The sequence below is a fragment of the Sciurus carolinensis genome, chromosome 18 (assembly GCF_902686445.1).
Source record: "Sciurus carolinensis chromosome 18, mSciCar1.2, whole genome shotgun sequence".
Lineage (NCBI taxonomy): Eukaryota > Metazoa > Chordata > Mammalia > Rodentia > Sciuridae > Sciurus > Sciurus carolinensis.
The window spans coordinates 9,660,919-9,904,711 of NC_062230.1; the positions used below are offsets into that span (position 1 = coordinate 9,660,919).

Here is a 243,793-nt window from a genome sequence, read left to right on the forward strand (position 1 = left end):
AAGTCTATGGGGTCAGCCAACATGGATTGGAGTTTACTGAAACTTCCAACACTGTGAGCCAAAACAAACCTTTTCTCTTTATAAGTCGATTATCTCAGGTCTTTGTTACAGTAACAGGAGCTGACTAACATACTAATGTTCTTTCTTGAGTGTAAATAACTGTGTTAAATTGTGGGCATGAGTCTAAAAAGGAAAATTCACAGCCAGCAGCAATATCATATAGAGTTTAAGAATTCAGACTTCCTATTAAACAAACCTGTGTTCAAATTCTGACTGCATCGATCCTAGCCTTAAACATGGGTACGGTTACCTAACCAACTGGGATTTAATTTCCTCTTCTGCAAGATGGAGCAAATACTATCTTCTCATTGGGTTGTTGTGAGGATAAGATTAAATGTTATCTGTTTAAGTGGGGGCATGGTTTCTGGTATTATTATCATTATTATTATTAATTATTGTTGGTGGCAATAAAAATGAAGAGGTTCAATAAAGTGATATAAGTAGTAAATCTGGTGGCTTATAAATGTCAAAGACTTGGACATTTTCAGAGTTCAATTTTCCCTTTATTATACCAAATACTCTGGTAAAAATAAATAATAAAACCCTCTTTCTTATTTTCCTTTATCCACACTGAGGCAGATTTTTTTATTCTACTCATGTTCTTTTGGGAAAAAGCCTAATAGCTTACATCTCTATCCATAACTATTTCTGAAATGCAGCTTCAAGGTTTGAAAGCCTTCTCTTATCTGTTTCTCATTGTTAACATCATACTTATGGTATCTGGAGAAGATTTGAGTTTACAGTTCATAGGTATAATCTGTCTGTACCAGACATATATATTAAGAGAGGACAGAGAGAGAAAATGAGTTTAGAAGAGGATTCTGTACATTAATAGCAATTCATGCCTTTGGACTTTGTCCTTGACTACATCACAATACTGAAAATGTCTCCAGTAAAATATCTGGTGAGCGTTGTGGAGGCAATTCAGGTAGCTATGTCTGTTGTCAAGAGGTAGCTATCTCCATCCGTTTTGTATTGCTGTAACAAAATACTTGAGGCTGGGTCATTTATAAAGAAAAGAGGCTCATTTGGCTCACAGTTCTGGAGATCCAAGAGCATGACTCTGGCATCTGCTTAGCTTCTGGTGCAGGCCTCATGGCAGATGGCCTCACATGGTGGAAGCACATACCAGGGCGGTGAGCAGGTGCAGGGCAAAGAGCAAAACACCAGGGGTGACTCTACTCCAGGCCCTTGAGACCCCAAGAGACCCAAGCCAGTCTCAAGAGCCTGACTCGATCTCTAGAGAAGGGCGTAATCCATCCACAAGGGTGGAGCCTCAGGGACCTAATTGTCTCTCAACACCATTACATGGGGGATCAAATTTGAATGTTAGTTTTGGTGGGAAGAGACTCTATCCAAACCATATCAGTAGGGGAAACACCCCAAATAAGAGTGAGCTCCTTGAAGCCTGTGGGTTTCTATCAGCTTGGCACCTTGTACTCCCCATAAAAAGATAAGGACTCTACTTCTGTCAGACTAGAGGTGCATCCTGAGATGGTTGTGTCAGGGCAGAGCTGTGGTCCTCAGATGTTTGGGGTCAGTCGGGCCATAGAGGCTGCAAACAGAGACAGACAAAAGTGGTAAGGTCCCTGCTCTTTTAATAGATTTCCGCGCCGTTCCGCCTCAGAGCGGGCAGAGATGCTGCCTCTTGGCTTCTGTGCATGGGCTTGTGATTTAAGTCTAGTATCTGTGCCAGCCTTTCATTTCCCTCTCAGAAAACAACCCCCAGGCATCACTCCCAGTATCAAATGAGCGTTGTTAAAGGACAAAGGCACACAGCATACGCCGCTAAAAGGCACACTCACGCCCCTATGCCCAGCGAATACAGCATCTCCATAGCTGCTCTGTCATCCGATGCTCAGGACAACCCTGGGTGCAAGAGGCCCGCTTTCTTTCTTAGAGATGAAGCCAAAAGGGTAGAACAGCTGGTCAAGGTCGCATCATCAGTATGCTTTGGAGCCAGCATTTGAAGTCACATTTCTTGATTAGAAATGACATGACTCTTCCAAGATGCCATGTTGTATCTTCTAAAACAGCCATGATAATAGCAGATATTTATTAAGCACTTAACTCTCTGCTAGGTGTGGTTGCTGGATCCTTCCACCTATTCAATTTTACAGAGAAAGAAACAGGCGCAGACGAATACAATGCTTTACTCCTCAAAACAGACGACCTGAGGAAGAGCGGTCATGCTACATCCCAAAGGGGTCTGGTGTCCTCCAAGACCCCACCGAGTTTCTCTCTCTTCTTACTAAAGTCCAAGGTGTTCCGCCAAATCATTTACTTCCTTTTGGCACCTGAAGGACCTTTTCCGCAAACACCAGTTAGATGGCCACTCTGGATGCCACCCAGGCTGCGTGGGGCTCTTACAGGGGCAGCAGGAGTCGGCATTCCCCTCCACTGAGTGACCCCCACTCTGTTGGGGAGGTGACGTCACCGTCCACACCTTCTCAACACATCTGTGCCTTCTCATAGGTGGAGGCTGCGTATCTGCTTCCTGCTGCGTGAAGGTTTCCTTCTGTCTGTACCCTGGGCATCAGGGCTACCACAGTCCCAGTGTTTGCTTGAGTCTCTGCTAATGTCCCGAATCAACGTGCAGCCTTCTACCCTGTGTCCTTTGTCCCAGTACTTTCAAAGTGGGGGTCCTAACTTGTTCACTCTCTCTGCAGAAATCACAACTCCCTGTTTCCATTTTTTTTTTTTTTTAAGATTCCCTCTGAATCCATGGCCTCTCCCTGTCCCCTGAATTCCAGCATTCAGAACCACATCAAGCACTTCTAGAAAGGTGAGTGTTGGATCCCATTTGACTGGGTAAGTTCACCTTCCTCATGGGCTTGATAGATAGATTTCACCATTTTTCATCCTCAGTGAGAATCTCCACCAAGAACTGGCAATTCCAGTCTCTCTCCAAGCCTGTTTGGGCAATGTGTAATTACCTTTAGCGATTTATATTTATCTTTATGTTCTTCCCCCGCTGCTAAATGCTACACTGCCTCCTGTATTCACTTGTTCATTTAGGAGACTAGTAGCTGGGCACCATGCTGGGAGTTAGAGATGACAATGAGTAAGACAGTCACTGGTCATTGTCCTCCCAGGACTTAAAGTTAGTTGGGGAGACTGAGTCACAAACCATTAAAGTTCAGGATGAACAGTCTGCTTGTCTAAGAGATGCAGGGAGAATAAGAAGCACACACCCCTGGCCCCAGGGGGTCAGGGAAGACCTTGTCGGAGGAAGTCAGAAATTGAGAGTAGGGGAAGAGGAAGAGCTGGTGGGTCAGAGGTGCTTCGGGGAGTGGCTATGGGGAAGGAAGAGATGAGGGTAGAAAGAGCATTTCACTCACAGACACACCAGCCCAGTAGTCATGAATGTTCTGCTTTTTGAAGCAAAACCTTCAAGAGAAGTATCAAAAAAAGAGGCTGCAAAGATCAGCTGAGGTCCAATCAGGCAGAGCCTCCGGAGCAGTGCGAAGCACCTGGACTTGATTCCGAGCTCTCTGCAAAGCTCTGAGTTTCGGCCGGGAGGGTGGTCATGTGATCAGATTTGCATTTTGGAAAGGTCAGTGGCTGCCTGTGTGGAGGGCCCGAGACGGAGGTAAGGAGAGACTGTGCTGCTCTGTTTGGCTCGGGGAGGTGGCTGCCCTCTGTTCCTCTCATCCAAAGTCACTCTGCCTCCACAGGACAGCGCCTCTGATGACGGGTCCTCGGGGCAGGATCCAGACCCAGGCCCTACGGTTCCCGGGCAGGACAACTCAGGGCTCAACCAGCTGGAGACCCTGCGGAGTCTGCTGAGGCTCTGGCTGTGACAGCCTTACAGTGTGACTCCGTCCTTCACCCCTCCTCTGGTGGGGGACCCTGGGGCTCCCCAGTAAACTTCTTGCACTCAACTCTCAGACTCAGAGACTATTTCTGGAAATATGGACCTACGACAGGATCAGGAGTGGTCCAGAGGAGCAGACTCAAAAATGGGATTTGGGCACCAGAGGAGGCTGTTTCCGTGGCAGGTGGGTCTTTAGTACCACCTGGCATGGGGTGCAACCTGCACAGGTTGCTTCTGTCCCCAGATAAGGACAAGGAGTGCCCTGGTAAGAAGAGGCTCTCCGGCTTTCTTTTCCAATCAGAAAAACCCATAGAAGTTTTACTTTTTCTAATGTGACACATAATTGTATGTATTTATAGGGTATAATACAGTAATTTAGATACATATAAACAGTGTGTGATGATCAAATCAGGGTAATTAGCATTTCTTTGTACTGGGAATCCTCAAACTCCTCTCTTTGAGGAGTTTATTTTATTTTATCTTTTATTTTTTATTTTTATCTTTTATTTTAGTTTTATCTTTTATTTTGAGATATATAATAAATGGCTTTAAATTATAGTTGCACTACTAGAATTTATTCCTCTGGTGCAACTGTACCGTGGTATCCATTATCTAGCCTCTCTATATTTTTTTCTAGCGACCTCTCTCTAGTCTCTCTGGTACTTGAGAGGTTAAAGGCCCAAAGCAATATTATAATGAAGTGAATGATCCCAATGAAATTGGATGCTTTTTAATGAGCAGGCCATTGATGCCTTGGGGGAAGACCATTAAAGTCCACCTGTGAAACTCTAGAGCCTCCTTGTTAGAGCTTGGATCTGGAATGACCCCAAAGGCTCATGTGCAGAAGGCTGGTTCCCCAGTGGTGGCGCTATTGGGAGGTGGTGGAAACTTCTGGAGGTGGGGGCCTAGTCAGAGGTCGTAAGTCCCTGAGGGCGTGTCCTTGAAGGGTGTATTTTGTTCCTGGCTCCGCCCTCTCTGCCCCCCCCCCCCCCCCCCCCCCCCCCCCCCCGCCCCATGCTTTTTGGCCGCCTTGAGCTGAGCAGCTTTCTTTGCCATGCCCTTCCACCATGACATCCTGCCTCACCACAGGCCCAGAAACAAGAGAGCCAAGTGACCTTGGACCAAAACCTCTGACACTGTGGGCCAAAACGAATCTTTCCTCCTTTAAGTCGTTTATCTCAGGTACTTCGTTACAGTCAGGGCAGCTGACAAACTTACACTCCTCCACAGGAAACGGAGACCCTTATCTCCTGCAGCAGAAGACAGGACAAGTCAGGCCCAGGCCTTCATTTGAGAGTGACCCCAGTCCTCCCAAGTGGATTGCATGCTCAGCCCAGGCCAGTCTGCTGTGTTGAGCAGGAAGGGGCGGGATGCTGAAGATGGATTGAGGTGGGGTTGCCTGGGTGGATGCCCTTAGAACCTTGAAGGCCCAGTCCCCTCCCTCCGGCCTCCAGCCCTGCTGCAGGGGCCCACCTCCCCTGCTGTTTGAAGATCACGCAGAAGGATCAGCTTCTCAAGGTGGTGTGGGCTTCTGTCAGGACTTGCCTCCACCTCCCCACCCCCCACCAGCCTAGGGTCAAGGATCAAGTCCTAACACCCACCTCTGGGGACAGCACACCTGCTAAGGAAGACAAGTGGCTGCAGCCAGAAGAAGATGTGTATTTGTGTTAGTTCTATCTGGAATGTTCCCTGAAGACTCGTGTGTTGAAGGCTTGGTCCCCAATTTGGCACTATTGAGAAAAGGTGGCAACATTAGGAGCAGGGCTGGTTGGAGAAAGGAGGTGACAGGGTGGGGGGGATGTCTTGAAGGGCATATCTTGTCCTCAGCCCTTTCTTCCCCTGTCTCTCTGCTTCCCAGCCACCACCCCGAGGTAAACAGTTTGGCACCAACATCTCTTCGTGCCATGATGTCCTGCCTCGCCACAAGTGATGGGCCAAGCAACTACGGACTAAAACTTACAGAGCCAAAATAAACCTTTCCTTCTGTACGCTGATCTCAGGTATTTGGTCAGAGTGACGGAAAGTTAACTAACACAATGGGGCTGCACCCCGGGGGTGCTGGACCAAGGGTAGGGGCAGAGGACTGAGTTTGCTGATTCGGAAACTCTATCGTGTGTGTGTGTGTGTGTGTGTGTGTGTGTGTGTGTGTGTGTGTACTGCCTTGGACACTGTGGCAAAGACCCCTGGAGGAGGTGGGATCATGGGACGAGGATGGAGCTTGGAAGCTTGGAGCCAGCAGGGACCCGCAGGAAGTGAATCACAGATGTCAGAGCCACCATGGCAGACGTGGGAGAATCCAAGGCTCAACAGTGGGCATTCCCCAACAAACTTCCTGCACGCAGAAACCCAACTGCAGATAGCAAGGTTTAAGTACATAAGAAGCTGTATGCATTTTAATAGCATAAAATTAATTTGCTCCTCTTCTTATTTTTTTGGATAATTTTTAATTTACAAGAAACTATCCATCTTAGTTCACTTGAGGAAAAATACCCCCATCCATTCTTTTTTTTTTTCTGACTCACAACAATTTTGAATGTGAAGTATTTCTGAAGGGAAGTTTTCTTTCCTAAGAGGTTTTAGTAAGCAGATTGTTCAATTTTTTTCTTTTTCAGAGAGAGCTCTCTGCCATATCTTTCTTGAGAATAAATTTGCTTTAATTCTTACCATCCTGGCTGGTGAAAAGATTTACCTTGGATAGCATTACTGCTTGGTTTTCATGATTCAGTTTTTCTGGCTGGGCCTTGTGATTTCTTTCCTTGCAATTTTCCTTGGTATGCTGCGTGAATCACATGTGAAGCTCTTTTTTAAAAAAAATATTTCCTATTAGTTAGGCTTCTGAGTAATGTTTTTATTATTGCCAGTGACGTTTTAGACCATGTCAAATAATAATGCCAACATGACATGCTGATAATCCTTCACAGAGTTTGGTGGACGTCAGGCAACATTCCAAGGTGATCCAGATTATTACATCCTCACTACAGTCTCATCTATAGATTTCCCATCCTACAGGTGAAGAAGCTGAAAGATCAAGAAAATGTCTTGGGCATAAGGTAGATATTGTGGTTTAGGTATAAAGTATCCCCCCAAAAGCTCATATATGAGACAATGCAAGAATTTTTCGGAGGTGAAATGATTAGATGATGAGACTATAACCTAATCAGTCTATTAATCCACAAATATGGATTGACTGGGCAGTAACTGTAGGTAGGTAGGGTATAGCTGGAAGAAGTGGGTCACTGGAGGCATAACTTTGGGTTTTATATTTTGTCCCTGGTGAGCATAACTCACTCTGCTTCCTGATTGCCATGTCCTGAGCTGCTTTCCCCCACCAGGTCCTTCCGCCATGATGTTCTGTCTCATCTTTGGCCCAGAACTATCAAGTCAGCCCCTCAAGAACTGAACCTCTGAGACCGTGAGCCAAAATAAACTTTTCCTCCTCTAGGCTATTTGTCTGGGGTCTTTTGGTTACAGCAACGCAAAGCTGACTAAAACAGAAGACAAACTGGGGAACTTCATTTCCAGAGCCACAGAAACCCTTCACCCTGTACTTGGGACCTTCCCACGGTGGGCAGCTTAACCTTTCCCAAGGCAGCTCCAGTCAGAGGGCCTTGGTACCAGCAGGTCTGAAGGTTTGGGACTTACAAGTCTCACAATTTCATTTCCTGCCTCCAACAAATAACAAAATGGGCTTTGTGGAGTCACTGGTTATGCAAGGAAATTTAGGTAACCTGAATCTAGTCCTGCCCTAGAAACCAGTCAGTTTTCATTCTGGGACTCGGGATCCTCATCTGTAAAATGAGGGTACAGACCAGATCAGGAATGGTGTGTTGGTGATGTGAGTCAGCTAATGCCCACAGATGTGGTTTGTTTTTAGGCAAATGTGTATTGGGGGTCAAGGGTGTTTTAAATTTGAATTCCTTTCAGAGAGCCAGATTTTGACTCTTTAGGGTTTTTTTTTTTTTTTCTTGTACTGGGGATTGAATTCTGGGACATTTGGCCACTGAACCTCATCCTCACCCTATTTTGTATTTTATTTAGAGACAGGGTCTCACTAAGTTGCTTAGCGTATCACTTTTGCTGAGGCTGCCTTTGAACTTGAGACCCTCCTGCCTCAACCTCCGGAGCCACTGGGATTACAGGCGTGTGCCACTGCGCCCGCCCCAGACTTTGACTCTTTAACAAGTCTTAAATGAGTCCAACTCACACACTGATAGCCTCCTGTAGCCCCTGTGGGCATCTGAGGTTGCAAATCTGGGGTTAATTTATCTCTGAGTGCAACACCACTTGTGTTTATTTCCCCCTGGAATCCCTGCACCAAGGGGATGCAGGATCTAGGAAGGCGGGAACAGGAGTGATTCTGGTGACCTTGCATGTCCTGGATGAGTAGCCACTTGGCTGCCCTTGCCCTGAACTGTCCACTCCACGGTGCAAAGGCAGACTTCCCTTCCTATTGTCTCTTTGCACTGACTTGTCCCATGCCCGGCTCTGTGACAGACATAATCAGGACTGGTATTATCTCTCAAGCAAAATGACATTTCAAAACACCCAGGCATCAGGTGGACTGAGATAATGTCAGGGAAGCTCAATAGGGTTCCTCTCAGGCCTTAATGAGAAATACAAAGGAACAAATAAGAGAGACTTTCTATAGAGTCTTTGGTAAGTGCAGGAAGGGAGCGGGAAGAGAAGAAACCCATCAGTACTAAGGGTCTTTTTGAAAGGAGCTAGTGTTATCTGTCTGCTGTGGGTTGAGAGGACTCCTTTCTTGGTGCATTCCTTCATGTGAGCTTAGGAAAACATCCCAGCCAAGACAGAATTAGATCTGCAAACCACGGTGCACATGTGTACCCCTGGTAGAGGAGCCCCTGAACGAACTTCGTTCCTTTTGTTTTGGCTCTCAGCTAGAACACCCTGTCTAAATTAATGTTTTTAACAGCATTACTTAAGCCCTACCATCATCTTACAAAGATCTTCTTAAGGTTGGAACATTTTAATTGTTCATTTCCACAGAACTTCTCTGGCACGCAGTAGGATTAAAACTGTGTATGGGAAAGCAGAGTCCTTCAAGACACAATGCACGCGCTGATGTCTTTAAAAAGTTATTACATATTTTTACATTATTGTGACATAAAGTACTTAAGAAACCAAGGCTCCTTGATAAGCTGCTTTATTCTTTTTTTATAAACCGTGTAGCAGTGAGCTTTATGCCTTGTACATACATAGAAGGCACTCAGTGAATGTAAGCTAAATTGGGTTTAGAATCCTACTCTAATAGCTGCATGCCAATTCAAGCTTTGCAGGGTAGGCTTAACTTGCTTAATTTATCCCAAATAGCTGGAAAAAAATATGAAATATGCTGTCATTAACATAAGTCATCATGAAATAGACCTAGGCTGACCATTTTTCTTACTTAGTGCAACTTGTGTGTGGTTTACAGTCAAACTGGCAGAATTCTGGGAGAGATTTTTAAAATAGCCTTCTCCTTAATTATCAAATAACATTAGCCTGATCCTTCACATCCCCGGCCATCTCAGACAGAGCTCAAAATAAGTTTGTGAAGAGTGCAAGGCAAAAGAAAAAAAAAAAAAAAAAAAAGGAAGGAAGAAAAGAAACTCACTGTGTAGCCAACAGCGTAAAGAGGAAATCCATTCCCACTTGTCTGCGTTTGATTGAACCTGCGTGAACTGCCAATGCCACACACCCTGGAGGAGCCAGATTAAAGACCTGCAGGAGACGTTTTATAGATCTTCTTAGACAGGTGCTTTTCACACCTCTGCAGTTTATCTAAGGCTCACTTCACAGAGACTTGAAGGAAGCTCTGCCCTTCCGAAGGTACAGGAAGTGAAATAAACCCAGAGTTGAAAAATGAGATGCTCAGGTTCCGACTCAGGATTGTGCAAATCACAGACAGAAGGGAGACGGCAAGTCTCTGCTTATTAAAATCCTGTACGTCAGTGTTTACCACGCTCGGTGGAAATCATCTTCCTTAACTCACTCATTCACTGGTTTGCTTATTGACTTGGGCCAGTTTGGACGGGGTGTCTCACACTATGTAGGAGAAATCTCTGGCAGGACTGTTTAAATGACTCCCGACCCTTGAAGCTCATGAGCAAGTGTGAACAGAGAGCTTGCTCTGCGGGTTCATCTTATTGATCTTGTGTATTTGGAAGTACAAGGATCCTTAACCCAATGCGCCCTGTTGTCCGACAGACTTCAGAGGAGTGTGAGTCTATAAACCAATAGGTAGAAATCTCACTTGGACCAAAAACGACTGTGATTACAATTCTATTTTTTAAATCCTAAAATTAGCAGGAAACTGCAGGGAACTGGATTGTACTCCACCCTCATAATCATATACTGAAGCCCTAACCACCTATGCGTCTGTATTTGGAGGCTGGGTGGTTGGGGAGGTGATTGATGTTAAATGAGGTCACAGAGGTGGGGTCCTTAATTCAACAGGACTGTGTCTTTTTAAAAAAGAGGACGAGACATCAGAACTCTCCCTCTGTCTCCCTGGAGAAGAGGCCATGTGAGGACATAGCAAGAGGATGGCCATCTGCAAGCCAGGAATGGAGCCCGCACCAAGCACCAACCTACCAGCCTCTTGAACTTGGACTTCCAGCCTCCACACCTGTGAGAAACGAATGTCTGTGGCTTAAGCCCTTCCTTCTATGGTATGTTCGTTGCTTCCTTATCCGCAGTTTCATGTTCTGCAGTTTCAGTTACCTGGTCCAAAAATTTAAATGGAAGATTCCAGAAATAAACAACTCACAAGTTTTAAATTGCACACTGTTCTCAGTGGTCTGATGAAATCTCTCACCATCCTCTTCCATCTTCCCTGGGACCTGCATCCTCCCTCGTCCTGCACATCCATGCTGCACTGGGTATGGAGAGACATCTCGGTTATCAGATTAACTGTAAGCAATGTCTGTTTATATAGAGTTCAGTGCTATCTATGGATTTGGGCATCCCCTGGGCATCTGGAAACCTTGTCCCCCATGAATAAGGGGGAACTGCCGTATTTTGTTGTGGTAGCTTGAGCTAAAAGTCCCTGTCTTGACAGGATCATGGCACTTGCCACAATGCCAGGCACAGAGTGGACAGCAGACATTTGCCCGTGAGTGGTGACATCGAGGACTTCTGCTCTATGAGGTCAAGCTGGGGACTGGGAAACAGGACCCGTTACGGAGTGATTCGACTTTCGGCCTCCTCTTTCCTCTCCGAAAATGCAGTTGTTCCTATAATTTAGACCCTTTCTCCTATATGAGAAAACTCTGTAAAAGTGGACAAATGGCCCTGAAATAGCTTAGACTTGAAAAAAAAAAAGTGAAAACACTCCATCTTTTCCTTCAAATTCTCTTCCCGGCCCTTTGCAGCAGGTAGGGCAGAGTAACCCGTCAAAATCACCCGCATTTCTTCACCTGCTGTGTCGTGTCACTGTCTCTTCAATGGAGAAGACGCCTGGTCAGTCCTTTGGTGCTCCAGGAGATAAAAGAAACGACCTCTCTGGGCATCAGTTTTGCACTGAGCCAAACTGTAAGGAACAACTCCCTGGTTTTCTGGGTATCTCTGTCCTCCTCCCAAAGGTGCCTGTGGCACCCAATTATGTGGATGCTCCTGGGCAACCCGCTCTGATAGGATAATTCTCTGCAAGGTCACAGAAATTAAGACCTAGTGACTCACGCTGGCCATGCTATGAGTTGGATCTGGCCAAATTTATGAACAGAGGGTAAATTTTCCTGATTAAGATTCATGTCTGGGCAACTTCTAGCAGATCAGTGATGGTGCCTGAGCCAGGATGAGGTCCAAATGGCCTGACCTTCTATAGTAGGGCCAAGTCACAGGTTAGCAGGCCAAAAAACAAAGCTAGCATGCTTTCCCACCCAATTGTGTTATGTGTATAAAAAGAGATGTACTAAAATGTTCAGTCTATTAGCTGATAGTAAGTAATATGGCTAATCTTAGCATAATTTATCTTTGGAAGGATGATGTGTAATTCAGAATCTAAATTAGGACAATATGAATACCTTATTCAGTAGTTACTGAACTGTTTACTATCTCCACTATCTGGTTTTATCACAAATTCAAGAAGAATAGAACAACCCAGCTCAACCAGTTGGAAGACTGTAGGAGGAATCCTGGAATTTTCCACACTTCCATAGGTTTCAGAATCCCTGAAGCCATCTTTTACTACAAACAGAGCTGCCTTACACCACTCTGACTCTCACTCAATATTCCTTGTTAGTGCCAGCAGGCACCATTTCCTATACCCCAGCCAACTGGCCTCTATTTTTTCATTAAAAAAGCTCACAGCATACTTTTAAGTCTTTTTAAAAGAGCTAAAACATTATATTTTTAAAAATATATTTAACAGACTCCAGTTAAAGATGTTAAAGACAATTTTTACTCTAACCCTGCTGATTAAGATCCACCAAAACAAGAGGGAAGAAGAGAAGGAGGAGGAGAAAAAGGAGGAGAAAGAGGAGGAGGAGAAGGAGGAGGAGGGAGGAGAAGGATGAGAGGAGGAGGAGGAGAAAGAGAAGGAAGAGGAGGAGACAGAGGAGCAGAAGGAAGAGGAGACGGAGGAGGAGGAGGAGAAGGAGGAGGAATGAGAGGGAATAATCTTCAGTGAGACAAGAAAACAATGTACAAATGATGGACATCAACTACAACATTACCTAATACTGCATCGTGAGACTCAGATGCTGGATCTGCTTGATTAATCAGCAGGTTTCCTTCAGGATACAGGTCACACCACTGGTCAGTGATTTGGACAAAGATAAAATTAGATCCAGCACACTATGCCTCATACATAACAGAAACAAATTCCAACCATCTAAATGGAGAAACTAAAACCGTACAAGCACTAAAGTCAAACACGCATGGAATCCTCTTAACCTTGGTGTAGGGAAAGGCTTTTAACTGTGACTCAAAACCCAGATGCAACAAAAGAAAGACATTATTTATTAAACTACTTGGAGGGGAAAAAAAAAACTTCTTCAAAGTGAAAAGACAACCAACAAACTTGGAAAATCATTTTCAACACATATCAAAAATAGTGCATGGATAGACTTAACATATAAATAACTTTAAAATCGAGGGGGAAAGAATTTAAAAGACACGAAAGAAAAACGGGCAAAAGATCTGAACAGACGATTTATGGGAAAAATGGTCCTTTGATGTATAAAAGTATGTTCAACCTCACTCATGAAAAGATAAATGGAAATTAAAACCATCTTGAGATGCCGTTCTCATCTATCAGAAGATCCCTGTGTTGTGGAGACAACAGGAAGTAGCACTCTTACTGATTATTGATGACCGTGCATGTACTACAGTCCTTATGGAGGGAATTTGTCTAGCCCTCAAAACTACATACTTCTACCTTTTGACCCATCAGTCCTGCTTCTGAGATTTTTTTCCCTAAAGATACACCTAACCATAGAACATTTTAGAAACATCCTAAATGTACAAATACACCAGAGTGATGGAGTAAAACTCTAAGACATCTCCCCAAGGGAGTACTCAGCAGAGTACAAAAATGAAGGTCTCGACGAATTGATTGGGACTGATTTCTGGAACACAGTAAGAGAAAAAAGTAAAGTGCAAAAGAACACGGATGGTTTGCTGCCTTTTGGGTAAAGGGTAGATTACAAAATATAGGTCCATTCGCTCACTTGACCAAAGAGAAATATTGCAAAGATAAATGAGATTAGCCACCTACAGGGTATGATTGGGAATGGGGCGAAAAGGGAGGCAGGAATAAGAGAGGAAATGAAACTTCCTTGAATTTTTAAAAATTCGTCAATTCTTTTTTTTTTTTTTTTTTTTTTTTTTTGTGCAGGCCTGAATTTGGAACTATGTTAATATTTCACACAGAGAGAATAAGGGAGGAAAGGAAGTTAGGAAGGAAAGAAGGAAGGAGGGAGGGAAATAGGAAAGAAGTTAATAAGTATGGAGGAAGGAGAACTAAAACTGAATGCAAATAAAATGTAACCAAATCACAATTCAAAGGAATAACATAATCATGATGAAATGGGGGGAAAGAACAAATCTAATTAACTTTTGAAAACAGTACTTGGACTATATACCCTCAGGCTAAAACCACAAAGAAGTCTAAATAAATATTGAATTCTAATTAGGAGGCCTCTTTTTTTCTCAGAGACATGAATGAGCTAGCAGTTCTGAAACTTACTTTCTGCTCAGCCTAGAACAGAGCAAATAAAGTATTTACTGTGGATAATGAGAGTCAAGTTTCTTACTACTGGAGAAGGAGTTATAAATATGGATAAGGGTCAGGGTAGAATGGACCCTGTGGTATCGGGTTAAAATTGGAGGTGTCAGTATGAACGCATGGGTTTTAGTATAACTAGATATCAAAATGGTTATTGATTGCAAGGATGCACAGATGTGTTTGCGCGTGTGTATGTAGGTGTGTATGAGCGAGCGTAAGCGTATCTACTGCATTTCCCAGTTCTATGCGCTGAGGGACTGCTGACACCCCACTTGCAATAAACACACCTGGTGCCCAGAACTTTGTTTCTAAATACTATTCTCCACTGAAGGAACCAGGGCTCTTTGAAGAAACGGCTGAGTCCAGATTGAGACAAGGAAAATACAAGATTAGTCTGGACCATCTTGTACCAAAGAGTAAAGTAAAACAACAGTAAAGAAATGTTTGAAGAATCCTGAGCACGTGTCAAAAAGATATAGTAGCTGAGTTCAAGGTGTCCCCACTGGCAAAATGAGGGACAATTTATGCACAAAGTAATATGGTAAAAGGATTCTAGCCCATTGAATTGACCTCTACGTTGACATAATTAAGTAAGTAAATGCGAGAAAGGAAAGTTCTCCCTCTTCTTATATTGATTTCTTAATGTTTATATGTTTCTTTTTAAGCAACTTTATTGAGATATAATTCACATAACCCATAACTCACCCATTTAAAGTACACAATTCAATAGTTTTGGTCTATTTACAGACTTGTGAATCCCTCACATCTAATTTTAGAATATTTTTGTATCACTCCTATACCATTAGCAATCCTTCTCCAATTCCCTCCAGTAGTAATCAATCACTATTCTTTCTCCTTCCGTAGATTCATCTACTCCAGACATATGTCAATGGATTCATACAATATGGGATCATTTGGCATTGGTGTCTCTGATTTAGTGTTCTCAAAGTTCATCCATGTTATCCCATGTTTCAGTACTACATTTCTTTTTATCATCAAAACATATTCTAGTGTGTGGATTTACCACACTTTTCATGTATCCATTTCCCAGTTGTTAAACATAAGGATTGTTTCCACTAGTAGCTATTATGGACAATGCTGCTATAAACATACATGTATACATTTTTTATATGGATATGTGTTTTAATTTATTTGGGTGGATTTCTGTAGGAGTGGATTTTCTGGGTCATATGACAACTCTATATTTAACCTTTTGAGGAATGACCAAACTGTTTCCCATAGCGGCTTCACCAGTTGTACATTTTGCATTTTATATTCCTATCAGCAATACAGGACGGGAATGTAAAATACAAAACATTTCTCCTCATCTTGTTATTGTCATCTTATGAGGTGTGAAATGGCATTTCATTGTGATTTTGATTGTGATCACTAATGACTAACAAAGTTGAGCATCTTTTCATGAGCTCGTTGGTCATTTGGGTGTCGTCTTTGCAGGAAGTCTACCAATATCTTTTCCCCTTTTTTTTTTTACTATTGAGTTATAAGTGTTCTTTGTGTATGCTAGATACAAGTTCCTTATCAGATATATGATTGGCAAATAATTTATTCTATTCTGCAGGTTATCTTCTTCCCCCTCTTGATGGCATAATTCAAAGCACAAGAGATTTAATATTGATGAAGTTCAGGTATGTATAATTTCTTGTCACATGTGCTTTTGGTGTTATATCTAAGAAACCATTGTGTGACCCAAGGTTATAAAGATTGACTTCTAAGTTTCCTTTTAATGTCTTTATAGTTTTAGCTTATATTGCATTAACTCATACAGTTTCAGCTTTAATCCATTTGATTGCTTTGCATCTGAAATGTCAGGGATCCAGTTTCATTCTTCTGCATGTGAATATCCAGTTGTTCCAGCACCATTTGTTGAAAAGATTATCCTTTCCTACATTGAATTATCTTCATAACTTCATCCAACATTGTGTCCATAAATTTTAAAATTTAATTCTAGACTCTTTATTCTGTCTGTTCTTATGCTAATATCCTACTATCCTGATAAATGTGGCTTTGAAGTAAGTTTTAAATCAGAGTATGTGAGTAATCTAACTTTGCTCTTTTTTTCATGATTTTTAAAAATTTTTTCTGGGTCTCTTGCATTACCCTATCAATTCTAGAATCATCTTGTTAATTTCTGAAAATATTCAGCGGGGAATCAGATAGCAATTGTACTGAAACCATAGATCAATTTAAAGAGTCTTGGCATCTTAACAATATTAAGACTTCCCAGGCATGTGAACATCTTTTCATTTATTTAGATTTTTCTTTAATTTCATAAAGTTCTTTCTTACTGAAGAAATTCAACCAGTAGTTGTGAAGAAATGATAACAAAAGATCGCCATTTGGCAGCTGTCCCTGGAATGATTGATTTGAGTAAGAACCGTTGATGGATGCTAAACCCAGTGGGTACAATTTTGCATAATAGGATATTTCACCTAATCTCAAAGTAGTTCCTTAAAAATTGCGTACCAATTACAAAGGGTGAGATAATGCTTTTATAGTGCAGAAACATCGTAGACAACATTCTAAACTTGGTCATTCAATCCTCACACCAAAATCCTATAATAGAAAATTATGGTTAACCCCATTTTCCTGATGAGATTATTTTATAGAAATAAAATAACTTGTACAAGATTACCCAACCTGGGAAATGTGGTTTTTCTGACTACAAAGCCTGTGTTCTTGAACACTGTTAGACTGAACATTTTATTCCTAACAAGTCTATTAAGTCAATAATTTATTTAAGGGGAGAAATGTCACTATTGCTCTGAGTAGTAGTCTCTCTTGTGTCAATAGAAATCACATATAATGGCTCTTCATGCAGATGTCCTCCTTGGAGCCTTTGCCAAGAAAGAACATCTCCCTTGAGAAATTTGTCTGCATTGTTTTATTAAACAAAGAGAATTAGACAACCCATGGTCCCTTTTTTTTTTTTTCTTCTCTTTTCTTTTTTTCTTTTCTTCCAGGGAACTCAAGCTAAAATAAATGCACAAAAGGAGGAATTCATTGGGGTGCCTGGCAAAGTCCACTTCTGTTGTGGGGAGCCGTATTGTTTTTATTAGTTGTTCTGTTTTTATTGTGTCTAATTTTGTAAGCAACCTCAATGGGTCCTTGGAAGTCAGAACAAATATACTAAACATCACTGAACAGAACATCACTGCTTTCAATGGGTGAATCATATGGTCTGGAGATCTTAATGAAGCTCTTTCTGAGCAAAGCAAATGAGTCCATGAAGTTTAAAGCAACAGAGGAAGGGAAGTGAGTGGGTTGTGGAGCTGTTGGAGAAGTTCTGCACGGTTGGAGCAGGCGGTAGCCCCTGAAAAATCAGGGCAGGTTGAGTGATTAGAGGTGACAGGCAGGTTGTTGCAAGCAGCGGGGTCTGTCACTGACTAGGTATGAAGACTGAGCATTGGGCACCATGGCCCTAGAGCCAAAGTTGTCTGGTCTATGGGCTCAGGTCAGGGAGCCTTGGAAAAAAGACTGGAGTACTTCACACATCGGGCAGAGAGAAAGGAACTGATCCTCCCAACCAAGGGTCACAAACTGTTAACAGTCAGGTACCTCCTGCCCAGAGGTTTGTTTCCTTGGGTTCACATAGTGAAATTTTTAAGTTGGATCCCATTAGACACTGGGAAACTCACACCAAAGTTCATTTTTAACAGTTCATTGGGGGAAAACGACTGGAAAACCTGTCCTCCTGGACCACCTTCTCACTTGACCAGGGCCACCTGGAGTTGAGAAGCAGTTGCTGCTCATGGCGGCCAAGTGCACAGAAGCCCTTGACTCAATCTCTGCTCATCTCACATCCACCTGTTTGCCTAGCGCTGCTTCCTGCCTGGTCCCTGCAGGCTGCAAGTTTGCGACTGCAGTTGAGGGAGGGGAGAGCTGTTGACAGTTTGTGAGGCATGGAGGGACACACGGGTGCATTGTGTCCTGATGCTGACACTTCGGGGGAATTTGAAGGAGAGAGACGGAATCGGAAGCAGGGAGACAAGTAGGAGTCCAGACTGGGGCAGTAAGAATGAGGGTGAAGAGAAAAGTATTTTGGGGAACGAATAGGCAGGATTCCAGAAGTGACGGAAAGCAGGAGATGGAAATTTCCCCACGCGGGAAGCAATCTCGGAGCTGCTGGGGAGAAGACATTTTTGGTTCATTTGCTGGACACTTGGGGGAGGAGGCACCATATGCCAGCCTCCTTCCATTGTGCAAAGATAGGTACTGGCCCACCACCTCCTTTCTCATCCCTCAGACCCATCAGGGGACCAGGCTCCTGCTGCCCCTCACCTCCAGTGAGCTCCACCTGGGTGGCTGTGGTCCCTCAGCCCCAGGGTCCTTCTGCCTTTGTCCCAGTGAACTGCTATGTCCACTAACTGCTACTTGATTCAAGCCTTTCTGCTTCTTGTGCTATAGAAAGTGCTGGTCATCTTGGTCCAGGAGTGCCGTATCCTGGGTCTACTAAAGAAGGGGGCCCTTGGCAGATCCTGCTTCTGCATGTCTGAAAAATCACCTTATCTGATTCTGCAGTACTTTCTCCTCTATTTCCCTTGTTTATTCCTTTTTCAAACTAGACAGGGCAGAGTTCTGTTTCAGTATGGGATATAGAAAGCCAGAAGGAAGTTGCTCCTACCCTAACAATAAAATCATAACTTTTCTTGATCCCACCAAAGAGCCAAAGGTGCGGGCAGACTCAGAGGAGAGGAGAGACAGTCACTCTAGGGGAGGTTTACTGACACCCTTGTCCAGATTGGAACAAAGGCTGTAAACTGCTGGTGAAGGACAGACAACTCAATTACCCCCACGACACAGACAAAAACTTATTACAGGTGGGAGAAGAGTAATAGACTATAAATTTGCCCCAAAGGGAGGATCATAAAATAATCCTGAGCCCAGAATCTTATCATAATCCCATTAGAGGTCACCTGCTGGTTAAAGAATAGGAAAGTGCCTTCTTCACCATACCCACCAAAGATATAAGGCAGAGTTTGGCGACCACAGGATGGAGGGCAGGTTCACTGGGAAAATCTCACTGCCAAGACCCAGGGACACAAGACCTGCAAAAGATTGGACTAGCAAAACAGAGAACTTCTTTGTCCACCACCGTCTTAGTCTGTTTTTCATTGCTATAACAAAATACCCAATTCTGGTAATATATAAAGAAAAGAGGTTTATTTTGCTCACAGTTTTGGAAGGTCAAAAGTACGTTGCCAATATCTGCTTGGCTCTGGTGAGGCCTCTCTTGGCTACACCACATCAAGGTGGGAGCACATGTGAAGGGAGAGATCACACAGCAAAACAGGAAGCCAGGGAACAAGGAGAAACCAGTCTTGCTCTTTTACAACAGTCCCTCTTGCAGGAACAAACTGGGGTCCTGCAGGTACTGTTAATTCCTACAGAGTTCATACCCTCAAGGATCTAATGAACTCCCTCTGCACTCTGCCTCTTAAAGGTTCTACCACCTCTTAAAATCACCACACTGGAGACCAAGATTCCAACACTTGAACCCTTGGGAGATACGTTGAAACCGTATACAAATCATAATAATCGCTACCAGGCTCACAAGTACCAAGCAAGAGCCATAGTGGCCTACTGCAGCAATAGGGGCACAAACCTAGTCTCTAGCACCCAGGCCGCCCTAAGCACAAGATACCTCTAGGGAAAAAAAAATAGAAGCTGGTAGCAAATGGATGGTAAATATAAAAGTAAGGAGACCCAAACCCAGTTTCGTTTCTGAGTAGATTGACTTGAACCCCACACCAGCAGCTCAGCAAAGAAAAGGCTTATCATTTGAAGGCATAAACATTTATTTCAGTCTTTACTGCTCTCTATAATGTCTGACATGCAACAAAAAATTATAAAATGTGCCCCAAAAGCAAGTAAAAACACTCCACCATCAAGAGATACATCAATCAAAAGAACTAGACTCAGAAATGACTCAGATGTTAGTACTATGAAACAGAGATTTCAAAATAACTGTGGTTCATATGTTAAAGGCCCTGGCAGAAAGGAACAGATGAGAAACTTTAGCAGAGAGGTGAAACTCGAAGAAAGAATCAACTGTAGATGTTAGAAAAAAAAATTTTTTTTAAATCATAATAACAGAGATGAAGGATGCCTTCAAAGGAATTATCAGAAGACTGGACACTGCTGAGAAAAGAACTAGTGAACTTTAAGAGAGGCCTATGGAAATTATCCAAAGGCAATCCAAAGAGGAAAGAGTCTAAAAAAAAAATTAGAATAGAGCTTCCAATAGCTGTGGAGCAATAGCCGGTGGTCTAACGTATGTGTAACTGGAACCTCAGAAGGCAAAAGAAGAAATGATGAGACAGAATACATGGTTGCAGGGATAACGAGCACCAATTTTCCAAAAATAAAACATTAAGTTGCAGATACGAATTCAGAATTCGGAGCACCACACTAGAATAGATAGCCCTCCGTCAACATAATAAAAAATGGAAAACTCAGACACGTCCTATTCAAACTGCTAAAGACCAGCTATAACCAGACACCCCAGAGCCAGCAAACACTGCACGCAGAGTCAGGAACCTAAGGACGACCTCCTCAGAAAACAGGCAAGCCACAAGACCAGGAAGTGACCTCTTTTTTTTTTTTTTTTTTAATATTTTTAGTTGTAAGTGGATACCATACCTTTATTTTATTTGTTTATTTATTTATTTATTTATTTATTTATTTTTATGGTGCTGAGGATCGAACCCAGTGCCTCACACATGCTAGGCAAGTGCTCTGCCACTGAGCTACAGCCCCAGCCCAGGAAGTGACCTCTTCAAAGTATTGAAAGAAAAAAACTTGTCACGCCCAGAATTCTCTCTCACAAAAATAACCATGAAATAAAGACCTTTGTAGACAAACAAAAGCAGAGAGAATTCACTATCTGCAGAAGTGTAATACTAAAGGACATCTTTCAGTTAGGAGAACATGATACCCAACAGAAATTTGGATCTACACAAAGAAATTAAAATCTCCAAAAAGTAGTTTAAGAAGGTACCTATGTTTTAAATGTTTTTTTTTTTCTGAACTTTGAATTGGTCTAAGAGATCAGTGATTATACACAGCAAAAATAGTTGTAATAGGTTGTGAGTAAGTCTTGTATGCAGGAGACAGAAAGAACTCTAAAACATTCAAGAAGACAACATAATATATTTTAAGTGGGTGAAAGATGTAAACATATATGTTCAAGCTTTACAGCATAAAAGATTTGGAAATATACACATGGCAAGTAAATACATTAAAAAATTCTCAGCGTCATTAGTCATTGGGGAAATGCAACCAGGTACCATTACCTATCCAATGGAGTGGCTTAAAACAAACAGAAGAGAGATAATAGCAGTTACCTGTAAAGCTGGAAACAACCAACCCTCTCTAGCAGGTTTGGTGGAACTACACAAGACACCACCACTTTGGGGAACAGTTTGACAATTTATTATAAAGTTAAACATACACATTCCATCTGATCAGCAAATCCCACTCCTAAATACTTACCTGAGAGAAATGAAAGCTTACGTTTTCACAAAACTTGAATATGAATATTCATGGCTGCTTTCTTCATGATTGACAACAAATATATGAAACCATACAAAAGTCCCTTTGCTGGGGGAAGGATAAACCAACCGTGGTACATAAATACCATGGCACACCGCTCAGCAATAAAAAGGAATGACCGATGAAGGTACACGAGAAGAGTGAAATCCGAAATGCATTATTAATTGAAGGAAGCCAGACTCAGAAGGTATGGACTGGATGATTTCATTTATGTGATATTCCGGGAAGGGCAAAACTATCAGAACAGAAAACAGGTCAGGAATGCCAGAGGCAGCCCATGAGTGACTATTTGGGTCACATGAGGGAAGGGGTGGGGTGACGATGTGGTTATACAACTTTGGGCTTTGGTTAAAACTCAGAGGGTCGTATGCTGCGAGTACAGCTTTGACTCCATGTAAATCGGACCTCAATTGGGAAACCTTCTTGGGTTTCACAGGGTTGAGAAACCGCCACGCTGGGCGTGCAGGCACCACGTCCTCCTGCACAGACTCTGCGGCTCTCTGCACAGGAAGGAGTTGAAAGCAGAACAGTTTGGCCAGGGTGCAGGAGCACCAGCCACCAATACTACCAGATAAAAATGCTCTGTGGGAAAACTGACTTAGGTTTGGGGACCACCATCTCATCCCTAAACAAGTGGGGGTGATGAGTTCTCTGCAGATTATCAATCACGCAAAAATTTGTAAAAAGCCGATCCAACCAAACCACCCACCCAGGGTCCCCAGTGGGAGGCCTGGCTGGCACAGTCTGGAACTTACCCTGGATGGACTTGGGTGATGCTGGGAATGGCAGTAAATGTTCCTTCCTGCTGCCCTTGTCAGGCAGAGAGTGACCTGTTGACAAAAGGATCCAAGTCACATGGTTTAGTAGAAACTAGCTTCTCCTTAGCCACAGATGAGGACAGGCAAAGAGGCTTCCTCACCCACCTCCTGGTCTGCCCCACAAAGGAGCCTGGCTCTGAGGAGCCCCAGACTCTTCCCCGCTGCTGATGCAGGTCTGCCCAGCAGGTCAGAATCGCCTCACGGTGGTTCCAGTCCAGGGCGCAGGCCCGAGTCTGTCCTGTTCACTGCTTCCCCGGGGTCAGCCCAGCCACAGGTCATGATCGGCAAATGCCCGTTGGCATGAATGGATTTGTTTCTCAAGAGGGAAACAGATCACCTCTAGATACAGCTTGGACATCCAGAGGCCAGTGGAACCAGGCGGGGTCCCTGGCCTTGGACTCCTCTTTGCAGACCATCCCGGGGCCATCATGGCTCAGGTATGGAAAGATGCATGTGTAAAGCCCCTGCTCAGGTCACATCCGTGAACATTCCACTGGCTACAGCAAGCCAAGGAAGGAAGAATTGTGTACTAATAATATAACTGGCCCTCCGCGGTCAGCCTGGGGTGTGCCTCCGTGTCACACGGATGTCCCTGACATCGGGAAAGAACCGGGGTTCTGAATATCCCAGGCCAGGCCAGAGCAGGTGGGGGAGGGGGTCCCAGCCATGACTTGCTTCCACTCGACACAATCTTTCTTTATATAAGGTACACATTAAATTCCAATTACAGTCCTGCTAACCAGAGGTCTCTCTCTGTAAGGTGGCTGTTTATTCTGTGTCGAGGCAGGAGGTCTGGAGTCTATCACTCAACTCTCCCAGGTGAGTCTCCTCCCTTACTTCCCTCTTCTTTCCTGGATGCCTCCCGATGGTGGTAGCTCCTACTCAAGGTCACCCCTTGAGAGTTGGGACATCTGTTATTCATCTTGGAATTGTTCCAACCGTCTCAACACATCTGTGCAGCTTCACGTATTGGTTTCCAGATGTGTTAAGGAAGCCAACATGACAGCGCAGATTTTCACTGTGTGAGGCTCCAGGCAGCGTGAGTTCCCCGAGAAGGATGGTGTCTTGCTCCTACAGTGTCTAACATGGTGCTTGTCACAGAGAGATGCTCCATAAATAATTGACGGGCAGACGGACAGAGGGACGGATGGATGGATGGATGGATGGATGAATTCTTGTTCCATCTGCAACTGTTAGCTGCCAGTAATTCTTCTTTGCCACTCAGCGAGACAGCCTGAGGGTTTTCAAGGACATTCCCTATACATTGTCCCCACCACGACTCTGCCAAACAGGCACTTCTCATCTGAGGACAGAACAGAACGTTCTGTCAACACACCTTTTTGCCATTGGCTTTCCTGTTCGCCTCCCACAGCCCCCAACAATAGCTAATTCAAGGCCGTGAGTCACGCTGGCTCTGGGGGTGAATTAATGGGGGCCATGTGGCAGATGACACAAAAATCACATCCACTGACAAGGTGCTGCTCACTTAGGGGCCAGAGTCTGGGCCCTGCCCTTACCTGGCCAGGTAATTGCTCAGGGGAGCCTGTCCTGCTTCCCCAGGGACTCGGGACTTGTGCTCACAGCTTGGTGTGTGGCTCGGCTCAGGCACGCCACTCAAGGAGGCCATGTGTCCCTGTCATCTTGCAGAGAGCTGCGCTCCAAGCAGGCCCCATGCCTGTGGCCCCTTCAGGAGCGAGCCCTGGAATCTCCACCAGCTTCCATTCAGCCATTACTCATTTTTGTGACACAGTCAACAAGCATAAAACAGGCCCCCTCCCCATCCCCAAAACACCAGTGACAAGGGAAAAGCTTTTTCTTTTCCTTGTTCCTGAGGTTCACCGTGCCCACCAGGGTCTGCTGGTGCGTGTTCTGAGCATTGTACCAGCCGTGAGTTTTTACCTGATTAGAAATCAGGTAGAAATGAAAAAAATCTTTATCTTCTTTGGGTCATTGGTGGCTCAGCCACTTCCCCAGCAAGATGGCCCAGGCCACCACATTGTAACCACTCATCAGCTGAGTGGTTGACATCAGTGGGTCCTGGTTCCTGCCACCAAAGTGCTCTTGGTCCTTGGTTGTGAGCAGAGCCACAGTGGCACTCTAGTGATTGGGACAGAAGAGAATATGTTGTTGAGTGTATTAGAAGAAAATTATGTTCCCTTCGGACTCTCCTTGAGCTAGTTTTTTTTTTTTTTCTGTGACCAAATACCCGACCAGAACAACTTAGAGGACAAAAAGTTTATTTTGACTCGTGGTTTCAGAGGTCCAGTCCCTGGTCAGCTGACTCCATTACTCTGGGCCCAAAGTGAGGCAGAGGGTGTCAGAAAAAGCTACTCAGCTCGTGGCATTTGGAAAGCAGAGAAAGAGAGAAAGTAGGGAGAGCTAGGGACAAATGTATAATCCCCAAGGCACCCCCTGGGGCCCCCTTCCCCTAGTCACACCCCAACTACCTACAGTTATCACCCCGTAATCCAAATGACTAACCCATCAAATGGATTAATTCGCCGATGAGGTTATAGCTCCCCTAATCTAGTAACAATTAGATTCACCTCCTACGTTAACACAGGAGCTTTTGGGGGACATCTCATCCCCAAACCACAACACTGCCATTCCTTTCCCTTTGACATGGCACAAGCCAGAAACAAGCTTGCAAGAATGAAGAGCCCAGCCCAGCTACCTGCTTCATTTCCATTATCTTATTGAACACCCGCTGACTCTACCTCAGTGATGTCACACTGCCCATGTTATGGATGACAGAAACGAGCTTCCCTGAGGTTCAAGGATCTGCTGAAAGCTGGCCAGCCAATGGACGGAGAAGCCGAGAGCCAGTTTTGCCCTGAGTCCACCCATCCAATAGGGATCATTTCTACCCTGAGACTGTGCCCCACACATAGTCGCAGGCACGTTCAACACCAATGCTGCCACCAACTGGAAGGAACAAGCCATGCATGACAGAGAGGGGACCCAGGAAGCAGCTTCTCAGGAAAGGGAGGGATTCCAGGGCCTTCCATGGAACTGCGTTCTGCCTCCTGCCAAGGACACAGGCTGATAACTCCACCCTGGCAGCTAATTAAGCCCCATTAACTTTGCTACCTAGTCGCTGTGCCCCTGACCCCCTGCCAGGGATAGTCCCTCCACCTCGCTTGAAGTCTTTCCTTATTTCCAAATTAATCCACATCTTGCCCACCGCCACACTAATTGGGGGCAAACACCTCAACACCTTTCCCTGCATGAAGATGGAACGTCTTAAAAATTATTTCTCCCATCAACGTGTAATCAGAAAAATGAGCTGCTCTTACTACTCCTTCCAGACTCTCGGCTTCCTTTGTCAAGGGAGCGGATTGTCTCCATTGAGATCTTTGTCTCTAACACCTAGTGGGTGTTTGAGGGTGGGGGAAGAAGTTGGAAAGAAATAAAGACTTCTAGGCCCCTTTTGTTCTGCACAGACAGGCGCCTGAGAATGTACCAGTACGGATGAAAGGAGAGTCTGTCTGGTCACAAGATTCGTCCACTCATTTAGTGAAGCCTGCAAAGCAAGTTCCTTATGCAATTGTTTGTTATGATAATTGCTGCAGCGTCTGGCCTGGACAGAAAAGGACTACCGCTCAGCATCCAATGTCCTAGTGACACCAGGGTGGCAACCCTTATGCAGCAGAAGACAAATGTCAATTAGCACAGAATTTTGAAGATGAGCCAGAATGTCTCAAAGTGAAGGCCAGTTGCTATGGATGGAAGGTTTCCCATAAAGCACATGATATTTTTCTTTGGTTTTGCCATCTCTCAAATTAACTAACCTAAAATATATATAAAAATTTATGTAAAGATTGAGACACCTCCTCCCCCATCAATCACTGGTTCCTTATGGGACACAGGACCGAAGAACCATGACATTTTTGAAGCCAGCGAGCGTGACCTCCAAATTTCACAAAGTTAGTGCATGTACCTGGATGGGATTGGACATAGCCCTAGTTTCTGGTCCTGGACCGAGAACTTCCATCTCTCTGCCCTGAACTTCCAGAGTGTGTAAGGATTGTATGTGAGCAGTCATGCCCTAGTGGGTTCCTCTGCAAAATTCCTGAGCTTAGTTTCCATTCATCATGATGGACGGAATGGAGTTGGGAACCCACCCTCTTAAAGTACCTCTGTAATCTGGCCAGGACACAGAAGTACCTGCTCTCAGACTTTCCTCCCTGAAACCCTGACTCTCCTCTCTCCCCTAGGCCACATGTAGGGCTGCTTCTTTGCTTGGGGCTGATGGGGCTCGCCTTGCTGGTTGTCATGGGAACAAAGGTTAATTACCCTACCTGGATTTCAACTCTGATGCCGGTGGCATATCTCAGCAGGTACCCTTGGAAATAGCTGTCCCAGGATGCATGATTTCTACAAATTAAAAAGGTCTAGTCTGCTTCATGCTGTCTGGAACTTCCTTCCCCATGCATCATCTTGGGGCTTTTTCTCCTGTGGTACAAATCCTCCACCGAAGGCTCAAACTAATACGCCCAGTGAAGTGGAAGCTTCTGCTGTTATCTGAGGCAGAAAATCTATTTGGGGCAAAATCTGCCCCCCGCCCCGAGACACTCTGCTATTTTTTTCTCCCAAGGGAACTGGACTGAAATACAGAAAAAAAGCTGTTCAGGCCTCATCCTGCTCTCGGTGGAAAGACAGATGCTCACAATCTGTAATTGATTCCACCAAAGGACTTATGATGAGGACCAGATGAGCAACTAAGTAACTATTCTCTCTCCATTAAACACACCAAGGAGGCATGAGGACTCACTGTGATGACTTGAGGACACAACACAGTCCTGCTCTTCATTCATCCACCCACCTATCAATGTATCCGCTCCCCATCCATCCATCCAACCATCCACCCATCCACCCACCCATCCATCTACCCATCCATCCACCCATCCACCCAACCATCTTTCCACCCCACCCATCCACCCACCCATCCATCTATTCATCCATCTACCCATCCATCCATCCACCCATCCATCCACCCAACCATCTTTCCACCCCACCCAGCCACCCACCCATCCACCCACCCATCCATCTATTCATCCATCTACCCATCCATCCATCCACCCATCCACCCACTCAACCATCTTTCCACCATCCATTCATCCAAGGAGCATTTACTGGGCACCTGATATGTTTAGACCCTTTCTTAATCTGTACCCACTATCACAGAATACCTGAAACTGGATTATTTATAATGAATAGAACTTTATTGGCTCAAGATTCTGGAGGCTGAGAACACAAGATGAAGGTGCTAGCTCCTGGCAATGGCCTTCTTGCTGAGTCATTTCATGGCAGAAGGGGAAGGGGAGGGAGAGGAAGAGAACAAAAGATAGAACTTACAGCCTCAAGCCCATGGATAATCAGCATTAATCCATTCATGAGTGTGGAATTCTCATGACATGAACACCTCCCTTTAGGCCCCACCTCCCTACGCTGTTGCAGTAGGCATTAAGTTGCCAACATAGTTTTTCGGGGGACACATTCAAACCATAACAGCACCCATAGCAATTAACACAAGGTCAAGTATATAGCAGGAGGTTAATTGTGCTGCTAAATGAAGAAATTGCCAAATATTTTGTGGACTTCATGCTTGCCAATCTCATAGATCTGCAAACACATTTCCCTTCTTTGGCTGGCATTATTAAAGTCATACAACCAAGTCCCCTATTTAGTATTCTTCTGATGAGACATCAGAGAAACTATACGGAATAGAACTGATAGGAACAAACCAGATGTAACTGAATCTTTCATTGGAATAATTCCTCTTGCTCAACCCACCTAATACCCAAATCATTCCTTGAATTTTGGATTACCTTCTGGGAGCCTCTGAGGTCTGACTGAGGCTGAAGCTAGATAGCTCCTGATTCTTTGGACCCAGGTCTGGGAACCCCAGGACCTGAGGATCCTCAGCCTGAGTTCCACCAGCCTTCGGGGTCTTTATTATTCATCTCTGCTCATTATTTCCACTGAAATCACAAGTCTTCAGAGTAGATTTGGATCAGCTGTTCTCCTGGGCCCCACATAGGCATCTCATTGTTTAAAGCCAGAACCCGGCACAGGAAAAATAGGAACTGTCTGAATGTCTGAGTAGGGCTTGTCATTCGCGAGAATCAGGTAGCTGCTCCCTGCATTCAAAGCACCAAGGCGCTCAGGGTGTTGGTGCCCTGGGTACTGCATCTACCATGCTATTGACGCCTCCAAATTCTTTCAGAAACAGTCCTTGCAAACCAGTGCTACTGTGTGAGTTAATTATATTATGTAAAACCACCTGACCCTGTATCCAGTGGTCCTGACCCAGAGCCAAAAAAAAAGAAGAAGAAGAAAGGAAGGAGATGGTCACATGAACCTGCACTGTGTCTCTATGTGCTTTGTGGTGAAGCGGCCTGGCTGTATCTATCCTAGAAATGATGGCACAAAAAAATGAATTCCCTCTTTCATGCTCAGAGGACAGCAGAAGCATTGCCTCCCTTGGTTTCCATGGAGGCAACATTCCAGAACCATTCCTAACCCAGGGCTTCAGGAACCCAGTGGTGTGCATGACACCATGGCCGTCCTAAGCCTGTGCACATTGCAACAATGGCGACTACCATGCCCAGCTTGGGTATCATGCTCAGTGAGGTTGAGCTCACCTCTCAGTTATATTTGAGACAACTTTGTGGGGGAAGTGCTAATAACCACTGTTCACCAACCAGGAAGCGGAGGCTCAGTTGGGTGACCTGGCCTCTCCTGGAAACAAAGACTGGAAGAGAATGTCAAATAAAAATGGTAATGGTACCAACTTCTGCATCTGTGTCCTGCATCTGCACTCCAGCCTGTGGTCCTGCAGCCCCATGGACACTCTTTGGATGTCCCATGGGTGCACCAATACGGAACTTTCACCCCACCCACCCAAACCCATCCCCTGTACCTGTGTCCTCTGTCTGAATTTTCTAACTCAGGTGCAAATACCTTGAAGAACATCTTTACCCTTGCCACCACCACATCCAATGGGAAGTTACACCTCTGCTGGACCCTCTCCTGGGCTCCAACCTTGACCCATTGCCTACCATTCCTCACCTGTCACCTCTGTCACCTGTAGCCTACTAGATGCATGTGGTCTCAGAAATCCATCTGCCCATTAGTTTGACGTGACTCGTCATTTCCTATGCTGTTAAGCAGTCTCTTCTGTTCAGTTTCGGTCTACCCCTGTGACCTCACTTTCTACCATCCCTATTCCCCAAATCACTTGTCCCTCTACCCTCTACCCCCACCACTGGACCCCTATTTTCAAAGCATGCCGAGTCCTTCACAGCCAGCACCCACCTGCCTGATCGGTGCTTCTAAAGTTGGAGCGTCTCCTCCTAGCAGGTAGCCAGAGACTCACCCTCCTTTCCCTGATCGATCCTCTGCTTTCCCGCACCCTGCACAGACCTGGAACCCAGGCCCAGCTCAGAGAATGACTTCTCGAGAAATAAATGAACCCGCAATCAAAAGGAGCCTGTGGGTGCTGCTGGAGCCAGGACCTGGGTGAACTTGAACCAGTTCCAGGTAGTAACCAAGAAAATGCAGAGAACAGCCTGGGGCTCAGAATTAACTAACAGGCTTCTCTTTGTCTGCAGCTGATGGAAGTGGAATTGATGTGCCCTCTGGGCTGAAGGAGGCCAAGGGCCAAGTCCAGCACCTTGTTAAATGTCTGTCTGAATTCGCAGCCCGTGGATGCCGACCTGGGTGGGTTGTCCCACAGCCAGGGCTGCCAGGCGGGGTGCAGTGGGCAGAGTGGCCTTCCTGTCCTCCCACCTGCCAGAGGTCCCTGTGCCTGAATTCATTAGGCAGTTACAGACCCTGATGCGGGCTCCATTACCTGGCTGTGCACAAGTCCTCCAGGGTGGCAGAAAACGTCCTCCAAGAACTAGTGGGGACACATAGTCCCTTGAGAGCCTCTTCATCTGGTTCTTTCTCTTCCTGAGGAACTCATGCAGGCATCCAATCAGAGCCTCTGCTGCTTCAGTGAATACACAGAACTGTTTGTTCAGTCCTGTGAACATGGAGAATGAGCCACCAGCCTCCCTGGGGGAGCCCTGTCGGCTGCCTGACAGAGCCCTGCACCCAAGCGTACCGCACACCCCGATGCCCACGAAGCACCTGGTTTCAGAAAGCTGCCTGCCTGCCCACTCAGTGAGCATCGGCCACCTGTGTTCTCATCCTCCAGTCCATAGTGACTTCCACGTCACCCACAACTCAGCCCCTTAGCCCAGAGTATTCTTAATGTGGCCTCAGGAGCAGACATATGTTCAATGACACATAAGGAAAAATGGCTGGGAGTTTCCTGAGGGAAAAAAGTTTCCTCATGTGTCTGAAAAGACTCTCAAGAGGAAATATGGTGGCAGTTGTGAGGGGCGGCACTCTGGAGGCCTCTTTGCCACCAGAAGGGAAGCTGTTTAAGGACAGAGCTACCATCCTGGAAAGCAGAGACTGAAGGAAAACTGGGTATTTGATAACTTTGTTGGGCTGCAAACCAACCTTGTTGAATCAAACCAACCCTGAAATCCACCTTATCTTTGAACTTTCCTGGTACATGAGCCAGTCAGCCTCCTTTGGTGGTAGAGTCAGTGTGAGACAGATTTTCTTTTTCTGACAAAACTGATTCAGTCCACCTTGGAAAACGGCTTCCTGCAGAAAAGAGAGCTCTATGCCGGAAGCAAAAATCTGTGTCCCCCTTGAACTTCAGTCTCCCTGTCAATAAAAGGGGTAATTCATGGACCTTGCAGCCAACTGAGAGGGTGGTGGTTATAAAATGTCTGATTAGACACTATGAGGACATGGACTCCATCTGTCCCTTTCTCTCTGTATCTAGTACTGTGCGCAGAGGCTGGCCCTTAGAAAACAGTTCTGAGAGAACCCCAAGATCACTGCCAACCCCTATGGCACCTTGGAGCACATAGCAGTCCACCGGCATGCCTGGCCAGCGGAGAGTCTTGGCTGCCCTGTTGAGGTCACTGTGTGGTTCTAGTTGCCAAATCCTGTGTGTGGTTTTCCGTTGTTCACCACTATCAAACACCATTCCTTTTTAATATCTCCCTGCCACCTCTTAGCTCCTGCCCAACTTCCCTCCTGGTTCTCCCTGTCTCTGCGCATCCCCACAACATCCCATCCATCCGAGCTGCAGGGATGGGGAACTGACCCAGGAGCTTGAGCTCTGCTGGGCTCCCCGTCCCTGCTCTCTTTCCTACTTACTCTGAACAGCAGCCTCTTCATGTCCCACCACTGGTGTAGTTTTCCTTTGAGAAAGAAAGGCATTCAGCCCTCAACTCACAGTCTTGAAGTTTAGCAGCCCAAGAGGAGAGGATACTGTTTCCTCTGGCTCCAGGTTTTAGAATCTCAGGGAAGCCCTCTGATTGGCCTGGCTTGAGTTATGTGCCCACCTCTTGGGCCAATCCCTGAGCTAAGTTGCTATGATTGGCAGCTCGTACTAGATTGGCCTCATGGAAGTGAGTTAGTTACCCCAGGAAGGGGGAGAAAGCTCTGGACAGATAAAGAGAATCCACTGTATACTGGAAACGGACCAGCTCAGAACTCACCACAGTGACTCCTCTCACATATCAGGATGCTGACCCTGTCTTTCTCTGGGTGTGTCCCCACCCTGTCCCTCACCCTATGCATGGCACACAGCAGCCCTCCATGGACAAGGTGGGTCAATGAGTGACATCTTCTCTTCCAGGCACCTCTTCTCACAGGACCCATGTCCCAGCCCAGGGCTTGCCTCTGGCCTGTGGCCTGCACTCTGCCCAGCTCCTCTGAATTCTTTCAGCCCAGCTTCTGGGGTTTAGAAAGGTCCTCCAGACTTTCCCTGCCTACAAGGAACTGATCTCTTACCTCCCAAGACAGGAGCTGCACACAGAGAGAAGAGAATAGCACATTGAAGGGAGAAATGGTAAATCAAGACACAGAAAAGTCTGATGGCCCAGGAGGACCTCAGTAAATGACATTTTCTTCCTCTTTCTATGGTCAGGCCCGTGATAACCAGGCCACTGGGAACTGTTTTGAAGTTTCTATCCAGAACATCTCCTCCAATATCTACCCTGGTACCCCAGTTACTACTCTTTATTGGTAGTAAAATCTCTGTACAAACCTATGCAGATCATCCCAACTTATGACGATCCAATTGATAATTTTTAGATCTCATAATGGTGTGAAAGCGAATGTTTGAATCTCGGTCTTTCCCAGGCTACCACATGCCACGGGATGTTCTGTTGTAATTCTGGGCAGCAGCATCTTACCCCAGCTCCAGGTCAACCTGTGATCAGGAGGGAAACGGCCGACTCTGTAGCTGCTGCATTGCTAAGCCAGGGTGTCTGGTGGGTTAAGCACATTTAATGCATCTTCAATTTAGGATCTCTTTCTTTAGTTTGCAATGGGCTTATCGAGACACAATCCTATCATAAACTGAGGAGCATCTGTATTTTTTTTAGGGCACTACACCAATTGTCAGTCTTTAACAACTTAATGTGAAGTAATTCCCAGATTAGCTGGTGGGGAAGCACAGCCACCAAGACGCACAAGTCAGGATGCAGCTGGGTGTACAGAAGCAGTCTCCTGGCAAAGGGATGCAGCTTGCAGTGGGCGTTCTGAGCAGCCTGGTAGCACCGTGAGGACCCCAGTGCCCTAGAGAAAGATGCTAGAGAGAAGCCGTGCACCTCTTCCCTCTGAATTATTCAGTGAGCATTAAAGGAAAGCTGGCCTTGTTTTTTCCAAAAAAAGTAGACAAAATGCCAGACATAGCCCCAGCTATTTGGGAGGCTGAGACAGGAGGATTGCAAGTTCAAAGTCAGCCTGGGCAACTTAGAGAGACCCTGTCTTGAGATAAAAAATAAATAAATAAAATATTAAAAACTCAGTGGTAGAGCATCCCTGTGTTCAATCTTCACTACTGCAAAAAATAAATATTTCTTTTAAGTGGAAAGTGACCAGTGTCTGTGAGTCTGGGTCAGAGACTTGCTTCGAACTTTTCTAGAACGTTTGCCCAATGAAGGAACTAAAGCAACCCCATGTCATCTCTGCTTAACCCCATGGGACACCTCTAGGCATCCAGTGATGGGGTGTGGGCAGCGTGAAGGGGACCCCTCTTGCTGGGAAGGGTTTGATGTGTCCCTACTGCTCTGAGACCCAAAGCAGCAGAGAGGCAAGACCCCCATGGGCTGCAGGCAGCAAGAGGACACTCGAAGTCACTTTCTGTTGAGATGTGGGTAAGCGGAAGCAAGTGAGACTGCACAGAGCTACACAGAGCTGCTGAAGGCAGGTTTGCTGGCTGGAGCCCCGGGTCATGCCTACATGGCTGCTCTTCTCCAAATCTTCCCGACCATGTTGTGGCTTTGGATGTGTTGTGCTAATATTAGCAACCATGATTATCATTATCATTCTTGTTACTGTAATGAAAAGCCATATTTTGTGCAAAATGGTTGCAGATGGCTGGAATCCAAGGTTAATCGATGCTTTCAGCCGGAAAGACCCAGGGGAACCGACCTGCATGTGCTCAGCCTACAAATGGCCAGGCGCCTGGACGCGCACACACCCAGGAAGACAGAGGCCATTGTTATTCCCCTAAATTTATAGATTTGGAGCAAACAAGCTCCAAAAGCTTGGACCTTCTCACCTGATTGCAAGCAGGAACGTGCCCCATCTTCCAGAGGCCAGGAATCACAGCGGGGCTTTTCCGTAGCATAAAGTGAACTTCCCCTCCTTGTCAGTCCTTCAACGCCAAGAAATGGAACATCCTCTCATTCATCACCCTTCCTGCCACCAGGTAGCCATTACCAGGTTCCTGGCCACTTACAGACCTGGCCTAATGGAAGTCTCATTGAAGGCCACACTTCCAGGAAGTCAGAGAGGACTCTGGCCCTCCCCCCGCCGGCCCCCCACAACACACCCTGCCTGAAATTTCATTTGGCTCCAGTGCCAAGTCCATCTAGCAGGGGAAGCTGGCGTGTCTGGGCACTTAAGCCATTTGTGGTAAGAGGATCCGGATGTGCAAATGGCTGAGTTCCCTGGTATCGGGTATTTCTGTTTTTTCACTCAATGAAAAACAGATTTTTTTTTTCCACTGGCTGTAGCTCCATTCAAGTAATAACAAAAAGAACTGATGGTGGCACATTATATACATGGGAAGTCTTTACCAGGGGACGGCTTGCCTGCTGCGTGTGAGGCCCAGGTGGCGGGTACGGGGAGGCAGGCATTTTCCCCGTGGGGGCTGAGCCTTTGTGTGTGTGGGTGGCATCCTGGAGGTCCAGCTGGGCAGGAAATACAGATTGCGGGCAAGGAAGAGGGCATGGGTATGCCAGGCGGAGAAGGTCTTGGAGATTCTTGCCCAGCGGGTATAGAAGGCCCGGCCAGCTAGGGAAGAGAGGATCATCCAATAGGACCAGGTAAGAGGCTCCTTTGGGGGAGGTTAAAAGTGGGAACTGGAGGTAGATGTCCTTGATCTCACTGGTGACCTGAATGATATGCGATTAAGTAAGCAGGAAAGTGCGAGGAAAGAGAGCAGAGGCAGGAAGCCAGTTGGAAGATCTTGTACATGAAGCAAACGTTTAATAGGCTCCTATGGTATATGGGTAACAAGCCAGGTCTGAGATAAGACGGAGCAGATCCTTACCTGCCCAGAGCTTCCATTCTTGGATGAGGCTCAAGTAAACAGCCATTGGGACACATCACAAAGAAAAGAGAGAGGAGGGGAGGCAGGAGCAGGGGAACAGGGCACAGGGCCAGTGGGCTCCATTCCAGCCAACCGCCAAATCGGAGCGTGATGAAGACATTCAAATGGGTTTAGATCAATGGCTTAACCCATGCAAAGCCCTGGAAGGACAGAACACTCCAGAAACACTCTTCGCCCCCGCCTCTCCCGCCATCCACTGCTCTGTATCATGCTGATAAAAGCAATGGAGAAATCCACTTTCTCTTCCAATGAACGTCCTCTGCCGCCAAAGCCAGGCTGAGCCTTTGTTGTTGCTCTTATTGTAGTTTTTGACTTTTTTTCTTTCTGGACAATCACACTCCTGCTAGGAAACCTGACACACGTGGACACCCACGTGGGCAGAGGTGTTTTCAATGCGGTGTAGACAGAGCACCACTGAGCTGTGTCTGGTTGCTGTATTTTTTTCCCCCTAGCCCCATAAAAAGAGCAGGTCTTTGTTGGTGCTGTGGGTGATTAAGTCTCAAATCTCAGTGAGAGCTGAGATCTCAGCAGCTGCCAAAGCCAATCATGCAGTTAAATATCAAGTCTACAAACGCCTCCTGCCAGGAACTCCACCCGTTGGCACCAGCGGCTGCGCTAGGACTTAGGTTACCAGGGCGGGGACTCCAGTTCCCTATAGCAGCCTGCGTGTGAAGGGTCCGTCACACAGTCACCCGGAGACCAGATGCAATGGAGAGCCCAGGAGGCCACATATCTGGAAGCACAAACTTTGTGTTCACTGACGCCTCTGGTTTCTGGTTGACTTGTGGCTTTGGAGTTCCCATCTGAGGACATAAGAAGAAAATAATTGGCCTTTTTGTGACTGTAAAAAAGGGTTTCCACTAAAGGCCACCTGTCGCCAACATGAGGGTAGATCATGCAAAGGAGATCACTTCAGAAACCAGCCATATTGGGGTGTCTCCAGCTCACCTACACATCTGGCGAACGGGTCCCCACAACCTCCTCAGGTTTGATAATTCACAAGAAAGACTCACAGAACTCAGGAAAATGCTATAGTGGCAACTGTAGTTTTATTACAAAGGACAAAGATCAGGTCAAATGTGAAGAAGAGATCCCCAGTGCAGGGTCTGGGAGGACCCCAAACACAGCTTCCATGCCCTGTCTCAACGAGCTCAGTAAGGGTCACATTCCTGGCACTTAAAAGTCTTCACCAACCAGGAAGCTCACCTGAGCCTTGGTGTCCAGGACTTTCGTTGGAGTTTCATTATAAAGGCATGACTGACTGGATCATTGGCCATACGATCGAATGCACTCTCCAGTCCCCTCGTCTTCCTGGAAGTCGAGCTGCTATCACATGGCTCAAAGCCCCAACCCTCTTCTCACTTGGTCTTTCTGGTGTAGTCAGACCCTCTCCTGAGCCATCTTTTGGACCCAGGAGGCTCATGAGCAACAGAGACACTACTAGTTCTTGGGAAATTCCAAGGGTTTTAGAAGCTCCTTACCAGGAACCAGGGACAGTCAGATAAAACAGAATCATGTAACAATGTCCACCGTGGCCCAGAGTCACAAGGCTCTCTGGTGTTTGGGCAGAAGAGTTCCTATTTTACAGCTCCTCATAGCAAGAGAGAAGAGCAGGATGGGCCAGTATTCCCAATTATTCATTCATTGGCCCAGTCACATAATTATTTCCGGAGTCCTACTTTGTAAAAAGATGCCATAGAGTTTGTGGCCATTACAGGTCAATACTTCCTGGGATCCATATCACAAGCCAGAGGTAGAATTCAGTCCAGACACTCCTGAGCCCTGGGCCACTCCCAAGGCCAGCTGGCTAATGCTTTGGGGAGCTGTGGTCTTCAGGGAGACTCTTCCCAGGAGGAGAACTTACCAGGATGAGGCCCTCCTAGGGAACATTGACAGAGTAACTCTGGGGCCATTTTCCTACTTGGGTCTGGCTTTGAGTTGGGAAACTGGCCCAAGAGGACAATTTAGAGGAAAACTTTGTGGAACCACCAAATAGCCCAGCATGTACAAAGACTCTTCCTGTGACCCTGCTAAGGGGTGAAAATCTATGGCATTCGTTCCTAAATGCATAGCACCGTTCTATGAAAATAACGATGACCAAGACCCAACCCCGGCCCAGCAGTCAGGTTCCTGAGACCACGCGCTGAGACGGAGGGTGAGGTGTCAGTCTTGCCCAGCTCCTGCATGGAAGCAGAAAAGACTCAGGCCGGAATAACACCACACTACATCATAACAACACCGTAGCATCAATGACAAATGGCAACAGGATCTCGTCTTACCCTGCTCCAGTACTGACAGGAGGCTTCCCCAGATCCCTCCCCCCAAGGAAAGCCTTCCTGCTCCTCCAGACTCCTGTGAGGTGCCCAGGCAGGTAATCCCCTTATGGTGCCTATGACCCCCATTTCCTTGCATCGAGGACCTCTGACTAATCACCTGTTGTTCTGTGGGTCTTATCCACCCAGCTTGTTGCCCAAGGTCATAAGCAGCTTCAGAGTATTATCGCATGATCCCTCCACCAAAACCACACAATAAAGAGGTACAGGGATTATTCTCATCTTAAAAGGAGAAATTATATAAACAAGATCACACATAGAAAGTATTCAGTACAAGATCTAGTACATTATATGCACTATCTGTATGTATTTTTAGGAAATCAAAACCCAGAAAGGCTAAAAAAAAAAAAATGTCCCCAAGTTTACAGAGCTAATAGGAGGCAGAACTGGGGTTTTAAGTATGCAGTATTCCAAAGTCTGTGCTCTTAATGAAGAGTAATCAGCACCTGCTAGGTATGAGGTCCATCGGTACTTGGCTTCAAGAATTTCAAACCTTGGTGGGGCAAGACAAGACACATCTGTAAACCCAGCTACTTGGGAGGCAGAGGAGGCCAACATAAGCACCTTAGTGAGAACCTGTCTCAAAATAAAATTAAAAGCATTGGGTATGTGACTCAGTGGCAGAGCATTTGCCTAGCATATGTGAGGCCATGGGTTCAATTACCAAAATTGCAGAAAGAAAGAGAGAGAGAGAAAAGAAGGAAGGAAGGAATTTAAACCTAGTACTAAGCACTAGGTGCTGGGCACACACACAGGTGTGATGTGAAGTGAACTGCATTAGGATGTGTACAGGTGTACAAAGACAGAAGGGACCAAATGGGGGACTGCGGGATGGCATGTGAGGTGGGCCTTGAAGAATCGGTAGTACTTTGACAGAAATGGAGGGAAAAGACATTGGAGCAACTGGGTAGCATATGCAAAGGCACTGGGGCAGGGTGCTGCACACTGAGCTCCAGGCTGGTGATGCATCCATTGTGATAGGTGTGAAGTCCAGGTAGGAGGAGCTGCAGGGACAAGGCCACAGGGCACATGCCTCTGGTTCATGGAGGATGCTGGCCTCCAGGTGATGGCACTTGCACTCTGTCTCAGGTGCTCCTGGGGAGCATCCCCTCCTCCCTAAACACAGTACATATTTGATCAGGATACCAATGAGCTCAGAACTTTTTCATAAAGACAATCCAGACCCAAAGCACAATTCCCAGCCCACACCCATGGTCCGAACAGGGAGGCATCTGGCCCTGCTGTGGGGAGCCAAGGCTAACCAGCTCTGAGGTTAACAGGGCAGACTTGAGGGGACAAGTCTGATTTGAGCAAGGAGATCGGTGCCTCACGCTGGAGGTCTAGAACCAACGTGAGGCACCTGGCCAAGCCACCCTGTCATTACGATATGGTGGCTTCCACTCGATGAGCGGGTACCCTCTCCCTTTTCCCCTCTCCCAGCCTTGCCTCAGTTCTTGAGCAAATCCACTGAATAAAACCACAAGCAGAGAAAGACTACAGCTGTTGAACAAATGGGTCCACATTCAACAGCATCGCTGGACTGCTCATCCAAAAGCAAGAGAAAACTGACCTCTCTTAACACTCGCAGAAGAGGCAGAGCCAGGGGCAACCTGTGCTTGTCCCTGGGAGGTGAAGCTTTCTACCCTGAGGTCGTCTGTCCCATTACCTAGGTCCTGCAGCTACAGAGTAAGCCTGTGCTTTGGCTTTCCAAAAAATGGCTCCGTCTCTCCTGATGAGACCGGGACTCACATGTGCCTTGAAATTCCAAAGCATCTGCAATCTGCCCAGAGACCCAAGGACTTGTCAGAGTTGATGCAGAGATTTCCCCACATTTTATACGATCAAGGAAAAAAGTGGGTCCCTGGGCTTGCATTTAATTCTGCCACCCTGGGTCTTGCGCTATTAAAACTTTATAGAATTCTTTCACAGCCTTCCCCTGGGACCTTCCTGTGCTGGCGGGCGCCACACTTTGGAATTTATGCTCTTTCCTTTTCCAAATTGAAGATTTCATGTCTTTCCTTGCTGCGTCTCACTTGGGCCAGAGCAGAACAAATTACCTTGGCAGAATAAGTTCTTACTGACTCGTAACACTGCAGGAAAGAAAGTAAATCCACGCTTGAAATAAATCCGAGCGGCATATTTTGAAGATCAGCCAGAAATAACGGGCCACTGGCTAAACCCACTGTGTAGATACAGCAGCATCTCAGGAGCACGCTGCCCTCCTTCAACCTCCAGGCGTCTGGGGGAAGGACCCACCTGCAGAGTCTCCCTGGAAACTGAAGCCTGGTGAGGGGATCGCCCAAGGCACCAGAGAACTAGAATTGGGAGAAGGGCCGATCTTCTGCAAGGGGGGTGGGTTTCCTCCATCCTACTATTGATTATTTAGCAAAATAAAGTTGAATCAATTCAAATCTCTGATTATTGACTCCAAACATTGCTTCCATGCCCCCGAAGAAGCCCAGAAAGAGCCATCTGACCCAAGTTAGCTGAGCTTTCTTGCAAAGTAGCCTTTGTCAATAAACCCAACCTCAGACTCCAAAATCAATCTCTCCTTTGGAAAGGCAAAAGAGAACACAGGACGAGGCACCAGGAAGACGCCTCAGGCAGGCAGGTGTCCCAGCTGCCCGTGACCTCACGACTGGCAGTGCCTCCAGTGACCTTTTTAAAAAAAAAAAATTTGGATGTTGATAGACCTTTATTTTATTCATTTATTTCTATGTGGTGCTGAGAATCAAACCCAGTACCTCACACATGCCAGGCAAGTGATCTACCATTGAGCCACAATCCCAGCCCCTCCAGTGACCTTAATGTCTCTATAATACCTTCATCTCGACAAACTCCTGAGATCCAGGTCAGAGAGGCAGCCAGCTCAGCACGGAGTACGTTGAGAAACCAGGGTAGGCAATGTAAGACTCTTCTTGAAGCTCTAGAGCCTCTCCTTGCCTTGGAGTCCCTGCTGTGGAGGGGGTGAGGTACCTGGCCCTACTTGGAGCCCCCAAGGTCCCTTGCCCAGGTTGGGCCTCTGACTGCATCCTCTGCCTGGTGCCCCTGGGGTTAAGAAGTTGGATAGGTGTGGCTTTAAAGTCCTCAGATATTTGACAAAGACCTCTCTCCAACACTTCCTGTAAGCCAGTTGGTTCTGGCTGGACTTTTCCCAATCCACTCCTGGAAATGAAATGGCAGAATAATGAAAGGAACTCATTGGAATTTGGGGGCTATGAGTCTAGTGCACAGGAGGGGCAGCATGGAAACCCAGGCTCTTCCAGAGTTCCTCCTTCCCTTGGGTCTGGTGAGGACAACTTCCCATGACTTAGCCCTTTAGCGTCGCAGAAAGAGACGTTTCAGACTCTCCCCGCAATTTGCAATCCTCTCCTTCCATAAGCACACCTTCGACTTTGTTGAAAAATCCTGAAATAAGAAGAGCTATAATCCTTGCTTAGAACTGGAGGAGGGGAAAAAAATTTTTTTTTTTAAGTGTAACAGCTCTATCACGAATCTTACTAATTCTGGTCTAAAATTACATTTGACCCCGCAAAGGAGCTGATCCAATCGAATGCCCCGGGAGCATGATTCAGCCCTTCTCAATGCTAAAAGTGTCATTTTTCTCGCCAACAGCCTAAAACAAACTGATGTATTTATATCCTTACCAATCTGTAAATTCTCAGGGTGTGAATGGGTTGTTTACTTCAAAGACCAGACCGAGAAAAAGAATCATAATGGTGATTGTTCTGCTCCAAGGATTGAAGGTAAGAGCGGACAGAGCCTTCTGTGTTCACGTTGGATAACCCACAGCAAGGGAGTCCTCCAAGGAAGCAGGCAGCCCCTTTGGGGGATTGACTCTGCACTGGTAATTTAAAAAATAATCCGCTTGTCCGTGTGCTCGTCCAGCAAGGGAGAATGATAGGGGCGACTTTCACTGCGCGCTCATGCTGTGGCGGAAGGTGTGCATGTGTTGGAGCCTCAGCTCCCAAGCCGGCAGTGTGGGGTGGTGGGGCCTGGGGTTTAGGGTTAAGGGCTCCCCCCTCATGAATGGAAGGCTGATGAGCTCTCCAGGAATGGAGCGCACTCTCCTGAGAATGGGCATTATAAAAGCCAATCCGGCCCCCTGGGCTCTCTCTTGCTTCCTCTCTTCACCACTCCTACCCTTCGGCCAGGTTTATGACATGGATACCCAGCAGATGCCAGCCAACTCCGGCCCTTAGACTTCCCAGCCTCCCGACGCCGTGAGCCACATCAGCTTCTGTTCTTCATGAATTACCTCCTCTCAAGGACAGCCACGCCCAGCTCTTTGATGGGGGCAATTTCTCAGAAATTCATAATTAGGCCATCTTGTCACTAGGTGAGTATCGCAGAGAGCTCTTGCACAAACCCAGATGGTGGAGGTCCGCCACTTCATGTGACCAAGAGAGGCAGCAAACCCGAGTCATAGGCTGCTGGTGGTGTAACACAGCATATGGGTTTTACAGGGAGCTTTGTAACTCAGCGCAAGGAGTGCGCTGTAAAATAATCATATTATAATAAAAGATTATAATATAGTAAATAATAATGCAAAACCCAGTACTTCAACCCGTGCCTAAGGCATTGAGCTACAGCGTCGCTAGGTGATGGGAGTTTTCAGCTCCAGGACACCCTTGTACCCGTGGTCCATCATTGACCTCCTTGGGTGGCACGTGACTATGTTGTTATAGCAACAGAAAATGGGCTCATAGGTGCTGGCACCATGTCAGAGCCTTCACGCTGAAGGAGGCACCCCGTCCTTGCTGCAGACTCTGAGGTGGGTGCCCCCCTCATTCCCAAGTGTAGCGGGAGATGCACGGTAACTGAGTTCAGAGGAAGAGATCTCCGGGCAGCAGGGCTGGGGCCCACCGGGTGCTGCAGGGCAAAGAGATGCCCACGGTGATGAGCGTACATTGGTCAGATTCACCCACCTTCCTCCCCGTCGGAGATCCTGCACTGAACTTGCTTCTCTGTGGACCGAGTCACAGCCAGAGGTTCGCCTTCACGTGCACGGTCTGAATGGCTGGTTTCCCTTCCACTCCTGCCTTTGGGGTTCTCACCGACGGGCTCAGTGATGCCTTTTCTCTTTCTCCAATGTTTGATGGTTTTCCTCCTTTAGTGAAAAATGGACTCATTACGCGGGAAGTTGTATTTTTTTTTTTTTTTAACGAAAACGGTTTTGTGTCAAGGGGCTGATTTGTGCTTGCAATTCATATTCACAATAGCGTAGTTTTTATGTAAAAATGAAGGGACCTGCCCGCAGAGGCCACGCGGCTGCCTGTCCATGCCACGTTTTACTTAGGAAAAGCCACACTGGGCCCCCTCAGCCCCATGGGCTTGCTCATGGGGACACAGAATAGCCCAAGGGTGACAGATGAAGGCGCATGCAGAGGAAGAATCCTGTCACTCTGTGAGGAGAAGCAGGTCTTGAACCATGGCAGTCTTGGCTAGACCACTGCGGGACCCAGGGCCTTGGGCACATCACATGACACTAAGTCCAGCTCCCCACAAGGCTGAGGGAAGGTGACTGGGGATTGGGTAAGCAGTTGCAATCGGAGGGTCCCATCCAGTCTGGTCCTCCGCACTCTTGGGATGGAGCTCTGGAAATGTGGGGGATGCCTGATTCCTGCCCAGAGAGGCCGCTTAGTGAGTAGAAGAGTATAGTGTCCCCCCAGAATTCATGTCCATCCCGATCCTCAGAACATGATCTTACTTGGAAATAGGGTCTTTGTAGATGTAATGGAGCTAAGATGAGTTAAGACTCAGTAATGTGTGATGTGTCCAAAGTCCTGGGTCCAGCGGTGGTCCAGCTGAGAGTCCCACTAGAGCCTGTGTCCCTTCTGTCTCCATCTGCCTTGTGCAGCTCTAACAGAATACCTGAGACTGGGTAGTGATAATAAACAAAAGGTTACTGGCTCACAGTTGTAGAGACTGGAAAGTCTAGAATCAAGGTGCTGCATCTAGCGAGGGTCTTCCTGCTGTGACATCACAGAGCCGGAGGCAAGAGGGCTGGAGAGCAAACGGGAGCTGAACTTGCCCATTTATCAAGACACCAATCCCAACTATGAGGGTGGAGCCCTCAAGGCCTGATCGTCTGTTAAAGTCCCCGTTCCCTTACACTGTTACAATGACAATTCAATTTCAACGTGAGTTTTGGAGGGGCGTTCATACCACAGCATCCGCCGGTTACTTGACTTCCAGACTTCTGGTCACCGGAACTGTGAGAACGTTTCTGCTGTCCTAAGGCCCCCTCTGGGTGGGAATTTGAAGACAGCTGTAAGACACTAAATGTGGCCTGGTTTCCTGTGAGCTCAGAACATCCTGAGCCCACCCTTCCTCTGGCCTGGGATAGGGAGAAGAGTGGAACAGGACGGCCCCCCTTGAAGGCAGAGTCGTGACCCCCGAATCGGGCCAGGGCTCCTCAGCACTGGCACCATCTCCTCTGGGACCTGGGGACAGCCATCCAGTCCTGCCCTCAGGTGCTGCCTATGAAACAGGATGTTAGCATGGGCTCATGGGCAGCGCCCACCGCCAAGTGGACCCTTGCTGAATGGTGCCCAGCAGGCAGGACACAGCAGCAGGTGCTTCTGGGGGCTTATCCGGAAGCCTTCCTGGGTCCACTCCAGGGGGGATGGGCTCAGGCTTGGCCACGGTCGCCCCCTGACATGGACACTCTCCTGCTGACCACAGCCCCCAGTCAGAGCTACACGCCTGCAGGGACAGAAAGACTCCCAGGATGGCAGAGGGCTTCTCTGGCCAGAGGAACCAGATCTGCCGTCCCACCCAGAGGGTGCTGGGGGCCTCAGGGACTCTCCAGAGGGAGCCCAAGCATGGCAGCTGGGGAGGGTGAGTGGATGGACTCTGGGAAAAGCGGCCAGCACCTGTCATATGAAGTCATCTCCAAAATGGGAGCGGGAAGGCGTGCCCAACCACATCCTGTGACATACCCGGCCATGGTCTGCTCGGGTCCGAGGACACCTATGTGGGCAGCCTCCTCTCCCTACCTCTAGTCCTTTCCTGAAGCTGGCCTTGCTTTGAGGCATCTAGGCCCTGGGACATGCAGCGTCACCCAAAGGGCAGACCCTGCTGACCTTCTGCCTGGTTTGGACATGGCTTCTTCTGCAGAGGCAGAAGATGGGAGCCCCAAACCAAGGCAGGGAGGGACAGTAGGGCAGGGTCTTCGCTCAGGGATCAGGATAGTAGCCACACCACTTAGACGGACTCCAGCAAACCCACTGCCCTCACCTGACAGCGCCTGAGAGATTCGAGGTTGCAGAGAAGGGGCAGCCAGGCTGAGAGGGCAGGGAGCGGGCTGGCCAAGAGAGAACTGTGGCCCAGGGGCTCCAGGCCAGAGCAGCCGGGGAGGTTCCAACAGCCTGGTAACAGCTCCTAAATGCCCCCCTGCCCCCAGCTGCTGCTATCTTGTCAAGGGAGGACAGATCTGCAGTGGGCCCAAGCATGTTAATTAAAATGTGATTTAGCAAAAAGCACAGATAAAATCTGCACAAACCGGATGTGCTTAAGTGCAAGAGCCAACCTGATGGGCTCACAGCATCTATTTATTTACCAAACACATGTTACCTGGCGGCAGGGGCTCTGCTCAGCACGGGGAGCATAAAGGAGCTTGGTGCAGGGCCTGCCTGGGGACACAGGCGTCCTGCAAGTGGTGACTTTCACACCTGCATGCCAGGTCTAGCGTGGGCTTGGAGCCAGTGGGTGCTCCACAGACCTTCAGTGGACGGATGGATGAATGAACAAATAAACAGCTCTATGCAGTCAGGCTGGGAAGGGGGTTGGAGCCACGGAGGGCAGAACAGCCAACTTAATCCTGGAGCAATTCAGTAAGGCTGTCAGGAGGAGGTGACGCAGTGGCCAAGCCTAAAAGATTGGCTAGAGCTCTCAGAGGCCACAAATCATATACACATACACACACATTTATGCAGAAGCAGGGGTTTCTGAGAAAAAAAACTTCACAAGGCCAAATATAATGAGATTCTAGAACACTGGAGCCTTTTTATAAGCAGCAGATGGGTCACAATAAGATCTCCCAAGGAAGACTGGGCATGGTGGTGCATGACTGTAATCCTTGGGGCTCAGGAGGCTGAGGCAGGAGGATCAAGAGTTCAAAGCCAGCTGCAGCAATTTAGCGAGGCCCTAAGCAACTCAGTGAGACCCTGTCTCTAAATAAAATATAAAAAAGGGCTGGGGATGTGGCTCAGTGGTTTAAATGCCCCTGGGTTCAATCCTCAGTACCAAAAAAAAAAAAAAATCTGCCAAGGAAATATGGAGGCCCATAAACTGACCTTGACCTCCAAGGGGAAGGTCCAGCTCCCCTCATTGCAGGATGGGAGGTGGGGCAGAGCTCACAGTGACCCCTGGAGAAGGTGCCCATCCCAGGGTCAGCCTGGGAAGCCAGGGAAGGAAACTTGAGTTTGTAACCCAAGAAAAGACTGGCGTGGGAATCCGGGGGGCAAGAACTGGTGCTACCGGACACTGCCCTGGGCCCAGCACTTGGCCCTCGTGACATCTAATCTGCACAGCCCCCGAGAGGTAGCTTTCTTCTAACCTCATTTTTCAGAAAAGAAAATTGAAGTTTGAAGACACTGTAGGAAAGTTCAAACTTTCCCCCCCAAGATTCCATATTTGAGTCTGCTAAAATAAACTGGCAAGAGATTAACAGGAGACAAAACATAACAAATTTATCTATCATAGTGTGTCCCCCCAGGGTTCCCACGCTGGAGACCTGGCCCCCAGCATGACTAAGTTAAGAGAGAGAGGGACCTTTAAGAGGTGGAGCCTTTTGGGAGGTAAGGGAGGGGTGCTCCCCTTGAAAGACACAGACTATAGCTCTGTGGAACCCCCGGTGAGGTCTCAGGAGAGTATTGTTATAAAAGAGCACACTGATTCTGGCTTCTGCTCTCACAGTATGCTCTCTCCCTCTCTCATGTGCTCCTACCATTATGCCATCTACTGTGACATCATGCAACCTAGAGGGTCCCTCCCCAGAGGCTGAATTGGTAGGGCCAATCAAGGCTTGGACTTATGGTGCCTTCAAACTGTGAGTTTAATAAAACTCTTTTCTTCATAAAGTCCCCAGCTTCAGGTATTTAGTTATAGTAACAGAATATGGACTAATACAAAAACTTTCAAACTGAAGAACAAAAGAGCCAGAGTGAATGTTCCATGTTTATGCTTAGGTTGAATGAGGCATGGACAACATTGTAGAAATGTGTTTAGACAAAAAGGGTGTGAGCTAATAGAAATAGATTGGCCTAGAGACCCAAAAAGGCCTGTCTGTGCAGATTCTTCCTGGCCTCATTCCTCCTGGGTATGGGGCAGGACCCCCTTTCTGGAATGAGGGTCTTATGACCTACAATCAAGGTAAGTCAGAGAATTTCTTTACAGTCAGCTCTTACACAGAAAAGTGGAGGAAAGTTAGAGTAATATATTTAGGTACGTTGGCTGGCTTCAGGGAATAAGGACTCTGGTGGTTCAGACCCGCCTTGGGGAGGAGGAATTCTTGGTCCTAGGACTTGCCTCAGGGGAGAATGCAAGAGAGAGAGACTGGAGGACAGGGGAAGGCCAGAGAGGGACTTTGCAGCTGAATCTTCCTTCACTTTGAGGTACTGTTTTCTGAGCCCCAACAACAGGAAGCCACTTTTCCAAGGTCACAGTGAGATAATCAGGTGCCCGTCATGATCTGGTTGATCGTTCTCTCAGTTCTAGTTCAGCAAAGTGCTGAGGGGGGCCAATTTTCACTTGTTGCTCAGGATATTTATCCATCAGACCTTTGATCCTACAAGTGGGCATTTCAGTTTCCCGGAGATGCTTACCCTGCTGGCAGAGAGCGCGGGCAGTATCATGGGAATGAACGCCTGGCCCGTGGAAGACAAAAACTCAAGACTTGGAGGCTGGGGGCACCGGCACACCTCCAATCCCATGTGATCCCAGTGAGGCAGGAGAAGCGCAAATTCAAGATCAGCCTCAGCAGTTCAGCAAGGCCCTGAGCAACTTAGCGAGAACTTGTCTCAAAATAAAAAATAAAAAGGACAGACAGGGGATGTGACCCAGGGGTAAAGCGCCCCTGGGTTCAGTTCCCAATAACAACAACAAAAAAAAACCTTGTAGACTTCTACGCACCACTCCAAGGGTCTGAAACAGATGCTGCAAATCTCGTCCTAGTCCTGAAGGGGGGTGAAATAGGCTAGGTAAATGTAGCCATAAACCTTGCTTTACTAGTCTTTAGAGGAACACTGCTTAAATGATTAGCATGCTGAGCTGAGCAGGTCACTAGGTTTAAGTGCACAAAGGATACAAAATGAAGGCGGAGCGGCCAAGCTTATCCTGTTTTCAGTTGCCCCTGGACAGTGACAGGTCTAAGAGTGGTCGCTTTTACTAAAGGCGGCTTCTCTAAGTCCAGATCCCAGAGCCAGGGTGGCGGGTCAGAATCCTGCTCTGGACAAGCAGGCCTTCTCAATGACTTGCCCTACGTACAGAGAGGCAGATGCCGGTCCCAAACCATCTTGGGTGTGAACAAGAGGCTGAAACGGGGTCCTGACCAGGACTCAGTTGGTGTGGTGGAAGGAAGGGGGCTGGAGGATTGTGCTCAGCGCCTTACCCATCACGATGAGGCTTTAGCTCCTGCAGTCTCTCCTTCCAGGGCCAAACCCAGAAAGCTGGGGTTAACCACGGGGCAGTTGGTGCCATTACTAGAGTCCCAGGCTAGAGGCCCAACTCTGGGGGGGTCCCAACAAATCAGATCTAAACACTCACCCCAAAAACCACATGGAAAAAGTAACGGTAAAAGGCAGGAAAGGAACTTCAATCAGTCTAGTTACGCCAGCATCCCCAGCCCTGCCTTCCAGGGTGCTGACATGAGCTTCCAGATCACACAGAGAAGGAGGACCGGAAGTGGGCCTGGGGGGTGGGGGGTCTCAGTGAAACGGGGGCCTGGCCGATCATCATCCTGGGATCATCAGGCCGGGCCTGGTGGACGCGATGATAAAGCTGCCGTTGCCTGGGGGTCAGAGGTAGTTACAAGACAATTATCGATCAGCCCTGTTGTTCCTAGAATCCTCCATGACTCAAAGGCAACGGTTGCAAACTGGAAGCAGAGATTTTTTTATATAGCAGGCCTGAGTGAAGAGTCAATCCTTTTCAAAAAATCAACCTCGATGTCCGTGGGTCCTACATTCGCCCACTGGGACATACCCTGCTTCATCAGGGTTGCAGCCACAGGAAGAAACAAACCAGCCTGGGCATTTCGGGGGTTTCATGGGGGCAAAGGAAGAACACCTCAGTGGAGATAAAAAAGAGCAATAAGACTACACAGGCAGCCAGACAGCCCCCATGGAGGCCCCCAGCCCTGGCCCAGGGGGTCTTCACACCTGTGAAGCTTGGGCCATGGCCTAGCCAGGACTCAGTCACCAGCACATCAACACCGTGCCTCCTGGTGGCCTGGCTCCCTTCCCTGAAGCAACACTCCCCAGGTAAGGGTTTCTGAGAGGTGCCTGCTTCTGCTCAGATTCCTTATCTCGGGGAAATTTCACCCAATAGGAGAGAATATCCAAAGACACCAACCATCAATCAGCATCTCATTAGAGGATATTTTCTTTAAAAAAGCTGAAATAATGATTATTGTCCAAATATAAAAGGAACGTGTATCAAAGATCCTATTTAACTCCTTCATTAACAAGGGAACCAGTAAGAAGTTACAAAGGGTTTAAAGGGGAATGAAAAGTATCACAGTGAAGAATGCAGAAAGAGTCGGGCACCATGGCGCATGCCTGTAATCCCAGCGGTCCGGGAGGCTGAGGCAGGAGATTCACGAGTTCAAAGCCAGCCTCAGCAACTTGGTAAGTCCCTAAGCAACTCGGTGAGACCCTGTCTCTAAATAAAAAAGAAAAAAGGCTAGGGATGTAGCTCAGGGTAAAGTGCCCCTGGATTCAACCCCCACTATCAAAAAAAAAAAAAGTACAGAAAGAAGCTTGCAATAGACGCAGAAGTGGGCCCTCCACGGGGCTTAATAAATCACTAGCCAGTAGACGCACTTCATTTGCATTTCAGTGGACAGGAATCATCTGCATCGTTGTCAGTTTCCTTTACAGAATTGCAAAAGAGCTCAAAGACAATAAAAGGCAGAGATAACCGCATGTACTGGACAGGTGACCTGTGGCCTTTCCTGCCTGGCAGTTGTCACCCACACACTCTGCCTTCTTGCCCTTCCTGACCACCCCGATCCCCATGAACACTAGACCCCTCCCTTTCTGCCAGCACCTGGCCCCCAGCCCCAGCAACCTGCCCTTCTCTCTCCCGCATTACCCTCACTCTTTGACAGCTTCTGGATCATTCCCAGAAACTTAAAAACAAACTCTTATTTCTTCCATCTCAAAAGAGAAAAAAAATATATTTTTAAAGAAAAGAAAAGGAGAAATCCCTTGATCCCCCTTCTTCCGACAGCTCCTCCCCCTGGCCTTCGCTCTTCTTTGTAGCGAAACTCTCTGAAGAGTGATCCATATTCTCCTGTCCCCATTCCTCTCCTCCCACGCTCTCTCAAGCCCATGGCTTTGCCCACCGCCCTCGGAAGGTGCTGTCACAGTGTGCTCAATCTGTCACGACCAGGTATCACGGGCTGGGGGCTTACGAAACAGAAATTTCCTATCTGTCAATTCTGGAGACTGGAAGTCTGAGATCAGCAGACCAACCTAGTGTCAGTGAGTTGGTTCTTCTGAGGCCTCTCTCCTTGGCTTGCAGGTGGCTGTCTTGTCCCCATGTCCTCACATGGTCTTCCTCTGTGCATATCTGCACCCTAATCTTTTCCTACGAGGACCCCAGTCCTATTGGATTAGGGCCCACCCAATGACCTCATCCTACCTCAATCACCTTTCGAAAGACCCTGTCTCAAAATGCAGTCACACTCTGAGGTACAGGGGGTTCGGATGGCCACATGTAAATTCTGTTTCCACAGTTATCATCCTGACCTGAGAAACACCTTCTCTTTCCTATAGGGACACAATCTGGTCACTGAAGCTGAAACCTAAACTAAAACCTTGGCATGTGACACAGGAGATGGGAAGCAACAGACAGTGACTGACTGGTAGAAGACGGGGTTGAGGTGATGGTCAGGGGTCCTCTCCTCACCCCACCCCCAGACCCAGCTGACATTTCCTAACTAAGTGAAGAGAGAGGAAAAAGAGTGAAGTGAACAGGTTCAAACTGGCTGCTCATTTCCAAACGCTCTCATCCATCTCAGCTCAGGGGACAACCCAGCAGAGCGTGTCCCCTAACTAGGGGGCATTTGACCAGAGGTACTGGGAGTGCTAAGTATGTGCTGGACATTTTGCCTCCTCTGGTTCCACCAGCACCTCAGTCATGTGTTGTGGCCCCGTCTCCCGGGAGGGGCCCCTGTAGACTCAGGCAGGTCAAGTGAGGCACCCACAGTCACCCAGCCAGCAGGGCAGGAAACAAGAATTGCCACCCAGGACCTTCTCACCCAAGCCTGGAGTCTCTCCCCAGAGAGGGTCAGGCCCACAGAGCAGAATGGGGCACTCCCTTGTCCTCGTCCCTGCGGGCTCAACGGCAGGGCTCATGGGATCTGAGGGCAGAGACTCTGACAGAGCTCATATTTTACAAGGAAAGACAGGGCCCTGTCCCCATGGGAGAATTTAATCTCAGAGCAGCATGCCCTGTCTCAGGTGCCATCCGGGCCGCTTGCAACCCAATAAGGCTCTGATTGAATTAGCCTCACCGTGAGGTTTGGGGGTGGGCTGGCAGCAGCAGCGTAATCCCAGCCAGGAAAAGGAAGGAGACGCAGCCTAATGCAGTCAGAGACCGCAGAAGGGCCTCAAAGGAGGAGGTTAACTTATCTCTAGGGTGCTGTGTCACTCAGTGGCAGAAGAAAGGACTTCGGGGACCATGCCAATAGGTGTTGGTTAAAAACCTTCACAGGAGGGTCCAGACTACCTGGGTGAGAATGTTTGCTCCGTGACAGTCCCAGTGTGTGTGTTGCGAAGGGGCTTCAGATGTGGCTGGACAGTGGCCCTGCACACCCTTGATCCCTGTTCAAGTCAACAAGGGGCATTTTGCATACCCTGCCAGGTGCCTGCCCCAAGTAAAGGACCAAGGGTATTTGGAGAAAGAATCTTTTTAGTTCATTTCTAGCTATTATGGGGCTTGATGGTCAGAGAACTGTAGGAGGCTGGAGGGGAGGGCAAGGGAGTGGGTGGGGGGTAAGTCTGACCTTGACCTCTCCCAGCACTACAGAGCCCTCTGCTCCCACTCACTTATAACTTGGGGGCACGATGCTTCCCCCTGCTGGCCATTGGGAGTAAATGCTCCCCGTGAGAGACCTGGCTCCATTTAGCCCACCCAGGAAGGCTCACCATGTCACAAGACTTTACCAGCTGAGACAGAAAAAGCTGGGGAGTAGTTTAGGAACCATAAACAGACTCATTTCAAAGCCAAGTTTAAGCTCTTTCAAAGACTGCAGCCAGCCCCACATGGCCAGCTCCACCTGCTGGCATCTGCTGGACCCTGGCCAGGAGGCCCCATCCGCCATCTTGCTCCTGGTCTCTGTGCTCTAGCAATCATTCACGCGGCTGGAGGCCTGGGGCCTGCAGTGGGTTAGGGCTTGTTCTGGAGGTGAATCGGGGGCACATGTGCACAGTCTGCATCTCAGGCAGGGGCTGCAGGTCTCAGAGAGTATGAGGGATGCTGGCGGCCAGAGCCACCTGCACCCCAGGGTGCCATGGAGACCGTAGGACAAATGACCTAGTCCCTCTGATAAATTAAATTAGGGTTAAAAAAAAAAAACATATTGGAGATTCTGTGGATGAAGAGTCTTAAGAGACATCTTTTCTCAGATCAGGTCCCAGGAAGCAAAGCTTCATTTGGGACAGGGTGCCCGTGATTTATTAGGGGATGAGGACGGGGTGGGGGAGGGAACCCAGCAGAGATATAACCTGGGACCATCCCAACTCAGCCAGACAGAAGAGAGTTGTCTCTGCTGAGTAAATTTATATCTTTTCTATAAGAAAGCTAGAAAATATATATTGTTTATGAAAAGATATATTTTATATAAAAGATATATCTTCTCTATAAGAAATAGAGAAAAGACATATCTTTTCTATCTTGAGTGATATATGTATATACACGTACACACACACACACATATATATACACACACACACATATATATGTGTATATATAGTAGAAAAATCAACAATTACAGACTTGAAGAAACTGTAGCACCTGCCCCCAGAGCACAAAGGCAGAGTCTCCAGCTTGGCTAGGGCACAGTTGAGGGGAGCGGATGGGGCCCTGAGGCCCTTGAAGTCTCATCAGACTTCAAGATGCAAATTCAAGATGGTGACCACCGAGCATTAAAACCCCTGAAGAGGGGCAGTTCCAAGCACAGGGCCTGTGACACTGGTTACACACCCAGCAAGAGATATGACCACTGTCAACAAATGTGGAGGATGGTCAGGTTCTGGTGCACTCTGGTCGTGTCAAAGGAAAGAAGCAGGGCCAGGGTGGGGGGAGACTGAGGGCTGAGCCACCTGACCATGCAGCCACTAGACTAGGTGGCTGTTTGCACCATCACTGGGTGTGGGTGGTATTTGCCTGTCATCTGTGGAGCCTTGGTCCCTTTAGAAGCCCCTGGGCTTAAGCCAGCATCCTACCTGGTCCTTTAGCCCTCTGTATCCTCTCAACCATGTCCCTTCAGTCACAAAGCCACCAGGAAAGCTGAGTGAGACCTTTGCTCTTTGCAGCCATGGTCTGTTGGGAGAGGAGGTTCTAGGCTGGGGGTTCCCAGGCTGCTCCAATCACAGTTGGGCCCCCTCCTCTCTGAGGAGTTTATGTCCTTCTTCTCAAACCACACTTGTTCCAGGCCACATGGAGAAAGTTAAGAAGACATCCTGCCCCACATTCCCAGTCGCATCATGACGTCCAGTGCGTAGGTACTGGACACTTTGTGCCCCGTGTCAGCAGCCCCAAGTGTTTAACAGGGATACCAAGTACATATGAAAGAGGCCAGCGCCAGGAGCAACCTTGAAACTAGGTTTAAGGATCTGGGAGCATAGTCAGTTCCATAATTTGGGGACCAAAGGGCAAACTGAGAAGTATAGGTCCTTGTTCAAAAGCCAGGTTGTTATGTGTTGGATATGAAATGTTGAAAGCATGATCCCCAATGTACCAAGGTTCAGAGGTGGGAGTTAATTAATCCAGTAAGTGGATTAATCCACTAATAGCTGAATGGACTGCTGGATGGTAACTATAGGCAGGCGAGGCATGACTGGAGGAAGTAGTTCACCTGGGGTGTGCTCTTGGGGACTCTATCTTGTCCCTGACTTCTCTCTTTCTCCTTCTCAGCTGCCATGAACAGAGCAGCCTTCCTCCGCCATGGCCTTGCACCATCATGTTCTGCTTCCCCTCCTGTCCAGGGCTATGGAGTCAACCTTGGATTGAGACTAATGGAACCAGGGGCCAGAATAAACTTGTCCTTCTCTAAGTTGTTCTTGTCAGATATTTTGGTCACAGTGACAAAAGGTGACTAACACACAGGTATTTTAGGGAAAAAAAAACCTGGTGCCAATGTAGGAGAACCACCTGTCAAAGCTGGAAGGTGCCATGAAACCAAAGGAAGAGGCAGACAAAGCCAGGGTTGCAACAGAGTGCAACGTACTGGGGACTTGCAGACAGAAGCTTGTCTTGGGCGGCAGCAAGACAGAAGGATCCCCCAAGGCAGGAGGAAGGGATTTATGTGATAAGCTGGACAGGACCAAAGAGAGGGTCTCTGGCCTTTCTCAATACACCTATGAATATGTCCAACATTAGTTATGAAAAAGCCCAGGTGTCAGTGGCTGGCACAACACACTCAGCTGGCTGATTATCTTAAAGACTTCGTCTGTCCTATAGGGGTTGGAATGCATGACAGGATCAATTGGTGGCCAAATGGTAATTACAACCAAGATGGCGGTAGCCATGTCAAGCTGGAGCCTTCCAACAGGAAAAAGCTTTTTCCTTTTTCCCTTTCTTCCTTTCTTCCACAGTTGTTCTTATGACTTGTCAGTTTTTGTTTATTAACTTGTTATTTAATGTCACGAACCCTCAGGCCCGTGGCGATTGGTGGGACAACCATGCTCTTGGGGACCCTTACCTGGCCCCACCCTACAACTCAGCTCAGTGGGCACAATACACCAGTCCCCAATACTTGTCCCCGGGTCCCCACCAGGAGCAGAGGGCAGCAGCAGGTGCTGGGCAGTGGCAGAGGAGCGGGCACATCCATCTGGAGGACTCTGGGAGGCAGCGGTGTGCAGGACTCCAAGCCCCCAGCTCATGCTCCACTGTCTCATCAGACTTCAAGATGCAAATTCAAGATGGTGACCACTGAGCATTAATACCCCTAAAGAGGGGCAGTTCCAAGCACAGGGCCTGTGACACTGGTCGCATACCCGACAAGCCAGGAAAAGAGATATGACCACTGGCAAGCAAATGTGGAGGATGTTCAGGTTCTGGTGCACTCTGACCATGTCAGAGGAAAGAACCAGGGCCAGGATGTGGGGAGACGGAGGACTGAGCCACCTGACCATGTAACCACTAGACTAGGTGGCTGTTTGCACCATCGGCTCTGTTTTGGAGACAGACTGCCCTTATGAATTCAGACATCTTGTCCCACTGGGGAGGCCCCACTTCCTGAGCCCATGCCCCTCAAGTCCCATCACAGACTGTTGGCAAAGTCAATACAGGTTGATGGCCCTCAGGAGCTCTTCCTGGATCCTGCAGTCCCTAACTCCTGCCCACAAATGGGCACGTCTCCTCTCCCTCACTGCCAAGGCACTTCCTCCTCTTTCTGGAACACCTCACACTTTCTCTTCTATGTCAACAGTCTCTTACAAAGAGAACAGCAGTACAGCTTTCTGTACTGCATTTTGAAAAATCCTCCAAGCAAGAAAATGCCGAGAATCCAGTTTCCTGCTTAGTCTGCCATAACAAAGTGCTCTTAACTGGGTAACTTAAACAACTGAAATTTATTGGCTTGGTTCTGGAGGTTCTTGAGTCTGAAATCAAGGTATAGGCAGGGTGGGATCCTTCTCAGAACTGTGAGGCAAGGATCTGCTCCTTGGCTTGTAGGTAAATGGCCATCTCCTCCCTGTCTCTTCACACTGTCTTCCTACCATGCATGTCTGTATCCAAATTTCCCCTTTGTATAAACATGCTAGTTCTATTGGATTAGGACCCACCCTAATGAACTCACTTTAACTTGATCACCTCTGTATAGACCCTCCTTCCAAATAAGTTCACATTCAAAGGTACTAGAGGTTAGGGCTTCAAAAATTAATTTGGGGGGCAGGTGAATACAAACCATCAACAGAACCTGAAGGAAAAGGGAAAGATGAACCTACAAACTAGGATCCCAATAAGTGATCTGTTTTAGTCAGCTTTCTTGTTACCATGACCAAAAGACCTGACCAGAACAATTTTAGAGGAGGAAAAGTTTTTTTGGTGCTCACAGTTTCAAAGGTCTCAGTCCACAGATGGCTGACTCCATTACTATGGGCCCAAGGTGAGGCAGAACATCATGGTGGAAGGTCATGGAAGAGGAAGGCAGCTCAGGACGTGGCCACCAGGAAGCAGAGAGAGAGAGATCTCTGCTCACCAGGGACAAAATATCAACTCCAAAGTCATGCCCCAGTGACCTGCCTCTGCCAGCCACATCCTACCTGCCTTCAGTTACCACCCAGTTGATCCCTATCAATGGATTAAGCCATTGATGAGGTTATGCCTCTCATAATCTAATAATTTTGCCTCTGAATATTATTGCACTTGAGACACTTTATATTCAAACCATAACATGATTCATTGTCTTTGAATCCCCACCCCAGTTTGGAAAAGGACAAAACATACTAGTCACACATGCTCCAAGGGCAATCCCAATAGAAGTGCAGACTCCTCCTCCACGGGAATAGCATGGGAAACAGGGGGAACAAGTCCTTGTCAATTGTACACCTGTTCCTTTTGTCACTAATGAAATCATTTTCTTGGTGGATTTGCTCTTAGGACTCTAGGTTTAAATTTTTAACATTAGTGACTTCAGACATCCTGAGATGCCAAAATTTGACTTATGTAATTCTGTTGCCTCTCTGGAGAAGTAACACAACACTATTGAACTGGTTATGCAAGGAGATAAAATATCCCTTTTGGTTTATTCCTGACATTATCTAATAGCTGTTTTCCTGGAAAAGTTATGTGTCCATTGATTCTGGTAACTGGAATCATTTAAAATGCACCAGAGGACTCTGTGACTTGAAGTGAAACATCCTGGGTAATTTGGAAAATTGGGGTTACTGGCCTTTATTTTGTTTTGGGGGGTATATCTGAACTTCCACTCACTCCCTTTGCTTGGTGACAATAGCATACGGGGTGGCTATATTCAACACCCCGTGAATATACAAGGCATGGAAAAGAAAATCTATCCCCAGCCCCAAAGGTGACCAGAACTGATAAGTGCCTAACACAGAGTAAGCACTCAGGGACTGGGTCAGGGTCATCATTAGCATCCATCTGCCCTTTCTGGTGACTCAATGACTCTCCACACCTCTGCGAAGTTCTGAATGTTTGTGCCCCACCCCCCAATTCTTATGGTGAAGCCCTCCCCCCCAAGGTGATGGTATTTGGAGGCGGGGCCTTTAAGCGGGGTTAGGCTTAAATGAGGTCAGAAGGGTGGGCCCTGTGCTGGGATTAGTGCCCTCCCGAGAAGAGACCCCAGAGCTCACTCTCTCTCCTCACCTCATAAGGAGGAAATGAGAAGGCGCCATTTGAGGAAGAGGGACCTTGCCAGAACCCCAGCATGCTGAACCCCGATTCCAGACCTCCAGTCCCCAGAGTTGTAAGAAGATACATGCTTGCTGTTCAAGTCCCCAGACTGTGGTATTTGGTGGTGGCCCCCGGAAAGGCTAAGACCCCTCCTCGGGCATTCATGCAGACCCTTCAGGGCGTTGTGCAGCTCCGGGCTGGCTCCTCAGACTTTCCTCTTTGGAAAAGCCTCCCCTTTCCTGTGGCGTGAATGTGGTGGCATCAGCATCCCATCCCGACAGATGTAAGCACCCGTGCTCCCCAGGTCCCTCCCTCCCCAGGGTCTCCGGCACCCCTACTCTTCCTCCAGCCCTGGGAAGAACAGCATGGTACCCACCTGTGCCTTTGTGGGACTTTGTTCCCAAGGTTCTCTAATGACACACTGGAGTCTTGCATTTCAGAGTCATGAAATGTCGGAGTGTGTGAGTCTCCTGGTCCAGTAATCTAGCAGAGGCTGGGAGCCATAGGGGCAGAGAGCAGCTGCCAGTGGGGACAGCCGGGCCCTGACCTGCACGGAGCCGCTCCACCCTCTGCTGTTCAGGGCCCAGGCGTGCTCATGCATATTCCAGTTTGCACACATCACACACCTGCATGCTCAGTCACACACCCGCACACGCACTCTGCCTACCCATGTGCACTGGTAGCCTGTCCTTGTCTCTGGTTGGGAGAAGGAAGAGGGAGGAGGGTGAACGGGAGGCCACGGGGCATGCATTTCCCTCCAGCCCCCCACAGGCTCCACGCAGAGCTGGGGTTCAGTTTCCCATACAATTCAGGAAATCTAGAGGCCTCTTTGGCTGGGGGGTCCTTACATTTCCCCAGCAGGCAGTCTATGAAGAAAATCCCCTCAAAACTCAAAAAGCCCCTGAACCTGGAAAGTGGACCCACGGGACTGAGTGGGGGTCAAAGGGCAGGGACTCCATGACAGTACCCACAGGGATTTAGAAACACCACCCAGTTTTGGAGCCAAAATTGAAGGCCAAGACTGCCAGTTCTCAGAAGCCATCTTGCTCCTCCTTCAAGGAAGCGGAAGCCCCTTCTCTAGTCCCAAGCCCTCCCTTTTCAGGTGGGATGATTCTGTCCAGAAATCACCCTGCTGGGCAAGAGTACTGCCGAGGCCAGAACTGGTCCCCTGATTTCTGTTGCATCAGACTTCCCAAGGGGAGGACTGTCCAGGTCATCTTGGGCCTCTTGGATCTGCCCACCCACCCGCTGCAAGGAAAAGAAGCGAGAAGGGGACAAGGAAGCCCTCCCTGGAGCTGCGGTCAGCCAGGCTCACCTGCACACTGGTGAGCGTGATCTACAAGGAATTGGAGGGTGGGGAACTTGTGCACCTTATGCAGCTGGGAAGGCCACAAGCTCCCCAGGACCACACCTTCTCCCAGGTCCTCTCTCTGCCCTCCAGCCTCCTGGGCCACTGACAGTCCAGAACTATCCCGGCCCCCTGCCACCTGCCCCTCCCCCCATCTCCCCAGCTATGTCCAGAGTCCTGCCCATCCGCTGAGGTTGATCCTGGTTTGCTCTTGAGCCATTTTTGCTCTGTGCTCTGAACTTTTCCCAGCTTGCATTTTCAGCCAGAATCCTGTTTGGGTTTGTTGCTTCCAATCTTGTTCCTGGTTATACTTTGTCCTTCTTTTTGGTTCCTCTTTGGAAAAAAATAAAAATAGTCACATGCCAGTGAGGCTTCTGTCCACTCTTTTCTTGATGCATTTGTTATGGGCCAGGCTCTACGGGCTATGACCAAAGAGACTCCATTTTGCCCTGAGACTCCATGTCATGTAGGAAATGCTTCTCCCACGGGACCACCCCGCCTCTGTACCCACCAACAGTTGCTTAGCACAGCATGTTTGGCAGCACAAAATGGCGCTTCTTATCCAATGTGAAAGTGTTCTCTTTTTGGTTCCCATTTTACTTGGACTATGTACCCTGAATGATTGTCTACACGTTAGTAACCATTCCTTAACTTGTACTCGACTAGGGTCGTTTTGACCCACTTCCCCTTCTGCTTATGATTTTAGCTCTCATGATGTTTGTTTGTAGCTTTGAATCATAGCAACAGCCACTTATGATTAAGTACTGACATGCTTTACTTATGGTATAAAAGATGTACTCAAACCCTGGGAGGGGATAAACTTGCCCCTCGGTCCCGCCAGCTGGTGAATTCAGACCACCAGCTGGTGCAAAAAGATGGTCCCATCTCCTTCTTTAAGATCGATGTGGTGATTTATTGCAGTCTCACCATAACACATTCTCCAAGAATCCAGCACGGCAGAGAGGCACCAACTCCTGAGAAGAGCTGGCAGAAGCCTACTAGGGCCAGCTCAGCTCCTGTGGCTTGTCAATTCCAAGGGCTGTGGCCCTATAGCATTTTGGGTAACAGATTTAGTTCACTAAGATTGATGGCAGGAAATGGGCGATGTGACCAGGAGTGACCCTGAACTGATGCGCGGCTCACCGAGGGCAGCTTGGAGGTTGTTCCCAATCATGGAACCAGACCTGGCCAGAAACCCACCCCCAACACCCTGGTTGGTCCAGAGTTTTGGGGCAAAGTCTGGGTCCCTTCTGCATCCTCTGGTCTGCTTTAAAAAATGGAATTAACCCCAACCTCGTGGGATACCGCAGGCTCATGCACGGGAACTGCTCACAGAGATTCACGGAATTGTTCAAACTTTCCCTGGACTTTGGAAGATCTGGTCACTTTAGGTGACCAGGATGGCAGAAATCCCTCCTCTTCTGGGTACAGTAAAGACACAGAGGAAGGAGAAGTGTAGGTGGGTTTGGTCCAACAGCCAGCTTGTCAGCACCATTGTAAAGGTAACTCAACAGTTTCGTAATTTCCCAGGTTTCAGCAATTGTTTTAAACCTGTGAGGAAATTTAGGAGGGATGGAGCCGTCTGGAACATCTATAAAGGGAACCCAGAAAGGCCCAGGCAGGCCATCATCACAGGATCGTCCTGGGCTCTCTCTCTGCAGACTGTCTATTCCGGGCAGCTCAGGCCACGGGACACAGGCCTCTGTTTAGCACCAGGAGACCTGTTAAAAAGGTCGGTATGGTTTTCCCATGGAAAATGCAGATCACAGAAAGGATAGAAATAAAGAAGAAATATAGCCAAGAGGAAGGGTTATAGGTGAAGGGGAAACTTCAGCAGGTTTCTGGAAGACACAAAAGTGAATGGAGACTCATGGAACAATGAAGCCATGGCTCCAGTGGGGTGGCACGTGGGGTGTCTGCTGAGGGCTCCAGACAGGCAAGCGGGGCCAAGGAGTGGGTTGATTATGAAATGCCTGCTCCTGTCTCCACCCCATCAGATCCTTCCCTGTGGGAGAGAGGAAATCAGTGACCCAGAATGAACTTCCTCCAATGGCGGCTGGGGACACCGAGGCCGCCATGCTCACCCACCCTCAGAGGAAGCCTGGGTGTTCGCATGCCCCAGCTGGTTTCCAAAGACCCCACTCAAGGAACCCATAAGAGAACAGAAAAGAACATTAATTCCACCTGAGGAGAGGAGCAGAGGTGGGGCAGAGGGTGGGGTAGGACAAGTCCACCCTCATCACCCTCAGCAGGTGTCAGTGACCCACGAGTGGAAGAAACGGAAGAAGAGACCTGCTGTCTAGTGCCACCACAATGGCCACCGAGGAGCCTCCCACAGAAGCCTGAGCGAGGCCATCCTGGCGGGAGCGGGGTGTGGGTGTGAGGACGTTGGGAACAACTGCTTCCTGCCCTGAGCTCTTCCACTGGTTTGATTTGTAACTGAGCCCCTGCATTTTGGGAAATAACATTTATAATTTTTTTTTTTAAACCAAAAAATTTTCCCAAGGTTGGTGGGGCTCCGGTATTGATCCCAGCGGAGAAACTTGCTGGATCCCCATTACAGAGTTCAGTTTTCTGCAAACAACTGCTCAAAAGACCTTAGCTTTTTCCCCTGTGCCCAAATCATCCAAGGCAAACCAGTCCATATGCCAATTTAGACAGAAAAGAGGGCCAAGGGGACAGACTGGGGATGCCAAAAGGAAAGGTTTTAGAGCTCAGACTAGCCATTACATTTACCTTTTTTCCCCCCTTTTCTTTTCTTCTTTTTTTAATGGCGGGGAGGGGGGCGTGGGGAGCGGTACCAGGGATTGAACCCAGGGGCCTCTACCACTGAGTCACATCCCCAACCCTTTTTTTATTTTAATGTTGATATAGTGTCTCACTGAGTTGCTGAGGCTGATTTGAACTTACAATCCTCCTGCCTTAGCCTCCTGAGCTGCTGGGATTACAGGCATGCTCCACCACACCTGGTGTTATTTTTGTTTTGTTTTGTTTTAATAATATAAAAAGGTACTACTGGTCTAGCACCCAAGATCTTGCCAGGGTGTCAGTCCAAGGATGACATCTCCCTGAATGCAGAGATCAGAGATGCTTCTGGGACATGTTCTAGAACTTTCTTTGCACAAGGAGGACGAAGAGTGGCAAATTCACAAGTCCTAATTCTGTTCTAAAGGAAAATCGTATTTTTTAATCTAAAGCAAGGACTTCGGTCACTGAAATGCTGGAAACAAGCACTCCAGAGTCTCACAACTGAGCCAGTCACTGCGTCCACAGCCTGTGCTGAAGGAAGAGCATCTTCTCTAATTGGAAGATGCTTAGGTAAGTGAGAGCAGAGCTGTAAGAAGCTATGGTGCTAATTGCCGCTCCTGCACAGGCCTGCTTCCTGTTGCTTAACATTCACACCCGTCACAAGATGACCCTGATTTCAGGAATGGGAGACCAGAAGACATGACCATCATTATCTGGCCTGCATCTGTGAGCTAGGAATTCCCTGGAGAGGAAGCACATCCAACCAGGCCCACTTTAAACACTGTGAGTCCAGAGCACCCAGGTCAGAGTCTTCTCTGAAGACGTCTCATATGTAGCGGGGAGAGGAAAGGCTTTACAGAGCCAGAACACTGGGTTTCTGGATGTGGGTGATCAGAACCTGCCCTGGGACGTGTTTAAGATGAGTAGAGACTTTTCAGGTGTAGGAAAAAAACATGATACCAAACACTCATTGCTGTGGTTGGTTTGGAAGTGATCTGAGTCTGGGCCCCAGAGTTTCATGTACTGGAAGCTTATTCCCCAGTGTGGTGGTATTAAGAGGTGGTGGGACCTTTAAGAGGCGGGGCCTGGTGGAAGGGAATTTGGTCCTAGCAGGTCCTACTCTTGGAAGGGATTGGTGTAGTTCACTTGGTACCTTGGTTAGTTCTCACAGCAGCAAGTTGAATCTCTCTGGCTTCTTGTCTTGCCATGCATTCTCTTCCACACATATCCCTGCCATTGTGAGGCCACCTACCATGAGACCCTCAACAGATCTGAACAGACAGAGCCACCTGAACTCCAAAACTGTGAGCAAGTAAACCTATTTTCTTTACAAAGTATCCAACCTCTGGTATTTAGTTATAGCAACATAGAATGAACTAAGACACTCATCATCCCAAGTGGGTAGGTAGTGAGGCTACCCACACTGCAAATTGAGTCCTTCGTGAGCTTCAGTGCCTTTGTTGAAGAACCATTTTGAGCATGGGTGGTTTCTAGGTAATTGAGTGAGAGGCAGAGGCAGGTGCGATGTTAGAAGTCTTACAATCTCAGACATCCCATGGGAGGCCCAGAGATCCAGTGAGGACTTGTCACTCACGAGCACATTCAGGGCCATGCCTTCTTTCTCACTGGAGCTGAACTGAACAATGCCATCTCTCTAGCGCAGGGCACCTGAGAGCTGGAGGAGATGAAAGGAGGCGGTTTAGACCTGATGGGACCAAAACCGTCCACCGTCCTTTCTAGAGGTACAGATGAGGTCACAGTCATTTCCACACCACAGTGGCTCTGAACCCACGCCTCTGATATGACATCGGCACCCCTTGGGTCACCCCCACTTGTTTGTGAGAGTCCCAAGAAGGATCTGCACTGGGCTCGGGTACCCACACTCTCATTCTGTGGGTCCGGCCTCTTCCTCCCTGCTGCTCTACTGTGCAGTCCTAAGATCTGTCGTCAGCAAGCAGGAGAGTCGGGACAACGGAGGGTGAAGTTCCAGGGCAAGTTCAAGTCTAGATCCAAAAGCAGGAGAAGACCCATGTCCTGACTTGAAGACACGCAGGCAGGACTTCTCTTCTCTCCAGCCCTTTTGTTCTGGTCAGGTCTTCCGTTGCCTGGATAAGCCCCGCCCAGGCAGGGAGGGCTACTGCTTTACTCATCTGCCCATGTGTATGTTAATCTCTTCCCAGACACCTGATGGACACCCCCAGAACAATGCTTGTCCAGAAGTCGGGGGTGCCCTGTGGCCCAGTCAAGTTGACACATAAAATTCTCCATCACAGTTAGGCACGGACAATGTGCACCACAACACCAGCGTCCATGCCAAGGGTCTGTGCGCAAGGGTCCCCAAAGCCACAGTTCCCCTGGGGCCAAGAACCACTGGACCTGCCTTTGCTGTGTCCAATCTGCAAGGCCAAGATCACTCTGATCCTTTCAGAACTTCAAGTGACCTAAAATGCTTCTCCTTATCCCAGTTCAAAGCCAACCCCAGTGGCTGCAGAAGGGAGGGGGAAGCCCAGGGCTGCCCCAGGCCCCTCCTCCTGTTTTCCTCTTCTGATTCTCTCCAGCCAACCCACCCAAACCACCTTCCTCCTCCCTCAGTCCCACCAAGGAAAGCCTCGGTTATCATGGGTCCCTGCAAACAGATTCTCATAGTCAGAGGGGGCAAGACGCAGTCCCTCCACCCTCCTTTCTCCAAAGGAAGAAACTGAAAACATATCAAACTGTCAGGACACCAAGTCAATAAGCAGATACAGGTAAGTCATCAGGGTGTGTGCGTTGCAAGGAGGTAAAGGTAGCTTGATTTTCATCAAGACAGAAAATAAAAACTACTGATTATGATTACCAGGAATCTGTACTCGGTTCTCGAAGCCAAGCCCAGATTTGCCCTGTCCTCAGGATGCCTCTGCCTCATGTCACCAGGTCATGCTTAGCCAAGGAAACAGGCATCCCAAGGACTGAGGGATGACATGCATATTACAATGAGGGGTCACAAAGCTAGAGAAACAGTCCCCAGGATCACCCTCACTTCTTGGTGTTTGTTTTGAAACCAGGGGTGCTACAGCCCTTTAAACTTTTATTTTGAGATAAGGTCTTGCTAAGTTGCTGAGGCAAGTCTTGAACTTGCAATCCTCCTGCCTCGGCCTCCCCAAGTAGCTGGGATGACAAGTATGTGCCACCATGCCCGGTTTGGGGTCTTTGGGGTCTCTTTTATAAGGGAATTCATTAATCTCAAACATGGGGGCTCTACTCTCACGACCTAATTACCTCTGGAAGGCCCCAGTACCATGTTGGGAGTCAGCATTTCAAGATGGCTTCAGCTCCTAACGTGGGGTCCCCAGTAGCTTGACAGAGCTCAATCCAGCTTGCCTGCACCACCCATCCTGTGAAAGCCAGGTCTGGCCCCAGTGTCAGCTCAACACAGGGAGGGCTGTCCTGTCCCCACCGCATGTCCTGATGATGCAGGCAGGAGGTTGAGGAGCAGGGGTCTGTCCAACGCCACCATGTGCTTCCAGTATGGAAGTGAGTCCTCAGAACCCAGTGCAATGCAGGGATTGGGGCGCATTGGCCCTGGGCTGGCAGGATTCTCACGCCACCTTGGACACTTCCCTTGCTTTCCATTGGATCCCAGGACATTGGACCCCAGGCTTTGTGGGAGTGGCAGGGCTGCCCACAGGTTGGGTTCTGTTTTCCCACCTTGACCTCAGCTCCTCTGTGACTCTCTCCTGCAGACAGCCAAGGACAGCGCACCCTCTCACCACACCAGAGGCACACCTGGGACTTCCATCTCCTTGAACCCTGTGCTTCCTCCCTTGCCTCTATGTGGCCCTGGGAAAAGCTCTTCTGCTTAGAGATGGCACCCAGGTACACGACACCCAGGCCCAGGGAGGGGCAGGCACCTCCAGGACCAGGCCCTCCAAGTTCAGGTGGATCTCTACGAGCTACAAAGAATGTGGAGGCTTCAAAGAGTCATCACCATCCCTCTTACGTTCACCTAAGACTCTCTTCCTCAACCACCTTCTGCATCTCCCTTTATAAACATTCAAGATTTTTTCATTTTCAAAGAAAATTCAAATTGGTCCCTAATCTATCCATTCAGGTAAATCCTGGACATTTTTTTAATAATAAGAGAGTAAAACAGGTATGCACATGTATATACATTCATACAGATACATGTAAAAACTAGAAAAAGATTTAAAAGTTCAGAGCGCTGCTTCATTAGTCATCTACTTTAGCAATAATGCTGGGTAACAAATAACCCCCTGCAGTACCAAATGTTTTTCTTTCAGGTCTGCAGGTTGGCTGGAACTTTTCAGCTTCCATCTATGGGTCTCCCCATCTCTCCCAAACCAGGACCAGGGATGACTGAGGGCATACTCTTCTCCAGCCAGTGGGAGAAGAACAGAGGCCAGGCCAAAACACAAAAGCACCTTTAAAGTCGCTGCACAAAGCTCACTCACATTCTATTGCTTAAAGAAAATCACATGACAAAATCCAAGCAGAGAAATCTACTCCCACTCCATCCTACCAAGGGGAACAGGAAGGAAAGCAAATACTTATAATAGTGTATTATGGTTTAGATACGAGGTGTTCCCCCAAAAGTGAGTGTGTGAGACAATGCAAGAAAGTTCAGAGATGAAATGATTGGGTTATGAGAGCTTTAACCAATCAGTGAATTAACCCTGAAGGGGATTAACTGAGTGGTAACTGAAGGCAGGTAGGGTGTGGCTGCAGGAGGTGGGTCATGCCTTTCCTCCTTGTTGGGCAGAGCTCTCTCTCTCTCTCTCTCTCTCTGCTTCCTGGCGCCATGTCCAGAGCTGCTCTCCTCCACCACACCCTGCCGCCATGATGTTCTGCCTCACCTTGGGCCCAGAACAATGGAGTCACCTGTCTATGGACTGAGACTTCTGGAACCATGAGCCCTCAAATAAACGTCTCCTCCTCTAAAATGGTTTTTGACAGGTCTTTTGGTCACAGCAGAAAAAAAAAGAAAAAGAAAAACCTAACGCAGAGTCCAATCTACTACATGTAAAAAGTTAATAACCCCCACATACAGAAACCCACACACACGTTTAATAAAATGTACAGACATATTTTTAAGTACAAAAGAGTTCCTAATGATGCACACTGTTACTTTGGGAGACGCTTTGTGCAAACAGTTCCCCTATTGATTTACTTAATAAGCACTTACAGAGGACCTGCTATGTGCCAAGAGCTTTATAAATATGATTCATTTATTGGTGGGAAAGAGAAAAACATCCTGCAGCATGTATCTTGAGAAACTCTTGAGAGTGTATTTTTTTAGGATAACTTTACAGCAAAGGGTTCGCTGGAAGTGTTTTTAATTTTCATAATTACTTCTAACCGACTTCCGGGAAGAGTGCACGGATCTGCACTCCCACCAACAGTTGGGGAAAGCGTCTGCTCCCCCTCTTCCCCGGCCCTGGGCAAGGCGGGTTTCCATTTTTGTTCCTCCGATGAGTGAGCAACCAATGTCACTGTTGTTTGTTGCACATTTCTTTCATTAAGCATGAGGCTGGGCATCTTTCCCATATTTATTGGCCGTTGGTGTTTATTTTGCTATGAATTTCCCATTCACCTCCTTTGCCCATTTCCTAGTGGGTTTTTTTTTTATTATTATCGGTTTACGTGAACCCTTTGTAAAACAGGGAAACTGGCTCTTCAGATTTGTCTGCCACAGATGTTGCAAATATGCTTTCCCAGTTTCTCATCTGTCTCTTGGCTTCGTGTTATGGTTTGCTCTACCGAACAGAAAGTTTAGATTTTTATGTTGTTGGATTTATAAGCTTTTTTCCTTTCTGAGTTCTGGTTATTTTATTTTATTTAACTCGTGTTCCCTTTTGTAAATTTTATGCTTTGGGGTTTTTCCTTAAACTTTGTGCTCTGAAAAACAATCACAAATTTCCAGCAAGTGGCAAAGATAACACAGAGAGCCTTGGGTGACCGACCTTTGGGCTTCCCCAAGGATTACAGCTCACACTGTAAAGCACAATATAAAAACCAGGAAACTGATGGTGAAACAACATGTGTACGGTTTTTTTGGTTTTGGGGGGTTTTTGTGTTTTTGGTCATTTTGTCGCTTGGGTAGACTTGTGTAACCACCACAATCAAGACGGAGATCTATTCCCTCATCACAAGAATCTCCCTCACGGTAGCCAGCTAGGCACCCCCATCTTCCTTCCTCCTGTCTCCAAAACCCTCAGCAAACTCCACTTGGTCTTCCACCTCCATGATTTTGCCATTTTGAAAATTTTAAGTAAACAGAATTCAAAAGGACGTGATCTTTTGGATTGGCTTTTTTTTTTTTTTTTTTTTTTTTTTTTTGTGGTGCTGGGGATTAAACCCAGGGCTTTGTGCTTGCAAGGCAAACACTGTACCAACTGAGCTATAGCCCCAGCCCAAGACTGGCTTTTTTGACCTGTCATGATGTCCTTGAGATACAAGTTGCAGCCTGTCTCAGTAAAGTTCATTCCTTTTCTCTGCTGAGTAGTACTCTGTGGCTCCATAGGATGCTCACCTATTGTAGGGTGTTTGAGGTTTCCCTGGTGGTTACCATTACAAATAAAGCTGCTGTGAAAAATGTCCAAGGGTGCACTTGCTGGATCATTTTATAACTATATCTTTAAATTTTTAGGAAACTGACAAATTTTTTTTCAGAGAGACTGTTTTTTAATTCACTAGGCCAATCTCTGTCTTTGAATGGCCATGTCTAGGCCATTCGCATCTAATGCAATTGAGGTGACTTACATTCCCTTACAACCCCCTTGGCAGGGGAAGGAATGGTGATGGCCAGGTGGAGTTGGACACTCAGGCCCCGTGCCTCTTTATGGCTCCCCACATGATCCTTGCAGGGGAGAGGGTGGCCTCATTAGTGCTGGTGATGGTACAAATCTTGGCTGTCCATTAGGCCTCTTCTGGGACCACCCAACAAGGAAGAGGAGGAGGAGGAGGAGGGCACCTTGTTATCATGGTGGGGTGTAAGTCCAGGCCCCCCACGTGGTCTCCACCAAGCCCATAGAAGGAGCGTGCACCATTACCACCCAGCAGAGAGGAGAGTCCGGGCTCCCCACTGGGGTCTTCTCTGCCACCACCCTGGTGAAGAAAGGTGGGTTTGAAGGTCTCCTCCCAAAGCTGAGAGTCTAGGCTCCGCATCGAGCCAGGGGACACAGTGACCCCCACAGCGTTTTCCATCGTATCTGGCAGAGTACCTTAGAGCTGAGGACTGAATGTTTATGTTCCCCCAATTCATATATCAGAACCTAATCCTCAATGTGACAGCATTAGGAGATAGCATTAGGAGATGGGGCTTTTTGGGGATTAGTGTAGAGACCAGACTCCTCCCCTTCAACCAGGTGAGGACACACCTGGTTCATCTGTGAGCCAGGAAGTGGGCTTTCACCAGAGGATGAATCTTCTGACACCCCGATCGCCAACTTTCAGCCTCCAGTTTCAGCCTCCAAAGGGTGAGAAATACATTTGTATTACTCAAGAGTCTCCCCTGCCATTCTTGTCTACCACAATGTGTCAGAGCACAAGGGGTCAAGGTCTGAAGTCTGTGAGCTTCCCCTCGACCTCGCCTCTAGTTCTTTGGCTAGCAAGAGCAGGCTTCCATCGGGATTTTTTCTTTTACCTCTTCCCATTAACATTCCTGACTTGCCAGCTTTTCCAGTATCCATTCCAGGATATACGAAGCCAGGGACTTGACTTCATTGTCAGGTGGCTCCTTGAGCCCTGAGTTCTGCAGCCCGTCTGGCTTCTTAGGTTTGTTGGACATAGTGTCCACAAGTTTCAGCCTCACTGAGCGGGAAGAACAGGGGAAAGTATTCCTGCTCCAACATTCTGGAAGCAATGACTTTATTTCTTAATGATATGTTTAGATCTCTGGGGCATCTAGAGTTCATTTGCATCTAAGGAGTGAGGCAAGGGGCCCAGTTCCCTTTTTTGTCCAGACTATTCTAAATTGTCCCATTTGTAGCCCGTGTTGGATGATCCCGCTTGTCCCCATGGATTCAAGATGATGTCCACATTTCCAGGCACACCTGGGACTGTTTCTCAGTATATTCTCTTCTGTCCACCTGAGTGCTTGCTCTCTTGGAGCCAACTGTGTGCACCGTTTGCTGAAGCTTGTCCCCCGGCCACTTGCTCTTCTGCCTGAGGGACGCTGTGAGCCTGCGTCTCCGCCACACCTTCCTAAGGTGCCTGTCTTAGTTTCCTGCGGTCCTCGTAACAAAGGACCTCTAACTGAGGGGCTTAGAGCAATAGGAATTCGTTCTCTCACATTTCAAGAGAGCTGAGGTCCAAAGTGAACCTGTCACAAGATGGTGTCTTCCTGGGTTTCTGGGAGTCAATCTGTGCCAGTCATCTCCTAGATTTTGGGGGCTGCCAGCAATCCCCAGCATTCCTTAGCGTAGGTCCAACAGTCCTATCTCTGTCTCCACCATGGGTGGCCGTCTCTTTCTTTGCATCTCCACGAGTCTTCTCTTATGACAAGGACAGCAGAGGTATTGGACTAAGGGCTCCTCAAGTGTACTGTGACCTAATTTCGACTTAACTCGTTACATCCACCATGACCCTATTTACGAACAAGTTCCCGTTGTGAGGTTCCAGAAAGGACACAATTCTGAGGTGACGCTACCCAACCCGTGCAATCCTCAACAGGCTGCCCTTTTCCAGAACCCCCTCCCATGACCCCAGCGTCCACTCGCCCTCCAGCTCCTCACGTGGAAGCTCCGCAGAGGCCTGACCTATGGCTTCTCTTCCTTTCCCAGTAGTGATGGCTCTGTCCCAAAGAAGCCCACCAACCCATGTCCCCAAGTCTGCTCACACTGCACCACCTCTTGCATGGGGTCTTCTTAGAGACGCAAGAGGGGTGGCCCGGGGGCTGGCTTATGTTGGAATTCCTGCATCTGTGCACAGGTCACACCCCCTAGGGGAACAGACACCAGAAGGGGAGCAATCCAGCCTCCCCTATCAGACCAGAAGGGTCCAGAGTTCTCCGAGCTACGTGGCAGGGACAGACACCCCTGGAAATGCTTTATTCCACTTGACCCCTTGTTCAAAATTCTTAGGATCCTAATAAAGTCCCTGCTCTCTCGGGAACCAGCTCAGTGTCAGGCCCATGACACAGATGAGTCCCGTACCTCACAAAAGTCTTGCAGGAAATCCGAGTCTCCCATTGTGCAGGAGAGGGAATGGAGACTCGGGGAGGGCGAGGGAACCTGCCCAGGGCACCCGTGAGGAAGGTGCAGACACAGACTCGCACCGGCTCTGGCTGGCTCCTCCATCCTCCCCTCCCCGCACCCGGGACCCTCCAGGGGTCAGACCTGACCACGCCACTAGGCCCACCCTGCACTGCCTCCCGCCGGCGAGGCCACCTGGTTCAACTTTAATAAAGACTTTCCTGGTGACAACCTCCATCTGCAGCCAGGGAAGACCCAAAAGCACTTCAACACCATGTGTCCCATCGGCCTCAAGGAAAAGGAGGCTGTCACCACAGTGACATTTGATGACTTTCTGTTCTCCCTCCTGAATTTGAGGGAGTTTGCATTTAAGCTACTCTGAGCCCCTATTTTGCTGCAGAATCATTAGCACTGAGATGAGGCTCCACTGGGACCTTTCCAGTCACCAGGCACAGATGATAGGGACTCATGTCACGGCCTTCACTCTCAGATGGAGAGCAAGGGGCTTCCCTCTCTGGCCGTCCCACCTTGGCACTTCTGCCGTATCACCAGCCGAGGCCTCGGGTACCCCCATTGAAGACCACGACCCTCAGACTCAGGAGAGGCTTGGACGTCAGGATCCAGGGTTCGAGTCGCCGCTCTGCTATCTGCCAGCTGGACAAGCTTGGTTGGACAAGTTATTTAACTTCCTGAGCCTCTGTTTCATCCTTAGTGAAGAGATACTGGTAACCACTGGACACAGAGGCTTGTGTGGTGAGCGTAGCCCTGAGCGCAGCCAGGGAATGTTCTTTCTGAATGTGAACTGTCCCTTTGCCATTAGGGTTGCTATTACTATTATCGTGGTGATTCTGGCAGGACCATGATCCCTCACTAGTTAAGACAGGTGAGCCCCTGGCTCCATCCACCTGGACCCAAATATGTGTGTCAGTGACTTAGGCCAGCAATGCGATGAGGAATTGAGTCTTCATTTTCAGTTTATGAATAGGACTGTCCAGTAAGAATGACGTGACATTTGTACCCCATACGATGCCCACCTGTGCCTGCTGCCACATGCGGCCTCTACTGCATCCCTGGGAAAAGGCTGGGGAAGCAGCTGTCAATCATTATGCAGGAGAACCACAGAGAGGGCAGAGGTTTTGGTTTGTGGAAGAGGTGAGACACTCATGGCTCATTGAGGCCCACGTACCTTCCCCCATGCCACACCTGGAGGGACACTGCCCACCAGCTTCCCCCACATTGAATGCAGGAGACCCAGTGGATTAGGATTTTACTCCCCCTCCTATGGCCAACTCACACTAGGCCCATCCTGACCCCCACATTCACCACCATTGTCACATTCAGGGGACCTACTTCCAGCTGGGCCGCCATTTATAAATTTTACAAGCAAATTTCAGTCAACACCGCTCTCCAGCAAAGCTGGCGGGTAAGGCCTTCTGTCTCAATCAGACTTCCTGGCTAATGGAGCATTCATCTGTACCTGCACACATCTCCAGTGCTCCGGGAACGATAAAACAACAAAATGCTCTCAGCACTAAAACCCCGGGGCCCATAACTTAACCTGGCTCTCATCATCACAAAAGCTCGCCAGGATGTCTTGGTTGCTGGAGGGTCATAACTGTGAGTATCAGTTACTGTTTGTACTGGAGATATGCAGATCTGCTAGTTAATAGAGATTTCTGGTAGAGAAAATCCTGCATCCACCATCTCTTATGATCTGAGCTCTGTGCCTACCTTGAGAAGCAATGCATACAGAGGGAGACAGTTTATGGGGCCCCACAAATATCTGTCTTAATGAAGATACACAGTGCCCTCTTTCCCCTCCTTCCCTCCTTCCAGTGTCTGCCGCTGCCTTCTCATTGGACAGACACATTTGCAGTACTCCCAAGTGCTCAGCTCCAGTAAGATCTTAAGCCACACACTCCTCCTCCGGGAAGCTGGGAGATGCTCCAGGAGGCCAGCAGTTGGCTCCCAGGTCCTTCTGCTCTTGCCAATCGACCAACTAACACAAATCTCCTCCATGAGGCCCCGTAATTAGACTGTTGAGCTGATACTTGGGATGAGTACGGCAAAGTTTAAAATATGCCCGAATTAATCTCACAAAGAAAAGAACATGATGCAATCCAAGACGATTTTAATGTCAGGAAGATACAGTAAATTTTATTTTTATTATTCCAAGCAGATTTATGTTCTCATTACCTACCATACTTGCAAAGGATAAAAAAAGTTAGGGTAAGAGTGCCTGCTCTCCATACAGGGGCTCTCATAAACCGTATTAAGGATGTGATCATTACACATACACATTTTATAGTAATGTTTTCTTAACAGCCAAAAGCACTTTCATTTAATATTAATAAAACAGATGTTTGGCTGAAAGTGGCTGGAAACCACGTGGTCTTTTGATGATCCTGAATGACGAGGCCTCCCTCTGCGATGTTCTCTAAGTGGCCAGCAGCTCCCCAGCCCAGAGGACTGCCTGGGATGGGCGCCCAGACCTGCTGTTGGTATCCCCATGAATGAATGCAAAGTGGGGAGAAGAGACATCCCGTCCTATAGAGAGCAGTTAGACAGGGGTAAGATGTTCTGGTACGCAGTCACACACTGGGGTGGCTACAGAAAGCAATTATGTGCTGTTGGGCTGGGGCATAGCTCAGTGGCACGGTGCACAACAGGCATGCACAGGACCTGGTTCAATAAGCCCCAGCACTCGGGGCTAAAAAAATATATATATATATATTTATATATATATATATATAAATATATATAATATAAATATATAAAATATATTATATTATGTATAAAATTATATATAAATATATAATATAAATAAATATATATTTAATAATATATATATTGAGGTCTATAGTACATTATATATAATGTACTATATTATTATACATATATTATATACTATATTATTATATATATTATATATATAATGTACTATAGACCTCAAAAAGCTAGAAGTAAGGATTTTGAGTGTTTTCACCATAAACATTTGAAAAGACAGATATGTTTACCCTGATTTATTTTTTATTTTTCTAGTACCCGGGATTGAACTCAAGAACACTCAACCACTAAGCTGCACATCCCAGCCCTTTTTTGAATTTTACTTAGAGACAGGGTTTCACTGAGTTGCTTAGGGCTTGCTACGTTACCTAGACTGACTTTGAACTCTTGATCCTCCTGCCTCAGCCTCCTGAGCCACCAGAGCCACCATGCCCAGCCTCCCCTGATTTAAAATTACACAATATATACATGTATGGATACATGGCAGGGTATGCAACTTTTGCATTTTTATGTATCATTTTAGAAATCAAAGTGAATTTCAGCTTGAAAAAAAAATGAGAAAGATACTTTTTTAAATTAAGCTGTTTTTAAAAACACCTTTATTTTATTTATTTATTTTTATGCAGTGCCGAGGATCAAACTCAGTGCCTCACATATGCTAAGCACCCACTCTACTCCTGAGCCACAATCCCAACCCCAAAGATACTAATTCTTAAAGTCTAAGGTGCTTTATAAGTTTACATTTTTTAAAGGTGGAAATGATAATTATTTTAAATTAAATTACATGTATTGATACAAAAATATTAGTAAAAATATCTATCTTTTAAAAGCAAAAATAAAGAAGTAATAAAGAAATTCTAATTAGCCAATTTCTAAAGGTTAAGAAGTGTGAAGAAAAGCACATGTCTCTCTTATTGGCCCCTCTACTGGAAATAACTTGAATTTTGAAATGGGATAGAGAGAGTTTTCCAGCACATGACTTTACCTACAAAGTAAATCATAGTAAAATTCATAGGGAGGGGCTAAGGCTGCTGTCACTATGAACAATTCTTTTTTTTTTGCGAACTCTATTTTTGTGACCGCCAATCAGTATTCCAATCCAAAAATCAGCCTGGGTGCATTCTCTCTCATCATAATAAAAAATCTGCTGGGTGGGTCAATTTCCCCTTGGCAACTTCTTGTTCAGACAGACATAAGATTTTTGAAATGTGCAGGGATGTTTGTTCCATAATACCCCAGAAGATTCAAACACTTGGCTCGTCCCGGACAAACGCTATAAATAAAAATGAAGGCCCCACACGGGTGATGTAGAACGGCGGGCTTCCTCCCCTGCCAGGCGGACAAGCGTCTTATTAGGAATGCCCTGGGTACCAGTCAGGAAGAGGGTGGAAGATTGGAGCCAGGGAGGTCAGGACTCAGGACCTGATGAATTTATTTGTTGTCAGGACAACCTTGCCCGCAACATAAAGATCCCGGGAGTGACAGGGAGGTTCAAGGGTCGTGTGCAATCTTGCTTTGAAGAATAGCTGCTGGTAGCACTGATCAGAAGCGGGTCTCAGGGCACCTGTGCTTTTACCTCGGTCAGGGAAACATTCTAAAGCCCTGGCGGCCCCCATCTGGAAGGGGTTCCGGGGTGTATGGAATTGATGGATAAGGTTTGCTGTGTTCAGGAGAAGCCACGCTGAATGCTTATTTTAGCCAGGGACCAACCCCCTCCAAATGTGTCACTCTGCACAAGGACCTCTAATCCGCAGAGACTTGAAAACCTCCAGTCAATTACCCTGATAACCTGGCCTTGGGGGGACAAATTACTGGGGAACCGATTGTCTTATTTGACACTAAGCAGGGCACCAGAGGCTCGGCAGGCCTTCCGTAATACCCTTAATGAGTGGCAAGGTAAGTAAATGAACCAACGCAAGGTTATCACAGCTTCCTTGGGGCGATGGGCCCACGCTCCAAGCAAAATGTGGCTGTAGTCAAAAACACCTTGGAGGAAACCCTCAGACGGGCCAGAGAGAACAGGACATATGCTGCCCTGCACCCGCAGGCCCTGTCACAGGCTTTAGACCATGGCTTTGAAGGACTGTTTCAGTCATCTTGGGCAGTTATAACAAAATATGGTAGACCAGGTGGCTTAACTGTCAGAGATATTTCTCCCAGGTCTGGAAGTCAGAAGAAGTTCAAGATCCAGGTATCAGCATAAGTGGGTTCCGGTGAGGCCTCTCGGGCCCTGTAGACTGCTGCCTTCTCTCTGTGTCCTCATACAGCCTTAGAGAGATCTCTCTTGTGTCTCGTGAGGGCCTGGCCCATTCACGAGGGCTCCATCCTCAGATCTCACCACCTCTCAAAGGCTCCACCTCCTGATACCATCACACTGGAGATGGACGCTTCAATGCATGAATTTGGGGAAGATATAAGCATTCAGTTCAAAGCCAGCCAGCTTTCCATCCGCAGCAGGACGGCCCCATTTCTCTGGCTGTGCCCTGACAGATGGAGGAAGGGACTGGCTCACAATCGGGGCCCAGCTGCACAGAGCAATCAGCTTAAATGCTGAATCCACTCTGCCGGGCCAGAGGCACAGCGACACCCCACCTCAAGCTGGGCCTGAGGTCTTGTGTGTTTCCACGAGTATTTTCCTGCCCCTCCCCCACCCACCCTCTTACATTTATGTCACGCTTTGATGATTAAAATCCACAAGTTTAATAACAACGTGAGGAGACTGCAAGGCAGAGCTGTTCGAAATCTGACAGCTGTAAGCTTCCTTTGCCCCAGGAATTGATTGTCATTCCAGGTCCAAGGCACTGGGCACCTGTCCACACTGGCCACAGAGCCTGCCAAACTCCTAGAGAGGAGGGTAAACAGGTAGTGCCCGGAAGCTAAGAGCATTTCAAAGGAATGGTGGAAAATCACGCTTGCTTTCAAAAGGTAAAAAGGTTCTACCAGATGAATGGTGGAATGGTCTTCAATAATCCATGGGTATACATTAAAAATCCCAACATTATATAAAATATGAAGACATGGAAAATAGGTTATGTTTGGGGAAAAGGAAAGCAGGCAGAAGCCCCCTGAAGCCCACCTCCTCGCCACCTGTACACTAATGCCTGTACCCACAGCACGGAAACCCTGTCTTGATCCCAGTTCCCTCCCCAGCCCCCATCCCATTTATTTGTTCTAGTTCTCTCCTTCCACCTTTATAAACCAGTCAGAGTTAAACCCTCACTATGGTTATCTCTCCTATTCACAGAGGGAACGTTCCAAAACCTCCCAGGGAAATCGGAAATTTCAGACATCAAGGAACCCTAGACATACCATGTTTTTTATCCCATACATGTATACCAAGGATTAAGTTCAATTTATAAATTAGACACAGTGAGAGATTAACATCTGATCTCTATTAAAAAAGAGCAATTATAACAATGTCCGATAATAAAAGTTATGTGAGGGGAGATTCAAGATGGCAGAATATAGAAGGAGGTCACTTTCCTGGCTGCTCTGTGACGTGAAGCCAAGAAAGCAGACAGACAGCTCTCCACAAGTGTGACGTATGTATAGACCATATAGTTTTTGTTTGCTTTTTTCCACATGTTGAACATTTATACCTTTTCATTACAATATCTAGATCATTTATATTTAAATTAATTATTGATATTGTTGAAAAAAAAAAAGAACGCCTGACATGAAGGTCAGTGGAAGTTGGGCAAATGATAAGTTTGATGATGTAATATTTTGGAAAACGGGTTGCATAGTCCTGCTCTCAGACTCAGAGAGAAGATTGTTGGAATGCTTTTGTTGCAATTGTTCAGTCTCTCATTTATCATGTGGGACACAGCAACAGATTGATTTCGTTGTTTGTTAATGCTTTTTATTTTGCAAATAAAAATAATATATATAAAAACAAACAAAAAATAAACTGATAGGAAATGTGTTAAGTTTTGCAACAAAAACAAAATTATGTAAGTTGATAACATTAAAGAAAAGTTATGTGAATGTGGTCTTCTGCTCGAAATATCTCATTTTACTGTGTGCGCCCTTCTTCTCTTGATTGCATGATATGACACAATGCCTACATGATGAAGTAAGACGAGTGGCATGGGTAAACATGTGACACTCAGCAGTTGGTCTGATAACTTAAAAGACTCCGAAGTGATTAACAGGCAGGTAGCATATACAGTGTGGATACACTGGACAACTTGATGGTTCACATTCCAGGAGGGATAGAACAGGACAGCCTAAGATTTCATCATACTTCTCAGAATGGCATGTGATTTAAAACTTGTGAATTGTTTATTGCTTCAATTACCCATTGAATATTTCCAGACCACAGTGAATTATGATGCTAATTCTTCATCTATATCTCATCTGATCCAGCAGCAGGACCCCTCTTTTTGGTCCCCTTTTCTCAGCCTCTGGGAGCCCATATTCTAGAACAGTGCTTCTTACATAGGAAGCAGTCTGCGATTGTTTATTGAATAAACAAAGTGGGAAAAGATATCAGAAAAATAAAACTCTTTCATTGCAAAATATATCGTACACCGAAGGGGATATTATCATCCTACCTCCAGTTGAAAGAGTGGTATAAACCCAAGTATCCACTATCAAGCTTAAAATAAGAGCATGACCTGGTCATTTGATATCGTCTCTGAGGAACTCTCTCCCAATACATTCTCCTCCCTTCCCCCCAAAGTTAATCACTATCCCTAATTTATGTTAACCACTCTTCTGCTTTTCTTTAACATCTTCCACAAATTTATGTATCCCTAAGTGTATGCATTATACATAATGCACATACATGTGTACACACAATACATATAATAAATGTTTCTTCATTCACCTTTTAAAAATGACTTGCACACAGAAGTACTGATAATCATCATCTCCAAATTATGAGTGACTTTTGACTTCCTCTTGGTTCTTTTCTGAATTTTCCAAAGCATTTCTAATAAGCATGTATTGCTTTTGTGACAGAAAATAATGAAATACCAGAGATATCCCAATGGCCTCACTGTGAAACAGGAGGCACGTGACTTCTGCCTTATGTCCCTCTGTGACTTATTCTCAAAAGAAGGTTCAGATTTGTTTAATGTGGCAGAGAAGCAAATATTGCTGCAATGAATCTTGGAAACAATGTGCCTAGAGGGGTGGCCATTGCATCCTGCTCCCCGGAAGAGGCCACCCAGCGTGCGTTGCTGCTGTTCTGTGCGAGATTGTAAAGCCACGCGAGTGCTGGGTGTCTCTCCTGTCATTGCGGGGATTCATCTCTTCTATTATTAAAGACACTTGACAGTTCTGTTTCCACCTTTTGCCACTGTTGGACACTCACCCACTTGGGCTGGGAGGTGTGGGGACAATAGGCTGGAAGGCCACAGGGGTCCCTGTTCCTGTCCACCCTGATCCCTGACATGCCCATGTGCTGGCCAAGGAGCCTCTGAGCTTTCTTCTCTTTGGGTCTGGAAGTTTCTGTCCCGAATGCTGCTTCATGTCCACACTTTTTTTTTTTCCCCCTTTGGCTTCTTTCTCCTTCTTGCCTATAGGATGACAGTGAGCTGGGGGTCACCAAGCCAAACTGCCTGGACCTCCATCCTAGCTCTACGCACCAAGCTGGTGATCCACCGCAGGCTCCCTCACCTCTCAGTGCCTCCACCTTCCCATCCGCAGCATGGAGATGAGAAATAAAGCAGGCTGGGGATGTGGCTCCGTGGTGCAGCGCTTGCCTAGCGTGCGTGAGGCCCTGGGTTCCGTCGCCAGCACTGCAAAAACTGTTTGAATTAATTAAAATCATCATCATCATCACCACCATTTAAGAGTGGTTGGCAGATCTGGCAGGCCAGCCCAGTCTTGGGAACCCAGGAAGGAGCAGCCCTGGGGGTCAAGGCAGAGCAGAAGGGGTATGGCGTGACCGTGAGGAGGCCACACAGTCCCCAGGGAGTGCTGCTGTCTCTGGGTAGCTGCATTTTTAACATGCATCCAGGGAACTCTTCCAGGGCTTTCAGGTGCTGAAAGGGTCACCAGGGCCAAATGTACTAGCCCAGGACTGGCAGTAGAACCTTCTACAATGCTGGAAATGTCCTCTTGCTGTGCCGTCCAAGGCAGTAGCCACCAGTCACCTGTGGCAACCGAGCGCCTGAAGCAAGGCCAATGTAACTGAGGAGCTGAATTTAAAATTTTATTTAATTCTAATTTAAATAGCCATATGTGGCCCGCAACTGCCAGATGGACAAGCCTCATTAGGTTCCACAGTCTTCCATCCCTTCTGTGCGCTATACCCAAACAACAGGCAAGCATTTTTCCTTGAACACCAAAACAAACTGTATGGATCCAGGCAGGTCACCGGGCGGAGGGGGTGATCTGGATGGAGAGAGAAAATCTGCAGACACCTAGCGACTTCTGTCTCCCCCACCAGCTATCAGTGACCCTGGAAGGCAACAAAGAGCGTTCCACAAGGAGCAGTCCACCAAAACGGGGCACGGATGCATTATCATGTGAGGGTCCAGAACCCAAACGCTCAGGCCCTTTCACCCCCCGTCCCCCACCCAGGCCAGCAACACTCTAGGTCACCACAGCTCGCACGGGTCTATGCTGTGTCCTTGCTGGGTTGAAACCAGATTGGAATTTACAGACAGAGCAGGACAGCTCAGAAAAGATAATAAATGAGCAGCTACAGCCTGTTCAGAGAGACTGCCGCTCTCAAAGCTCCCACGGTGGCCTGGGATCCTAGGACCCAGAGAGAGCCTGCCTTAGGGCCCGACAGGTGACACCAGGGCACCTGTCCCAGCAGGGTAGGCTTCGTCCCAGCCACAGCACAGACTCTGCTCTCCCAAGGTGGGCAGCAGGATGGCCGCCCCTGCCCTCTGCATCTGGCCCTAGAAGTCAGGTCCAGATAATGCAAGCCCTGTGGCTGGTCCCCTGGATGGGGGTTGCCAGCCAGCTGGAACTGCCTGACCTCTCTCTATGGGGACAATAAAGAGGCCAGGAAGCCCAGGCTGAGAGCTGGGAGAGCAGAGATGGCGCCCAGGCTGGGAACGCTTGGCAGGAGCCGGGGCTCACCCCACTGGCCAGTCATCTGCTCCAGGAACATTTGTGGGGGCACTTGTGCCTTCTTCAGTTAGAGAGCCTGCAGTTTAGAGGGGACAGTCTGAGAGCACCAGGAACTCCAGGAGCATTCAGCACTTAGAGACCTCAACTCTGTGATGTCAGTTCCTGGAGGTAATCCCATAATCCCAGGAAGCCTGTGGGGGAACTGGGGAAGCCAGATGGGGAGGTGTCTTGGACTGAATCCTGCCCACCCCCAAAACTCATTTGTTGAAGCCCTAATGACCAATGTGATTGTCTCTGGAGACCAGACCTTTAAGGAGGTGATTAAGGTTAAATGAGGTCATGTGGGTGGGGCCCTAATCCCACAGGACTGGTGTCCTTATTTAAAAAGACACCAGCTGGGCACAGTGGAGCACACCTGTAATCCCAGTGATTTAGGAGGCTGATACAGGAGGATCACAACAGGAGTTCGAGGCCAGCCTCAGCAACTTATCAAGGACCTAAGCAACTTAGCAGGACCCTGTCTCAAAAGAAAAAGGGCTGGAGATGTGTCTCAGTGGTAAGGTGCCCCTGAGCTCAATCCCCAGTGCCCCTCCCAAGAAAAAAGAAAAAACCTCTCTCTCTCTCTCTCTCTCTCTCTCTCTCTCTCTCTCTCTCCTCCACCCTCCACCCATGCACAGGGAAAGACCAAATAAGGATACAGCAAGAAGGTGGCCATCTCTAAGGTAGGAAGAGCCCTCACAAGGAACTTGGCAGCACCTTGATCTGGATTTGCAGCCTTCAGATCTGTGAGACAATACATTTCTGTTGCTTAAACCACCCTACCTGGGGTACTTTGTTACAGCAACTCTGTGTGCTCTGAGAAGGTAAGTTCCCGAGGACATGGGCAGGCACCAGCAATATCTGCAGCTGGTAGCCACACCGAAGTGCCAGCCTCGTGAGTCACTATGCAAGCTCCAAACTGAAGAGAGCTTAAGGAGGGGACCAAGCAACAGAGACTTAGGCAGGGTTAACGGATGGTGAGCACTCAGGGTCTCATGATAGCAAAAGACTGTCACTGGCCCAGCCATGGGACAGAGCTGCCAGTAAGGAGGAGGACTTCAAAACTACTGCCAGGCAGTGGGGTGGTGGGTAATACCTACTCCACCTCTCCTCCCACGTCTCATCTGAAGCTTAGGGTACAGGGTAGAAGAATGATGCAGTGCTGTGCTGGTAAGTGGTCAACAACCAGCTCTCTGGTACAGAGGATCCCTGATTAGTGGCATCTGCCAATTACTGTAGTGTAAATATTCCCACTATGTCCTGTTTCAAGCTACTGACAGGAAGCCCACCAGCTGATTAAGTTCCTAAAAGTTTAAGCAAACAGCCCTCATCTAGCCTGTTCCAGCCATTAGACGGTGTCTTTCAAGGAAGCAAAGACAGGGAGCAAGAGAGAAAATAATAATTAATAACCATGATAATTACGATAATGATCACGATCAAGACCAACATGAGTGCTTACCAAGTTCCTGGTGGTGGTCCAAGCCCCACTCATGCTCACTGACTGGATCACATCAGCTCCATGCGGAGGGTGTTATCATCATGGCCATTTTGTTGATGAGTGTGCCAAGGCACCAAGAACTCAGTTACTACGTCCAGGACGACCTGCGTAAGAAGTTCCAGAGCCAGGATTTGAATCTGTTCCATCGTCCGTACCATTCTTCACTTCTTTACACAAAATCCCCTGCAATTTTATATGTTTCAATGGGGCTGACCAAGTTCTTTTTCTTTGAGGGCTGGGGGTTACCAGGGATGGAACTCAGGGGCACTCGACCACTGAGCCACATTCCCAGGCCTATTTTGTATTTTATTTAGAGTCAGGGTCTCACTGAGTTGCTTAGTGCCTCACTATTGCTAAGGCTGGCCTTGAACTCATGATCCTCCTGTTTTAGCCCCGCCGCCCACAGCTGCTGGGATTCCAGGCATGCGCCACACCACCCGGCTCCAAGTTCTTCATTGAGTCCTTCATTGGCCCTGAAACTCAAGGATGAACCAAGGAGACATGGGAAAACTGCGTTCATGAGGAAATAGTCTGCCAAGGCCACAGCCGGTAAGCAGGACCCAGGGTCCTGCCTTCCAGGGGCTTCTGCCCCCAGCCCCATTACCTTCTCCTGGGGGTCAGGGGACTGAGATGGGGCAGAGACAGTGCAAGCGCATGGAACTGGGGTTCCGCAGAGGAGACTATGTCCTGGGGTCTCGGCACAGAGAAAACATTCAAACCACGGTGCTAGGACACCCTTTCCTAGAGCCACGTCGCCAGAGGACCCAGCCGTGGGACAAGCCAACATTTAGAGACTCAGCGAAGGACACAGAAGAGAGGCTCCAGTGTGGGAGGAAACTGTCTTCTCTGAGGTTCTGTATTTGTTCATCACAGGGCTAAACTGACAGCCACAGCAGCTTATGTCTTCTCTACCATCCAGCTTTCGGCGGCCGTGAAAATCATGCTACAAACTGTGATGTTGTGATACAGGAAGAAACGGGTGTTTGGTCTCTGCCCCTGGCTCCTGGCACAGCGCGCCTAACACCCTTGCGATTTCCTGAGCGGCAGGGCGCTGCTGGCATCGTCTGCTCTCATGGTCAACCTCTGACCCTGGTCCTGACACAGAGCTCCCCATCCTACCTGGACAGCAGCGGTGTCTTTGTTCTAAGGATGCCACTCTTGGAAGGCAAGAGGAGCTGCAGATGGAATCCATAACCAATCCTCGTGCTGGGAAGGGACGCACGCCCAGTCCACGGGTACAGAAGCCCCTGCACACACGACCCACCCAGACCTCACCCCTGGGGTACCTGCCCTGTCACCTGCATCCTTTATAACATCCTTTATAACAACCAGGTAATGTGCTTTCCTGAGTTCTTTTCACCACTCTTGCAAATGAATAGACAAATTGATGGGGCACTGATTTCCATTGGGCCAGTGGGATACACAAATATGACTAACCGAGGGCTTGAGACTGGCATCTGGGGTTGGGGTGACAGTCTTGTGGAACCCAGCCCTCACCCGGCGGGATCTGGAGAGGACACCCCACGTGGGGTCTGCTGGAGAATTAGTTGTTGGTGGGAAGAAATCTCAAGACATTTTGGTCCCAGAATTGTGTTGCATGTCGACTACGAAAGAGAAGGGAATACTTTTTTCCCCTGAATTACAAATCTCTGATGAATCCCAATGCACACCCCCAATCACGTCCTCAATCTGCCTCTCACACACCAGGACGATACTTCCTCTGCCCTAAGTCACCCGGGGCAAGGTACCAGACCACCCCGCAAAGCCCAGAGTCCACCTGCACTACTCAGACCGGCAGGCTGAGTCCTTGCCCTGCCTCACCATTGCCGTAGAAAGCAGCACAAATGACCCACCTGCTGGTGGTTCCTGAGCACAACCCCTCTAGATGCTGCCCGTTCTTGGTCGCTTGCTTTTAGTTGACCATGCTAACACCTCTGACGTATGGATCAGGTTGGTGACAACTGACACCTGAGTCACCCCTTCACCGGCTCTTCAATAACCTCCAGTCACCCTTCCCCACGCCTTGGTCCATCAGGATCCCCAATCCCCGTCCTCGGGGAGGCAGATTTGAGATTCGGGTCTCCCATCTCTTCACATCTGACTGCCTCTGTTTCTGAAGGGCAATCTGCGCTGTGGGCAAGACTGGCTGGTTCTGTGGAAGCCCTTCGTCCCATCCCTGCACCTCATCCACCTCCTGACCCACCCCAGGGGTACCCCTGGGACCGCCCTGCCTGGGGTGTGAGGCCTCCTGTTTCCAGGGCAACCGCGGGTGACATCGGGCTTTCCTTTCAACAGCGTGGCCCTCTTCTGTGTCATCATTGGGTCCCCTCTGTCAATGAAGACTCCAGAACAGATCACAAATCCAAGGGAAAACGAGGTCAGAGAAGCCAAGAGAGAATGGAAGCCCTTTCACGAGGTGGGGAAGGTCAGGCAGGCTGGGGGGTCACAGAGAGCCCAGTGAGTGGACCAGAGGTGCTTGCTGGACCTGCCAGCCCAGAGCTCAGTGGGGACCTTGGGGTGAGCAGTAGAGGCACTGGGGGAGGAACAGAGTGGGCAAGAGCAAGCAGCTGAGTGAGAAGCTGCTGCAAAGAGAGCGGGGAGCCCAGGGCGAGTCAGGACCTGGGAGATGCTCACACGGGTTGACCTGCGGGCAGGAAAGGCCTGGGGAGGGGGAGGTTGTAAGCCGACCCTTTGGCACCTTCTCATCCAGAGTGTGCCACCGCTTTCCCGAAGACCATGAATACATGATCACGGGTCGGCTTCGATCCGCAGACCCAAGGCCCCTTCTATTTCTGACACAGGTCTTTTCCAGGGGTGGCCCAGAATGGAGGTCCAAGCGGCGACCCCGATATAAATAGCAGGCTCCCTGCGCGTGCGGAGCTCTTTAAACCCGGCTTCCAGTTTTCTTCTTTTCCAGCTGTTCGCTCCTCTTTTCCAGCTGTTTGCCCTGGCGGTGGGCTGTTCAACCCGCCGCGTGTATGGGCTCTGTCCCTTTTGTAGAGAAGGGAGCTGGAAAATCACCTTTGGAGAGGGCGGGGCTGCCCTGATTCTGGCTCTTTATAGCTTGTGGGGTGCAGAGAGAGGGGCAGGGGAGGATGGTTGGAGACAGATATCTGTTACAGCCCTTGACCCTTTGTGTTGCTGAAAACAGATGCTCTTTCTGACCAGAGATTTTTCCAGAAGAGCGTCATTCTGAGACAGCTTCTCTTCAAAAGACCAAGGCACGTCGGAGACGATTTCCCGAGGCGCTCCAAGGCCATAAATTTTCCAGTCTCCTCTCCTGATCCGAGAGTTACAGCGGCTTCCCGATCATTTATTATTCATCATTATTACAGTGACATATCTAGCCATCTAATTCATCGTCTCCAAACGCTGACTTCATCTCCTGCCTTAAATGCTCACCCGGCTGGAATTTCTTCTGACAAACCCCTGGCCCCACTCTGGCATTATCTTTCCCCAAACGGGCATGATCCGTTTAGAACTTTATTGGAGTTCTCGTAAAGCAGCCCTTCAGAAGCAATCAGGGCCGCGATGTATCACTGATCACTCAGCACCCAGGGAGGACTAATGAGCACTTAGTGAAACTGCCTCTTCTCCTCGCAGAGGAAATTCAAGGCGCCGCCCCTGCAGTCGCCCTGCATCTGAGAAGGTTCCAAACACATCCCCTGGCTTGCAAGCCACCCTGCTAATCAGGGTGTTCTATGGCTGCCTGGGAAGATGGAAAGGAACATCCCGGATTCCCAGGGTCAGGAGGCTGTCAGCCTGGAGGGCTAGAGGGGCTGGGCTGTGTGTTCTCAGAGCCTCTGCAACCCCCATTGCTCCTGCTGTCCCCATGGCCAGGGACCCAGCTCCCTCCCATAGAAAGCTTCCTACTCAACGCCCAGGGAGACCCCTGCCTGGACCTCACCTTCACCCCTGCCTGCCCTGCTGATCCCGAACAGACATTTAAAGAAGACACACAAACGGCCAGCCAAGTATACAAAAAAACAAATGTGTATATACCCAACATCACTAATCGTCAGGGAAATGCAAATCAAAACTACAATCATCTCACCCCAGTTAGAACAGCTTTGATCAAAAAGACAAAAAAAAAAAAAAAAAAAAAAATTGCCGGCGAGGATGCAGAGAAAGGAGAACTCTCACACACTGTTGGTGGGAATTTAAATTAGTACAGTCAAGGAAAACAGTATGGAAGTTCCTAAAAAACTAGATATAAATCCTAGCAGCTCAGGAGGCTGAGGCAGGAGGATCACGAGTTCAAAGCCAGCCTCAGCAACTCAGCAAGACCCTGTGTCTAATTTTAAAAATATACAAAGGGGCTTGTGGATATGGCTCAGTGGTTAAGCACCCCTGGGTTCAATCAATCATAGGAAAAAAAAAAAAAAACTAGAAATAGAACTGTAAGATGATCTAGCAATTCCACTGTTGGATATGTATCCAAAAGAAAGGAAATCAATATATCAAAGATATATCCATGGAGCTGGGCATGTAATATAGCTCAGTGGTAGAGCAGTAACCTAGCAGGTACAACATCCTGGGATTTATCCTCAGGACCACACACACAAAAAGTCTTTTATTCAAAGCTATCTATACTATCATGTTTTTTGCTTTTTTTGCAGCATCATTTACCATAGTTAACATATGGAACCAACCTAAATGTCCATCAACCAATAAATGGATAAAGAAAATGTGGTACAGATACACAACGGAATATTATTTGGCCATAAAAAAGCATGAGATCCTGCCATTTGCAGCAATATGGATACCCCTGGAAGACACTGTTAATTGAAATGAGGCAAATATCACACATTCTCACTTATATATGGAAGCTAAAAAAGTCAATCTTAAAGGAATAAAGAGTAGAATACTGGTTATCAGAGGCTGGGGAGTGTGAAAAAGGGTGGGGGGGAAGAGAGGCTGGCTTACAGGTACAGTTGAACAGGAGGAGGGACTCCTAGAGTTCTCAAGTACAGCGGGGTAATCATCACTGACAGTGGGTAACGGAATATGTCAAGATAACTACTAGAAAGGATTTTTAATATCCCAATATCAATGATAAATGCTTGAGGTAATGGATACAGTTATCCTAATCCGATCGTCACAATCGTATACATCTATTGAAATAGCACGCTACATCATAAATGCATACGATTATTACGTGTCGATTCAAATCAGGAAAAAAAGAAAAACATCCAATTTTAAAAAACAACAATAACAACAAACCTAACCTGTCTGCCCTCATCCTGTTCCTCAGGGACGAGCCTCCCAGGTGACCAAGGTGATGCCGTCTGGCGGAACATTCCACATTCCCTCTGCACCGCCCCAAGATGGCATCCAGCGGCTTGTATGGCGGGTGCCACGGACCACTGCATTTTCAATCTTACTTACTTTATTAACTAACTTAAATGTAAATCTCCACATTGCTAGAACCAATCGGAGAGGTGGGTCCCAAGGTGTTGGTGAGTCTAGGCACTGTGTGAAGTGTGCTCCGTACCTTAAATAAAATCATTCAATCTTTGTGACCACCGCACAAAATAAGTGCCATTATCATCCCGTTTTGCAGATAATGATTTGAAGCCTGAGGAAGGTCAAGTTGGGAAGAAGAGGTTCAGAACCTGGCCATCCAACAGAAAAATGGCCAGGATATCTCCACCCTTCAGGGTCTGTGTGATAGGAGGGCTCCTCCAAGATGTCTTATCTCCCTGGGTCTCTGGAACGGATGTCACACGGCTCTCCAATGCCTGTACCTGCAAGAGGGACAATGTCCTTCCTCCATCTCCTGGTAGCCAGAAATGCTACTGCCCGTTCTCTGGTTAGCCAAAGCTTGACATTGTCACCCCGGCCTGATGATCGACCTCGGCTGTGAGTCTTGCTTTATTCTCTCTCATCTTTGAGCCTCAAACAAGAGAAATTGTTGCAGCAGGAAAGATATAAGTTAGACACACCAGGAACTTACCAGAATGATGGAATGAGCTTCAGGGGAGATTATAGAATCACCACCTTTGAAGAACCTTGAAAACAACAGGGATTTCTGTCACTGATCATCATGACATGGTTCTGTCCAGAAGCAAGGAAAGGACCAGATGATCTGCAACAAGCCCCTGGAGTCTATAACTTTTTCTATTAAAAATTGCTCTTCTTGCCAGGTACAGTGGTGCACACCTGTGACCCCAGCAGCTCTGGAGGCTGAGGCAGGAGGATCTCGAGTTCAGAGCCAACCTCTGAAAAGGCGAGGTGCTAAGCAACTCAGCAAGACCCTGTCTCTAAATAAAATATAAAAGGGCTGGGGATGTGGCTCAGTGGTTAAGGACTCCTGAGTTCAATCCCCAGTACAAAAAAAAAAAAAAAAAAATATATATATATATATATATATATATATATATATATATATTGCTCTTCTTCATTGAAATCACTTGCAAATTACCAAAAGAAAGGAAATATAACATGGAGCAAGTTTGAAAGAAATAACCACCTGGGGCTAATGGGTTGCTTCTTTCATTGGATTGGTTCTGGGATTCATTTCTTCTTCGCCTGTTTTCCAATCCCCCTCTCAGGAAGTCTATGCCTTTCTCCCACCTGTCAACGGCCTGCATGATGGTTAATTCAGGCAACCAGACGAGGGGGGATGGGAGATCAGAAAAAACAAACAGACACACAAATAGAGAAAAGGCCAGGACCCAGTGGGCACCACACCCTGACGAAGGGCAACAACGCTGAGTCAGCTCAGCACATGCATTTGATAGGTTTTATCATAGAAGGGGTTATGGTGGGACAGCTCTTCCAAGCACGCAGAGCCAAGGTCATGAGTACAAGCAGCTGGGTTACGACTATCAGCTTGCACCCATGACTTCCTGCTCCCCAGCAGCTGGAGCCTGAAACTCAAGGTTGAGAACTCAATAGCTGCGTGATTGGCACAGAACCCTCTGCTGAACCGGATGTCACCATAGCGACTGGGCTATCTCCATCGACGTCCGTGTACCGAGAGTTCTCCAGAGGGGCACCACCACTGTCACAGGACCACTTCAAAACCCAAAATTCAGTCCCCGTGCCTGACACCCACCAGTGTGATCTCCGTCCTCCACGAGCTGGTGCAACCTCCGAGGCTTTGATAAGGAGCCCTTCCAGCAAAGGAAGCTGTTTGGACTAATGGTCCATCCTTCCTGTCCCTGGTGGAACTTTCTCTGGTCCTGTATCCTAGACTAATCTCCCTGAAGGAGACTGCACAGGGCTTCCTTTCCTGGTCGGACGCTCCATCCCTAAAACAGAACAAAACCCCCATCACCTTCCTCCTGGCATCTAACACCCAGGGCTAGGGGGTGTCATTAAGCAACCACTGTTCAGCTCACTCTCTGCTCCACCCAGGGCGCGGCCCGGTCACCAGCTCACAATTCCAGAAGCCTTTTTACTTTTTCCTGTTTGTTTTCTTCCTGGTTTGTTTTCTAAACCTCAGCTGCTTTTATCTAATACAGGCGATGGTTGCTTTCCCTTCCATTTATTTTTTCTTTGTAGTGCGGGGGATGGAACCCAGCACCTTGCGCCATCCTAGGCAAGTGCCACACCCCTGACCCCCGTTGTCTTCTATCTTGATAACTGAATAAAAAGCAGAGTAATAACACATCACATGCTCTCATTAGTAGCCGGATCACATGGACTGGTCCACACTGCGTGCTAATGTGCAAAGTGCAACTTCTTGATTCCTCTCTAAATGAGTTGGTCTTCCTCCAAGGTCCCCACCCCATTTGGAGCTGGAGGTGGAGAAGCAGAGAGGAAAAAAAACAAAGTTGGGCTAAGGATATGAACAGCCGCTTCACAGAAGAAGATCTACAAGCAATCGACAAACATATGAAAAAATGTTCACCATCTTTAATTATAAGAGAAAAGCAAATCAAAACCACCCTAAGATTCCATCTCACCCCAATTAGAATGGCGATTATCAAGAATACAAGCAACAAAGGTGTTGGAGAGGATGTGGGGGAAAAGGTAGACTCATACATTGCTGGTGGGGATGCAAATTAGTGCAGCCACTCTGGAAAGCAGTGTGGAGATTCCTTAGAACACTTGGAATGGATCCACCATTTGACCCAGCTATCCCACTCCTCGGCCTATACCCAAACGACTTAAAACAGCATACTACAGAGATACAGCCACATCAATGTTCATAGCTGCTCAATTCACAATAACCAGACTATGGAACCAACCTAGATGCCCTTCAATTGATGAATGGATAAAGAAACTGTGATATGATATATATATATATATATATATATATATGCAATGGAATATTACTCAGCTATAAAGAATAATAAAATTATGGCATTTGCAGGCAAATGGATGAAATTGGAGAATATCATGCTAAGTGAGCTAAGCCAATCTCAAAAATCCAAAAGATGAATGATCTCACTGATAAGCGGATGATGACACATAATGGGGGGTGGGAGGGGGGCAAGAATGGAGGAAGGAGGGACTGTATAGAGGGAAAAGAGAGGTGGGAGGGGTGGGGGGAATGAAAAATAATGGAATGAATCAAACCTCATTACCCTATGTAAATGTATGATTACGCAAATGGTATGCCGTTACTCCATGTACAAACAGAAACAACATGTATCCCATTTGTTAAAAAAAATAAAAATAAAAAATAATAAATCAATTTGTAAAATAAATAAAACAAAGTTGAGTCCAATCCAGCAGCCTTCCAAGATGGAAACAGTGTCTGGGCCCGGGTGGCTGGCGGATTGTATCATAATCTCGTGGCCCTAGGGGAAAGGGACCCGGCCCCTGCTTTGTCCTTAAGGAGCACGGGGCTGTGCCTCCTGAGCAGAACCAGTTAGCAATTGGCAGGACTCAGGACAAACGGAAAATGCAACTTGTTTAAAAAGTACCCAGAGTTTCGAGAGGGTGACAGATCACACACCCACAAAACTCCCAGCTCTTCCGATGTATGTGCACACGAGGATTTGCACACAGACCTTGCCTTTTGTTAAGGACCACCGCTGGGGGAAAGCTGGCAGGGCCTGTTCTTCAGAGCCCTGGTCAGAGGCGTCTCTGGCCTCTCTCACCTCTGGACAGGACACTAGGCCCCACTGCCACTGGGACATTGGAGGTCAGTCATGCAGCCTTTGGACCGGGAGCCCCTAACTCCTGCCCAAATGGCTGCTAACCCCCCAACACACCTCGCCAGGGGCCAGGACCACCTGGAGGGTCACCCCGTGTCCTGCAAACCTCAGTGTGACCTGCAGCCCTGGAGAGGAACTATACTGCAGGCCCAGCAGCCCCTGTCCCAGTGTCCCCTCTTCCTGCATGACCCCATGCTCCAGGGGGCAGATCCCTCCCTGATGCAGCCAACAGGCTGGATTTCCTGTGAGGGGGGTTGGGGGGAAGAAGAGGGGGCTTTTTAAAAGAATTTCAGGAATTCTTCACTCTCTCCACCAAACCCGGCTTCCTCCTCTGTTATCTTGCCGCAGATTTGAAAACCCCACTTTGTGTGTCAAAAGCCGGCAATCCCTCTTTCTTCCCCGGCCCTGCCCCCCAGGAAACTAAACTGGCTCAGGGCACACCCCTCAAGTCCTGGGAACGCAGCATCCCAGTGCCACAATGTCATGGGAGACCTGAGAAGGCAGACCAAGTCCGCCTGTGGGGGTCCTGATACTGCAGAGGGGATGGAGGTTAGCTTGGAAAGAGGAACAGGTGCTCATTTAGCAAAGGTGGGTGGAGATGGGAGTAGGGACATGAAACCAGGAGGGAGGGTGGGGAGAGGGAAAGACAGTGAAGCCACTATCTCAAAGGAGTCATCAGCTCCCCCTGCTCCTCTCTGCCACGCAGGGGGTGAAGGTCCTCTAAGATTATGGTGCTTTTAATAGTGACCATTTATTCAATTTTTTAAAAATAACAAAATCACGTCCTCAGGAACTAAGGCAAACTGAATACAACCACTCCCAGAACAGGGGACGGTCCACGGGGCTGGGAACCAGGAGGTGGCCGGAGACCAGCCAGGGCAGGTCTTGCAGAATTACAGCTGTACTGGGAGAGAAGCGCATTCCCACGGCGGGGAAGCCACCACCCAGGCCCAGGCCAAGAAGCCACAGCCGGATCAGGTCTGCGTCCCTGAGAGTCTGCATCCCGGCCGTGCTGGGCGCATGCGCGGGCTGGAGAGCGGGCAGAGGCGGGAAAACCAGTTAACAGGCCAGAGCTGGCGGCGGGGTCGGGGGTGGGTGGCAGCGGGTGAGGGGAGGTACTGAGATGCTGGGACTTGGAGCTGGGCATGTGCTCCACAGGCCCCAAGTGCACACTGAAGTCAACTGGGGACCGATGAGCCGCCGTGGGAGCGCTCCCTCACTGCTGGCCCTAAGGGTAACACACAGCGTCCTGGAAAAGTTTCTTTTTAAAAGGTGAACCACGGGTCGGGGGTGTGGCCCTGTGGCAGAGCGCTTGCCTGGAATCATCCGAAGGCCCTGGGTTCCAGCCCTAGCACCACGAGAGGATTAAAAAAATAAACAAAAAATAAAAAATAAAAATCACTGTACTGAACAAAAGAAGTCAAGCAAAATAATAATAATAATAATAATAATAATAATATGCACTGTACGACTTCACTAATGTAAAGTTCCAGAAAATGCAAACTAATCAAAAAGGAGATCATGCCTGTCTGCAGATGGGAGGTGGTGGAGAGAGGGATGAATTACTAAGGGATGAATTACAAAGTTGAAGGGGATGATATTTTGATCTTAAGAGTAGTTTGAGCATTCGATGGCTTACACTTGAAATATACGCAGGTTAATGTATTACAATTACACCTCCATAAAATTTAAAAAATTTTTAAAAATCAGCTTGAGGAACTGGAATAAGGCGTGCTCAAAAGATCCCTGCATTTCCATGTCTTTTGACCCAACTTCTAGTTCTAGATAGAAAAAAGAAAATATATATATATGAAAAGAGGCATCATTTTAGAAAGTGTTGAAATGATGTTAAATACTGAAATGTTACCATAATAAGTTCAATGGATTGTTTCAGATCTGTCTTGTTAAATATTTTTAGAAATATTTTAAAATAGCAAATACAGAGAAAACTAAGGCTAAACAAATAATTGTAGTGACTATATCCTATTATAGTCTAGTCTAATGAGGGATTTTTTGGTGGGAGCATACTGAGGAGTGAACACAAGGATGCTGTACCAGTGAGTCATGTCCCCAGCCCTTTTGATTTTTTATGTTCAGACAGGGTCTTGCTAAGATGCTGAGACTGGCCTCAAACTTGCCATCCTCCTGCCTCAGCCTCCCAATTTGCTGGGATCATAAGCATGAGTCACTGTTACCCGGCTTAATGAGGGACTTTTTAAATTTTGATTTAATTTGTATAATGGAAGCTTTTATTTCCAAGTCTTCTTAAAAGGACTTTTCTATTACGTGTATTTAAAGCACAATTTGAAGAAATCAGTTTTTAAACAATTGTATCATTGGGTTCCCAAGGGGGACAGACTTGGAAGTTGGCCGGTGCTTAGGTTGATCCCAAGTTCTGTTCTGTTGTTTATGCTGTTTTGGTTTCATCCTTAAACAAGTTCCCTGCTTCCAGAGCCTCAGTTTCCCCACTGTGATATGGAGATAACAGTCCCCAGGCCCCAGGGGGCCCAATGCAGGGTAGGTACCATAGACACCAAACATGGCTTTCCTTCCTGCAGGAGAATGGCTGGTGATTATTAGATGTTAGAGTCAGTGCTCAAAAAACTGTTGTATCCTGAAGACATTTGAAGGGAGAACACTATAGCGTTGATTCCCTTCATTCAAGCCTAAATGTTGTTTATCCAATAAACTGGATACTTCTAAATGCGTCATAAAAACTCTCGAAATCATCCTGCTTCCTTCCTCACCTGCCAGGCAGCTGATCGGCGGCCTTATGAAATATGAAGCCAGTTCTCTTTTATAGCCGGGCATTCATCTTCAGACTTCCTGGCATCAAGTTATTTTATTATTTCCAAGAAACTGTAACTGAGCCTCTTTATATACCTTCTGTTGTCATAAGAGTGATCACACATAAAGCATGTCAACCCAACCTGAGGAAGGCATCCTTCACTGAGTTTACGGTTTCCTGGAGTCGGTCGCTCCCTGGGCTGGCAGCTTTGATAGGGTTATGAACTTGGCTTTTCCAACAAAGGGAACCTGGAGCGTGTCCTCCCTTGGTCAGTTCAGCCAGGAGTCTGGGGTGGGTAGGAAGCTCATCTCAGCAGACGGGGGTCTAGTGGCCCCACCCAGACTGGGCAGCTGCTCCTGGACACAGGTGCTGAACTGGGCGTCAACATCTAATCACGAGACAGCCTCTAGGGTGTCGGCCACCTTCCCAGGGTCCCCACCTGCTATGGTTTGGATGTGTTAAAAGTTTGTTTGCCAGGATGGTACTTTTGGGAGGTGCCATGGCCCTCCAAGGAGGTGTGCCCTCATGGGAATTGCGGGACCCTTGTCTCTTCCTCTTCCTGTTTCTTTTCTCTGCTTCTTTGCTCATAAGCTAAGTGCTTAGGGACACCATACCCTCCCACCCACCATGACTTCTGACTCATCAAAGGCCAAAAACAATGAAGTCACTTGATCTTAGTTTGGGAGCTCCAAAACCATAAGCCCAAAGAAACCTTTTTTCTTTATAAGTTAATTGTCTTGGGTATTTGGTCATAGTAACAGAAAACTGACTAACACACTACACTTCCTAAGGTTCTAGACTAGGACCCCAATTCTCTGTTCAACATCAAGGTTACCTCACCCCTTTTCTTTTTCATCTCCTTGTTCCAATGTGGCAGATGTGCTTCCGCTTGCCTCCTTGAGCCTCTGTTTTGGAGTCTTTCAAACAAAGACAGAAAAAGTGCCAGCAAGGATTTTTGTTGTTTTGACTCTTTCAGAAAGGATCTACTCAGATGGTAGAGATGAACATGCTTTATATACTACCCCTGAGTGAACTATTATCATTGTTATCCCTCCTTTGCATGGGGGAGCCCCACACTTTTTCCTCCCTCCCGTGCTCTCAAGCCCTGAGGCTTGCAGATAAACCGTAACAGTGTAATTCCACAGAAGGCTCCTCCAGGGAGAAGGCATGTTCCCGCAATCCTGAAAAAATTATTTACCAAACCAACGACCACCTGCCACGGCGCAAAGCCCCGCCTGCTACCTAAGGGGACAGCTCTGAATTCCCCAAAAGTTCTTAAAACTAATTTTAGCCTCATTAATTCTGGAAACAAATGAATACAATAGGAGAAGGAAGATGTGGGCCTGAATTAATGGACAAGGCGAGGCCCCTAAATGCCTGGGGGCGGAGACGCAGATGGGGACTCTGGGGGCGGGGCAGAGTGGGTGGGGCCTGGGAGGAGTTGGGACCAGAGCCCACAGGGACTTGCGGCCCAGCGGGAGGAGGAGGGACCTCTGTGGGGCCTGGGATGGAGCTGGGGGTCAGGTCAGGCTGCTTCTGTAGAGTGTGAGTGGAAGGGACGCCCTGCTAGGTGGAAATGGCAGATGGCCAGGCGGGCAAGCTTCTGACTCTCCAGGTGGAGTGGGGGACAGAAGGGACCAGGGTGGGCAGCGAAGGGCAGCAAGCTCTATCCCCCTCCAAGTTAAGCCTAGGAGGACCCAGAGGGTTTAAGGAAACCCTAGTCCTAGAAAATAGGGGAACCCCAAAAGGAGGAGCGAAACCCTGGGTGGTTCCTGGCTCTCTTATCGGCACCTGAAGCCTTTCCAAAGAGATCCGGACACCCCTCAGAGATAAGCCCTCTCCCCACAACAGCCCGGTGCTGGGGTCAGATTTGGGTAGTCACCATGTTGTCCCCCATCCTGTCCCCCAGGGTCCCTCATTTTGACCTCCTTCCCCTGCTCTCAAAGCCCTGAGGCTTACAGATAAAGTCACCCTCACTGTCCCCCATTCTGACCTCCCCTGGGCCCACAGAACTGAAGAGCTGGACAGTCCTCTCAAGGGGAGGCAGCCAGATCTGGCGCAAGGAGAGGGGGGCCATTTCCAGCAAGGTATCAGAATCTTTCCAAGAGGTTTTTTTCTGTTTTAAACATGTTGTTTTCTATACTCAGACACAACACAGGCCAGGTCCAAATGGAAGCTTCCACTCCCCTTCTGTCCTCTGCTGTGAGTGTCCACACGGAAGCAGCTCCTTCCACCTGGGGTCCAGAATCAGAACTACACAGCTGACCCACAGTCACAGGCAAGATACCAGTCGGTGGAAGCCACTGAAACATTTGGGATGTTTGTTGTTGTAGCAAGTCTGACTAATACAGCCTGCAGACTAAACACAGAAATCTCAGGAAGGGACACGGTGTTGAAACATGAGCAGAACTGTGATGTCTCTATGTACTTTCAATAGAAGATTCTTAAAAGAGGGCAAGAGGGAAGGAGAAAGGGACACTGAAGATTTTAGAATCAGCAGGGGGAAGTTCCTCCACTTACCCTTCAGTGAATTTGTAGATCACCTCTCTGGTCTGAGACCCCTTCTTCTTATCTCTTGAAAGGGTCTAAGTAGGTCATACACGTATAAAGACAGAACCCCACCAGCCATTGGCACCAGCTGCCGCTGGACCGAACAGAGACAGAGCAGGTGAGGTCCCTGCCTGACCATCAGGAGCCCAGCATCTGGGGAGATGGGATACAATGCCCTGGCGTCAGGCTGCAGCAGGGGAAGCCCTGGTACTTCAAGGGCATCTACACAGGCAGAGCCAGGGACACCCCAAGGGGACCTCAAGAGAGTGCCCTCACCTTGGAATAATCAGTACCTCGGAAATCCCCACCCCATTAGAACCCGGGCATGCTTATGCTTAATGTGGACCCAGAACCCAGTTCTGCCCTCCAGCAAACTCCCCAAAAGAGAGGCACAAGGGAGGCCCTGGGAGCATGCAGAACAGAACTGAGACCCCGGGAGGGACATGGACTCAAAACCCCGCAGTGGATTCTGCTTTGGAAGCCCCTCTGTTTCCGAAGCCCCCTCTCCTTGCCAGGCTGTGGAGCTTAGACCAGGGGCAAGTGCTCTTCATAGGGTCGCTTGTCCTCTTAAGATTTGTCCCCTTCCTACGTGTAGACTTGTGTGGGCCAATCAGAGATGAGGCCTCCCTACCTTCCCTGCAGGTGGGCGTGGCCTCGAGATCCAAGAGTTCCAGGCAGTAGAAGGAGAGGACCTGGTCCTTGCAGCCTCTCCTGACCGCCCCTCTCTGGTCGATGCCAGTGGTGACCTTGGAGCCACCCCGTGGACTTGCCAGAGACTCAGGAGTCCGGACTACCCACCCTAATTCCAATTCAATGCGATATGAGAAAGGAACTTCTATTTTGATTATAGAGACTTCTAGGTTCATCTAGAGTGACCTTAACTAGCGCCTGTCAATATCCAGGCTGAGCTCTGGTCCTGCCCTCAGGAGGTCCCTGGTCTAGCAGGGTGGAGTCGTCTCTTCCAGAGGTGGGGGAGGGAGGAGAAAGAAAGAAAAGAGGAAGAACATGCCAGATGGGGGAGACGAGTGTGCCTGGTACTAGGTCTTTGTGTCCCCTCCAAGTTCATAAGGTCACAATAGGGTCTGACTTGGAAATAGGGCTATAGGAGATGTAGCTGGTTAAGATGAGGTCTCAGGGAGGTCCCTACTGCAACATGACTGGCAATCCCACCAAAAGGGGACATTTGGACAACAAAGAAGATCAGCAAAGAGCGCCATGTGAAGAGACATGGGGAGGAGACAGCCAGTCCAGGAGCAAGGACAGGGACCTGGAGCAGGTTCTCTCAGCCCCCAAAGGAAGCCTCTGCTGACAGCTAGATCTCTGCAGATTCCCCCAGGGACACTCACTTCTTTTTTTTTTTTTTTTGTTCTAAGTAGTTACATACAACAGTAGAAAGCATTTTGACACATCATACATAAATGGAGTACAACTTCTCATTCTTCTGGGTGTACATGATGTAGAATCACACTGGTGCGTAATCATATATGCACACAGGGAAATGACGTCCAATTCATTCCACAGTCCTTCCTGCCCCATACCCCCTTCCCTCTCTTCACTCCCCTCTGCCTAATCCAAAGTACTTCTATTCTTCCCCAGCCCCGCCTCTTATTGTGAATTAGCATTTGCATATCAGAGAGAATGTTCAGCCTTTGATTCTTTGGTATTAGCTTATTTTACTTAGCATGATATTCTCCAGTTCCATCCTCTTACTGGCAAATGCCATAATTTCATTCTTCTTTAAGGCTGAGTAATATTTCATTGTGTATATATACCACATTTTCTTTATCCATTCATCTGTTGAAGGACACCTAGGTTGCTGCCATAGTTTAGCTATTGTGAATTGAGCTGCTATAAACATTGATGTGGCTGCGTCACTGTAGTGTGCTGATATGAAGTCCTTTGGGTATAAACTGAGGAGTGGGATAGCTGGGTCAATTGGTGGGTCCATTCCAAGTTTTCTGAGGAATCTCCATACTGCTTTCCATGGTGGTTGCCCCAGTGGGCAGTCCCACCAGTAATGTATGAGTGGACCTTTTCCCCCACATCCTCACCGACATTTATTGTTACTTGTATCCTTGATCATTGTCATTCTGACTGGGGTGAGATGCAACCTCACGCCTTTCCATGTCCTCACTGAAAATCACAGCTGCACTCTGATCAGCTAAGTGCAAATTTTATAACAGATTTGAGCCCCAGCTAGGGCTTAAACAATCCCAGGCACTGATAAAAAGTATCTAAATTTCTGCTCAAAACATTGAGAGGAACTGGCCCCAGTCCTGATTCAAAATTCCTTAAACCCTCATGTAAACGCCCCGCCCGACCCTCTCTCTGCAGACATGACCTTGCAGGACATCTTTCTCTCGGTGTCCATCATAAGGACACTGCAGCCCCCTCTGTAAATAAGTACCCCCAATAAACTCTTTGGACGGATCACCCTGTGCTGCTTTTTTTGGAATCTCAACCAGTCCCATCTCAGGACAGTTTGGGACAGTCCCTGGTGGGAATTCCCCTGCCACCACTTTTGGAGTGATTCCAGCCGTGAGTTCAGTGGGATGAAACAACCTTGGAGTTTGGGTCTCCTGAAGTGGGAGGGAATAAGTGCCAGTTGTTTCTGCCACCCCGTTGGTGGTTCTTAGTTAGGGCAGCCCTGGTAAACTAATGCCCGCCGTCATAGGGGCCCACGCTGCGTGGGGTTGGAGCAGCGGGCAGGGGAGGGGGATGCAGGAAATGACCTTGGCTAAGGGGAGGCAGGGGGAGCTTCATTAGAGCAGAGGCTGGATCCTCGGGACTTTAGGAACCAGCTAGAGAGTGGAGGACATGGCTCTATGACCAGAGGAGCAAAAGTGGAGTTGAAGGCTGAGGGATGGAGAGGAGCGGGCAGCTCCTGGGCCTTTAGGCAACCACCTCTACAGGACTCCATTGTGGAGAGCGGTGACAGGATAGGAGGGCAGTGACTGAGACTGGGGGTCTCTGATGACCTCATGGCTGTGGCCTGCCCGGTGCCTGGGAATGTTCCTGTGCAAGGGCACAGGATGCTCAGCTGCGGAGGCAATGCCCTGCATGAGGAGGCTGTGCAAGAGTCCCGTCAGCTCTGACCTTGATCTCAGGCACACAGCTCCCGGGAAGGAAGGAATTCTTATCCTAGACAGACACAATGTTTCACCAGCTCCTTCTCCTGTTCCTGCCTGCTTCACAGTAACTTTACACAATGGACTTTCTTGAGAGCTACACAGAGCTCCTGACATTGCACTTTGCAACTGTGGATTGCAACTGCGGAAAAACGTCTAGTTTCTGTAACTTTCCTGAATAGGAAGAATAATGCTTCCACAGTCTTTCACCTGATAAGACATGCATAAATAAGATCTGCGTCTCCATCCGAGAGCAGAGCTCCACCTGATCTTCGTGTCTGAGTCTCTATTTTTCCAATCCCCCATCGCGCCCCCATTGGAACTGCAAGTTTGGCCACACTGGACGTGGTACTCCATAGCGGTCAGCGGGGGCACAAGAAGATACCCGCCCTCTCTTCTGTGGCAGTTTGAACTCCTGGCCCATGTTCATTATAATACATCAGAGAAGACCCAGGACAGGCCAGCCACTCCCCCAGCCTGGCCCTAACAAGGTGACCATTTCCTTGGGCATTTGTTACTGCCTGGGTCTGGCCCTCCCCACCGACTCACAAATCTAATTTCCATTCATTCAGGTGCTATTTATCAAGCGCTGGCTCCGTACCAGAGGCCGATTTTCTGGGCACAGCGAAATGGTTCCATCACTCTTAGAAGTGACCTGGCCTGAACAGGGTTCAAAGAAACTGATGAATAAAAGCCACAAAGCCAATTTAATGACTTGCTCGGAGAGAGACAGCCACTGGGTGCGCAAGGTGACAAGCCGGCACCCTCCCTCCCAGAGGCAGGCTCCAGGAGACCCAGGGTGATTGTCCGCAGGCCCCTTGGGGTGGACGGAACTTGCAGACGGGCGGCCCTTTCTTGTCTGGCAGGCAGGCCTCCTGGAGAACGACCTCAGTGACCCAGCGTTCTCCCGTTTAGTCTGGAAGCAGGACGAGGACCGTGAGGCACAGTTGGGCAGGGACTGTGGGCTCAGGCAGCCCAGGGTTTTCTCTCCCCTGCCAAGGACCGACCAGTCCTGGCAAAAAACTTCAGTGCCTCAGCCAAGAGACCCCTTGCCAGGCCCCAGGCTCACCAGCCTGCTTCTCCCTGCGTGGGCCTCCTTCCAAGGGGGTGAGTCCGCTGGTCATCTCTCCATCAACTGAGACCACACTCTAGGCTGGGCTGCCTTCCAGGGGTGGCCCTCAAGGTCCCAAGCCCGGCCATTCTGATTTCTTCCCATCTCCTCGAGCTTCTCACTCACAGACCCTGGATCCCACTAAACCCAGCCAAGGCAGGGAAGGACTAGTCTGGACAGTTCTGCTTCCAGGAGCAGATTTTTAGAGAAGTCAACAATGCCCAACATCAGGACCTGTCACTTGCTTGAGTTCCTGAGAGAGCTGGAAGGAACTGGGAGTCATAGAAGGTTCTAGGTGGGAAATGGAGTCAGATGGGAGTCGGCAAATATGTCCAATAAATTGTCTAAAAGGCTCCCAGAAAGCCATGCACCATGTTGTCATTCCCGCAACTTGGGAGGCGAAGGCAGGAGGATCACAAGTTCGAGGCCAGCGTGAGCAACTTAGTGAGATAAAACATAAATAGAACTGGGTATAGAACTCAGTGGTAGAATGCCCCTGGGTTCAATTATTGCATTGATTAACTAATTAGTTAATTAAAAATAAACAAAGGAGGCCCAGAAGAAGGAACCTGAATGTCCAGACCCTTTGTGTTTTGTAGTGATTTCTTTCCTCCTATTAAATAAATGTTCACTTTCATACCAGGTAGTGTACTAATGTATTCTTTTCCTCAAAGGGAATTCCTCAAATTTTCTGAGATTCAGGTCTCAAACCCTGGGTCCCATCAGGCTCATTTCCCTGAATCCTGCTACTGGAAGGGTAAGGGCAAGTGGGGGAAGAAGTATATTTTCCTTTTTATTTTCTTTCTTTCTTTCTTTCTTTTTTTTTTTTTTTTTTTTTTTTTTTTTTTTGTGTGTGTGTGTGTGTGTGTGGTGGGGAGGGTAACTAGGGACTGAACCCTGAGGCGCTTAACCGAGCCACATCCCTTTTTTATATTTTATTTAGAGACAGGGTCTTAATGAGTTGCTTAGGGCCTCACTAAGTTACTGAGGTTGGTTTTGAACTTGCCATCCTCCTGCCTCAGCCTCCCAAGCTGAGAAGTATGTTTCAGATAGACGCCAGCCTCAGCAAAGTGATCCTGGAGGAGGGTTGATTGATGGACTGGAGAGACAGCCTGAAGTTTCCAGAGAATGAGTCTTCAGCAGGTCAGAGAAGACTGGATCTGAGTTCTCTCCCCATGAAGACCCCCCACTGTCCCTCTGGCCCTCCCAGAGGAGACCACCACCGTTGGGAACGTTCACTTGGCTGGTATAGTCACGTCTTTCCTGCATTTCATTGAAGAGAGAGACTTTCATCTTTTAATAACACATGTCTTCATGTTCCTTTCCAGGGACATTTTTAAACTTTTAAAAAAAAAAAAACTTTTGAAAATTGCTTTAAAAGTTGAATCACGAATTTTTGTGCCTCCCCCTCAAAATCAAAATACTGTATTTTTGCAAAGGCCGGAAATATCGATGTCTTCCCTCAGTCATCTGTCCGTCTGACTGACACATTTGAGGGACAGACGGTCACGGTGCTTAATTGCATGCATTTGTGGATTTTAACGAGCTGCGCGCAGCCACTTTGATCGGGAGGCATCCCTCCGAGTCTGGCTGTTAGCGGGTTCCTTACCTATGGGGGACGCCTCTCCTCTGCTCTGTTTGGTGTCTATTGCTTCCCTTGCCACCCCATCCTCATGTAAGCCGGGCCCCACTTGGGACTGCTTCAGATGCCAAAATCTCCGTTCAGAATAGGGTTGTGCGGCAGGGGCTGTAACCAGGGCCCCATTGTCAGGCACGGGCTTGGACGTGGCAAGCATCCCCTGCAGGAGCCAAGTGCCATCTCCCCGCATCAGGTCTGCCTCTCTCTGCTCCCTGCCCCATCCCCGGTCGGAGTCCCTGACCTCTTGCCTCCTCTGGTGCACAATGCCTCCCACCTCCCACTCCCTCTTCAAGAGTCGCTGCCTCCAGGAGCAGCAATCTCGGCCACTCATGCATGATTCATAGGATGCTCTTGGCCTGGGAGTGGGTGCCAAGAGAGAGGATCATGCAGCCCACAGAAGCACTTTGGTTCAGGGAACATTCTTTCATTGATGCACATCTGTGCTGCCTGGAAGTGCATTAAAGGGAATCGGATGTGCTGCTACTTCTAAAATAGCTTTTGAATGTGAAAAGGACCCAGAGAGGGTGGAGATTGGGGTGGGGCTAGTGAGGCTCTGGGCCTTGAGGGCCTCTTTCCAGCTCTGTCCTTGAAGCACAAAGCGCATGCGCCCTGCGGTGCACCTCTCAACACACCCGCACTCCTGGGAGGAGACAAGCCTGTTTCAGCAAGGGCAGGGCCATTGAGACCTCTGAGCCCCAGCGCTGCGCTCCATCTCCAAAAGGAGCAACATTCGACTCTGTGGCTGGTTTAGAAACAAGACCAGTTCCTGGCCTTGCTGGGAGATCCCTCCAGTCTCCCTGAGACGTTCAAGCCAGTAAAGTAGCCAAGTGGTCCCACATTCTGCTTTAGCCTCTGCCCCGCCACCTGCCCCTCCAGGGGGTCTTGAGAAAGTCTCCAAACCTGGAGATCAGAGAAAGTGTGCCCTCCTGATTCCCAAACTCCCAGCCTGATTCTGATCTACTTGTCTGTGCAAACCAAGCACTGTGGGGGTATTCAGAGGGAGTCCAAGAGTCTGGACCTATCTGGTCATCTGAATTGAGAAGGCATGCAAAAGCCAGGACTTGGACCCAAGCTATGTATATCAGTTGTGACTTTCCATGGCGAGTGGCAGAAATCCCAACACAACTTGACCTCGCAAAAGGAGCACTTGTAGGCGAAAAGTGGCTTCAGGCATAGCTGTATCCAGGAATAGAAACAATGTTGTCAAGACGCTGGGCTTCTGCAGCTCTTGACTCTGCCTCCTGTCTGTTGGCCTCATTCTCAGGTGGGCCAGCTCCATGTGGTACCTTCTCTGCTCAGCCTTGCCACTCCAGTGGAGGGCAGTCCCTCTGGTCCAACGGCTCCAGCTAAGCACTCAGAGACATGTGATCACCCTGCACCTGTCACGCTGAGCAGGAAGGTGGTTTAAATGAGAAGCCTGGGGGTGAGGAATGTCAGTACTACCCAATCCACATGAAATCAGGGCCTGGGGGAAAATCCTCAAATAAAACTCAGTCATCACAAGGGTGGGGATGGCAAGCTGGGAAGGAAAAAATAAACAGCAGGCATCCAACCTGGAAGGAAGACGGGTCCTTCATTGTTCTGGGCTGTTCGATTGGACTGAGGCCTGGATTACAGTTTCAGGTTTGCTTTCCCTGGAAGTCAGATTAAAAGATGCGGTGCTTGCACTGAGCTGTCAAGAGGAAGTCCAGGAGGCCGAGGCGGGAGGATCACGAACTCAGAGTCAGCCTCAGCAACTTAGCAAGGTGCTAAGCAACTCAGCAAGACCCTGTCTCTAAATAAAATATTAAAAAGGGCTGGGGATGTAGCTCAGTGGTTAAAAAAGTATGCCAAGTTTTCCAGGTGAGCAAGGAAGGTAAAGTGTTCCAAGAAGGAACCACATAGGCAAAGTCATTCAGGTGTTTAGGTGTCCAGTGCCAGTCACATGCATGACTCTTCCTGGCTGGCTGCCACGTGGTGGCCGGTCACACAGTGGGAAGAGCACTGGTTTGGGCATCATTGGGCACACTTGGGTTTAACCCCTGCTCTGCCACCAGCTTACTGTGAGATCTTGGCAGTTCCCTTCCCCTGCTAGGGTTTAGTTTCCTCGTTGGGATAATGAGGTCCTCCGAGGTTCCTTACATCGGTAGCATTCTCTGTGAGTTCCCACTGTCCTGGGAAATCCACCCACTGTCTTCCCTGCTCCATTCTCTTTTAGAAAACTACGTTTCTGGCTCCCTTGTCCTCTGGCTTGGTAAGGTTGGTCAAGTGGGAGGCGCCGGGTAAACCTCCACATGGCACCTGAAAAGATGTCCCGCGTCACTGTCCCCCACAAGCTCAAGTGTGAGACAATGCAAGAAAGTTCAGAAGTGAAAGGACGAAGCCACGAGGCTCTTAGCCTCATCGGTGAGCCCTTGCTGATGGGATTAACTGGGTGGGAAGGTAGGCAGGCAGGGTGTGGCTGGAGGGGCTGGGTCTCTGGGGGCCTTTGGGGTACATATTTTGTTCCTGGTGAGCGGAGCCCTTGCTACCGTCACACCTTCCCCTCTGATGTTCTGCCTGACCTCAGACCCAGAGCAATGGAGTTGGCCGTCTATGAATGGAGACCTCTGAAACTGTGAGCACCAAATAAGCTTTTGCTCCTCCAACATTGTTCTCCTCAGTCACAAAACAAAAACTGACTAAAATGCTGAGCATTAGGAAAATGCAGATGGAAACAGCACCTCATGCCCATGAAGATGGCCTCCGTCAAAAGAATAAATAACAAAAAGTAACCAGAGTTGGCAAATGTGGAGAAACGGGGATGCTTGTCATCAATGCTGTGAATGTGACACTATGCTCCTACTCCTTGAAGAATCAAAAACTTGGAATGGAACCACCATTTAACCCGGCTATCCCACTCCTCAGTTTATACCCAAAGGACTTAAAATCAGCATACTACAGTGACGCAGCCACATCAGTGTTTATAGCAGCACAATAGCTAACCTATGGAACCAATCTAGATGCCCTTCAACAGATGAATGGATAAAGAAATTGTGGTATATATACACAATGGAATATTACTCAGCCTTAAAGAAGAATGAAATGATGACATTTGTTGATAAATGGATAGAACTGGAGAATATCATGCTAAGCAAAATAAGCCAATTCCATAAAAACCAATGGTTGAATGTTTTCTCTGATATGCAGATGCTAAATTCACAATTAGGGGGTGTCTAGGAAGGAACAGAGGTACTTTGGGTTAGGTAGAGGGGAGTAAAGGGAGGGGAGGGGGCACAGGGGTTTTCTACTCCCAACTGGGTCATACACCTTCCTAATGGCTCTCCTGCCACAGCCCCCCTTAGTCCCTGGCTGGTGTGGGCAAAGGGGTCCCTGGCAACAATGTCCCTCTGGCTGGGGAACACCAGAGGACAAGACTGGGTGTTTGGCTGCTTCTAAGGCAATTGGCTCAACCGAGACCCAAGTCGCTGTCCCCGCCCACACCCAGACAGCTGCCGGGGCATCTCGGCTTCCCTGTTGGTGGGAAAGCTCGTGGTAAGCCCTGCACAGGTGCAAAGCAGAGATCAAAGAGAATCTACGAGCCCCCGCCATGGTGTGGTTGTGTAAGAAGCTGCAGCGCTTCATTATTTATACCTGCCTGCGGGAGCAGCTCCTGGAGCTGGGGCTGGGCTCCCACCCAGCCAGCTGTGCCCCCGCTGGCCTGGGGGACTCCCTGGGAAGCTGTCCCTTCCTGACCTGTCATATCCTGCTTTTCCTCCGTGGTGGAAGATCTGGACGCTGAGCTCATCTCCTCCTGCCTCCAGAGCCCCCCGCCACCCGCCCCGGAGGACAGCCCTTCGCCAAAGTCAGGAAGGAGAGAGAGGAAAACCCCTCCCTCGACTGCCCAGGTGGGCCAAGGCCCAGCCTGAATCCCGAGGCTTTTGATTGATTGCCTCTGACCAGCCTCCGGGTCAGACGCAGGCCGACAGCCGGAGAGCTAGTAGCACAGTGTCTCAGACTCGTGGAGGCAATGACGAGAAGAGGGTCACGGATCGCCCACGCCAGCCCCCCGCCCCCCGTCGTTCAATCCCAGGGGAAGACCTGAGGGAGAGGCTTTGGACGTTTATTACCCACACGCTCCTGGGGCGTGGCAGGCTGGGACGGGAGGGAGGGTCTCAGGGCTCTTACAAGCCCGGGAGATTATGGGACAGGTGACGTGCCCACTGTGCAGATGGACTTCTCCAGCTGTTCGGTGAGTACGCTCCTTTACCTCACAACCAGGCCACTCTGCTGTGATCCTCGTCTAAAGAGCGGAGACCAGGGAAGTGGCCCGCGTCCCCTCTCCACCGCCTTGGTGATCACATCCCTCAGAGACCTTCTCGTCTCACCGCAAGCTCTCCTAGAGACTGACCAGCGTTTACCCCAACACCGCCATACCGGAGGAAGAGGCCCAGAGAGGGAGGCGGTACCCCAGGGGCACAGAGCCAGCGGGAAGGTGGGAACAGGAAGGGCGTGTTGGGAGCTGACATCAGAGTTGGTTCACGGGGCCATGAAGGGTAGACCTGGAAACCCAGCCACCCCTTGGCACAGCAGACCCATGGCCACCTGCTCCAGGGCCCACCCTGAAGACCCCAGCCCTGGTTGTCCTCCCCTGGGGCACCTGGCCCTGCTCCCTGGACCCATCCATGTCCCAGCAGTCTGAGGCCACAATGCCGTTCCTTCTCAAGTCATTCTGACTTCTGAGTGACCAGCAGCAGAAATGGCCAGAGAAACCGACTAGGGAAGGAAATGGAGGAGGAGGGTGTCGGGAGTTCACCCCGTGTGCTTGGGGAAGACATGGATGCCTCTGAAGTGACAAGGCCCATGTAGCCACTGCCACCTGCCACCGCCGAAAGGACCCCCCCAACACACACGTCCAGAGCCCACAGCTCCTACCGGCCGAGCATGGGCCACAGGCTCAGGCCGCAAGGTGTTCTGGGAAAGACGGACCTGATGGTCTCAGCTCCTGGACTGGGAGGGGGCCCTGCTGCCTCAGGACACATAAGGAGGGGTCTTCAGAGGGGTGACTCTCCTGGCCAGCCGGGGAGAGTAACACTGAGAATTCAAGAGCCACCCCGCTTTGTTAGGAAATCCTAGCTCCTTCAGCCATTCTTGCCTCCAGGGATCTTGCAGGCCCCTGGCCCTCCATGTCTGAGTGTTCCAAACTTTGCTCGGCTGCCCCTCATTGGGTCATCCATGGCAGGGCATTTTCCTCTCCATCCATCCTTTTTTTTTTTTTTTTTTTTGCCAAAAAAATTTTTTTATTTTTAATTTTTACAGACTGCATTTTGATTCCTTGTACACAAATGGGGTACATCTTTTCATTTCTATGGTTGTACACAATGTAGATTCACACCATTTGTGTAATCATACATGTACATGGGGTCATGATGTCTGTCTCATTCCACCATTTTTTATATCCCCCTCCTCCCTCTCATTTCCCTCTACCTAATCTAAAGTTCCTCCATTCTTCTCTCACCCCTCACCTTCCACCCCCATTATATATCATCATCTACTTATCAGGGAAAACATTCGGCCTTTGGTTTTTTGGGATTGGCTTATTTCACTTAGCATGATATTCTCCGATTCCATCCATTTATCTGCAAATGACATAATATTATTCTTCTTTATGGCTGAATGATATTCCATTGTGTATATATACCACAGTTTCTTTATCCATTCATCTGTTGAAGGGCATCTCGATTGGTTCCATAGTTTAGCTATTGTGAGTTGAGCAGCTATAAACATTGATGTGGCTGCATCTCTGTAGTATGCTAATTTTAAGTCCTTTGGGTATAAACCAAGGAGTGGGATAGCTGGGTCAAAAGGTGGGTCCATTTCTAGTTTTCTGAGGAGTCTCCACACTGCTTTCCAGAGTGGCTGCACCATCGATACTTCTTAACAAAAGGAGGCCAGCTGAGGGCTCCCCTCAACCACAAGAGCTCAGCCAGCTCTGAAACAGAGGTCTCCAGGCCAGGGAGGGCGCCAGTGTGCACGCTGATGCCCACCAGTGCATCGGGGCCTTGGGCCCACCATTCAGGGGGGACTCGGGACCGCCTCCAGCCTCCCTCCCACTCCTGCTGGCCTCTTGCCCCAGCTTAAGCCCTCAGGAACAGTCATCTCAAAGCTTCCTCTGTGTGCACTCAGCACACCTGGCGCATCCCCAGGAGAGCCAAAGGACAGGGCGCCGTGTCCGCTGCCTGCATCCTTTCCCCTTCCAGGAGTGACTCCAGAGTTCTTGAACCATGGGGCACCTCTCAAGGGGAGGCCAAAAAATCCCTGCCCAGCCTTGAACGGCCCAGCGTGAAGCTTTTACACCTCCCGGTTGAATGAAGTTAGCTGAAAATCCGGTCCTCCGTGTCCGGCCTCCTCCCAGAAACAGCGATTCCCACCTCAGTGTGCTCTTCACAGGGTTGATCCTTCGGCATGAGTAGCATTCTAAGCTTCGTCAGGGCCTTCGGTGACACGGCACTGGACAGTTAGGTGGCGCATATGGCGCCTACCATGAGGCCGGCACAAAGTGAGCTCTCCAGAGACAGTTCTTGGTAGAAAGTGGAATGAGAGGTGGTGTTCTCTCCACAACCGCTGCAGCCAAGTTCCGATGCTAAACACCAGACTTGCCATCGGATTTCACAGGTTTAGGGCACAGGTCGCAGCATGACTGTTCCTACCTCATAAGCCAACCAACCCCCAAGGTCAGGGTTCTCCCGGCCACCTGCACTTCCGACCAATTCGCAACAAGTTTGGTTCAAGAATTTGTCGGGATGACTCCCAGAACACTCCAGTATGTTCCATACTTAAAATTTGTTTTGTTTTGTTTTGTTTTTTGGTGGGGCAGGAGTGGGGGGAGTACCAGGAATTGAACTCAGGGGAACTCGACCACTGAGCCACATCCCCAGCCCTTTTTTGTATTTTATTTAGAGACAGGGTCTCACTGAGTTGCTTAGCGCCTCACTTTTGCTGAGGCTGGCTTTGAACTCGCCATCCTCCTGCCTCAGCCTCCAGAGCTGCTGGGATTACAGGCGTGCGCCACCGCACCCAGCTACAATTAGTTTGATTATGAAAGATACAAATCAGAACCAGCCAAATAAAGAGAAGCATGGGGTGAGGCCTGGGAAGGTCTCGAATGCAGAACTTCCATGCTCCCCGATGGAATCTGGCGTGCCTATGAGTTCACCAACCAGGAAGCGCCACCAAGCCTCAGTGCCCAGGGTTTATGTTAGGATTTCATCCGAGATGTGATTAATGGAATCGTTGGCCACGTAACTAAACTCCATCTTCAGCCCACCCTGCCCCATGGCTTGAGGGGCTCAGACTGCCACCCTCTGGTCATTCTGGCATGGCCAGCCCCCATCCTGAGTCATCACATTAGCATAACTCAGGTGCTGACTCAGGTGTGGTTCAAGGGTCAGACCACCAACAACACACACTCCTATCACTTGGAATTGCCAAGGGTTTAGAAGCTCACTTCCAGGAACAAGGGAAATTCATTCTTCCTTCCTTCCTTCCTTTCTTTCTTTCTGGTACCTGAGGATTGAAACCAGGGGTGCTACATGCCCATTCCTATTTTTGTTTTTGTTTTTGAGATATGGTCTCCCTAAGCTGCTGAGGCTGGCCTTGAACTTGGCTATCCTCCTGCCTCAGTCTCCCAAGTCATTGGGATTACAGGCAGGTACCAACATGGCTGATGGGTTATTAAAATATAAATCATGCCTGGTGTGGTGGCACATGCCTATAATCTCAGCAGCTCAGGAGGCTGAGGCGGGGTGCGGTGGCGGGGAGGGGTGTCGCAAGTTCAAAACCAGCCTCAGCAGTTTAGCTAGGGCCTAAGCAACTTAGTAAGACCCTGCCTCAAAAATAAAAAAATAAAAAGGGCTGGGGATGTAAAATTCAGTAGTTAAGCACACCTGGATCTAATCTCTGATATCCCCCACCCCATAAAAATAGCAGTGCAACTGAACACAGCACCTGAATTCCAAAATTCTGATGGTCGTTCCCTAAATGCAATCCAAATTGATCCCAGTGCCTCATATGGCCTAGTTCCAATGTAGCATCACCTTCCAAAGAACATATCCATTAGATAAAGACTGCAAATGGTACCTGCTCTGAGCTCCGACTTTCAAAGAACATTACACATTAATGCTCCCTAACAGACCTCTTCCGTCCTTTGGCATTCTGAATCCCTCATCCCCAGCAGCTGTCTGGACTCCTCCGTCCACCCCCTACGCCCAAGTCCACCAAGAACTCTGCCCTCACCTGGGCCCCAGCAGCTCTCCACTCTTCTTCCTCTCCACTAGGAAACCAAAGATTGTGCCTCCAAGTCATGAATGAAAAGAATCTTTATGGTTAACCTAGACTTTTTTTTTTTAAGACAGGGGTCTCACTATGTTGTCCAAGCTGGCTTCAAATGCTCCGATTAAAAGGATCCTCCTACCTCAGCTTCCCAAAGCACTGGGACTACAGGCAGGTACCACCATGCCCAGCTTCTAAACTGGACTTAAGAAGACATTTGGTCCTGTCTCCTCCGACACCCAGCCTCCTGGTTGATTTCAGAAATTCATGTTTGCATGGTGCTCAGAGAGTCAAAGTGAGAAGACAGATCATCTCATTTAACTCCTGGATGATGCACATGGCAAATGCTGCTCTCTTCCACTGTTAAAGAGGAAAGAATTGCAGCTAAGCATACAGTAACTTGTGTGCGATCACCCAGCCAGTAGGGATCTGAGCCAAACTCCAGCCTGGGTCCTCTGACCCTGCGCGCAGGGTATTTTCAAAAGGCCGTGTGTTGAAAGTTCACAGGTAAAACCCTGGCTCAGAAAGGATCCTCAATTATTCAAGTAAAGATGCAAGAACCTTTCTTCTACTCCATTTATCAAAATGAACCTTTTGGTTATTTTTTTTTCCCAGTATGAGTCTAAAAGTTTGAACCAAAGGGGCTTTGGTTGGGTGCTTAGTGAATGAGAATCAGACACCCCCTGCTTCCCTACCCATTCCTTGCACACTCTGGAATTGGGCTGTGTTGGGTTAAATTTCATTTCTAACCAATTCCAGGTCATTCTCCATGATGGAACCCAAAAGCAAATGCAGTGAAGTGTGCCCCTTCCTACCCCAGACCCTCCTTCCTTTTGAAAGGGATCAACGCATAGCTCCCGTGGAGAAGGATCAGCAAGTTCAAATCTAACCTCCCAAACTTGCTGCACAGTCTGAGATGCATTACTAGATTGGATGAGCTGCTTCTCAGCCTCCAAATATGTGCCAAGAATTACGTTACCCAAGCCCACCCTCCAATGCTGTGAGAATCCTATACAGCAAAACTGGCCGCCATGCTGCAGGGGCCACCCCTCTAGGGGCCATGCCCTCCTAGAGCTTTTACTTCAGAAGTCCCTTTTGGGGACAGATTTCATGGTCCCCTGTGTGAGGTGCTCCTGGCAACCCTGGAAGCCCTCTCTGGATAGGGTGAGAGCCCACCCTCTCCCCTGAGCCAGCCCCCACCAGCCATGGTGTTGGTGGCCATTGCCCCCACCACCAGCTCAGGCCAACACAGGCGAACTCTGCACAACCCTCTCACCATGCTGTGGTGGCAGTTGTGTGAAGGATCCCCCATCACTCCTGCATCCAGGGATCTGACAGACCCTCTCGTTCAACTCCATCTCCCAAGAGTAGACAGGAAGGGAGGAAGATAGTCTGTCTTCCTCCGCTCCCCGACCCCGTGCTGGGGATTCTGAATGGAAGACAGACCCTGGGATGCCCAGCTGGTATCAATTTGGCAGAGTCACACAGAGTGTGAGAAACTAATAATAAGATCCGTGCAGCTTGGAAAGTCCATTGCTCATGACTGTGTCCATTTCTCCCCCAAGAAATTTCACACCTTGACCCAAGTGAAGAGATCGTAGAAAAGAGGAACTTAATGTTAATTAGCCTTTTCAACTGTGAAGGGGGTATGTGACAATGTCCCCTCTTCTCCATGCCACAGATAAGACAGAGGCACTCAGATACATGAAAGGAAGCCTCCTCTCCAGAAAGGCATCTCCCACGAAAGAGCCAAACAAAAATGGCGCATCTCAGGGGAAAGTTGTTGCAGTGGGTGGTGTTTAAATGTAGGTCAACAAGAATATCTCCAGCTGCAGTTTAGTTTGCATCACTTGGCATACAGTGGGTGCCCAATAAATGTTTAATGGATGGATGAATGAAGAAGTGAGCCAGCCATTCAATGGTCCCATCCCAAACCAACACCCCTTCAAGCCTTTCTGGGGAGGAAGAGTTTGTTTGTGGGGGAAAGGCGAGAACCCAATTCTCTCACCCTCCAGTTGACTTCACAATATTCATGCTCATCTGCGTCTAATAAAATATGGAAGCAATTTTACAGGAACATTTTGTGCTTTAGCGATTCATTTAACTATTTCCTCCAGGGGCAAGGAATATATTCTCATCCAGATGTGTGGGGATTTCCATGAATAAATCTGCAAATATCAAGATGAGATGGCGCCCCACTCTCCTCCCCAGACTGACTCCGGCTTGTTGAAAGCAAGAAAGTAAAGGCTGATAGAACCCAGCCAGGCCTCCTCTCCTGCTCAGTTTGGAGGCCCAAGACACCTCTGTGTCAGGCCCACTGCACCAGTGAACTAAAGGTGAGTGCTCTCCTCAGAGAACTTTCCAGAACCGAGACCACCCCCTCACAAGCTGCTCCCTGTTCCACATCCCTCAATGAGACACCACGAGAAAGGATGCTCAGTTGCCACCGCAGCTGCCCCCGTCCCCTCCGACACCACACGCGGCCCCTTCCCTGGGCTGCATCGCTTGCATGACCTGCCCCCAAACGCCTTGCAGGTTTGAGAACTGGTGAATACAAATCAGTAACACCAGCCCCAAGCTGCCGAAGTCCCATTCACATCCTGATTTTCTGGGTCACCAATTTTTTTTAATTAAACTTTTCATTTTGAGATGATTGTAGATTCACATGCGGTTGTAAGAAATAACTCCTAGGGCTCTCTCGAGTCCTGTGCCTGGTTTCCCCCCACCCATGGGGACAGGCTGCAAAACTATAGTACTATATTAGGTCACCAATATTATGACTGTAACATCCCATCCCTATTTGATCTAGCTTGGTAAGAGGTATATTTTCACCAGGCAGAGACTCTTGGCTCCTGTCCACCCACTGCAAAATGGGTACACTTGACACCTTCCCCAGGGTGTCCCGCCTGGTTGAAGAGCACTCCCTATTTGAGTACACAACCTGATTTCAAAAGGTCTCTCTCCCTTCCCCGAATTCTCCCACATAGATCCAAAGTACCAACCACTCCTCCACATCTGGCCAAAGCGTCCTGAATATACCACTTTTCCTTTTTTCCATAGTGACGGTGGCATTAGCTGCTATTTGTGCCCTTCAGCAGAACAGGCTATGAAATGTGTGGGGCCCACTGAGACGTGAACGTAGGGAGTCCCTCATCTAAAAACAATTAAGGATTTCAATATGGCAGCAGCGTTGAAATGTAGGGCTTTCTAAGTACAGGGTCCCATAACTGCGGAAACCCTGTACCCACAGAGTTGGTTTTTGCTCTTCAAAGACCACCAGGGGCATCCTGGTAGTGGAACCAAGTTATTAGGGTTGATGTAACAAAAGGGAACCCAGGTCATAGGGAACCTGAGGGCATCTCGGCGCTTATTTAGGATTTGGGCCTGGTCACGTGTTTTGGGAGAAGACTCAAGGAGGCAGGATTTGGCTCTGCATCAGGTGCTGTGAAGGAGCAGGTGATTCTACAGTTGGGTCTCTTCATTATTCTTGCCTAGAAGGTGAGAAGGATGGAGGAAGGTTAGAACCAAGGTTGATTTTTTTTTTTTCTTTCTTTAATTCAAAGGAGCAGTAGCTCATGTCAGCCAGGGTAGAGGATGTTTGGTGGATGCTGGAGTTTGAGTGACGTCCACATCTTGTCTATGTTCACATACTGTCTCTCGGGTCCTCTGGATCCATCGCGAACACTGAATGGCCTTGGTGAGGGTTGGTGATCTGTGCAATTACTCCTGTCCAACAGGACACGCAAGCCTAGTGGCAAGTGTCCTGGATGGTTTATCAACATCTCTGGCCCAGTTTCCTGCCACAACCTCCCCAACTAACCTCCCCCTTCCAGTATGTTCTGCATACAACAGCCAGCATAGCCTGCTAGACCATAAACCAGATTTAGCAGTTCTCTGTTCAAACTACAGTACCTTGCCAGGCAAGGTGGCACACGCATGGAAGCCCAGGGACTCGGGAGGCTGAGGCAGGAGGATCATGAGTTTAAACCCAGCCTCAACAACTAAGCAAGTCCCTAAGCAACTCAGTGAGACCCCATCTCTAAATAAAATGTAAAATGGGCTGGGGATGTGACTCAGTAGTAAAGCACCCCTGGGTTTAATACCACCAAAAAACTATAGAACCGTGTGCCGTAGGTTGGATTGTGTCCACCCAAATGATGTGTCCAAGTCCTAATTTCTGGTGTCTGTGGATGTGACACCTTTTGGAAACAGGGTCTTTGCAGCTATAATTAAAGCAAGGATCTCTCGATGATAATATATTGAGTTTAGCTGCTAAATGCGATGACTGGTGTCCTAGAAGAAGAGGCCACACAGGGAAGCCAAAGCAGAGATTGGAGGGATGTGGCCACAAGCCGAGGAATGCCTGGAGCCACTGAAGCTGGAAGAGGCAGGACAGAGCCCAGAGAAAGGCCACCACCCAGCCAGTGCCAGGACCTCCCACTTCCAGCCTCCAGAACAATGATGGAAGGCACTTCTATCGCTGTAAGTCACCAAGTGGGGTGATTTGCTCCTGTAGTTCTGAAAACCTAACGTGGCCTCCTTCTGTCATTAGAAAAGAATCTCAGTGTCTTGCTGGGACTCATGGCCCCCAGGACCTGGGTCTGCCTCTCTGTCTCTCCGTCTTTGTTCTCGCTGGGCGCCCCGTTCCAGTCACATCCACCTTTCTTGTTCCCCAACCTCCTGGCCCTTGACACTGTGGTTCCCCTGCCCGACTCCCCCCCTGATAATTGGGACGGGTCCTCGAGGCCACGTAGGTCTGTGCAGATGCACCTCCTCTGCAGCAGCTTCCTTCGCCTCCTTCCTCAGCGTAACACCTGCTCTGGCCCCTGCCTGCTACTTACCCCCTACCCTGTCACCAGTTCAACTTTCCCTGTGACGATGCAGTTGTATCAGTTACCTGTTCATGCTGGTTGTTCGTCTCTTCCCTCCACAGGAAGGTTCCAGCAGGTCAAGGACATCCCTGTATTCTCAGCACCTACAACAGCTTACTTTAATTGAACAAATACCCGTCTCATGTTTACTGGGTGCCAGATCCTCCACTAAATGACAGACAACATTACGGCACTGAATCTTCAAAAATAAGATATTTCTATGATTATCCTCACGTCATGGAGGAAACTGAGGCACAGAGAGTAGAAGTAACTTGTCCCAGGTCACACAGCTTATAAGTGGTGGAGCCAGGATTCGAACTAGGCAGTCTACCCCAGCGTCACTGTGCAGTGGGGCTTAAACACTGCTCAGTACTCACGAGTGTGGAAATAAATGTCTGCTGAGACAGAGAGCAGCCATGGAAGTGTGAGCACTAGCCCCTCGTGGGGAACCTGTCAGGTGGGAAAAAAAAGGACCCAGGTAGTTTCTCCCATGGCCACACCTTACACCCTAGGCCACCCCACCACTTCCCACCTAGGCTTGGGGGATGAGTGAGGGAGAAGAAAGCAATGATAGCTACACCATAGAAGGTTCTAGAATAGCTAGCTCCAAACACCCCAGTCTGAACACGCCCAGGTATCTGGCTGCCCTCTGTTCCTCTGTACTTCTCTCACATGCTTCTCTGCAAAAATGACTATGTTTGTCCACCCATCGCCCCGCCGAGGCCCTCCCTGAGCTCCTGGAAGGGGTTCCATACCCAGCTGGGCCTCCCGGGGCATAGCCCAGGACCCTCCAGCCACAGGGTGCTGGGAGAGGTGGGGATAGGGGCACTTTCTGGCACATCTGATTACCATGAGCACGTCATGGTGAACAGTCCCAGGAAGCAGAAAGGAAGACAGTAAATCAAGAGATCAATTTCCTAAAAAAAAAAAAAAAAAAAAAGGAGAGAAAAAAAAAAAAAAAACAGTGAACTGTCAAGAGAAACAGGAAGGTAAAATGATGCCCAGAAAGAAATTAGAAGTGAACAAATTTAGAAAATGAGTGAGAAAAGGAAACCTGAGAGAAGAAAATAAAGCTTTCACACGGAACAATCCAGAGCTGGAGGCTGAAGAGGACCTGCCCCGGAGGGCTTGACCAGCTCGTCTGTGCCCCTGGCTCTTCTTCCTGGTCAGGGCCGGCTTGTGATTCATACATCCACGCTGATTTTTTATGTTCAAGTTAAACAAAAAAAAAAAAAAAAAAAAAAAGAATAACTCTTTGGTTTCTTTGGCAACCCGCTTTTCCTCGACGCTTCTCTCAGCCCCTGGAACGCTGTAAACAGAGTTTATGGCTGCAACTGGTTTTCTGTTTGAAGTCTTAGGAGATTGCGATTCCTGTTTGTTGCTAGGAAGCATCCAAGGTGAGCTCTTGAGCCACAAGCCCAGCTCCGTCTCCAGAGGCATCAGATGGAGCTGATTCGATGCTAATGGCAGGAACTTTTAGATAAACGATTCCATCTGCTGGGGACTTAGAAACAATGGACTAGAAAAATATCTCCCAGCTCGGTCCAGATGGGAAAGGAGGGCTCCCGTATCTCATAATTAGCACCTCCCTGAGAAATCGGTGTTCAGGAAAGAGAGGTCTGACTGGAGAAACCGCCCTGGTATTAGCATTCATTCCCTCCCAGCGTAGACATCAACTTTAGGATTTGTGCAGCAGTTTTGCAAATATGATTTTGTTCGGTTTCCACTACAGTCTTCGGAGGTGAAGACTCTTGAAACTTCCCTAACGTGAATGCCCATCCCCTGTCTGTGCTCCAGGGATGGAGATTTTGCAGCCAGGGGTGGGCTGGATGCCAGAGCCAGTTTGAAGTTCACTGGTTGGTGGGTCAGAGGGTTTTCTGGTGGCTCCTCTCTCCATTGATGTAAATGCCTACTAAACTTAAGCACTCCAGGGCAGTGGAGTCTGAGGCACTGGGTTCCGATATGCTCTGCCCCTCTCCTGTCTCTCTCTGATTGCATCCTCTGCTGCTGGGAGATATGAACCCATTGGTCCTCCATTCCAAATCCCTGAATCTGAGCAAAGAAGATGCTCTGTCAGGTCCAGTCTAGGTCACAGAGTTTCAGTACTGGGATTTGAGAGCCAAATCCAGGGATACTGTCTCACTTGGGGACTATGTCAGGGAGATTGACAAGGCCAGATGAGGGCACTGTTGAGTTCCCTGATGGAACCGTCAGGAAAGGTTGGGTTATGCTGCAGTAACAAATGGCCCCAAAAATCTCAGGGGGAAAGGAAGGAAGGGAAAAAGGAAGAAAGAGGGAGGGAGGGAGGAAAGGAGGTTGGTTTCTCATTGCCTTTGTTGCTGACTTCAGGCCAGCAGTGGATTTTCTTCCCCCGTCTTCTTCATTTGGGGAACAGGACTGAAGAAGTAGCCCTATGTGAAGCATTCTGATCTCACAGCAGAGGGAACGAGGTCATGGCAGCGTGAGGAAATGGCTCTTAAAGTTTCTGCTCCAACACAGCATGAGTCACCTCTGCTCCCTTTTCAGTCCCTGAGCCAAGCCTGATGTCAGCTGGCAGAGAAGTATAATCCTCCCTCAGGATAGGGCCACAGGGAGGGACTGTGGATGTGACAATCCAACAGTCGGCCACACCTGGCCACAATACCAACTTTCACCAATGTGTCCCAACACTGAGGAACTCTCCAGACAATCACGAAGCAACTCTCCTGGCTCAGGGCTGGGTGCAAGTAAATGCAAGTCCAGTGTTCCTTCCATCCTAAAGACAAAACTGATTCGAAGAGGGTACATCCGGTATCAGCAGACCGGGTGCTCCCCCGGTTCATCTCTCCCTGGGCACACAAGGACATTTCCCAACTCCCTTGAGGAGGGGTGCAGCCAGGTGACTGGGTTCTGGACCACAGAACACACACAGGAGTCTCTGAACCACGTCCATCTCTGGCCACAAACTCCCATTCAACCTTCCCCTCCGTGTCTCCCACCACCACACACGGCCCCTGGGAAGGCCCTCTGTCAAGATGGCAGCCTCTCAAGACAAAAGAAGTCGAGTGCGAAGGTCGCTGTCAGACGGAGGCTGTGTCACCTGCCTCGTCCTACAGGACACATGGCATCCCTGTCCTGTCGTGATGCCCCTTATAAAGACTCGCGTGCCATTCAAGGGGAGGAGACGTAGATTCCACCTCCTGACCAAAGCGCAGCAAGCGCAGGTGAGACCAGAAATAGGTTTCACAACAGTTTTGAGAAAACAATCTGCCACCCGCGGGCCCCACCAAAATAGAAGGGGCCCCGGGGGGTGGGGGGGATGCGGGGAAATGGAGACTGGCTGGCGGCCCTTTCCCAGCCCGGCTCCGAAGTGAAGAAGCAGCAGCAGATATGGTGGTGGATTCTGAGCCGTCTCTTCCATCCTGACCGTCTGCAAACATCCCACCACAGGAGGGACAGCCAGGTCAACCAGGTCCAGCCGCAGCTCCTGTGAGCAGTGGGGGACCCACAGGAGGGAAGGAGGGGAAGTGGGGCAGGACCTTCCTCTGTGGGGACAGTCTGGACAACACTGGGCCACCTACGGGAAGAAGGACCCACGAATCTGGTGGTCTCATATTCTGCCTACACAAGGCCAGCGATTCCCAACCAGCCTCACAGAAAGATTCTTTTGGAAAAGTAACCATATTGTCAGTGTCCAGAGGGTATTATTATTATTAAACGACTACTTTGTGGCTGAATCATGGGAAACATTTTAAAAGTTGGATTTAAAGTGAATCAATCTGTTTTCCAATTTTATTGGAATCTCAGCATATCATACAGTCTGCTTCCCAAGGCAAAGACTGGCTGGGGCATAAGTTGAACAGAGATTCTAGAAGGTTCTAGCAGGTCCCACCTTAGCTATCACACTCAGCCCTCCTGCTTGTCCACCCACTCAAGTCCCCTTACACAGCTACAGCCCAAGGCAGCCACTTATCATCCATGTCTGCTTCTTTTTAAGTCCAAATCACATCTTGTCTCACTTAGCAGACATGGTTTCCGTTTGGTGCTTAAACAAACAAACAAACAAAAATCCCTCCTTTTTAAGTGATCTCTTTTTCCTCCTTCCACTCAGCTTGACATCAGTGTTCTGTAAATAGTAGAGACAGAAAGCAATTACTTTACTGCAAAAAACAGGGAATTCCTATTTGAAAATCAGACTTCTGTCCTCTTCTTGAGCCGAAGATTCCACAGAAAGAAGTTCCTCTGAATAAACTGCAGCCTTCCTGGGCGATTTGGGTCCATCCTGTGAACAGGTCGGACGTTTGTCCGGTGATTGTGAGAACCGAAGTCCTCACTCATCTGCACGCGCTGAAGTCGCGCTGTTTCAGCAAGAGTCCCAGGAGAACGCGGAGTCCTCCTGGCTTCTACCAGGAGGAGAGAAAACCTCAGCTTTTCCCATTGGGGCCGGAGAATGCCACCTTCCCTCCATGCACTTTCCGCAGGTAGAGTTTAGTGAGAATCCCTGTGATACCGCGGATTATCCGTGAGAGTTCTGCTTTCTCGAATGTTGAGGTTTGAACATTACAGAAGCACGCGGAGGCAAGCAGAGAGAGCAGGTTGTATTTAGAGGTAGTAACCCAGACTTCTCCCGGGAGGAGAAGGGGGCCACGGTTAGGATTCTGGTCTCCCAAGGAGTGAGGGCGCCCTGCCCCTTTTACAGACTAGTTTCCCTTGTTCTCCTGCTCTCTTCCCCCTTAGCTCTCTCCTTCCTGCCTGCCTAGGCACTAGGCCCAGCAGATGCGGTGGGATGGGCAGGGGAAGGGCCAAATGGAGTGATCCAGGCAGGCAGCAGCCCAGGGGGCATTAATTAGCAATTCCCTGCTGCCTTTGGGGAGGGGTAGCACAGGCAGGTCACCCTGGTGATCAAAGGGCCCTGGAGACACTGACATTCCGGCCTCCCAGGGGCGGTCTCCAACTCCCCAGACGCAGATCGGCCTCCATTTCCTTGATCCGATCCCATCACCTATAATTCTGGTTCCGCCTCCACCACAAAGTGGCCCAGGGCTGAGCGCTGGCTGGCAACTGTGCTTCTGAAAGGCAGGGCTTTGCCCTCGCTGGTCCCCACTCGTTGTCCCTTCCTGCCATCTTCAGGTCACTGGGCAGTGGCTGGTGGCCCACCAGGCCCCCGAGAGCCAACTGTGCCCATCTCTCCCAACTGGACACGCTGCGTAGGCAGCTTGGAGTCAGGCCCCGCCCACCCCGTGGGCGAGAGACCAGGTTTTTGTGGGAGCGCGCCACTATTCCAGAGGGGCTCCCCGGTGCAGACCTCGAGGGACCCCCAACGAGAGGATCAGGCCATCAGACCCTGGCGGTCTCAGCCTGCTCTCTCCAGGGCTCTGGGCCTTGTGAAACCATCGCCTGGTGGCCCCAAGGCACAGGCAGGGGGCCAGCGCCCTTCTCCAGGGGGGCCTCCCCCTCCCTGGTGCCCACTGGCTCCTCTGGCTGCCAACCAGGCGCCCAGAGGTGGAGGACCAGGCCAGGGCTCTGTGACTGAGTCTGGTCCTGAATTTCACTGGAAAGGATGGGATGCACAGATAGGTGTCAGAGGGTGGGGGAGGGCCAGAGCTTCTTCCTGCTTTTCTTTTTAGTTGAGGCCTCAGGTGTGGGACAAGGACACTTGTTTCCAAGGGAACTGTGAAAGCCCAGGACAGTGTGGGGCATCAGCGGCGCCCATGGTGGGCCTCTGCAGGGGAGGACACCTGGTCAGATGGGAGGACTCAGGCCTCCGGCAAGGGTGGACAGCATCACACTTCTGTCCAGGACCATGGCCCCCAGCCTCACTGCCAAGAGAGGCCCCACTCCTGCTGTCTGTCTGCCACCTGTCTGATCCCCAATTATCCCTGTGCCCCCACCACAGATAACCATCTGGATGGGCTTAATGCCCATCTTTGTATTTAAAAGTGTTCTGAAACACCTATGTTGTTGCTATCGAGGTGCAGTGGCACACGCCTGAAATCCCAGTGACATGCGAGGCTGAGGCAAGAGGACTGAGAGTTCAAAGCCAGCCTCAGCAACTTTGCAAGGCCTTAAGCAACCCAGAAAGAACCTGTCTCTAAATAAAATATAAAAAGGGCTGGGGAGGTGGCTCAGTGGTTAAGCACCCCTGGGTTCAATCCCCGGCTCCAAAAACAAAGAACTACAGATGAATGGATAAAGAAAAGGTGGTATATATACACAATGGAATATTACTCAGCCATAAAGAAGAATGAAATTATGGCATTTGCTGGTAAATGGATGGAACTCAAGACTATCATGCTAAGTGAAATAAGCCAGTTCCCCAAAATCAAAGGATGAATTTTCTCTCTGGCATGTGGATGCTAAGCCACAAGAAGAGAGGGTAGGGAGGGGAAGAATAGAAGTTTATTGGTTAACACAAAGGGGAATGAAGGGAGGGGAGGTGGGACAGGAATAGGAAAGACAGTAGAATGAATGCGACATCACTTTCCTGTGCTCATATATGAATACATGACCAGTGTAACTCCACATCATGTGCAACCACAAGAATGGGATCCTAATTAGAATAAGTTATACTCCATGTATGTATAATATGTCAAAATACACTCTATTGTCATGTATATCTAAAAAGAACAAATAATTTTTTTTAAATCTGAAAAAAAAAACCGACAAAAAATAAACACCTGTGTTGTCGTTGGGGACACAGGTATTTGAATGGATGCAAAGGTCAAGGACATATGGGCCTCTTGGCGCCTCTCCTGTTGTCAGGCAGCACTAGGCTCTAAACGTGGGGCTGTGGGACTGCTGGTTCATTACTTCTGATTGGTGCACAATATTCTGTGGTGTGTCTCCACGCCCCTCACCCGCCCACCCCCTGGCAAGGGACACACAGGCACCCCCATGTCCCAGAACACAAATGATGTTGGGATAAGTGGCGTCAGGCAAGACTTCATATGGACCTGTGTCGGGATGTCCCTGGGATTTGGAGCATCCCTATGCACTGGATGCTCCGGGCGTATTGTCTGGACGTGGGCCAGTCCTTTTCCTCCCTGGTCAGGAGGGTGATGACCAGATCAGAATGGGATGTTGGCTGGGACATGGGCAGGAGAGCTCGGGTGCTGTTATACGTAACAGCATCCCGAGTTCCAGGATGCTTGCCCCTGGAGGGGAGTGCGCATGACCCTCCACCCCTAACCTGGCTCCCTGCTAGGTAACAATTAGAAAATTTCCTCCTTGCAAAAATCTGAATGACATTTGGGTCCTGAGCTAAAAAGGCATCCTCTGCCCTCTAGTGAGAACTTCCAGCAGATGAGGGAAGCAGGAGCAAGCAGGAAGGACCAGGAGCCAGAGCGCAGGTGGGGCAGGGGGCTTCCTAAAGGGGTTCTCCTGGCGCCTGTGGGAATGGATTGGGACTCAGATGGTGGCGGAAGATGCCAGGGCTGCTAACAGCTTCTGTGAAGTTAAGAGGCACGTGCTTCCGCTGAGCAGAAGGGAGGGTGGGAGGGAAGCACAGAAGGTTGAGGAAAGGGATGTGAGGCGGTTACTTAGAGTCAGGGAGCAAACCAACCTGCGAGAAGCAGCGGGGCACGGGCAGCACGGGGTGCCCGTTTGAGGTCTGTGTCTCTGAACCTAAGGGGACAGTTTAGCTCATTGGGTGCTCTTCCTGGCGATGTTCGACCGCCCTAGTGCAGGTGCAAAACAGCTGGCCAGTCTATGTCACCCATGCTGGGGGACCGTGTCAGGAGGGGATTTTAATACAGAACTGTGACTAAGGAAAGGGGTGACTTGGTGAAGACGGGAGGCCAGGCAGAAGAGCTGGGACAGGTGAGGAGAGGTCCTGAGGTGGCCTTTCCAGATGATGGTCAAGTTCCTGGGTGTGAACACTGGAAGGGGTGGCTGAGCCAGAATGTGGGGAAAGGTCATTGGAGATGTGGCCATCGGGGAGTGGACAGGCCCATCCCCCAGGGGAAGGCAGAAGAGACACTGCAGAAGAGCCGGAAACCCTAGTCTTCAGTGAATGAGGAGGTGCCACCAGAGTCACAGACAGCAGTCACCAAAAGGGACGGCTGGTGACATGCCTGAATTTTGAATGAAGAAAAAAAAAAAGAAGAAGAAGAAGTTATTAGAAGCAACCCTGGGAAACATGGAAAATACTCAACCACACCTCAGATTTTGCAGAATAAGATGAAAATGCCAAGTCAGAGTGTGGGGAAGCTACCACAGGGACCTTCCCACCACAGGGACCATCCCAGAGGAGGCTGCGTTCATTGTCTCCAGAGCTAACCACACTGTCCTTGGGTTTGAGAAGGATGCAGGATAAGATTAGAGGTGAGCTACAGCCTAAAGCTGACGACGGTCTACCGCAGAGATGGCAGGTTCAGTCATACCGGGGAAGAGAAGAAGGTCTGCTGCACAGAGCCCTGGTCCTTTGGGGACCATGTGAGGCATGATGAGAACAGCGGTGGATGACCCTCCCAGGCACAGAGAATCATTTCAGGCTGTGGATTTGAAGTGTTGGGAGCCTCAGGCAACGGTGGGGTGGCTGCTCCCCCTGGTGGCCAAGGCATGACATGGCAAGTAAGTTCTGCAGACTTTATCCCCAAAAGGCACCTGGAGAACAGGTCCAGACAGGTACCTCGTGCCTGCGGTTGGACAGCAGCCACAACAGCAAAGCCCAGATGCACATTCTGTCTTTCCCATAATTGTGGCCTGTGGAGAGATTCCAGTCCAATAAGTTTATTATCAAGGTAAAAAAAACATCTCCCCAGCTCACTGGTCCCCAGACTATCTGTATGTGAATGGCTTAAAAATCGTTATCCTTGACAAACAAATACACCTCTCTCCAAAGGTAGAATTTTTAATTCAGGAAAAACTTCCTTAATAGAGGTGGGTCAGCTTCAGAAATTCCCCTAACGTTTTATTCTAAAAATGTTCCAACTCACCAGACACAGGGACATGCATCTGTAATCCCAGCTGAGGCAGGAGGAGCTCCAGGTTCAAAGCCAGCCTGGGCAACTTAACAAGACTTTGTCTCAAAATAAAGCATAAGCAGGGCTGGGGATGTATTTTAGTAGTTCAACCCCCAGTAGTGGCAAAAAAAAAAAAAAAAAAATAGAAAGAAAGAAAGAAAAAGAAAAGAAAAGAAAGAAAAGAAAATTCAAACTTTGTTGAAAGAATTTGGGGGATATACAACCAGGTACACACCACCTAGATACTACAACTAACATCTGGTTGTACACACTATGTCACTTATCTATCCAACCATCTAGTCTTCTATCCGTCCAGCAAGCCAGCCTATTTCTGATGCATTTCAAAACAAATTGTGACATTAGCACATTTAACCCCTAAACACTTGTCATTAACTAGATCATAATATTAATATTCATTTATAGTCTTTTTTAAGGAAAAATATGCACAGAATAAAATGCATGAATCTTACATGCACTAAATTGCAAGAAATACGTGCACCCGTGTAACCCGTGTTCCCATCAAGCCCATTGCCCCTCCAGTGGGTCCACCCACCCACCCAGCAAGCAACTCTTTTTCTGATCATTCCCGTCATAGCTTAGTTTTGGCCCGTTCCAGGACTTCATATGAATGGAGTCATAAAGTAGGATCATACTAAACCCTTTTGAGTAACAGCATCAGAAAAGCTGCACCCGTGTTCCAGCAGGGCAAGAATCTTGCTGCGACTCAGCCTTTTTCTTACGTTCCAGATGAAGAAACCGAAGGTCAGAGTAATTTGGCAATCCTCCGAGGTTTCGGCTAATCGTCTGAATTCATGTTCAAAGTCTCCTTGATGTTAGGCCTCTGTTGACCATCTATCGATGGGGTTTCTTCTGGAATGGTGCTTCTCAAACTTTAGCACTCACTCGACTTCTAGAGGATCATAATCCATAAGTCTGGGCTGGGACCTGAGAATTTACTTTTTTTTTTTTTTTTCAGGGGGAGGGTACTGGGGATTGAACTCAGGGGCACTCAACCACTGAGCCACATCCCTAGAGCCCTATTTTGTATTTTATTTAGAGACAGGGTCTCACTGAGTTGCTTAGCACCTCGCTTTAGCTGAGGCTGGCTTTGAACTTGCTATCCTCCTGTCTCAGCCTCCCAGCAGCTGGGATTAGAGGCCTATGCCACCGCACGAGAAATTACATTTTTAGCAAGTTCCATATAATGCTGATGCTGCAGGATCAGGGCCTGCAGTTGAGAACCTCTGTCATAAAAGGCAAGTTTAATATAATGGGGGGTGGGAGGTGTTAGCGTTAGGGTTAGGGTTAGGTTTAGGGTTAGGGATAAGGAGGGTGGTAAGAATGGAGGAAGGAAGGACTATATAGAGGGAAAATTGAGGTAGGAGGGGTGGAGGGAAGGGAAAAAAATAACAGAATGAATCAAACAACATTACCCTGTGTAAATTTATGATTACACAAATGGTATGCCTTGACTCCATGTACAAACAGAGAAACAGCGTGTATCCCATTTGTTTACAAAAAAAAAAAAAAAAAAAAAAAAAAGGCAAGTTTAAGCCAGGCACAGTGGCGCACACCTGTAATCCCAGCGGCTCAGGAGGCTGAGATAGGAGGACTGTGAGTTCAAAGCCAGCCTCAGCTACTTAGCGAGGTTCAAAGCAACTCAGTGAGACCCTGTCTCTACATAAAATACAAAAAAGGGCTGGGGACATGGCTCAGGAGTGAAGCGCCGGTCCCCAAATAAATAAATAAATGGCAAGTTTATGATTCACTATGAGAAACCAAATTCCACCGCCATCATTTCTATGGCTGGCCAAAATGGACCAGTACCATGACTGTCAGGAATCAGAGGTGAGCTAGATGCTAACAGTGACCCCATTGCAGTAAGGCAGCCCCAACCCCAAACCAGCTTTCTTGGTGGTTTGTTTTTTGCAGCGCTGAGGCTCAAATCCAGGACCTTGGGCAGGCTAGGCGAGTGCTTTGCCACTAAGCCTTCTCTCTTCTTTTCAGCTGGGGTCTGGGGGAGGGGAGCGGGCTCCTGCACTCTCTGTCGACTTACATGAAGAGCCACCTCTCAGTCAATCTGTGTGGTCAGCGTGGGGTGAAAGAGACCATATACCACTTTTTATTTTAAGGCTTACGAATTGATTTGACTGTGCATTAGGGAAAGAGCAGACCCATGAATTTACATATGCTATGTATTATTTACCCTGCTTCCTCTTTAAATCAATTGAAGTTTAAACAAGGAATTGATTTGAACAACCAATATTGACAGATTCATAAAACAGCGGCTTAAGGGGATGTGTGGTAAAGTCAAGGAGTATAAGGCTTCGTGAGGTTGGAAAGACCTGCTTCAGAGGGTTCCAGAAAAAGGTGAGCCATGGAAACTCAAAGAGCAGCCTGTCCAAACAGGAAAATTCACCTTCTTTTTCTGTAAGCTTTACAACATCGCTCCAGGACATAAAAACAATTCTACCTAGTTTATTTTACATTTGTGTTTTGTGACTTCTTTTGCATATTATTCTCTGTATCTATTTTGATGGCATGCTTAGTTCCTTAAAATATGTGAATTTTTGTATATGCTGCAATTTTAAAGTGTGATTTTTTTTAATAACATTTCAGGACTAGAATTATTTTTCCTTGAGGGACCCAGCTTCAGTTTCATAATGAAAGTCAGCTGGAGTATGAGACGGAATATAGAAAATTACTTTAGAGACCATTTTTCAATATCTTTTTACTTACAAATGAGTTGTATTGTCATTAAAAAGCAACTTTGTTCAGCTACGATTCTTTCTTCCTGTACACCTGCCTCATTCCACATGGATTTGAGAGAACTTATAACAACAATATATGCAGTGAACCAGGAGTGATGTGCTCCTATGGTCCCAGTTACTCAGGAGGCTGAGGCAGGAGGATCACTTGAGTCCAGTTCAAGGACAGCCTATGCAACAGAGTAAGACCTGTCTCAAAAAAAAAAAAAAAAAAAAAAAGACACAATAAAATAAACATTGAAATACTAAAATTGAGAGTTGAAAGTAGGAAGTTGGAATGAAAGAAAGTAAAAACAAAGATGCAAACTCTGCAGAGCCAAGTGGTCAACATATTATAGTTTCCAATTTGGATCTGAGCTCCCTGGCAGCTGAAGAGAAAAGGGACAACATTTTCATAATTTCTATGTTCAGGAAACAGGAAATGTATTGTTTCTTGGAGAAAACAACTTTTCCAAGGATTTAGCTTTAAAAAAAATCTTAGCTCAGGGGGATCATTGCATGATGTAAAGGACAAGGAATGTCCTTGATTTTCTAAAAACCAAGGGGACAGAATGGCTTCCCTGACACCAGCAAAGTTACCCAGAGGGTAACCACATTGCTTTCTGTAATATTCATCTGCAATCCCCAGAATCCACCTGTGTGTAATGCTGCACTTGAAAGTTTCTTTTTTTAAGTGTTTTAAAATATAGAACTTTTGATACCTTCTTTCCCCCAGTGAAATTCTCCCAAATTCATGTTCTCCCAGCTGCAGACACACATCCACCAGCCTCTACCACCTCTCCGCTTGGAGGGTAACATGACCAAAGGTGACTGCTGATCGTCCCCTCAACACCTGCCCCCAGCTACCCCCCCCCCCCCCCCGGTTTGGCTGCTGGCAGTTCCCGTCTCCTATTGATGAGGCCAGAGGCCTCGCCTGTCTCCCACCCAACCTATCAAGAAAATCTGCGTTCCCATCTTCAAAACAGATCTCAGATCTGACCCCCTGGACACATTTCCCGCCTCGGCTGCCACCGCCCAGCACAACTGCCACCTGGAAGAGGCAGCTCTTTTCACTAGGCTTCCCGCTCCTACGCTGCCCTCCCCACTAATACGTCTCATCTCAGGTGCCACAAGGATCCTTCAAAAATGTAAATCATATCAAGCCATGTTAGGGCTCAAATCCCCACCATGGGTCCCCATGTCACTCAGGGAACATGACCAAATCCTTACGTGACCACAAGGCTGCACGAGAAATGACCCCTGTTCCTTCTCTGACCTCAGCCCTCTGTCTACTCCAGCCACACCAACTTCTCGGCCATTTCTCTTGAATACATCAGAAACATCCCTGGCTGTTGCCCTGCCTGGGACACTTTTTGCCCCAGATACCTGCATAGCTCATTTTCTTTTCAGGTCTCACTTTCTCAGTGAAGCTACCTTGATGGCTCTGTTTCAAGTTCCCTCTTCCTTCTCCCCATCCATCCACTCCCCCACCCTTCCAAGACCACTTATCCTCCTCAACTTTCTTTTTTCTGTTGCTCTGATCTCCTTCTAATATCTTTATAATTATATTCTATTATTTAGTTACTATTTTATCAGTCAGAATAGGCCAGGTTATGCTACAGTAACAAGCATTCCCCAAAATCTCAGTGACTTTAAAAAAGCAAAGATAGTCCCCACCTTACAATTCATTTGACTTTAGGATAGTGCAAAAGTGACATGCATTCAATACAAACTGTACTTCCAGTGTTGATCTTTTCCCAGGCTAATGAAGGATACATGGTACAATAATCTTGGATGATGCTGGGCAGTGGCAGTGAGCTGCAGCTCCCAGTCAGCCAGGTAATCACGTAGGAAAACATTTGACACCACGATGTACTGTTGTTAAGTTGTGATGTTTGGTGGGTCAGGTAGATTAAATATATTTACAATTTAGGGTACTTTCAATTTGTGATAGAGGTGCACCCCTTTGTAAGTGGAGGAACATCTAATATTTATCACTCCTCCAAGGTCTCAGGGACCTGGGCTGATTAAATGAACTCCCTCTTAAATATTTCCTGTGTCCATGTCAGGGGATGAGGGAAAGTTCTGGAGGAGCTCTCAGCACCAACTAAACACTCATGCCCAAGTAACACATCGCTTCTCACAATTCATTAGTCAGAACTGGTCAGATGGTTTCACAGAGGATCACAAGAGGATCTGGAAGTAAAATCCTACCATGTAGCAGAAAGGGAGAACTGAAAATGCTTAGAGAACAGTGTAACAAAATGGCTACATTAATTTTGTCCATTTTTATTACTTGCCTTCCCTCTTTAGAACTAAATCTCCCCAAAGGCAAATATCTCTGGCACCCAGAACAGTGCCTGGCACATAGTAGGTACTCAATAAAAATTTTTTGGAGTGAACATGGTTAGGTTCATATACAGAACAGAAAGTTAGGAGTTCAAAATAAACTCCAAACGTGCCCTCTGTGAACATCTCAGATAGGTTCTAGATCAATTCCCAGAGTGTTCCTGAAGTTGGTGAAATTCTTTTCAAACTTTCCCAAGGAGGGGGGGTCTTACAGCTTCTACCAGGCTTTCAAAGGGAACCTCTAACACAGAACAAATGATCTAAGGAGAGTTCGAATATGTCAAGTATAACACCCACAGCCAGTATCACTTAGGTGCTAAAGGATAACACCTATGTCACTTCACCTGTCTGGGCCTCGGTCTCCTTATCTAGGCAGTGCACCTGGGGTGGGAATCACCTTAACTCGGGCTCTCTGCCCTGGCAAATGAGCCTTAAGAGCAAGGATGGCCCAGGGGAGGTGCGGCCGCTCACCTGTGCAGCCAGCGCGCCATCTAGTGGACACAGCGGGCAGTTCGCTCAGCCCGGCACACATCTGGCCCTCCTGGATCCCAGGAGCGCAGAGAAGGTTTAAGCGGCATCAAGACCACGCAGACCACAGAGCAATGCAGACCTTTGGGATTTCCCTGCAGGGTAGGGTGGAACCCCAGGACTCCTCCCTGGTGCTCTCATCTCCTTCCGCTCAGACACAACTTTGATACACTCCTGACAACGGAACACACTCAGCAAAAAAAACGAGACAGGACAAGCGAGTGGAGGGGGCAGTTGCTCCCACCCCTCCAGGGAGCACCACGCCACTTGATAATCAAGAGATTTAATGCTATGCTTTACAAAATCGAAATTAATGCAAAAAAAAATCCATGCTGAACAAAATATCAAATTTTAAAATGAAGACAGGATCCTCATGCTGATCTTGGCATCTACCTCAAGCTCCAGAAGGACTCACAGGGCGTATTGCTGATCCTGTACCTTCCCAGCCTGGCTCTGGAGGGACAAAGGGGCGCCTACCGCACGGCCCAGGGTGGCTGGACTGGGCCAGAGATTGGGGTCCTTCCTGAGCACACAGGTGGCACCAGCCCCACTCACACCTGCAATGCAGCAAGGTGAACAGGGACAGGCCCCCAGTGGCTCCTTGGCTCTGCTTACAGGGTGCTGGCCCTTGAGTGGTTATGTCACTGTTCCCAGACAGGTCGGGACTGACCAGGATCACCCAGAGTCCCAGGTCATCCTGTAAGGCTCAGGACCATAGACTGGGTCATTATATGGAGCTGATAAGGGCCAAATGGTGCTGCCAGAGAAGGGGACCTTGGCTGGTTCTATGTAGCCTGATTTGGTTTGTTGTTGTCATTATTGTTTATTTATTTGTTTTTTACACCGAGGTGAAATTCACATAGTAAACTATTTGGAAGTATACATTTCAGGGGACTCTAGTACAGTCACAGTGTTGTGCAAGCACCAGCTCTAACTAGTTCAAAACAACCTTTTTACCCAGCATGGTGGCCATGCCTGTAATCCCAATAACTGGGGAGGCTGAGGCAGGAGGATCACAAGTTCAAAGCCAGCCTCTGCAACTCAGTGAGACTCTGTCTCAAAATTAAATACAATAAGAGCCAGGGATGTAGCTCAGTGGTACAGAGCCCATGAGTTAATAGCCAGTATAAAAAAAAAAAAAAAAGAGTAAAAGCCAGGTACCTGTAATCCCAGTGGCTGGGGAGGCTGAGGCAGGAGGATCGCAAGTTCAAAGCCAGCCTCAGCAAAAGCAAGGCACTAAGCAACTCAGTGAGACCCTATCTCTAAATAAAACACAGAATAGGACTGGGGATGTGGCTCAGTGGTTGAGGGTCCTTGAGTTCAATCCCCGGTTCCCCCGCCCCCCAAAAAAAGAAAGAAAAGAAAAGGCAAAATTCAAATCCAATGGGGACTCCTGATTTTCATAGGGAAAAAAAAGATTGGTTTGAAGTGTCTACATAGTGACAGAGGCAGGTACAGAGCTAGGGATGAGAGGAGCTCCTGAGCTAAGCTGTCGACCCTGCCCTCAGGGGGAAGCCACCTTTTAGCTGAGACATGTACAGACAAGAGGCAGAGTATTAGGAGCTTCTCTGTTTGGGTTAGCAGCCTAGGAAAGATAAGGGAACATGCTCAGAATAGCAAACTAGCCAATAGGAAGTGCGGCTCACCAGCCGAGGATACATCTTCTTCCTTGTAGCAGAGCTGCAGGCTGGTCCCTGAGGACTGTTCCCACCCTGAGATTCCCTATCCCTTCACCGACACATAGATATGAAAAGTTAACTAATACCCGTGGGCCGGTGTCCTTTACCCTCCACACAAAGACCCAACCAGGGCAGTGACATTTATCACCAAGGCAAACAGAGCTGTCCCCAAACCTGACTGGCTATATTTGCTGATGATGTCACATCCATCCTGGGCTTCCTGATCGATGTGACTCAAGGGTGAGTGACTGGTCAAGGTGAGTCACGCCTTCACCCACCCAACTGTGGCTCCAGAGGTGCCCCAGTCCTTGGAGAACGGAGCTGGGTGGAGCCTCAGGCATAGCTTCTGACCTAAGAGGCGCCGACGAAGGAGTGTCTCTGTGCCCCAGCTGGGCACCTTATGGCAGCCTTCATCCCTGCCACTTGGGTAAAGCTCACGGCATCTCATTCCCATTGGCAAATGAGGCGGGGAAAGAAAACACAGGAAAGTCTTGCCAAGGACAAGGGCATACAGCGAGTCAATGACAGAGGGTTTGCTAACTGTCCAATAGCAGAGGCAGCAAAATCAGGCCAGGGACAATGATTCGGAAAGGCAGAAGGAGGAGGGGGAGTCCATGGGAGAGGTGGGCACGGCCAGCCGGTCCTAAGGACGTTATCAGGGAACAGGTCTTCTAAGTGCCAGCTCACATTCCAGGAGCCTGTCCCCAGGCTTCCTCCAAAGCAGCCTGCTCCCAGTGGCGTCCTGGGAGCCGCTGATGGCCCAGGGACAGTTTCTCGAAGCCCTTGCTGGTCACTTCGTCCTTCTCTGCTATCATAACTGCTCAGGATCAGTGGATTGGCCAAGAAAGATAAATCAAGAATGTTCACTCTGCTAAAAAAAAAAAAAAAAAAAAAAAAAAAATCACCCTGAATTGCATCTGCACAGTAGTTGCTGGACCTGTGAGCAGGGTGGAAGTGACATGTGACCTGACCTGCCAGGCTCAGAGCTTCAAGCAAGGCAGGGTGAAGAGCTGGCTGAAAAACCCTGTGAGCTGCAATCTCTGTTGACAGTGGAGATCAAAGGCGGACTTGGAGGGGACAGGAGGTGTAGCAACTGCAGGACCCATGCCCCAGCTTAGCTCTGTTCAGGTGGCCCCAGCTGCCCAGGGGGCCTCTGCCTAGCCAGCAGTCCCGGGAGCAGCTTATCCTGTGCATTCCAAGGGGAGCTGGATAATAGAGTCATGTCTAATGGCCTGGAGCCTGACAGCCTCATGAACAGTGGCCCAAGGGAAAACACAGCCTCTGACTGTTCCCTCAGGGTTATCTGCAGCACCGCCCTCCCCCACTCCTAGTGACCAGGAAGCAGAGGCCCAGGACAAGCTGTGACTAGCTCTGAGATTCATAATCATTTTCACTGAGAGAGAAACCGAAATTGTCACACGGACCATCTTCCTCAGACCTTCCCTCACTGGAAGGGTAGCAGGGGTCCCCTATCACCAAGTCACTAGCCACAAACGGGAGGGGTCCTGGCAGCCCACAGCCACTCTGCACTGTGGAAGGAAGCTGTCCCGGGTCCCAGCTGCTATGTTCACATGGTGGAAGAATCCATTGATACTAGACTCTGAAGTCCACTCAATACGCAGAGACACCCCCCCCCCCGAGTCCAGCTTGGGGAGAGTGCAAGTATTTCACCAGCTTAGTGTCAAATATCCAAATTTTCCAAGACCTCAGGAGCACAGCTTGACATTTTGTGGCAAGAGCAAAAAATCTCATCTCAAAATCTCATCTCCTTTTGTGTTCAGAGAAAAGTTGCAGCTCTATGGGACAACTTCCAAGAATTAGGAAGTCATTTGAGTCCAGAGACATGTCCTCATCTTAGCTAATAATAATGTGTGCATGCTTCCCTATCTGGGGGCTTCTGAGAATATTGCTGTTCTTGTTGCTATTTTGTGGGAAAGTCTTGCAGCAACTATGACTGACTCCAGAGCAAAATGAATGATTTATCTTTACGAGCTTCCTAACTGACAACTCTGAACAATGAATCTGAAATTTGTTTCTTGGAAGAGTGAGTGTCAAATGATGTTCTTGGATTAAAATGAAATGAGAGTACTTTTGGAGAGTGGCCTAAGGATATAAACTCAGACAATAGGGGATTTTTCAGGACGTCCCAGTTTTAATAACACTCTCTCCTCTTTGGTCTCAATAACCATATTCAAATGTGGCTGTCCAGGGATCTTTTGTTTTAATTCCAAAATAGGGTCATCCCCAAAAGGAAAATTTTAAATGTATGAAAATTTTAAGAAACTCTTCCTTAGCAGTTGTTTTTTTTTTTTTTTTTTTTTTTCATTTGAAGATTCATGATGTTTAGCCAGGCACGGTGAAACACACCTCTGATCCCAGTTCCTTGGGAGGCTGAGGCAAGAGGATCTCAAATTGAGACCAGACTCAGCAACTGGTGAGGCCCTAAGCAACTTAGTGAGACCCTGTCTCAAAAACCAAAACTAAAAAGGGCTGGGGATGTAACTCAGTGGTAGAGCACCCCTCCTGAGTTCAATCCCTACCCAGTACAACAAAAAAAAGGTCATAATGTTTATATGTGTTGAATTTGACATGAACCCAATTCTTCCAAATTTTAAGAACAATATAGTCAACCCTTTGGATCCTCAGCTTTTGTAACATGGGATTTGACCAACAACGAACTGAAAATATTCAAAGGAAAAAAAATTGTACCTGCTCTGAACACGTATAGACTTTTTTCTCATTATTGCTTAAATGACACAGAGTAACAACTATTTACTTAGAATTTACATTGTATTCCCAGCAGCTCCAGAGGCTGAGGCTGATCACGAGTTCAAAGCCAGCCTCCCTCAAAATCCTAAACAACTTAGTGAGACACTGTCTCTAAATAAAATTTTAAAAGGGCTGGATGTGGTTCAGTGGTTAAGCACCCCTGGGTTCTAGCCCCAGTAGCCAAAAAAAAAAAAAAAAAAAAATTGTATTATCTAGAGGTGATTTAAAGCATTGGGAGAATGTGTGTAAGTTATATGTAAATATTACACCATGGTATATAAAACTGGAACTATAGCATCCATGAATTTTGGTATCCATGGGGGTCCTGGAACCGATTGCCTACAGATACCAAGGGAAAACTGTCTGTCACTTAGGAAGGTTTTAACTGCCAACCAGAAAGCTCAGTCAGTGCTCACCAAAACCTGGAAGTCACTGATGTCTCTCCATTCAGTCCCTCTGTACTTGTTCATGTTTAACCTTCTTTATTGCTTCGGGCTTGCAGATGGTGGCTTCTTCTTGCATGAACAGATCTGCTTTCTAGGGAAAGCAGACCTTTGTTTACTCTGAGTCTTTGGCCAGGATGTGTCTATTTTTCCACTCCTCACTTCAAAGAGAGCAGAAAATCACCTTTTTTTCCTAGCTCACCATCCTATAGTAGAAAAAAGGAATTGCACATCTGCCTTTATATACCTCCTGTGGTCTTTTCAATGCTACAGCATTTACAGACTTTAAACATCTCCAAATACAACAAATAATGCATGGAAAGCATCTTAGTGCTCAGTACGAAAATAGTGGAGCTCTTTGGACCATAAATTTATGGCTCCTATTTCTGAGCCCACAGTGCTTCCTGACATCATGGCCAAACTCCTGCTAAAACTTTTATATGCTCAGATTCTGATGGGATGTTGATTGGTGAGGTCTGCCGTTCATACTCAGCAGAGTTCCATTGATTCTTGATCCTTGCACTTCTTCGTCAATGTCAATATGTTGGGGACATTCGTAAAGAAACACATAAATTGCTACTCAAGGTTTTGCTTAATTATTTATAATTGCATGCATTTGCCCTAATGGAAAGTTTCATTTTCTGCTGAATTTCAAAATCCATGAGGCTAATACATCCCTTTTTAGTATTCTTTGTTTTATTGCACTCCGTCCATCCACGGGAATCTAAAGCAAGAAGGCACTATGATGCTCAGAGTGGTAGATCACAGAAGGTCTGAGTTGCTCTGGGTCCAATGTGAAAGCAGTTGGCATGGTGAGATGGCACCTGGTACCCGAACATAAATACGGGTGTGTGATAAGGTGGGTGTAGATAAAAAGAATCAGCAGAGGCATCCCTGTGTCACCGACCTTTGCTCTCACTGAAAGAGAATTAAAGTATTAAAAGACAAATTGCCCTCGTGAAAAGAATGTTCCATGATATTCCACCCCCTTAGCATCTCCTGGTGTTCTCTTTGGGAAACTCCTTAGTAATGCAAGACTTTCCCTTCTGGCTTCCCTGCTGTGATTACAGCAGCATAAATAATTATAAAAGAAGTCATGTGCCAGGTGTGTTGGCTTTCCCCTCTGAGCCCAGCTACTCAGGAGGGTAAGGCAGGAGGATTGATTGAACCCAGGAGTTCAAGGTCAACCTGGGTCACGTTGAGACCTGGGGGAGAGAGAGGGAGATTGAATGAGCTTTGTCTGGCTCAACAGATTTTTGGAAAAGTACTTCAGAGCATCATTTTCCAAGTCTTCCATTTCAGAAAAAGTCCCAATGGAAGGTAAAATTGTTCCAGAACTTACTGCATTTATCAAAAGAAAATACTGGGCACACAGGCAAGGATTTAAGATCCACAGAAAGGAAATGCACAGGAGCAGTCCATGTTTGGCATTTGGTAAATGCAAAACCCAACTTTGCCTGGCGAAGGAAAGTCTAGAACTTTCTCTGCTGATGTTTTCCCATGGTGGGGGGTGGGCGGCAGGGGATAGGGAGGAATTCAGGGATCAGACAAGGCAGATGAGGAGAGGCCAGGAAGATCAACTTCTACCCACCCAGCTAGGCCATATCCCCTGGAGGCCAACTCAAGGAGGAATTTTCAGGACAAGAGACCAGTGGCTTTCCCTTTCTGCCCTTGGAAAAGTCAAAAATGTTCAGGTTATCTTGGCCTTGGGCAAATAATCCCCCCTCACAGAGGTCAACCTGCACCTAGAGAAAAAGATTTCACAATCAGAGCTGTGCACAGAAGTTTAAAAAAGGGAGGGAGAGAGAGAACTTTAGGACTAAAAATAACTTGAAGAACAACATCCCTATTCCAGAGGTGAAAAAATTCGAGACCAAGAAGTGAGGAAAAACAAACCAAAAAAAACAACACCTTCCCTGATACCACAAACTGACAGAGATAAACTGAAACCTGACCCTTGGCCTTCTACCCAGGACTTGCCACTCCACACACAAGTCTCAAAAGGAATCAACAAAGGTCCTTTCGGGTTTCTGGCCCAATGCGACAGCCTAGAATTCCTCCAGTGACAAAGATTAAAAATGACAGATAAAATTTATCAACGATATTTCAATACATAGCTGAGTTTGCAAGGAAAAAAAAAGATACAAAAACACAAAGGGAAGGAAGACAAGCACATTAACAGGACATCGGAGCGCTTGGGAATGGGGTGGGAATAGAAGAGCCAGAAAAGGGCCCCAAAATCCATGCGTCTCCTGTGTCCTCTGCTTCATCTGTATGAAGACCCATGGCCTGTGCAAAATGGAAAGTAGACACTAAGACTCATTCAGGTGGGACCCTGGAAGCTGCATGTACTAGAAAATTCTTAAATGGGCTGGGGGATGACAAGGGAGCCTGCCTTAACTCGGGTCTTTTTTTTTTTTTTTTTTTTTGGTACCGGGATTGAACCTAGGGACACTTAACCACTGAGCCACATCCCCAGCCCTTTTTAAAATTTATTTAGAGACAGGTCCTCATTAAGTTACTTAGGGCTTCACTCAATTGCTGAGGCTGGCTTTGAACTTACAATCAATCCTCCTGCCTCAGTCTCCCAAACCACTGGGATTACAAGGGTGCACCACCATGCTGGGCTTAACTGGGGTCTTGAGTAGAAAAAATAATATCCTAAGAGAAATTAACCCACTTAAGATTGTGATACAGGCCAGGGACAGAGTCTGAATTTTTACCTCACCCCATGATGAGCTCTTTGGAGTGCCTGGCAGGAACCAATGTCAAAACATTTCTGGTGAAGTAATTCACAACCCAGAAGGAACAGGATGGGATTCTTTCAATAGTTCTTGTGCACCTACTATGTGCTAGGCCTTGAGCAAGGTACCATGGACAAGACAGAAATCATCCTGGCCCTTGTGGCACTGTGATCTGATGGTGGAGTGGAGGTGGAAGAGACAAGACAGCAAGAACAAGAAAAAGATGAGCCAGTGCACAGTTGACCCTCCCTATCAGCAGGTTCCCATTGTGGAGTCGACCAGATGTGGATTGAAAATATTCAGAAAAATCGTGTCAGGACTGAACATGTACAGACTTTTTTTCTTGTTATTATTCCCTAATCAATGTAGCAAAACTACTTGCTCCCCCCCCACACACCCCCCAGTGCTGGAGATTGAACCCAGGGTCTTGTGCATGCGAAGATCACTCTACTAACTGAGCTACATATCCTCAGCCCACTGTTTACATTCTATTAAGTATAAGTCATCTAGAGATGATGTAAATGTGCTGGAGGATGCACACAGGTTACATGCAAACATGACCATTTTATACAAGGCACTTGAGCACCTGTGGATTTTGGAATCAAGGAGGAGTCCTGCAACCAATCTGCCACTGATATGAGAAGTGACTGTATTGTAACAAATTACCACAAACTTAGTGGCTTAATACAGCACATACATACCCAGATGAGTCTTTTTTTTTTTTTTTTCTTTCCTTTTTGGTATCAGGGATTAAACTCAGGGTCACTGACCCACATCCCCAGCCGTATTTTGTTATTTTATTTAGAGATAGGGTCTCACTGTGTTGTTTAGTGCCTCACATTGCTGAGGTTGTCTTTGAACTTGAGATTTTCCTATCAAGCCAAGGAATTACACATGTGTGCCACCCGCCCACCTCCAGATGAATTTATAGGACTGAAATTCATGTGTCAGCAGGGTTGGTTCCTTCCAGAAGGGAAGAGTCTGTTTTCTTTTTCTTTTTTCTTTATTCCCCATAGATTTATTGAGGTAAAACTGAAGTACAATAAAATGCACATATTTGAAGTATGCAACTTCATCAGTTTTGATAAGTGTGTAACCAATGTAATATAAAATAAAAAGCATTTACAAGTTGGGCATGGTGGCACACGCCTGTAATCCCAGTGGCTTGGGAGGCTGAGGCAGAAGGATCACAAGTTCAAAGCCAGCAAAAATGAGGCACTAAGCAATTCAATGAGACCCTGTTTCTAACTAAAATACAAAATAAGGCTGGGGATGTGGCTAAGTGGTTGAGTACCCCTGAGTTCAATCCCCACTACCTAAAAAAAAAAAAAAGAAATCTATCACCTTAAGATATATAGAACCTCACCCCCACATGTCAATATTTCAATATTAAATGGCACACTTATAAATATCTCAGAGGTCAAGGAAGAAAGCACAAGAAAAATAAATAACAAGTGCTTTGAACTAAGTGATAATAAAAGCTTACAATATCAGGATCTCTAGGATGAAACGGTACTCAGATGAACATTTATAATTTAAAGTACTTGTATCAGAAAGAAGCTAGAATAATAATCTAATTATTTTCAAATTATGTACCAGGAAGGAAAAAATAAGAGCAGGTGAGAGTTCATTTTCTTGCCTTTTTCAGCTTCTAGTAGTTGTGGCTGCCTTTGTTCCTTGGTTTGGGACCCACACCTTCAAAGATCATTGCTTCAGCCTTAGCTTTGGCCATTATATCACCTTCTCCTTTGGCCCTTCCTGTGTCTTTCTCAGAATGATCTTTGTGACTCTATCAGGTCCATCAGCTAATCCAGGACCATCTACCTCTTTCAAAATCCTTAACATTTGTAGAGTCTCTTTTGCCATGTGAGATAAATAACGTTCACAGATCCTGAGGATTAGGACCCAGACATCTTTGGGGAATCATTGCTCAACCTACCACAGCCCGTGGTAAGCACTAATAGAATTAAATAGGATGCCCTGATCGGGAGGGCCTAAAATACTATTCAGGTTGAGTGGTCAGGGAAGGCCTCTCTGGAATCCAAACAACAGGAAAGAGCGAGAGGGATGAGGGCAGGGTGGAGAACATTCCAGGCAGAGCAAACAGCTAGCAAGAAACTCTGTAGCAGAAGCCTGGTGTGTCAATGGCTTTTCAGGAATGAGAAAACTTTAAGCCCCCTCCTGTCTCCTGGCATTTTTATGGGAATTTTCTCCAAACTACTGTTCTCAACAAAAAACTTCTGTTGTCACAAAGCCTGATGGGATGCTCGGGATAGCTGCAAGCACTCACAGAAGGCACACAGCCCGTCAGCAAGACAGACCCCCAAACAAGAGCTTGTTTGTTTTTGTTTGTTTTTTTGTTTTTGTTTTTGTTTTTGTTTTTGTTTGGTCCCAGGGATTGAATTTAGGAGCACTCAGTCACTGAGCCACATTCCCAGCCCTATTTTGTATTTTATTTAGAACAGGGTCTCACTGAGTTGCTTAGCACCTCTCTTTTTGAAGCCTGCTTTGAATTCACCATCCTCCTGCCTCAGCCTCCCAAGTTGCTGGAATTACAGGCGTGCACCACTGCACCCAGCTGTGGTTATCAAGATGTTATGGTTTGGTTGTTTGCAATTGCATCTTGCAAACTGTGTTAAAACATAAAACAGGATATTAGATTATTTCAACGAAAGCAGGAGCTAGAAGAGGAGGGGGTGGCTGCCTGCCCTTCAGGAAGTATTCCGCTGAGATACAGAGAGGCCAGACCAGCTCTTCTTCCTGGGGGTGGCGGGGAGGAGTAGGAATGCAGAGCTTTCTTAGTACATACTGAGCTGCCAAATGACACAACGGTGGCTGTTCTCCACCTTTTCCTGAGTCATTCCTTTCTATTGATTCATTTTCCTTCACTTTGAGCATCATATAGTCCAAGAACAACTCAGACTATGGGTTTCCAGGTTTACATGCAATCAACAAACATAGGTGAAGAAACTAATACAAATGGCCAAGAGGGCACACAGATATTTTTACATATGGCAGGATTGACTGTTTATCTGTTACAGCTTTCATTTCGATCCTCCCTAAATTTTGCTTTCTGCACATGCATTAAATGATGAGTCAAACCAGGTTCCTTCTGCACCCCAACAGAGTGCCTGGAGCAGAGCGAATAATCAGTACTCACTTATACTCACATTTTTGTTGTTGCTGTTGTTCAATAAAGAATTGCCAAGAATCTACATATAGAGGGCTGAGATATACTATATATGCCAGGACAGATTAAAAACTGATGATCCTCAAAGACTTCTGAAGGAGCAGGATGATCATAGGAAATTATTCCACAAAGGAGAGTTAAATATGATCAAACATCTGTTGGAAGATTTGCATACACTTAATAACCTGGTCCTTCGATCAAATTCCAACCTCGGCAATTAAAGTGGGCTATCTGAGATACTCACTGCTTTTATGGTGGCTTGTCTCCTCCCCTGTCTCCTCCAGCTCTGACCCACACAGCTGGACTGTGGGGTGTTAAAGGTTAAGCCTCTGCTCTCCCTTCAGCTCCTCGGATGACTGCCTGGCAGCAGAGGGTGGAATGACCTCATTCATCAGCAGGAAGGCACAGAAGGAAGTTGTAAGACAAAAGGTGATCTGCAAAGTTAAGCCAGTGATTTTCACATTTAAGTAAAAACCAACAGACATACTCTAAGAGCCTAATATACAATGGTGGTAATTATAAGGTCATGAACATATCCCACATACAGCAAAGGAAACTCAGTTAGAAAACTTACTAGCCAAATACTGGAAACCTGTTAAGGAAGGAGGTAGCTGTTTGCTGCCTTTGCCTGAAACCCAGGACTGATGTGGTATTTCCCCCAACATCCAAGAATATGTAACTGTTTGGTTCCCAAGTGTGATATGTTTTATAGCTTGCAAAACCTGATAAGACTGCCCCAGAGTCCAAGTGGATATGTCTGTTCTAAGTCCAGAGGCATCTCATACTTTCGGTGTTTCCCATCTGGACCACACAGTGGTTTCATTGTGAGCATTTCCTAGTGAACTTTATCCCAGGAGCAGTTTAGATTTTTATTCCCAGTACTGGGGAGCTGAACCCAGGACCTTGTGCATGCTAAGCAAGTGCTCTCCCACTAAGCTACACCCCAGATCCCAGGAGCAGTGTAGAAGGCTCATATCCTAACAGACATAAATGATGCAATTGTACCTATATAGAAGTTCAGTATTTCACTGCATAATTATCGCCACTACATTAAAGCATATTCACGAATATTCCATGCATCCTAATCTTATACCAAAGATAGTTTAGTAATTATTTTAAAGTAATGCCAGCACGATTTTTTTAAAAAAAAGCTGCAAATAATGGTCACACCCCACTTTTAACCAAAAAAAGGGCGGAGGGCATAAAATCTGTGACGATTATACAGTGGGATATGGTTTTCAAAAATCAGAATAAGATCTCCTGTCTTTGCTTGGTGGAAGCGCCTGCTATGAGAAGGCTGTTCTGTACCCTCCATGTTGGGTCACCCCAGCTTTAGTTGCACACTCTGGGAGAGGCCTAGAGATGACATCGGCCTCACCCCAGGGGCAGGGCTCCGCCCAGGAGTAGGCAGAACGGGGAGCCCTATGGGTCACACACCTGGGAGATGAAAGGAAGAGAGGCTTCCCAAAAACTCAGCTCACCATGGCTTTCTAAATCCTATAAAGATCTTTTGATAAGCACATTTACAGAGCATTGAGCTAAAGGTCGTACTTAATGTAAAGGTCAAAAATGTACTGCCATTTCGACTACCAGATCTGGGCATTTATTATTATTTTTTTTATACTCCAGGAGTTTCCCAAACTTCCACTTAGGTGGAAGTCCCCCTTCCCTCCACCTAAGTCAGTCATGCCCTGGGGTCCCTCCAACCTTTAGGGTCAGCGAAAGGGTAGGCGGGGAGGCAACGATCAGGAAAATCAATGCGCTTGGGGGATGCGGACGCCCCGTTCCTGCGTTACCAAAAGGCGAGGCTTAGGGGAAGAGCTCGCGGAAGACGTGGGCCTCGGACCTCCAGCCCCAGCACCGTGTGGTGCACGCAAGGGTTTAGGACCACAGAGACTGATTGTCCTCGGTCCCGGTTCCGTAGCACGAGAGCAACACTGCAGCGGATTCTTCACGGGTTCCCGGGTCGCCAGGAGCTCTGGGAGGGCCGCGAGAGGGCGCGCAGCGGCCGCCCCGCCCGCTTCAGGTGGGGCCGCCACGCCTACTCCAATCCTGCTTCAGCCCCGCCTATCCGGCGGCTGGGCCACGCCCACCCTGCCTCGACCCGCCTCCTCCCCTCCACCCCACCGGCCTCGGCAGGGGCTGCCCCGCCCACTATTACTCGCCTTAGTTGGCCCAGCGACCGCTAGGCCACGCCCTCCAGCCGCCTCAGGTGGGGCCGCCCCGCCCACCCGGCCCCGCGGCCCCGCCCGCTCCGCGGTCTCAGGTGGGGTCACCCGGCCCGCCCCGCTGGCCCCGGCCGCGTCTGGCCGCTTGTCCTCCGCTCCTCGCGCGCGGCGGCTAGGCAACTTTTGACGTTTTTCAGTGGGGACGCGCACGAGCACGTCTGGGCCGACGGCTGCGGCGGCAGCCGACCCTCGAGGGGCCCTCAGTCGCGCCCCGGTGCTCCCGCCGCCCCGGGTCCGGTGGCCACGAGGCCCCGCCGCGTCCTCCCGCGCTCTCCGGTCCGGCGGCTGCAGCCATGTCGCGGGGGCCCGAGGAGGTGAACCGGCTCACCGAGAACACCTACCGGGTAAGCTGGGGAGCCGGGGCTCGGGGGGCCGGGTTTCCAGGCCGGGAGGCCCCGGGACCCTGGAGGAGCCGGAGTTCGGGGTTCGAGGCCCGGAAGGGGAGCCCCGCCGGCAGCTGGCAATTGTCACTAGGGAAAGGTCGCGATTTTCACCTTCGGGGTAAGGAGGGGAACTTTCGCGGGGAGCCCTCCCCCGCGCGGAGCCGGAGACGCCCAGCGAGCCACGCGCTCCGCCGCCGACGTGTTCGGGGCAGCTGCGGAAGGCGGGGAGAGTCCTGCGGGCCCCGGGCGCCGTGCTCCTCCCAGCCTGGGCTCGGCCACCGCGCTGGCCTGGCTGGGCTGGAGCCGTCCGAGGCCGGAGAGACGGGCTCGAGTTTCCTCCGAGAAAAGAAAGCGCCCAGGAATGTAGGGGGCACACTCCCCCGTAATTAGCAGTCGCCAGGTGAGCCGAGCTCCCCGGCGGAGCCTCGCGGAAGGCTCGGGGAATTTTCTGGTTCGGCGGCGAGTCTGCTCTCGGGAAGTCCTGGAACGCCCTCCCCCTTGCACCTTTCCTACGCAGCTTTAAGTTGAGCTTGGCTTTTCTACATCGATGATGTCGTGAGGTTCTTGGAGCCGCAGAGCACCGAGGTGTTCATAAAATTGGCAGCACATAACCGTAGGGACGCTGGATGGGTCCGTCTCTTAACTGGCATGTCATGCGAGAGAATTTTCCCAGAAACAGACATGGGATTAGTGGCCGGTTTAGTAAGTTTAAGTACTTATAAATGAATTCCAGTTGAAATGAGATATGCGTTTAATCATCTGCTATTAATAGAATACAAAACAACTTTTGTTTTAATTCTGCTTGGGCTCATTGAACCCTTGAGACTTTAAAAAGTTCTCTAAGTTCATTTGTAGCCATGGTTAAGGCCCACCGTTGGATCATTTAATAGATTGTTTTTTAACCCTAAAATTGAGTTTCTGAATTTGCAAGGTCTGAGTGAGTTCCTGTAGTCAGAGGAGTTTGTTGACCTTTCTGGGTAAGAATCTAAAAACAGCATGAAAATATTTTCATAATCTATTCGTTGAAGTCCAAAAAATTATCAATACCCTTCTTCTGAATACATGAATACTGTATCATGTAAATTATACTTTACAGGTAGACTGAGTAGACTGTTGACACAGCATTTTGGGATCAGCAACTATGACCAAAATTCTTAACTACTACTAGTGTGTTTCCTTAATAGAAGGCAATTTTTAGAAATGCCAGCAATTTGAATGTTAAATTCTTGTCTTTGTATTGAGATTGTTAACATTTAAATGACCACAAAGATGGTGAGGCAGGAGGTGTGCCGTCCTGACAGAGTATAAATAAAACATTCTTAGATTGGGGAGTTGTAGTTACTCTGATTATAGTTAAGGAAAAACTGTGTGTGACTGAAATGCAGATCACATAAATTATGTGTGGAGTCTTAAGCATTCACTGGAGTTCAGAAACACACGAACATTGAAGTTCTCCAATGTAGGCTTGTTTTTACAGTCTGAAATGAGAATATCGACTTGAGAAAAGCAATCAGATGTTTGGCATAAACTCTGCTCTCTCACCTCTTCTGATTCATTTCAAAAGTCTTCGAGGGGTTGTATTCAAGCCAATTACAGAGTCACAGCTGTCAACCACTTTGGCAGGTCATGTACCCCTAGAATTGGGGCAGAAGGAAAAATGTGTGGATTTCATTGTTTTGGTTATTCAAATTTGTAGTCATAAAATAGTGTAAATCGTTTTCAGATTTTGAAAGGTTATAATATCCTGAAGATCAGAGACCACTACCTTATTGCTTTCCATTCCCAGGTGTCTGAAAGCACACCCCAAATGTACTAAATGTTGATTGATTGATCTGATGACCTTTTCCTAGTTAATGCTTTGGGATCAGGCTTTATGTTGAGGTGATGGGGGAAGAATTTATAGAACCAGAAAACAGGTTTACATAATTGTTGAAGTAAAGGCCGCAAGCCCTTGGTTTGGCTGTGATGAAAACACACAGTGAAATTTTACATCCTCAGGTCTGACTGGAAGCCTGGAAAGCCTCTCACCACCTCCTCATTGGGTTCTTCTTCCCCAGGCCCCACCCACAGTGATCAAGGCTGAAAGCAAACTTAGTGTGGTGATATTCTACTGACAATATTGGTGATGTTACCTAGCAATCTGAAATATTTTACTAGTAGAAACAGCCTAACCAGGTGTGATTGCATAAACCACCTGCAAAAGAGATTTTTTTTTTTATACTCAAATTTCTTTGAAATAAAAGAATACATTCTTTAGAGAAAAGGGAGGTTTATAAAGTAGTGTGATCCTCTATATGCAGTATCAAATGTCCTTACATATATACTTAAACATTTGCTGAGTTTTCTAAAATATGTACTTAGACAAATTATTACTGGTGATCCATGCTAACTCCCAGGAGGGCATGCATTTTACTACGTCATAAACAAATGACATGATAATGAATCTCAAATATCAAATAATGTTGCTGTTGCTAATTAGAGTTTGGCCAAAGATCCCTCCCCTTTCCACCCTTTAGTCTATAGTATGCCCATAATTTGCCCTCAAAAGCTTGCTTGTGCTTTTTGCATGGTTTTCTGATGAGTACATGTTTTAGTGGGAGAGGAAGAAGTCAAGTTCAAACAAACCTTTAATTAATAGTAGCCACAACCTTCCTAGAAGTTAGAACTGTTCAAGTCTTAGGAAGCTGAGGGAGGCCAGGTGTGGTGTCATCTAGGGATGTCCTACCTACACAAATCTTGCTGAACAGTGAGTGTAGGAGGAAAATGACACTCAAGAAAGGACAGGGACACAGAAGTCTCAATGTCACCTTCTCAAGGAGGCTTGCTCAAACAACTTTAAAGTTACAGCTCTGTCTCCCAACCCCAACTTAGGCTACTTTACCTTTTCCCCCATAAAGCTTCCTACTTAGAATAAACTGTGATAGGTTTACTATGTTTGTCCACCTCTCTTTCCTCCTCAACTGAACTGAGCTCCACAAGGCAAGGAGCTTTGTTTTGTTTTCCTTGTGCCTAAAACAGTTCCAGGCCCATAGTAGGTGTGCATGTAGAGTGAATACACATTTAATTTATTGAACACCTAATCCTGTGTCATGCTCCCTGCTCCCACCCTTGATCTTCTTCATAAAGCATTTTGTTTCTAAGAGTATATCTGCCCATGAGGTGGATGTGGATTTCGTGTATGTATGGCCATTTTTAGATGAGAAACTAAGCCCTAGAATCTATGACCAGCTTCTACACTGGTCTCCAAATAGTAATTTAATTTTTAGTTTCTAGCGACCAACAAATACACAAATACATTTTCTTGTTTTTTTTCCCCAAATACATTTTCATAATTTGGTGAACTAAGATGTCACTGAAATTTTTCTGTCATTCAGACAATTCATCATTGTCATGTTTTGAACAAACCTTTTGCTAAGAAACAAGTGCTTTTTTTTCATCGGGTAAAGGGAACAATCTAGGCATGTGTTTTCCTCGTCTGTTTAATTCCTGTTGGGTTGATTTTCAGTGTGGACAACAATATGTAAGTCTGGCATGTAAAGCTTTAATACCTTTTTAAGAACCCTCTCTGAGGTGTGTTTATTGCTCTACCCACTGTTTGCTATCTTAATCTTTTCCCACAGCCATACTTTCTTCAGGTGTGCTGGAGATAAAATGGGATTTGCAGAAGTCCAGACGCTTGCTCTTGGCTCCGTGAGGACTGAAAAAGGGGATAGTAAGAGTCATGTGCTAGGAGCAGCAGAAGGGGTTGCCAGGTATTGAATATTATTCTGAACAGCCTAGTGCTTTAGCTTTTTGTTTGGCAAAATGAAAATAAAAAACAAACAATAGATTTTTCTTCTAGTTTTTTTTTTTTGATTTTTTTTTTTTTTTCTTGATGGGAAAGAGGTTTCCTAAACTGGGATAACATTGCAGTGCAGCGTCCTTTATTGTGAAACCTGGGAGGCTGGGAGCACTTGGACAGATGACACTTTCCATGGGTTTCAGGTAGCTTTTGAGTTTACATTTGTGACATGAATTCAGAATTCTCTTGCCTCATACAGACTGGCACATTAGGGAAGACTTGGAATTGCAGCAACTTGGATTTTTGTTTTCTTCGTTTCTGCATGGATATTTATTCTGTATTCAACAGCAAAAAATAGCCAGGCCAACCTCATCAAATAAGTGAGGCACTAAGCAACTTAGTAAGACACTGTCTCAAAATGAATAAAAAGTAAAAATTTTTATAAAAACTGTACAATTTAACCTGTCAACCCATGGAAATACATTTTTGTTTCTTAAACTTTTTATTAAACTACAATATACATAGAGAAAGGTGTGCTCAAGTGTATACAGCTTACTAAGTTGCCACAAGCTGAACACCACTCTCCTAACCTGTCCATTCCTTATTTTGTCCTCTTTCCCAGGGTGCTTGTCAGATTCATCCTTGTCATTCGAGGAACTGTAGTTAGTTCTTGTTGCTGAGTGGCATTCTACCATAGGAATGAATCACAATTCATTCTTGGCATTTGGATTGTTTTCAGACTCAGGATCTTATGCATAGTGCTTTATGAATGTTCCTACTACAGGTCTGATAGTCATAGACCCTCATCTCTTGGGCATACATACAGGAGTGAATTTGCTAATGTAAAGTATTTGAATATTTAACTTCATTAGAAAGTGCCAGGCAATTTTCCTAAGTGGTAGCACCAATTGACAGTCCCACCAGCAGTGTATGAGAGTTCTGATTCCTCTGCATTTTGCCAGCAACTGATATGGTCAGTCCTTTTAATTTTTGCCATTCTGATGAGTATGTGTAAATAAAATTTTAAAACCCAAAACCATAGTGTTTGCTCCAGGCCTGCTGATTATCTCTTTTTCTGTAGGCTGCCTGCAACCTAAACAGGAGCCCCTTAGGGGACACTTAATGTCAGAGACAGAATCAGGACCTAGGGGTGTGGATCTCAGAAAGGCCATACAGTTGTAGTGGTATTCACGAAGGTAAAACGTGAATCTCAGTTTATTCAACTCTAAAACCATTATAGCTGAACATATCATTCATATGGTAGAATACCACTCAGTAACAAGAACTAACTACAGTTCCTCCAATGATAAGGATGAATCTGACAAGCACCCTGGGTCTTATTATGGAGGGGATGTTGAGGGCAGAGATGAACCATTTAGACAAACTGGAATGCTTGGGATAGAGTGCAGCACTTGTAGTTAATTAAATTATCTTGCTAATTGAGTATTGATGAAAGCACCCCCCATACACACACTGGAGATTGAACTCAGTTGTGCTGAACCACTGAACTACACCCTCCCTGCCACTTTTATTTTTCATTTTGAGACAGGGTCTCACTAACTTGTTGATACTGACCTTGAACTTGGATCCTCCTGCCTCAGCCTTCCAAGTCACTGGCATTTCAGGCATGTGCCTCCAACACCCAGCCTTTCTCTTTCTTCTCATGTAACTTTTCTTGGAAATGTATGAACTTAACTGTTACAGGCACAATAGGCTAGTATTTTTAAAAGATTTCAGGACTAAAGGAAATGTTATTTTTAATTTTCCCCAGTTACATTGTAATTGTACATACTTGAGAATAAATCCCTAAAATTATACCTTTCAACATTCCCCACGTTGTTCATATGTATTTGTGTATATGTTTAATCCTGGAGGCTTTTTGTCATTTGAGTTCCTGGAGATGTACCTAAGGCTTGTTCATGTGAGGCAGTGCTTCCCCACTGAGCTACACCCAGCTCTCTTCAGGTATTTTCCAGGACATATTTCCACATCAGTCAGTGTTTGGTGCCTTATCATTCCAATGACTCCACAGTACTGTTCCTCATCATAATTTATTGATCAAGCCCTTCTTGTTGGACATAGGTCGTTGCCAGGACTTTGTTGTGAAAGCACTGCATTGGGCATTTCCGCAGGTAAAACTTTGCCCAAATCCATCATGCTTTCTGAAAGCTAAATCCCCAGGAGGGAACCTGAGTCAAAGGACGAATCGTTGCAGAAAGTTCTCCAGAAAATACACACCAAATTATACTGTGACCTGCATTACGGGAGAGGGCACCTTCCCCTGAGCTCCGACCAGTTAAGTAGGTCTTTTAAAACCTCTTCCTCTTTAAGTAGCCCATGGGAGGTGCGCATGTGCTTACAGTAGTAAAGCACCTATATCTATGCTGGAATGTGGGCATTGTCCAGAATACTGGAGATTTTGTCTACTGGTTTTAGGCATAATTTCCCCATAAACTTGTGGATATCTACCAAGTAATTACAGCTCTGTAACCCTTCAGACCTATATCCTTCTGTCCCTATTTTCCTCAGCCTGGATTTTATACTTGTATTTATGTTTTCCTGACCTTGAGTTTCCTTCTGATTTATCTCGTTAGGGATTGTATCCAGTCTCTAACAGTTGCTACAGATCTTTATGGATAAACGTGAAGGTCGTGTATATAAGATAAAATGTCGCTGTTTTCTCTTTCAAAAATACATGAAAAATGTTACTCGAATGAGTTTCCCAAACCAGTGAGCAAAATAGATGATGGCTGCTCAGAGATCTAAGGGATCGCTGGCAGCCTGCTAGGCTGAGTGACTTGGAGAGAGCAGCAGGGGTCAAGATGCCCTCCTGTGTTTTGTTGCTTAAACTGTTTATATGGGGCTTTGGAGGTTAACACGTCCCCAAGCAATAACAATTCCTTCACTAAAAATCTCAATGGGCAGCAAGTTAACTGGAGGAGTGAGATTTGGAGTTCTCACTTGCACTCTGCCTTCTGGAGTGTTTACTTTTTTTTTTTTTTTTTTAAACGTTAAAGGGTTATTTTTACAATACTTAACTGAAAAGAAGCACAAATGTCTATATGGTCCATTTACTATGGTAAAATTACCATTTTCATACCTCTGTTCGCAAACTGACTTTTTAAAGTTAAAAAGTCTTAATGGTTTTTCTCTTAATTTTCACACACAGGAATACTTTTTAACATTTACTAACCTGAGATTATAAATACAACAGAAAACTAACTGAACAGAATTGAAACCATTCAGATTTCAGTTCTTAAAGCCATGATTTAATAATCTTATTCCTGTTGTTGCAAGCAACTGAACGCTTTCAAGGTGCAGCTGTGTCCTGCAAAGGTACAAAACCGACGTTGACAACTTGTCAAACGAAGGGGGAAGTTCCTCTGATTAGAGCACAGTGCCTGGAGCAGACACCCGGGGTGAGAGGGGATCAGAACAGATGACCTGCCCAGCCCCAGCCATCCTAAGTGCAGAGCTGACCACATGAGAGAGGGAGATGAGAGGGGTACAAGAGACAGCGTTGTTGCCTTCACATGCCTGTCAGATACAGGTGCTCACAACTTAAGGTAATAAACCAGTCCACTTCTGGCCACAAAAATTCAAGTGACAAATCAGGAAAATCATATTGATAATTCTTTATACTTAAGCATTGTGATGATGACAATGATATGAAACTTTGGTAATTGGATTGAGGATGTTGTTTCCTGGTCAGGCACTTGCATAGCATTCGTGAGGCCTGAGTTCCATCCCCAGCACCCCACTACACACACGCACAGATTTTAATTGACCAGTCAATTCTCTGAGCAACTTGAGGTACAGGACATCAACCATGCCTTGACAGTACACTGTTTATCTCTAAGCTTGTAAACATGTAAAACCTTATTCCTATTAGTGATTCAGTCCAACTGTTAACGCTCTGTGAGAAGATTTCTTCAGCTAACTAATCCATCCCCTGTTATTCTAGATTGGATTGTAGTTGATAAGTCAACTCTATTTGATCTTGTCTTCAGTTTTCTTGTCCGTAAATAAGGATGATAATAGTGCCTACCTCATGAGGTTGGTACTCGTGAGGATTGAACATGGTAATGCATGAAAGCTTTTAAAACAGTGTCCAGTGCATAGTAGGTGTTCAGTTCATGTTCCTGTTGGTGGCTCGAGCTTACTGGACTGTAACCGTCGTATAAGTATTGATTTTCACGTTTGTTTATAGCCATCCTCAGTATCTAGAAGACCGAAACAGGTGGAGCTGGGTAAATATTTGATAAAGAATAGTGTTGAAATTATTGGCACATGGTTTTCTCTCTCCCAATGAGCTGTATGCTCCTTCAGGATTTTTTAACTCCCTCATGGGGCTGGTACATAGTAAGAACTCAGAAGTATTTGTGGGAGAAATACTGAAGATCTGTGCTCGTCACACAGTTGTGACTAAAATCATCTCCTGCTCCTTAGCATGTAGGATTGAGACAGCAGCACTAATAATAGTGGCCATGTTTTGAGCACCTGTTATGTATGCCCCAAGCTTCCACCAACATTCATTCTTTCTGCAGCTGTTTTCTGGAGCACCACAGCTGTGTCAGGCACTGTGGTCACCATCAGGAACCACACTGGAGAACAGGCCAACGCAGACTGCCCTTCTGAGGTCATCACCAATGGTGGCACAACTGCCAGAGTTTAGCACTGCCAGCCCTTGCCCTCCACCCCAGCCTGCCTGGCACCTTCAATCGCGGTTCCTTGACCCTGTCCCAGGGTTGTCCTGCCTTTGCAGTTCATGTTTTTGGAGTTTGTTTTGTCTCAGTATTGGAAGAAAGGAGAAAAGGATTAATAGGTGTGAAGGTTGAGTTTGAGAGAAGCTTTTTAGGCAATTTGTAGAAGTCTTTGGAAAGTTTATATGAAAGGAGTAGAGGAGAGACAAAAATTACATTTTTAGAAATTTAAATTCTCCTTACTGGAATCTAAGTAAGTATCTTGAAATGTTATTAAATTATTTGGGGTGTTTGAACAATAGTTTTAAGATCACAAGGGCTGTAATTTTGATGTAGAGCAGAATAATTCACTGGAATTATAATATTAATAATTTTTATTCTAATACTAGATATCAGAGTAAAGTTTGGAAGAAACTAATGAACTTCACAGAAAAGTGGCACTTGCTGTTTAAAGTCAATACACTTTGGTTTGATAAAGTTCCTGTTACCTATTTAGTATTTTAGGGCTTTCTAAATAAATGCAGTCCAGGCTATGAGTCGGTCTCTCCTATAAATTCATTGCTTGCTTTTTATCCCAAGACACGCCTTTTAAAAACAAAAAGTAGGCAGGCAAGAACCCTTAACCAAATAGTGGAGTGTACCTTTTCAAAGCATATATCCACTGACAGCTATTTTACAACTAGTGTCAAATCAATTTTTGTTTTTTAATATTTGCCACTCACACAATTATGGTAAGGTTACATATTTCTAAGTGATATTCAAGTAATATTAAAAATGTTTGCATTTCTTATTTTCACCACATCCATCTGAATTGCCTTGGTGTTTTTCACACACCGATCTGCCTATTTGACTATGCAGTTTCAAGGGCCAGAGCTCTCTCCTGACTTATCTTGGTGTTTCCTGGGCTCAGTGTGGGCAGATAATGAAAGCTGCATGAATGTATAATTTTTTTCTTTTTTTTTTTTTTTGGTACCAGGAAGCCAAATCCCCAGCCCTTTTTATTATTTTTATTTTGAGACAGAGTCTCGCTAAGTTGCTTAGAGCCTCACTAAATTGCTGAAATTGGCTTTGAACTTGCAATCCTCCTGCCTCAGCCTCCTGAGCCACTGGTATTATAGGCGTGCACCACCATACCTGGCTACATGTATAGTTTTTAATGTTGCTTCAAAAGCCCGAATGTGAGAAGGATTTTACAGAACTAGTGAAATGAGACTTAAATACATGTGTTCTCTAGTACTTACCATGATTCATTTGTTCAGTCTCATTCTCTCTCTAGTGCATGCGTTCTCTGTGTCTCTTTTTCTCTCTCTTCCTCTCTAAAATTCCAGAAAAGAGGCACATTGTCAGATTCTGGTTGGAATGTTACTTTTAAAATTTAAAGTTACTTTCTGTTGTAGTCATCCTGGTACTATAATTTAGAATAGGAAAGATTGTGTTTCTATTCTTTCAAATCAAAACATTCCTCTACCAACCAAGCAAAAATGGTTACAGCTCTTATCATAATTGGAATTTCAAGGAGTAGTGTTTATTTCAATTTTATAGATATGATTCTCTCTGAAGTTCAAAGTCTGAAAACTGCTTGAATTCTGGGGTAGGGTTTCCAAAAATCCCATCCAATGGAGGCCAGCATGGGTTAGGCGTTGGTCCAGTGTCTGAGAGCTTGCTGATGGCCAAGGCTAGGAGCTCCTGCTTTCAGCCAGGGGTTTTCTTGGCACCACTAACCTTAAACTCAGTGTGATCATCTGCACTTAAACTACCCAGAAAAGCGATTTTGAATTCCACCAACAGAAAAGGTAAAACTGTTATCTAATGTTTAAAATTGAAGTTTTCTGGTTTTGAACTGAGTTTGGATCATTGTTTCTTCATGTTACTTTATCAGATGATTGTGAAATCAGAATACCTGTATACGGTTCTCCCTCCACATTTAAAAAAAAGTAATTGAAAATCTAGATTTTTTATACTAATATACTATCTGGGATCACTCTGAGACATGATTTTCTTGAAAGCCTTGATAACTTTATCTAAGAGGTGTAAACAACCTAGAACATCCTTCTCATTTCCATCAGTGTGTTGTGGCCTTTTTGTTTGGCTTTCTTGTGCTTTAGCTTCAGAACAGTTCTTGATGTGTAAATGAGGAGGGACAAGTTTGTCACAGAAATCTGTTTCTTTAAATAGTGGAACAGCATTGTGGGCATGTTATTGTATCTGGTAATTCATACCTATGTTTCTGGATGATCACACTGGTTCTGATCTCTTGGTTGGTTCTTAGGGAGCTCGGGACCTAATAGGTGCACCCATGACTCAAAACATTCTTCTATGTGAGGCTAAGCCCAAAAGGGTATCCCCTCTACTTCACTGACCACTGGTCCAGCTGCTGCTCATGCTCAGGCCACATTGCGAGGGACAGATCCATGTGAACCTGCAGGCCTTCCTGCTTTCTTTCTAGCTTGACCTTTGCACCCTGAAGGATCTCCCACCCCGCCACTTTGGGGATGGAACCCAAGGCCTCATGCATGCTAGGCAAGTACCACTGAATTACATACCCAGTCCTTAAGGAGAAACAGTTCTGTATAAAACAAACCTGGATCATGATGAAGAAGGGAAAGGAAGACAATGTTCAAGTCACAGTGAATGTTCGATGGTGTTTTCTCTGTGGGCCGAAGCTTTCCTATGAAACTTCCCTTTTATAGAAGGATGTGGTTAGACCAGGTGCAGTGGCACATGCCTGTAGGCCCTCAGACAGGTGGTCAAGGCAGGAGGATCTCAGCATCTAGGCCAACCTCAGCAACTTATCAAAACCCTGTCTCAAAATAATTTTTAAAAGGGCTGCCGGTATAGCTCAGTGGTAGAGCATTCCTGGGTTCAAAAAACAAAAGACAAAAAGAAGGACATAGTAAGGATTTTTTGCTGGAAAAACAGTTGCCAAATTCCTTCCCCAGTCATATCTGGAAAGACAGCTGCTGTCCCAGCAGTTTGATCTCCAAATTAATGGGTTTTCACTTTCTACTAATAGGCCACATCGATTTTCACCCTACAAAGGCAGATTGCTGCAGAGAGCTACATTTTCTATGTACTCTTTACAGAACAAGAGTACTTTCCTCTGGTCCTGAACTGTCCTGTCTCAAAACATCTGGATCTTCTATGTGCGAGCTAGTTAACCATAATCAAGGTGCAAGCAAATGACTCTGTGGCCATCCCACAGCATGAAGGATATACAGACCCTGAATCCTTAAAACAGTCAAGGACTGTCTGTTTTTAAATCTTTATGGAGTTATAGATGTATAACTATTAAGTTTACTCCTTTTAAGGGTATACATTCTTATGTCATTTTTTTGTCCCTCCTCTTTCTCGCTCCATCACAGACAACCTCTGATATGTATTCTCTCTATAGATTTGTCTTTTCTGGAAATTCATATAGTGTTGTGAAGCATGTAATCTTTTGTGATTGACTACTGAGCATAATGGGATTCATCCATGTTGTAGCATATATCAGTACTTAGTTCCTTTTTATGGTCCATTGCACTGATATATTTGTCCATTCACTAGTTGATGGGTATTTGGGTTGTTTCTAATAACTATTCATTTTTATTTAATTATTTTTTAATGGTACTGGAGATTGAATTCTGTCACTCTACCACTGAAGCCTGAACCAACCCAAGCCCTTATTATGTTTTATTTTTAAACAGGGTCTTGCTAAATTCCCCGGACTGACACCAATTTGTAATCCTCCTGCCTCAGCCTCCTGAGTAGCTGGGATTATAGGCATGAGCCACCACACCTGGCCCAATAAGGCATTCTTTTTAAGAGCCACAATATTGCTTAGTATGTGAAAGGTAACTTAAATGGCAACTTGGAAAAACACAAAGTTTGGAAACAAAATTCATAAGGAAAGCCCTGGCACTTTGAGATTTTGTAAGTGTGTGAAGCCCTAGTAGGTGGAGGGCAGAGCCTTGCAGCTTTTATGATTCTCGGATGGACCTATTACTTGGAGCTAATGAAGTTGCAAGCAGTGGCCCCATTACCTCATGCTTGATTCGTACGGTTAATTGGCCCACTGGGCCACTGTGTCTGTACGTGTGCCTGTGGAGCCACAGGGAAGGTGTACAGCAGGTACACTGTGAGCAGCCTCTCTGTAGAACACAGACCCCCAAACTGCCACTGGCGACCCCACTGCGGGACATTCGATGATGCAGACACTCTGCCTGGTGCTGGGGATGCAGTGGTGGCCAAATTAAGGCTCTTGTCCTTAATTTATCCATAGTTCCTGCTAAGGAAACAATGTAAACAGGTGGTGTGTCATGTGAAGTAGTGATAAGCTCTCTGAAGAAGGAGAAGCCAGGGTCACTGAGAGCAGAGAGGGAGGCAGGCTGGAGTCAGGGAGGAGGGCTGAGGAGGGCGTCTCTGAGAGGTTTTAAGCAGAGGCCGGTGGGCCAGGTATCCAGAACTGGAGCCTTTGGGTACCGGGGGAGCCAGTAAAGCCCCGCTCTGGGAATGAGCCTGACCTGTTCGGGGAGCAGCCTGGAGCACAGCGATAGGGTGGAGCGCGCAGCTCTGGCGCAGGGCAGAGCCGGGCTTTCGCACCTGCCTCCTACCCAGGTGTTAAAGGACAAAAGTCAAACCTGAGAACTGAGGATAAATCCAGGAAACTGTACTAGGAAACCACCTTTGGTTTCTCTTCCCCTTCTTGGATATTTTCAGACTCATGGGCTTTTTTAATGCAGACAAGGGAAACAGTTTATGGTCCTTTAAAAAGGGTACTTTCCTTCACTCACAAAATGGACCAAAGTACAGTAAGACCAAGTGTTGGTTGGCAAAGGTGTGGAAGATGGTGTTTGTACTCAGTGTTTGTGGAGCATAAATTGCTGCAGCCGCTTTCTTCAGTTTGGCAGTACTGTGTCAGACAGAATTGAAAGACCAGTCACATGTCGGGCCCCAGCGATTCTGTTTCTGGGTACGTTCTCACCTGTGCACACGAGGGCTGTGGGTGGTTTCTTGCCTCATAGTCATTAGTAGCTAAAGCTTGTGAGCCACCTACTTGCCACTCAGTGAAGACACACGTGGATAAAATGCAGTGTATTTGTGTGGCAGGTGTGTATGTGTGTCCATATAAAAAGGTTTATTTCAGGAAAACAGCCCTCATGACTGGTGGGACTGACGAGTGTGAGATCTGTGGGGCAGGTGGCCGGCAACGTGTGGTCCTTCAGGGAAATCTCTTCTTCCTCGGGGACCCTCAGTTTTGTTCTTTAGGTCTTTCAGCTCACTGGATGACCTGCACCCAGGTTTAGGGGGATGATAAGCTTACTAATATAAGTAACTGTTTGTAGACAGTAACCGTATCTGCAAAATAGCTCCACAGCATTATGTCGGCTAGCGTTAAATGGACAGTACTGTAGCCTAGCCACAGGGACATCTAGAACTCACCGTCACAGTGCACACAGGAGTTGAGTAGGAATAAACCCAGTCCATGTGTGTCCAGATGAATAGGTCCAGCAGCAAAATACTGAATAAAAGGAAAGATACAAGTGACACACATTATATGATGCCGTGTAAGTGTCTTTCATTGAACATCTTTTCAATGCATACAGCAAAATTACATATCAATATGACTAGGTAGACAACCATATAAAAGTATAAAATATGGGTTAGAAAGTTAACAGCAGCTTCCCTGGGGTAGGGGTGGGGGACCCAAGACTTGGGTGGGGGTGGTTAGGGCATCCTGTAATTTTTATCTGTAGGGTTTTCGTAACTTTCAGCAAAGGGAGCCAGTATGACAGTGTCAACCGCTAGCCATTCCTGTGGGGACTACAGTGGCTTCGGAGCCTTCTTCAGCCTCTCCCTCTCTCAGTGGAAAGAAAAGGGGAGAAGGACTCATCCGCCCAGGCAGAATGGATCCATGTTGCGGTGCTATTAGGAGATTAAACATACTCACCCAAGAGGAGGGTACAGTTATGAGAAGGCATCTAGAGGGAAAGCGGGACTCAGAGGTTACCCTCACCCCGCTGAAGTAGCACTCTGACTTCAGGAGAGCATTTTCATCTCTGTTTCACAGTTCTTCCCAAGAAACTCTGGAGGCCCAGGCAGAGCGCAAGAGTCCGTAGGGAAACTGCCAGGGTCTGCCTCTGTCTCTTGCTGTCCCCAGGACCTTCAGCTATGAAACAGGGACGGTAACAACTATGGCGATAAGGTCAGAGAAGCTCGTGTAGGGGCTGGGGATGTAGCTCAGTTGGTAGAGTGCCTGCTGGGCATACAGCCAGAGACATAGCTCAAGAAATTAAGAAGTAAAATGCTCTCAAATGAATAAAACAGATAACACCTATTTTCTTTCTAGAGAAGGCTGCCACAAACCCTAGATGGTTTGTATTTATGATCTCTCTCATCCTAATAATGACACTTTGAGGTGGGAAAACAATACCATTTATTTTCATGTCACAGGTGGGAGTACCTAGAGGTATTTGTGTAAATAAGAATGTTTATCCATTTGAAGATTGACTAATATTTAGAGCTTTTCTTTTGAAATATTAATTATAATTGATTCAGTATGTGCTAAGTGTCAAGAGCTCTAAAGAATACATAATAAGTGCCCCACAGGGCTGGATGTAGCTCATGCTAGAGCAAGGTTTGCCTGGAATGTGCAAGGTCCCAGGTTTGGCCCCTTTAAGTGTGCCATGGTGTTCAATTTCCACCCTCAATCCTCATATCCTTTATAAAGTGAAAATCACCATTATCCCCGTTTCATAGAGGAAGAGACTAAGGCTCAGAGAGGTGGTAACGTGATTTACCCAAGAATTCGAGGCACCCCCCCCCCCCCCCCCCCCCCCGCTTCCCAGGCTTGTTGCTACTATCATGGCATGTCATAAGTCATACAGAATAGCAATGGATGCAAATGCAAGTTGATAGCTAATTTAATAGGTACATTATTTGACTGACAAAACATTTTTGTGTTTGTTTGAATGACTAATTCTGGTCTACCTTAATACTTCAAAACATCTCAGTTTAATTTTTCTCTGTGCAGCTGTGCTTCACATCCATGATACGAAGTGTGACTCTTGTGGCCCTCAAGCAGCTGCCTCTTTGCCAGATTTGCTTGCTAATACTTTCCCCAAAGGCAGAGGAGGTTAATCCAGTGCTGGTGAGGTTGGTTCAGCAGCAACACTCAAAAAGGAAGGAGGATTTTCTTCAAACAATACCCACCTACAAGTACCCCCAGGTGTCCCTTAGCACATTCTTGCCATGTGACAGTAGAATGTGCCTTGATTCATCGGAGCATTTGTGATATGGAGTAATTTGCATTAGAGTGCGTAGAATAAAATAATATATGAAATTTCAAGGATACATACGTACTTCAGTCAAGCTGAACAAAACATTGAAGATTCAAAAATCACTTTTAAAGCTTATCCAATCTCAACATTATTCTCCTCCCCCTACCTTGTGGTGCTGGGACTTGAACCCAGGGGCACTCTACTCTGAGCAACATTCCCAAGCATTTTTGAGACAGGGTCTCATTGAGTTGCTGAGGCTGGCCTTGTACTTGTAATCTCCCCGCCTCAGCCTCCCAAGTTACAGGCATGCACCACCATGACTGGTTTATTACTTATAATTTAACTAAGAAAAACAAGGTGCTGAAAAATCAAATAATTTGCTCTTGATCATGTAGAAAACTGGTAGTGGTGGGAGAAAACTAGAAGGGAAACTAATGCTTAGAAATTTAAAGTCTTGGGGCTGGGGATATAGCTCAGTTGGTAGATTGCCTGCCTTGTAAGCACAAGGCCCTGGGTTCAATCCTCAGCACCACAAAAAAAAAAAAAAAGAAATTTAAAGTCTCAGTTTCACTATCTGACTAATCATAATTTAATTATTTGATGCTTTCTTAAATATAAATTAATGATACCCAGTTAATTGTGCATAGCTCTGTATTGGTAAAGATAATTTTTCAGAATATGAAAAAAAAAAATTCCAAAAACTAAAGATGTTAAAGCTATGATAAGATTGCATGATTTGTTTTAAAATTATGATTAATAACTGCAAGGGGCAAGGGGAAAACTTGTGATAAACAGATCAACTAGAAATCTGCTGAAATGTGCCTACAGGTTCCAAGGGATCCGCTCTTCAATACTTTATTCAGAATGACTGACAACTAGTTCTCCAGTGCTACTCAGCATCTGCGATAGAACCAGCCCCTCTTCCCTTGAGACTGGCACAACTAAAACTGTAATATTACCAGTCCCTTAGCCTAGAATTTATTTTATAACCATAGCTATCCATGTTCTCTGAATGAAAATGAAACATTCTGATTGAAACCAGGTTGGCAAATTATCCTTATACCAGGTAGTAACCAGTGGGTACATATTAAGTTTTCATTACTTCTTTGTAATAAAGTAGTGCTTCTTGGCCAATTTGTACCCTTTCTGTTCACTTTGAGATACACTTGATGTCTTAAGCTTTTTATTCTTAATGCCAATTTTAAGATGGACTTTGTGGGTATTGCTTGTGACTCTAGTTGTAGATCAAGTCTTAGCAAGCTTGGTCACAGCACTGGCCTTTCACCCAGCTATTGCCCCTGCCACCCCAATCCAGGGACCCATTCAGCTCCAGGTGCATCCACTGCTACTATAACATTTTATGGACTTTGGAATACAAAGGCAGCACTGCTTTTTTGTTCCTAATTTTATAAATCACATGTACTTCAGCTCAGATAACTAGATTAATGGCCAAAAGCCAGTATAGAAATGTATTTTCCACTCTTGAAAGGGACCGAAATTTCTGGGTGGAAATTTCCCAAATAGCAAAGACTTGAACTGAACACGTTGGACTTTTCAAGCTTAAAAACCCTTGTTTTGTTTTCTCTGCAACTAGTTGTAATCTTAAGTCTTGAACTTTGCTTTTCAGGGGAACCATTTGGACAGTGATTTGTGTTTGGTGTGGTGTTTTAAGATGATAGTTATATGTGAACATTTCAAGAATTATATCAAGAAATCAAATTCCACTATCCCCTTCAATAAAGGGCATGCTTAAGAAAACAGATCTGGATTTCCATGCTACTGCCTGCATACAATAGGGCAGGGCTAACCTAGTATTGCTTTTCCTTTTACAGCCTCATAAGAATATTACAAGAATTTTAAGCAAGTTTTCCTTAAAATAGTTTTATATTTTAATTAGAAAGTGACCATTTTCAGACTGGGGATGTAGCTCAGTGGTTCTGAATGTGAAAGGCCCTGGGTTCAATCCCCATTACCATTAAAAAAAAAAAAAAAAAAAAAAAAAAAAGGACCATTTTCTAATGAAATTATTAGATTTTTAAAATCATTGAGCTCACCTAGATTGCTGATAGGAATATAAAATGGTGCAGCCACTCCGGAAACAAGCCTGGCAGTTTCTTATAAAGTTAAACATATACCTAGCCTATGACGCAACCACTGAACTCCTGGGTACTTATCCTAGAGATAGGAAAACTTGTGTTCATGTAAAAACCTGTACATGATAGCTCTTATCAGCTTTATTTGGGATAGCTAGTAACTGAAAACAACTCAAATGTTTTTCAACACATCAATTGATAAGCCAACTATGATACATTCATACTGTGGAATGTAATATGTAAGTTAAAAGAATAAACTATTAATGCACCCAGAACACTGGAATGTCTTAAGGATGTTGTGCTGATGAAAAGGCCATTCTCAAAGGGTCACAGACAGTATGATGCCATTTATTAGATGTTCTCACAATGACCAGGTTAGAGAAGGAGCTCATTGGTTGCCAGCGGTTAGCACGGGTGGGGAGGGTGTGACTAAAAGGGGACACACAAAGGAGGTCTTTGTATTGATGGAACAGTCCTGTATAATTGAGGTGAGAGCTGTATGAATCCATACATGTGATAAAATTTCATAGAAATAATTTATCCCCCTCCCCCCAAGTTCCGGTATAGGAACTGGTAAGATCCAATAAAGTCTGTAGTTTAGTTACTAGTATCATACCAGTGTCCGTTTCCTGGGTGTCCTGCAGTTATAGAAGATATCACTGGCTGGGCACAGTGGTACACGTCTTTAATCCCAGCAGCTTGGTAGGCTGAGGCAGGAGGATCAAGAGTTCAAAGCCAGCCTCAGTAACTTAGTGAGGCCCTGAGCAACTGTGTGAGACCCTGTCTCTAATAAAATATAAAAAGGGCTGGGGATGTGGCTCAATGGTTAAGTGCCCCTGGTTCAGTCCCTAGTACCTGCCCCCCCCCCCCCAAAAAAAAGATGTTATCACTGAAGATGCTGGAAGAAGCATGCCTGGCAACTCTATCACAACACTTCCTTGTGAATTTTAAACTATTTTAAAATTAAAACTTTATTTTAAAATAAAAAGGGAACTGATAAAAGATCACAGAAATAGCAACTGTGGCTACAGGCATCCAGTTCTGAGGCTTTGCCATCTTGTAGGAGGTGGGGAGGTCAGTTGGCTCTGGGGCTTCCTGACTACTATGGCACATGGACCCAGGACAGCTGCCTGCTCCAGTAATACAAGACAAGTCGGCTCCCAGGGAGACAGGGAAGAGTCACCTCATGTTTTCCTTTCTTCCTCTTGAGAACACACTAATGATGGTAAAGGATTTTTTTTTTTTTTTAATTTAACCATGTAAATCTTTTCAACATAAATCTGTAGTGCAAAGATACCTGAAAAGAAAACATCAGCTGGCCAAAGTCCTACAGAAATTTGGGGTAACAGAAGGTGGATAGAGGAGCAGTGACTGGCTGAGCAGAACCTGCTGCACTGGGCAGAACTGACCCACTCATCCCCAGAACCCCAGAAGCTCAGGACCAGGCCCACAGAAGGCAGGAAGTGGGCAGAATAGGGATCTGGTGTGGGGGGTGGTTGGCCTCCCAGTTTCCCCTTCCTGCCTGCCCACCACAGCAGTATCTCCCTCGCCTGACAGACAGAGGTTTAATATCAGATCAGGGAGCTCTAGTCTGGAAACACCAGGGGTAAGACTTGGATCTGGAACAGGGGAATTAGGGGAAGATTGGCTCAGGATACAGTCCTGACTGGGAAACCACTCCCCACCTCCCACCAATGAAAGGGAACTAGGAACTTCTCTGGAGAAGCCCAGTGTCCCTGGCAGCTATCTGTGGCCAGACCCTACAGCAAACTTTCTGTCCAGCACTTTGATGGAAGCCTACTAGCCGACAGCCATGGGCATGCACAGCTTCCAGCCCGCATGCGAGTGAGGACTTTACTCCTAATATAAACTGACCATGGAAGACCACCAGGAGTTCGAGGGCACCTCTAACACAAATCTGCGGGGCAGTAAACAGTGGGGAGAGTCATCAGGAGATGATGTGCGAAGCTGGAATAAAACACCACAGGATACAGTTATTCAGATAAGATACTGCATTCATGAACCAAGGTTAGGAGAGTGCTTTAAAAAAGGATCAGGCAAGAAACTTTAAAGCATAGAAATTTAAAAGATGATAGCAAAACTTAAAAATAATAGAGGTGGAATATAAAGTTGAGGATATCCATCAGATGTAGGACATAAACAGTGGAAAAATCAGAGAAAAGATAAAATGATTACAGAATAATCCAGGATGTGTAAAATCCTCATCAGAGTTCCAGAAAGGATGAAAAGACAAGAAATAAGAGAGGAACATTCTTCATACTTGGAGGACCTAATTTTCCATATGGCTAGTGTCCACCAGTGTCCAGTAAAAGAAATGGAAAAATAAAAAATATCCACATAGGGATAAAGAGATGGCTTCCAGAAGTAAGCTTTAAGAAGAGAGAAAAGTCACAGAGGAAATGACAGGTGACTTCTCAGTAGCAAAGCTGGATGCTGTATACCCAGAGGACTTAAAATCAGCATATAGTGATGAGTCCACATCAATGTTTATAGCAGCTCAGTTCACAATAGCTAAACTATGGAACCAATGTAGATGCCCTTCAACAAATAAATGGATAAAGAAAATGTGAATTTACACAATGGAATATTAGCCTTAAAGAATGTAATTATGGCATTAGCAGGTAAATGAGTGGAACTGGAGAATATCATGCTAAGCAAAATAAACCATTCCCGAAAACCAAAGACCGAATGTTCTCTCCACTGTGTGGATGTTAACACACAGTAAGAGCAGGGGAGGGAAGAATAGAAGTTCACTGGATTAGACAAAGGGAATGAAGGGAAGGCAGGGAGGATGGGAATGGGAAAGCCAGCAGAATGAATCGGACTTCACTCTCCCGAGTTCTAAATGAACATACGACCTGTGTGTATCTGCATCAATGTACAACCACGAGAATGGGAAGTCATACTCCCTGTATATACAACACGTCAAATACATTCTACTGTCATGTATATCCAAAAAGGACAAATTTTAAAAATGTTTAAAACCTGAATGCTAAAGACAGTGGAGCCAGATCTTTAAAAATCTAAGGAAAATAGTTCAGTCTACTTATTATACTCCACCCAGCAAATATCAAACAAGTGAAGATAAAGGTAATTTCAGACACATGGGGACATGTATGTACCTGTCACACAATTTCTTAGATCAGTTTTAGAGAATGTTCTCCAGCAGAAAGGAGGAAAAAAGAAGGTGTGAACCCAGTTATTGAGAGCTCTTCACCCAGGCAATCAGAAGGACATGCAAGGACGACAGGAGGGCAGAGTCCTTGGAGAAGGTTCTAGGGAGGGAAATGGAATGGAGATTAGCTGGCAGTTTTATATATTTGAGGAACAATGTTGATAGGCCTTTTCAGATCCAACAGAGTATGTGGAAGAATTTAAGATAGGAACCTGGAAAACTAAGCATGGCAGACAGGTAGAATTAGACAATTATTAATCTCAGAAATAAGAAAAAGGCTTTACCAAGAAATGAAATGTAATCTTTCTTTTATTTATTTATTTATTTATTTTGGCGGTACTGGGGATCGAACCCAGGGCCTCGTGCTTGCAAGGCAAGCACTCTACCAACTGAGCTATCTCCCCAGTCCTATGAAATGTAATCTTTAGTACATTCCTCAAGTTATAATGACCAATATTTATAAAGTTATATTAAACACTGATTATTGATTTACCAGAAAATTGCTGTGTAATTATATAGGAAAGACTGAGGGAAGGAGAGTGGAGAGGTATCAAGAGCTAGGTCCCCATGTAAGAGCCAGTTGCTGTCTAAAATTGAGAAACCAAAAATATTCAAATCTCTGGCAGTATACAGGAGAAAAAGAGCTTGACTGGAAGCATTCTAGGGAGTAAGACGAGAATGAGGAAGGTTGAGGTGAGGCGAGGGCTGTTTCCACCGTAAGCCTGGTCACTGCTTGGTAAATGGCAGTCGCCACGAGCTCTGTTCCCAGTAGCAGTGGAGAACCTTCTGCTTCTGAAGAGTGTGAAGAATCTGCCCCTGTTGAATGTTGGGTGGTTTTTTTGTTCTCACCTCCAGTCATCTACAGTACAGATTTGGGGAGAAGAGGCAGTGAGACCTGAGGGGTCCGCTGGGGATGGTTAACGCTGTGTTCACAGATGGCCCAGAGGCAGTACCATGTGCTCCACTCATGAAGTCCGCACCGCAGGAATATCTGCTGCCTGTCCTTTAGGTTTAGGAAGAATAAAAGCAAAATCTCCTGGAAGGTTCTGTTCACCGGGTAGCCCAAACATTGCCCTTAGTTATGAATTAAGTTGAGGCAGCTGGTGAAGCACGCCCATTTCTTCATACTAGAATGAGGACGATTAGCAATTCACTTATACCCAAGAGGGCACCTTCGCCTCTGGGCCCACAGTCCCTGTGGGGCAAGGCAGGCTTGTGAATGTCTGCCACACTGCTAGTAGGCTCTCGGAAGCCCTTGCATGGCTGAGAATGGCCAGGTTTGCATACCCCTTGCCCCCTGTTTCATCAGGTAAGAAAATATGGGCTCTTCATGATTTTTAAGTCTGCATTTATGACTATGGACACGACAGTTACGTGCACACAGGTATCCTAGGCCACACAGTGATAAGATCTAAAGACTGCTTGGTCTACTGTTTATTAATTTGTTTTGTTTGTTTTGTTTTGTTTGTCAGAATGTTATGGAACAGTTAATCCGGGGCTACGAAATTTAATAAACCTAGGAAAAAATTATGAAAAGCTGTTAATGGTAAGTCTGCTTTTCTAAATTGATCAATGTAAAGCATGTGTAAAAGCTATTCAGTAAATATTTTACTTACTTTTAAATGCTTAACATCAATGTTTAAACTGTCTTTTAGTGGCAAAATTAATCTACAGAACTTTGCATTGATGGTACACAATGATATTAGCGTGTTCGAAGTGAGTGAGTTGAGTGATAGTCAGTTACCATGTGTGGTGCATTTAACTTTCAAATCATGCTTTGTTGACATGGCACAGTCTTTACATCATTGCCCTCAGCATGTTTTTTCATTTTTAAACCAATTCTCCCTGAACTAATAACATGTAAAATGTATATTTAAAACATTTGCATGTTAGTGTCCTGTTCACAGGAATTTTTCTGCTTTTTTTTTTTTTAATATCAAAAGCTTTCTTGCCCTGTAGATGTGTCACTTTTAAAAATAACATGAGAACTAGTAGTTTTAGACCAAATGGAAAAACATACAGAGTTTGGACTTAGATTTTCATTTCAAAATAAACAAAATTCTCATTCATTTTAAAATAAACTTGAGTGTTGACATTTGCTGCTCTGTGAACCAGAGTTGTTCACAAACTCAAGGTTTCATTGAGAAAACTGATATGGAGCTACAGGTGCGTTTCCCTGCTGAAAGGTGGACGCGATTCTGATTCATCCATAGTCACCTTAAAACCTTAAGGAGCTAACAATCAACAGATTCTCACATGTAAGACGGTTCTCCCTATATGGCAGGAGGTACCCACCCATCCCAGATATCCAGACTCCAGGTTCACCTTCCACCCTGGTTCACTAAGTTCATCAAGAAACATAAGTAAAAAAATTTACTTGCAGTGGTTTTAATCTGAAGAGGTCTTCAGATCAAATTTCAGCCACTTCAGATCAAGTGGCTTTTACTTACCCCTTCCTTCTTCCTTCTGCCACACCCCACCTTGCTCCCTGTTGATATTTAAAAAAAATAATAAACCTGTGGCCTCCTGTCCCTTAGCAGAGTAAAACCCAGGAAAGGGAGATGTGCTGGCTGGACTGTGGGTGACAGGGAACATTGTTGCTGTTGTCCTCAGAACAGTAAACTGCTTCTTTACTTCCTTCATCACTGTGTGTGCTTTGCCTGACGCTTTCAGTGTCAGAAGGGCAGCAGCTCTGGGAACCCCCAGCCATCCCACCCCCAGCCTCAGTGCCGCCTGTCGGCACAGTCCCTCCTTCAGAGAGGGAGAGACTGCCTGGTTTGCTGACTCTCCTTTGGCGATTGCTTAATCACAAGGCCACAAAGTCATTGTTGTAGACGTCCTCGTGAAGGAGATCACTGTGGCCTGCAGTGGGTTTTTTTTTGTTTTTTTTTTTGTTTTTTTTTTTTTCTCTTCGTACTGTGAGCTGCCTCTTTGAGGCAGAGTTACAAGGTGAGTCAGTGAACTGCCCACAGCTTAGCATCCTGCTAACAAGGCTTCTCACTTTAACACCTCCTGGAGATTATTCTGGAATTCATAAGCATTCCCAGAGTTTCTACAGTCCATCTGGCTATAGTTCTGCCAAAACCACTGAGAAATCTAAATACATTTATAAAGTCCTTGGTGGGAATTTGGAGTACAGTTGAGGATGCCAGCCAGATATGCAGTCAACAGATTAGAAGGTGGAGAACATTCAATGACTAAGGGCTGTGTAGAGACCAGTGTCACAGGAGCTGGCAGGAGGCCACGCAGGAGCTGAGGTGACTGACAGATGTTGGGTTTCAGCCCGCACTCCCTGCTTCAGACAGAAAGAAAGGCATCCAAACCAAACCCCAGGATCCATGCTGGCCTGGGTGAGGCTGATGGGGAACAGGTGCAAGGGGCTGGCTTAAGTATGCATTTGAATGCATCATAGTCACCTGTTTCTGTACAACAAGCTGTCCTCAGACTTGGTGGCTTAGGACAGCAGTTTATTATTTCTTCTGTAAAGGCAAGGCAGTTCTCGGGACACCCAGGGCTCACCTCTGCAGCTGTAGTCTGCTGGGCCCCAGATCCAAGGCTGGGAACTGGGCTAGCCCTCTCCTCATGAGGTCTTTCCCCTTCAGTGAGACCACACTGGGTCCTACACCATAGTGGTGATGTCCCAAGAGTATAAACCCCAACGCCTAGCACTAATCAAGCTTCCGGGTGCTTGCTGATGCCACATTTGCCAAAGCAATTCACATGGCCAGACTACCCCTCAGTGTAGTTGGGAACCACACAGATGGAATTCTGGGAGATGTGGTTCCCACTGCAGACCATTACTATAAAAAAAAATCTACTGTGCTCTCCAGGGAGCATAGTTTTACTCTACTGGCCAAGGGAGGCCACTGAAGGCTTTTGAGCAGAGCAGTAACCCAACAAAACTATTTTAAGGAAAAATTATCTGGTAGAGGTATATATGTAGATTTATCTAGATTGATTAAGTAGCTTACCAACCACTAACATAGGATTGATATGCTTTATTCCTTAAACAATAAGTAGTAGAAACAATAAGAATTGTGTTCCCAAAGCGGGGGGCAAAACCATTAAAATATCATTATTATTATCTGGATACATATTATTTGTGTGTGGGGGTGGTGTATACTTTTTTGTTGGTTGTTACCAGGGATTGAACCAAGCAGTCACATCCCCAGCTCTTTTTAATATTTTATTTAGAGACAGGTTCTTACTGAGTTGCTGAGGCTGGCTTTCAACTTGTATCCTTCCGCACCAGTCTCCCGAGCTGCAGGGATTATAGGAATGTGCCACTGTACCTGGCAAGTTATATAATTTTAAAGTTAATTTTATTGTAAAAGCAAATGTATTTTTCAAGACCGAGAAGATTACATGGTTTTAAATGTAAGTCAACAGGTAGTGAAATTTTTCAATTTAATGTGGGAATGCAAACCATAAATTTTGTTTAGATATTGTGTAATCCTGCGTGCCATCCTCCCACTAATTGACTTTTCAGCTTATCAGTACTTTACAATTTAAAATCTTCTTTCTAAAATACACATATTAACTTGACAGTTTACTGGTTACACACCTCATTTGAGGTGGAGTCACTGTTTTTTCAGTTCGAGCTGAGACCAGAGAGTCAAAACGCACCACAATTTCGAACTGCGGAAGTGAAGTTGGAGTTGTGTGCACTGCTGTTGACTCACCACTGACCTTGGGATGTCCCAGAATATCTCCACTCCCCTTTCCTTTGCAGAAGAGGCTGATAACACTGCAACCTCTGTCTTAACATTGTAGGGCAGATTACCTAAGTAATGACTTGAAAAGTCTATATAAATGGTAACTGCTATTGTTCTTTTTATAATTGTACTTTAAGGTTATCCCCAGCCACATAAAATAATAGTACCGCAGAACACTGCATTTCCAGAACTTCCAAACAGATAGTGAATACCATAACTTAAAAAGTTTTAACCTTTACAGTAAATGCTGAAATAGATAAATTTGTCATAAAATCGGGTTGGTTGTTTGTTTCGGCCTACCTACAGCTGGACGTGACCTAACTCTCTGCCCTCTTACCTTTTTCATGCTTCCCTTTAAAATCCACTTTTTGGGCTGGGGACATAGCTCAGTTGGTAGGGTGTTTGCCTTGCAAGGCCTTGAGTTCAATCCCCAGCACGGCAAAAAATAAATAAATAAATAAAAATAAAAAATAAAATCCACTTTTTGAGAACATGCTCATTATGAAGTGCCCCAAAGCAGCTGGTGCATCCTTGGTAAAGGCAATGACTGGACAAGGGGTCCTTTTGGTTCCAAAATCCTGCCATATCCAAAACTACACAAGAAACCAGTTTCTGTGTATGAAAATAATCTTTGGGCAAAATAAAATAAATGATCTCCAAAATCACACTAGTAGGCAAGGCTTTGTTGCAAGGCTGGTTGTCAAACGCTTTCCCTCTCCTCAGGCTGCACTTGCAGCACCTGCCGTCAGCAGCCACTTTTTCCCTCCTGTGTACTGAAGATTGAACCCAGGACTGCTCTACCACTGAGTTACCTACCCAGCCCTTTCTAAAATTTTTTATTTCAAGACAGGGTGTTGCCGAGTTGCCCAGGATGGTTTCAGACTTGGGATGCTCCTGCTCAGCCTCCTGAGTAGCTGGGATTCCCGGCATGGGCCACTGTGCCCAGTGAGCGACTGCCACTGTTCCATCCGACACTCTCATTATTAGGGCATTTTATAGATGAACAGCCTCCATTTCAGAAAGAATGTGGAACTTGTCCCTAGAAGTCATGGAGTCATAGTGTAGTCTTCAGAGTCAGATTGAAGGGGGAAACATTTTTAAAATAATTAGAACCCAGCTTATATAGCAGTAATCACTTTTCTATTTCTGCTCAAAAGGAGGGTAGGGGAAGCATTCTGTTTTGTTGTTTTTTTCCCCCTAGATAACTCTGCAATTTTGGGGGGATGCTAATACATTTCAGATGTCATAGATTTCCCCAGGTAACATATATCCTGGTTGTTTGTGATCCCAGATTTTTTCCCCCCATAGGAAAAAATGTACCATCAAAGGACCAGGTTCCTAAACTACCCCACCCAAGTCCTCCTAATAATGGTGCTGACCTGTAGTGCTGTAAAATAACCATCTAGGAAAAGGGTTTTTGCTGGAGTAGATGTGCTCCCAACCTTGATTGGGTGTCATGAGCAGATTCACTCTGGAACTGGTACCTGGAGTAGCCAGGTCCTTCTTCTGACTTTTGGCACCTGGGCTGGTCCCAGGTGAGGATCTGATCGGGCTTTGCTGTGGGTGTTCTCCACCAGCACAGCCATCGGGCATGAGTCCCATCTTCAAGCCACACTTGCCATAGCCAGGAGGACCTAGGGATGTTTGAAAGAAAACTTGTGTCAATTCCTCCTTTCCTTGTCTAAGTGACAATTCTGTGTGTTCCCTTTGCTGTCTAGCTATGATCCTTGCAGGAAAAGCCTACTATGATGGAGTGGCCAAGATCGGGGAAATTGCCACCGGGTCTCCAGTGTCGACTGAGCTGGGTGAGCTGACCATCCAATATTTAGACCTAACTCCACATTCTGGGCACCCTGATGAGAAGGCACCAGGTGGCCCCCGGGCACTCCGTGGCCTGTGGAATGGAGGCTTAGTGGAGGGCAGGCCAGGCCTAGAGCCAGAGCAGAGCCGAGGGGCTTCCTGGCAGCCCCAGCATCCTGGCTCCTGCCTCTGGCCTCTCACCCTGGTCCCTGAGGTTGCAAGCCAAGGGAGCCTGACCTACATTCTGAACCGCAGGAGGTGGGCGAGCCGCCTCGCCTGGGCAGGAGTGTTTCCTGAGTCACCTCCTAGGAAACCCGGCTCTGCGTGGCACTCTTGGCTCTTGCTGCTTCCACGGCTGCTTTCAGTTGTGACTTTTCCGGTTTTGCTGGTATGAATCGATCTCCTGTGCAGGCGCAGAGTGCGGCCACACCCTGGGCAGCAGGACTGTGGAGGGAAGCTGGGTTTCTATTTACAGAGCCCCTTCGCTGTTGCCATCTCCTGCCAGGAAAGGTCCATTTTTTATAGCCTGAACATGGCCCTCATTTTTAAACACGTCGAATGTGTTTTATTGTGTGAAGGGTAAGCTTTCAGCCTTTAAAGTGTGTCATAACTGGAAACGTTCAGAAAACCAGACAAAAGGATAGGAAAGAGCAGATCTGTGAGTTTGAAAAAGTGTCTCCCATTAAAATGTGGGGAAGAGAAGCGGAGGAGCTGAGTGTCACAAAGTCCGCTCCACAGAGTGCCGTGTGTCTTAAGGGCTTTCAAGGTTGTTGTGAAACCCTGACTGGCCCATCAAAGGCCAGGAGTCAGAGGCTCCATGTCAGTGTGTGGGGGCAGCTGGGCAGGAGGTCCATCTGGGTTCACATTTCTGTCCGCTTCCAAAAGCTATAGCTGGAAGGTAGGCTGTGTGCCTGCTGCTGTCCCATGAGCAGGTCGTTACAGCCAGTGGCAAGTGACCATGCTGAGCTGTGCACTGTGGGCTGTAATCTGAATACGTTCTGAGGAGGACTCACCTGCAGGAATCACTCCAAGCACCCTCAGTTTAATAGCATGCAGACGGCCCCACGTAGACAGCAGAGCGAAACCTAGGATGTCCGCGGAGTAGTTGGGATGATTACAGGGTTCCATCATAGGACAGAATTAATAAGAAACATCCCATTTGTGTCATGGGGGGAAAAAGTGTGATCCTTGCATTAAAACATATGTCGCTCTGACTCACTGCCATTCAGGTTGCCTTTTAATGTTTTATGGGCCTTGCCACTGTTTAAATAGACTTCTGCTCCACACCTTACTTTATTCAGCTGTGAGTTCATAAAGTTGAATCAACTATTTCCACAGCAACAATGTTGTTATAAACACAGGCTTGAAACTCCAGTTTCAGTAAGGAAAATATGTTTGGATGGAGAAGTTTCTTTCCTGTGATATGTGTTTATGCAGAGGGAATGAAAATAACTTTTGCTTCAAGTTTTATTTTGTTTCAAGATATCCTTTTGCCTGTATGCACAGTCTCATAGTTATTAGCTTTCTACTGAGTTATAGCAAGTCCATGATAAAATGCTGCCTTGGTAAGAAATGTTGGTGGGGAACATTAACTTCTTTTGACAAACAAGTCTTCATTTCATTGTTATTAAAATTTTAGACTAAAATACCATCTTACATCTGTTTAAATTCCTGTATGGAAGAACAGTGGACAATTAATTTCTTAAAAATCATCAAAGGTAGACTATTTTTCTTTTTCTTCCTTTTTTTTTTTTTTTTTTTTTTTTTTTTGAGGTGCTGGGGATCGAACCCAGGGCCTTGTGCTTATGAGGCAAGCGCTCTACCAACTGAGCTATCTCCCCAGCCCCAGACTATTTTTCTTGTAAGAAGATTTTATTGTGTGTTTATTACTGCCTTTCAGTATTGGTGCTCATAGCTTGATTATGAATCTCATGTAAACTTTTATTCACTCTTTTGGATTAAAGGCCACTGGTAGAGCAGAGCTGAGCACTACCGTGTTGATTTCTATATGTAGATACTCCCATTCAGACATCCCATGTGACATTGGCTTACTCATCACTATGTGAATAATTTAGGATGCTTTTGCCTAAAAGTAACAAAATATACAGCCAACAATGATTTAAGCAATAGCATGCTGCTTCTTTCACATAAGGCTAGGAATAACCGGTTCCCAGTTAATCTGAAGAATCTAGGTTCCTAATCTCTTTCTTCTTGTCTGCCCATTTCCTGATGGTACCAAGATGGCTGCCAGACTGGCCATCACATCTCTCTTCCCATAGTCCTCAAAGGGAGGAAATGGAATTTCTTCTCAGATGTACTCTTTTACAAAGGAAGGAAGCTTTGCCCAGAAGTTCCAGCATATAACCCCTCAGGTCTCATAGCCCAGTTTAGATCACACACCCATGCCCAGCTGCCAGAAAGCCTTCCCTGGCATGGTTAGCCAAGGAATGCAGGGGAGGAGAGGACGCAGCTGTTAGGAGATGGCTGGTGATGGCCCCCACATCAGGCATCTCTGGCATGAAAGGTCTGGTTCCAGCAGCTTTTGATGAAAGGAAAGGAAAGGAACGACACAAGCTTTCTACTGTGCTTCTGTGCTTTGCATGTGTCTGGTTGGAAGGACACTTTTCTCCCACGTGAGCTGGGGTGTGCATCACTTCCTCCAGAAGGCCACCACTGTCCTTCCTGGTCTGCCCCTGTGTGGAAGCAGGAAGCAGCGGGGCACTGAGCAGCTCTGGTGTTCTCCACCTTTGGGCTTTTCCCAAGCCTCTGGGTGCTTGTCACCATGAGCATGCATCTTCCCCACGCCTGCCTCTCTCCTCCTCAGGTCTTCCTCCGGCTGGGGTGTCTGCAGGGCCAGGTCAGCAGCCATGTGATAGGAAGTCGGGGGGATAGAGAAAATGAGAAACGTTCCTCCCCAGGCTACCCGCCTGCTGCAGCCACCTGCCGCTGCTGTGTCTCTCTGGTCTTTCCTTGGAGTGCATGTGTTCTCACGCAGTGTCCCTCTGGTTATTAAAGCTCCTTTTCCTGTGAGTAGTCCAAGCCTGTCTGGCTCATACTACCGTGTGAGCGCTTCCTCTGTGCCGGGCCCAGGGTTGTGGGCAGCGCTGCTGGCATTCAGTTCTCCCGCAGCCCTGGGCAATGAGTGGAGCCATCAGTACTGCTGGACTCCTATAGGGAAGGCTCCAGAGGTGAAGAGGCATGCCTCACCTGGACCACCAGTACCTCTGAGTTCTTCATCCTGGAAGCCTAGAGCACTTTACTGAGTGAGGGGAAGAAGAAGGAGCCAGCTGACAAAGGGTCACCGAAGTGGAAGAACTTGGGGCCCCCACGATGGGGATCTTTTCAAGAAGGAGTGAGAGGTTATTGTTAATGGCAAAGTGGGGCCAGCGTGCAGTGTAATGATTGGCAGTGACCAGTATCTGTTGAAACGTTTTCCCTAGGGTCTTAACCATGAACACCAGGTGTCAGGGAGTCGAGGAGAATAGAAATCCCAGAGACATCACACACATACACTCCTTCCTAGAAATGCTGCTTAGCTTTTGTTCACACGGAAGCTGTCTGTCCATTGCCTCCTTTCATCCTCAGCAGCCCCTGGATGAATTTTCCCTTGGGGAGCTGCAGGTCCTAAGGGTACACTTGAAAATCACCAACTCTAGGGGGTAAGAAATAACCTGCAGGGGCAACTGCCTGGGCCTCTTGTCCCCAGCAGAGTGCTTCCCAGGCAGGCAAGGTGGAGCAAGGGTTGCAAAGGCAGGTGCCCCTGGAGGTGGCCAGGCTTTTGCGCCACCTGGGTTGGAGAGCATGCCCTGCCCAGCTGGAGCCCAGGGAGGACCCGGGAGGGAGGCCAGGGGCATTTTACTCACCCTCCCCACTGACTGCCAGGGGTAGGCCGCAGGCTGCCTGGGAGCTGCTTGTGAAGGTCAGGGCCCTGCAGCTGCTGTCCACTTGTGGTGCGACCTTGAACAGCACTTCAGCTTTGTTAGTGGGCTGGCCAGGCGTAAAGGACAATGGCCACAGCCTGAAGATGGATGAGGCCATGTGCCTTGTGGCATCTGGAGTATCGAGGACTGAAGATACCCCTAGTTGCCGGTTCACATGCTTTCAATTCCTTGGGAATTTCAGAAGCATTTTTCTCATCAGCATTAGTCTCTTCTACAAAACAGGTGATGTTTGTAAAATATGCACTTTTCCTTGATTTTTTTTTTTTTTTAAACTGGTAATGGAACCCAGGGCCTCACACATCCTAGGCAAGTACTCTGCCCCTGAGCTGCACCCCAGCTCTTTCCTTGGTTCTTGAGACAACTGTTTAGTTCTCTCCATTGTATCTTTGCTTTCTATCTCACTGATCTCTTTTTCCTCTCCGTCCTATTCTTTTCTAATTTCTCAAAGGGCACACTTACCTTGTTAATTTTAAATGCAGCAGTCCTTTTTTTCATTGTAGTAAGACCATAAAAATAACTCTGCAAGTTGAAACCTTGTTGTCATCTTGATGTTTAATGTAGAAAGTTATGGTTATTTTGTGACCCTTAAAAATGTTTTTTAGAATGTTTATAATATTCTTATTTATGAATGTTTAGTGAAGTGAAAAATAGAACTAATTTAATTAGAACACTATAATTTTAATAATTAGAAACCTTGCAAATTAAAGTGCTTTTATTGGTAAAAACTTTATCAAGTAATTTTGAACTACACTGCCTTCTCATCCAGCTTGGAACATGGAGTGAACATTGTCTCTTTGCTTTGGCAGAGTATCATGCTCTAAGTTTGGGTTAGTCTAGACATATAGGAAAAAAATCAACAAATCAACTCAATTTCCACTGTTCTCCCAGCACAGAACACTTATGACCAAACCCTACACACCAAGCAAGCAATTCTGTAGTGAACTAACTGGGTATTCTTTCTTTCAATTTAATTCTGTCATTATCTACCTGGAGATAGTGACAGATTCCACTGGATGAGGGCTCAGTCCTCCAACCTCAGAGCCAGACACTAGTAATAAGTTGTTACCTGTACTCTGACCAGTTGACTATAAATTGGAGTTCCCACTACTACCTCCTGGGGTTTGGCTGATTTGCTGGAGTGACTCACAGAACCCGGAAACACTTATTACCGGTTTATTGTAAAGGATATTACAGAGGATACAGATGAAGACACGCTTAAGGCAAGGTTGAACAGGAAGAGGTGAGGCGCTTCCACACCCTCCCTGGATGCGCTGCCTTGCAGGAACCTCCATGTGTTCAGCTGTGGAAGCTCCCTGAGCCCAGTCCTTCTGCATTCTTAGTGAAGTGGTTGAAATTGTTGAGTGCCCTAGCAACCACCCACCACCTTGAGGGGATCCAGGAGCCCCCGGCCAACAGTCAACTCATGAGCATATAAAACACATAACTCCAGAGACAGATTGAGGATTTTTGGAGGCTGCATGTTAGGAAACTGGACAATGACCAAATATGTGTTTCACAATATCGTAATCTGTTTCCCACATTTATCCTTTGTGATTCCAGTGTTGGGAAATATCGCCAGGAGTTCTTTCATGGGAAGGGCATTTTTGCTGGCCTTGTTTTCTCTGAAACGTCTTCATCCTTTTCATCACAGTCACTGTCTTCTGTTAGGTTGCTATTTGGGGGGCTTCACCTGTGGCTGCACATCCAGCACCACTCAGAAAGTGGCAGCGCCGACATTCCAGTCAGCACTTCCTCCGCGACTCCTTGACATTTGGCTAAGTGTTGCCATTTTCATTTCTTACCGCACTTAAATCTTTTCAGTCAGTTCCTCTTTCAGTTATTCAACTTTGCAATAGGTCAACTGGGTGATGACTGGGACGCTTTGCTATCTGTGTGCTCTTTGCTGTCCCTAACCTACACCATAGTGTCTTGACTCCTGTGGCCACAATGGTATCATGTACTCTAAGTCCTTCAGCTTTGTTCTCTTCCAGGTTGTCTTAGTCATTGTAGAATTTTTGCATTTATGTTTATGTTTAGAATCATCTTGTCAATTTCCACTTTTAAAAGTCTCCTGGGATTTTGACTAGGAATACATTGAATTTATAGAGAATTAGCATCTTGATTTTGAATCCTCTAGTCCATGAAAATGGTATAACCTTTATGTGAGACATTTTAATTTCTGTCTGCACTATTTTGTATTTTTTGTTGTAAAAGTCTTGCACATTTTATCAATTCGCCTTTTGTCCTATTGTAAGTGGCATTTTTAAAATTTCTATTTTCTGATTGCTGGTTCCATTGAGTTTTTATTTCAGGGATTGACAGTCATTTCTTCTTATGAATAAATAATATTCCATTGTTCAGATTGAATGTCCCTAATCTGAAAATCCAAAATGTTCCAAAATATGAAACTTCGTTAGTGCCAACATGACTTTACAAAGGGAAATTCCACACCTATCACAATCAAAATGCAGACACACTAGAAATATTGGATGAAAATATCTTCAGGCTATGTATGTAATGTATATGAAACATAAATGAATTTCATGTTTATACTTGGGTCCATGCAAATACTAAAAAATCTGAAATCCAAGGCACTTCTGGTCCTGAGCATTTCTGATAAGAGGTATACGACCTGTGTCAATTACAGCACATTTTGTCTACATAGTAATTGGTTGATGGACATTTGGGTTGTTTCCACCTTTTGGCTATTAAAAATAATGCTGCTGTGAACATCCATGTACAAATTTTGTGTACTTGCTTTTCCTTCTCGTGAATTTGCTGGCTTCCGTGGTAACTTGAAATTGAATCTTTTGAGTAACTGCCAGACTGTTTTCCAAAGTGACTGTGCCATTTATATTCCCACCAGCAGTATAGGAGGTTCCAGTTTCTCCACAATCTTGCCAACACTTGTTACTTTCTGTGATTTTGTTTTTGTTTTGTTTCTATTATAGTTTTCCTAGTGAGTGTGAAGAATTATCTCATTTGGTTTTCATTCTCATTTTCCTAGTGACGTTTTTTTTGTGGGGAGGGGTTACTGGACTTGAACTCAGGAGCACTCAACCACAGAGCCCACATCCTAGCCCTATTTTGTATTTTATTTAGAGTCAGGGTCTCACTGAGTTGCTTAGTGCCTCACTTTTTTTTTGCTGAGGCTGACTTTCAACTCGAGATCCTCCTGCCTTAGCCTCCTGAGCCTCTGGGATTACAGGCATGTGCCTCTGTGCATGCCGGCCTTTCATGTTCTTATTGGCCATTTACTATTGTCTTTGGACAATAGCAGTCTCCTCATATGAAGTTTTTGAGGGTCTAATCTTGCCGATGATATTTTGGTCCTCTTTTTATTTTATTTTTTGGAACTGGGGATTGAACCCAGGGGCACTTTACCACTGAACCATATTCCTATCCCATTTTGTTTTGTTTTGAGACAGGGTCTTATTAAGTTGCTAAGGGTCTCTGACTTGCTTAGGCTGACCTGGAACTTGTGATCCTCCCCCCTCAGCCTCCTGAGTCATTGTGATTACAGGCATGTGCCACTGCACCTGGTTTGTGTCTCTTGATTCTCATTCATGAGGATTCTTTCTATTAGGGTTTTGTTGTGCTGGTTTTTTGTTCTCTTCCATTTATGGAGGCTGTAGAAGTTTTGCCATTGAAAGTCACCAAGAAATGAAAAGGAGAAAGGTCAAGTAGTGGGGGATCATCTCTGATTTCCTGATAAATAATATGGTTTACTTCTTACAAAGGGGTAAGAAGTAAGACTGAAGTTGTACTCAGTGGTAAAGCATGTGCTTAGCATGCATGAGAGCCTGGGTTCAATCCCCAGCACCTTAAAAAAAAAATTTTAAAATACACAAAATTTGCAAGTTACTCTAATTATCTAAACTTAAGAAATAATGACAGATTTAATTTATCCATTAATCTTCCAGATATATATTTCATCCTCCCCAGACCTCATCTCCTTAGAAAGTCCTTTATGAATAGAATCTATTCTCATTCAGAAAATGTATCATCACTTTATTTCACCTATATTTCAAAATAATGGAAAAATATTGATGATTTAAGAGAAATACCAAACTCTGACCATTTTTATGCTGAGTGCTCTCAATTACTTGACAGTAATTACCATATATTTTTAAGGCTTGTTCAAATTCATTTCGCCAGAGGATCACCTTTTATCAATCCCACCTTAACTGAGGGGTAAACGAACATAGCCAGGGACTGGCCAGCACCTGTGTCCAAAGTTTTATTGGAACATGACCACACCCATTGGTTTGTGTATTGGCTGTGGCTACTTTTGGGTCATGATGGCAGAGTTGAGTGGTTGCATAGAGACATCTGACCCACGAGGCCCAAAATCTACAATCTAGTCCTTTACGGGCCCTTATGCCTTCCCAGGATGGTGGAAGACATTAGTGTCATAGAGTTGCTTAAATATGAGTGATCATGTGAGGGTTTTGACATCCTCTCCTCCAAAGAAAAAGCAGCTTCTAACTCACCTAAGTATCTAGGTTTAATAGGCATTAGCAATGTGATCCTAACCATCACAGTCAGATAAGAAACTCAAGTCCCTAACCACTGAGCCCTGTTGGGAGGAACAGATGAACTGAAACCAAATTCAGAGTTCTGTAGACAGATTTTGGCAGGTAAGATATTTTCATCCACTTTAATTATTAAATAACGAAGTCACAGGATCAGATATGTATGACTCTACAGTTGTCAGGGTGCGCACATGTCTGTGTGTGTGTGCTGGGGATGAAACATACAGGCAAGTGCGATGCCACTGAACTGCACCCCCAGCCCACACATGATTCTTGACCAGGGCATGCAGTCAGTGCAGCTGGGGCAGCATGCTGACTTAGCAGTACTTGTTTCAAAAAGGGAGCTGAAACTTGAGCAAACTTCCAGTTTTGTCCCTAAATCAAGCAGAGTTTATTTTTTAAAACTTAGAAAATATTGAAAAGGTTGAAAGGGAAAACAGAAATGGTCAGGGGAAAATGTTTTGGCAAAATATTTGGGGAAAAAAAAAAAAACCTCGGAGTCAGTTTTTTCATCTTTAAAGCAGAAAAAAACTAAAGATTATTCTCATTTATTTCTCAGAAAAAATAACAGACTTTCTTTGGGGAATTTATAAATTTGTTTGAGTTTCTTACAATTCACCATTGCATGAATTTAGGCTGTTATTTTGCTCCAAGTTAGTCAGGTATTCCATTATTTTGAATCACGTTTAATTGTTGGGTCAGCTTCCTAAATTGGGCACAGAACAGATTTTATCTTCTCACCATCAGAGAACCTAGAATATCATAGACTTTTTTTGCAATAGATAGGTTGTTTATAGGTCTTGAACTTTTAAAAAAATTTACTACAGCTTTGTCTTGTTGATACTCAAATTCCAACCTGGACAGTGGTCTTAAAAACAAGAGCAAAAAGAATTTTTTCCTAAAATATTTTTAAAGAAATGTTGCTAATTCATAAAAACATTACAAATATATTCCTAAGATTTTAGTAAAAATAAAAGAATTCATACCAGAACTCCAGTAACAGTGCTGCTAAGCCACAGCAATTACTATTGTCCAAAATCACTTGAGCTTTCAGTTACAGTTGGGCTCATTTAAAGAGATTAAAATCCTTCCCACAAACATAGGAAAGAAGCACTTGGGGTTTATTTTACCTCCTTAACAGTGCCTGCTACATGCTGGACGCTGTTCTAAGCACCTTACAAATGTTAGCTCCTGTGATCATCAGGTCAACCCTATGAGATTCACACTATTATTATCATTTCCATTTTACAGATGTGGAAACGGGTTCAAGAGAGTAATTGCTGAGTCATCCAGCTGTTCATGGCTGGTTAATTTGGTCACAGGCAGCATACCAGCTATGAGGCCTATTATAACAACTTAATTTTCTATATGTCGAAAGATACTTTCTGACATTTTTTATTGTATAGCTCAGCAAAAGAAAAGATTTTTGTTACATAGAGAACCATCATATAGTGACTCACATGAGTATAAGTCTGTGTTGTGGGTTTTCCTCAGATGTAGTCAAGATTGTATCATTTTTACTTAGAGTTTATAGAGTGGCCATTTATTCCAACCTTTTGATTGTGTCATTTTAGTCAGGGATTTGGAAAACAATGTATTTTTTCCTGGAATCACCCATATGATAAATGTCTTTAGACCTTGCAAGTGACTTTTCATATCTCAACTATTAGGTGACTATTGCTCATCCAACACATCTTTTTCCCCTTTTGAAGCAGAAGGAACTTAGCTATAATAATTGTAGTGAAAATAGCTTATAATCTCTAAATGTATAACTTATAAAGTCTGTATTTACACATACCGTGTAAGCCTATATATCATATAGGCAGATTGTTTTAAGTATGTGTAAGTTCCCTAAAAATTTGAAGATATTCTATATATAACTTGCACTCTACTGAAGTTGTTATAGAAAAGCACTCCTTTTAGCTTTGAACCAACTGTGTACCCATGTGGTACTATAATTAGTGAAGACCACATATATAAAAGCTAAGTCGTCAGAGTGAGATTAGTCAGTTCTACATTTAATGCTTCCAGATTGCTTGGTGGGCTTCTCTGAAATAGAAATCGAAAACATCATTCCCTGATTTTCATTATACTTTATACTCTCCTGTCCCCTGAATCTTTGAATTTTGAGTGTACAAATAGAAAACTATCTCATTTAAGGCCAGTTTTCATAATTAGTTAAATTGATCATTAACTTCTTAATATCACGTGTCTTAACAACTCAGGAAAGGGAGGGTGTAGGCACCCCTGTTCTCATGCTGTCAGCCACAGCCATGGAATATCTGGCTGGGCCAGTGTGGGGGAACCCAAGGGACTCTGCCTTAGCCACTGCCACCATTCTTGGTCACCAGAGCTCCTTATATCCTCTTACAAATGGATGTAGATTTCTTATTCTGTTCACAGCACTGTGCTGGATCTGAAATTAAGAATCAGAAATAAAAGCACTGAGTTGCAACACACAGAGGAGGGAATTAGAATACACCAGCAAAGAGGTGGTTCTGGTTAGATGCATAGGAAACAACAAAGAGATATGTCCCTATGACAGGTAGAAGGACAGCTAAGTAAAGGGAGAGGGACACCCCCAAGAAAGAACATGGTTGGAATTGTGAAGGGAGCGGGTTGTGGTCTGACCTCACCAGCATATTCCCCAGCATGCAGTGGTGCACATGGGGGTGGCAGTTCTGATGGGGCATTAGGTAGATTCCTTGTTAACACAGATGGGGTGAAGTTTTTTGGACTTCAGTTTATTGGGAGTGAGTACTTCCTCGGGTACTCTTTCCTCTTCCAGATAACTTAACAAAATTATTGAAAGCACAGATGCCAACAAGCACATGAAAAGGTACTCAACATCATTACGGAAATGCTGATCCTTGTGGTTTACAAGACAACCACTTCACACCAACAGAGCGGCTATAATTGAGACAGACAATAACAAGTGTTGACAAAGATGTAGAGAAATTGGAAGCCTTATGCATTGTGATGGAAATTTAAAATGGAGCAGCCACGTTGGAAAGCAGCCTTCCAGTTCCTTAAAGTTTAAGCATAGTTATCATATGACCCAGTAGTCACACCCCTGAGATATCTACTCAAGAGACATGAAACCTAGGCTCACACACATCTTGAACACATATCATAGCCAAGTGTGGAAACAGCCCACGTATCTAGCAGCTAATGATCAGAAAGCAAAATATGGTCCATCCATATAATGGAGTATTATTTAGCAACACAAAGAATGAAGCACTGATGCACACTGCAACACGGAGGGACCCTGAAGACATGCTGAGTGAAAGAAGCCCTGTGGAAGGGCCATGCATGGCGTTAGTCCATATATGCAAAATATCCAGAGGCAGAAAGCAGATTTTGAGGTTTCAAGGGGGATAAGGAAGTGAGAACTGGCTACCTTGTGGGCAGAGGATTTCTTTTGGGGTGGTAAAAGTGTCTTCCAACTGGTGTGTCGGCTGTACAACATTGTGAGTGTACTAACTGTTGCTGTTGATACTCGTGTGTGTTCTACCACCAAAAATGAATGAGTATGCCACCTTGGAAAAGCTCCCAGTACGGGGCACCCTGGTTAATTCATACTAAAACATACTAAAATCCACACTAGGTGTTGTAGGAATTCAAGAGGCTGGCTGTGCACACCTTACCTTGAATCTGGAGGATGAGCAGTTGACAGATGTTTCTCAGCCCTCCTCAAAGTTCAGGCAGCCCAACAGCAATTGTTACCTTGTTCTCTTCAACTTTTCACACAAGAAGAAATCTGAAACCCTGAATCGGAGCCCTGGCTGCCAAGCGTCTTTGTGAGGGCATGCTGCGCACTCTACAGCACTTCCCACACGGCGGCTCATGACTTTGACATGGCCCTATAAATGGTTTTCCGTTGCCTGACTCAGGACACATTACACAGCAAATGAACTTTGTTCCCATTCATGGAAATTTGAAGTTCAGGAGCCTCACAACAGTCCTCCAAGGTAGAAGGTATTATTCCCATTTTATGGACAGGATAAGGGAAACTTAGAAAAATATCTAACTTAAAACAACTCATAAAGTGTAAAGTTGGGGTTCAGTTTCAATTCATTCATTGTGTGGGTAGTGGAGGGTTTACTGTGACACTCAGAGAGCTCAGGCTTCAAGCTTCTCGGGTTCCACCTCGCCTTCTATGTATAACTTTGTTCTTCGTTGTGCTGCACTGGGAATTGAACCCAGGGGTGCTCAACCGCCAAGGTACATCCCCAGCCCCTTTTATTTTGTTTTGAGATAGGGTCTTGCTGAGTTGCTAAGGGTCTTGTTAAACTGCTGAGGCCAACCTTGAACTTGTGATCCTCCCATCTGAGCCTCCTACCTGAGTCTCCTAAATATCTGGGACTGCAGGCATGTACCACGTGCCCAGTTCCTATAAGTCTTGTTCTTTTTTATTTTTTTTCCTTGCTTTGTTCTTTTAGATATATATGACAGTAGAGTGTATTTTGACATATTATGCATTCTTTTGGTGTTCATGATGTGGAGTTTCACGTATACAAACATAGGAAAGTGATGTCAGATTCTTTCTATTGTCTTTCTTTTATTCCCTTCCCCCCTTCCCTTCATTCCCCTTTGTCTGATTCAATGTCTTTCCTATTCCCCTGCACCCCCTTATTGTGTGTTAGCATCCACATAGCAGAGAGAACATTCAGCTTTGTTTTTGGGGGGATTGGAAAAGCCTCGTTCTTAATTTTGAATTTCTCATTTTGTATTCTCTACCTTAAAAAGGTCCCACAGAAGTTGGATGTCTATGCAGGGAGCAGATCATAAAAGTAGGCTTTAAAAACTGAAAGACTAGGCATATCAGAGAATGATTGAAATCTTCTGAATATTGTTCCTTAAATCCAGTGGCAGGAAGAAGCAGGAAACCAGAATTTGGTTCATTATAAAAATGGCCTTGGGACAAGCCCTTCTGGAAAACCTGGAGGACAGTTGGTGCTTGCAACAGTGTTTCAGGAATGGTGCTGGGACGGGAAAGATGTCCTGTGGAGGAGGCACCAAGGCCGGTGGCAGTGATTATCAGAACCTGCCCCAGCTCTGTGATAAGCTCTTGGTGAGGCAGGATGTGAGAAGCATGATTACTTAAGGATGTTAATTGATGGAATTCGTGGGTCAGATAAGGGGATTGGCTCTGATCCTGGGGATCCATTTTCTCTAGGTTTTCTTGAATTCAGGTTGGTAAGACCTGATGCCCACCTTCCAGATAACCACAGAGCAGGGGACTGTGGAAATGTAGTCCTGCAAGGTGTGTAGGACCGCCACAGGGTACAGTGTCCAGAAGTGACATGGAATCACCAGGAGGGGTGGCCCCACCTGTGGTGGAGGGGAAACTGCCTCAGGGATGGCGAACCACCCAGTGGACTAGGGTGGGGTGCAAGTTTAAGGCCAGCCTCAGTAACTTAGGTCCATCTCAAAACAAAAATAAAAGGGACTGGGAAAGTTGTGTAGTGGTAAAGCACCCTGGGTTCATTCCCCAGCGCCAAAAGAAAAAACAAGGAAAGAAATCTCAAAAGGCCTAGTGGGAGGTGGAAGGGGGTGTTTTCTTTTCATTTTCCCTTTTTGTGGTACTGAGGATTGAACCCAGGGCATAACACTTGGTAGGCAGGCGCTCCACCTGCATCCCCGGCAAAGGGGCGGTGTTCTCTGGCAGGTGGAACAGGGCTTCTCTGCTCCCCTGGAATAAACCCTATTTATGGAGAGGACCGTGGGATACAGAGAGCACAAGAAAAGTTAGAGCCTTGTTACTTTGTGTGGTAGGTTACAGTTTCCGTGTTTGTATGTTTCATTTCAAATTGAAGAATTAGTGTTATAAAAATAAAAGGTTTTGAGTTATTAAAAGCTGACTAATATTTTAGGAGCATGGATTCAAAGATAAAGGACAAATTAGCAGGTGACTAAAGAGGCACATTAAGTGGAAGGCCTTCACAAGCAAGGAGCTGGACTCTCAGAGTCCCAGTGTCCACTGCTGTTAATACCAGTGCCCTGAAGCTGGTACGTGACTCACAAGCATGGCTGGCAGTGGCTTTCATCTTTGTAACAATAGGACTGTGACAAACTCACATGTCTCTCTGTTCCTCTATGTGTCTGATTAAATATTTTAATCTCATCCCTCTTTTATTCTCTGCTCAGTCCTGCCCAGTTTCCCACTTAATGTTTTATAACTCGCAAGTTCTCCTGGAAGTTGAGACACTTTCATTTTCCAGTAAGAATTAAAATGTACTTTAAAACATTATGCCTTTATTGAAAAATGAACCTCAAAAACATCAAACTCAGTTTTATCTTTACTCTTTTAAAGTGTCTAGTACACTGTTGTTGTTTTGAAGTACTGTAGATTGAGCCAGGGGTGCTCCGCCACTGAGCTGCATCCTCAGCCCTTTTATTTTTTTTTATTTTGAGACAGCAGCTCGTTGAGTTGCCAGGCTGGCCTTGAACCTGGGATCCCCCTGCCCCAGCCTCTTGAGCCTCTGGGATTACAGGCATGCTCCACGGTGCCCAGCTGTGCCCTGGTGTGTAGATGTTACATTCTGCGAGTGTGTCTTTGAATTGCTCATCAGATTACTCATCATTTTTGATGCCCATGTTTCACCCTAAATTTCCCTCTGTTGGCACTGACACAGAGCACAGCCTTGTACCAGAGGAGAAGAGGAGCACCGTGGTACCAGCATGGAGGACAGTTTGTTTTTTGTTGTTGTTTGGAGGAAAGTTGTTCTTTAATTGGGAGGGGAGTCGTTCTGTGATATTCTAAAAGGCACATAAAACCAAATACCAGCATCAAGGGAGTGCAGTAGTGTTTCTTTCCCGGTTAAACCCCATTGACATGGGCATCTGCTATCTGGTAGGCATTGTTCTAGTCACTGGGGAGTTCACGAAGCACAAGTCCCTGTTTTCAGGGAACTAACTCTCCAGTCGGTGGTAAACAGACAAGTCTAATTATCAGGTAATGATAAGTTGAGGGGCTGCTGAGTGATGGAGGAAGGACAGAGTGGAGCTGATTTAGCTGGGTGATCTGAGACAGGCTCTGGGGGAGTTCATCAGGCAGGACCATTCCCATGGAGGCCAAGAAGTGCAAAGGCCCTGAGGCCTTAGTGGACTTGGGCACTGCTCTGTGGAAGCCAGTCTAACTGAGGTGCGGTTAAGGGTAGGAAGTAGGAGGAGATGAAGTCTGGAAGACTCAAGGGTGGCAAGGTCTTTGTGGGACCTGGGGGTCACCATAAGAATTTTGCCTTTCTACCTGAGGTGGAGGTGTGGCCTCTGGGGGGTTTGAACTTGGGAATGACTCAACCTGACTTAGGTTTTAAAGACTTTTCCAGGCCTTCCAAATGGGAGAGTGGAAACAGGTAGGTGGATTGGGAGGCTGGTGCCCCAGCCAGGTGAGAACGATGGTGGTCTGGACTGGGACTGGAGATAGAGATGACGGGTTTGCTGGTGCTGGCTGTCAGGTAGAGGGAAAGTCTGGTGCCTGGCTACCAGCTGGAAGTGTGAGTCTGGAGGCCGTGTGGATGTGTACTTCTATATCCCTGTGAACAGGAGCAGCTCTCTAACCTCGTCAACACTGATACTTAACACCGGCCTCCATGGCTTTCCCTCAGTCAGAAACAGGACCATTCCCTAGGACCAGGGTGCACCAGACCCTTGGTTTTCTCCCTTGATTCTCACCAGCTCCTAGGAGGTGGGCAGTTCTCTCTGTCGTGCAGGTGGCTACAGGGGGTGCAGGGCAGAACCGGAGCCTGGAGAGGTCTCCTCCGCCCACGTTTCCCCACCTCTCTGCTGAGCCCTGCAGAGCAGGAGTAGGCAGGTGGGCTCCGCTGTGGCATGGCTGCAGCCCAGGCCTTTTCTAAGACCCCTGTCTCCGCATGAGTCGTAGAGCAGGCACTTGTATTTCCCTTCCTCACCCAAGGCATGTTCGGTTGGTTGCAAGTTTAGGTGCCCTGAGCTGTTAGCCTTTGATCACTCTGTGTGTCAGGGCCTCTGTGTGTCTGGCCTGGGACATGGATGGTGAGGGGCTGTCGTGGGGGAGTCAGTTCCACCACTTTGCTTTTGTCTCCTCCTCCTGTCACTCTGAGCTGAAATGGCTTCAAAGAGCAGCGCAGCCCTGAGCTTCTGTGTGCAAGTGACTGGTACTGTGTGCAAGTACTGGCCAGGCCTCCAGAGGTACCAGCTCATTTATAAACAGTGCTAGTTAATTAAAAGGTTCTGGCTGGTGTGGAGGAGATACTCACATCCCACATCTTGGGCTTCACTCTATCCTTAGGTGCCTAGTGAGCAAATCTAATTTCTCTGTGTGCTTTCTCTTCACATAGCTGAACAAAGCTGCAGGCTCAGGCTCAGCCCTGACTCTGCTGCCCTGGCCATTTGTGTAACCTTGGGAAGACCATCTCACCTCTCAAGGCCTCAGGGTCCTGCTCTGTAAAACAGGGTAACTGCAGAACCTCCCTCAGAAGGCTGCGGGGACTGGGTGTGACCACCTATCTAAGGTAGTTACCACGATGCATGGCAGAAGGGACTTGATCCCTCAAGTCACTGCTGAGTATCCTGTAGTTGCGTGTATTTGTCATTGCCCTGAAGGTAGTAGTAGGTGGGTTGGTACTAGAACTGAGAAAGCACAGACCTACTTTTTTCCATTTCAGCCATCACTGCGAGTGTTAGGTCCAGTAAAAACATCTAGGTTTTGCAGTCTCCTATTCCCATCATGGTAGGACCACTCAACTTCTACCCAGGTTGCAGTTGTGGATCAAAGGAACAAATGGCTTACGTGAAACTTGGGCAGAGTAGCCCTGTTGTGTTTTCGTGTTTTTTAATCTTTTCAGCTAGAACTGGTTTGCTTTAAAAACAAAACAACAAGAAACCTTAGTTCTTTGGAAAATAATTCTTCACTTAAAAATTTTAAGATGGTCACAGTACTATTGAACTGAAACTGTATTTTTTTCTGTTTTAAGTTTTATTTGTTCTTTTTGGTTATGCATGACATTAGAATGTATGTGACATATACATTCATGGAGTATAACTTCCCATTGTGGTTGTACACACTGTGGCATTACACTGGTCATGTATTCAACTATGAATGTAGGAAAGTTCTGCCCGATTCATTCTGTGTTTCCCATTCCCCCTGACTCCACCCTGTCCAATCCAGTAAACCTCCATCCCCTGCATCCTCACCTGTTGTGAATCAGTATCCACATAGAAGAACATTTGGCCTTTGCTTTTTGGGATTGACATATTTCACTTAGCGTGAAAGTCTCCAGTTCCATCCATTTACTGTCAGATACCATAATTTCTTTCATCTTTAGGGTTACATCATATTCCATTGTGTATATATACACCACATTTTCTTTATTCATTCATCTGTTGAAGGGCACCTAGGTTGGTTCCATAGCTTAGCTGTTGTGAATTGAGCGGCTATAATCGTTGATGTGGTTGCATCACTACGGTATATTGATTTTAAGTCCTTTGGATATATGCCAAGGAGTGGGATAACTGGGTCAAATGGTGGTTCCATTCCAAGTTTTCTGAGGAGTCTCCATACTGCTTTCCATGAGCGGTTGCACCAATTTGTAGTCCTACCAGCAATGTATGAGTGGACCTTTTTCCCCCACATCCTCACCAGTGTTTATTGTTACTTGTATTATTGATAATTGCCATTCTGACTGTGGTAGGATGGCATCTCAGTGTAGTTTTCATTTTCATTTCTCTAATTGCTAGTGATGGTGAATATTTTTTCATAGATTTGTTGACTGATTGTATTTCTCTTTGAAGTATCTGTTCAGTTCCTTTGCCCATTATTGATTGGGTTATTTTTTTTGGTGTTCTTTGGTATCCTAGAGATTAATGCTCTGTTGAGGTACAGGAGGGCAAAGATTTTCTCCCATTCTCTAGGCTTTTCTCTTCATCTTCTTGATTGTTTCCCTGCTGTGAAGAAGCGTTTCAGTTTGATATCATCCCATTTATTGATTCTTAAGTTTACTTCTTGCCCTTTAGGAGTCTGTTGAGGAATTCCATTCCTAAGCCACATGATGGAGTATTGGGCCTACTTTTTCTTCACTGTTAGGCACCTCGGTCCTTGATCCACTTCGAGTTTTGTGCAGGGTGAGACATAGGGGACTAATTTCATTTTGTTACATAGGGATTTTCAGTTTTCCCAGCACCATTTGTTAAAGAGGCACCTCTGTCTAGTATGAGATAACTGTATTTATGTGGGTTTGTCTCTGTGTCTTCTATTCTATACCATTGGTCTTCTTGTCTGTTTTGGTGCCAATACCATGCTGTTTTTGAAACTATAGCTCCGTAGTATAATTTAAGGTCTGTTATACTGATGCCTCTTGCTTCATTTTTCTTGCTGAGGATTGCTTTGGCTTTCTAGGCCTCTTATTTTTACAAATGAATTTCATGACTGCCTTTTCTGTTTCTATGAAGAACATCATTGGAACCTTAATAGGAATTGCATTAAATGTGTGTAGTGCTTTGGTAGTATGGACATTTTGACAATATTAACTCCAAGAACATGAGGGATCTTTCCATCTTCTAAGTCTTCTTCAGTTTCTTTAGTGATCTGTAATTTTCATTGTAGAGGTCTTTTGCCTCTTTTTTATTAGATTGATTCCCCCCCCCTTTTTTTTTTTGAGGCTATATGAATGGAACAATTTCCTAATATCTCTTCAGTGGATTCATCATTGGAGAATAGGAACACAATGATTTATGGGTGTTAATTTTGTATCCTGCTACTTTGCTGAATTCTTTTTTTGTTTTGTTTTTTTTTTGTAAGGGGTATTGAACCCAGGGGCTCTTAATCATGAGCCACATCTCCAGCCATTTTTTTTTTTTTTTAAGAGACAGGGTCTTGCTGAGTTGCTTAATGTCTTGTGAAGTTGCTGAGGCTGGCTTTGAACTCGCTATCATCCTGCCTCAGTTTCCCCAGCTGCTGGTATTAAAGGCATGCACCACCCCACCCAGCTTGCTGAATGCATTTATGAGTTCTAGATGTTTTGGGGGGGTCTTCTAAATGTAGAATCATGTCATCTGCAAATAGGGATAGTTTGATTTCTTTTCCTATTCGTATCTCTTTAATTATTTTCTTCTAATTGCTCTGACTAGAGTTTCCAGGACTATGTTGAATAGAAGTGGCAGCAGAGGGCATACCTATCTTGTTCCGGTTTTTAGAGGAAATGCTCCGAAACTATTTTAGTACCTGGTGTATGCTAGGGAAGCACTCTACCACAGAGCTACGTCACTGGCTCATCCTGTTAATGTTTTTTAAAGAAAGGCATAAAACTATTAGACCTGGCATTGTTTAAGTCTTGAATGAAAATACCCTCACAGTTAATTAGTTACATCATAGGAAATAAGTAGTTGTCACCTTCATGACTTATTGATAACACCTGTTTTCACTTTTGTTAGCATCACAATGGTTGTATTTTTGCCTTAATCTTCTAATCAGTGAAGAAGGAAGATGAATAATTAATGTTAATTTACCTCACTTGATAAAATAATTTGTAGAAAACTTGTAATCTTTTAATGTTGTTTTACATTTCAGATCTAAAGAAAACAAGTGCCTGTCATCTGTAATGGATGCAAAATTGATAAATTATTTCTTGTGGTACATAGTTGATACTCTTGAATGAATCAACATTGTCCTTTTAGCCAAAATTAAAATAGTGCATTGAATTCCAACTTGGGAACCAGATGGAGTGGCACACGCCTGTAGTCCCAGCTATTTGGGAGACTGAGGCAGGAGGTTCACAAGTTTGAGACCAACCATTTGGCAAGGAAGGCCCTGTCTTGGGGGGTGGGGGATGGAAGACTGGGGCTGTAACTCAGTGATAGAGCAAGTCAGGCTTCAATTCTCATTACTGGGGGGGATCCAACTTGGGAAATGCTCTTTGTTACAAGCCCTGTGTTTTGTTTAACTTGACAGTACTGTGCCCAGCAGATAGACTGATTACTTTGGTAATCAAAAGTCAAATGGGAAATAAGCATTTAGTTTGCTTTCAGAATCAACTTCTTAGCCCTAAAGATAGAATTGTACCTAAGCCTTATATCTACCTACTCCTTCTAGTAAGGGAAACTTGCTTCTCATTTTCAGAGAAGACATTTCTGCTAGGTACCACCAGTAGATACCCAGTCTGTTCATTTCCTGATATTCTGTTGCATTATTCTATCTGGAATTTTTTTTTGTTTTTGTTTTTGGCACTGGGAATTGAACCCAGGCACTTAACCACTGAGCCACATCCCTATCCTTTTTTATTTTTATTTTGAGACAGGCTCTCACTAAGTTGCTGGGGCTGGCTTTAAATTTGAGATCCTCCTGCCTCAGCCTCCTCAGCTGCTGGGATTACAGGCTTGTGGCACTACGCCTGGCTTTCTAGATTGTTTTCTTTGGGGGTGGGAGTACTGGGGATTCAACCCAGGGGTGCTTAAACACTGAGCCACATCCCCAGCCCTTTTTATTTTTTATTTAAACAGGGTCTCACTAAATTGCTGGGATTGACCTCAGATTTAACTATCTTCAGCCTTCTCAGTCACTGAGATTACATGCATGCACTACCATGTCCAGTCTAGAATGTTTCTAACGGTAGTTCCCAGTGAGACTTAAGTTTCCTCTTCAAGGATAATAGTAATGATCTAGCTGTTTAAAGATTTTCTATGTGTAAGTCTATGATTAATTGTTTTCTAGTCACATGAGTTTGCTTCCAGTTATTCTTCCTTCAAACCTTGTAATCATCTTTTTTAAAAAAGGAAAAGTGGGTGGGGGCTGCAGGAAGCCCAGCTTGAGCAGGGAGCAGCAATCCTAAGCTCCAGGCTGCTGACTCAGACCAACAGCATTACCCAGGGCAGAGGCATAGCCTGAGTGTCCCCAGACTTGGAAACCTAGAATTCCTGGAGTGGGAACTGGAGGCAGCAGAGGACAGCAGAGTTGTTTCCCTGCTCCCCCAGAAGGCCAGCCTAGATGGCAGCCCTGGAGGGACCATGTGGGCACACATTTAATGAGAGCTAAGAATGTGGCCTCCTAGTCGCTGTTGAAGCAGAGCTGCCCATCAGACCCCATCAGACTTGATGAGGCTGCCTGCATGGAACCTACTGCAAGAGACCATTGTGACTGAGAAGTCAGATGTTTACAACATGAAGCATGGCTGGGGTGGGCATGGCCTCCTGTCTACTGACCAACAATGTGGTTGGTCCAGTGATGGTTGTGGGGACATGGTACCAGCACCTGCACAAAGTTCACCTGTTCATCCAGACGTCTTCCCTGAAGATGTGGCTCTGATTCAAACACTGGTCTGAGGGCTGATGCTGCTTTGTGCAAGACATTATCTTCTGAGTTTGCAAGTTGTGTGCATAATGATGTTTTTTTGTCATGTAACTTGCCACTGGCCCTTAGTCTAAAATTATCTCCTTTCTGAATGATGTACTTTCCTTGATGATATTTGGTTGTAGTAGAAGCTACTAGTTTCTTGGTCAAATAAAAGTGGCAACCTTAAAAAAAATTTTTAAAAAAAGGAAAAAATCATCTAATATTGCTCTTATTATTTCTCTCTCTTTTTTTTTTTTATTGTCAGTCTTCAAAAGTGAGGGATTTATTCCAGCTCCTCCTTTCTCCTTCATCTCTCCCTTCTTCCCCACCTTTTACCAGAAGCCAGGAAGCTGGGAGGAATGTAACGCTGAGCCTGCACCTTGATCTTGTCACTTTGCACTTGCTAGTACATAAATCTGCGCTACCTGGGATGTCAGGTGTCTGGCACTGTCGCTTCTTGCTTGGGAAAAGGAAAACTTTGTGAACAAAAAGTTCTGTTGTTGTTTTCTTCCAACGTCTCACTTGTGACTCAGGATCTCTGAGACTGGACCTCAGTGTTACTGAACCTTGATGACAGGAAATGAAAGCTGCCAAGAATGTGCCCCTGGTAACTCGGAGAATGGAGATGGAGCCCATGTGGGGACAGCTCTTGTCCTGCTGGGGCTCAAGGTCCTGAACCTGGACGCCGGCTGGCTCTGCACAGGCAGCCTGGGCTAGCGCTGGGCCAGCAGAGGCTGTGCACCAGAACCCAGCTGTCTCCGTGGGACTAGTGATCCGGGTTTGCCAGAGGAAGTCATTCTTCCCACAGGAGTTCTCGTGGTAAATACGTGCAGAGCGATGAAGCGATGCTAAGGGCCGCCGTGCTTTGGTCAGGTTTGGCTGGAGTTGCCGCCCCCACCCCGCTGCCGTCTCAGTACTAGCTTCCATTCTTTTGCACTTTAGTTGCCATGCTTTAATTCCTCCCATAGGTTAGTTGTATATAACACTTGAAAGGCCTGTTTGGCCTTCAAGAGTTGTGTGCATAATGATGTTTTTTTGTCATTGTAACTTGCCACTGGCCCTTTAGTCTAGGCGAGCCCTGGGGGCACACAGGGTCCAGAGAATCAGGATTGAGTCTCTGTTCGATCTTCCCGAACCACTGGCAACTGTGTTTTCCTTTGAGCAGAGCTCTGGTTCCTAGTTATTGACATTTCCAGGTGGTGTCTACCCTTAGGTTTTGTTTTGATTAATAGCCTGTGTTTTAGAGCGATTTTAGGTTCAGAGAAAAACAAGCAGATCTTGCTTTGTTCCCATATGCTGATCTCTTCCCCAGTTTCCCCGTTTTTAGCATCTTGCATTGTTGTGGTACATTCCTTACAGATGATGAGCTAGAATTGACCACTACTGCTACTTCATCTTCCTCCTCCTCCTCCTCCTCTTCCTCCTCCTCATTTTGGTAATGGAATTGAACCCAGGGGCATTTAACCACTGAGCCACATCCCCAACCCTTTTTATTTTTTATTCTAAGACAGGGGTCTCACTAAGTTGCTTAGGACCTCACTAAGTTGAGGCTGGCCTTGAACTTACAATCCTCCTGCTTCAGCCTCCTAAACCGCTGGGATTACAGGCATGTGCCACCACGCCCAGTGATGCATTATTATTAACTAAAGCCCTTAATATTAGGGTTCACTCATGGTGTTTTGGCAAATGTTTAATGACATGTTTCTACTCCCCTCCCCAAAACCCCTGGCAACCACCGATCTTAGTTTTTCTTTTTCCAGAATGTCATGTAGTTGGAATCATACAATATGTAGATTTTACAGGTACTGCTTATACTAAGCAGTGTGCATTTAAGGTTCCTTCTCGCTTTTGTAGTTTCATATCTTCCTTCATTTCTTTAATCTCTGCATAATATTCCATTGTATGGATCAACTACAGTTAGCTTATCCTTTTGAAGAACATCTTGGTTGCCTCCAGGTTTGGGCAGTACGAATAAGACTGTTATGAACACTTACATACAGGTGCTTCTGTGGACCTAAGACCTCTGAACATTTCGGTAAATACCTACAAGTGCAATTGCTGAATTGCACAGTAAGACTGTTGGCCATTGTGAGAAACTGTCACGCTGTCTTCCAAAGTGGCTGCATTGTCTTGCATTTGCACTGGCGATGAATGAGAAGAGTTCCTGTTGTCCACATCCTCACCAGCATTTGGGGTTGTAATTTGATAGTACTCAACTCTGATAGTGAGTAGTGGAATTTTTTTGTTTTAGTTTGCAATTCCCTAGTGATGTGAGTTGAGCGCCTTTTTTATGCTTACTTGCCTGCTGTATCTCTTGGTGGAAAGATATCTGTTGCCCAGGTTTTAATGGTGGTGTTGGTTTTCCTCATTGTTAACTGTGCAGAGTTCTTGTACATTTGGGACATAAATCCTTTATCAGGTCTGTGGCTTAAAAATATTTTCTCCAGGGGCTGGGGATATAACTCAGTTGGTAGAGTGCTTGCCTTGCAAGCACAAGGCCCTGGGTTTGATCCTCAGCACCGCAAAAAAAAAAAAAAAAAAAAAAAATTTCTCCAGTCTGTGGCTCGCCTTTTAATTCTCTTAACAGTATCTTTTGTAGAGCTAAAAGTTATTATTTATTTATTTAATATTTTTTAGTTGGCAGTGAATCTTTTATTTATTATACATGATGCTGAGTATCAAATCCAGGGCCTCGCACATACCAGGCAAGCCCTGTACCACTGAGTCACAACCCCAGCCCCCCCCCTTTTTAAATTTTATTTTAATGAAACCTAGGGCATACTCTTTTTCTTTAATCAGTTACGCTTTTGTGTTGTATCTAAAACTCATCACGAAACCAAGGTCATATAGATTTTCTCCAGTGTTTTATCTTCTAGAATTTTATAGTTTTGCATTCTAGGTCCATGTTCCATCTTAAGTTAATTTTTGTGTAAAGTATAAGGTCAGCATCTAAATTCTTCTTTTTTTTTTTTTGCAAATGAATATTGAGGTATTTAGCACAATTTTTGAAAGAACCATCCTTTCTCCACTGAATCAGCTTTGCTCCATTATCAAAGTGCAGTTAACTATTGTTGTAGTCAGGGTTCTCCAGAGGTGCAAAACCAATAGGCTACATACCGGAGATTTGTCGTGAGAATTGGCTCACATGATATTGGAGGTGTCTGCAAGCTGGAGCACCAAGAAAGTGGGTGGTACCATTCAGCCTTGAGTTCAAAAGCCTGAGAATCACAGGCAGGAGAAGATGGATGTCCTGCCTCAGGAACAAAGAAAGTTCCTCTTCCTTTTTCTTTTTGATCTCTTCAGGAAGACCCTCAGTGGACTGGGTGATACCAGCCCATAATGGGGAGGGCAGAGTTTCTTGACTCAGTCCACTGATTGAAATGCTAATCTTTACCTGAAACATCCTCACAGTCACACCCAGAAATAATGTTTTGTCAGCTACCTGGGTATCCATCCCTTCACCAGTCAAGTCGACACACAAAATTAGCCATCACAACTCTATTGCATAGGTCTCTTTCTGGGCTCTGTCTTGTTCCATTGATCTATTCTTTTACCAGTGAGTGTACTGTTTTTAAGTTCTGAATTAAGATAATGTCAGTCCTCTGTATCCTTTTCTGCAGGGGGAGGGGAGTTTGAACCAAGGGGCACTGAGTCACATTCCCAACCCTTTTTATTTTTTTAAGTTCAAAACATTGTCTCACTAAGTTGCTTAGGGCCTCCTTAAATTGTTGGGGCTGACCCTTGAAACTTGCAGTCCTCTGCCTTAGCCTCCCAAGTCACTAAGATTATAGGCCACCTTTCATGACTTGACTGTTCTTCTTTAGTGTTGTGTGGCTATTTTAGATCTCCTGCTATCCATATAAACCATAAATCATGTTGTACACACAAATAACTTGTTAGATTTTTTTTTTTTTTTTTTTTTCCACTGGGATTGAACTCAAGGGTACTTAACTACTGAACCACATCCCAGCCCTTTTTTAATTTTATTTTTATTTTGAGACAGGGTCTCCATCACAGCCTCCCTAATTGCTGAGGCTGGCTTTGAACCTGACATCCTGCCTCAGCCTCCCGAGCTGCTGGGATTAACAGCATGTGCCACCACACCCAGCAACTTGCTAGAATTTTGATTGTTGTAGTAATGAATCTATGGATAAGCTGGGTAGAGTTAACATCTTAACATTTGTTTATCAAGTCTCCCTATTCATGAGCATGGGGATATCTGTTAAAGTATTACATCTTCTTTCGTTTCACTGCTCAGAGTTTTGTCATTTCCTTATATTAGGATTATTAGATTTATTCCTACTTCATTTTCTTTTAATGTAATTAAGCAGCATTGCTTTAAATTTAAAAACTCCATTGCTGCAATGTTAATATAAAGGAACACTGTTAACTTTTGTATATTAATCCTGTGTCCTGCAACCTTGCTGTAACTAATTAGTTCTAGGAAGTTTTGTTTTGTTTGTTTTCCTTGCGTTTTGCAATACTGGAAATTGAACCCAGAAATGCCCCACCATAGAGCTACATCCTCAGCACCCCACGCCTTTCTTTTTCTTTTTATTTTGACACAGGTATTGCCAAATTGCCTAGGCTGACCTTGAACTTGTGATCCTTCTAGGACATTTTTTTTGTTTTGTTTTATTTGTTGTGTTGCTTGCTGCTTGGTACTGGGGATTGAACCCATGGTCACTTACCCTTTGAGTCACCAGCCCCCATCCCTTTTTGTATTTTATTTTGAGACAGGGTCTCACTGAGTTGCTTAAGGGCCTCACTAAGTTGCCTGAGGATGGCTTTTGAACTCACAATCCTCCTGCCTCAGCCTCCTAAGCTATTGGAATTTCAGGAGTATGCCTCCAGGCCCAGCTTTCTAGGAGTATTTTTGCTCAGTTCTTTGGAAATTTTCTACATAGAGAACCATGTCATCTGTGAATAACATTTTTCCTTCCTTCCAGTCCTGTATACCTTAGTTCCTTCACTTGTAGCCTTAATTCAGATTTCTGATATGATTCTGAGTAGGAGTAGTGAGAGGGGACATTCTTACCTCACTCCCACTTGAAAGAGGAAAGGTAGTTTCCCTCTAGTTTCCACACCATTAAGAATGATGCTATAGGGTTTTGTAAATCATATTTTTTGAAGATTTTTGCATCCCATTCATTATGCATCAATCTGTAGTTTTTCTTTTGTACTGTTTTATCCGGTTTTGGTATTAGGGTAATGCTTCTCTCATGGAATGGATAGCTGTTCCCTCGGCTTTTATCTTCTGGAAGAGACGTAGAGAACTTGTGTCACGTCTTCCTCAAGTGTTTGGTAGTGTTTCACCAGTGAAGCCATCGAGGCCTACTGCTTTCTACTTGGAAGGTTACTACTTGTTGATTTGATTCCTTCAATAGATACGTCCTTTCCAAATTAAACCCTGCATGTGTGAGTTGTGACAGAGTGTATTGGTTGCTTTATCTAAGTTACCAGACTTCTGGGCATAGCGTTCTATCCAATATCCTTTATTATCTTTGATGTTCATGGGGTCAGTATGATGGCCCTTGGTTTTTCTTCTTTCCTATTACACCACTTTTAATATATAGAACAAGTGAATTTCATTGTGGCATGATATTAGTAGTTCATGTTTCTTTCTTTTTCTCTGGTTAACACTGGTTTGAGATTACCAATTTATGGAGCTTTTCAAAGAACCAGGTGTTTTCGTGTGTTTTTCTTTTTTCCTCATTTTTCATTCACTGATTTCTGCTCTACTTTCCTTCTTTTCTGCTTGCTTTAGGTTTTTATCATTCTTCTAATTTCCTAAAAAGGGCATGTAGTGGTTGATTTGAGGTCTTCTTTCCAATGTATTCAAAGCTGTCAGTGTCCAGCTAAGCCTGCTTTTGCTGCCCCCACAAAGTTTGATGTTATACTTTTTCATTTTCCCCTTAGTTCAAACTATTTTTAAATTTCTCTTGAGAATTACTTCTTTGACCCCTGGGTTATTCGGAAATGTGTGTTTTCATCTCCAAATATTTTGGGATACTCCAGCTATCTTTCCATACCCAATTTCTGGTTGAATTCCATGTGATCAGAGAGCTTACTTTGTACAATCTCTATTCTTGCCTAAATGTGTTAAGGTGTGTTTTATGGCCCAGAATGTGGTCTGTCTCTGTGAGCTGAAAAAGAATTTGTACTCTACTGCTTGGAAATGTCTTTCATTGTCAACTAGATCAAGTTAGTTGATAGTGTTCAGTTCAACTGTGCATACTGACATTCTGCCAGCAGGACTTGCCAATTACTGATACAGGGTATTAAAGTCTCCACTTATTAAAGTAGATTCATCTATTTATTCTTGCATTTCTATCAGTTTTTTCCACCATGTATTTTGACTTTGTCACTTAGGCACATATTAAGGATTGTTATGTCTTCTTGGAGAATTGACTCCTTTAACTATATCTGTATCTTTATAGTTAATGTGGGTTTCTCATAGATAGCATGTTTTATGTGTGTGGGTCTTGTTTTTCTACCCACTCTGTCAATCTCTTGTGTGTGTGAGTGTACGCGCCATGCAGGGGATGGAACCCAGGGCCTCCTGCACACTAGGCAAGCATTATGCCACTGAGCCACATCTCCAACCCTGTCAGTCAGTCAGTCTCTCTCTCTCTCTTTCTCTCTCTCTCTCTTTCTTTTTTTTTGGTACCCAGGATTGAACCCAGGGGCACTCACCACTGAACCACATCATCAGTCCTTTTCATACTTTATTAGAGACAGGTCTCACTGAGTTGTTTAGCACCTTGCTTTTGCTGAGGCTGGCTTTGAACTTGAGACCCTCCTGCCTCAACCTCCTGAGCCCTGAGATTTAGATATACACCACCTATAACGAAAACCTCCAAAAAGAAATCCTGATGTTAAAGTAAAAGTTCTTTAGACAAAATCACATGGTCAAAAACATGGTATCTACATAAGGGAAGTCCCTCAAAAAGGAAAGAATTGTTAATCTATAATTAGGTACAGATGGTCTCTAACTTACGATTTTCAGATTACAATGGTGTGAAATGAAATGCTTTCAGTAAAAAACTATGCTTTGAATTTTCAGTTTTGGTCTTTTCCTGGACTAGTGTTGCATGGTATGATGATGCTGAGCAGCGGCAGTGGGCCAGGGCTTCCTGGTCAGCCACGTGATCATGGGGGGAAACTACGGGTCCTCTCAGTGCACCACGTCACTGTGTGCACGTCAGTGTTCAATAGGTTAGGTGTCTGAGATGCATTTTGACTTAATGGTTATCTTCAAGTATGATGGATCTATCAGGATGTACTCACATAAACTGAGGGGCATCTACCTGCAGAAGTGTCTGGGAGTGGACATATATTAATTGTAAGTGTGCTAGGGTAATCACTTAAAAACATTTTAAAAGTATAATTGGTATTATATGAAGAGGGGAGAACGTGGAGCACAAAATCTTCATCAACAACCGAAGAAGAGAGATGGGGCAGAAGAACTCAGTGCAGAGTGCTCGCCTAGCATGTGAGGCCCTGGGTTTAATCCCCAAGTACTGCAAAAACCAACCAGAGAAACCCAAGCAAACTAAAATAACAACAACGAAACCCAGAAGACAAAGAAGTTAAAAAACAAACAAAAAAAAGGGAAAGTACAATAAAAGTCACAAATCCAATTATATCACTAATTAATTTAAATATGAATGGTCTGAATCTATCAATTAAGAGACCATTTGAATATAATGTGGTGATATGACAGTATTTTCATATTTATGTTCTCTGAGCTTTCTGGATGGGGGAAATTCTCAGACATTGTAATCAAATGGTTTTTTCTGTTCCTTTTCTCTTATGGTTTTTCTACTATGAATGTGTCACACCTTTTGTGATTGTTCATTCTTCTTGTATATTGTTCCCTTTTGTCTTTCGTTTTTCTCTGCATTTCAGCGTGGTGAGATTCTGTTGACAGATCTTCAGGCTCATTGACTCCTTCCTCAACCATGTCCAGTCTTCAGGAGGACAGCCAGCTAATCAAATGCAGTCTTCGCTTCTGTTCCAGCCTTTTTGGTTTCTAGCATTTCCTGTTGACTCTTCATTCGCATTTCAGTCTCTGCCTACTTTACCCATCTGTTCTTGCACGTTGTCTGCTTTTTCTAGTAGAGCTGTTAGCATATTAATCATAGTTGTTCCAAGTTCTCAGTCTTATTCCAAAATTCCTGCCCTATCAGAGTCTGGTTCTGATGCTTGCTTTGTCTCTTCGGGTGGTTTTTTCTTAGCATGCCCGTAATTTTGCTGATGAAAGGTGAACATGAGGCATCAGGTAACTGGCAAGTGGGATAAGTTCCTTCAGTGTTAGGATTTGTTTTTTTGGCCAGGATGTACTTAATGTTGTATGTGCCTGTAGCTCTAACTGTGTCAGAGGCTCGTTTCCTCTGATGTCCCTGTTTTTGTCCCCCCTGTTGTTTGTGGGTTTTCTAGAAAATTCTTTTCAGTGGAGTCTTACAGCTCTCCCAGTTGTAATCCATGTTACTGTCCTAGTGCCCTGTTGCTGGTCATCGTGGTAAAGTACTGGGAACAGGAAGTATCATTCTATCTCATGTTTAAATATTTTTTACTGTTGTTTTGTTTGTTTTGTTGGAGTTTCTTGGTAGGCCAGGCTACCTGGGGTACGATCTTTGGAAGAGTTTCTCGGCTTTTTTTTGTCCCTCCCCTCAGAGACAAGAAGCTTGAGGGGGCTGGAGTTAGCCAGGTCAGATGAGGCATGATAGAGCAGTGTCCCTCAGGGGCCAGCCTTGCTCACAGCACAGAGCAGGACTCTAGGATCATTTGAGAACCACGGCATTTTCCCTCCCTGTTGCCAAAGGGAAATTGTTTCCCGTCTTCACAGTAAGAACCTGATGCAGCTCAGGGGAATGGGGCCAAAGACCAAGCTCTGGAGATTTAATGCAGCTCCACGCTGAGCTCCTGGCCACTCTTCCCTTCCAGCTTGAGACTTCCTACCAGTGTGGCTCTTGCACAGTACTTGGCAGTACTGTGGTTGAACCCAGGGACACACTACCTCTGAGCTATATCCCCAGCCATTTTTATTTTTTGTTTTGATACACAGTCTCATCAAACTGCCCAGGCTGGCCTCAAACGGGATCCGCCTGCCTCAGCTGAGTAACTGGGGCTACAGGCTCGCCTGCCATGCCCAGCTTCTGACTGGTTTCTGCTCCCAGTAAACTGAGTTTCTCTTTATCAACCTGTCTCTCCACTTTTCAGGGCCAATCTGGCACCCTGTAAGCTTAATTCTCTAATGAGTCTAAAGAGTTGTTTCTCAGTTTAGCTGGAACTGGGGAGTGGGGGTTGCTTTGGTTTTTTTTTGAGATGGGGTCTTACTGTTTTGCCCAAGCTGGCCTCGAACTCCTTGGTTTGAGGGATCTTCCTGCTGCAGCCTCCCTAGGAGGTGAACTATAGGCATGTGCCATTCACTGCACCAGGCTCTTTGCTGGAATCTTCTGAAGCAATCTTTTGCTTGTTTCATTTTGTGAGTAAGGGAAGGAAAACCTCTAAGCCCTTTTCTTCCAGAGCAGAAACCAGAATTGCCTATTCAATAATCAACAGTAGCCAGAATATGTATTCTCTGGTAGACCGATTCTGATAAATACAGTTTACAGGAGAAAGGTCAGGCCTTAATAGTGGAGTGTTAAGTATTTTGTTTAATATCGCAAATGCAGTGAGGTGGAGGAAAGTAGAGTTTGCTCCTTAAGTGTATTTTCTTACATAATAGGTGGGACAGTTTTCCTTTGGGACTCAGGAATGGGTGAAGAAAGGAATTGAGAGAAGGGGTGCTGAGCTGAGTTTTAGGTGAAGCAGGTATCTCTTTTCCTTCGTTTTATACTTTTAAGAATTATTCTGAAACATTTGAGCAGACAAAGATTTTATATATATAAAACTCAGGGTCTTGTAGATGTTCTGCAAGCCCTCTACCACTGGGCTTAACCTACCAGCCCCAAGTGTTACTATTAAATAAGTAAAACATTGATTATTTCTCCCACCAACTTTCTATCTCTCTCTCACCTCCATCAGCCAGCACTGGATTCACCACTAGAATGGAATGAACTCATTGTCTCCAAAAATAAATAAGCAAATACTTCAGTTAAAGAATTGATATGAGGGCTGGGGATATAGCTGAGTTGTAGCACTGCAAAAAAACAAAAAAAAAAAAAAAAAGGAGAGAAGAAAAGAAAAGAATTTATATGAGTGTAAACCTGAATCAAAACTGCTTTTGATCATGCATACTCAGTAGCACAAGATCTTAACTTCCAAATGTCAGGTTTTCATGATTGGATTCAGGTTTTGGTTTTTTGTATGTTTTTTCATTTGTTTGGTACCAGGGATTGAACCCAGGGTTGCTTTATTACTGAGCTATATCCACAGCCCTTTTTATATTTTATTTAGAGACAAGGCCTCACTGAGTTGTTTAGGGCCCTGCTAAGTTTGAGGTGGCTTTGAACTCGCAATCTTCCTGCCTCTGCCTCCCACGCTCTAGGGTTATAGGTGTGTGTGTGCCACCGCTCCTAGCTCCTTTTCATTTTCTGAGACAAGGTCTTACTAAGTTGCCAAGGCTGATTTTGATCTTGGGGTCCTCCTGCCTCAGCCTCCCAAGTCATACACCCTTAGCTGGAATACTGTCTGAGTAATTTTGTGTCCACTGAATATCAAATGTGGGCACTTAAACATTCATTTTCGTCTTATTTTTTTGTGAATGTGGTTGTCCAGTAAAGATGGTATGTGATTTCTACGCTGCATAGTTAATTTTTTTGGTACTGCTACTAACAAGCATTTGTGAGGAAACTTCCAATCTATGCAAGTATCTTGTTTCCCTCATCAATATTTGTGCCCTAGACTTAGCATCTATAGCGATTTTGGCCCCAGCCAGTCTTTCCTGTGAAGGTTGCTAAGAGGTGACTTTTCAGTTCCGACACTCCCTCCTCAATCCACTAATGGGCACTGGGCAGTCTGTTTTCTGCAAGGGCACCCCATTGTCTGCCATTTCTTTATTTGATATATTATTGCTCTGGACCTGTGGGTCCCTAGATTTTTAGTTTATAGTTTAGTATTGCCCTTCACTATTTTAGTGCTCAAACTGGCCCCATGTTTGACCAGTACCAGTCCTTCAAGCTGACTCCTGTGACATACACCCCCTTGTTAATTAATGCTCTGTACAAGACATTAATTAGAACTGTAGTTCTGACATTAAGTAGTAACATGTAGTGGGTAAGTCAGATTGAGACCTTTGGAGGAACATGAAATGAAAGTGTCACCCTATCCCTCATGTGGCATTATCCCTGCATGTACATCACTACCTGCACAGCACGAGGCTGACGGGGCAGAGCTGCTGGCGTGCATGCAGGGACAGAGCCACTCTTAGAGGGGGCAGAGCCTTTCCAGTGAGGTTACTAATCTGCCGTGTGTTAATTCATGTGGGTGACTCTGACCTTCAGAGTGCACACTCGTCTTCTGTGTATTTGCTTTTACTTGTAGTATATTTGTCCTCATCACATATGATATTTTGGAAGTCATCAGAAAAATTCTATCTTTTCCAGTGACATTTTTTGGTCTGTTTTGCTTTACTCTGCACAGTGTTACTTTAGGCCAGTAGTAGGTTGGCTTTCACTCGGTTATTTTATTGTCTGATTCCACTTGTAGTAACATGTAGGAAGTGGTGTATGACTCAATCACTACTCTGTGCTTCTGGAATAAGATGTGTTCTGATACCTATGATCAGATATAAATGGAAGGCATCTTTCTTAGGCCTGCATGTTCAGCACATGCTCCATGCTGCTCCACTTCTTTGGCAGTCTCCATCTGGCTCCTGAAATTTTTACAGTTTTCAGATTGCTTAAGAACTGTACAGTCGAAAGTACGTTAATAGTCCAATGGTGGGGATGTAGCTTTGGCATTTAGAGTGCTTGCCTAGCATGTGCCAGGTCCTGCGTTTGATCCCTAGCACCTCAAAAAGAAAAAATCCATGTGACCCATATTTCAAATGAAAACTTTCTGTGTTTATACCAAGAATTCTTTAAATTTTGTTATTTAACATTTTTAGTCCATTTAACATTTTTAGTTTATTGGCCAAACACATCTTCTTCTTCTTGTTTGTTTGTTCTGGGGGTTGAACACAAGAGTGCTTAACCACTGAGCCACAACCCCAACCCTTTTTATTGTTTTTAATTTTGAAACATGGTCTCATTAAATTGCTTACGGCCTTGCTGAGTTGCTAAGGCTGGCCTTGACCTTGCAATCTTCCTGTTTCAGCCTCCTGAGCCCCTGAATTTATAGGTGTGTGCCTCCGTGCTCAACCCAAATACCTGTCTTTATATAGTATTATTTAAAGTGTTGGACATATTTGTTCATGGTTTCCAATAATTAGAATAATATTACTATAAGCTATTATTTGTATGAATTTTTGGAAAACTTAATGGAAGGTATTGTATTTTGAGTTCCTGACTTTGAAGTACATATAAAATCTAAATTCCTTTGAGCTGGGAGTATAGCTCAGCAGTGGATAGGCCTTGGGTTCTATCCCCACCACCATAGAATTTTTTTTTATTTAAAAAAATCATAAATTCCTTTAATTTTGTCACTTAAGAATATAGTACATTCAGACTGAGTCACATTACTTTAATTACTGTGAGTTTCTTCCCACAGTGTGGGCTCCAAACCTGAAAGAGAAGAAGGGAAGGACTGATGGAGCAGACATGGCGGCCTGGCTTCCTGTTGGGGTGCACACTTAGTTCTGCTCCATTTGAATCTGGGCTGTGCTTCCTCCTCTCCACCCTCTAGTGTTTTCAGAGGTTTTTTCCTTCTCAAATGTAATTTATGAAAAAGTAGGTTTACAGGACTAAGAGTAAGCGGATGGGTGGGACATTTCAAACATAAAGCAAGGCTTACTCAATTTAAGATCAAATGTCTGCAGATTGAACATAAACACAGTTTTCATCTTCTTTCAAAATACGTTAGAGCAGCTTACATAATCACAGCCAAGGTGTGTGTCGACCCTCTTATGACTGAGGACTCAGTGGCTGCCACTGTGGGGCTGGCTTTGGGATTCCACGACAGCAAGGGACAAGAATAACAAGGGCAGGGGTTGGTGCCTGCCCACAGTGAATGGGCTGTTTCACTGAGCCTCTGCTGCAGTGGCAGAAAACAGGGCAGGAGCCGGAGCGTGAGGGGGTAGGGCAGGGCCGCTCAGCCAACAAGGCCAGCAGCACCAGGTTCAGCCTGCGTGTGTCCTCAGGAGTGTCCCCACCGGCACACAGCACCCTCTCAGGGATCCTTATTATGTGGGGTTATGGAAAAAAGTTCATCAAAGAGAGCAGACAAAAAACGTGACTGCCTGCTTCCAGCCTGAATTGCTCTTATGATTTAAGGCCAAATTATTTTTAGACATTTTTTTCTTAGTAGCTCTGACTCGCCAAGAATAGAGTGCTTGATGTTCAGATAATCGAAGTGGATTTCATTTTTTTTAAATTTTTTTTTATTTTTACAGACTGCATTTTGATTTGTTGTACACCAGTGGGGCTACATCATTTCATTTCTATGGTTGTGCACGATGTAGATTCACACCATTCGTGTAATCACACATTTACATAGGGTCATGATGTCTGTCTCAGTCCACCATTTTTCATACCCCCCCCCCTCCTCCCTCTCATTTCCCTCTACATAATCTAAAGTTTAACAAGTTAATTGTTCAGGGGGTTAAAATAGATGTAAAAGAAACTCAGAATATTTTAATACCTGAGATGACCTAATGATTATCAAAAGGCATATTGGTGTCATCATGTTCTCAGCCATGTGACGGCTTCATTTGAAGACAGGCTTCCAGTTTGTTCTTCATAGAGTTTTGGGAGTTGACAGTGTGAAGGATGTGGAGGGGAAAGCGGCAAGCTTGGTGGGTTAGCACCCTGAGTGCTGGGGATGGTTCCGCTCTGGCTCTCTTGTCTGTCCAGCAGGCCGTCCTGTTTGAGCTTCCTGGAATCACAGAGCTCAGGGAATAGGCTATCTTGTGACTTCACAGGTGTGGCCTCCTGGGTTATGTACCAGTAGGCGATTCTCAGTCCCTGCCACCCACAGGGATTAGGTACACTGTTCATGGAGGATTCAGAATGTTGCTCAGAGGTGGTTTGTCTGGACACCAGGAGAACCCAGGGAGTGGCTGATTGCATCTGCATTTTGGAAAGATCCCTGGCACCTGTGAAGATGATCCCAACGAGAACAGAGTGAGGGACCCACAGAGATAAGGGCTTGAGCCAGGTCCCTGGGAGGTGGGGGAGAGGACCCCTCAGAAAGTCAGCTGGCAGCATTTCTGTGTGGATGGGGAGATTCCTCCCCTCACCAGAGATCCTCTGGTGAAGCACGTGTCCGTGACTTCACACGTCTTTCCCACGTGTCCTCTTCCTGGCAAGAAAAGACACAGCCTGGGAAGGGCCTCACAGTTGTTGTCCAGGGAAGCATGGTAAACGAGGGGCGTGATCTTCCCTAGGGATGGCCCACATGGAGACGCCAAATGCCCAGCAAATGGGCCTTGGTCAAGAGTAAGACCCATAGGCCAGAAGTTGTCCCTCATGGCCGACTGGCTGGCGAGAAGCTGGTGTTAGCAGATGAGGGGCAGCTGCACATTTACTCACACGTTGTGTCTGACCTGAGGGTGCCTTGCGGGGATGTCAGGACGTGTTCAGGTGGAGGTTGGCTTTCAAGTCAGAAGCTGAGGAGGCGGCCTGGGTTTGCAGCCTGAGAGTCAGCTGTCTGAAACGCTCCTGGAAGGCAGGCTGGAGCCTCTCTGACAGGGCCAAGCTGAGGCCAAGGTCGGGGCTGTGTGGCTCTTTTCCCATGTTCCTCCACAGTCTTCATTTTTATCCTTCCCCAGAGCCAGTCAACTCACCACAGAGATTCTTTTTTTTTTTTAATGACTCTTTTTACTTACACATGACAGTAGAATTCATTTTGATATAATTATACAAGCATGGAATATAGCTATTCTAGTTAGGACCCATTCTTATGATGTGCATGATAGTGGATTCACTATGGTGTATTCATTTAGTACACAGGAAGATTATTTTGGACTCATTCCACTGTCTCTCCTTTTCCTATCCCCACTCCCTTCCCTTCATTTCCCCTTTGTCTAATCTGCTGAATATCTATTCTTCCCATCTCCCCGCTCATTGTGTGTTAGCTTCCACATATCAGCCCAAACATTCAACCTTTGGCTCTTGGGACTGGCTTATTTCACTTAGCATGATAGTCTCCAGATCCATCCATTATTTGCAAAGGTCATAAAGTCATTATTCTTTATGGCTGAGTAATACTCCCTTGTGTATATTTTAACCTGGCCACAGAACTATCAGGTGAGCATTCTGATTGTTTGGTGTGGTGGTGGTTCTGAATGATTTGGTAGGCTTTCCCCATGTGTTAGGTATCAGATCCACTTGTTCCTCGAGATAAGTTGGCAGAGAGAGACCGTCATTCATCTTTGTCAGAGGAAAGTGGCAAAAATGTTAATATGCCGCTACACAACTGCAAGAGATGAGCTCTGCAAACCATGTGGTCAGATTGCTACTTTCTGGAGTGAGGCTCCTTTGTCCTAGAACATCTCTTCTGTCATGTGACTGCCCCTGTTTCAGAGAAGTTTTGTCATCCCCAGGAGATCTGAGGCTGAACACTGTCCTGGCTGCAGTTCCCCTGGCCTAATATTTTCCAGAACAATACAAGATCTAAAGTGGGAGGGGAGGGAATGGCTGTTTCTCATGTGACTGGCCAATAATCAGATTACTCCGGAGGTCAGATAAAAATAACTAATTTGTTCCTATAGTAGTTACTGTAATGACTGAGGTAATCTTCTGTAAGAAAATTTCAAAATTAATCAGATATAGGATCCGGCTTAGGAAATGAGTAAAATAGAACAGTGTGGACTGAAGATGGAGTGGGCTCTGGTGTCGTAAAGTAAGTCTGCCCCAGCCGCTCCTTCTGGGTCCCACCAGGGGAGCCATCGTGCTCCCCTTTGTACCTTTGCTGCGCTCCGTGTGCTCAGGCGTCCCCTAACGTGTCTGGTTTTGTTCACAGGCCACGTCCTCATAGAGATTCAAGCACCCACAAGAAGCTCAATGAGACTCTTGATGAGAATGTATGTGAATTGTTTTTATATTGCAAAATGTATTGTTTTGTTTTCAAAATTATTTTGCCAAAGCCACAATCCGTTGTCAATTTTTATTTCCTTTTGTTAACAGTTCAAAAAATTCCATAAGGACATTATCCATGAGCTGGAGAAGAAAACGGAACTGGATGTAAAATATATGAACGTGAGTATGTGGTTTCCCTCCACCACCCCAGGTCTGACCTCTTGGTCCGAGGAGAACTTATTCCACTAGTCAGTCAACAGCCAGTGGGGTGTCGAGGTTGGTGCCATACAGGCTTTGATGCATAAAACCAACCAGTCCTTTGAGCTGAGCAGGCCCAATTTTGCCACCAAATGGGATATGCATTGTTAAAAGTGTAGAAAAAAACATTGAAGAAATCAACATGCTCCTGGCGAGCCTGGCTCTCAGAGAATGCTCCTCTGTGGCAGGGCAGCTGCACCCGTGTGCCTTTCACAGACCAGCAGCTGAGAACAAGTTGTGCATGGGAAAGTGCCAGAGGGCCTGTCTTGTGGGGTCCCTCTTGCCTTGTCACCCAGTATCATCCATTTTAGTGATTTTGGGGGCTCCTTCCATCTGGCTCCCCAGCCACAGTACATGGAGTCTTTCCTTCTTTCCTTTCTGCTGTAGAATGCTTGCTTGCTTTTGCCACCCAAAATCCCCTTTCTTCTTACCAAGACCCCCAGTAAGTGATATGGGTCACCCCAGAATCATCCCCGGTGTCCTCAGGAGGCCTGCTGCCTGCACGTGTGTTTTGTGTACATTCCTGGAGGAGGCCACAAGACCGACACAACTGCTCAGGCACATTTAATTCTGAGCCTTCCGTGTACATTATCTGATCTTTATTGCAACAAAAACCCCATAACATAGATGCAGATTAAAAGGAAGGCATGAATTTTAGAGAAATTAATTGCCGAGGTCACACAGGCACTGAGTATGTTCCTGGGTCTGTTAGGCTCCAACACTGTGTTCTTAAACACTGTTGCAGGCAAGGTGGTGCATGCCTGTAATCTCAGCAGCTCAGGAGTCCGGGGCAGGAGGATGATGAGTTCAAAGCCAGCCTCAGCAACTTAGCAAGGTGCTGAGCAACTCAGGGAGACCTTGTCTCTAAAAACATTACAAAAAAGGACTAGGGATGTGACTCAGAGTTCAGTCCCTCCTACCAAAACAAACAAACAAAAACTCTGTTACACAGCACCCCCAAAAAAACCCTCAAGCAGTTGTACTTGTTCATTCTGTCTCTTGAAAGTTGACTTATAAAACAGTCAGGAATTTGTGATTTAATATTGTTTATGTAATCACTGAAACACATACTGACTACCCAGTGTCCAAAAACCTTTGAGGAGAGAAAGAATAAAAGAGACTGTTGTCTGCAGAGAGCTGCCCTTGTGGTCAAGGGCCCCCCATACAGACAGGGGACTTGAGAGCAGACAATTCCTCGGTGTTCAAGATGAATGGAGGGGGTCTGTGTGAAGTGTGCGTGAGGGTGTCACGGCCACGGTCAGCAGCACAGTGACGTGTGAGCAGCTTGCATGGTGCATCAGTTAAATAAGCACAACATTTAATTCACAGGCAACTCTTAAAAGATACCAAGCAGAACACAGGAATAAACTAGATTCTTTGGAGAAATCTCAAGCTGAGTTGAAGAAGATCAGAAGGAAAAGTCAAGGAGGACGAAACGCCCTAAAGTACGAACACAAAGAAATTGAGGTGAACCTTTCCTCTGTGTTTCCTCTTGTTGTAGATCAATTATTTGTACACTTTAAGGGGAGGCTTACTAGGCAGCCTGTGCTTATCTACTCGCTGTTGTGCTACTACTGTAGTTAAAAGTAAGCATTATGTATTAAAAGGATTAAGAGCTAAAGACTACAGAGTTTTTCCAGAGTCAAAAATGATTACTCTGTGAGCTGGGCTTGGTGGCACACGCTTGTAATCCAAGCTACTCGGAAACCTAGGCAGGGGCATCCCAAGTTCAAGGCCAGCTTCAGCAGTTTATAGAGAACCTGTCTCAAAGTTTTAAAAAGGGTTGGGGATATAGCTCAGTGGTAGAGCACATGCCTTGGGTTACATCTCCAGCACCTCAAAAAACAAGAGAAATAACTGATTGGCCAGACCTGGTAGCACATGCCTACAATCCCAGCAACTCGGGAGGCTGAGGCTAGAGGATCACAAGTTTGAGGCCAGCCTGGGCAACTTAGTGAGACCCTGTCTCAAAATAAAAGTGATAAAGAGCCCCTGGGTTCAATCCCAGCATCAAAAGAAAAAAAAAGTAATCAGTCTAAGGCCACCTAAAAACATGAACATTTCCCCCTAACTTGGGGAGGAGAAGGGACCTCCTTGATTGGCTTTGCTATCCCCATTTTACACCCATTTTGCAGTGAGGGGAAATGAGGCTTAGGTTAATCAAGTGGTCATCATTTAGAACTGGGGTTTAAACCTGGAACTCTCTGTTTCCAAAATCCATAGTGCTTTTCAGTAGAACACCATCAACATGATCATATCTCTGGGGTACAAGTAGTATTTTGTGCCGGGTGCCCAATGGGAATGTAAAACTCTTGGAGATTTCTTTCCACTGTGAGTCAAGGATCTTGATGATGGTATCTGCTCGGGTCAGATCCAGTTTTGCTAATGTTTATCTGTGTCTACTGTTATTCTATTATTAAAATAACCAAACATAAAGATGGCAGAAGATACATGTCAGGCCATGCAGCTGTCTAATGCCTGTGTCTTACTTTATCATTGTCATTTATTTTCCTAGTATATAGAGACTGTTACTTCTCGCCAGAGTGAAATCCAGAAATTCATTGCAGATGGCTGCAAGAAGCTCTGCTTGAAGAGAAAAGGCGCTTCTGCTTTCTGGTGGACAACACTGCAGCTTTGCAAATCACATACACTATTATCACTTACAGGTGAGTGTGTGGGCAGATTGCTGTAAGTGTACTAGCATATTTAAATACCCTACAGATGCTTGCCCTTCTGGGTATTGCCCAGTATAAAGCAATGGGCCTATACTGCCAATAAGATCAAACCCACAAACACACACACACACACACACACACACACACACACAATTTTTGACCAACTTGAATGTATAAACATAAAAATACAGATAAAATGGTCAAATGTCTGCTTATAATATTTAATTAATTTAGTAATACATTCATATTAAAATTCCTTATAATGCTTATTGAGAAATGGAACCTTTTTTCTTTTGTCACCTACAAGTTGATTTTTCATACACGCTAATGGTCGTGATTGTCAGTGTCTTTTCTCTCCCCCCATCCTGATGATCGAACCCAGGAGAACTTTACCACTAAACTACACCCCCAGCCCTTTTTATTTTGAAACAGGGTCTCACTCAGTTGCCCAGACTGGTCTTCAACTTGCGTTCTTCCTGCCTCAGTCTTCTGAGTAGCTGGGATTACAGGTGTGTGCTCCTGTGCCAGGATGCACCAGTGTCTTTACCAGAGCTATCCCCTGGGTGGTCTAAGATGCTCCTCTTGTGGATTTGGGGGAGTGGTCACTGGCAGCTCTGCACCAGGCCATGGACCCCCATTCACACCCATCAGGACAGTTGGTCTTGTTACTTTTCGCTCATCTTTAAGGTGTTTGTTCCTGATCCCCTCAACTGAGTGGTTGACTGACTTAGTTCCCTGCTCCTGACACATGAAACTGTGAGGTTAGAACCCAGGAACTATTATACAACATGTGCTAAATTTTCCTTCCTTTTTTTTTTTTTTTTTAATTATGAATTCTCTTGGGCCTTTGTAAATATCCCAAACTAGCACTGATTGAGGTCAAACATCCACCGTTGTTCATAATAAGATAATTTAGAGAGTGCTGTGTAGTAGGAGAAACTTTGCAGGGAGCTTGAACATAAGTCAACTTCCCCTCTCTTTCAGGGGGGAATCTTGGGCTTTATATGTGTACAAGCATATGTTACCTATTCTAAGAATTTTTTGCAACTTGAAGGAACATTCAGCCTTAGGTATTTATTAGTCTAAATACCTAAGATCTAAAATTGTGATAGCTAAGTAAAGAATTACTACTGCATTAAGTGCTTGCTTCTGTTCACACTCACCTTATACTACTTAGAGCGATATTGAGCTTGCTTTAGAAACTTGTTTCCTTCCCTTGCGAGGGCCGTGCTGGCAGCAGGGTCATTGCCACAGAGGGCTAAAAGCAACTTGAAGCTCCACGGGAGCTCCATTTATTGGCAAAGTCTTTCTTAGATTACCTTGGATCCCTGTTATGCTTTGTAGAGTGGCACACACTACTTCTGTGTTTTCTATGCTAGAATTTTTCTTCAACTGTCTGAACACTGATTATCAGAGCTGAAGCATCCCAGCCTTTTTTGTGACTTGATGAGATAGGTCCAGCCATGGCCCCACTGTGTGGCATTGCCCCAGCTTGTCAAGGCAGCAGTCAGGATGGGCTTGCTGGGGTTGTTGCTCTCCTCCAGGGCTTACATCAGTGTCCCCAGCCACTCCTGTAAAACTAGGGTCTGCATAAGAACAGTGCCTTGTTAAGTAGCTTCAAGAAAGGCTTCCTACTTCCCCTCTCCAACCAGAATGCTGCCCTGGGAAAGGGCGTCACTAAAAGGCTTCAGGAGCCTCTGGGAGTCCCCTTGCCAGAGGTAGAGTCAGGCTTGAGGGAGCAGGAGGTCCATCCCAGCCCAGCCTCCAGGGCTGTGGGGGTCTCAGTTCCGTCCATTTGTGTCTCTGCACTGTCCAACTGCCCTACAAAGCCTTGCTTAGCCCGTGAGATGGCATTCTTGGTGCTTTCACCACACTCTGCTTCCCTCCATCCCACAGACAGGCTTTCCAGGACAAAACCTGACACTTGTCAACATGCCTCTGGTCTCCTGAAGGTTCAAGAGGTTCCTGGACCTCTCACCAGCAATGGAGGTGATGTTTTTAGGAGTAGGAGGAAGAAGATGGTGACTGGTATATCCAGGGCCACCCAGAAGATAGGGAGAGTTATATGGACTGCCCACCCCTTCCTTCCCTTATAGCCTTTAAATCGACTTTTTCTTTAGAGGCAGGTGTTTCATCTCGCCATTTTGTTTGTTTGTTGGTTTTGGTGCTTAGGATTGAACCCAATGCCTCATGCACGCTGAGCACATGTTCTGCCACTGAGCTGCACCCCCAGCCCCTGTGTGAGTTCTCATTTACAGTCCCTGCATTCGTTGCAAGCTGTGTGTTCACACTGAGACAGCAGGAAGTTCCTTTAGGTTGGAGCCCGCCACCATCTCAGCAAATGAGACACAGCAGATGCTCACAGATGCTTAAGATTGTTCTCTGAATTAAACTCGGAGCTCCCACCCTCTGGCGGTAGGCCAGTAATACGTTATCAGTGATATCATTTGATGCAATTTTGTCAGCTCTTCACAATGTACCTTTGTTTTACTTTTGTTTCTTTTGGATTTACAGGCTGCAGAATTACTTAATTCCAAACTGCCCAGGTGGCAGGAAACCTGTTGCGATGCCACCAAAGTGCCAGAGAAAATCATGAACATGATAGAAGAAATAAAGACTCCAATCTCTACCCCTGTGTCTGGGACACCCCAGCCATCACCCATGATTGAAAGAAGCAACATGGTAGGAATCGATTACCTCTCCTCGATTTCAGCTGCCTGTTTACTAACATGATTTGGGCTAAGTTGGCCCAGAGAACCAGGGCTTCCTGGTTCATGATCTCTCCTTATCTACTTTTCTCGACTTTTTTCCTTTACCTACAAATTTGAAATTAGCTGTGCAAATGTTTTATACTATGTCTAGCACTGTTGTCTTCGTTTTGAAACTTTTATTGTTACTCCTTTAAACTGTAATGATTCCAGCTTTATAAGTTTACCTCCAGTGAAGGAAGTATAGGTGTCTTACAAAATAGACTGAAAAACTCCTATGCTATTCATCCAGTGCCAGTCACTTCTGGGCATGGGGGCAAGTGTTCAAGGTAATGAATTCAGCCTGTAGTTCACTGTTGTTTGAACCGGGACTTCACTACTTTCTTAGTTTTCACAAATGTGTGGAGATTTGATCCAGCAGAGAGTTTGCTCACATGGATCCACCCTTGTTCATCCACAGCCCCCCTGAAATGAGAGCAAAGACTTTAAAAACCAGCAGCCTACCTCCAGACTAGAACCCACCCTTAGTGCATAGGAAAGTAAGAGATGATGCCATCGAGGGACCCGGAGCACTGAGTTTATAAGAAGGGAAAGGCAGGATTGGTGTGCAGAGAATTAAGTGTGTGGAGAATCAAAATGGAAGGAACCTCTTCCCCAGGCACATGCAGGGTGAGACTGCTGCACAGGGTGGAGCTGTTTTTAGGGGCCAGGAGCGCAGAGCTGCTGGATATAGGAAGTGTATCTCTTTATGTAGTTGACTGGGGACTGGTTAGTCTCTTCCCCTAGCCCAAACAATAGGCAGCAGGGACTTTGGTCTTCCAGTCAAATCAGTATGTCTGATTATTAGGGCAAGCACCCTGGAAGTACACCCCTGGAAGGTGCCTCTTCCCACCTCACCGTGGCAGCCGTGGTCATAAGAACAGAGCAAGAACAGCCGAGCAGAACAACGAAAAGAAGAGGGGCAAGCTGGTGCTCCTGGACAGTGAGAAAATCATCACAAAAGGAGGCACCAAAGAAAAACCAGCAGCACTGTACTGGGGACCACAGAGTTAGTAGAGGTGGAGGAATCCAAGAACAATCTGCTAGAGATCTTGGGAATTAAAAGGGGGTTATTATTTATAGTTGAAACAGTATGTCTTGGATTTGTTTCAAGGTAATCCAGCATGGTTTGGGAAGCTGGATGAAGTTATGCACAAAAAAGATTGACCATGAATTGGTCACCCTTGAAACCAGGCCTTGGGCGAGTGAAGATGCATCATGCTTGTCCATTCCTACTTGAATACATGTTTGAATTTTAATTGCATTTTTCCTTCTCCCCTTCTCCACAAATAGCACCACCAATAGGCTCAATAGCAGAGTGGAATTGCTTGGAAAACTAAGCCAAAGAACTCTTCCAAAACACAGTATGACAATAACAAAAAAGTTGTTACAAACAAGGCAGCAAGAGGACAGATACACACAGCAGGCGGGCTGAGGCATGGCCCACTCACTTCCTCCTCACAGCACACCTGGATTCCAACAGGGGCCTCAAATCCACCTTGTCTAAAACATATAACTGATTTTCTCACCCTAACCCTGCTTGAACATTCCTCCCCATCCAGTAAGATGCAACTCCGTCCTTCCCGTGACTCCGTCACCAAAGGTCGGCTCCTGTCTCTGTCCTCTGCCCCAACCTCTGTCAGTGTATCCTATTGTTTTGGCCTTCAAAGCACATCACAGGTCCACCCGTGTCTCACCCCTCTACCCTTGTAACAGTGTCTTTGTGGGGAGGGCAGAAGTGGCCTTGTGCCTGACTTTCAGCACAGCAGCCAGAGGGATCCAGCACTTACATGGACTCGGGCCGAGTTTCAGAATATTAGGGATACAGAGAAAAGTCTAGAAACTTCCAGAGGAAAGGGAATAATTTACTTACAAAGAAAAGTGAATTCCATTGATACCAGATTTCTTTTAGCAAAATGAGACCCTAGGATTTAGTGTAAGTGCATTCAAAATTCTGTGGAAAATTCATTTTAAATGTAGAATCCTATAGCCAAGTAGCACTTTAGGGAACCTAAAATACCTATGGAGAGAAAGTAGATTAATGAATGGTTGCCAGGAGGTGGGAGGGAATGGAGAATAGCTGCTGCTTTTTGTTGTTGTTGTTGTTGTTGTTGTTGTTGTTGTTGTTGTTGTTGTTTAATAGTGAAAATAAAAATGAAAGGAAAAAAAAAGGAGGTATGGTATTCTCGAAATAATCAATATGGGGCATTGCCCTACAACTAAGAGAATTTGGGGAAGAAGGTGGGATTTAAAGCATGTGATACAAAACAGTTCTGGAACTCTTTACTGTTCCACTGTGTTATTCTAATAATAGACCAATAATTTTTTTACAGATTGGGAAAGATTACGACACCCTTTCTTCAAAGATGCCCCCAGCTCCTTCGGCCAGAGCATATACCAGTCCTCTGATTGATATGTTCAATAACCCAGCAACAGTTGCACAGAATTCAGAAAGGATAAATAATTCAACAGGTAAGATATTTAGTTTAATTTCTTTTAAGGTACCTTTTAAATTTTTAAAAGTAATTTATAAAATAAACATTTGGCTAAATGTATTGGAAGGAGAAAGATAAATAATGAGCAGGTATGATAGGTAGATCTGGCCCTGGCCTTGAGTAGCTTACATCTTAAAACAAATGAGGGTTAGACCACAGGACATCTTGATAAGTGACACATTTCTGACACTAATTCTGACTACTGGTGGATGTATGCATAGGATAAACATTCTATTGAGAGGTTTTATGTTTAAAAATGAATGAGCTAAATGTGCACAGCCTCACCCTGTGTTCCATATTTGGTGGCTATTACAGTTAAATTTCCTTTTCAGTAAAACAAACTGTAAAAGCTCACATGACAAAATTATGGTTATTCATCTTACCAATAGGCTTAATTTGAATTCTCATCAGTATTTTCCATCATCTCTAACAGGACACCTCCTGCTTTCTGGAGACCTAAATTTAACCGCTTAAATTTCTGAACCATCAGGACCAGTTTGACAATCAGGAAAAATAGATATATCAGGCTGCTTCCCTGATTAGGCCCCCTCTCTTGTCGGGTCATTGGCACCCAGGCCCTTGAGGGCTCTGTTGTGGTGCCTGACCCACGTGTATGAGTGTTCTAGAGGCCCCTGTGGGTAAATGTGGCAGCAATCAAGTTGGGTGTTGGAGAGAACCTGCAGATTAGATGCTCGAAGCTGTTGGCCAAAGATGAGAGACGCCCTAATGACAATGAGGATTGCTTAGCATAAGGGAAAAATGATAGCCTGCGGTTAATTCCTTTCAAAGGAGGTATGGAGTGACACAAGATGTAAGGCACGTAGCCAAGCACATGGCGCATGCCTGTAATTCCAGCTACTCAGGAGGCCGAGACAGGAGGATTGCAAGTTAGTGGCCAGCCTGGGCAACTTAGTGAGACCCTGTCTCAAAATAAAAACAAAGAAGAAAGGTCTGGGGCTGTGGCTCAGTGGTAGAGCACTTGCCTGGCTGTGTGAGGCCCTGGGTTCAGTTCCAGTGCTGCAAAGGGGAAAATCTTACTTATATATTTATTTTGGTAAGAATAAAGCAAAAAGAGAGCCAACATTGCTTTAAATTAAATCTCCATTCCAATCTTTACTTTCCTGGAGTGGTGCATGTCAGCCTGCCGGGATTTGAGAGATGACCCTTGACCTTTGCAGCACAGCACCTCCAGTGGAGGCTGTGGGCTTACTGCCAGCAGATGGCGTCTCGCCCACCATTTGCTAGCAGTGCTTTCTGGGAACTCCTTGGGGTCAGTGCCTTCTTCTGTCAGTAGTAACAGTGCCTTTCTGTTGGCTGTAAAGCATTGAGATCATTGACTGCCACCTAGTGAGGGCTCCATAAAGGGAACTGTCCCCTCATCCTTGCTCAAGACTGGGAAGCCAGAACACCTACATTTCCAGTTTGCTCCTTTTCCTGATGCTTCAGGTCATTAGCCGTGGGTCTGTGCTCTTGCCTCAGATGCTTCTGTGATTCAACAGAGTAGTAGTTGGGTGTTGGGGCAGTTCTTATCTCTGAAGAGCCAGCCTGGCTGCAACCTTGCAGAGGAAGCAAGTGCCTCCCAGCTCATCCTCTCCTCTTGCAAGGGCCTGTGGCCAGGGCTCCTCTGCCCACTGTGACAGCCCTCAGGCCAAAGCCTACTTGTTCCCTTGTAGGCCAGTCCCACCTGGGCTACGTGAAAGGCCTGGAAGTATGCTGCATTAAAGTAGAAGGATACACGGGAAGGGATGGAAAGGGATGGTGTTCTCAACTGCCCGCGGACTATGCTTTGAAAAGCTGTCACTGCTGTGCCCACTTTAATAGATGCCTCAGAAGATGCCAGTTTACAGCGTTCTGTTTCAGTCGCATCTGGACTGAACCTGATGAAAAAACACAAAGTAAAGACCATCTTCCCTCACACTGCTGGTACCAACAAGACCCTGCTCAGCTTTGCACAGGGAGATGTCATCACACTGCTCATCCCTGAGGAGAAGGACGGCTGGCTCTATGGGGAGCACGATGCCACCAAAGCGTAAGTTGACATGAACCATCTGCACAGGGTTTACATGGCCCTCATTTCAGAATGTTCATTTAAGATGTAAATTGTGTGGACATATTAGTGCTTCAGCCAAAGTCAGGTTTGTAGTTCAGTTAGCTGAGTCATTCCATCCCCGGCTATTTTTGGTGTGTCTGTGTACATATAGATTAATTTGGCACATGAAGAGATTAACAGATCATATGAAGAAACCCCTGACAGAGGTTAGCATATTCTTTATTACTTTAAAAAACGTGACTTTGGAGCCAGACACAGTGGTGAGCTTCTATAATCTCAGCAGCTTGGGCAGCTGAGGCAGGAGGATCTTGAGTTCAAAGCCAGCTTTGATAATTTAGTGAGGCTGTAAGCAACTTAGACCCTGCCTCAAAATAAAAAATATAAAAGGGCTAGGGATGTGACTCAGTAGTTAAGTGCCCCTGGGTTCAATCCAAAAAATAAAACAAAATGACTTTGGATTTCTCAGGGATAATCTGCATGTAAGATATACTTTAAGACATAGCTGGGCATGGTGACATATCTCTGTAATCTCAGTCTCCGGAGGCTGAGGCAGGAGGATGGCAAGTTTGAAGCAGTCTCAGCAACTTAGGCCCTAAGCAATTTAGTGAGACCCTGTCTCAAAATATAAAATGAAAGGGTTTTGATATAGCTTGGTGGTAAAGCTAAAGCACCCCTGGGTTCAGCCCCCAGTACCAAAAGAAAAAAAAAATTAAGACAAATAGTTTAAATGTCACCCTCATCATTTCAACCACAAGTCTGCCTAAGCCTCATTGGTACTAGGTGGTCAGTTTGCTGTGTATGAAATAAAGCCAATATAAAAAATAAAAGGGAATCCAAATAACACGAATATGTATGTAAAATGTATATTGTTTTGGTTTGTGTGCCAAGTCATACTTTATAAAAGCCTTAGTTTCACTCAGTCTGTCCCTTATGAGCCTTTATTACTAACCTGGGCCATCCTGCCGCAGGCCACCATCAGGATGCCCCCGGTGTGTACTGCTTACCTGACCACCTCTTATATCACAAACAGATCTTTTGTGTTTTTGGTTTGTTTTTTTTTGTTTTGTTTTTTTCCTTTGCCTGCAGGAGGGGTTGGTTCCCGTCATCATATACAAAGTTGTTGGAAGAAAATGCAAAGGAATCAGTGACCATGCCTACACCAAGGTAGTGGATGTGACCCAAATCTCCCAGAAAAAAATTGGAAAACCGACCTTCTCCCTGATGTTTCCAGGCACATCAGCATTATAACCTAGAGGGCTGGGATATGGTCAGTGGTAGGACACTTGCCTAGTGTACACGAGGCCCTGGGTTCAATCTCTGCCACAAAACAGACAAAAAGAAAGAAAAAAAAGAAAAACTGAATTAGAGCCTAGATATGTAGCAGCCACCTTGGGTAGAACTTCAGCCCCTGGGGAATAGGAGCAGATGGCTGCTCCAGTGTCGCTGTGCGCGTCCCTGATGGTGGACAGGCTTAACTAACGGTCTGCTGTGGAGACGCAGGACCCAGACCGTCGTTTGTCGCCCGCCTCCTGCAGCCCTCTGAAATCACCCTCACTGGCTCCACCCGCACGGGTGCGGAGGCCCAGCACCTCCTCCACCCTGTCATGCTCAGCAGCTCTCACCACTAGCCAATGCTCTCTGGAAATGTTCTCTCGCCTTGGTTCCTGGACCCCTATGCCGTTTGTTTTCCTTTTGCCTCACCTGCGGTCCCTGTTCAGAGCCCTCTGCAGGGCCTTCTCCTGCCCACGACCTGGACATGGCACTCCTCCAGTCCGTGCCCGGTCCTTTCCCTCATCTGTGCTTTCTGGGCCGTCTCATCACTCCCCTGACTGATAGCACCAGTGGCCCTCAGTGAACCTCAGACCTGCAACCCAGGCAAGAGCATCACAGAACTAATAGCCGTCACCCCAGGACTGTCCCCACTGCTTTATGTTGATTAGCTCACCTCAGCCCTATGAGATGGAATCTTCCCCCCACCTTCAAAACGAGGAAACTGCTGGGCATGGTGGTGCCACTATCCAGGGAGGCGGATCGCAAATTTGAGGCCAGCCTGGGCAGTGTAGCAAAACCCTATCTCAAAATAAAGACTACCAAGGGCTGGGGATGTACCTCATTGGTAAAGCCCCCCTGGGTTCAATCACCAGGACCACAACAACACAGGAAGAAGACAGACAGGTTCAAGAATGTGTTCAAAGATACACAGAAGTGCAGAACCAAGACCAGAACCCAGAAAGAGCTCTTCCTGGTTTAAGATGGATTTTGGGGGGTGCTGCAAGTGGTAGAGCGCTTGCCTAGCACATGTGAGGTACTGGGTTTGATCCTCAGCACCACATAAAAATAAATAAAATAAAGGTACTGTGTCTATCTACAACTAAAAACATTCTTTAAAAAAGAATGGATTTTTGTATGTGTATTAGGCAGTTGTGGTTGGCTGCCCTTGGGCCCCCCAAGATGACAAGTCCAAATTGGACTGGTCATCCTTATCTTGAACTGCCTCATGCTTAGTGTTCCTTGTCTCGGAGAAGCCGCCACAGCCTACCCGGCTGCCCAGGTCAACCCCCACACGCCATGGTCCGCTTCTCCAGGTCCTCCCCCAGGGCAGTGTCTGGTGGTGCCATCTCAGGATACTTGTCCCTAACAGAAGAGTGAAAGTGCTACCATGCCAACAAATAAAGCTTCATTTTAAGATGCTAGAATTCTGAGTCTAAAATTTGTTAACCTTAAGCACTCGATGCTTGCTAAGGTCTTTGTTTTCTTATCACTACCCTTAAATACCCAAGCGCCAACCCCTGATTAAACTTGTTTTCCTCTCCTTTTTTCAGCCTTTTAAAGAATGTTTTTTGAGTATACATTTACAACCCAGGAGAAACACCCGAGTGTTTCATATGGATGTGTAGAGTTTGTGTCATAGTCCCCTCCTGCTGCCCTTTCCGCTTAGTGACCTGCTGTTACTGTGGTCTTGGGATGTTGGGGGTCCCAGGGGGTGCAGGACCTGACCTGACTTGCCCTCTGGTTTGTGGCTTCAAGCCCGGCGCCGGTGAGAAGTGTCAGCACGGTGGACCTGTCTGAGAAGAGCAGCATGGCCATCCCCCCTCCTGACTACCTGGAGTGCTTGTCCGCTGGAGCAGCTGCTGATAAGAGAGCCGATGTTGCCAAAAAACACTTCCACCTTCAGAGTGCTGGCCTCCACACCAGAAGCCGCATCTCCTGTGAGTGCACTTGCCTTGGGCCACGTCTGGAGATGGGGGCTCTGACTGCGCCTCAGTCACCAGAGAAGGGTGGGATCCTGGCCGGGTGGGCTGGGGGCATTGTCCCCGTGCCTCTGGATTCGTTATCCTGCACAGTGTTAGTGCCCCTAACAGCAGCCTTCCTATCTCTCTAGGTCTTCTAGGGCTTTCCCAAAGCCTCCTTGCCTTTGGTGGCAACTGTGGTCCCATAGCCATCTGATCCCCTTCCTCTGCATTTTCTTCCACTCCTCATTGTGTTCTAAAGAGGGCCTAGGCTAACAGTAATGACCTCATTTCCCTTCAGAAAGCGTCGGCTCCGTGGCAGCAGATGTGCAAACACTGTGTGACGTTATCTTAGGCCATGCCTGAGAAAGAGCAGAGGTTCCAGGAGGGCCATCATTCCTTTGACAGCTGCAGGCAGAGGGAGAGAGTGTCTGAGGCACGCCAGGCACTGGCTTGGGCTCTAGAGATAGAGAAACAAGCAGGCGAGGTCCTGGCTCCTTCAGAGCTCACGTCCTGGTGATAGGAAGCAGTCAGTGAAACTAAGCAGAACACCAAGGATAAAGAAGCCATGCTGAGAACTAAAACAAGGCGCGGTGGTGGCCGAATGAGGTGCCACCTAGTGAATGTGACGGTTAGGTTTGCGGAGTAGGCACCCTGGGAGGGGGCCTGCAGGAGGGAGGGAGCTCTGAGCAGAGGAGCAGAGCACTGTGTGGGACGCCAGGGGGAGCCAGGCCTCCAGGCCTGCGCTGGGGGCAGGGGCGGGGCCTCGGCAGTTCCTGAGGAGACCGCCGAGAGCAGTCCCCTGCAACTGAAGGAGCTGGAGCAGCAGGGAACAGCATCTACAGCCGTGGGCTTCTCTAAGGTGACATTTAGCAGATAGTGACAAGGAACCGGCCTTGCAGGGCTTGGATGCCTATGAGACAAGAAGCAAAGGTCTGAGCACCCTGAGAAGGGTGCGGGAGCGGAGTGTGCGGCGACGGTGCAGGGTGGCGCTGGGGATGTTTCTTTCTAGTGTGTTCACGCAGTAGAGGAGGAGGAAGTGATGGAGGAAAGGAGGCCTGAGAGGCAGGGCAGAGCAGGGCAGGGGTGCAGCCCAGGGTCCCATCTGGCCCCTCCTGCATGCCGGGTGGTGAAGGAAGGTCATGAGCGGCTGGGGCTGGCCAGGCGTGAGCAGGCTTGACAAAAGAGGCTGTAAAACAGGTGTGTGAAGAGAATGCACCTAGCAGAGGGGGCAGGGGACAGTGGCACCCGGGGCCATCAGCCACATTCACTGGCTCCCTCATTTTGTTTCTGTAGTCAGAGAGTCAGGCTGTTTGTCCTGGGGGTTCCCCAGTCTGTGTCATGTTGATTGCATCCCCACGGTGTTCTCGGCAGTGTCTTCCTCTCCTCTGTGTTTCTGGTCATCACTAGTTACATCTGAAGCCTGGTCAGAGGTACCCTGCCGGCACCTTCTGTCCCGTCCGCAGCACCGCCTCTCTTGATGCTGGTAGCTGTTGATGGCCGTCTGGCTCCACTGCTGCATCAAAGTCACGTAATTCCTTTTAAGGCAAAAGAATTTTGCCTCAAAACCATGCCCTGGAATTCAAATGAAAACACTGACACTGTCCTGTTTTGTTTCGGTGGTGCCGAGGACTGAACCCCAGGGCGCGCCTCCACTGAGCCGAGTCCCTGGCCCTTCTCACTTTTATTTGAGACAAGGTTTTGCCAAGTTGCTGAGACCAGCCTTGAACTTTTGATTCTCCTGCCTCAGCCTCCTGAGTAGCCGGGATTGCTGGCTGCATCACTGCTCCTGCCTGTTTTTAACCCTCTGTTGACTGAATCATAGCCATTGTCGGTGTCAGGCGGCTGCCGGGAAAGGTGCTGGGAAGCACATCTCTTCCTCACCCTGCTCCCTGCACGACAGAAGAGCTGATAGTCGGCATTTGCATCACTGTGACCAAAAGACCTGACAAGGACAGCATAGAGGAGGAAAAGTTCATTCGGGGCAGGTCTCAGTCCACAGACAGCTGACTCCACTGCCCTGGGCCCAAGGCAAGGCAGAACATCGTGCAGAAAGGCGTGTGGATAAAAGCAGCTTAGGACACGGCCAGCAGGAAGCAGAGAAGTTCACTCACCAGGGACAGAACAAGTCCCAAAGCATGCCCGTGACCTGCTGCCTCCAGCACTCCCCGTCAGCAGTCCCCTCCCAGTTCGTCCCTGTCCCTTACAGCTCTCATGACCCCGTCATTTCCCCTCCACAGTTTCGCATCATCTCACATGAGCATCTGGGGCACCTCGTACCTAGCCCCTAACAAGCGTAAGCACACAACCTTCCCCCAGGGTCCTCACTTGGAGAGTGGGAGTGGGGCTGTGCACAGGAGGGCACTGTCACTTTCCCCCTGAACTCTGGGCCTGGGGATACAGGTGACCCCTCCATTTAAGGGTCTCCTAGTGGGTTATGTCCCAGGCAGAGCTGCTTATCCAGAACCTGCTCCCCACACACCCCATCTCCATGGCCTCAGGTCCTGTTTCTTTTTCACAGGCTTAGAAGGCTTTCCAGTGTTTCTTTTTTTTTTTTTTTCCCGCCGTGCTGGGGATTGAACCCAGGGCCTTGTGCTTGTGAGGCGAGCACTCTACCAACTGAGGTATCTCTCCAGCCCCAGTGTTTCATTTTAGTAGCACTAATTTTTGGTTTGACTTAAGACATTTAAAAGTTTAAATGTCTAGAGAAAATGCCTTCCTTATACAGTTCTAATGGTGATTTCAGTTGTCATCATTTTGCAAGTCTTAGAATGTTGGCTAACTCTCACTTATACCTGAACCTTCCAGAGAAAGCCATGGTTAGCACTTCAGACAGGTCAGGAGTTGGCACCTACAGTGACGTCAGTAACTGATGGCAGCTAATGGCAGCTGGCATTCTTCTGCAATAGCACTGTGACCAACCTGACCTCTCTGTAAACACAATCAAGTGGCATGTGGGGTCCAAGGATCAGAATGAGACCTGCACGTTAGCGTTCAGCCATTTAGCATTTGCTGACCAGCTTATGGTCCAGATCTGTGCAGAGAGGACTAAGACCAGCGTGGGAGCAGAGTCCAGGGAGCGGTACAGTGGGGTGAGTGGAGGACGGGGGTCCTGGAGGCATCGGGTGGAACTTCTTGGAGAAAAGCATCTGAGCCAGTTCTAAAGGCTGAGGTTTAGCAAACACAGCCTAGATGTAGTGGCATCTGGCTATGCTTGTGGGGGATGGGCAGCATCAGGGCCAGCAGGAACGTGGTGGGGTAGACAGGCCAGGACTGAAGCCTGATGAGCCAGGCAGCCTGGATCCACCCTCAGGTGGGCTCCGCAGTCAGCTGAGGCTGGATGGTCGTCCCCACCTAGTAACATGGGAAGGGGTGACCAGGGCTTCTCCAGAGCTGGTGTCCGTCTGCTGTAGCCCATGTGGGGCAAGCCATTGTTCTGCCTTCACCCTGGGGCAGGTTTGATCTGGTCATAGTTACATATTTTGGAGCCATTTTTTTATATTTTATGTAATTTGAGCTCTAGATCTTGAACATGCCAATCATTTTTAATACCTTTATTTTATTTAGTTTTATGTGGTGCTGAGGATCGAACCCAGTGCCTCACAGGTCCACTGAGCCACAATCCCAGCCCCTAACATGTCAATCTTTGAAAGAGGAAAAACATTCTTTAAATACTAGAAAAAAAGATGGGACTATTTTTAAGATTCTGAATACTTAAGTAAGGGCCCTCCCTATAGGTTATGATCATACACATTAATTTCCAAATGAAAGATTTTTGAGGCACAAATACACAAATCTACATTCATTTTCTGTCATCCTTGTTTCTATCTCCAGTGGAATAATTTGTCAATTTGATTATTTTTTAGCAGAACTTTAAACAAAATATTCACTAGAGGGCTGGGGTTGTAGTTCAGTGGTAGTGTGTGTGACGAACTGGGTTCAATTCTCAGCAACACATATAAATAAATAAATAAATAAATGTCCACTGTCAACTAAAAAAAAATTTTTTTTAATATTCCCTAGAAAGCCATGTTTTACTGTAGTAGTCAAATGTCACCATGTGCCAGATGTGTTAAATGTTCACCCAGATCAGGTTCCCTTTTAAAATCCATATGCAAGTCATAGCTTCAGGTTTTTGTTAAAGAGCAAAGTTCAAGTTTGGGCAGTGGTCCCTTTGTAAAAATTAAACTATCTAATCATTACACTCCTACCTACGGAGCTTCTTTTAAAATAACTGTTTGCTACTTATAAAAATAACTTAGGGTTTTGGGAGATTTTTTTGGTAACTATCATTGGGAAAACTAGAAAAATATTAAAAGAATTTTAATTATGTTTTTACTTCTAGGATAACTACTATTAACACTCTACCATCTTTCTTCTGATAGACAGATAGACACACAGCTATCTTAACCTCCCACCCCACCCGCCACCTGTCTGCACTAACTGTGCTGCTGCCCTGGGCCCCGGCTGAGCTGCCCTGTGGGTCAGCCTGGCCCCCAGGGGCAAAATGGAGAAAGGGGGAAGCACAGAAACACGACAGGCAGTTCTCAGGTCCCACGGCATGTTGGGAAATGCAGCTGTGAACAGGCATCAGCATCTCCCATCAGAACACGCTCACCGATGGGACACCTGCCACTGTCGCCTGTGGCTAGTCACTGAGGTCCTGATAAACTGCTATGCTGTTCTTCTGATCTAGAGGATAATGGAAAATACCAAGTAGAAAAGTCATAAGAAAATAGTAATTGGCTCTTAAAACCCAAAGGCCACCAGACCTGAGAGCTTCCCAAGCAGGTGCTGTGGCCACCACTTCAAGGGCCCACCCCACTGTGTGCTTAAGGACATCTGCTTTTCCTTCTCTGAGACAAAGAAGGAAGAGAGCAGCGACCCCCAAGTAAGTGCAGTGCTTCACAGGTACACGCAAGATCACGCTTCTGTCACAGGAGTCATGTCTTCTGACGTAGTAGTTCAAGAGCAGGAGGAGCCACTGCTTGCCATAGGCCGCCTGGTGCTGGCAGCCTCTCAGGAGCAGCAGGAAGCACAGTGTCTAATAGTCTTTGTTGTCGGGCAGAGTTTCAGTAGCTGAAGCTAGAGAATTTATGGATCAGGCAGAATGTTCTGGAACTGTCCTACCCAATACAGCAGCTGGGGCATGTGGAGCAGCTGAACAGCTTCTTAAATAGTGCAGGGTGCTTAAGAAGTTGAATTGACAGTTTTGTCCACGTATGGCTAGTGGCCGCCCTGCCAGACAGCCAGGTTCAGATCGTGCAAACTAGGACACTGTTAAAAACTTGACCCATGACAGGATGGTCCATAAGGCTCCTAAGATGGCAGCCCTCCCTGCCTGGAAGTCTCAGAGAACCCTGGTAACCTTGAGGGCTGAGAACAGTCAAGTTCTGACCCCCAAATGGATTAACTTGTCTTTCCTTAACCAAAATGTTTAAGCCAGCTGCTGATGTAGGGGAGCAAAGTTCTGTCTTAGGCCAGACACTGGGACCCAGTAGAGCTGGCAGAGCTTCACCACGGTGCCCGAAACAGGTTTCCATGTGTGTTTTAGGTGCAGCTGTGACCAGTTTCACACAGCAGCCTGGCTTTTTTAACATCAGTGTTCTTGGGCTTGAAGACACCCAACACCCAGTCCCAGGAGCTACCCTCCAGAACAGAATCTTCCTAGATCCACTGACCTGAGAAGTTCCCATATGCCCGTGATGTCACCTCTGAAAAGATCTCAAAAGCTGAGAAGTGCTTCGCCCCAGGTGGCTCAGGGGAGTGGCCATGTGGACCTGCTCTGCAGGGCTCAGCATGGTCATCGTTCCCTAAGTCACCTGAGCAACATCCTTGTAAAAATGATCCAAAGCTCAGCTGCCTAGCACTCCAGAGCCACGTCTTAAATGCATGTTTGCCACGGCTGAGGCCCAAGTGCAGGCCTGTGGGGCAGTGCTAGTTGGCCCCACCCCGGGCACCTTGACTCAGAAAAGGTCCCGGGACTCAGCGCGGTTGGCGTTGCCCTGTTTGGCCTCAGCGTTCCCCTTCTGAGAATAAAGGGCTGACCTGCAGAGCGAGCCAGGAGATGAGCACAGCCCAGCATGGATTACTGGTGCTGAGGACCCTGTCAGGAGGCCTTTGTGGCCAGGGGCTGGCTGAGAAGGAAGTGTTGTTCTGTCCACTGAGTGGATGTCCAGAGGCTGGCGTCAGGGCACCCTGCAGTCTCCTCTCTGCCTGGCCTGCGCAGTGAGGCCCCCTCACCGTCTTGGCTGGACCTGGCTTACGCAGGCTGGGCCTCAAGATTCCCGTGTCAGCAGCTGGGGAAGGAACTGTTCTGGGTGGTCTGAGCTGACAGGGACCACCCTGTAAACTGGGATCAAGCGGTCCCCACAAGGCACATGGCCCTGTGGTGGACAGCAGGTCACAAATGTCTATACAAGACGTTTGGGATTCTGGGTTCTCCTGGGATTACACGACGTACCCTACTCTGCTGCAGCCCCATTCGGCTCCGTTGCTTGTCTGGCTCTCCAGTTTCAAAGCTGTCACTGTCCTTGCCCTTCTACTCTCCCAGTGGCCTACCTGTGGGCACCTGGGTTCAGCCTGGATCATCTCCTGTCCACGGTGCCCTGGGACCAGCACCATGCTGGCTGCCAGAAGGGGACAGAGAGGAAGTGTAGCAGGCCCTGCCCACTGTGCCACAGAGCCCCAGAAGTGACTTGTTCTGCGGCCCACTAGAAAGGCCCAGGTAACCGCCTGGGTGAGCCCGTCCTGGCTGCAGAAGGGGTGTGCTGGCTGAGCTGCACAGGTGCCAGGAGGTGGCGATATAGTCACATGTTCACTGGTCTAGAGGAGGTCAGGGGCCGTGGAGAGCTGAGCGGGCAGCTCCGTCGACCTTGCATCCCAGAGATGGCTAAGAAACATTTTTTCTCTTCCATTTTTTTTTTTGTACTGGGGATTGAAGCCAGGGGCCCTTTACCGCTGAGCTACATCCGCAGCTCTTCACTTTCTATTTTGAGACAGGGTCTCGCTAAGTTGTTGAGGCTGGCTTTGAATTTGCAATCCTTCTGCCTTAGCCTCCTGAGTCACTGGGAGCACAGGTGTGCACCACCACACCCAGCAAAACCCCCAAATGTTAAAGGGGAAATTGGTCTGAAAATGATGCAGATGTGCCTTGACCTACCACGGGCCCAGCCTAAGGTGACAACGCTGCGAACCAAAGACCCACCTCACCTGCAAACGTCCCAGCTGAGCAGCACAGGGCGCACAGTGTCAGATGTCCCCCCCGTGATCCTGGGGCTGATGGTGCCGTCTAAGGCCATACCCAGGACCACTAGGGAACTGTGCCACATATTGCTGGCCCAGGAAAAGACCCACAAAGCCCAGAGTATTTCTACTGAATACATGCTGCCTTCACAGCATCAGAAACTAGGAAATCAAGTCAAGCCATCACACTCAGGCCCGTCTAGGCTTGCTCTTAAGTAAACATTTTAATAGCTCAGTGAGTAGAGTGCCTGCATCGCAAGCACAAGGCCCTGGGTTCAATCCCCAGCACCTCAAAAGAAGAAAAAAGTAGTTAACATTTCATTAAAGAATGCCACACACAGAAAAGTACACAACACATTTCTACAAAGTGACTCTGTAAACCAGTAGCAGCTCCAGAAACAGCGTTCCCAGTCCCCCATGCACACCCCATGCAGTTCCATCCCTCCTCCAAGGCCAGAGCCAGTGTCCTGGCAGAGGTGGCCAGGGACATAGTTGTCTGTGGAAGCTGTCTGGGGGTCTCCAGTATGGGCTGCGGGGAGCATCTCGGCGGCCCTGTGCACATACCCTGCCAGTTCAGGCTGGTCCCAGGGTATGCGCAAGGACTCTCGGGCACAGGACCAGGGTTTGCCCGGCACTTGAACAGCCTCAGCTTGTCTTGAGGGCGTTGTCAGTTTGTTTTGCCTCCTTCCTCACAACCTTCCTCGTTGCCTCTTGCCACGGTACTTCAAGGATTTCCACAATTCTTTTAGGCAGAGTGGGCTAAGCACCCAGACAGTGCCAGGGCTCTGCTGGAGGACGGCTGGTGGGGGGCTCCCAGGTAGAGGAAGTTTCTGGTTCCCAGTCAGGTGGGCAGAGCACTTGCTCCCCCAGATGGCTGCACAGGGAGGGAACGGTGTTCTGCCCCCAGGAAGGACAGAAGGCGCTTTCCAGTGGAGGCAGGGCCCAGGGCTGGGCCTGCTGGTGTGAGCAGTGCTTGGCTGGCATGAGATGTGCCTCTGGGCCGCAGGAGGCTCCCTTCCTGCACAGGGACTGTCACTGGGGGCTTCCTGCTCCAGGCAAAACTGTCAGGACAGCACTTTGAGAAGGCAATCAACAGACCTCCTGGTACATTTTACAATTAAATCGTAAGCCAGGCACAGTGGTGCACACCTGTAATCCCAGCAACTCAGGAGGCTGAGGCAGGAGGATCCCAACTTTGAGGCCAGCCTCAGCAATTTGGCAAAACCCTATCTCAAAAATAATATTAAAAAGGACTGGGAATGTGGCACAGTGGTAAAGCACCCCTGGGTTCAATCCCTAGTACCCAGAAACAATTTTTTTGATTACATATTAGTTCTTAATCATTATGTAAGCGTTATACCAGAAATGACTTACTCAGGTCTGCTGGGGAAGCGCAGCAGGCCCTGTAGGAGAAATCTCATTTGCAGCCACTTCCAGTCCTGTCTGTTAGGATGTGTGAGCAGGACAGTGGCTTTGTGCTTCTGAGGTGAAAAGTAGACCACAGGGTGCCCGGCTGCTCTGCAGCTGCACTGGCCAAGGGTTCTGAGGCTGAGGCCATAGCCTCAGTGCCCAGCCCATCCTGCACCCAGTATTCGGTGACAACACCCAGCAGGAGTGCTGGCCCTGGCCTTCACCCTCTGGCTGGCACTGGGAAGTGGGAAGAGCTTGTCTGAGTCAGTGTTTGAAGTCCACATGTGCCAAGACAACTGCGAGGCCTGGACGCTGGCTGGGGATTCCAGGGAGTCTGGCCTGGCTGCCATGAGTCAGATGGCTTTGCACTGCTCTCTGCTGGGTGCCCACATGCTGCAGCAGGGACCTCAGAGAAGAGCAGGAGCAAGCACAAGCTCTTTGGAATGAGGAGAAAGGCGCGCGCACCTGGTCCCGGCCAGCACTGCACAGCAGTGCCCATGAGACATGCGGTGGCCTTCCCCCGGGACTCCAGGAGGCAGAAGCTCTGGTCGGGCCATGGGAGGGCTCAGCACCTACAGGGCTTGGGCAGATTCTGAGGTTAGACATTTGTGTTGGTGCCATTTTCTCTCCTCACAATTTGGAACCTCCTAGAAGACCACTGGACCTAGCTATCGGCCTCAGCCCCCCAAATCAACAAGGCTTGATTTTTACTTACTTTTTCACGTCTTCAGTGTTCAGCTCCCAAAAAAGCCAACCACAATCACGATAGGTCTGAGATGCCACAGTCTGCGTCTCCCCCAAGGCTACGCTGTTCTGGGCACAGGTCTTTTCTGTAATGTGGCTCAGTTGCTCGGTTTAATTTGCCAGGGGCTGACCTGTGTGGACGCCTCAGCCACGCTCTGAGGCAGCTTTTCGGTTCATGTTCTGATATTAGTGAGGGACCCTCATGTTCCTAGGACATTTTCTTTTCTCACCCTTATTCTTTCAAATGAATTTAGACACCGAAGCAATCTCAAAGTGAGACCACGGGGTGCTTTTAAACTCAACCAATTTATAGTCCTTATGCCTTCCATGTCTTTACCTACTACAGGTCTTAAAAAATGTCCCATTTCCTGAGCCTTTCATAAACTTCCTCTTTATCTTTCCTACAGAGTGATGCGAACGGGACTGCAAAGCCGCCCTTTCTCAGGTACGTGTGACTCGCATGAGCAGCTCTTCAGAACATAGCGTTGCCCTCCCCGGGGGGTGAGCAGTGCCCCCAGAGGGCCTCTGGCACCCAGCCCAGGAGGTCCAGCCTGAGAAGGCCTTGGTCTGTGGAGCCGGGGAGGCTGCAGCAGTGCTCTCATCAGGAATCCGCCCAGAGAACAGTGCACCTTTGCCCTGATCCAGCTTCTGTTCCTGGGTGGCTCCCACATGGCCCCCTTCCCAGTGCAGAACTGAAGAGGTGTGGGCTCTGTGTCACCCGACTGTTTAAAGCTATGGAATGTTCCCTTCCCTAGCGGGTCCCACGGAGTGAGCTGTAGACTTTCACACACAGAAACATCAGCCAAGGCTTGTATACACTGGGAGGGTGGCGGAGAGCAAGAGCAGTGGTTATCAGCTCTTTTAAAATGAAATTCCTGTCTTGGAACAGTTTAATAGTTTTTTTCCCTCTCCAGTGGAGAAAATCCCTTTGCTACTGTGAAACTTCGACCTACGGTGACAAATGATCGATCCGCACCAATCATTCGATGAAGAGACCCAGGACCCTCCCGGTTCCTCTGGTGTTAAGTTCTCACTGCACAACGATAGGTATATTGTCTGACAAGTGCTGGGACTCACAGGCTTCACCCAAGGGTGCCTGATTTCCAATGTATCCCACTCGAGCAAATCGATGCATTTTCTCAATTAGTTTTAGCATAGTTGGGTTTACACATTTCTGTCTTTAAGATAAGTGAATAATAGTTTAGTGACCAGCTCAATCATTTGAAGTATTTTCTTCCTATTCTGTTAAAAAAAAAAAAAAAAAGTAAATTTGGTTCCGATCCTTACTACATCTTTAATATTCTATGATTAAAAAAAAAAAAAAAAATGCCAGAATAAGGGATAGTCTATGCTTTCATGGTTGGCTTTCTGCACCTGAATGCGAATGAGACCTTGGTTTTATTTTACAAAGCATGTGCTCTTAAGTAGCATTATGAAGCTTATCTAAAGAAAATATTGTGTAAAGTTTGCATCTTGGCATGCAAATCATAATTTTAAGCAATATAAATTATGAAAACATAACATTAAAGGTAATAATTTTTTAACTTACAAATTTTGAACTTTTGATTAAACGTAAAGCTCCTCAAAGGTGGAGAAATCCTGACCTCCCTCGGATTAGACAGCTGCAGAGCACTGACACAGGCCACTTCCCTCTGCACAGCCATACTTGGCACTCAGTGAAACCGTCCGTAAGAGCTACTGAGTTCAGTGTTAACTGCTGCAGCTGGATTCACAATGATCCACCCAGGCTGTCCTCACCATGGCCTGGCACACTGGGAACATGTGACTCCGAGGGCATTCTCCCCAAGCTGGGTGACCAAAGAAACGTCCACTTAACAAATCTCTTCTTAGGGGGCCTCCTGGGGTCCATGTTCCTGTTTGAGTTGAGTTCTACCTGCAGATGGCACTTACCCAGCCTTGCACTGCCAGACGCTTAGCATCACGGCCGCTGCACCAGGCCTCTGCACTAGCCCCAAGCCAGGGGCTGTAGCTTGACTTTGCTGTGAAGAACCTGGATCTACTCCAGTCGGTCATGGCCAAGATCCACACAGAGGGGGCAGGAGGCTGTTGCTTATCACAGCTACTTTGATCTCACCATAGATAAATCATTGTTGGTCAAGGTCAGATGGAGGTAGACCAGTTCATGTGAGACCTGCAGCTCCTTCCAGCTGGGCAGAACAATGTCTCAGGCTTTCCTGGGAGGGGACACAGGCACCCCCAAGAAGGGCGGCTGCTGCAGCCTGACTAGTAACACCCTCCCAGGTAAGGTCTGGGTCCCACCATGAGCAGGTGTCACGTGGCACTGTCTTGAAAAGGTGCCCTAGTCAGTAAAGAACGATTTCAATTCCAGATGAGCGGCCCACTGTTCCTCCCACCATTTCCGAAGCATGGGTTTAAGAAGGCCACTGTCTTCAGCAGTGGAGAACGAGCGGTCCAGGGTCTGGAAATGTGTGACGGAAAGTCGGGGGTGTCACACCCTAGATTTCACAGCTCTTGAGCAACTTGGGAGTTTCCTCAAGCTTTGTTTCCCTGGTATCCTGAGGGGCCCCAGGGTCATTAGCTGCCATGAGCAACCCCTACAGCCTGGCACCAGAGCAGTCCTGGCTGCTGCAGACACGAAGGTGCCCAGGTGTGTGCTCTGCAGATGTTGGGTCTGGCGTTTAATGTTGAATAAAGAATCAAACACCAGTTCCGTCAGTGTCAGTAAGATGGGCACGAGTGGCCTGTGTGTGTGTCATAGTTTCACCTACCGACTTCACGTGGGTGGCAGTGTGAAAGTGCCAAACAAGCAGGACCAGCTGAACAATGGTATGAATCTCGTTTATTTAAAACAGTATTTCTCACCTTTCTCAAATTGAAGACTGCAAAAAATAAAAGCAGTGCTTTTTTGAGTTGTCATTAACCTTGGGAGCAGGGTTGCTGCCTTCCACACTCTGCCAAGCTGTGGCTGGCATGTGCCAAATCTATCCCTCCTCACTTTACAAAACAGTCCTGAAGCTTAATCAAATAAAACTATTATACACGACATTTACATTAGAAAAGAGCTGGATGCAGGAAAGCCAGGTGTGTTGTTCCCTTTAGGTAAAGGTTGCTCCACAGTTGGGACATCTCCGCTTCCTCAAGGCAAAACAGCAGATGAACCCAAAGGGAAACAAGATGATGGCCAGGAAGATGCCCAGGAAGGTGAAGCAGTCCTCCAGGACCCCGACCCTGTGGAGAGAGGGGCAGCAGGTTAGGGCCCCAACCCCTCCCATCTTGGCTGCACAGGGGACAGCCGGTGACCTACAGCAGACCTGCCTGGAAAAGAGCCCCCTTCCCCAGCAGCAGCCATAGCCAAGACCACAGAGCTGGCGTCTACTGCCGAGCACTGCTCAACACTGAAAGCCACCACCAACCTTGCTTCGCAGAAGGAATGACGAGCAGCACCTGTTTATATAAAAACAAGACCCAAGAAACCCCCATCATTTGGGGGTATTTTCAATGTTGAAGGTTTCAGATTTCTTTTTACATCTTTTACATCCCCTTGAGGAAAACTGTTCCTAAAAAGCACTGAAGCCTACCTCCAATGTGCATGATAGAGGGACATTACCCTGGTCCTGTACCAATGAGCACAAGTTCAGTGACCAGAAGAGTCTCCACCGTCCTGGTGGGTGGGAAACAAGAGCCATGTGCTCAGCAATTCAGTCTACATCTAGAAAGCTCTGAACCCAGGGCTGACATGAGAAGTGTCAGGAGCTTCCCCCATCCTGGGAATGTGGGGACCAGCCCCTGTACTCAAGCACTTCACCAGGAGAAATGGGCCTAAAGGGCAGGCATGTGAGCTGGAGAGGAGGCACAGGGACTGCAGGCTAGGGCTGTTTTCCTTTGTAATGCTAAGGGGAGAACATGTCACTGTGGTCCCAGGGGACCCCACTCCCGACCCCATTCCAGCTTCCTTCTCTAGCTCCATGCTCACCCCCACGCTCCCTCATGCCCGCACTGGCCTTGAAGCAAGTGCTGTTCTGCCCCCTGGTGGAGAGGAGGAAGTTCACAGCTTGAGGTGGCAGAACACAGGGCTCCCACCACCTCAGAGGCCACAAAGCAGCCAACAGGGCAGGGACCCTTGGGCTCTCCTTTCCAGAAATAGGACCAGCACCTGCTTGGGGGGGGGGGGGGGAGAGCATGAAAAAAACGAATGAATATTCCAGAAGTCTGGTTTTCTGCTTAAAAATCAAGTCAAACTCGGTGTCCACCTCCCTCCAACCCACACAAAAGAGCTGCCTACCTAAGACCAACCCAGGATGGACAGTAAGTTCTAGCAGCACTTTCCACCACATCCTGATTAAGCTCTGCAGAGAAGGAAAGGTGGAACTCTCTCCCCTGCTCCAGAGGGTCCCAGCATCCACTGGTTCACAGTTGAGTGCCCTAGGTCAAGACTCTTGGGGAGCCAGGCACAGTGGCACACACCTGTAATCCCAGCAGCTCAGGAAGTTGAGGCAGGAGGATCACAATTTCAAAGCCAGCCTCAGCAGCTTAGGAAGAACTTGTCTCTAAATAAAATATATAAAAAATGGCTGGGGATATGGCGCAGTGGTTAAGCGCCCCTGGGTCAGGCCCCCCAGGAAAAACTCCTGGGGAGCTCTGTTCCAGCCTAAGCTTCCCGACTCCCAAGAGCCCTTTCTGCATCAAGATGGCAGGCTAGGTTGGAGCACAGGTAAGCCCTGCTCTAAGGCAATGTGACCCAGGTCTGAATCAGTGTTGGTGAAGTGACCCCTCTGGTATGACTTTTACAAGCACCCTCTTCTGTATAACACAAGGTCATCAAGTCACCACACTTGGGCCCACACCTGGCCCCTGCCAGTCCAGTCCAAGGAGGATATGCCCACCCCCACAGCACACCTGGACCTCGGGGCCCTGGATAACCAGGGGTTGGGCTGGCAGAGGACCCAGATGATTAGCACCTGAGGCCACTCTGGTATCCTCAGCCACCAGCTGCCCCCAACATAGATGGACAAGACAGGGCCCTGGGCCTAGGACCTCTACAGTGGCTAGAGGGAGGCCAGGTGGCTCCAGACCACTGGGAGCCTCTGGCTGCACTGCTCCTGTTCTTCCCCTACCTGCACGACTTCTGCTGGCAGGTGAGACCCTGGAAACACTAGTTTGCATGTTTCTATTAAAAATGTCCCATGAAAAAGCAGAGCCAGGCGAAAGGGAGCCAGGTGAGCAACCTCCTAAAGCAGCCAGTCCCTCTGAAGGAGTCACCAGGGAGCCTAGCCCAGCAACTCTCCAGGCTTCAAGGAAACAGGAGCCTCTGGAGACCACTGAGGCCTGAAGACAGTGACTAGCCAAGTGCCTGCCAGGCTGCTCCTGAGGACCAAAAAGGCAGAGCGCGGACAGCGCCCCGAATCTGCTCAAGGGGAGCAGAAGGAGCTGCACCCAGCCAGGTCACTGGGCTTCAGTGCCAGGAGGGCTGCAGATGGCACGGGGCATCCTGGCTACAGGCATGAAGGGCAGGGGTGGGCTTCCCAGGGCAGGCCTGTGTCTTGTCCACACAAACTGTCCTCCAGTCAGCACTCAAGGGCACAGCTTGCCACCCACATTCTAATTCTCTGTCCAGACCCCGAGCCTCTGTCCACACTATAGAAGCTGGAAGAGCCCAGGAAAGCTGGTCACTGCTGGGCTGTCCCCGCCACCAAACCACAGCATCACCAGATGCTATAATTCCCACCCGTGGCCAGGCAAGCCTTCCCAGGCCCAGCTCAACACCCAACATCACATTTTCTCAGTCCCTGGAGGGGCTCAGGACTTAGAGTAACAGCCTCCAGGGACTAGGGCGACTCACCCTCAATGCACAAATCCATGGGGTTTCCTGTTCAAACCCACTGCTTCCTCTAGCCAAAGCTCAGGGCTGGGCAGCTTATGCCACCCTCTAGAGACCTGAGTCAGGAGGGTCAGGCCTGATGCTGCCAGTGCCCAGCAACACCCCTCGCAGCCTCCAGCACTCACCCTGCCCAGCCGGCTCATCCCATGTACTTTCACCCCATTGCCAGAGAGGGTCAAGGCCATCAGTTCTGGGAAGAGTGAGGATGCTCCCTTCGGTCACTCGCAGATGGGACTGTCACCCACAAGGCTCAGGAATCTACCAGCAGCCAGAGTCTAACCCAGGACCCAAGAAGCACTCATGCCCTGACAACCTGAACCCCAGTCTTGACCTGGCTTCAACAGGCCAAGGGATGGAGGGAAGAGATTAGCCCACAGCTTGCTTCAGAAAGCTTCAGCCCTGAGCTGGGGTTCCGCCTGAGGGCCCCACACCCTCCACCCCAAGATGCCACACCCTTACCTGCAATCCCAAAGGCCAAACAGATGGGAAAGTGCAACCTTCCCCAAGTTCACAGCAAACTCACCTGGCAGCAATGTGACCTGGGCTCCTGTGTGGTTATTTATAGTTTTAATTTCTCCTACTTAATGTAGATTCTCATCTTGTCCAGAAATATTACTGTTTTAACTACAGTACTGCCCCGAATCTCAAAAAGTGTTGGCACAGTTTAGATTTTTAAAACCCAACATCTTCCGATTTGAGAAGCATGATGTAGCCTGGAGACCAATCTGGATCCAGCAAAACGCAGACTGCTGCTGTGTGGAGACCCCAGCCCCTCCTGCCAGCCTGGCCCCAGCAGCCTTGCTCTCTGCAGCTCCAGACCCAAAAGAAGCCCCAGGCTGCCAGAGCAAGTCTCAACTCCCCCAGCTGGCTCAGAATCGGAACCCAGCAGTCCTTCCAGCTGTGGCTGGGCGGCCCCTCCCTGTCCTTGCACACAGGTCACGTGGGGGTCGGGAGGATTATGGAGCTGAAGACACTGGGGAACTGACTAATACCGAGAACCTGCTCCCCCGCCACTTGAGCCTCTCAGAACAAGTGGCCACTGGAACCTGCTGATGTCAGCCGGAGCTGGGCCCTGGGGGGTTCCAGATGAGCTCTACCTCACCAGGGACAGAAAAGGGCAGAAAAGGCTGGAAGGAGCAAGCTCTAAGTTGCCCAAGGACAGATACCCAGTCAGAAAGAATAGTGCTTACCCCTCACATCACCGAAAAGCCACAGGTAACCACCTGACAAGAGGTGAGACCCACAGTGTGCAAGGCCACACAGCTGGGAGTGCCATGACACTGGATCAGAATCCAGATGGGCTCCCCAATGGTCCTGCCCCAAAAGCCCCAGCCAGCCCTACTTCCAAGGTGGTCCTCCAGGGCAGTCAGTGCACCCAGATGGACCCCAAGACGCCCAGTAGCCTTCCCCAGTTGTCTCCCATTCATTTTCCTAAGCTTAGGACCTCAAGGCACAATCCAGCCCCAGAAGCAACTCTAGCCCACCCACTCCTGAAGGACAGTCTCCTCAAGAAAAGAACACATTTGTCGGGCACACATGAGTCTGGGATTACAGGTGTGCAGCCTGGGAGGCTCAGGCAGGAGGATGTCGAGTTCCAAGTCAGTCTCAGCAATGCAGGCCCTAAGCATCTTAGTGAGACCCTGTTTTTAAAAATTAAAAAGGGCTGGGGATATGGCTCAGTGGTTAAATGCCCCTGGGTTCAATCCCTGTACCAAAAAAAAGGAACACAGAGGGCTTCCTCTCTGGGCCACAAGCCTGAAGCCAAGGCTCAGGACCAGCCTGCCTCTGGCTGTCCCAAGGTCTCCAATCTGAAAAGGCTCCCTGAGCAGTTACTTTACTAGGACCTCCAGGCTACTCGGGGCAGTTCTCAACGAGTCCAACTGCTAACCCCAGTCCCTTCCCAGTGGAAGAAAGCAGACCTGGCCAGGGAGGGCATCCAGTGGGCTTCCAGTCTGTCCCACCAACAACCACCTCGAGGTGCCCACACTGCCACAGCTGGGGGACCTGGGTGAGCCAGAGACCTCGGAGGCCAGGGAGGCAGAATGGGCCTCCTGCCATCTACACGCCCTGCGCAGCACACAGACCAGGGCACAAGTTCCTGCCATCAGTGCACAGCTCCCCGTCCTCAGGTCAGGGACAGCCCATACCACGAGCCCCGGCAGTCAGTGCCTTGACCCCAGTCCTTCTGCCACCCCAGTCCTTCTGCCACCCATCGCCATCCGAAGCCCAAGGCTCTGTCACTCCCTCTCCCCTCCAGACTCCACTTTGTCATCTCCAGCCCCCCAGCCAACCAGAAGGAAGCCTGTCTCTGCCCCCAGGGGCTCCACACTAACCACCCAGTGCCACATCCAGGGCATACAGGCAGCACCTGATCAGGACACCTGTACTTCCTCTGGGCTTCCAGGACCCCACTTCCCTGAATTTCCTCCTGCAAGGTCAACCTTGCAGAATGGGCAGCTTTATGCCCATTCTGCTTGCAGCCTGTGCTCCCAGGTACCTTGGCCAGCCTCACCTGCCTTGCAGCACCTGGTGGCCCCACCAAAGAGGCTGCATAGACCCACAGCACTGCCATCCCACCCTGCATCCAGGGACAGCCCCCAGCCCCCAGGGCAGGGGAAGGCCCAGCACTGACACCCCTGGTCAAGGCAGTTCCCACAGGCCTCTGGTGGGGCAGGGTGCAGCGAGGCAGCGTGGAGGAAGCCAGCACAAGACTCGCTCAGCTGCTGGGGGTGAAAAAAACGCTGCTTGTAGACGGCTAAAAAGGGAAAATGGAGTCAGGCTGCTTAACAGAGGCTCAGACAGGATGGCAAAGTGACAAGCGACATAGGCCTCTTATGCCAAGCCTCGCTCAGAGGGAATCACAGACGTGTGACTTGGGCAAATTCCTGCCAAGCCACCAGGGAGGGCAGGGACAGAGCCTGGCAGGCCTGATCTGGAAAGAGAGGAAGTGTGGTCATGTGAGACGTAGCCGTCTCTCAGTCCTAAGATGCCAGTCAGGGGCAGACTTGACTCTTTAGGGGGGAACATCTCTGTCCCCATGTACAAGTGGTCCTAAGATCACACCCCCTCTCCCCAAATCAAGGAGCTGCCTGCTCCCAGGCTGGCCACGTGGCTGCCCACTCCCCCGCTCACCTAAGGTTTCCTGCTGGGGAGCAGGAGACCCCACACCCAGGGCAGCTGCCGCCACAGTGGCAAAAAGCAGCCGCAGAGGCCAGCAGCAGAAAGGATGGCAGGAAGAGGGCAGACCTCAGGTGTGCAGGGTGCAAGGAAAAGGCCTGTCAGACATCAGGCAACTCAGCCCAGACAGAAGGGACCAGGAGGAGCTTTAGGGATCCAGTACCCCTCACACTGTCCTCAGAGGACTCGGTCTTCTCAGTGCTGACCACCACTGTCCAGGGAAACCACCAGCTCCCAAATGAAGGCAGCACCCCCCAAGACCTTCCCCAGAGTGCACAGCCTGTGTTCCAGATCCTGTAGAAGTTAAAGGCCTCCAGAACGACACAAGTCACCTCCCAGAGAAAGGGAAGCACCGGGGAAAGCGCTCCCGATGCCAGCAGCAGACTGGGCGCTCCACATTCCTGGGAACTTCACCGCCACACTGCCATGCTGCTGGCCTTCCCTCCTCCAAGTTCAGGGGCTTGAGCCAGAAAAGCTTCCAAACCATCTCATCAAACACCAACACTTCCCAGACGAGGCAGCAACCAGCTGCACCTGGGCCCTCTGCTCTAGGTGCCTTCCTGCTTCTCCCTCTGGTCAATCAGCCTGCAAACCCTCCTCGAACTCAGGAGATCACTCGATGTCTGCTCTCCGCAAAAAAAAAAAAAAAAAAAAAAAAGCCCTTGGAATCCAGGAGTGGACTGGGTGGGGACAGAGGGCCTTGCACACAGCAGCACTCTGAGCAGCCGGTATTAACTTCAAAGCCAGAGATTTTCCTTCTCTCACCTCTCCATGCAATTTTCCAGAGGGATTTCCCAATGACTCTGCACCGGGATCAGTCCTGACCTCCTCACTCATTGGCACAGGCCGATCTCCCAGGCCATGTCCCCTTTTCTCCACCAAGTCCACCCCCATGTGCCTCAACCCAAACACTGGCACCCCCAGGTGCAGCACCTGCAGAGAACTGCAACCAGGGTACAGCCAGTTCCCTCCCTCCCACTTCACAGTCTCCCAAGGCCAATGTGTCAGCTGGGCAATGACCACCAGGGTGTCAGATCACATACCCAGCTTGGGTTTGTACTAATTCCTGGGTGGGTAGGTGGCCTCCCAAGGCTCTTGCTGGCCACAGCCTCCTTTACCAAGCACATGGTCAGCTCCCAGGGTCCAGTGTCTACCCCAAGAACACACCATGCCCTCCTCATTGCATAGTTACCCCAGGGCTGTGAAGTCATTAACTTCCCTATGGCTGGTTCCATACTGGGCCTCACTGATACACTTTTGAAATGAAGGCTAAGTCCAAACCAGGGTTTCTTAATTCCATCTCAGACTTCAACTTCCTACTCTCAGAGGAAGGCCAAAACCCTGCTCCCCAACTCTGTCCCAACTTCCTGAACTGAGTACCCCCAAATGCCAAGGGTAGGGATCAAGACTCACTTGCATTTCCATCCTCAAGACCACACACACAGTACCTCAGACCCTATAAAAAGTCCTTAGAAAGTTTCTGTAGGCTTCAGGTTTGAGGATATGAGAAAAACACTCCTACTCGAACAAAGAACCACACCACGGGGTTTCCTCCCAGACCAGCCGGTGGCCAAGTTAAGCCCCACTCTGGGGCTCTGCGTTCAGCGGCCCTCACAGCTGTTGCTCCCCGGCCACCTGGACCCCCCCCTAAACATGAAGGCCACCTGACTCTGGTCGTGGCAAAACAAACCGACCTCCTTAAAGAATCAACTGCACCGCAAACTTTCTAAAGAACCCGTCGCAGGTCCCACGCCAGGGAGGAAAAATCATCAGTGCCATGTTAACGTTCCTGCACCCCAATCATTCGGAGGTACAATGCCCCCCAAGTGCATTCGACTCCCCAGTAAAGGGAACCCACGCCCTTTGCCCTCCTCCGAGCCAGGGGCCGGCGATTCCACCCTCTCCCACACTGCAGTCGGGCGGCCTCCCCCCAGCAGGGCTCGCCCAGCGCGCCCCGCGCCGCCTCTGCAAGGTCCCGGCACGTGCGTTCTCAGCCACCCGGGGCCAGACTTACCTGCACACCGGGCAGCCTCCGACGACGACGATGGAGTTAGCAGGGTACCGGGTGACCGTTCTACTCTGGATGTTGTAGACCCTGGGGTGGTGGGTGGGTATCCCTGTGGGCGGGGGTGCACATCAGCCGGGGCGGCGCTCGCCCGTCCCCCCCAGACCCCTGGTCCTCGCCCGCCCCGCAAGGCCGCTCCCGGGCGCCTGCCGCGCCTCGCAGACCCCAGGTTGGCCGGCCGCGGGCAGGCTCCGGGGGCGGCGCGCCGCAGACCCGCTCCCGGGCGGCCGGGCCCGGAGGCTGCCCGCCTGCGGGGTCCGTCCCGCCGCCGCGCCCGCGGGCCCACCTGTGACGAGGTAGGGGTAGGGCGGCGGTGGGGGCGCGGCGGGGATGGCGCCGTAGCCGTGCGGGCCGCACGCGAAGTCGCCCTGGCCGGCCTCCAGGTTGTAGGCGGGTGGCCGCTCCTGCAGCAGCGGCTTGTGGTCCATGGCGGCCCGGCCCGCGCCCGCCCGCTCCGGCGCGGTCGGCCCAGCGGGGACGCGGCGGGGACGGCGGCCCGCGGCTCGGCCCTGGGAGGCGCCGGGCGGGCGGGGCGGGCGGGAGCGGGCTTCCCCGCCCTCCCGCCGGTCACAAGACCCGGGTCACGTGGACTGCGCGGCGGGCGGGGCTGCGGCGTGTTAAAGGGGCCGCGGCTGCCGCGGGTTCGCGCCGCGCCCCGCCCTCCTCGGACGCCCGGTTGAGTCGGGTGTTTTGCCCCGCAGAGACCCCTAGCCGGCGGAGGCCACTGCCTACGGGGGAACCACCCAGGGGTGGGGCGAGGGCCCATACCGCCCCCGTGTGCGCCCGCCGTCCGCAGAGGCTCGGGCTGCAGGGCGCCGGGGACGGGCTCCCGCGGGAACGCCCGCTCCGCGCTTGGCTGCTCAGCTGCGGCGCATTCCTCCCTCTGCCTTTTTAGACGAATTAG

General features: G+C 47.0%; 2 protein-coding genes, 2 long non-coding RNA genes and 2 other non-coding genes across 6 annotated transcripts; 1 reads left to right on the top strand and 5 right to left on the bottom strand.

Moving 5' to 3' along the window:
• Nucleotides 1–124,458: 124,458 nt before the first annotated feature.
• LOC124970515 (uncharacterized) lies at nt 124,459–127,368 on the bottom strand. Its single transcript, XR_007106145.1, has 3 exons — nt 127,160–127,368; nt 125,161–125,330; nt 124,459–124,505 (listed from the first exon to the last, which is right to left on the bottom strand). It is a non-coding gene; the product is annotated as an uncharacterized LOC124970515 (long non-coding RNA).
• Nucleotides 127,369–135,582: 8,214 nt separating this feature from the next.
• LOC124970001 (uncharacterized) lies at nt 135,583–143,919 on the bottom strand. The gene is made up of 3 exons (XR_007106056.1): nt 143,439–143,919; nt 141,114–141,303; nt 135,583–135,853 (listed from the first exon to the last, which is right to left on the bottom strand). It is a non-coding gene; the product is annotated as an uncharacterized LOC124970001 (long non-coding RNA).
• Nucleotides 143,121–233,172, top strand: Baiap2l1 (BAR/IMD domain containing adaptor protein 2 like 1). Its single transcript, XM_047533012.1, is given in 18 exon segments — nt 143,121–143,441; nt 165,985–166,058; nt 170,946–171,032; nt 208,878–208,892; nt 208,895–208,938; nt 209,042–209,113; nt 210,521–210,658; nt 211,707–211,764; nt 211,767–211,811; nt 211,814–211,857; nt 214,381–214,548; nt 216,947–217,085; nt 218,930–219,137; nt 220,245–220,322; nt 222,186–222,312; nt 222,314–222,367; nt 232,195–232,232; nt 232,702–233,172. Coding segments are annotated over 16 exon segments (1,389 nt in total). The 5' UTR covers nt 143,121–143,441; nt 165,985–166,058; nt 170,946–170,947; the 3' UTR covers nt 232,778–233,172.
• On the bottom strand, nt 164,844–164,916 carry Trnaa-ugc (transfer RNA alanine (anticodon UGC)). Its single transcript has one exon. It is a non-coding gene; the product is annotated as a tRNA-Ala (tRNA).
• Nucleotides 172,796–172,869, bottom strand: Trnam-cau (transfer RNA methionine (anticodon CAU)). The gene has a single exon. It is a non-coding gene; the product is annotated as a tRNA-Met (tRNA).
• A 1,419-nt stretch (nt 233,173–234,591) lies between the features above and the next one.
• On the bottom strand, nt 234,592–243,464 carry Bri3 (brain protein I3). The gene is made up of 3 exons (XM_047533013.1): nt 243,176–243,464; nt 242,839–242,941; nt 234,592–234,997 (listed from the first exon to the last, which is right to left on the bottom strand). The coding sequence occupies exons 1-3, from the start codon at nt 243,315–243,317 to the stop codon at nt 234,865–234,867; spliced, it is 378 nt and encodes a 125-aa protein (XP_047388969.1). The 5' UTR covers nt 243,318–243,464; the 3' UTR covers nt 234,592–234,864.
• Between the last annotated feature and the right edge of the window lie 329 nt (nt 243,465–243,793).

Bases quoted from the DNA above. Each gene is read 5' to 3' on its own strand.
- Bri3 (XM_047533013.1), bottom strand. From the start codon at position 243,317: ATGGACCACAAGCCGCTGCTGCAGGAGCGGCCACCCGCCTACAACCTG. The intron at 242,942-243,175 runs GTGGGCCCGCGG...CCCCGCCCACAG, and splicing joins CTACCCCTACCTCGTCACAG to GGATACCCACCCACCACCCC. The intron at 234,998-242,838 runs GTAAGTCTGGCC...CTCTCTCCACAG, and splicing joins GGAGGCTGCCCGGTGTGCAG to GGTCGGGGTCCTGGAGGACT.